Source organism: Anabrus simplex, chromosome 10 (genome assembly GCF_040414725.1).
Source record: "Anabrus simplex isolate iqAnaSimp1 chromosome 10, ASM4041472v1, whole genome shotgun sequence".
NCBI lineage: Eukaryota > Metazoa > Arthropoda > Insecta > Orthoptera > Tettigoniidae > Anabrus > Anabrus simplex.
This window is the reverse complement of record NC_090274.1, coordinates 34,584,442-34,849,324: the sequence shown is the minus strand read 5'-3', so window position 1 is coordinate 34,849,324 and position 264,883 is coordinate 34,584,442. Positions and strand designations below refer to the sequence as shown.

Sequence of the window (264,883 nt, the reverse complement as noted above, 5' to 3'; positions counted from 1 at the left end):
TGACAAACACACGAAATAATATGTCACTGGGTTCTCTGGGACATTCTTCTCAGCATTGCCTTTGGTAACCCATCTGAAAGAAAGTCTCGTGTGCTTACGCAGAGTTGATCCCCTTGTGGGTGGGGGCGGTAGAATAACACCCCCGGTATCCCCTGCCTGTCGTAAGAGGCGACTAAAAGGGGCCCCAGGGGCTCTGAAATTTGGAGCGTGGATTGGCGACCACGGGGCCCTCAGCTGAGTCCTGGCATTGCTTCCACTTACTTGTGCCAGGCTCCTCTTTCATCTATCCTATCAGGTCTCCCTTGGTCAACTCTTGTTCTTTTCCGACCCCGACGCTATTAGGTTTGCGAGGGCTAGGGAGTCTTTCATTTTCACGCCCTTCGTGGCCCTTGTCTTTCTTTGGCCGATATCTTCATTTTTCGAAGTGTCGGATCCCTTCCATTTTTCCCTCTGATTAGTGTTAAATAGAGGATGGTTGCCTAGTTGTACTTCCTCTTAAAACAATAATCACCACCTTACGCAGAGTTGACCGGGGTATACCCGGTTCCGCGGACGTTTGCGAGTTGGCTTCCTCGGTGATCTTGAGGATGTTTGCCAGGTTGTACTTCCTCTTAAAACAATATTCACAACCACCATCACCTCCGTGATTTATCCACTGATTTCGTGACTTCTTCGCATTGCTCCCCTCTTGTTGATGGTGTACCACTTCTCAGTTTATCCTTCACACTGCCACTATTCCCAATACAAAACTGTTCTCTTTGGAGGAGGATCTCGTCCGAATCGAAGCTGGAAGTTCGTACGCACCTTGTTCCTATGTTTTTCATGTTCTTGGTCCCTCATGAACCCAAGTGCTTGTGACAATGCATTCTTCAGTGGTATAGTCATTTGTATCAGCCATTATTTATGTTACAGACTTTCTGTGGAGCATAGAGGCGTAAGAAGGTGCGGTCATGAATGAGTGGACAGAGAAAAGATCAAATGTTAATTTAAAACTTTAAAATTTGAAATTTTATTTCTTTCCTTGTTTTTTCTTTTTTTTTTTTTTTTTTTTTTTTTTCTCAGTTCATATCTAAGTGAACAACACCAAATAACAGTTGGATAGACAAAAGGCGAGCTTGTCAGCTCTAGAAACAGTAGTTATTTGAAACCTAAGCACAATCAGGTATAATAGACATAATGATTTTTAAGAGATGAGTTTGGTAAATCAAACGTTGCACTATTACAAAGAGCATTACTGCTCCAATCAATTACAAGTTAGAAGACGGAGCTCCAAAATTTACAACATTCCAGCCTCTCTAAGGCCCAATCTAAATTTTTACATTAAAACCAAACCAAACCCCATGGCACTACAGCCCTTGAAGGGCCTTGGCCTACCAAGCGACCGCTGCTCAGCCCGAAGGCCTGCAGATTATGAGGTGTCGTGTGGTCAGCACGATGGATCCTCTCGGCCGTTATTCTTGGCTTTCTAGACCGGGGCCGCTATCTCACCAACAGATAGTTCCTCAATTCTAATCACATAGGCTGAGTGGACCTCGAACCAGCCCTCAGGTCTAGGTAAAAATCCCTGATCTGGCCGGGAATCGAACCCGGGGCCTCCAGGTAAGAGGCAAGCACGCTACCCCTACACCACGGGACCGGCTAAATTTTTACATTAGATAAAAAATATAAGCAGTTTTTCCTGTCTTACTCGCTCAACAGTCTAAGTTACATTTAAATAGGAAGTTAAAGTTTAACAGAGGCAATAAGTGCCCATTCTACATGGCCTTAGTGATTAACAGAAAAGGTTAAAGTTATCGTCTGTAAATGCTAGGAGACGAACACTTACACTCCTGTTAAATACACTTAAAAATTCTTTAAAACCCTATGCGGGCTTATGGCTGAAGTTACCGAGGTTAAGCCTATACTACGGAGGTGACTAGTTAAAGATAAATTTAAATGCCAAAAGAAGAGATAAATTTTAAAGTTTACAAAATCATAGTCACCTCAATACCAAGTTGAATGGGAATAAAAGAAAGTTCACACTCTTTACTCCCTAAGTTAGACTACGGTCTTCAGACTCATTTGAAAATTTACATTGAAATATTGATTTTTACATTAAAAAAGAATTTTAAAATCTTCACCTCAGGTTAGCTTTTTGAGACTATCACATGATTAAAAGTTGTCTGCCATTACCTGGAGCTGGTGGGCCTTCCAACGATGGGCGAGGCTTTCCCCATACCTCCGACACACACTAAACCACTTGTCTGGAGCGATGGACAAGACAACATGGCCCAAAAGGTCCCAGCTTTTATAGCGGAGAGGAAGGTTCCAGAACTCTCTGGGCCGAAGCCCTGTACACACCCACAATTGTGACTGGCTAATTTAATAAATATCAAAAATCCTTATTGGTTGAAAATTTACATGAAAAGGAAGGGATAGCAGTGCTAGTAACCTAAGAACACAAAAAGAATCTGAAAACATTACAGTTTAGCCAACTGAAAAATACCAAAATTCTCTTGAAAATTCATTGTCCATCCTCTCACCAGAGGGGGCACATAAGTAAACAGTAAAGACACCTGACGATAAAGTTCGAAACTTCTTCAGCTACACTAGGGCCTCTCAGAGTGCATGCACTGTGCAGGGTCCAAAAGACGACTTCGCTTGGTTGCCCAGAGTGCAGACCCCCACTCCTCGATTTGGAGTAATAGCGCTGTCTCTCCCTTTCCCAACGCCTGTCTCGCTCGCTCCGCCTGTCTTCCTCTTCCTCACTTGCTCTGTAGCGCTGGTCCGAGCCGAGCGGAACCGATGCACTGTGCACAGAAACTCTGCGCCACTGTTTGCATGCGTGAGATTTTGGGCGTTTGAGAGGCCCCGAGCTACACAGTTCAAATTACAGATGGCTTTCTGAAAGGCGCTCATTTTAAATGAACAGAGAGGGTGTACTTCCGGTACAGTTTATATATAAAATAGAAAAAAACATTGTAATTGAGTTGTATTATGTTATTGTGCATATTAATTTATGGGAGTGCCGGGACTTCTTGTCCATCCAGTACCAGTCAGTCTGGAGCCACCTTTGAGATTTTAACAGAAGTTATTTTAATAGTACTGGAAGGCCCTAACCTCTAAACTTTTTTCAACTATGGCATTGGCAAAGTCTACATGAAATGCCTATCCTAATACATTGGGAACAGGCCAGGACAGTGGAGAGTTTTATAACTGTTAAATAGTAGGTCTAATTTAACTTAAATAGTTATTTTGGTAACCTTAAAAACTGGATTTCCTTAGGGGAATGCAAGTATCATCACTACTTAGTTAATAATCTATCAATGGCAATTACTCTTGATGTTATCCCCTAGGCCACACAACTAGCTTTCGTGAAATGGTGACTAGCCTTCTCTCCTTCGAATTTCCTGTCTGAAATCCCTTGGACAACTCTTGCTGTCTTCAACATCTGATTCTTTTCGAGAATAGAACAGAGTGAAGTGAGATCACTCTTTGTAGCAAGTTTTAACGGCCGGATGTCCTCCCTGACGTCAACCTACTCCTGTCGAATGGCACAAAGGGGTCTGCTCAAGGCTTAACGACAGCATCCGACGGACGAATCACTGTAAACCGTGTTAGTTGGTCCTGTGAAATTGTGTAAAGTATATAACCAGCCATTCATTCATTCAGTAACAATTATGTGCTTTGTTTATAGATTTCAGTGATATGCAGTGAAGATGAACAGAAGTGGAGCTAAAACTGAGCCCACTGGGCGAGTTGGCCATGCGGTTAGGGTCGCGCAGCTGTGAGCTTGCATTCGGGAGATAGTGGGTTCGAACCCCACTGCCGGCAGCCCTGAAAATGGTTTTCCGTGGTTTCCTATTTCACACCAAGCAAATGCTGGGGCTGTACCTTAATTAAGGCCACGGCCGTTTCCTTTCCACATCTTCCCTTTCCCATCGTAGCCTTAAGACTTATGTTGTCAGTCCAATGTAAAACAAATTGTACTTTGCCATAAGAAATAATAAAAATAGTTCATTCTTATGCCACTTGGTACAGCTGATAGGTTGAGAAGTACAGTAAAACCTGCCTTTAGCAGGACCTTTATGAACCAGAAAACTGTCCACATCGAAAAATTTTCCCGGTCCAATTAATAAAATTATGGTTTAATGTTTACTTAAGTTGAAAATGGTCTCAGACAGAGAAGTGTACTATCCCCCATACTATTCATCATAGTCATGGAGTAATTCATAAGAACATTAAACAGAGATTGGGAAGACAGGCAACAAAAGCCATGTTATTTGCAGATGATATAGTGATATGGGGTGAGGATGAAATGGAAGTGCAAAAACAAGTACATGTATGGAATCAAGAGATAGGAAAATTTCAGATGAAAGTAAGCACAGAGAAAAGTAAAACAATAGTGATGACAAGGGGAAGGAAGGAAGGAAGGAAGGAAGGAAGGAAGGAAGGAAGGAAGGAAGGAAGGAAGGAAGGAAGAGGAAAGATAAAACTGAATGGTAAAATTCTGGAAGTGGTTAAAAGTTTCAAGTACTTGGGAAGTGTGATCACAGAAGATGGAAAGATTACCAAGGAAACTGGAAAAAGAATACATCAAGCAAACAGCTTCTACCAGAGTGTAAGGGGTATTTTGTGGAACCAAGATGTCCCGAAGAAATGTATGAAAGTAATATATTCAACCTATTATGAACTCATACTAACCTATGCAGCCGGATCGTGGACTGTAATAAAACGAGAGGAGAGTAGAATACAGGCAGCGGAGATGAAATTCCTAAGAGGCATCGAGGGCAAGACCAGAAAGGATAGAATTAGAAATGAAGAGATAAGGAAAAGGACAGGAATCTTGAAACTTCAAAACAGGATAGAAACAACAAAGCTAAAGTGGTATGGGCATATAATGAGAATGGGAGAAGAGAGAGTGCCAAAAAAAGTTTTTTCAGAGAAGTTAACAGGAAAGTGCATAGGGAGTGCATAGAGAAGAGGGGAGGAAATCCAGAAGATTACTTAAGAAAAGGAGAAGAGTGGTGGAGAGGCAGGCAGCGATGGAGGCCCTCAATTCACAACCCGACCCGGGAAGCTGGAAACGGGAAATGAAGATGATGATGATTTACATAAACATAAGTTTACCTGTATTTAGCGGAGCCTGTCTGACATGGATCGGAAGGAAATTTTGGTACTATAACGGGGAAAAATAAAAGTAATTTTCCTCCCTAACCCCTTTTCAGTACATGTGTACATGGATCTAAGATGGCCGAGATAGCATTTGGCCAGGAAATGTCTGTCTCTGTCCTCAGTGCTGTAATTTAAATTAAATAAGTAGTGAAAGGAGTGTCGCCAAATTCAGTTCATCATTGCTTTCATCTGGCCTTCATTGATTATAAAAAAGCTTTTGACTCAGTGGAGATCTGGGCAATCATGAAGGCACTTCAAAATGCCATGATAAACTCAAGGTATATAAAGCTTCTGGAAAACATTTATGATCAAGCAACAATGGTAGTCAGAGTGGACGAAGACCTCATCACCAATAAAATCCCAGTTGGCAAAGGAGTTCGACAAGGTGACACAATCTCTCCAAAGCTGTTTACCCTTGCCTTGGAAGATGTATTCAAAACCCTTCATTGGGATAATAAAGGAATAAGAATCAACGGGTTATATTTGAACCACCTGCGTTTTGCCGATGACATTGTGCTCATAAGTGAAAATCTAGATGAGCTAGAAAGCATGATCCAAGAATTAAAAACTGCTTCTGCTAAGATTGGTTTGGAAATGAACATTAATAAAACGAAAATACTAAGCCCAGAGAGTCGACCACTTAAAATGGGAAACCAATATATAGAAGCTGTCGATGAGTACATCTATCTTGGACACAAGATAAAACTTGGAAAAGACAACCAACGTGCAGAAATTCCTCGCAGAATAGGTATGAGTTGGACTGCATTCCGAAAACTAAGATTCATCCTCACCAACAAGGATGTTCCAATTAACCTGAAGACCAAGGTTTATAATACGTGCGTGCTGCCAGTTACAACTTACGGTCTGGAAACGATGACTCTGACGAAGGAAAGTGCTCGCAAGCTTCAGCGAACACAACGAGCCATGGAGCGACAGATGCTAGGGATGAGCCTTAGGGATAAGATCCGTTCAGAGGACATCAGGAGAAGAACTAATGTAACAGACATCCTAGAGATAGTAGCAAGACTAAAATGGCAATGGGTAGGACACATAGCTCGACAAGACTACAACAGGTGGACCTCTAGGATTGTTCACTGGAGACCATGGGGACACAAGAGAGGCATTGGAAGACCCCTGAAGAGATGGCTCGACGACATAAAGCTGTTGGCTGGAACACGCTGGTTCCAAGTGGCTCAAGACCGAAGACGATGGAAGCACATGGAAGAGGCCTATATCCAGCAGTGGATTGAAATAGGCTAGAAAAGAAGAAGAAGAAGAAGAAGAAGACCGATGTGCTACAACAAACTCTGGAAGAATGTAATTAAGGTAATGTCAATGTAGAAGATTTGGTGGTCATTGATTTAAAAGTTGAGAAAGAGGTGGCATTAAAAAACATCTAAGAGTTCATCACCATCTCCTCCAAGAAAAGAAAGCAGAAATTGATGGCGATGATGAGAACGGAGATGATTTATGTAAGGTGAAGTCCTGCCGACATGTTCTATCAACTATAAAGGACATTCAGTCCTTTTCACTAGCGAAAAACAACGCAAAATTGTTCAACATTGTTTGGCATGCCCGCATTTTAATTGAGAACCGTGCTACCAGAGATAGTTGTGTCCAGCGGACAGTTGTGGATTACTGAAAGAAGTAAATGACAGTACTATACAGTATTATTATAGGTTTTATTTATATAAAACATTAACGTGAATAAAATAAGTATGTACTGTGCTCTGAGAGTTAGTTCTAAACAGGAACAATTTGTGTTAGTGCTGATGAACGAGTGTATATAAGTATGTGATTAGTATAATTAATTATCTACTACTGCTCAAAATCATATGTAATGGAGGTATGTACTTATGATTTTTATTTTATTTTTTAACTACCTTTATGAAACGGAATCCTACATACAGTAGAAAAATTTCCAGTTCCTTGGGTTTCCAATGATGACAGGTTTTTTCTGTACTAAAAATAGTTCATTCTTATGCCACTAAGTCGTATTGAGAGGTACTGCTAAAATGGTTACATTTTATGCTTCCTGGTAGTGTTGATAGGTCAAGGACTGCTATAATAGTTGATTTTTAAGCTGCTGGGTAACGTTGAAGATCACAAGCTGTTGTTACAGTTAATTTTTATGCCACCTGTTTCAATTTTTATGGCTCTTGGTAGTATTGTAAAGAAAAAAGAAAAAACTAAAAAAACTCCAAAATGCAATCTTGAGTACTTTCTTATAATGTTTCTCCAGGTCATCCTACAAATCTTGGATATTTCTGCCTTATTTGTTTCTTTTTTGTGCGCAACTGAAAATTAAAGTTATCGTTTAAAAAATTCTCCAAGTGATAAAAATGATATTGCTGCCAGTATGTCATATAAATAACAGTAGATGGAACAAAGAGAGAGAGAGAGAGAGAGAGAGAGAGAGAGAGAGAGAGAGCGAGAGCGAGAGCGAGAGCGAGAGCGAGAGAGAGAGAGAGAGAGATATTTACACAAACGAATCAGAAATAATCACAAGTGATTTAAGCAATCTATATTGCAAATTGTATTGCTACATTACTAGACAAGTATATGTGCCATACAAAGAAACTGACATTTACAACTATACCAAACCAAGAAACAACACATATAAAATTGCTCACAACATATGTCTTGCTTGTTTTCATATATGTAATCTTACATTTATTTTCTATTAAATAAAAATATATATATACAACAATAACTTATTAACATTTGCTATCAATGTCTCTATATATATATAAAACTGTAGTTTCTTTTCTTTTTAAACCTATTCCTTGGCGAACTCTGATGTGGAAAATATAACAATGTGAAGAATCCTACTTCAAGTTATGTATAAAAAACCTTCAGAGGCACTTGTAGCGTGCATATCTTGTCAGCTGTCAGTCTACAACTTGGTGAACAAAGTAGAAGTGTTCATGTCATGCTGATCATTGGAATCTAGTACTCCTTACACCTGTATACATCACAGCCCACAGAAAAGAACTACTCTTACTTAATTACATTAAGACAAACATTCATGGCTTGAGGTTATCGTATTTTTTTAAGTCTTTACAGGTACTTTGCTCTGTGGTTTAGTTCAACACTTAGTAATGTTTCACACCGCTCTCTTTAAAGGCTTGCTCTTCTGAATGGATTTTGAATACCCAACTTTTTGCAGTGATCATCTCTACATTTGCTTTGAACAATCGCGGATAAAGAAAAATATACTCGCTTTTCCCCAGTATACTGATTTTTTGTCTTTTAACATAGATTTCCCACTCCTCCTCTCCATCCAGCCATAAGTATACGTCCGCGATGAAGAATGCACAGTTGACTGAGAGTTAAATGCTACAGCAGCTTTTAACTTCCTCTTATATGCATAGAAACTCTTTTAGGAACACAACTCTTACAATACGAAGTAGTTAAATACTGGCTTGTGGCTTTCGCAGAGAGCTGTTTCAAGTCTTTCGAGTTGACATCTTACAGGCGACCTTTTATTTTTGTGGAAGCCATTTTTTTTTCTGTTTCGACTTAATCTATAACCGGTAAATCAGTTCAGACAGACTGAAGAACCAATGATAATTTATGATTAAATGACCTGAAAAAGCAAGTTTTATTAAAATCAAAATGATGAGATTCATTCTTGAAAGAATATCATCAGATTTTTATCAAATCATATTTTAATAAATGATTGATTAATACTATTATTTAACGTAAATGGTTTTACATTTCTTATTGTTTTTTAATGAATTGATTAATATTATTAAGAAAGTTAGCATAAATTACCTATGAAATGGAAATTTAATGCGATGAGGGCACTTCATGTTAATATATCAGTAGAACACAATGTTAGATAGTTTTGCACCAGGGACATACCTTGAAGGCATTTTCACCAGTTATCTACATTCAATCTTCCTGATACATGAAAGTTAATGTCTAAACATCTGAATATCGAACACAAGAAGCAACAGGTATTTCTTGCCAGGCATAGTGAATTGTTCGTGCATATTTGGAGAAAGGCAGCTGATTATAAATAAGAGAGTACATTTATATGTTAAAAATTCTATCATGAAGATTTTGCTACTCTTCAGCACCCTTATCACATTAAATTTCTGTTTTAGAGATAATTTATAATGATTTTATTATTATTATTATTATTATTATTATTATTATTTTGTTCAAACAAGATGCATGTTCTGACAGAAAATGAGCTGAGATAACTTTTAAACATAATTTCTTTCTTACATTTTACCAAAAGGCGTTTTCACGTTTGCCCAACTACTGGGAAGGAATTAAAAGTTATTATTTCAGTAACTCAATATAGAAAGAGTTTCAAAACGAACAACTTCACAGATGTTACTTTTACTTCAGTGAACACATTATTACCAAGTCCCATCAAAATCATAAGCAGGAAAGTTACGGGGTTTCTTCGCGAGTTGCAGACCTGAAGTCATCCAATCTAAACGGCCAATCTGCCAATTTCAGTATTCTGACCGAGTGTACTGCTGACAAAAGCGGAATTCTACCGGATGATACCTACAGCCGAGTTCATTTAATTTTGTGGAATGAAACCAAAGATCTTTAACATGCCAATGACATAGAGCGGCAAGAATTTTGACCGCCTTTCAAAAATCAACTATCTCAGCTGGGACCGAACGTGTGAACTTGCAATCGTGAGTCAGTCGCTCTACCATCGATCTGCCATAGCAGCTATCTTCACAGCAATATCAGAGCAAAGAGGGAATTTGCAATCTTGTTCATTGACGTGAACAAGCCCAAGAAGGTTATAGAGCAAAACACACACAGCAAAATAATTGGAAACAGGATCTTTTAATTACATGTGTTCCATTTACGTTCTCTCTTCATGTCATGAAGAAGTTAAAAAGCATATTTACTATATTACACAATATTCACACTTGTACACATTCTTAACAAATAAAAATAAAAATAAAACAATGCCTCAACAAGATCAGCCAACAAGTTTTAGATGAACACTAGCAAAAAGGACTTCCCAAGATAAAGTTCTATAAAAAAAATCCACACAACCATAATACCCCGTATGCAAAGATCCTCATACAAAATGGTTCACATTTTATGTCCTACATCAGTTTAGTCCAACAGAGGAAAAGTTTATCACTCGTTAACCTCTTCACTGTTCCAGCAGTCACAACAGAGCAATGCTGAAGTAGTCATGTGTTGTTCGGCTATTCTTTGCTTCGCTACGGTAGACTGCTGGAGAAGTTCGACCTTCGTGAAATCTAGTGGTTGTCTCGGGAGTCTGTTACTAGTATAGTCAGCGGATGTCACAGGCAATCAGTTCAAAGGTAAGTGCTTGAGTGAACTTTGCATTCGTCACTTGTCACCTAGTTACTGTTCACTGCCAGCGTGTTAGTGCATCTAAAGGTAGCTTCAAAGCATTCATACACCACTGGTCATCCAGCACGAGGACAAAGGAAAGCAGTTTCCTCCCAAATTTCACCCAGCTCCCGGAATGTTTATGAGTTAGTCGTAAATGGTAGACAAAGGACAGATACTGTTGTGGAGGGATTTCACTTGCAGCTCCAAAACTCATCATGTGAACATATGGCATTTGATTCAGTATCTACAATAATGAGTCGGATATGGAAAGATTGGTCACACAAGTGTTAGCAGATAAAGCAAGCTTTAAATCAGAGATAACTAATGAACCAACTTAGAATTTTCACTACAATCGCTAATAACTAACAGCACAAGAATGAGAATGATATACATTTTGTACCATCTCGAGTTCCAAAACATGTTTCAAATGATGAACAATAAAAATTTAAATAGAAATTGCATTTATACCAATTTTAATTCAATTATGATAAGTTTGAGATGTACTTTTTACCACAAATTACTTCAGTTCAGGGACGTAAAGTTTCCACTTTATTCAAAGTTATCTGCAGTCTACAAATACAATAGAAAAATATGCTAAGCTTTCATATCATAAGCACAGACTCCAGGACTCTCTTCTGCAGTGTGAAGTTTTGCCGTAAAAACTACATCTCAAAATTATCGTGAGTAAATACCACATCATATCTGCTACAACCATTGAATATTTTGATAAAAATCCTCCATTGTTCCAACATTATTATTAGTTTCTGGTTAGGTATTCGGAATGTGGATATTTTGTTCACTGGGCACTTAGTTTAAGAGGATAATGTAGGGACTTTTGTGGACATTTATGTGCAGGCATTACAACGGACGTTAGTAAATGTTTTTATACAGTGGATCTTTTCAGAACAGAGTATATCTCCAATTACTATCACTCATGACTGAAGTTCTAGATGCAAGCTTTGCTTTCAGCTTCATTCAGTGGGTAAAATTTTTACAAAAAAAACTTTGCTTTTCTGAGAAGATTTTGATGAAAACTGGAACAACTGACTCATAACTACAGCCAATCAATCCTAGAATACCTCATTTCAATATTTTTTTAAAGATCAATATAAGCTGAAATATCTCAGAATAGCTATCAAATCTTGTCAGAGGAAATCAAGAACAATTTCATAATTTGTAATGTAACATTTTCAGTTATGTTTTGAAAAATCTGAGTGAATTTCCAAGTTACTGTGTTGTGATTATGTTAAATGTAGAGGAAAATGTATCTGTAAATTTTGTACGAATTTCTATGCAATTGCTTTTAATTATTTCAGAGCAGTACTTGTAAATATTTTAAATATATACTTTCTTTTGTTTTAATGATTTTTTAAATTCTTGCTTCCTAATTATTCAATTTCTAGATTTCAAGTAATTTTTTTGGAATATTTTGTTTTCATATAATTATTGGTTATGTAATCTACCACATATGAGGCAATTTTTCCTGTGAAATCCATTTTGAAAGTAAATATATGGTTTAAGTATGAAAATATATGTCTTACCATGTAGATGTGATAGTCCAAGAGAAAAAATGAGACTGATGCACAGGTTTGGGCGTGGTGGAACGGTAAATAGCACATTAGAAGTCTATGGGAGAAGAGTATGAGAGAAATTTTGCTTTGATTTCAAAAGGCTGAGAATGAAATGGCACTTGCAAAAAGCAGACTACACAGCTTGCACCACAGTGCAGACGACCGAATGATCACAGCGGGAATCCAGGAATTTGACCCCTCTTCACTTTACCACCAAGTTCTTAGGGTTAGTCACATAGAATATACGTTATTCTTTACTCTCTTAGTTACCAGTAAATGTAACAGTAGTGAAGTGTATTCAGTTCACATGAATTTATTTTCTTTCCAAGCGTACTAGATGAGTGACCACACTTCTGTACCTTCCACGCAAGTTACATTATCCCACCAAACTGTATATAATGGAGTTTGCAGTACTGCAACCTAACCCCTTTGCACAGAAAGTTAAAAAAAAAAGGAGAGAGAATTTGTGACATGCTTCTGTCAATGCAAGTATCAATTTCTTGATACAAGTATATTCTTTAAATAAAACTAATTGTCGATTTCAATGGGTTTCTTCTAGATTGTTTTAATTTTGTTCCTGATAACAAGTGGGAAGTATATGAAGAAGTGAATTGCTTAGCTGAAAATAGAAGCATGAGAAGTGAAGATATTCTGGCCATCGATTAACAGAGGGATAGTTCTGTAATATTGGACCCAACAGTGGGTATAGAGGCGAACAACTGCCGCAAGATGTGCACTATGTTCCAGTATCCAATTACATCATGGAGAAATATAATGTAAACTCAAGTCACCATTTACAGATTGTTAGTGAGTGCAAGAGGTACCACACATGGATAATGGCCGAGTTATGGAAGAGGTTTGCCGTCAAGAAAAGCTACCTAGCCAAGATTGCCGAGGCATAAACGTTTTACAATACTGTGTCTTATGGCAAAGCCGTTGAGGGTCAGTTTTCTAAATACAGTAGATTATATATACAAATACAATGAACAGTACTGCCTCCAGGAAATCTCCTAACTTTAATGTATTTTGGTAATTTCACAGATGAAAATGTGCTCCCAATCTTGAGCAAAAAGCCTGCATAAAATATCGTGACAGTCCTGACGGTTATGAATAGATGTAACTAAAGAATTTGCCAGTTTAGTGTTGCTTATAGGAATAATACAGTAATAGACATGAAAAGTCTTTTGTTTCCAAGGCATGCAAAACAAGGACAAATTGAGTTAAGTTCTACTGAGGAGGAAAAACAACAGACTTTGCAAAACCTCTAAGAATGTAAGGCAGTTTATACCATTTATGCAAGGCACAATTCTACAAGTCTTAGTATTTCAAGTCATGAAAATTCTGATAATATTCTCTAGTCAGTCCAAGGGCTCACAACCAATCAGAGATGTGTCCAACATAAAGACCTGACTAAACGTAACCATTTATCATCAGTCTTGCACGATCGTGCCAAATAGGTGATGCAAAACGTTGATGTCAAATGTGATGTTCTGCTTGAATTGCATCTGCTCTGAAGAGAGCTGGGCATGAGCTTTATGTTCAGGCAAGATTAAAGACAGTAAGTAGATGCACATTCCCAGGACTGAACCTACCAAGTTGGGGTCAGAAGGCCAGCGCCTCGACCGTCTGAGCCACTTGGCCTGACTGCAAGATTTCTAACCAGCCTACAGATTTTTCCGCCAGCAGTTCTCCATACAAAATGTTGTTATGAAAGTTTTACTGCAACAGTAACAGTTCCGCTTGAAGGAAAAATGAAATGGCGTATGGCTTTTAGTGCCAGGAGTGTCTGAGGACAAGCTTGGCTCACCAGATGCAGTTCTTTTGATTTGACTCCCGTAGGCGACCTACGCGTCGTGATGAGGATGAAGTAATGATGAAGACGACACATACACCCAGCCCCCGTGCCAGCGGAATTAACCAATTATGGTTAAAATTCCCGACCCTATCGGGAATCGAACCCGGGACTCCTGTGGCCAAAGGCCAGCACGCTAACCCTTTAGCCATGGAGCCGGATATTCTTGAAGGAAAAATAATCAACAATCACTCTAACGTTATTCCATGTTTCAAAAAACGTGTAGGGTCTTTTTTCCCCTTTAAAAAATTAGATTAATTTTTATCAATGTACTGCCTATTTTGAAATTACGATTCACGAACTATCAATAATTCATTACTTTAATATGTGGAAACACTGATTCTACCCAGGCACGTAACACTACTCTGTTACAAAATTGATAAAGGAAAGCTGTGAATGCAAGTGAGTGTCCACTATTAAGTCCCAAGAACAATTCTTCAAGTGAGCCTGGTTCTTCACATCTGACCAACAGCGAAAGCAGACTTCTTGCCAATGTCCACTGTTCTGTAATGAACAGTGTTGTATCTTACTGAACAATCCACTGTGTACCATTGTTTGCTACATCGTGTACCATAAGTCTGATGTTTCTATGATTAGATTCACTCTGACAGATGAATGAACTAATAACTGTATCGAAAGACACACTATCCAACACTATAGTGGTAGAAGTCCAATGGTAACTGATGTAGAGGAGAGAGATGAAACATGACAGAGGTTGACATTTTTTTTTTTTTACAATTGGTTTAATGTCGCACCGACACAGATAGGTCTTATGGAGACGATGGGTTAGCAAAGAGCTAGGAGTGGAAAGGAAGCAGCCGTGGACATAATTAAGGTACAGCCCCAGCAACAGAGGTTGATTATTAAACCAACAAACAGGGTTTAAATCTGATTCATTGTGGGTGGAGCCGCAGGTACTGTTCACTTATCATTCTCTTTCTTTCAAACATCACACTACATTAACAGTTACAGCTTCATTATGCTAATAAAATACACTCTGCTATGAACCGGACAATACTATAGCAATCATCTCAAGATAAGTTCAAATGAAAACAAAAGAAAATAATTTACATCATGTTACTATTCTTTAAAAACACTACAGCAGTACAGACTACATCTTTCAAAGTATTATTGTACACTAAAAAACATGAAACACAATCTTATTCACTTCCTGGACAAACATGATTGACACTAGTAGGTATATCATTTATATTACTTTATACTGGATGCAAATTACATAGAAATTGACAGCCATATTTAAAAAAGAAAAATAAGAGAAGTACCATTCACTTAAAGTTTGTTCATTTCAATAGCATTCGGCCACCAACGAGAGTTCTTACACAGACAACATTATTACTACGTTAGGAAAACAATGAACTTTATGAATAGTCAGTAAACAAACTACTGCATTTTGAACTATCTTTATAAATAAAACTTAAGGTTTGTCTGTACATTATCAAAATTAATTTCTTAGTCTAAAAGACTTTCCCTTCCCATCACACCAAAAGTACAATGTATGTGTGCATGGATGTATGTACACACGTCGCATGCAAACAGCAGAATATACTTTTATGACATTTTTTTGTTAACCGGTAAACATCCTATAAATTAAAAAAGTGTTCAAACAATATTGTGACAACAATAAATTATTCATAGCCATGCTAAGATATCATTTGTATGGACTGCTTGACAATCATCCACTTTTTTTTAATACAGCAGGGAGAAGACCGTGCAGCCAGCGACTCGGTGCCGAGTGTTGGGCAGTGGTAAATTAAGTCCCTGAACACAGAAAAATGTATTTATGCTCGTTCGTAAATTCACCAGTTCTTAATATTAAAAGTGTGATGTTGATGTGATAAAATCCAATGTGACATTTTGTTATGAATTAAATGCTTTCTTTTCCAGGTATTTCTGTTCTGTATCTCTGAAAGGAAGAACGGCTGCAGGCAGCGGCACCCCTTTAGTTGGGTGCTGATCTCCCAGTGGAAGAAATCCAGCAGGCAGTCAGTTTTCCAGATTAGGGGCAGCTTGATCGAAATCTGGCAAGCCTATAGGTATGGCAAGCCCACCATAATGATAGCCTATATGAAACATTAATGTAGATTAGAGAAGGAGTGATGTAAATCTCGTGTGTTTTTGGGGAGGTTCAAGAATTGGATGAAGGTCGATGATCCACTGCTCAACAAAGGAGCTTTCTGGACAAAGGGTGAAGAAGAATACTAATGTTTTTTTTTTTTTAAAGCAAGTACACAGCATTTAGTTAATCTGTGTCACTTTAGCAAAACCAACTTTGAGTCAGATAAATAAATTATATATCTCTAGGACTGAAAGGATATTTGGATAATATGAGGTAAGGGAAGATGGTAGCTACACAGGAGGTTAACTACTCAGGGGTGTAAATCACCCGGTACTTTGGCCTGTGTGCTTCCACCTCCACATAAGCATGAGGTAGCTACCTACCTGGAGCTAGACACTGATATATGAGGATGGCTACACAATTTTCAGCAACTTCTCACTTTCTATCGAGGTGCTGTTTATTGTCAGATATATGAAGTTCATTTTGATCATCTTATTTTCCTGTACTCATCAGCTGAATATCGCCAACAAGCCTAAACAAGCCTAACAAGGGGAGTCTGTAGTGTTACAGACAATGATTTACTTCAAGCTTTTCACGAGGTTAATTTTATATGGGTTCAAAATCAATGCCTGTTTGAGCTGAAAATCTTAAGAGATTTTAAACATTTAAATTTTCACGTAGCAGTCATAGGCTGTCAAGTAAGCCGGCATTTCAGAAAGCGTTCTTGTAGTAGAGTGACCAAGGTGCTCGCTCCAAAATTGAAGGTACACATATTCGAGTCTCCATTAGGCTGTGTATTTTTATTACATTTCAATTCGAAGTTATTTTAGTTCCCTGTTGTTGTTTATAACTGTCATGTACATACATACATCTTCCTTATGGACTCATCACCTTTGAGCGTGCTCTCTGAAGGCTTCTGTGAAATAAATAAGTCCTCCATTATCCTCTATTAGCAATTAGCTCTGTGGCCGGCGTTCAGTTCCACAAGCTTCCTTTTATTGATAGTGATTTACTTCGTTATAATGTTTATAGTCATAACCTCACTTTGTACAAGTAGAACATATCATAGTTGTGCCTAGAAAAACTGCTATGTGATAATATTTCAGCACAGAACTCTGACTGGAATAGTTCTGTCTCTAAGATTCAGTACTGCATGAACTATATCAACAAATTTCTGTTCTAAGTGATACATGGGCTGAGGGACAGTATTTTTACGATCAACAGTCACAGAATTTTAAGGCGCAACAACAATATATAAAGCATTTCCCCAATAGATATAATATTGTAATTAAACATTTGAATGAAATGTTATCAGTAAGGTAACGTATGCAGATGAATGAAACATTGATACCTGGTTTTATGGGGGTAATACTGCCAACTGAATGGAAATGAAATCTGAATTGAATCAACAGTATGATCGATCGATATGAATTATCTAAACCTTTATTATCTTGGCATCAATTCTCTGAAATATCACTTCAACAATCGTCACTGCTATCTGCAGTACTATTATTAATTACAATCTCGTCCATGGCTATTTCCATGACACCGTCGTGCCTCCACTATTCCTCTTCCAGTTCTTTCACCTTTCTGCAATACCTCTCCCAATCTGCGGCAGATACTAAATGGAATGCACCGATGGTCAGTCGTCATAAGTTAACGGCTGACATCTCTCCCATAATATTGCATCGTTTGCGTTTTATTTTTGCCCATGCCAATTCAATGGCATTCAGATGACAGTTGTATGGGGGAACGACGAAGGACAACGTGACCTGTTTCACCAGCCATGACGTCAACAGCATAAATTTTATTAGGAGTCCTGTTGTCCTCACTCATGTTCAATCCTAACCTATATTTTGGCTTTGCTCTGTAAACAACAGTACTAGTACGTAAAGTGTACACGACATGTCTAACGGCGATGCATAACAGATTCATAGTTTGTGTTTCAAAGGTTGCCAATACGAATCTCGAAGATAACCAATGTCTACTGATTCAGCTCTAGGGAGCCCAGGTATCACTAAAAGTTGCCCGTACTGTACTTATAAAATTAAAGAATTTGGCACTACGGAGACTCGAACCAGTGTACCTCATGTAACAAAGAGAGAGCCGCAACCATTACGCTACGAGAATGCTGAAATGTTTTCATGACAAATACAACCACTACACTGTAGAGCAGTATGTCCTGAACCCCTATATGCTGCCAAGTGCTTGGCCTTCATTAAACATTAGAGATGGAGAGGATTCAAATTAGAGAGAGGAAATTCCAATAAAGTTTTCCTACTTAATGTGGGACTACATCCTGTTTCAGGAATATGTACTCAGGTAAGTGAATCTGTATTATTGCTACTTGAATTGGGATACTGTTTGTTTAAATAATGTTTGGTGATGTTTTATAATTAACTATTGATGTTGGCTGCAACTTCCAACTGTACAGTGACAGGATTAAACTGCTGTAGGAGGAATTCTGGGAAGAACAGCAGTGATCAAGCCACCATATTAATGAAGGCAAGCTTGATAAGAAATATTTTACAACCAACTGAGGGAAAAGGATGTAAATTAGAAAGTTCAATATTCTGCAGGTAGTCTACTGAGTCTGTTCCCATTCATTTCTTAAACAGTAAGTCCTACTTTAACAAGACTACTTACATAGTTATCACAAGCTTTAATTTATTATTCTTATTTCACATAAAAAGGAAAAACATTTCTTTCTACACGGCAAGTTCTCATATCGAGAACAATGTTAAGTAGCAGCTAACTACAAGGTGGGCATGTTTGATGGACTGCTGGGGAGACACTGGTACTGAAAATAATTCTATGAAAATCGGTGCCAGATTAGAAAATTGAATTGGTCAGAACCAGAAAGCATTAAGGCAAGGTTTTTTTTGCAACTTTCCATGACGAAAAACTAAGTATCGTAGCTGTGCTTAGAAAAACCACTGTAATCACATTTCAGCTTAGAACTCTGACCAGAAAGGTTCTGTCATCTAAGGTTCAGTATAGCATGAGCTATATCAAAGAATTTTTGTTCTGTGTGGTACATGTGCTGCGGGCCATATTTCTCCCCACAATGTTGCCACATAATACTTTGAGGTGAAATAACCATATATTAAATAAATATTTTGTACTGTATTAAATAATTATATTATTATGTACTGTATTATATAATTTTGTCTGTACAGTTCAACTTTTTGCCACATTCTGAACTTCATTTCATTCTCAAATTAGGTAAATGAAAATCAGAAGGAACAATTCTCTGTTTTTGTCTGTGTCTCTCTGTCTGTCAAGGCATTGCAGGAGACTCTGTACTTAAATTCTAGGATAGCCAGTTTATGCATCAGCCTAGGTACTGTATTATTTGATTTTGGTATAGATAGCAATATTAAGGGGGCCAAAACAGGTAATGTTTAAGCTGTTCTAAAAAACTGTATGTAATTTAAGCATATGGCTGTCAATACATTTAATGCACTAACAAAATCAACTGCCTGGGGTGTTGTCAAGGTAGATTTTTCTGGTCGCTTTTGCAGGCAATTGCACACACACACTTGAGTGATGTGGTGGACAGTTCATCTATAAGCCCCACATTCACACTGTAAATGTGAATGTTTTCAACTCATGTGATCTTTGCTCAGGCCAAAACTACTGCTGGTCAGGTCCTTAGCCAATTGAAGCGGGGCATGTCTCGAACATAGTCTGTCAAGGTACATGCCTGCGAGATTTTCATGAATGGGTAGAGGTTTGTTGTTAATTATTTTATGATAATCTCAAACAAGAGCACTGCATCTGCAAAGCTGTGGTGGAGGGATGTGACACTGAACTGGAGTACTGTAGGTAGTTCCAGTGGTTCAGTTGAGAGTTGACCTCTTTCACGTAAGAGCTGTATGCACAGTATTCAGCTGCAGAATATTTAAATACACGGACAGAACAACGAAGAGTTGTCGCACTTGAACCCCATATGTTCCACGTAGTTTTTGGGAGGATGTTGCTCCTTGCCCTGAGCTTGGCAGCTGAGTTTTGAAGACATTTTTCCAGTCATAACACAAATAAATGGTGATGTTGATGGTGGTTGTGATTGTTTTTACGGGGTACAAAACAACACGGTCATGTCCTATTGATTATGAGTATAATGAAGATGACGGCTGAAATGAGAAGGAAAATGTGAAGAAATAATCACCCTAAGACCTAAGCCTGAGGTACCCTAATATAGTGCAGCCAGAGGAAGGCTATTCACCAAAGGATACCAATAGGAAATATCACATGAGGAAACAGAAACTTAAGGTAAGCTCTTCCAAGTCCTGTTCGTCAACATTACACCGACTGGCTTGCAGATGTGATCTCTCTTTCTTGTTGCCACTTACCTCCCTCCACTAGGTGGTGTTACTGCTGTCACTGCATAAAAGTATAACAGCTATTTCACACACATCAATAAAAGAGTTGTACCACCCCAATATGTTGTGTCTCTGTTGATATTGTGACCATTCCTGTGTGCATATCAGACAGTGGTTTATGAACATACCCACATCACCACACTCAAATGGGAGGCGGCAATTAAATTGAAGTTTGAGCCTTGGTAAGGAAGCATTAGGTTTGTTAGGACAAGTGTAGTGAACTTCTGTCATGCCATGAAGGACATTGGCAACCATTGATCAGGCCGGCATAATCACATTATGGCAAGAAGGTTCGACAACCAGGAAACCAGAGTCGAAGGGACATGGTGCGGATATAGAATCAGTGCAGAATGACTGGCAGTGTCGAGGAATTAGCCTGCACAGGCCGTTCACATGTGGCAACTGCTGATGATTATGCTATCTTCAATTATTGGCTTGGAGGAACAGAGGGCTGAGTGCTGCGGAACTGAATTCCAAGTTCTTGGGACTACAGGATGTAGTGTGTTCACTAGTTCCACCTTGTACACTATGCAGACCATTACAGACGGGCAAGAAACCATGCTACATGCATGCCCCAGGTTTGGCGTAGAGTCCTCTTTGCTAACAAATATTGGAATTGCTTGAACCCTAACAACGGCAGATGTGTTTGGAGGGAACCCGATAATATTCATTGCCTCCAACACAGTGTCGCACATGTGCAACAAGATGGTGGCACAGTGATGTTCTGGGGTGGCTTTACATGGGGTCACTGTATACCTCTCATGGTTTCTTCAGGGTACCCCACATGGTCTACAGTACAGGAGAGGCATCCTGCTGCAGCCAGTAGTGGAACAGTATCACCAGCACTTCAGAGAAGATTTCATCTTAATGGATGATAACACGAGTGTCCATCGTGCAGATCTTGTGAACACCTCCCTTCGTCGTGCTGGGATCAGCCGACTAACCACGGCGGGCTGGATAATCTTGTGGATAGGATACCACGAGGAATTACAGCCTGTATCAAAGCAAGGGGATGTGCCACCCCCTTATTAATGTTATCCAAAATTTATGTGAAAATCGCCCATGTGAAACAAACTTTTATTTTCTTGTACAGAATTTCTTCTTTTTTGCATGTTGGCAAGCTCAGATTATTGCAAATATATGTACTCTCGCGAATTAGGCCCTATTATATCAGGGCCATGTTTCGTTTTCGTGCTATGAGCTACATAATGCATAGGTGATGTAAACATTTTTGTTGATGTGTGTGTAATATAATGTTTTCTGTCAAATACCACTACTGCATCACGGTAGTATGTCCTGAACGCCTATATGCTGCCGAGTGCTTGGCCTTCGCTAACCATGTGAGATAGAGAGGATTCGAATGAAATAGAGGAAATTCCAATAAAGGATTCTGAAGCTCCAAAATTCTGGGGGCAAATATTGCCTGAAGTTAAATGCAGAGCACTCTAAATTTGAAAAGCTCTCAGGAAGTGTCTTCTCATGTTATATGGTCATTTCTCTCAAATGCCCAATATCAGAATATTATGCGGAATTCTTGATCTTCGAGGAGGAGGAGGAGGATCTGGCTGGTGTCTCTAGACACTGGTTCAAGAAAGAACTGCCGCAAAGAGGTCCGAAGAGCGAAGAACTACATTCTCCATCAAGATGAACGAATACAGAAATCCAAAAGGCTGAAAAGTGTTAGCTGTGATCCTAAGTGGCTGAAACACTACGTTAAAAATGTAACGTATATTTTCATGAGTCAAACGTACTACCATACATCCTCTGAGAACTGAAAGTTATCCCCTATTCTCCTCCAATCACACAATTACTGAGACTTAATAGTTTATAAAGCTCTATTTTGGCTTTTTTTTAAACTACTGCCTTTCAGCTCTGACCAAATCAGTTCTGTATTCCTCTTATTAACATATATCCATAAAATGATTTTAGTTTCTGTAGTAAAAAATAATAATCGATCAAAAATTACACATACTCAAGTATCAGCATCTTTAATTCAGCTAGTTTAAAAGTGTCTTTAAAATTATTTTCAGACTTGGAACATTATAATGATCAGTTTTATTTAGTCTTCATCATCTTTGGTATTGTATAACAAAATAATGTGCATATCAAAAAAAAAAAAACTAGCAACCCATGAATTTAGTCATCTTGGCTTCCAGCACCTCCAAAATCAAGTAAGAACGGCTTTTCCCTTCTTTGTCGAAGTTCTGAACTAAACTGGAAATACAAATCTAACTTACTGTACTGATAAATACACAACCTTCCAGTTCAAAGTGACTTTTTGAAAAGGGTTTTTGCTAGATGGAAATATATACATGTTATTAATTTATATTTCACATACAATCTATTCTTAAAAAATTCTCACATATTACAACTCAAGTTGCATAAAATCAAGTTCTAAGAACTTTTAAGTACATTAGGGAGAAAATTTGTTAGTGAACAGTAACAGGACACTATTATTGCTTTAACTTTAAATAAGCCAACTAATTTCAACATTTAAAGAAGATTCTTTGTTCTATCACGGGTCGTATGGAATCTTAAACTCATTTACTTTGATAATGAGGCAGGCCTGCCCATCTTCCATGGCCAATTCAGAATATGGGTTAACTACACCCGCAAGTAATTCCATTGTTGAGGTTTCTGTGAATAACTGAGAATGTGGCTGTCCTACCTTCATGTTTGTTACTGCCTTTACCATTATCTTCTGTTAACTGCAAGTCTTAGAATTAACAGCTATATTCCCTTAGTTCATAAAACTTTCAGTTCACTATGGCCACATTCAGAGTCTGCTTCAACGTGTTTTAGATAGTGGATCATAAGTAAGAAGAGTGCACTGATGGTAATGATATAACTGAGGATTACAAAAGATGCAATAGATTACAGTTGATTTAGCACAGTCATAATAACAAAATGGAAAAAAGGTTGCAGACGGAAACAGTCCACTTGTTCGTTCATTCATTCACTCACCGGAAACTGAAAGTGCCTGAAATGCTATCAGTTATGTGCACAAAACAATTACGCTAGGAAAAAATTGTCTGACCTCAACAGAGAAAGAAGAGGTTGACAATGTTGGGCAGTCTGACACTAATAAGGATGAGATAAAAGCATATTTAGCTCTCTGTATTCTAATACCACAGGTTTCATATCCCCGTATTCAATTGGACAGGAGCAAAGATATAAACGCCATGTATTGCAGTTTATTCCACCAAATCCTAATTCAGAGTCATTACTGGTGAGTTGTGTGCTATATTAAAAAATCAGCAGGAATATATTTCTACTGTGTGAGGATCTGTTGTAGGTTTTCTTATAATGTGTGCAGGGCAGAGTTCTCAACTTGCGGGTCAGGAGATTTAAATCCGGTTTCAGAGTAAACTCTGACTTTTTAAATAAGAGGCAAATGAGATAACTGGGATATCACAAATATGTATATATCTCGACATAAGTATCAGAAAATGAATAAGAATTGGAACAAAGTATAACAGTATACTATAGTTCTGAACTTCAAGTTGCCCTTCAATCACAACGGTGTGTACCAACTACATACAACTTTCCTATCAAAGCTGGAAGCACTGCTGAAGCAGAAGTGCTGCTCTAATTCCAACAATCCATGTCCTCAAATCTCAATAACCTGTAAGTTTTAGAATTTCATTTTTCTCCAATGCAGAGAAAATTCTTAATTTACATTCTCAATATCTGGTGCAAATTACTGCACATATGTGAATAATCCAGGCATTTCTTTTTTTGTTGAAACCGAAAATGCAGGTACATGCTTCATTCAGGAGCCCCCATAATATCTGAATCCTGTTAAATATGGCTGCAAGTGCAACAAGATCATGTTACTGAAGGTACATGAAATATTGGAGATCACTCTATAGAAAATAATACGATACCAGCAGGAGTTATATTTGTGGCTGGCAGAAAAGCAAAACTAGGCCGAGAAACAAATGGCAATTGCCTTGCATTTTGTAGCCAAAAACAGAAGCTTCTGGACATCAAAAATAGGCTGTGTATCTATGTTAATGAAAAGAGACAATATGCGTATGCAGTTACATGTGAAATATGCCAGTTAAAATCTGTTACCAAAGGTCAAAAAATTCTTCAAGAAATATAGGATCAGGAATTCGCAACATAACTGAGGATGACGCTCTACGAAAAGATCAATTTATTCCATCACCAGTGATGATGATGAATGTGAAGATGAATAAAGACAAAGAAGTATGTAGCTGCAGACTTTAAAATGTTACTGCACATATATTAACACATTTAAAAAAATTTAACTTGAAAGTTTCATATTTGTTATTGTGGAATCTGGTTTGCAACTACAACAGCATTGAAAGATTATGGCACGTTGTTTTAAAACAGGGATGGTATCGTGGATTCGAACATTCTTTTAATGAGTGAAGTGATACTTCTTGTGAATAAAACAAAATTTTAAGGCATTTTAATTTCTTTGTTTTAGAATTGTGCCTGGATTATTTGCATATATGCAGTATTATTAAGAAATGTCAAAAATTAAACTTATTCTTCCTTTTACTCAACTAACATTATTTTTAAAATCAGTGAAATATTTTACATTGTACAAAAGACAAAAATACTCAAAATGATCGATTATAAAGGAGTACTGGAATACCAGTAAAATATATTAAACAAATGCAAAGCATGTACTATTAGTAAGACTTGCCATATAAGAATACACTATGTACACAACTTTTACATTACCATACCAGTGAACGTAAAATGAATGAAAAAATTCTGAAAACAGACTTGTACCATACAGCTATGAGATATTTTGTTTCTATTGATTGAATTTTTTTCAACTGTTTTTGGATTACTTCTGCAAAAGGTAAGAGTGAAAATATATATACTCCTAGAGTTCAATCACAAATATAATTAATACTGTAAATATGGTAATTGTTTTAACTAGTACATGGCCAATGGTAGAAAAATCTACCTTTCCTAAAACTACAATACAGCAAGTTTTCATGTGCACCATTCTGATGTACCTTCACTGTCTTAACCACACTTAGCAAGTAGCTTCGTTTTCAAATATCACCTGATTATCATCTTTTTAAAACTTTAAAAAGTAACAAGGTGGCAGTTTGGAGATAAACAATTTTTTTTACATAAAATATGGATTTTCATGACATTTTTAGGGAATGTCTTCTGTATAACAGAAATGTTATACCCAAAACCCGCTGGAGATTTTGATTGAAAATGTCAATATATTTGATAATACCTGTTCAAAATCATTTATGTTCATTTGTCTGAATATAATTTATATTCAGAGATAAATTGTATTTAAAGGAATGAGAATTTTCATATCCTTACTACATTAAAAAAAAAATCGTTCTATCAAAAATTCCATACAAAGGTTTATCTAATGATACAAACAGAAGTTTGGAAAGCTAAATGGAATATTTCAGGAGAAATCTAGGGAAAAGCAAAACAAAGTCAGATATAATTTTTCCACAGAATCCTTACCTAATGTTTCCAGAATTAAATGTTTTCTCTAAAATGGCCAAAACATCTTTTTTTCCTTTTGAAATCTCCAGACTGTCCCTTTAAGTTATTTGCTAATAGAAAAAAAAAATGAAAGTTAAGTACTTCTTTCTCTTCAAAGAATCTAATTTTAACTAACAATAATATAATTACTCAATACAATTCAGAAAGACTTTAATAATGTATGACCTCCATTAAGAGCAGATGATTTCAACATAATAAATACGCTTTAAAAAATCGCTATAAACTTGCAAAGGATATAATTTATAACAGCATAGCATTTTAAAAAATATATGAATATATACATTTATATATATTTCTAATAACCAGTCAATAAACGGAAGATGAAACTGTAGTAAACACCTTCACCTCCCCTTTCCCGCTGACAATAACAACACCACTGGTTCGTGAGCGAAGCAGCTTGTGTCGCTGGACAATTTACAGGCTCAGTGGATAAGGACCGCCTGCCCGTTGGTGTGGCCCAACTCTCTTGGAGTATAACTTTCAGGAGAGTTCTCCGATCGGTGCATTTTGCAGCCACAGCTCGTGAATGAAACTGTACAGGTCTACGCTCACAGACACCTGCAAAATAACATTCTGTATATAACTATATATAAACAATTAGTAAGTCTTTATGAACTCCTGCAACATAGTGATTGGGCTTACAAAAATCCAAAATCCATCTTTTGCTAGGAGCCCCTTTATGGCACACAGTGTACATTTTGAAATCACATTTATATTCTTAATAGTTTTCTACTGTCTCTGTATTCCCATTACCTCTCTGGCTGGTTCTACGTACACGTACACACATATGCTCATTGTTAACCCATTGGGCCCGAGCCATGGAACCGTTCCGTACTTCGCCTCGGTGCACCAAATGCTGGACCACGGAACTGTTCCGTTGTCTCATTTTACTACGTAATTCAACTTTTGCTCAAGAGATGGCAGAGTGAGTTGCACTTGTGATATGAATAGGGACTCTTTCTTTGCAATGTTATATGTGTTTAGTCCTCAGCCCAGAGGCTGGTTGGATCCTCAACAGTTCCACCATCAGCTGTCATAGATGGCCTAGGCATCACTGAAGAGGCATACTAGGGAAATGAGGAGTGAGGTAGTTTCCCGTTGCATTCCTCCAATGTTATATGCTATGTTATATGATATGTTATATCGATAGTGTGCTTGGTAATATTAGTTTGAAGTGGGCTATCTCTAGATTTTGAGATTCGCTTGTGAACAACATGGCTACCCGTATAGAACTGATATTTACCGATATATAACCCCTTTTAGGAAGTAATGATCAATAGGAATGTAATTTTTCAGTGAAATTAGTAGTAACATTAGTAATAGTGTGAGCAACGCTCCTCAAGAACAAAGAGATCTGGAAATCGAAGAGGAAGTGAAAAGAGAAGACTGTGTTACAGCTCAGCAGGCGGACTGAGCACGGTCCCATGATGTTAATAAAATAAAATGTTTTACTGTATTCCTAGTTTCACAGTTTGTGGTTTGAAAGCCTTTTGTTTTCATGTATATTTAAATCTTTAATGGTCTTGTAAGTAAGACATTTCACATTATATGAAGCGACACTATATTTCCTCCAAAAAAATCCCAGCGCCAATGCAGTTTCAATCCAACAAATATGCAGGGCTCAATGGGTTAATAGCCACTGTGGTAGTCCAGTGTACACGTGCACAATCTGCACAGCACTAGACAAAAACAGCATCTTTACAAACAATGAAAATCACTGCGAATCTGTATTGAAAGTAATCTTATGATAAAAGAAAGACTACTGCCAGTATTTCAAAAACCTCTCACACAACAAGACAACAGTCCAACAATATTAAAGGTAAGCGTTAACACCACAAACTCAAAATTTATGCGTAAATCCTCCTCTCGTTTTCTTCCATTTTTTTCAACCTAATTAATTATGGATTTCTCCTTCCTTTCAGAGCTTGTATACATTGGACACCTGAACATTAACAACAGAAGGACACCATTAACATAGAATATTGTTCAACAGAAGAAGATAATCAACGACACTTCAGCAGACCTCATCAAGTTGTCAATTAACTATCCAACATAGGTTCTCGAGCAGAATTACGACATGAAAGCAACGTCTTTCTGTGCTAGGCACACTATCAACACAGAACATTGCTCAATGGAGGAAGATGGTCTAGTAACATTTCAACAGCCTCATTAAGTTGTTCTCTAACAAATTGTTCAACACAGGTGCTGAAGTAGAACTACGACATAAATATAACGTCTTTCAGGGCTAGTTACAAACTAAAAAATTAGAACTTATTCGCTACTTTTGAGTAAGACTATATCAAGGACGCATGGCAAGGTCCAATATTATGAAAAATGGCACAGTGTTGGAATGCAATTCCTATTCATTTTGTTTATAATCATTTGCATTGTTCTATACTCACTTTCATCATTTATTATTTACAAATTTTACACCCACATTGGAGCACTGAAATCAATACATTTGAGTTAATTTCTTCTTTTTCTTCTCCCAGAACTTTCTCATCCTCTCCAACCTGTGTCCGATATAGTGTATTGTTTCCATTCAACTGTTTTTTGTTTGAGACTTATGCTTTTGTTGTTTAAAATCCTCTTATCTTTTCTGTCTTTGATTTGTTGCTGAGTTATACCCAATTTTCCCAAATCATCCTGAACTTTTTTGAACCAATTATTATTGATTTTATTCTTTTCAAAAAATAATCAAATAGTTGTTTCAATATCCTGGTGCCTGGTAATCTTGATATTTGACAGAAAAAGGAAATTCTTCTTTTACGCATTGTAGATATTATTGATTCACATTCACGATAGACAATGTTGTCAGGCAACAATCTCTACTGTCCATCAACTTGGTGTTTTTTATTAATAATTGTTCTAAGAATTCTTCTATCAGTTTTCTGTAATTTGTCTGTTGTAGATTTTACATTTAATTTGAATAAAGTTTCAATAGCGTACGTTGCCTCTGGTTTAACTATGGAATTATAGTGTTTCAGCTTAGCATTTATCGAAAGAGATTTTTTTAATTTTTATAGGTTGGCCAGGTAAGTCTTTGTGCTTGTTTAAATTTAGTTGTTCTGTGTTCTATTGCTTCTTTTTCATTTGTGTTCCATGTTATTATTTCCCCAAAATATTTGAATTTCTGAACAATTTTAATCTCTTTATTACTGTTCAGTTCAATAACTGGAAAATCAACTTTAAAAGTTGGCATCATTTCTGTTTTTTCAAATGAAATTTGTAATCCCATTTTTTTTGCTATAATTTCTAGTTGTTCAATTTGAAATTTAGCCTCTTCTATTGTATTTGCAAGTAATGCTAAATCGTCCGCAAAAGCAAGGCAGTCGAGTTTGACATTTCTATCCGATCTTGATAGTTGGTTGGCATTTCTTGTTCCATTCACGCATAACCTTCTCCAATGCACAATTAAAGAACAATGGTGAAAGTCCGTCTCCTTGTCGAAGTCCAGTTCTTATGGTGAATGATTCTGATAATTCACCTCTAAATTTAACTTTTGCCTTTGTATTTTTAAAAGTCATACTAATGAGGTCAACAAGTTTTTGGTGTAAGCCAAATTCTTTAAGGCTTTTTTAATAATGATTCACGATGAATACTGTCGTATGCTTTTTTTAAATCTACAGGCGTTTCATTTATCACCAGTTCATACTACCATCATTTTGTACAATATTTTTAAACTTTCATTCATATTCAACATTGACCATGGCTCAAGGCCATCAATATCGTTAATTTTTCAGTTGTACCTAAATCAAGTTACTCATATAATGACTGCTTTTTAAGTGAAGTTTACTTAATGCATTCAATTTTGTAGTAGATTTAAGATCATTTTTAACCAGGTACCTAACATGGTTTGAGGTAATGATACGGCTGATGATGCCCCATAGAAAAGGGCGAAACATGTCCCAATTCTTATTTTAACGAGGATTTAACTCTAACATATTGAGATGTATTGAATAGGTGGAAGAGAAATAAATTTCTTACTTTTATCATAAAAACAACATCTGTCTTAGCACGAATTGAAATTTCATATGTACAAGAACCTCATCTATCCGGATTAGGGGCTGCCTGGCCGAGGCGGTAAAGGCGTGCTCGGTTCGCCCGGAAGGACGTGGGTTCGAATCCCCGTCAGGAAGTCGTAAAATTTAAGAAACAAGATTTCCACTTCCGGAGGTGCATATGGCCCTGAGGTTCACTCTGCCTACACCAAAAATGAGTACCAGGTTAATTCCTGGGGGCTAAGGCGGCCGGGCATAGAACTAACCACTCTACCCCAACATGTGCCGAGTTTAACAATGGTGGAAGCCTTTACTTTCCACTCCTCCAAGGGCCTTCATGGCCTGTACGGAGGTGACTTTGCTTGCATCTATCCAGATTAAGCAGGACGGGAACTGATCTGGATTAACTAAAATCCGGATAATCTGTAAAAAATAAAAAACAAATACAGTACATGTTATATATTAACATAAGTTGTACAGCAGGCCTAATACCTTCTTCCAATTGTACAAAAAAATATAAGAATTTTTTTTTTACATTTATGACTCTTTTATGCGCTAAGATAATGAGTGAGATTTTCTGTTTTTTGTATAACGATTGTGCGCAACACTGTCACGAAGACGTTTTACTAACATCAGTTCTGCCAGTGTGGTTTCAGTCTGGGATTTTAATAGGCCATCAATTTGTCCAGCTGCATTGTTGCATCTCCAGGAGTCATTGTTTCTTCTGATGGAGGGCCGGTTTCATTTTCAAATTCACCATCACTCTTGTCATTACCTGCCGAGGAACAAGACGCAATAATTTATTCATCTGTCATTACGCCGTAGCCTGAATTACAGCCATTTTTCAATCAGTCATTTACGTTGTTCACTTCTACGCCCGAGCATCCAGGAATGTGTGCAAATGTGTCAAGGAACTCGGAAGAGTCCACGGTTTCCCATTCTCAATTTCAGGCGAATGCCGGGACGGTACCTTTGATAGATCGTGGCTGACTTACTTCCAATTCCTGTCCTTAACTTTCCTTGGAAAAGACATTCAAGAAGAATCAAACCCGTAAAAAAATACTGTACGAGTAAAATCAAATTTATTATTTTTGATCCGGATAAACCGGAGATTCGGATTAACGAGTGCCAGATAAACAAGGTTCTTGTGTACCGATGAGTTCTAGAAACGTACATCTTCCTGACCATCTATATTTCACAACAAAATCTTTCATAAGCTTGTCGCTTTACACATTATTGAAGTGAGGAATAATTTGTCTCATATCCTCTGTTGGCACAAAAATTCTAGGCACCTAGAGTATGACTGTTCTCTGTGCTAAGAATTAAACTTCTTATATATGATGTAGTGTCCGCCTCTGTGGTGTAGTGGTTAGCGTGATTAGCTGCCACCCCCGGAGGTCCGGGTTCGATTCCCGGCTCTGCCACGAAATTTGAAAAGTGGTACGAGGGCTGGAACGGGGTCCACTCAGCCTCGGGAGGTCAACTGAGTAGAGGTGGGTTCGATTCCCACCTCAGCCATCCTGGAAGTGGTTTTCCGTGGTTTCCCACTTCTCCTCCAGGCAAATGCCGGGATGGTACCTAACTTAAGGCCACGGCCGCTTCCTTCCCTCTTCCTTGTCTTTCCCTTCCAATCTTCCCCATCCCCCGCAAGGCCCCTGTTCAGCATAGCAGGTGAGGCCGCCTGGGCGAGGTACTGGTAATTCTCTCCAGTTGTATCCCCCGACCAAGAGTCTGAAGCTCCAGGACACTGCCCTTGAGGCGGTAGAGGTGGTATCCCTCGGTGAGTCCGAGGGAAAAACCAAACCTGGAGGGTAAACAGAGATGCTAATAAAATAAAATGTTTTACTGTATTCCTTGTTCCGCAGTTTGTGGTATGAAAGCCTTTTGTTTTCATGTATATTTAAATCTTTAATGGTCTTGTAAGTAAGAAATTTCTCACGACATGAATCGACACTATATTTCCTCCAAAATAATCCCAGCGCCAATGCAGTTTCAATCCAACAAATACACAGGGCTCAATGGGTTAAGAAAATCTGATGTACAAAGTGATCTAATAAACTAATAACTGCATGGTATTTGTGCTCCCAGCAAATGTTTCTCACCACATACATATAGTGGCATTGTATGGAAGTGAAACATGGACGATAACTAGTTCAGAAAGAAAGAGAACAGAAGCTTTTGAAATGTGGTGTTACAGAAGAATGCTGAAGGTGAGATGGATAGATCGAATCACGAATGAAGAGAACTGAATTGAATTGGTGAGAGATCGATTTGGCTAAATTTCACAAGAAGAGACAGAATAATAGGACACATCTTAAGACACCCAGGACTTGTGCAGTTGGTTTTTGAAGGAAGTGTAGGTGGTAAGAACAGTAGGGGTAGACCAAGGTTTGAATATGACAAGCAGATTAGAGCAGATGTAGGATGCAGTAGTTACGTAGAAATGAAAACGTTAGCACAGGATAGGGTGGCATGGAGCGCTGCATCAAACCAGTATAGGGACTGATGACTCAAACAACATATAGAGTGGAACAACACAGCAATTTCCTAGAGATGTTGAAAGTGCCCAGATTCCACCATAGTTTGAACCAGCATATTCTTGTCCTTGTGGATCTGAAGTTGTTGTTTATAATGACTGTACAATTATATAATATGAACCTACCTTGTAAGGAGTTGGGTTGAGATTGCGTTTGATGTCTGGTCTCAGAGTCTCCAAGGAAGACTCTACCCTCTTTCGGACATCCGTCAAGGATGGAAGGGGTTCGAGCAAATGACCATTCTTCCAATACACCTGCAGAGAAACAAATGTCACATGTTATACAGACCGATTACAACTGAAGGCACGATCAGAAAAACTGGCTAACTCTAAAAATAAATGTTTTAGAGACAAATGCAGCTAACACTCTTCTGTAAAGAAAACAACTTTATTATTAAATTGGCCTAAGCCCAAACTATCATACTACGTTATAAACCGCAAGTACAATTTCTTGAGTTCCTTAAAATACTATTCCTGTCAATGTCAAGAACGAGCTAACAAACTGCATGCTTCCACCTCTGTAGCATATTAGCAGACAACTTTCTGTCTACTTTGAAGGCCATCAACTCGAGTACAACACCCACCCTAAGTACCTTGGGTTAACTCTGGATAGAACACACTCCTCCTACAAGAGGAATCTGGAAAATACTGCAGCCAAATTAAGAACCAGAAACAATATCCTCTATAAGTTATGTGGCATTACCAGAGGTTCCACCGCCAACACACTATGCATCTCTGCACTTGGACTGATCTATTCAGTGGCACAATATGGTTCTCGTGTCTGGCTATACAGCGCTCACACAAGAAAAGTTGACACTCAGCTAACCAGCACAATGTGAATTATCAGTGGAATAACACCCACTTTCTGATTATCTGTCTTCAGTCACATACCTCCTCCAGATCTTCAGCATAAGAACGCTCTTTTTCGCGATGCACATGTCCAACAATTTCCTGGTGAAATGCCACCTTCATGAGCACCAATTCGCGTAATTGTAAACAAATTTGAAACTACCAGGTTAGTGCTCATTAAAAAAAACACACACACACACACAGGGGTTTCAGTTTCTTCTGCACACAGAGCTACAAAGCTGTTACACATCAAACCATACAGGTTTTCTCAGGCCCATTGTTTAACCCTTTGGCCTACCATTACTTGTGAAAGGAAATATTCCCTTACATACCATTTATTTTTCAGTCACTTTAACATAAATATGACATACATAAGAATAAGAATACACAGAGAAAAGTGAGCTTTTAGTTCGTCTATAGTTAACAGGAAACCAATGTTTTTGTTCGTAAGTATTACTGGTTTCAAAGGAAGCAGATAAATTAGCAAGAAATGTAGAGGCATGGGCATCGGTTTCCTTTGTAACATGATCCCAGAACTGTGGGGTTAGAAATTCATTCACTACGTCCTTTTCTTTTGGATTATTCCCCAACCTCCTCCTCACTATAGAGTGAATTTCAGAAACTGGTTTGCATGTTACAGAAACAGGCTTATTGTCAACAAGATCCCAATTCCAAGTATCATTACTAGAGTTCTCACCTGCTCTTGTTGCATTCTGGTTTTGTCCCGTAGTTTCGATTGGCACTGTTACCTCGGAACTGAAATTGGAATCACTTTCATCACTGTCAGTTGAAGAAAAAGAATTTTTACTCTCCAGTGAATCATTGTCAGTTGAAGAAAAAGAATTTTTACTCTCCAGTGAATCATTTCCATTTTCAACATCACTATTTTCAAGCCAGTTACGAATAGCTTTATCCATGCCGTGCTTGGATGCCGCCATGATTGTTCACAACTAGCGGCAAACTGAGGTGCTTTTTATTTTCCGTATTTCAGCTCAGAGTTACCATTTACAGAGGGAAAATAGCTTCAGGTATCATCTTAGATCTATTGGGTAGGCTGCAAAATGAACAGAATAAATCTCTCTGACCAGCTAACCGTGATAATGCTAGTTGCTTAATATCGCACCGACACAGATAGGTCTTATGGCGGCGATGGGACAGGGAAGGACTAGGAGTGGGAAGGAAGCGGCCGTGGTCTTAATTAAGGTACAGCCCCAACATTTGCCTGGTGTGAAAATGGGAAACCACGGAAAACCATTTTCAGGGCTGCTGACAGTGGGGTTCAAACCTCCTATCTGCCGAATAGTGGATACTGGCCGCACTTAAGTGACTGCAGCTATCGAGCTCGGTACCCCCCCGCGATAATGAACTTAAATGATCCGTGCACCAGGACGGAAGTGTCCGTCAAAGTACATTACCACCTTACGAACGCAGGACGGAAGGTTCCGTCAAAGTATGGCAATGGGTTAAAACCTGCTGAACCAGGCACAAGAGTCAGATATTGTGAGTGGTATCTAGCATCATTGAATGATCGTTTATACAACCCACAGCTCTTTTTCTTTTTGAATGAGGCCTGGTTTCATCTTAATGGCCGTGTGAACCGTCGTAACTCTCGCTACTGGTGTGCAGAAAATCCTGGTGGTGTTTACGAAGTCCATCATTATGAAGGATGACACTTCCAGCATCTTTTATAAGGTAAGATTTCATATAAGATTGTGTACACGCTTAAAAGACATGACGTAAGTTGGGCTGAGGCAGCTGCTGTAGCGCAGAGTACAATCACTGTATTTATATGAGAGGTCCTGTATATTGGTATTGATATATAACACAGAACTTAACAGAAAGTCATAAATTAGTTAAGCAGAGGGCAAGAATAGAACCTTTTAACTGATACATGTGGTGCCAACTTGAGAAAAAAGTGGACTGAAGTCTAACAGCAAGACAGGATGTTTATTTCACCTTATACAGGGCTTCCACCCTCGTAGGAGTGACATACGCCCTCTTAGACTCTTCAAATGGGTGTCTGCACAGCACTTTCTCACCGGCTTGAGGAGGCTTCTCTATGGAGCGCTTTAGGATGTCTATCAGAGCATGGCCTAGAGAAAGAAGAAAAAAAAAAAAAAACAATTACCATTAAATACTAAATTCTACTCATCAAATTAACAGAATATCATCAACAATAAACATAACATTGAAATTATACAGAATTAACAGGAGACCCTGTAGAAGGAAGCATCAAGGCAGTGTAAGGTGGTGATGAATAAGATGTATTTTTGCCCTGTACAAACAAGGCATGTGATTCTGTCGATAGCGATTTGTCTAGAAGTAAGTATAAATAACCACCAAATCGATACTTTATTAATGCCTCAGGCAAATTGAATAAAATTAAAACTTATTCTTTAAGGAAATATATATCTGTGCTTACTTTTTGCAAGTTTCATCTTCAGATTAAGATAGATGTTCGTAATGTTTCCTGCTTGGTTAGCATTCGTATTACAAGTTGTCCATTTCATGACCGTATCGATGTTTAATCAAGAAGTAATACGAATGCTAACCAAGCAGGAAACATTACGAACATCTATCTTAATCTGAAGATGAAACTTGCAAAAGTAAGCACAGATATATATTTCCTTAAAGAATAAGTTTTAATTTTATTCAATTTGCCTGAGGCATTAATAAAGTATCGATTAGGTGGTTATTTATACTTACTTCTTGATTAAACATCGATACGGTCATGAAATGGACAACTTGTAAAGCGATTTGTCTGTCGGATAGAGATGTGAAGCCTTGAGCAAGTTTTCGAAGTGTCTGATCTTTCCCATTTTTTCCCCTCTGATTAGTGTAATAAAGGATGGTTGCCTAGTTGTACTTCCTCTTAAAACAATAATCACCACCACCTCCTTTGTTTCACATATCTCGTCATTCATCTCATCTCATCTCATCAACTCCTCTGATGAGGCCAACGTCAAGAACGGCATCCAGTCATAAAAATTCGCTACAAAGATTCTTCTCACTTCATACCCAACACCGTAGAGAAACGGCACAAGAGTTGGACATACATTGCACTCTGATATATACGACAAAAGAACTGAACACTAACAAAAAGACAGGAGAGAGAACTCTAAATTAGGAAGTACAGGGAGTTCAGTTTTAAAGACATCACACTTCTGTTCACAGGCCACAGTAATCGCCGAGTAGTGAGTACCATATGGCTTGCGTCAAGCCTGGGGCCTATACCACAAACAAACTTTGTAACTTTTCACATTTCAGATTTAACTTGCAAAGTTTTCACTTTTCAAGCCTATTATGTTCCTCCATTGGTACAGAAATGCAAAGAGCAAAGAAATGAAGTGAAAAATTTTCACAAATTTTGCAAAAGAGACGATTCCCTTTTCTTCTGTTAATTAACAAGTATGTACACTACTTTCTTGGCGTAGAATTTGGTTTAATGATATAAACATGTTACGATGTGAGCTTTTGTTATCAAGTGAGGACGGTGATGAAGAATCTAACAAGAGAACTTTCAAAGACAGGATTAATTTTCATAACCTCACTTAGACGGAATTTCGCAAGTGTTTTCGTATCACCCCAACACAGGCTGACTGTATTCTTGAAATGATTGGTCATTTATTGAAACATGCAACAAAAAGAAGTCAATCCCTTTGTGAAAAAGAACAAATTCTTATATACTTACATTGGTTAGGAAATGGTGCCCAGCTGCACAGTGTATCAGCAATGCATGGGACATCAAAATCAATTATTTGCAGAACTGTTACCAAAGTCATAGATGTTATAGTGGATGTAATATTTCCTGATAATCCACATAATATAGCGACAGTATTTCTAACGAAGGGTGAATTTCCTTCTGTGTGTGGATGTATTGACGGTACTCGCGTTAATATTGATGCTTGTCATCATTTGAGAGGTTATTTTAAAAGTTGCCAAAAAGGATGTCCCGTTTCTCCTCGACAACGTCCAACACAGCCAGCTTCTTGTAATCATCTTTCTTTCCCATGATCAAAATTTTAAATCCACCAGTACCACAATTACACTGTCAAGTTCGCTGCAAAAATTAAAACATTAAAAACATGGAGTATTATACAGTTTGCCCATGGAATAAACTTGATCGGATCACTCATTCGCAAAGACTTTTCACTTTGCGAAGAAATTGAAAAGTAAAACTGAGATCGTGGTGGAACAGAAAGAATTGAAAAGTGCAAAGCTGAAAAATTGCACACAGTTCGTTTGTGGAACAGGCCCCTGGTGTGATAACAAGTGTTGACAGCTGTGGCAGCAACTGCTTAGCTCTGTCCCTCAGTTCGCTAGTAACTACTGGACTTTTAAGACAGATTTCATTGCAAGAATTAAGATTTTGCAATTGGCGAATGAATAGTGTCCAGCTTCACAGTCTAGGGTGTGTGTGTGCCTGCCTCAACTCGAGACCCCGGGCTCAATACTGGCAAGATCAGGGATTTTTACTTGGTCCTGAAGCTCGTGATGGTTAGGTACAATACAGCGCGGATAATATTTCTGATAAGAATGTTATTTGCACAACAACAACAACAAGAAAGAGAATAATAATAATAATAATAATAAGAAGAAGAAGAAGCCAGTTAAAAGGTGCCTTCGAAAATTCCATAGGCTGTTTCCCGGTTCTACAGCACAATCAAAACGTTATGTGCATCAACTCGTTTGCAAGTGGTATAGTACTGGTTCCGTAACTAATAAGAAAAACCAGCGAAGGGGAACAGCTCTCACACAGGAGAGGTTAGAAGATATAAAGGCGACGGCCCGTATGGCGTTTAACTCTATGCAACGGCTGCAGGAAGGGTTCGATAATGATCAGATCAACAGTAAAGACCTATGTCCCCTCGTTTGCCTGATTTAATCACATGAGACTTTTATTTAAGGGGAAATCTCAAAGGGGAAGTCTATAGGAATAGTTCTCGAACTGCAGAAGAATTAAAAATTGAAATTACAAACACTGTGAGTTCCATCAGTCTCCATGAAGTGAGTTTTGAAATCTCATAAGATGTGAAGCTTGCATTGCAGCTCAAGGAGATCTCTTTCAACATTTTCTGTAAATACTGGCGGAGTTCAGTTTCATTTATTTATTTGTCCTGCGCATGTATATAGCTGGTGAATTTAGATTCATTTCGTTTCTATAGGCGTAATCATTTCACTTCTTTGAGGCGACTACGTCTGCAAGCTGTCACCATTTCTCCGTGCTCCTATGCCTCGGTACACCACTATGCAGTCTTAAAATATACTCCCTATATAACGGGAAAGACAGCAAAGGTCAGAGTAAGAAATGAGGATGTCATGAAGGAAACTGGAGCAGGAAAGCTCTTCAACAGAATGGTGAGAAGTAAACAAGAGATGGTTCGGATATGTTAAGAGGATGGGAGAAGGAAGGAAAATAAAGTAGATGACAGAGGTTATGATGGAAGGACAAATGGTACACCCAGACTAAGTTAGCCAGACTCGATCGAGAACAGTACAATAAGGAACCTAGACTGGAAAACACAACTTATATAGAAACCATGTATCACCAAGTAAATAAAAACTGCAAATCAAATTAAAACTACACACATAACTGACTACCAACTGAAAAAAATTAAGCATATGAGATAATTTATCAAAGTGTAGTAGTTATAAAAATAATTCATGTATACCTTTTGTAATGAAGTAAACAGTTCAGCTTCACACTTACATAAGTTTATTTAGACTTGACTGTCAAGTCTTTTTAACACGTTGAGTGCCAGACCGATTTTCATAAGCTTGCCGTCTAGTGCCGTGAGCTAATAACATCGAGTTACTCCCTGGTGCCAAAACGTTCACAGGCTTAACCAAGCAAATGATCGCTGATATAAGGATGTATTTATGATATATTAGGTTAACTAATTATGTATATTAGGTAAAATATTGCGACCCCATATGGGGTCATATTGGTCATTACGAACTGTACATGTACATGCGCCCCCATATGGGGTCGCACTTATACAGTAGTTACTGGCCCGACGCTCGGTCATACTTACATTTTTCTTTGCGGGGACGCGTTATATGCTGTTGATTATGACAAATATGTTATCTTGTTCATACTGGAGCCATTAAAAAGTACGATCTCCGATTTAAGGTCAGGAAATGTTTGTAAATGACGATGACGAGGAAGTTTTCGTATAGAATATAGTTATATGAAGTAGTGAAAATCATGTGAATTTGGTAAATTAGGATGTAACAGAACAATATTATAAGAAGAATTAGTAGTTACGGAATATTGAATAAGTATACATTTTTTTGTATAACTTTCAATTTGAGTAAGAGAAGCTGGCAGCATTGGTTGTGCACATGGGAAACCAGTGACTATATCGTAGAAGACGGTCATAATTGTTGTAACAGCTGGCTTGGAAACCTGGAGTACAGTGGGGAAGTGTGTGCTGAAGACTGTAATTCATGAATGTGGTTGAACGTGCGAGATCGATATTTGCTGTATACTGGGTTCAAAATCACTGTAACTATATACTTTGTCTACATCATCATTGTCCGACATGTTCGATATATCGTCCAGAAAGTCTGCACTAAGTCTTTTACTGCTCGATTTACTCGTAACAACTTAAAAAAGAAAAGGAAACTCACAGCACTGCACACTTACATAAACAACCCGTGCGTGAGATAGACAATGACTTTGTCACCCTACAAAGCACTCTTGACGTACCCATATGGGGTCGCGCCAAAACAGGAATTGAGAAATGAAAGGTGGACTATGCACGTACTTTAAATAGACGACCAGCAGATGGCAGGAAGAGACTTTACACATCTTCGAAACACATACTTACTGCGCACCCAAATGGGTTCGCACAGTTCTCGATTTAGAACGAACGTACGACCCCATATGGGGACGTGAAGTTCAAAAACTTGGCTACTCTCACGTACCCATATGGGGTCGTACGGCACTCAACGTGTTAAAACTCTTACACTATGGGTCAGCGGGGCTTTAAAATAGGACACAAACCACAAAATGGATCCGTTAGAATAAATAAAAAGCACAAATAAATATATATATATAATGAACCTCCACCTAAAAACATCTAATGAACTCACAACCTTCCATGCATTATTAAGTATAAAATAAAATGAATCTCAACATATTGTTGGTAACAAATTTAATGATCAGAACCTGGTTGAGGATAGCACTCAAATTTAAAATCTTTCTTGTTTCCCTACCATCAGCACCATACAGCCGGTACACATCCTTACGTCCTGGCATCGTAACCTTTGCCACGTCCTGGCTCAGTTTAATGCGGGGCTGACCGTTAATCTCCACCATCTTGTAGACACATCCCAGAGCAGGCTGACGTTGACATGTCACTGAAACAGAACACAACAGCCACAGTTAAACCATAGTTTCATGAGCACCCCCACACCATCAATGAAGCTGTTCACTCCATTCTAGATATTTTATAGACCTATAAAAAACAAACTATTAGAATTTGAATGTGGATAGTTCAATCTACTGATATGCCGACGGAGCGACCAACAAAAGCCATTAATATCTTCGTGGTACAACGTTGAAGGCATTCAGTCTATCCGTATGGACAGTTCACTCTTATATATAATTAATTAAATTTTCAAAGTATCTTCCTGTTCAATACAATATAATATTGTTGCATTTAAAATCTAGGATACTGGTTAAAATATTTAAAGTGTATTCATTCCGATTACAGATGAGTCTCGTATAGTTAATTCTTCGTCACCAGCTCCCCATGCCAGGTCTGGGTAATTTGTGTGCCTGCTTGCCATCCTGCAAACAGAGTCCCGACCAGAAACGGAAGGGACGCTCTCATTAGGTCAAATTGAATCGGCTGGCTCGTCCGGTCCATTTGCCTTGGCGACTCTGGATAACTTTGGGCTGATAACACTGTCTTCGTACTGGCTATACACCTTTCAAATGTCTGCTGTATCAACCATGAATGGTAGGTTCTGTGCCTTCCATGGTTGTAACAGGTAATGGGGAATCAGGGTTCAATACCAGAGAAGGAGCCTGAGAAACTGCTACCACATAAAAAAAAAAATGCTGATGAACACACAATGAAGAAATGTGTGAGTGGTACGACATTTCTGACAAAATACCATGAAGAAGGGGGATGAATTACTGAACTTCATCATTGTGGAGGACCAGACATGGGTGTGTCACTTCACGCCTGAAACCAAGCAGCAAGTGACAGAGTGGCGACACCCAACTTCTCCAATGAAAGTTAAGTTCAAACAGCCATTCTCAACCTACAAGATTATGGCAATGGTGTTTTGAGACAGGCACAGTATTTGGCCAGTAGACTTCGTGCCATAAAAAGTAACAATCAATGCAGCTTCGTATTGTTTTACGTAAAAAAAAATTCGGGCACAGAATTCAGAACAAATGCCGCAGTCTGCTGTCTGTCAGGGTACTCTCATTCATGACAATGAGAGTATATGCAAAAATGCAAGCACTCGTCCAGTTTTTTGGCAGATAACAGTTTGGCCACACTTCCCACAGCTCCAACCTTGCGCCTACTGACTACCCCCTCTTTCTGTATCTGAAGGAGGTCTTCGCCGGCAAACCTTTCACATGGAAAACAAAGTAGAAGCGATGACCCACAAATGGTTTTCCTCATGTGGCAGACTTCTATGAGGGTCTACAAAAACTTGTCCCCCGCTATGAAAAATATTTGAAGCATGGTAACTATGTTGAAAACTAGCTGATGGTATATAGAATAGAATTGAAAATGAATTAACCAATAATACGTAGAGGTTCTTATTTTACTGGCAAATGGCTCTTAATTAGATAGTAACCTTCGTACATCATTATATGAGGGTTGGAACTTAAATAGTGGCAACACTGCTGTGGAGACGCTATGCAACGGAATCTAATACTGTCGCTGATAGCACACGTTGGTTACATATCTACCTTACCTCAGAGCAAATGGACTCGCCCTTCCCACATTACCTGTGTGCGCACAAGCAAGAGAAACACAGTCACTTGTGAGCTAGCGGTCTAACGTAACGTTGTCACTATGTTTTCCAAACAGGAACAACGGAGTTGGATGAAGGTTGAATGTGCTAGAGGTCGTACAGCACGACAGTGTCATCAAGGTCTTCAAGAGGCTTGCGGGAAATCTGCATTGCCTTACAGAACAGTGGCACGTTGGGTAAAAGCCTTCAACGATGGTCGGCAAACTATGGCAGACATTCATCGGGCAGGTCGTCCTACGAGCATCAGTGGAGTACAGTACCGTCCACCATACTCCCCGGACTTAAGTCCTTGTGACTTTCATTTGATTCCGAAGATTCGCTTCAGAACTATTGCAGAGATTCGACAGGCAGCAGACTGCTCCATTTGCACCATCAACAAAACAGGCTCTGCTAAAGGTATACTACGACTTCCACATTGCTAGCAACGGGTTATACGCAACGCTGGTGACTACATTGAAGGACAGTAAAGGTTGCTAGCATGAAACTCTTTTGTATCTGTTGTAAAGAAATAGTTGCTACTATTTAAGTTCCAACCTTCGTAGTTTATGAACTACAAATAAAAAAAATGGACATTTGTAGACTCACCTAAATGAGTACCAATACCAAAGCAGTCTATCTTGTGATCTTGCTCGTTAAGACTCAGGATGGTTTCTTCATTGATGTCATTAGAAGCAATTATGATGAGTTTGGCAAACCAGGGAATGTTGTATCTGAAAGTCAAAGATCATCATGATGGGTAACGACTGCTCTTGGTAATCATTTAAAGCAAATGACACAGCTATGTCACTGATGTACAATTAACATGTTGTAAACATCAAGAAAATGGGTGTCTAAGTCTGAGAAACAAACTACATAACCTAACCAAAGGTCACTTAATGATATTCAAGAAATGACAAAAATTTAGACAGTTCTAGTTCATAACGGCATCATTTTTCAGTTAAACACTATTTTGCTGCTTTAGTTGCTTTATGTCGCACCGACACAGATAGGTCTTATGGCGACGATGGGGCAGGAAAGGCCTAGGAATGGGAAGGAAGCGACTGTGGCCTTAATTAAGGTACAGCCCCAGCATTTGCCTGGAAACCACGGAAAACTATCTCAGGGCTGCCGCTAGTGGGGTTCGAAACCACTATCTCCCGGATGCGAGCCCAAAGCTGCGCGCTCCTGACCGCATGGCCAACTCGCCCGGTGAAAAAAAAAAAACATACTATTTTGTATTGAATAATTGTAGGTACATTCTGAAAGGTGTAACTCAGAAGCCATACAAACATAAATACAAGTAATATCTTCGTGCTGTTGCACGAATCTGTCATCCCTTCAACCTGAAAATACTAATATTATAACCCTTATACTGTATAAAACAGCACTAGCTTCCTTTGGGGATTAGTGGTGAGAGTGTCGGCATCCAGACCCCAAGATCGCAGGTTCAAAACCCGGCAGAATTAGCTGGATTTTTGAAAGGAATTAAAAGTCTAGTTGGCATTTTGTTTTATACGGTAGATTGACATCACCTTGGCCTACAGAGAGACAGCCTGTTCATCTGAGTGGGTCAAAGGAGTCTGCTCAAGGCTCAACGTTGCCATACAATGGACTCCATATGAACACTGCGGAGAGGCGTAAAGGAGTCTGCTCAAGGCTCAACGTTGCCATACAATGGACTCCATATGAACACTGCGGAGAGGCGTTTGGTACGCAATCTAGTGATTAGAAATGATATACCACCCACTCTCCTACCCTGCTGTTCAACATTCTGACAGTGAAAATTTTTTCCAGCAACAGGACTCGAACCACTGTATCAGACCATGATGCCTAAATGACCATGGCCACCAGGCAGGCATTTTGTATGATGTCAGCATATAAAAGATCTCAATTCACATACCATTTGGAGTTTGCCCAACAAAATTAATTTAAACTTAACAATTGACTTCCAAGAAAGCGCATGAGAGTATCCATCGTGAGTCATTACTTAAAATCCTCAAGGAATTTGGATTACACCAGAAACTAATCAACCTTATTGGAATTACCCTTAAGAACACTAAATTAAAAATTAAATTCTGAGGGGAGTTGTCTGAATACGTTTGAAATCCGGACTAGACTTCGACAAGGTGACCGTCTCTCACCATTACTATTTAACTGCACACTGGAGAAAATCATGCGAGAGTGGACTAAGAAATGCCATCCAAACATCAAGATTGGCAAAAATATCAAACTCAATTGCCTGGCATTTGCAGATGACCTTGCATTGCTCACAAATAGTGTGAAAGAGGCTAAACACCAAACTGAAGAACTAAAAAAAATAGCAGCAAAAGTCGGACTACAAATCTCATCCGAAGTCGGAAATGATGACATCCTTCAAGGTTCAAACACCAACTATCACACTGAATAATAACAAACAAATTAAGATTGTAAATATATTCAAGTATCTTGGGGAGATTATTACTTGGAACTTAAACGAGAAAGTATCAGTAGAAACAAGCACAACGTATCACTTGGCCAACCTACAAGAAGAAATTTCTCTCGATAAATGCAAAATTCAAACACTACAAGTCCGTTATTAAACTTGAAGCAACCTATGCTAGTGAAACACTTTTCGATTTGAACATCAAATCAACAACAGATAAATTACAGAAGACAGAAAGAAGAATCCTTAGAACAATCATAAACAAAAAACACCAAGTAGATGGAAAATGGCGATTACTGCCTAATGAAATTGTATACCAGGAAAATGAGTCAATAACAGACACGATGCGGGAAAAGGAGAGTTGCATTTTCTGCCACATATCAAGACTACCAGAAACCAGGATAGTGAAACATCTTTTTGATTACTTTTGGAAAAGTAAAACCAAGAATAATTGGTTCAAAGAAGTACAAGATGATTTAGATGAGTTAGGCTTGACAATGCAGCAAATTGAAGACCAAGAAGAGAAGAGAAGAGAAGAGAAGAGAAGAGAAGAGAAGAGAAGAGAAGAGAAGAGAATCATGAGAAACAGAGACTTAAGACTTAAACTAAAAACATTTACATGCAAACAGTACACCACAACTGACGAAGAAAGGGCAGCCAGGTTGGAAAGAATGAAGAAGTTCTGGGAGCAGAAGAAGAAGAAACATACGCCAAATTTGTAGTTAATACTCTTAAGACTTAAATGTATATGGATTGATTATAAAGTGCTCCAATGTGGGCGTAAAATACGAGTAATATTTTTAAAAAATAGGTCACCCAACAGAGTTCCAGTTTCTCTGCTATCTGGTAGGGTAAGACAGAATTTTGAAATTGGCAGGCAGGATAAATGGCATCAAATAGAAATACCTGCACATGGTATCTGAGGCAATATTAACATGGATCACTAATAAAAGTGTCGTCAAACATCTTTAAAAGCACGATTCTTGATGTTGAACAGTCGAGTATGCTTATATGGGGCTGATGTGATGTTATTATCAGGGCCAGGTTTTTCTTGTGTTAATTTTTCAGCAATGACGTGAAAAGTATATAAATTGTGTTTATAGTTAAAAATATGGAAGTAATTTTGTCAAACTTTTGTGACAATTTTTAGTGCCATGCATTTATACACAATGTTTTAAATCAATGAATTACAAGACATTGCATTTGCAGCATTTATAGGAAAATGAAAACCTGCAACCTGTTTTCCTGTCACTGACCGGATCAGGGTTGTAATGAATGAAACATATATAGGCTATTAGTACGATGGGGTCGCCACTCCCAAAGTGATTTATTAATGACTGATAAATGCCCTCAACAGGTACCCCAATGAAGGGACGCATTTCTGCAGCATAGGTGGCCATTGATGGAACATAAGCACGAGCATAATGAGCCCTAAATAAAGCAACAATCAAATTAATGGCAGCACCCAGGATTGCCACACGCAAAGAAAATTAAGAGGATCATGTTGAGGGTGGCATACGAAGCCAAAGGTGTCATCATTAGCCATACTGTACTCCAGTGTACTATCGTCATTTCCTTGAGCACCACCTGCATCTGCTATGCAGCAGAAACGTCCACATTCCTTGCCTTTCATATTGCATTACAATGCACTATGCATACCTGCCAACTTTACAAAACCAAAAATCAGGAGATTTTGATATGAAAATCAGGAAAAATCAGGAGAAATCAGGAGATACAATTGATCAAAACTGCTTATTCTACATGTCTTGCACAATACAGTACTACAATATATTTATAATACTTATTGTCTCAAAGCCCGATTGTAGCTATACGAGGCTACAAGGCTAAAAATTACTCATCTCTATTCCCTCACAGAAAGTATGTGAGTGAGATGATCGGTCCCTGATAAGCCTGCTGAAAATAGTATGAACGCATGTGTGAATCAGTCATGCACACAGATGCCATTAGGCTACTTAGCAAATGCATAGATTAATATATTGCACCAAGTGCCCGTGCGATTATGCAAAGCGCAATGCTATTTGGATCAAATAACTAGCTGATGAACCCGTGCTTCACTACGGAATTTTCAGAAAGACTGTCCTTATAGTTTTCCCAACTAAAGTCAACATTGGTCGTTACAATGACGCCAGTATGAATGTTGCGATAAAAAGCAATGTTGTCATATGAAATATTCGACAAAATGAAAACAGCACATTTTCTCACTTTTAGCGAAATGTACTACGGTTTTCCTATCTTCCATTCTCAGTTCAATACGGACAAAAATGAAATTCTTAGGTTTAAATGTACTACGGTGTCGATCTAACAGTTCAAAAGTTTCAGAGCTAGAATGACCAGGCTGCAGACAGCCGCGAATACTCCTGTGTAATTATTCCGTTTAAGTGTGCACACGGCTCATTCCATTCACTGCCTCAGAGTAAGGATTGAATAGCTGGAATACTATGCTGATCCAGTGTGTTACGTACCAGTAGTATCAGAAAATTTATGAACCAGAGGAATGGCATGCTAAAGAAGAGAGAGATCTAACTCCCCACTCCCCAGCTACTTCCCGCCAATATTCAGGCAGGCTGTTATACTCAATACACAGCAGTAATCCTATCTATCGGAGATAAATGGCAGCAGAATACACAAAGCACATCACAACAAACAATGGTCAATGTAATGTTATTGCTGATCAATTTTATGAGCTTTCTATATTGGAGGCCTTCACACTTAGTTTTCTTCCAAATCTGTGATTTAGAGCATGTAATGCCAAGTGAATCCTCCTTTCTTTCATGACAATCTCTTGTGTTATTTAAGCAATTGTTCCTTCATGACTCTTTTCTCATTCTTATAATTATCTTCACAATTTAATCACCGTCACCTCCAATATTATAGTAGTCGGTACGGTAAAACTTAATAACACATAAATAACCGGAAATTGTATTCTTTGTAACTTTTGTTATGTAGTACTTTTCAATATGACCAGTAAGATAGGTAATTAAAAATAAAATTTTTGGCATTTTCCCCTAAGCTACCATTTTGAACAGAGTGAATACAATTATTTATAGCGTAGACTGTATTTCCTTATTCCGCGACTTTACATAAAATTCTGTTCACCCATTTTCACGTACCCTGGCGTTGATATGGACTTAGCAAAAAAATCCGAATCCATGAATATCTCTATCATCATAGCCGGTACGGTAAAAATGTATAAGACGTAAATGATATGATATTTTATAATATGTAACTTTAGTTATGTAGTATTTATCGATAGGGCCAATAATAACATAAATATTCGAGAATTAAATTTTAGGCCTACCCCTAAACTACCATTTCACTCAGCGTGAATAAAATTATTTATGGCCTAGAGTGTAGCGACTTATTCCCCGACGTTATATACCGATTTACATTAAATTCTCTTCAGCCGTTTTTTCGTGATGAGCGTGCGTACGTACAGACAGACAGAAATTACGGAAAATTAAAACGTGCATATCCCCTTGTTACTATGGATGGTCGCGACCGGTACGCAAATATTCTTTTTAAATTCTGAGCAATGTACGGACAAAACTCTCGTTTTATTTATATTGAGATAAATAAAAATTAGTCTGAATTGTCTCCAAATGGCTTGTAAAATCTCTAGAAAAGTCACTAGTAGTTATCATTGAAATTCTGTCACTAAATTACTAAGAAACGCTCAATATATAGCGACGAGTCTCTAGAATCGACCAAAGAGAATGGAATCGACTAAACTTATATGAACGAACACCAACATAGAACGCGAGAACGAGAGATTGACAATCGATACATGCGTCGCGATATAAAGGTTTCAATAGACATCGTACATTCGCAAACATTTCTCGCAATCATAAACGTCGATGTTGTGTTTGAAAGCGGCCAATGAGTGAAGGACTTCCCGCCACTGGCGTAAAAAAGCTGAAACGGCGGAATTAGAAAATAAATGTCTGAAATTCACCAAAAAATAAGCTAAAATCGGGAGAAATAATAGAATAATCGGGAGGCGGGAAAGACTGTCCAAAATCGGGAGTCTCCCGCCTAAATCGGGAAGGTTGGCAGGTATGACAATGTATTGCGACGGAAGCAGCAACTACCATGTTCCGGAGGTGGCAATGGGAAATCTTGGAACATCCTCCATAATACCCTGACACGAGTCTTTGAGATTTAGTTTGCTCAGCTGAAAGAAACTCTCCAAATTAAGAGGTTCCTCATATTGAGAGTAGGAAGATTCTCCATTGCTGTGATCAACTGAGAACATCTCACTGACCTGACACATTTGGCAGAAGGTCCAGAACTTCGCCGGTGATTATACTGAAGGGATGGATGGAACTTTGCTGATGATCACAATAAACTCATGGTAACATCTGTATTGCTACTATTTTACCTCAGATACCTGATAGATAACTAAACTACAGTAATTTTTATTTTCCCCCCAAATTTTCCACTTCAAAATTAAGGACAGTAAAATTACACAACTAAATTTCCACTTCAAAGTTAAGGACAGTCAAATTACACAACTAAAATTCCACTTCAAAATTAAGGACAGTCAAATTACACAACTAAAATTCCACTTCAAAATTAAGGACGGTAAAAATAACACAACTAAAATTCCACTTCAAAATTAAGGACAGTCAAATTACACAACTAAAATTCCACTTCAAAATTAAGGACAGTAAAATTACACAACTAAAATTCCACTTCAAAATTAAGGACAGTCAAATTACACAACTAAAATTCCACTTCAAAATTAAGGACAGTAAAATTACACAACTAAATTTCCACTTCAAAATTAAGGACAGTAAAATTACACAACTAAATTTCCACTTCAAAATTAAGGACAGTAAAATTACACAACTAAATTTCCACTTCAAAATTAAGGACGGTAAAAATAACACAACTAAATTTCCACTTCAAAATTAAGGACAGTCAAATTACACAACTAAATTTCCACTTCAAAATTAAGGACGGTAAAAATAACACAACTAAATTTGGCAGGTTATTTTCATATAGAGAGTTAGGCCTCCACAATGGAACGAATGCCTCATTTTAGTGAAGATAAATCTTAAAATTTTTACAGACTCTTTCCTTTCATTTTATTGTGTTCCTACCCAAAGCTTATGCTGCTTGTTGTAAATATGTTATTTCAGATGAGTATATCCTTCATAACGATTAGGTCAAAGATGATATAACAGGATAAACATAATGGCAGGTCACTAATGGGAAGAGAAAGCAAGAGATAGGACACAAAGACAAACATGAAAACACAAAAGCAAACTTCCATACAATGCCATCTTCAAATATATTGACTCTCTCCTCATCAGTTCAATTCTTTCTCAGACACCAACAAGCTAGTTTCTGCTTCCCATCTTCATATCTAGATGGGCAGGTTTTTATTCTCACTGGGAGACCAGCTTGATAGATCTCGTCATAACGTGCGACATGTAGAACAAGCCATATATACACAGCCTGCCAAAAAAAAAAAAAAAAAAAGTTTAAGAACCCAGGAGTGGTCCAATATTACCCCCATTTAGGTATACATGCATACTATCGATGTGCGAGTAAATGATTAGATTTACAAGGGTCTGTCATGTGTAGAACGCTCAACAGAGTGCATTCATGATGGCACCGTCCTGTTGTTGATAAGCTGTTCCCAGTCAACTGCTGTTAAGCCAGACAGTTAAGCAAGACGTGCAGAGGACTACGTACAGTACGAAGCACCCGCGATGCCTCGCAGACGCGTTAAAAGACAGTCTATCCTCCAATTAACAGCATTTGACAGAGGCCGCATTGTGAGACTGCATGAGGCTAGTTGGTCGTATTGTGCAACTGCTAGGCATGTGGGCCATTCAAATGTCACAGTGGTCCGATGTTGGACTCAACAGGTACACAAGGGCACCCAATCACGTTGGGCAGGTTCGGATCGACCAAGAAACACCACTCCGACGGAGGACAGCGCCAGGCATTGCGGGATCCCGTAACTTGGGCGCCTGCCACCCACGAACACGGTTCTAATGCTTCCAGAGTCCTTTTTCAGCCTCTTCCATAGCCTCGAGTCTGAATGTCTACAGAGGAGTTTCTTCTTTCTGTTGAAGGCCTCCTTAGCTACAGCAACCTCCTGACTGCATCTGATCCCTGACATTTTGAAGCTGCCAGTTGCTCGATGTCCTACTGGCCTACCTTAATTTTTGCCTTATTCCCTCTTTGTCTCACTCTTATTAATTCACATTCCATATTCCTCGCAGGTTATAATCAGCATTCCCTTTATATCTAGTTCATTCTCTGCAAACAACACGCCATCTGCAAATTAAATTCACTCTAAATTCATGCCATAAACACATACTGTTCTTTTATCTAGGCAATCTGCAACATTCTTTTTCGGGTGCACATTGGGCAGAATGGGAGAGATAGCACCCTTGTCTGACACCCCTTTCAATCCTGCTTTCCTCTGTCATCTCATAATATGCTCCATCTATATTCTGGTCTTCTGCTGATCAGTGTCCTCTCCTTCCAGTTCACTCCTTTCCACTAGAGTAAAATAAAGAGAGGAAAACGGAAGAGACCTTAAGATAATGATTAATACAATCATTTTCTTTTTTTTCTTCTTTTTCTACCGCTCTTCCCACATTTGTAGGGTCGCGGGTGCGAACTGTGTCGCACAAGTGGATTTGGCCAAGTTTTACAGGTGGATGCCCTTCCTGACGCTGACCCTATGTGGAGGGATGTAATTACTATTGCGTGTTTCTGAGGTGGTATGGTGTGTTGTATGAATATGAGGAGGAGAGTTGGGACAAACACAAACACCCAGTCCCCAAGCCAGAAGAATTAATCAAAGGCGATTAAAATCCCTGACCCAGCCAGGAATCGAACCCGGGACCCTCTGAACTGAAGGCCCCAATGCTGACCATTCAGCCAAGAAGTCAGACATAATGATGAATACAACACAAATGGGAAAAAACGAAGAACATTGGTCAAACACAACAGAAGAATGGGATCCCCAAAATCGAACATAAATGATGGAAAGGAACAACAAACAAGTGAGAAATCTAGTGAAATGTATGTACAGAAAGATAGGAAGATGGAACGAGCTCATCAGGGTCCGAGAAGAAATGGGGTTAATGAGAGAGACAGACTATTTGAAAAGGTGCATAGATCGTCTTAATTCTATTTCTCCATCTTTCCACACTGACCCATTATTGTATTTCCCATTTGTGCTCCTTTTGATATTCTATCATTTTGTATAAGACTTTATACGTATAAGAGACAACTTACTTTTCAGATACTTTGACGAAGGTTTCTCGGGCCTTCTTCGATAGGTATGCCAGATCACCGCTGTCAATACGTATGCCAAGAGCCCGATACCCCAAGTCGTTCAGCGCTAGGGACACTGCACAGAAGTTCAGCAAACCGCTCCTGAATAAAAGGAAAAAACAGGCATTTATTAAAAGTAGTTCCTAACAAGAGCTTCCCAACTATATCTGTCTCATTCCATGTGCATTCTTACCATACATACATGCACCACAAAATGCAGATTCCATTAATCATATTGACCCAGCAAGGAAAGAAAAGGATTAGGGGTACAATTATTAGTACCTTTGCTGAAGCCTACAAGTATCTCCCACACATTAACCGTGTTTATACGAACCCACCACAGTAAGTTTCAAAGTTAAAACCGTGCAAGCCTCAGTACAGTTGCCAGTTATTCCCTGTGCCATGTCTGGATGAGTGGATGATGCAATTGCTGCAATAGCCACAATATCCCCAGTATTCTCCAGATTTATTACACATCTCAAAATCATTAAATCTTGCATCTAAGCGTTCCAAGCTCATTAGGCTTATATCTGTCTCAATTTGCCTCGTAACAGCCCAAATTTCCAACCAAATTTTCCATGATTTTAGTCAAAAACCTTTGGCCATGACAAGTAACAATTAAATTAATAATATAATATGGTTCCACCTATTTGGGGTCAAAACCGGTACCATTTGTGATCGACTTGTGATGTAACCACGCATTATTATTGTATTGAATAGGTGGAACCATAATATGTTATTAATTTAATTGTAATCTCAGTTCAATACGGACCAAAATGAAATTCTTACCTTCCTATGACAAGCAAGTCAAATAAAATATTGGTGACTTTATTACAAAATTGTAACACTTTAGATGTGTAGATGAAATAAGATTCTGACTGCTCTCCACACCCTCTATATTTTTTTCCTTTAAAGCATTGTCTAAAAATAATACCTTTCAGAATATCCACAGGCATAAGGCATGCCTTGACAGTGCTAACATGCAAGTTAGAAAATACATAGGTTGATTTTCAAATAGTGACAAAATTGCTGCATCGCCGCTGTTGAACAGAGCCAGGCAACATCGTTTATACCACAGTGCAATGATACCAGGAACAGTTGTGAACAAACGGTCATAGAATATAGTAATACAGTCACAACGTTTTCACAGCAACAGCATAGAGGAACACCATAAAAAACTGAATGTGCAATGAGGTTGCAATGCACGATGGTGTCAGCAGGGACTGCAAGAGGCTTGCGGTACAACAACAGTTCTGTAAAAAGTTTCCATGCTAAAGTTATGGCGATTCTTGCCTATGACTGGGATGGTGTTTTCATAAACCATGGAGTATTACAGTTTGTTACAGCAAACAATCGGTGAGCAGCACTGACAAGAAAACGATGACGCTTTATGCATAACTTACCCCTGCATGACAATGCAAGAGTGCACGATGCAGGAGCGATCGCCAGGGCTGTGAATCTCCGGATTCAAGTCCCAGAGACTTCGACCTGATCCCTAAGATGAAGGAACCACCGCATGGGGTTCGGTTCCAAACAGATGAAGACATTCTGCACGTAATCATCATCCAGAGATTAGGCTGTGTCGACGGTATGCAAAAGCTTCCGCATCGCTGGGAACATGTTTTATGCAATACTGGTGACTTCATCGAAAGCCTGTAAAACCTAGAACCTCGTATACGTATCCAGAAAATAAATACTTGTGACTATTAAAAATTCAACCTATCTAGAAGCCAAATTTATTAGTAACTAATACGGTGAAAGCATAAGTGACAACAGACAGTGCAACCCGACATTTAGAAAACCCCACAATAGGTAGGTTGGATAAAAAGTAATGCCAACACTGCTATAATTTGTATATGGCTTTATAGGAAGGGAAACACCAGTTACGCGTAATTTGCTTAATTGTACTGTTCTTCCACGTTTGCAACCTTCCACTACACTTGTGAAAGGCATAGTACATGGTCAATTCTTCCATTTCTGGCAACGTCCCGCAGCGACGACAAGGGTGATGGCTTCTCTGGTATGTAATGTAATGTGAACAAATGCAAGCGAGAAAGCAGAAAGTATCCCACATAGTAGGCAGGGCAAGCAGCCTCCAGGCCACGCTTCCACTTCAAAGTGAAAAAGTATTATTAGAATTTTTCAGAAATAATAATTTTCTTATAAGAAATTTAAACAGATGTGAAATTATGCTTAATTTTATTACAACTCTATAATTCAGGTCTTTGATTTAAAAATTCCAATAACTCACCCATGAGTCCAGCTAGTCTCTTTCATCTCATGTCTCATCTTAAATTAAGTCTTAAAACTTTAACCAAAGAGTTCAATAATACCTTTTCCTTCCTTCCTGCCATAACTGGAATTTTCCTTTCTTCTGTACTGATGCGATAGATGTTTGAAAGATACAACCTTTCAACATCATTGATATAATTTTGGTGCTTTTCCACATATTTTTACAGGTACCATCTGTGTAATGGCTTGCAGGAAATCAGGGATATATCATCATCATCATCATCATCATCATCATCATCATCATCATCATCATTTCCCTTTATCCAGCTGTAGCTGGGTAAGGACAAATATGGTTCCTCTCCACTTTCTTCGGTCTTTCCACCACTCCTCCAACACTGTGTCCCAGTCCAGGTTCCTTTCTATAATATTGCGTTGGATTGTGTCCTTCCATCTCAATCATGGTTGTCCACGGCCTCTCCTTCCTTGCATTTGCATTCCATCACTTTTTTTGGCATTCTTTTGTCACTCACTCGCTTTATGTGCCCAAACCATCTTAGTCGGCTCTTCTCAATTCTATCATTCATATTTTCCACTCCAATTTCTTCCCAGATTTTCTCATTCCTTATTTTGTCTCTTCTACTCTTCTGTATCATACTCCTCAAGAATTTCATTTCGGCTGCCTGTATTCGGCTCTCATCCTTCTTTGTCACTGTCCAAGTTTCTGCTCCGTAAGTTGTTATGGGTACGTAATACATCTTGTACATAGTTTAATTTGCTTCCATTGGCACATCTTTGTCCCATAACATGTTTCTTACACTATGATAGAAACAACTTCCAGATTGAATCCTCTTACTAATCTCAGCATCCAGTCGAACATTATCCATTAAGTCACTCCCCAGGTATTTGAATGTTTCCACTACTTCCAGGGGCTTGTCTGCAAGTCTAATCTGACCTTTCCCTTCTTTCTCCCCTCTAGTAATAACAAAAGTTTTACTCTTTTGTACACTTATTTTCAATTCACATTCTTCAATCTTCCCCTTCACCACATCCAACTGTTCTTGAACCTTCCTGTCACTGGTGGTAAATAATGAATCTCCTCCCCTTTTTTATTTTTCTTCATCATGACTACCTTAAAAGAAGAGTCCAGATTTCTTAAGGAGAATTAATGCCTCTGGTAATCATAAACACAGTTTGTAAGACTGTAGAGATGTGTACACTCGTCATGTTTTCCTGTCATAATTTATGATTTAGCGAGTTATTTTTCACTGTATGTCCAATATTATTGCCACAACCAATAGCCATGCTGTGCACTATGACTCCTGGAGCCTTTTGACAAGACCTGAATTCCCTACTAAATCTTCTCACAAAACAGAGAGATACATTGATGCAAGTGTGATGGACTAGAATAACTTGGAAACAATTCCCTAACCCATGGGTAAATAATGGAAATATCGACCTTGATTATTATTATTACTATTATTATTATTATTATTATTATTATTATTATTATTATTATTATTATTATTATTACTACTACTACTACTACTACTACTACTAATACTTTTAAGGTGTGGCTATGCAGTTGTTTACATCTATTAGTATTATTTACGTAGTAGTTATGTATGGACTTTATTTGGTATAAATCGTGATCGTATTATTTGTGAGGTTATATCATGAAACATCTGCTATATGCATATTAATATGGGTTTATTTAATATAAGAACACGTAATTAATAGTATATAATTTATTATTACCTGTTTATATGATGTATAAATCTAATGCAATGCTGTGCAACACACGGTAATAGCCCAGAACAACATATCTTTGGCACCAGAGAGTTGCAGAAAATTCCATTCATTGTAAATAGGTTATTGGAGACTCTCGAAATTACGAGAAAACATGTTGTGTCATACTCTTCTAGAAGCCTGGCCAGGCAACGTATATAAAGCCTTGGAAGTTGGAGTGGTTAGAGTTGTTTTAGTGAGGGTTGTGAATGCAAGTCGTTAATCGAGTACGTGGACTTATGATGTGTTTTTGTTGGGTTGGTAGCTGGTTGACATGCAAGTGTTGCAGTATTCTTCTCCTTCTTCTTCCTAGAAGTCAAGTATTCAAAATGGTGGTTTATTGATGTGTGTACGTAATGTGTACATAGTTAGTAAATAAAATTGTGTACATAATTGATGGCATCGCGCGTGTCTCTTTATAGTTACAACAACGTACTGACATGAAAGCGTTTATTACCACCAGTGGTACAAAGTGTTTTGTTTAAGATTGTATGGTACTGACAAGGCAGGCTCCTACTGAACTTGTCTCTGATTTTCAGTGTAATGAGATTAATGGTATAAGTCAACACAGACCAAAAAGAGACCATAAAAATAGTCAAGTTGATCATCTCCACTGGTGACACACGACAACTTCTGAGAATGACATGTAAATATTATCTGCTGAAGGATATGGTTATGTGATAAGACTACCCAAAATATGTGCAAAGCCAACTTGAAGACAAGAAGACACAATCGTTACAAGTCTGTATTTTACACAGGGTGAAAGGGAATATTGTACCGCAAGCTGGAAGCTAGTGGCTTTACGTCGCACCGACACAGATAGGTCTTATGGCGACGATGGGATAGGAAAGGCCTAGGAGTTTGAAGGAATATGCCGTTGCCTTAAGTATGGTACAGCCCCAGAATTTGCCTGGTGTGAAAATGGGAAACCAAAGAAAACCATCTTAAGGGCTGCTGACAGTGGGATTCGAACTCACCATCTCCCAGATGCTACCTCACAGCCGCGTGCCCCTAACCGCACAGCCAACTCGCCCGGTAACTGCAAGGTATTTGTGAAAACAGTTTTTTTTTTCCGGACATACTTTGTGATGGTTCGTTTTAAAACACAATACTGTTATGTAAAGTAAGAACACACACCACAGTACAGCAGCTTGCTTGCTTCTGAATGCTGCAAGTCACCTGGATGAAGGTTACAGCATTAGAATGAATCAAAAGCACATGAACTGGTGAAGTAACTTGATTTTTACAAACACTCCTGTGTCACGGACACCAGTGCCATGGTCATTTGTCCGATGGTCACCCGTGTGCAACAAGTACGTACGTATTTACAAACACTTGTCAAGTGTGTAATATGAAGCAAAACAATTACTTTTGACTGGCACAACAACAGGGCGCTGACAGTTGTACCATGTTTCTGTATAACTTTCCCTTACATCCTGTATTAGCTCGTGGAAGATAAAGTTACGTGACATGACTACCCAACACATGTGCAAAGCCAGGAGACAGGACATAATAACAAGCAGTGCCAGTGGCCCGCATGCAGGCTCGCCCTAGGATACCTCTTAACATCGTACGTATCGACAAGCGCCATGAACCCAGCAGGGAAGGCGATGGCGAAAGAGATCAACGCCGCAAGCTCGCCGTCCGATGCCTCCTTCTCCAGAGTGTCCAGGAGCACGGCCAGCTTCTTGCGCCATTGCATCGACAGAACCAGCAAGTCCTTTTCCACACCGGTAGACTTGTGTTTCAGCGTCTGGAACACGTATAACAATTACACGGTCAAATAATATGTAGAATTTAAACTGAACTTTGAAACAACCAAAGTCAAAGTATTATAATACCAAATGATCACTATAAATAAAAGTAATAATCGGGACTGGTTTCAGATTTCAATCAATCAATCAATCAATCAATACTGATCAGCATTTAGGGCAGTCGCCCAGGTGGCAGATTCCCTATCTGTTGCTTTCCTAGCCTTTTCCTAAGTGATTTCAAAGAAATTGGAAATTTATTGAACATCTCCCTTGGTAAGTTATTCCAATCCCTAACTCCCCTTCCTATAAATGAATATTTGCCCCAGTTTGTCCTCTTGAATTCCAACTTTATCTTCATATTGTGATCTTTCCTACTTTTATAAACACCATTCAAACTTATTCGTCTACTAATGTCATTCCATGCCATCTCTCCGCTGACAGCTCGGAACATACCACTTAATACCAATATAAATGGTCCGTAATTGGACATTATAAATTTTCCAGCTAACTCATTCCTAGTTGCCAGCGTTTCGCCCTCGTGTGCTAGGCTGGGCTCATCAGTTGGTACCTAGCACACCTACCAAGACGCTGGCTAGTGCATACCGTGGAGGCCACTGCGTAGGCTAATTTTAGCCACCGGCAGTGCCAATGCACTATGAGACACTTTGTCCCATTATCAAAAATTGATGCCTGCCTGGCCATCAGATGATATAGCCTACGCAGTGGCCTCCACGGTATGCACTAGCCAGCGTCTTGGTAGGTGTGCTAGGTACCAACTGATGAGCCCAGCCCAGCACACGAGGGCGAAACGCTGGCAACTAGGAATGAGTTAGCTGGAAAATTTATAATGTCCAATTACGGACCATTTATATTGGTATTATAAATTTACTCATTCGGAACAAATATTTCAGATTCCCTATGGGAATCAACATCTATATCAACATACCACTTAGTCTAGCAGCTCTTCTTCTTTCTCCCAATTCTTCCCAACCCAAACATTGCAACATTTTTGTAACGCTACTCTTTTGTCGGAAATCACCCAGAACAAATCGAGCTGTTTTTCTTTGGATTTTTTCCAGTTCTTGAATCAGGTAATCCTGGTGAGGGTCCCATATACTGGAACCATCCTCCTAATCTGAATGTAGAGGTATCTTAGGTCTCATAGATGAACTGGTCATTCTACAAGTCTATCTCCATACCGACCGTTATTCCGACAACACCATTGTTAAACTTGTCCACATATACCACAAGATGAGGAACAGGTTGTAAGAACAATGTCAGGCCATAGGACTTTTGGAGGTTTAGAGAAATTCACAATTTTCACAATACTGATCTCCATTATGATGGTAGAAACACGTTCATTTGTTAAAATTAGATGAGCTTTGGTAAGAGAATTGTGACCATAAATAATCTTCAGTATCATAAGACTGATGGAAAGTAGCTCCATTATTACCATTACTATAGATTTACCCCCTTGAGTGCAGCTGTAATCCAGTGTTCTCCCTAGGATCTTTTCAATGGGCGCACCGCCCAGCCGTTTTTACAGACCCCCCCCTCGGCTAACATAACCTAGATATAGTTACATAATATTAATACATATTTCAGTGATCGGATGTTCCAAATTAAAACGTAAATACTGAAAAACTGTTTATTTAAATGATAAATCTCCATTAATGTCAGCATAATTGTATCAATTACATCGGAGTTCAAATGTTTATCTTGATTATTATGTAGTGTCGTGCGCGAGCGGTGTCTGGATTAGCGTGGAATCGCATGCGAGCGCTCGATTCTGCATGACATCACAAAACTGCTTGGCACTCCACAGCAACCGAGTGGTAAGCCCCATTGTTACATGATTATGAACGTGCAGTAAGACACCGGAAGTCAAAATACTCTGTTATGTCTTGTTAATGATACGAACACTAAAATAGTTCACTTTTGCAGTGAACATTTACCTTCCTGATATTATTACTGTTAATTTTTTACATAGTATTCCCCACCCGGCTACTCATTCCTGTCACCCGGCTGACTAAAATTTTTGGGGAGAACACTGTGTAATCCATCGGAATCCTTGAATGCATGCTGCTTCAATACTATTTTCTAGCAACAGTATGGATAGGAAATCACTCTGTATTTACTTATCAAATCAAAATCAAAATCTCTTTATTTGCAAATGAGGTGTCTACCTCGGTGGCAAATGGTACACTAAAATACATTATTGTCAAGCACTAAATATTAAATTAACAAGAGCAGAAAATTTTTCCTATAATACAATATTATACAATTTACGCTAACAATGTTTTCTATTAAACACACAGCTCATCCTTAATAAATTTATATTGTTTACAAAATTCAACTTATAATATCTCCTGTACTACTTACAAATATAGTCAACTGATATACAGTATGTGGAATTACTTCAAATGATACTATACAACTGGTATAACATTAATACCGTATTTCACGGCATAACCGTCGCCACCGCGTAATCGTCGCATCCTTTATTTTCAATACAAAAATCGGACTTTAAACCTTTAATTACATAATCGTCGCACGTCCAAATTTTGTTCACTAATCTGGTTAAAAGGTAAATGGAACTACAACGTAAGTTGCACATGAATGCGCAATTTAAATACGTGTATGGTTTATGGGCAATTTGGCAACACAGTCACGTTTGCGACATGTTGCACAACGTATAAATAAATAATACCGGTATATGTACGACGCATGGCTTACCGGTAGGCTATCGGCAGTTTGACAACGTGGTCGTGAGACAGTGTACTATTTATTCACCACCTACATATTATGAGTTCCCATTTGAAATACGTAAGGCTGTAAGTTATCGCTTATCGGCAACGTCGCCAGGAAATACCGGCTAGGTAGGTTGAATAGACCTCGAACCAGCCCTCAGATACAGGTAAAATTCCCTGACTCGGCCGTGAATTGAACCCGAGGCCTCCGTGTAAGAGGCAAGCACGCTACCCCTACACCATGGGGCCGGCTCCTGTGTTATTCCGCACGAAGTGAAATCCAAGACGATAACGCAGATTTCCACGGAATTATTCAGCCGAATTATTTACGATGTCTCAGTTGTCATCGCTAGACTCTTATCTTACTAGTACGTCATAAGTGTCCGGGCATGGGATGAAAACTTTTATCCAAGCAGTCAAGATAATTATTATGCAATGCTATTAAAGTTTTATTTTATAAACTCGTCAGTAATGTAATGTAAAATCATCAATAACTGGGAAAAAATATTAACCTAATTACCGTATGTTTAAAAGAAATTGAAAAAAATGAATGTTTGTTACTGACGTCTCGGAATACAGTCAACTATACAGTAGATCTACACCGCGCTAGCTAGAGCTCCGGTTTGCGAGCTTTGCGCAAGCGCAGTAGTGTGTCGCAACCAACGAGCTAAACTGATAAATTGTTGCATGCTTCCTTGCTGCCTAACAGTATTGGCTGCTCTGGAATGGACAGATCACAGATGCATTTATTTGTTTCAGATTTACGTGATTACTGTAGACATGTGTGCGTGAGAATTTAAGTTTTTAATTTGTGTTTTTGGTGTTTCCAGAAATAATTTGTTTTAATAGTGAACAATTACGGAAAGTCATTTATATCGCAAAACATTAACGTGTGAAGCATTTATAAGCGATTATGGGTAAATATAGAAACTATTCTGCGGGCTTCAAGCTAAGCGTAATTGCCTTCGCTGAACAGCACGGGAACAGAGCTGCAGAAAGAAAATTTTCTGTGAGTGAAAAGTTGGTGCGTGACTGGCGGAAAGTAAAAAACAAGCTAAAAAGCACAAACCCTTCTAGACGCGCGTTTAGAGGTCCTAAAACAGGGAAGTTTCCTATAATTGACGAAGAAGTGTTTAGGTACGTCAGTGAAATACGTAACAATGGCTGCAGTGTATCATATGAAATGTTACAAATTAAGGGACAAGAGGTAGCGCGCAAACACAACATACCGGTAACTCCGTTTAAGGCGACTCGTGGGTGGATTAAGGGGTTCATGCGACGACACAATCTGTCAGTGCGAAGGAGAGCAACACTAAGCCAAAAGTTGCCTGCTGATTACACGGACAAGATTGTAAATTTTCACCGATTTGCCATACGTTTGCGCAACGAAACTTCGTACTTGCTTTCTCAAATCGGTAATGCCGATCGGACTCCAATCTTTTTTGATATGCCTCGCAACAGCACTATTGCGCTAAAAGGATCACGGAGTGTATTAATGAAAACCAGCGGTAGTGAGAAGTTGCGATGCACGGCAATGCTAGCCATTACAGCTGACGGGAGATAGTTGCCGCCTTACATCATTTTCAAGAGGAAAACGATGCCTAAGAATATACAGTTTCCCCGTGGAATTCATGTACGAGTGCAACCAAAGGGTTGGATGGACGTAGAACTCATGCTGGACTGGGTTAAAACTGTGTGGAATAGAAGACCTGGTGCACTACTAAAACAACCAGCTCTGCTTGTTTTAGATCAGGGCCTCTCAGGGTGCATGCGCGTGGTGCATGCACTGTGCACGGTGCAAAAGACGACTTGGCTTGGTTGACCAGAGTGCAGACCCCCCACTCCTCGATTTGGAGCAATAGCGCTGTCTCTCTCTTTCCTCACGCCTGTCTCGCTCGCTCCGCCTGTCTCCCTCTCCCCCACTTGCGCCGTAGCGCTCCAAATCCGGGCTGAGTTGAGCCGAGTATAGCCGAGTAGAGCCGAGCATAGCCGAGTAGCCCAGAGACGAAGCGTTGATCCGAGCCATACCGAGCGGCACCGATGCACAGTGCACGGAGCTCTTGCGCCTCGCTCTGCACGCGTGAGATTTTGGGCGTTTGAGAGGCCCTGTTTTAGATAGTTTCCGAGGTCACCTCGTGAACGAAGTGAAGCAAATTCTCACTACAAATAAGACACGACAGATAGTCATTCCTGGTGGCCTAACATCTGCTTTGCAGCCACTAGACGTATGTGTTAATAAACCCTTTAAAGACCACTTACGTCGATTTTACAACGAGTGGATGATGAGCGGCGATCAGCAATTGACGCCCGCCGGAAATATCAGGCGTCCACCCTTGGACTTGTTATGCTCGTGGGTGAAGAAGAGTTGGGATCTTATACCACCTGAACTAGTCTCCAAGAGCTTCAAAAGGACTGGGATTTCGAATGCACTAGACGGTTCCGAAGTGGCAGGGAGACGAAGAATCTGATACTGGTATTAACAGAGGCGAGGACGGCGCATCAGATAGCGAAACCTGCGATAGCGACACCTAAGATTTGGAATAAATTGCGTACCGGTAAGTCCGCATTTCACAACAAAGCGATAATTTTTTGCAAGTGTAATATTTTAACTTTAATACTCAAATTAATGACAAATTAACTTAATACGTTCATTTTTATTTTCAGGTTGGAAAAACGTTCGCCGAATTGTTGCGAAAAATTATGAATTTTGTTTTAGACTATTTTGATTATTTTGATGTATAAACGCGAGTATTACGTGCATCTTAAATTTGTATCAAATACAGTTTAGTTATAAATACATTTTTTGAGTAATACAAATACTGGTATTAAATATTCATCGTATAATGGTCGCACCCTACAATTTTTTTCGAAAATTTTGGTATAAAAAGTGCGACGATTATGCCGTGAAATACGGTATTTACATTGCATTTATTTATATACTATTTGTTTTTTACCCGTTCTGGATCCTAAGTAGCGTAACGACCTGCTGCGTCTTAACCAGAGCCCCTTTTGCCACCACTTTTCAGAGTTCCTGAAGGGCCTTCACAGCTACCGTAGCGGTCCCAGGGCCCTCGAAGTCCCCACTGTACTTCACCCCTACAGGCAGTCCCCTACTTTGGCTGTCCAAACTCCTTAGACCAGGGGATGGAATTAATTTATTCACACACATTTTTTAAATTTTATTTACAATAACCTGCACTGGTCGAATGCCCTCTAACACTTCATTTATTTTCTCTGTTGCTGTTTATTCTCTTCTTGAATATCTGTACAGATTTTGGAAAAGGATCAAACACTACCCCTGGTAAACTGTTTCACTCCTTCACACCCTTCCCAATGAATGAAAATTTACCCCAATCGCTTCTGCTAAAATTCCTTCTAATTTTATATTTATGGTCAGTCCTGCCGATATAATTATTTTCCAACTGAAGCCTCTCACGGATATCTCCCCATGCTTCTTCTCCTGTGTAAGCTCTATATAATCCTGTAAGTCTAGTTTTCTCCCTTCTCTTACTTAAAGTTTCCCACCCAAGTTCCTTTAACATTTCTGATACACTACTCTTTCTCCTGAAATCCCCTGTTACAAATCTTGCTGCTTTCCTCTGCACACTATCTATTTCTTTTATTAGGTATTCTTGGTGAGGATCCCAAACACTGTTTGCATATTCCAATAATGGACGAACCATACTCAAGTAACTTTTTTCTTTTAATTCTTTGTTGCATCCTTTAAGTAGCCTCATTATGACATGTAATGATCTGTGTGCTTTCCCAACAATGTCATCAATATGACCCTTCCAGTGCAAATTACTTTCAAATCTCACACCTAAGTATTTGCACTTGCCATCTTTTGGGATAACTACCTCATCCAAAGTATATTCAAATTCAGTTTTAAAGCTCCTGTTTGTAAAAGTTGTAACAGTTGATTTGCCTCCATTAACCTTCATATTATTTTCTTCAATCCATTGTTGGATACTTTCAAGGTCCCTTTGTAATTCTGAACAATCCTCAATGTTGTTTATTTCTCTGTAAACAATTATGTCATCTGCATACAATCTTATTTTTGATGTTATATTGTTCCCTAAATCATTTGCGTATATTAAGAAAAGTAACGGACCGATTATACTACCCTGTGCAATTCCCTTCCAAACTTTCTCTTCCTGAGATACACTATTTCCTACTTTGACTTTCTGAACCCTTGAATTTAGAAATGCTTTTATCCAACGTGTAACCCTTACGTCCAATCCTATTCCCTCCAATTTCTTTAATAATATTCCATGTTCCACTCTATCAAAGGCTTTGGAAAGATCTATGGCTATGCAATCTAACTGACCTCCTGAATCCAACTGATCTGATATGTCCTGCTGAAATCCCACCAGTTGTGCCTCACAAGAAAATTTCTTTCTAAATCCATACTGACTCCTCATGAACCAATTTTTATCATCACATATCCCTCTGATGTACTTTGATATTAAACTCTCCAGAATTTTACAAACTATACTGGTCAGGCTGATTGGTCTGTAGTTCTCTGGTTTCCTTTTATCACCCTTTCCTTTATAAATTGGTATTATTATAGATTCCTTCCATTCCTTTGGTATTACACTATTATTTTTGACATAGTCAAAGAGAAATTTTAAATAAGGCACTATGTACCACCCCATTGTCTTTAATACCTCCCCAGTAATTTGATCACTTCCTGCTGCTTTTCCTTGCTGAAGCAGTTGGATTTCTCTGAAAATATCTTCGTTTGTGAATGAAAAGCTTCTTGTTTCCCTCTGTCTCTCTCCCTCTCTATCTTCTGTTTCGGTTTCCACCTCTTGACAATCATCTACTGAATCTCTAAATTCCCTACCAAATAGGTTTGCTTTCTCAGTATCTGTTAAATAGTGTTCACCCCCTTCTCCCACCATTGTAGGAATTTGGATTCCTTTTCCTTTTTGATTCCTGATATATGAATACAGCTTTTTCCATTTCCCTTTGTGGTCATTACCCTCTTGAAGTATGCCATTCATATAATTCTCTTTTGCTTCCTTTTTCACTCTATTCAGTTCCCTCATTAGCTGTTTTCTAGTTTCTCTACTCTCCCTACCCTCTTTGATTTTCCTGTTTACTATTCTACATTTTCTTTTTAATTTTCTTATTTCCCTTGTATAATAAACAGGGTCTGAGGTCATTTTACCCTTCTTAACAGGTACAAATCTCTTCTCTCCTTCCCAAATAATTCCTTTAAATTTAGCCCAAAGTGTATCCACGTTACTCCCTTCACTTATCCAACAACTGAATTGTGATTTGTGATTTAAGGTAAGTCCCAAATTCATCAACTTTAGTTTTTCTGTACAATTTCTTATCTTGTGTAACCCTCCTATTAAGTCTTTTTGGTACGAGTCCTACATCCATTATTACAGCCTTATGGTCTCCTATTCCTTCAATTACCTCAGTTTTATCAACAATTTCCCATGGTTTAACCAAGAATACATCTAGTAAGTTATTGAGACGAGTAGGTTCTTGTACTACTTGTGTAAATCCTCCCTCCCAAATTAACTTATTTGCCAGTTTCTGTTCATGGGCTTCACTTGCAGCTCCTTTCCATTCAACTTCAGGCAAATTTAGATCTCCCCCAATTATTACCATATCATTATTATTGTTTTTACGAGTATAATCTATTATTTTTTCAAAGATTTCCATGTCTCTTTCCTCTCTTCCAGGCCTGTATGTTCCTATAATTCCCACCTCCTTCATATTATCACAAACTAATTTTATCCCTAATATTTCATCCCTTTCATCGGTAAACCATTCATGTGAACAGTAAGTTTCCTTCACCAGAATAAACACCCCCCCTCCCTTTTTATCTCCTCGGTCTCTACGATAGACTGTGTACCCTTCTGGAAATACTTCTCTATTACCCACCTCTTCTTTCAACCACGATTCCACTCCTATCACCACATCGGTCTCATAAGATTCCATCAATGTACCAAATTTTAATTGTTTATTTACTACACTTTGACAGTTTACCAAGAGCAATCTCAGACCCCCTTCCTCCCTAAAACTTGACTGTTGCAATTGGGTAACTTGAAATTCCTTACTATCCTGAGTTTCTTTTTCTAGTTGACTGAGCCAGCTTGAAGTACAGCTGGCTCTTTCTACTAGTTTTCCTGGTCAGTATTATAACTCAAGGGAGTTGCCTTTTTTACAGTACATATCTTATGATTAATAACATCTAGAACAATATTTGCTATCTTTCGTTTACCTGAATTGTTTAGATGGAGGCCATGTTTTGTATAACAGTATCTCTCAAAACTGCTGCATTCAATAACTTGAGTATTCCGAAAATGTTTACAAATTTTAACAATATCTGTATTGACCTTGTCCACTTCAATGTTCACACACGAGTCTCTACTCAAATCATGCCTGTGTGGCACGTTCACTACAAAAACGTTAGTGTGGGTCAGCTTCCCTAGTGTATGTTTAAGTTGTGATCTTACATTCTTGGCGTCGTCGCGAGCCATGTCGTTCGTCCCACCGATGATAAGCACTGCATCGCCGCTCCCGAAGTTCCTAGTTGCTGCTTCTACGTTTTCCACAACACAAATGATGACTAAGGATTCTCAGAACTTGTCCCAAGGGCTTTGTCAGTTGGCTCTGGAAAGAGCTGTTGCCTTTGTGCCATCCTATGTTCATGTGTTATATGCCAGGAGATCTCAGGAGATAGTCTGGCAGTCAAATGCTGATGTTATGACATCTGATTGCAATGCCACCAAGTTTCTCTATATCAAATAGGGAAAAATCAAATGCTGCAGCACTCATTTTCAAATATCTTCTCGGAGAGAGCATTTTCTTTAACCTTTGCCAGTCGACTATCGGGCCGGCCCCGACACAATGTCGAGCTGAGTCTGATATCTATTTTAGTTTAATATATTGTCTTTCTTATATAGTGGGGCTCAGGATATGAAGCCTGATATCATGAAAAACCATATTACGAAACACTGTTATACAATTTGTAGAATAATATAAATAGAACACTGGCAGAAAAAACCATCTAAACACAAAGAAGGGGTTGTGCTAGATTAATAAACGTTGGTAGGCGTTTATACATCTGAAAGATGACGTTGAAACAAATTACCTGCAAAACACATTAGCGTGGTGCCAGTAGTGGCGCCGTGACGTTGCACATCAGGTTTGCTTAAAATACGGACTGTACTGTGCGAGAGCGATAGTTACCTGTGAGATTGGACGGACGTGGGTCAAGAATGGCTTTACGACATTGAAGAGGCCAGTATCAACACCTCACTGTTGTTGAACGAGGCCATATAATAGGGCTACATGAAGATGGTTTTTTCTTCCGTGCTATTGCAGAATGACTTGACAGGAATGTCTCCACTGTGCATGCGTGCTGGCAGCAGTGGTCACGAGAAGGTACGCTCGCAAGAAGACCGGGCTTCGGACATCCTCGTGGCACCACCGAGAGGCAGGACCGCCTTATTCGGCGTATGGGTGTGGCGCAGCGGACTGCTTCTGCAGCAGCAATTCAAGCAGCAGTTGTCATCGCAGTGATGCAACAAACTGTTCAAAATCAGTTACTTCAAGGACAGCTCTGAGCCAGACGCCCTGCAGCGTGCATTTTACTTACCCTAAACCAATGCCACCTGCGACTTCAGTGGTGTCAAGTGAGAGCTCGTTAGAGGATGGAGTGGAGGTCTATCGTGTTTTCCAAAGAAAGCCCGCTCCGCCTCTGTGCCAATTATGGCTATGTGTTGGTTAGAAGGAAGCCAGGCGAGTGCCTGCATTCCACACGTCTGCAGCGTCAACATACTGGACCTACACCGGAAGTTCTGGTCTGGGGAGCAATTTCTTACGACAGCAGGAGCACTCTTGTGGTTATTCCATGCACCCCGACTGCAGACGTGTACACCCATCTGGTGATTCGACCCATTGTACTGCCATTCAGGAACAGCATTCCCAGGGATGTTTGCCAACAGGATAATGCATACCCCCCTGCCGCAGTTGTAACTCTACGTGCTCTACAAAATGTCAACATGTTGCTTGGGTCTGCTTGATCCCCGATTTGTCCCCAATCAAGCACATATGGAACATCATTGGATGACAACTCAAGTGTCATCCCACAACTGGCATTAAACTGTCCCTGTATTTACCGACCAAGTGCAACAGGCATGGAACTCCATCCAACATGCTGACATCCGGCACTTGTACGATACAAAGCATGCATGTTTGCATGCTGCAATCAACAGTTAGGCAATTACAACGATTATTAATGGACAAGCATGCCTCATTTGTGATGGCTTTTCTTGTGCAGATATTAACCTGTAGTCTTGTACCTTAAATCAATTAAATATGTTTCCTCAACAAAAATTCTGTATTGTACATTCATGGTGTTCGGATATTTTTTCCGCCAGTGTATATATAATCATTAATTACTGTAAACATATTAATACAAGGGTTATTTTATAACTAAGGACCGATCAGCTGTAGCTTTGTAAAGCTGAAATGCCAAGATACGCATGCTCACTGTCTCCCAGAATGCCTTGGGCATGAGTCAACGCCCATTGCAGTCATAACATCATTGTGTATGGTTCGATGTGGGCAGTTGAAATGTTTCAGATAACGGAGTGTCCCGCCGAGTGTGAAATGAGGTTCAATTCGATTTTTCACAGCAAGAACATGTCAGCTGCGGACATGCATCGCCAGATACGTGAGGTGTACGGTCCGAATGCAGTGACAGCAAGGAGCGTAAATGTCGTAATCTGTAAGTTTCATTTCCGTATTGATGTTATACACAAATACAGTGAGAAGAGGGCTTCCACCTAATCAATACTTGTTTATTATATTAAAAATTAATACTACAAAACTGGTTTCGACTTTTCTACGTCATCTTCAGCTGGTCGCACAACCACATATATAATATCATGCAACCATAAAACATCATTAGATCTAATAAAGAATATCATACAACGATAACATGTCAAAATTATTCCCATGATTGGGGGCAATCGTTGAATTGGAACTTGATATTCACTGTCTTTACATGAATAACATACATAAAAAACACATTAATAAAAGTTTGGATTGTTCATAGGCATACGTTTTTCTGAAATTAAATGCTACCTTAGTAAAGCATGTATGATAATACAGAGAGAACATGCGTATTGATCACAATTTGTTAGTCTTGTGGGTTGCACTTCCTTGTTTCCTGAACCTTCAGTTGTACATTGTGATAAAATCTTGTTGCTCAATGTTATTTTTAAAACTAATTAGTTTTGTCCTTAAAGTCTTCATGAATAGACATTATTATGAACACTTAATGATAACTGTAGGAATAAAACATGTGTTAAAATTCAATGACCTGCATTGTAGGTATAAATTACACTATAAAATGTCAGATTCTCGAGTGTGAGTTTTGTGTCACCATATATATATATATATACGAAACATAAGAACACATATTAATGTTGAAAAGCAATATATGAGATTGTGTTAACTAGTTGAGACTTGAAGAGAAAATGTAGATTTTTAAAGCGTGCGCACATAAAATCCATGCTGTTTGTGTTGGAAGGTAAATTATAAGATCCTGTGTTGAATCCTGCTATATGGCATTTGACTAGAGTAGAGGTTCCTTCCCTTTGCAGTTGTACGTAAATGTAACAATTATTGTTGTTATTGATTTGACGTTGTGTGTAGCTTGGAAGCATGTTATACACTGCCACCACTATTTATTCCCTGCTAGATATTCTTTGATTCTCTAACTTTTCCCAGCTTCCAAACATATTCAACAGACGGCAGATCATTCCTAATAACTAGGGCTCGGATGTTTAAGAAAAGTCATATTTTTTCTTTGACTATTTTCTTGCCCGATTGGATTTTGGTGCAAATCAGGTGATTATCGTCACAATCAAGTGATTTTTATTTGTCATATAAATGCATATATTGGCTATTTTTTGTCATAAGGTCATATTTTGAGCTATTTTCATAGAAACGTCATATTTGGGTCACATTTCGGCGGTTTGGCGACAGTTGTAGCTGTGCAAAATCGTCAACTTTCCGATTGAGAACTAGTAGTGACAAAACTGCTTTTCCGTATTACATCTGTAGTTAAAAGTGGAACACTCTGCCTCTTCTATCATGATGGCGCAAGAATTGTTTTCCAACAGTTTGTCAGAAAGTCTGGCATATATTAAGTCGAACTTTGGAATTATATCGAGTGCAATTACTCGTTTAGAAGCTGCTAGCTTAGAAATTCATGCAAGTATTGAAATTATGAGAAGTGTTGAACTTTCAGCACAACAATCACATGGAATAGTTGGTGTCAGTGTAAAAAGAAAACTTCAAAACCTGCTTAATCGAAGTGACGGTTTTCGCTGTGTGTGCAAGAGAAATGATGTTCGTAGAGAAGGTACCAGTGTATTTCAAGATGAGTGCATACTCGATAGTAGTGATTCAATATTATTTAAATATCCACCAATAACGTCTTGTGACGTAGAAAGAAGCTTCTCTTCTTACAAGAATGTGTTAAGTGATAATTGGAGGTCTGATGCTTTGAAGATGAATCTTGTCGTACACTTCAATACCACCCGCGGGGAAGAATGAAAAAGTTATGTGAGTTTGCACTATTTGCCCTGCCGCCCTACCATACTCTATGGAAAGACATTTACTTAATTTGTTTCGTGTTGCTCAGTTTAAACTTTAAGGCATTTGAATAATATTAATGTAATCTGAGCTTAAACGTTCCAAAATATTTTTTTTTAAATAGATTGATTTCTGTGAATAACTGCTTAAGATGTATATTCAGAAAATTGATATGAAAGTAAGAATAAAGAAATTAGTTAACAAATATGTATCAAAGGATTTAGCGTTTCGATTTATAACTTATTTTTACATCATATTTCGTCAATTTTATGTCATATTTCATCACTTTTGAGGTCATATTTGCTTGCTTATTTGGGATATTTTTAAGTCTTAAACATCCGAGCCCTACTATTAACGTACATGCTGCTAAGAGAAAAATAGTCTACGTACAAACAGACCCCATCATGACATACGCCTTAGAAATTATCTGGGAACACCTATCGAAGGATAACCTAGCTACACTAGAAAGAGTGAAGGCCATGTATCTTAAAAAAGTTATCTGCGTGGCAAGAAACGCTATTTCGAGACTAACCTACGAGCTCACTAGAAAACCGTTCTATATAGAAAAACTGCGATTAAAAATACCACTGTCTTCTATGACACAATACCAAGCTTTACATCAAGAACTGCAGGATAAAAAAAGCGAATATATGGATAGATTTTTACCAAACAAATGGCATGGTGACATCGGAATGGATGAATTCCGACTACGAGCTGCGGCATACCACAAAGCGCTTCTTATTACATGTTCATAAAAACACTGATAAGGGCAGGCAAAATAATATGACGACAGGCATATCAAGACGAGTTATCTGACCTATATAGAACGAATGCTGCGGAGCAGTGCGGGTCCTTGACTGATAAGTCGAAAAATTTCAAAAACCAACTCTTCTAATAGAATAACAATATTGTAAATTTGAATTTAAATGTTCATAATTTATTCTACAGGATTGTACAAAACAGTGGTATGACTGACCTTGGTGCGCAGCTCTGTGACGTCCGAAAAGGACGTGACGTAGGAATGAGCATGGGTACCTTTAACAGGGATGTTGAACAATTTCCCAGCCAACACATTGCTTGTGCCATCAAATCCACCTGGAACATAAATGTGTCTGCATGAGCATCACAAGGTTATTTCAAGCTGACTCCCACAATGACAGTTTAGATGCAGTAGGGGAAGAAATATAAAATGGGAAGACAAATACAAAAAAAAAAAAAAGGCAAATGGAAAAACACAAGAGCTCTGTTCATTATTTCGAGCTCCTCTTCTAAATCCTTCTCCATTTCCCAGCTTATCTGGTGAACAAACGTCTCATCAACACTGGAATACATAGACTTCAAAACTGATTATTTTTTCTTCTTCTTCTTCTTTCGAATGGGCCACCAGAGGACCACGTGCCAATTTCAATTCCTTCTTCTTTCTTCTTTCCTTTTCTTCCAGTACGCTTTCATCTGTTCACTATGTTTCTTCTTTCTGTCTTCAGACCACTTTGAACCAGTCTTTTTTACTTTCCTACCTTGGAATCCTATTTTCAATACTTTTTCCCGAAAGCCTTCTCTATTATTTATTTCTTCTGTTGTTATATTGCTTTTTTCTAAATCCTTTCTTACTTCATTGAGCCAGCTTGTCGTTGATTTCTTACTCCACAAATATCTGAAAATCTTACTGGTTAATCTACTATCTTGCATTCGATATAAATGTCCAAAAAACATAAGTCTCCTTTTCCTCATTACATCTGATATATTTTCTATTTTTTTATATATTTCAGCATTACTTCGTAATTTCCAACCTTCTGCTGTGTTTTGTGTGCCTAATATTTTCCTCATGATTCGCCTTTCTAGTATTTCTAGTTTATCTATATTATAGTTTAATGCCAGACACTCGCTTGCATATAGGCATTCTGGCTTCACTACTGTGTTGTAATGCCTTATTTTTGCATTTTTGGATAGGCATCTTTTATTGTAGATATCTTTGGTGACACCATAAGCTCTCTCCATTTTATGTACCCTCTCCTCTACTGCAGATTTTTCTAAACCATTTTCTTGGATTATTTCCCCTAGATATTTGAATTTTTTTACCCTCTCTATTTGGCCAATATCTGTTTTCAGAAATTTTGGTGCATCCCAAATATTTGTTAAAAATTTTGTTTTTTCTGCAGAAATTCTAAAGCCAGTTCTGCTGGCGATTCTTCTTTTTCTTCTTCTTTCATGAAACTCCTTAAACTGCCTTTACACCAAGCCAGTGAAGTATGGTGGCTCAAAACGCTGCGCACAAACATAGTACTCGGCACAGAAGGCTATACACTAAAAAACAAATATCGCTGCCCTAATCTGGGTTCTTAATGGCTCATCACCGCTGGAAACTAGACTAGTCACATATTGAATATTGCCTTATTTTTGTGTTGGATGGTGGTGAGAATCTGCATTCTCACGACACCGAGACAAATTTGTGAGCCATCACATATCCAGGTGGAGATGTACACACTCAAAAGTCGCGTTCAAGGGTAATGGTTACAGCGATTTGCAGATTCATAGAGCCCTACATCCCAGAGAAACGACCAAGCAAAGCTCACAGAAGGAAGAAACAAAGTGAACTGCCTACTTGCCTTACATGCACAACACCACAGATCAAATCGCCAAGGTCCTCTGCAAACACAATATAAAAACCGTGTTTGGCACCAAGGGCAAATTGTCCCCACTATTACATCCTGGGGTATACGAAATTCCCTGTATGTGCGGTAAGGTATACATCGGCCAAACAAGCCGGTCCATTGGCACTCGTATCAAAGAACATGAACGTAATATTCGTCTCAACCAACCAGACAAATCGGCGATAGCTGAGCACGCTCTATCGTTGGGTTATGATGTAATTTTCCAAGATGCTCGAGCTCTCACCCACACTAGACACTACAGGTCCAGGATTATACGGGAAGCTGTGGAAATACGTAGAAATCCTAACAGATTCAACAGGGACACCGGCTATCGATTAAGTAATACCTGGTCGCCAGCCATTAAGAATTTACGTAGCTAGTTCCCTTCCCTGTCCCTTCACTACTGTTATTTCGTCTCAGTGTTTTCCAAATTCGTACGTTCCTCGTCGCCAGATGTTTCATTCCAGGCTTGTGTCTGTATCGTACACCTGTCAATGTCATATGTTACGCAAACACGTTAAGGGAACCGCTTAATCTGATTGTTATGGTTCGGTCAGCTTCCGTTTCGAACGCTAGCATTGTGCCACGTCCTGGGAGCCATCTGGTGGCAATTGAATGTACCATTTCCACTTCTATTACAACGTCCAAATTCAAAAGTGTCATTGTTTAGGAAGCCTTTCTCGTGGACAGTTGAAATTTCTTCTGAGCTCGCAGAGCACAGTTCTCTGCAAACCGTTAAGAAATTCACCTTATTTTCTTGACACGGCATAAGCCCAAAAGCCTATACAGTATCATATCTATAAGTACGGGCCGTGAAGCATTAATGGCAAAGAAAATAATGATCTGAAGTATGTCCAGGATTTTTCCATACCAGAATTAATTGAAAGAAACATAGAACAAAACAAAAAAGCAATAAAAGTGATAATAATAAATACCTTAATGAAGCAGAGATGATCACAGAACAAGGAAATAATGCACAAATTTTTGAACTGGAAAAACTGGCTTGTAATTGTATAATTGCATAATACTATGCATTTAAGATTAGAAGCAAATCTTAGGAATCCCCACGAGCTGTCATACAGTCAAAGCCAGTAGCGGCAGATGAAAATGGGAATTATAGCAATTATTTAAAAAATAATTATTATTTTTAAAAAAAGCAATCTGTACAAGCCATGTTGTCTTATCAGGTAATTCTTCCATTTATTTTCTTTAATCATAAACACAATTTTTTTGCGGAAATACGCACAAAATGTCGTTCGTCCTGTCAAACCGATTTGTATAGCATCACAGCAAGTAGTGGGGACTTTTCCTGTGCTGTGAGGAAGGGTAGCAGGAGTATATTTTTTTCTAAGGTCATGGGCACTGAGGTATGATTCACCGGCTTGCCACGCACATTCGTCAGTCGTCTGGCAGTCTCTTTAGCGTCTGTTAGTTTTTTAGTGTGTAGTCAAATAAATGAGTTTAATTGTATTCCTTTTTAATTGTAATAAACGTGAAATATTGTTCCTTTCATGAAAGTTTAACTGTATAGTACAGTACTGAATCAAAATCTCAGCAAACTATTATTACCGCACTTAAAATTGGTAAACTGTCAATCGTTACTTCTCTCTCAAAGCTTGCTGAGAGAGCATTAAAAAACTTACCATTGTGTAGCCTTTATTTTAGTTTTGATGCATATCTCCCACAAACCCAGGTCTGTTTGTGGTCTGTATATTTTTTTGCCCCCGCACTTTTAATTCCCAATCACTGCTACTGGTCAAAGCAAACCCAATCACTACGAGGGATGTCATCATGTGGTTTGGGTATCAATTTAAAACTCTCATATTTTAAAAAAATGTTGTTTAAGGATATTGAAACGCTCCTGGGCGGAAGAGAAAAGTAGGTTGTGGAAATGGAATTGTTGTCGTTGCAAAGATAAGAAAATGTTAAAGTTCTTAGCTGCCTAACAGTATGTTCCTAGATTAGCCTTCTAAGTAGCAAGTTTTTTTAGAGTAACAGTAACCAGGAAAATCTGCTTATTAGGCCTAAACCCAGAACTCCATATGGAGTTGGCTGACAGACAAAATGAGACATTCCACTCGCTACTAAAGGCTTGGAACATTTGGTAAAAATTATCCGTCATAAATTGCAGTTGGATTAAACGACAATGGCTAGGCTTTGCTATCGACCAGTAACTAATAATGCAATGGACAGCGATGGTGCAGAATTTGAGTTTTGGGTAAGTATGTTGTGTGATATCATTTAATTCAAATTAGTGGATTATCTATCCGGTTCCATGGCTAAATTGTTAGCGTGCTGACCTTTGGTCAGAGGAGTCCCGGGTTCGATTCCCGGCAGGGTCAGGAATTTTAACCATCAATGGTTAATTTCGCTGGCACGGGGACTGGGTGTATGTGTCGTCTTCATCATCATTTCATCCTCATTACAACGCACAGGTCGCCTACGGGAGTCAAATCAAAAGACCTGCACCTGGCGAGCCGAACATGTCCTTGGACACTCCCGGCACTAAAAGCCATACACCATCTCCATCTCTCAGTGGATTATCCAAATTCTACTGTACAAAATAATCTTCATCGACAGATGTAGCAGCTTCACACAAGAAAATTTCAAGACAACTTTCCTTATATAGACAGCAGCGAATAAGATAAAATTGTTCACAAAAAAATTGTTTGATTTTTGTTCATTTCGGGTTGTTTTTGTTTCTTTTTGCATATTATGGCACTACTTGATTGTGCATACAAATCTGGGCTCTACTGATGATGATTAGATGTGATCGAATGTCTGAGCCTGCAAGTAAATGAAGGGGTAATAAAAAGAGAAGTGGAAGGATTATATGGATATAAATCAAAGTCAGCTGTGTTGCAGCAGTGGAGGCAAGGCGGGTCGACCTTGGGTGTCGCTTTGTGCCAGCCTGTGTTGTGTCGGCTGATCAATAACAAGGACAGCTCAATAGGGGTGGCTGTGTGAGAGGCCCGGTGCCGGGCGCCATCCAACACCATTAGCAAATTAACTGGCCTAAACCTTCAGTTGACCTCACCTGACCCAATTCCACTGTGCCAGTAGCAGGTATCATACATAACTCCTGAGAGTTTAACTTGAGACCATTTCCAGTAAGATGTGCCCTATGCTCCACCCACGAGTAACAGGAATTAAGTAATTTGCAGGAAGTACAAATTCTCCAAGCTCCAAGAACTGTAGCTGTTTCATACTGGTCATCAGTTCCATTAACTATGTGTAGAGGAAATCTCTTGACAATCAAGGTTGGTTGCTTTGTTTATTTTTTAAAAATCTAATTTTAAAAAAACAATTATTTCAATGTTTCCTTTTTACATTTTTTATTAAGAAATGTATTGTGTATTTCCCAATACCAGTAGTCTGGCTGGGTTGCCTGCTACAGCATGGAATAAAGTGTACAGCCAGGGACTGAATGCCGAGTGTTAGGCGGCTAACGGTTTCAAACGGAAGAGCTTGCTTGGATACCGGTCTCAAAGTGGAGGAAATGCCACTGAAATCCAGCAGGTAGAGTCAGTTCACCAGGTTACAGACGGCCTCATTGAAACCTGACAGTTTAGTACCATATATTAAGTATAAAATGCCTTTGAGTGGGGCGAGTCGTCAATAATAATAATAATAATAATAATAATAATAATAATAATAATAATAATAATAATAATACGTGAAACCCTTACTGACAATTTCAGAGGTGAAATTTATGGGTGAGATATCCAAACCTATTAAGATAAATACAGAGGTATGGCAAAGGTGACAGTCTGTCACTGTGTTCAACTGTGTTCTAGAGAAAATTGTAAGAATTTGGAACGTAAAGCTTAAAGAACATAACATTTTGCACATAACTTTGGGGAGAAAAGACAAAGGCATTGAAATTAATTGCCTAGCATTTGCAGACAATTTTGCTATATTGTCAGAAATCCTAACAAGTGCAACAACAAAAATCAATCTCTTGGAAGAAATAGCCAACAAGACAGGTTTGGAGAATCTCCATAGAAAAATCAAAATTTATTACAAACATCAAAAATGCTCCAAAATTTTTGGCAACAGATATTGGTCCAGTAGAAAGAGTAACAAAATTCAAATATCTGGGAGAAATAATTCAAGAAAATTGTTTAGACAAATCTGCAGTAGAAGAATGGGTACACAAGATGGAAAGAGCATATGGAATCACAAAGAATTTTTATAACAAAGAGTGTCTATCTAAAAATCTTAAAATAAAGCACTACACTACAGTGGTGAAACCAGAATGCTTATATGCAAGTGAATGCCTCGTACTAAACTATACATTAGATAAACTTGAGGTACTAGAAAGGAGAATCATGAGAAAAATCTTAGGTCCTGTAAAAACAACAGAAGTATGGAAATTAAGATCTAATTATGAAATATACAGGAACAGAAACCATAAGAAAAAGGAGATTGCAATTTTTTGGACATATTTACAGAAAGGATGATTCCAGATTAACAAAAAGGATTTTCAAGTACCTTTGGGACAAAAAGGCAACAAATAGCTGGATTCAAGAAGTAAGGAAAGATTTAGAAAGAAACAATATAAGAGAAGAAGAAACTATGGACAAAGACATTTTTAGAAAGAGGGTAGGAAGTATGGAAGGATTCCAAGGAAGATTGAACAAGAAGCCTTGTGCGAATTGGTCCGAGGACAGAAGGAAACAGCATAGTGAAAGGATGAAAGAATGTTGGAAGGAACGGAAGACAAAACAACACAGTATGAAGAACTGAATTGAAATTGGCACACGGTCCTTAGCAGGCCTCATCGGTAATAATAATAATAATAATAATAATAATAATAATAATAATAATAATAATAATAATAATAATAATAATACCCGTGTGGGTATTTACCGGTTACCTCCATCGGGCGCATCCCATGGGAATTGGGGAAGCTCGCTAGCTCTGCCGCCAGCAGAGTCAGAGGGTAGTAGGGAAATAAAATACTACAGTGAAAAAAAAAAAACTGGTCCCTTGCCAGGGTTACGGCGAAGACTGGTAAATGACCAGAAGCCAGAAAACATCTTGAGGCAACCTCTAGGGCTAACAACCCTAGTTGTAAAAGGATGGGTACCCGTTCAAAGCAAAGTCAAGTCAAAAAGCATGATGGCACAACATTTCGAGAAACATACCACAGGGGGTAAATCTTCGGATAAATCCCTCGTCGTGAACGCCACGGCGCACGAGTCTCATTCGGATTCTGGGGGAGACTTGACATCATGCAATTTCTGGGATCTACTGGATGAAAAATTAAACAAAATCCCCAAACACCATGTCAAGCTTCTTTTGGGCGACTTCAATGCCCAACTAGGCCGTGAACAGGAAGTACAAGAAAGTTATAGGAAATTACCCTGCTCACAAAAGAACCAATCCCAACGGCCAAAGACTGGTGTCCATTTGCGAAAATCACAACCTGCAGGTCATGTCGACCCACTTTCGCCATCTACCCAGAAAGCAAATGACTTGGCGTTCTCCTGTCCAAGCTCTCGGAGAGTTCCAAATTGATCATGTTGCAATCTCCAGGAGAAACAGCCCTGAGATGATGAATGTCAAGGTAAAGAAAGACATCAATGTGGCGTCAGATCATTATATGTCTCTTATCAAATTCAAACCAATTCCCGCAAACACAAGGAAGACAACCAAACAGATCACACGCTTCGACAATGATAAACTTCGGCAAAGGGTCGAGGAGTTCCAGGAGAAGGCTAGACCAAATGACTGTGACTTTAACAACGCCAAAAGTCTCCTTGTTGAGGCCGCCAAAAACGTTGCAGAAATCAAGAGAAGCAAAAAGCATGCCTGGTGGAATGGTACCTGCGAATCAGTCCTCCAAGAAAGACTCAATGCGTGGAAACAGTATTACTCTACGAAATCAGAAAATGATTGGGAAACCTACAAAACCCAACGTGCCCAAGCAGCTAGGGTGTTCAGAACTGAGAAACGTAAATACGAAAATTCTCTCATTGAAAAGATAGAACAAAACTTTAGGAAGAATGAAAGCAGAGAGTACTACAGACCCTTCAAACACAAACTTGCTGGCTATAAACCACCATCTCTATGCTTTGAGCGAAAGGACGGCACACTGCCGACGTCAAATGAAGAAAATTGCAGCATTCTGGCAGATTACTTCAAGAATTTACTTAACTGCTCTAAACCGCAAAGCGCCATTGAGACCAAGGAACCCTTACTCAAGTACCCAGATTCCAGACCACCCGACAGAGATGAAATCAAGCGCCACATTGCCCGTCTCAAAAATAACAAAGCGCCGGGGGAAGACTCAGTAGTAGCAGAACTATGGAAATATGCCCCAGAGGAATCACTTGATATCTTGCAAAAGCAAATAGAAGAAATTTGGAACAAGGAGACCCTACCTGAAGATTGGAAAATAGCTTTGATCCATCCATTACACAAAAAAGGCAGATGAAGAACATCAACAACTACAGAGGAATATCTTTGCTACCCGTGACTTACAAAATTCTATCACTTGCCATCCTGGAGCGTTTGGAAGCACAAGTCGAACATCAAATAGGTGAATACCAAGGAGGGTTCAGAAAAGATCGCTCAACAGCTGAACAGATCCAAAATCTCAAAACGATCATCAGATATTGTGCACTACGGTCCAAGCAGTATGTGTCTGTCTTTGTGGACTTTAAGAAAGCATACGACTCTATTGACCGGGAAGTCCTGCTAAACATCTTAAATGAATTTGGAGTTGATTTGAAACTGCTGGCATTAATTAGAGCCACCCTGACCGATACAAAATCCAAGGTGAAGTTCCACGGATGTCTCTCACATTTCTTTGACATCAAAACAGGAGTCCGACAAGGTGATGGGCTATCCCGATACTCTTCAACTGTGCTCTTGAAAAGATCATCAGAACCTGGCGGGTGAGATTACAGGAAACCAACTACAGTCCATTGAGAATAGGAACGAAATCCAAGGGGATCGCAACAGACTGCTTAGCATTTGCCGATGATATTGCTGTTCTCTCAAACGACATAGAAACCGCTAGAGCTCAAGTTGAAATTTTAAAGGAAATTGCCGAACAAACTGGTTTGCAGATATCGTTTGAGAAAACAGAAGTAATGACTAACATCAAAGAGGCCCCACCTAAACTTCATACAAAATACGGGGACATCACCCGAGTAGACAAATTCAAATACCTGGGTGAGATCATCATGAAAAATGGACTGGACAAAGAGGCACTTCAGGAGCGAGTACGCAAACTGGAAATAGCCTACCAAACATCCTGCACAATCTACAACAAAAAATGCCTTTCCCAAAACACCAAGATACGTCACTATGAAACAGTTCTGAAGCCAGTAGTTCTATATGCAGCCGAAACCCTGTCTCTAAATGCCAACAAAGGACTCCTTGAAGAACTGGAGAAAAGAGAACGCAAAATTGTGAGAGGAATCTTGGGATCAAAGTACAGAAATGGAATCCATCAAAAGAGATCCAACAAGGAAGTCTACAGCAAAATAGAGAAAATTACCGACACAATCAGAAAAAGACGGGCACGATTTTACGGTCATCTGAAAAGAATGGACGAAAGAAAGTTAACTAAAGAAATATTTCACTTTTTTGATTCAAACCCCAAAACCACAATTCCCTGGTTTAGAAATACCAAAGAAGACCTGCAAATGCTACATATCTCAGCTGAGGCCGCCCTTAACAGAGATCTCTTCCGCAAGAAAATATTGACGAACGGGCTAAACCGAGACGAGCAACCGAAGAGAAGACACAGAGCCCCTTGGACAGAGGAGCGTAAGCAGGCCCACTCACAAAGAATTAGGGAAATTTGGGCTCTAAAGAAGGCCAAGTTCAGTGTCAAATGCAACAAGACTTAACGTGGTCCTTGATGGCCCCAGTGAATTATATATAATAATAATAATAATAATAATAATAATAATAATAATAATAATGATGGGCATAGGGATGTGGCGACCCCATCGCCCAGTGGGTAACCACTGCAGTTAGCCACCCGAGTATTGGCGGGAAAACCATACCTATTTAAGGTAGGAGGAAATGCCTGCCTTTCGCCAGAAAATATCATGAGGCCCTCTAAGGCCAACAACCTTAGTTGTACAATGTTGGACTATGTCCAACCCCTAAAGTGAACATTAATATCATGGAACAAGCTTCTTACGAATTAAATTACCCTGAAGACAAAATCAGGCTTTCGGATTCCAGGGTGCCCGACATTTTGAAGCTCGTGAATGAATCGGAGCACCACAAGAACATTGCTAAATTCAAGAAAAAGAGAAAATGCTATTTTGGAAGATTCAATATCAACTCCCTTATACAGGTTGGAAAACTGAAACAGTTAACAGCGGACCTGCATAGACTCGACATCTCGATACTGGCCCTCCTGGAAATGCGTTACATGGATGAAGAACCTTTTGAATCAGATGTGTTCAGAATCCTCAAAGGAAAGGTGGGGGAAAAAATCATGAAAAACGTCCGCAACTGGGAACAGCCTTTGTAGTAAACAAAAAGTTTCCAAACACTATAGTCGACTTCAAGAGTGTAAACTCAAGACTATCACTCATGACGGTCAAATCAGCGAATAAGAAATACACGCTGATAAATGCTCATGCACCAATAAATGAGGATAATAAAAAGAACCCTGATATGGTTGAAGAGTTTTGGGACAAACTAGGGGATGAAATACTCAAGATCCCAAAAAATAACATCAAAATTCTCCCGGGAGACTTTAATGCACAAGTGGGGCGGGAAAGGAAGTACACTGAAATAGTTGGACAATACCCGGCACACAACAGGACGAATAAAAACGGAGAAAGACTGATCAATTTATGCAACATGAACAACTTAAAACTCATGTCTACCCATTTCAAAGCAGGCCCCAACGAAAAGAACACATGGATATCACCAAACTTCTTGCTAGGCGAATTTCAAGTGGACCATGTAGCGATATCCAAGAACTACTACAAGGAAATTCATAATGTCAAAGTTAGAAAAGCAATTAATGTAACATCAGACCTTTACTTATCACAGATTAAGATTAATTTCATACCTGGATGAAAAGCACATACCTGTGGCAATAGAGTGCCAAAAATTGACTGTAAATTACTCATCCAAGAAAAGATGGAAGAATACAGGAAAAAGCTACAGGTACCAAAAAATTGGAATGAAGTGACAAAAAATCTGCAGGAACCAGCAGTTGAATTAGCATCTACGAAACATCAAAGCAAGCATGGATGGTGGAATGCAGAATGCGAAAATGCAATCAAAGAAAGATTTAAGGCGTGGAAATCATGGAAAGAGAATAAGACTGTGACAAATTTGGAAAAATCATGAGAAATAAGGAAAAAAACACACCAAACACTGAGAAGAGTCAGAAGAGAACACCTTAGGGCAAAGGCACAGAAATGGATGAAAACTTCCAAAAAAACAATACCAAATTATTCCATAGGGCCTTTAAAAATAGAATCAAAGGCTATATAGCACCAAGGCTGCATTTAAAAAAAACGGACGAAACTCTTACCCTGAACAATAAAGATAACCGAGATCCTTGCAAAGTATTTTGAAGACTTCCTTAACTGTGAATTGCCACAGGAAGAATTGGAGATTGAGAAGGACACAATCCAGAACCCAGATACCGAACTACCAGACGAGGAAGAAGTAAGGGAAGTAATAAACTCCCTAAAGAACAACAAAGCATCTGGTGAAGATGGAGTAATAGCAGAACTGAGAAAATAGCCAATGACGCCTTTATCACTGAAGCGACAGAACTGTTCCGGAATATTTGGAGAGATGAAAAAATACCAGAAGACTGGCTAGTGCATTAATACAACCGCTACATAAAGAGGGACCGAAAACAGACGTCAACAACTACCGAGGAATATCACTTTTATCTGTCACGTATAAGATTTTTTCTAAACTCCTATTGAACAGACTGACACCGCAAATTGACCACAAGTTGGGAGAGTATCAGGGTGGCTTCAGGAGAGGGCGCTCTTGTCAGGATCATATCTCGAGTCTAAAAATGATAAATATTACAATGGGCGACAAAAGAACATCTTCATCTCTTTCGTCGACTTTCAAAAAGCATACGATTCAATAGATAGACACAGATTGATGGAAATTTTGAGAGAATATGGCATCGATCAAAAAACACTCAACTTACTTAGGCTAAACTTAGGCTAACACTAACAAACACCATATCCAAAGTGAAATTTCGAGGAGAGATCAGTAAACCCTTCCAGATAAAAACAGGTCTGAGAAAGGGCGAAAGCTTATCCGCAACACTCTTCAATGTGGTTCTAAGATAAGGTCATGAAAACACTGTGGAAACATAATGACTCAGGTGCTATAATAGGTAGTAAAAATAAACATGTCAAACCCAAGCGTTTAGCCTTTGCTGATGATTTGGCACTCTTCGCTGAGACAGAACAGGAAGCAATAACAGAGATAAATGAACTACAGGAGACAGCCAAGAAAACAGGCTTAAAAATCTCCTTCACAAAAACAGAGATGATGAGCACGGACAGGAATAATGTGCAGAGAACAATGAAGACGAAATATGGCGAAGTGAAGGTCACAAAGCAGTTTAAATACCTGGGAGAGATTATCAGCAGCAACGGGATGGATAAAGAGGCCATGGAAAATAGGAGACAAGTTGGAAAGCCTAAACACTGCCACCAAAGCCATTTACAACAACAAAAATATTTCCATTAATGCCAAACTAAGACATTATGACCAGCGATTCTGTATGGGGTGGAAACAGCAACACTAACGAACCTGGAAAAACTACTGAAGATTGAAAGGAGAATATTAAGGTGGTTTTATGGCCCAATGGTGGTAGAGATAAACTACAGATTACGATCAAATAAGGAGATATACAAAAGAACAAAGACCTGGCAACAACAATAAGGAAAAGACATTGTGATTCTACGGACACATAGTCAGAATGGATCCAACAAGGTTAAATAAACAAATTTTTAATAAAATATACTACTTGAAGTGCCAGGGGGGATAAGTCAAGCAGATGAAGGAAGAAATCAAGAGCTTAGGAATTGCAGATGAAGAATGTCGTGATAGAGACCAATTCAGGAAAAGACTTTCCAACATAGAAGTTCTTTTATTATTATTATTATTATTATAGACCAAGACAAAGAGCCAGAAGTGACCTGCATCTCTGGTGTCCACTGCCTGATCCATGAGGGTGATTGACGAGGAAGAAGTAGTACATCGGTCATCATCGTGTTTTAAAGATGAAGGAAGCCTTGTTGCTGCAGCCATAGGTTTCTGTCCTAAGCTAGTCTTTTCAGGTCGGAGTAAGATCTGCAACTCATCCTGGCCAGGTAAGTTGCTAAACTGGCTCTCTCCTTACCATTGCTCCCTCCGCCCTCAGTATTAATTCTTCTGTCTGTTTCCATTCTCCTTCCTACCCAGCTTTTTATCTGATACAATTTGTTACTTAGAGTTACATTACTCACACTAAGCCATTCCTGCCTCTAGAGCACGAAAGCACCCAAGTGCTTCGTTTCCATTCAGTTTCTAAGCACCCGAAGGCATCTGACTGCAATAATTAAGTCGTGTACAGGAAGATAGAAATACTGAAAGGACCACAAAATAGGACAAACACAGTGACAGATCGATGTAGAAAGGGGGAGAAATAAGAAAACACATCTTCATGCATCACCATCATAGACTCGTGAATCTCACTTCTCCTCAGCACACCGAGCGAGTGGTCAGGTGGTTTGAGGCATGTAGCTGTCAGCTTGCATTCAGGAGTTAGAGGGCTCAAATCCCGTCAGCAGCCCCGAAGGTGGTTTCCCATTTTCACCCCAAGCAAACGCTGGAGCCATACCTTCACACTCGTTGAGGGACCATCTTGACAGATTTTGTCTTGATGTGAAAAGTGTAAAAAACAAGAAGAAAACTGAGTAAAGACAGGAAAAGGTCATCCCCTTCCTCTTCTTCCTTACAGATGTTTGCAGAGGAAGTCACTGTACTGCACGATGTGACCAGGGAACTTCACATCTGTCGATTTCACATACAGCCATTTCCACGGCGGCTGGAGAAAGTGATGTGAACAAGCTACCTTCTCCGAGGTTGATTGTGGAACCCCATAAACAAACAGTGAAGCATGTCATTCAAGATTATTCCGTAAGAGCCTACAGAGGAGACTTCTTTAGACTGAGATAACGATTTTTCTTTTTTTTCTTGTTTTCTACAGAACGTAAACGTGCATTGTACAATTACTTTTGAATGACATGGCCAAAGTAATCTTGTTTCAATTTTTTAATGTTGTGCATGACCTATCATTTCATTTCATCAGTCACTCATCAATCATTGCCCCAGAGAAGTGCGACAGGCCTCGCCAGCCGGCACAATTCCTATCCTCGTCGCAAGTTCGGGGCTTCATTCATCCCATCCCTGACCCGGTCAAAATTACTGGAAAACAGGTTGTAGGTTTCAAATTCATGATAGACACTATGAAACTAACAGACACTGACGAGACTGCCAGACTGACGAATCCGTGTGGCAAGTGGGTGAATCATACCTCGGTGTCCATGACTTTGACAAAAAAAAAAATATACCCCTGCTACCCTTCCTTATAGGACTTGCTGAGGTGCTATACAAATCGTTTAGACAGCACAAATGATATTTTTTTGAGTATTTTCGCTAATGATTTTGTTAATAATTTAAAGAAAATAAAGGAAAGAATTAGCTGATAAGACAACAGGGTTTGTACAAATTGCTCTTTTTTTTTCCCCCCAAGTTTCAGCCCGCTAAAATGGAATAAAAATGTAAATGTTTTCCCCACAAAGTGGTGGAGGTGGGGGCGGGGGAAAGGGTGCAGTCGCACTACTGATCCCAGGTAATTATAAAAAGAAAAAGGCTACAACTTTATCTCACACATTTTTGTATGTTAAAAGACACTGTACTGAATAAACTTGGGGTTCAGATCTGACCCAGTATCAGTGGTACGTCAAGACAGCTACAGAGAAGCTCCCGTCACATGTGAGTCTAGACATGTCCCCTGGAGAGAGGAGAGCTGGCCAAACTGATACAAGTCTTTCCTTCCAATAACCTTGAATGACATGCAATTGTGAGTAATCAACTGTTTCTAAATATAAATCCACCACAAGGTCACAACAGCTGATGCATGGCTATACATGCTTTACAACCTTCTCTACGTATGCTTTATGACTTTATACACCCCATGTTCTTTTTTCTTTCAGTTTTTATTCCTATAGCATACACACACTGAGTGACTGCAGAGGCAGAGAATTCATTCCCAATGTATAGAGGGTGGAAAGTAACACAACGTCATCTCAAATACAGTAAAAAAGGGTCCCAAAATGGACATTTAAATGATTATGATGACGAGAATGATAGTAAGTCCTACAAAGGAGGCTTGCATTTGTTTCTCAGCCAGTGTCTTAGAAAGGTGTGGCAATCAAACTGATAAACCCGCTGCCATACCGAGGCTAAGTCACGATTGAAAAAGGCCTTGAAAGTTTGAATACTATAATAATAAAACTGCCCGGCCCCTTGGCTGAATGGTCAGCATACTAGGCTTCAGTTCAGAAGATCCCACGTTTGATTCCTGGTAAGGTCACAGAATTTAACTCCATACGGTTAATTCCTCTGAGCAGGGAAACGAGTGTGCGTTCATCTTATTAAATGTTTCTTGATTTACAAATACCACACAACCAACCACCCAAGAAAGTATATCCCTCCACACAGAGTTGATGTCAGGAAGGGCATCTGACCTTAAAACTGGGCCAAACTCATACTCCATGCTATAATTTCGTGTGGCTATTTCTAGCCAAGTGCAGCCCTTTTAAGGCAGACCCTCCGATGAGGGTGGGCGGAATAATAATAATAATAATAATAATAATAATAATAATAATAATAATAATAATAATAATAATAATAATTGTTACCATGATTTGGTGGATCAGCAGAGGTGAAAGAAGGTGCTGGGATGAATAGGTCTCAATATACGAAATTAAAGTTAATTTAAAATTTAACAAATATTTTCTTTTCAAGATCAAGAAATAACAAATATAACAGGTACACAGTAGCCTAGCAACAAAATAATGTACAATTACAGTTTATTAATATATATTGGGCTTCGAGTTCCAAAACACAATCCCTGAGCAATGAGCCCAACTTTATTTATACACAAGGTTTAACAAAGGGGCAGAAAACCCCAATCATGCCCAGGAGCACTCGCTCCCTATTACTCAGAAAAGCCTGCTCGAGGCACACAGAAACCAAATTTCAAAAGAGCAACCCGCTCTTAAAGTTCAAGCCTATCAAAGGCCACGCCAAACTCGACTTTCAAGCTGACCTCCAAGCACATGAAAACAGAGGTAAAAATACCCAACCTACTGAGGCCTATTCAGTAAAGAAGCAGGTTAATTACATGGCCTCCAAAATACCAACTTGAGAGGAGGCAAAACTGCACTCCTAATACATTTCTTTAAAACCCATTTGGCACAAGGCCACTTATGCAAGGGGTAATCCCATACTACGGAGGTGACACGATTGAAAAGGTTATGACATTACGAGTATAAGGGAAACTGTTATAAAAACGTAGTCACCTCAAAACAAAATGAATGGGAGCTCGAGAGGGTTAGGCACTCTCTATCCCAATTTGTAGTTTAAAGAGACAGAATTTAAGCCAAGAGTCTATAACATTTTAGAGGAAAGTTACATGGTAAAAGGTATCGAACCTGCCCCGAGAGTTAAACTGCTGAGCTAGCAAGAAAAGAAGTTATTTAAAAGGCCATTACCTTATTGATGAACCGCTGCCCGAGGAAAGAGGCGCTTCCCGCCCCCTGCTACATAATTTACACAATGATAGATGTTACTGAAGTGGCGAGGAGACCAGAAAATCAGCAGTTTATATACCCTCGCGGAAGATTCGAGACGTTTCATGAATGATTACAACCGCCCACAAAATTTTATTGGCTAACAACGAAAACCACTACACCAGATGAGGAAGAACCACATTATTGGTGGAAAATTAATTAGAGAAATTCGGGATTGGTTAAATTCAAAACAAGCGGAAAGAGAAGGGTTATACTGCCAACCCAAACAAATGACTGAAAGAAATTTAACAAAGAACAAACTTATGAACACAAAATTTCTCCAAAAAAACAGTTCTTTCACTTCGCACTAGGGTGCACAATTGTAGTCCTTCAGTAGTGCCATCTAGAAGAGAATGTTCACACTTCTTACTACAGGGAAAACAAAAATAAATCGAAAAAGACACAGTTCAGAACTGTTCAAAATTTATAGTAATGACATCTTCTGAGAAATCTTGGCATTAATGTAGAAGTTAAAGTTCAAGCTTCCTCCACTAGAGGAGTTTCAACTGGCGCAATGTTTGAATTAGCGACACGGAGGTGTACCGCCCGGTACAATAATAATAATAATAATAATAATAATAATAATAATAATAATAATAATAATAATAATAATAATAATAATAATAATAATAATAGGTTGAAGACATAGGTACACGGGAAAAAAGATCTTCCGTAAAGAGTTAGAAGACAAGACAGGTGCAAAGTGGTTTGAAGAGCAAAGAACTGTATTCTCCTCCAAGATGAAGTGTTATTCGTGGTCCTAACAGGCTGAAACGATATGTTAAACAACGACGATGGCAGTAAATGTCTGATCTGGCAGCTACACTGCAGACTCTACATCTTAATCCTCTACTCTGTACTTCCCACCACCTGATGCTCTGTCATTAACAGGATCATAAGTCATGATATTAACTGCTGAACAAAGTCTCTTGGAGAGACACTACTGATCAGGACAGATGTGGCTCATAGTGACACTCCACTGATCTAAATTATCAGGGGTGTACAATAAAGAGTCCACCACTCGCATTTGTGCAAAGTAACCATGTTTTTCGTTGTTCATGATTATCAAATGTCATTCATTTATTCTCACTTAGAATTGTTTTACTCTCCCACATTAGGTAATCAATCACAACTACCTGGGCCGATTGCAGAAACGATGTCTTGTTTTAAGCCTAAGACAACATCTAAATTGAGCACGATCTTCCACTGCATAAACAATGTTCAGCCAATGTTTACCTAGACATCGCTTAAAGTTTCAATATTGGTCTGAAAATAGAGATAGAAATATCTTTCATGCAACTCTTTGCTTGTCGCAACCAATGAAATTCGCACCGAATGCCACTCAGCTGTTTGTCTGCCTACACATTCCTCAAATATGGATAAGCATGAGCATGACTTGCCCACAGATAAGAGTATCGCTTTCGGTGGAAATTAAATCTCATAATATTATCGACACTGAAGCGACACGCCACCGTACAGGGAAGTGTAGCTTTGAGTATAGCGTTGTTACAGTGAGTGTAATCCACTCATAAATATGGTAGCTTTGACGAAGGGAAGATGAAGCAATAGTAATGTGTAACCGAATTTGTTGTATGGGCGAAGCAATAGTAATGTGTAACCGAATGTGTTGTATGGGCCATATAGATGTAGATGTAGCTTGCATTCTGGAGATCGTAGGTTCGAAACGCATTGTCGGCAGTCCTGAAGATTGTTTTCCGTAGTTTCCCTATGTTTACACCATGCAAATACTAGGGCTGTTATTATGACCACAGCTCTTCTACCCCAGTCCTCCTCTTTAAACAGTAATCACCACCATCACCACCACTTGACTTTTCCCATCTGATAGTTGCCAAAAACTTATGCGATTATATATATATACATACATAAATAAAACACATACAACCTACTTTTTAGTTTTCACTATTATGTGTGTTTACTTGGCAGTAAATATAAGTGAATCCCTCCCAGCTGATGTATGTGACAGCCCTCTGACGACTGGGACAAGTTATTCTGATAGTGGAAGTGACCTATAATTCCATCGAAATTACCCCCATGTGTATAATAAAATATATCATTTGCCAAGAATTGTATTCAAGTTGACAATTACCGGACTGTACCTTTGTTAGTCTCAAGAAACAAGTCACTTGAAAAGCGAAACCTTATTTCAAGATCTATCTCCCCGTACATGTCAAATGAATTGCTGTGATTTAGCAACAGGCGACCCACAGAGAGGCCGTCGGACTAACCTTTCTTACCGAAATCGACTCAACATAATACAAATTACATGTTTCATGGTACATAACCTCTGATTGTGATTCACTCCTCTCATTTGAAGTTAAATAGTGCTCTTGGCAGTGTTTAAATATGACAGGTTGAACATCGGTTTTAGACAGTGTCCAAGTTATAAATAACGTCTCTGCAATGCGGCAGCCATACTTAGGCATTGTTTAACAGTAGACGTCGTCTAAACACCGTTTCTGCAATCGGCCCTCTGTCTTTAATTCTGGAAGTGACACTTATTTCATAAATTTCTGTCAATTGCAGTGGTTATTCATGCAAGTAGTATGGAAAATGATCCACGATTTATGATAAGAACAGGTTGGGAGTCCGTAGTCTTGGCAGTGAACACATCACTCTCCCACAAGCAATGCAAGGCAAGATTTATATGATTCACTTTTCAATTTTTTATGTCAAGCTAAGAATGGATTCCTACCTGCATGCCCTCAGCTACCAGGTGCATTTCTTCAACTCTACCAGACGGCAGAGAAACAAATCGACAACCTATGACTGAGTTCTGAAGGTAAACACCAAACGTGTCACCACAGATGTACAGTGACGCAGCAAAAGTCATGGGATAGCAGTATTTAAAGGCAGCACACTGTGACGTCCTGGAAGTGCCCAAACCTGTAGCAGGTGTGATTTGCCATCTCAACAGTGAGTGTAAACATCATCTGCACCAGTCATGAAAAGACAATTTGAATTACAAACTTTCAAACAGCGACTGATAGTGGGGGCCAGATGGATGGAACATTCCACTGTTGAGCTTGTGTGGACATTTAACATTCTGCAAAAGACAGCATCAGATATTTACTGGGAATACCTCATGGAAGGCATTAACACCCACAGTGACCACAGTAGCTGACCGCAGATGTTTAATGATCACAATTAGCGACAGCTGGCTAGAATTGTCCGTGGTAACAGAGAAGCCACACCAGCTCAATTCACATCCCTTCAATGCAAGAGGTACCAGACGCATATCCGGGAGGCAGATCTGGGAACAGAAGACCTACCAGAGTGCACATGATGTTGATAACTGGAACCTGGGGGACTTGGTCCGATGAGTCACTGTTCCAGATGTTTCGAGCTGACGGTAGGGTTCGGATATGGCAGGACCCTAGTTGTCAACAAGGCACCATGGAGACTGGTGGGAGCTCCATAATGGTGCGTTCACAGGTCACAGGCTGAACAGGTCATTGACCAGTGACTGCAACACTGAACTACGACCACTTGCAGCCCTTCATGAACTTCATGTACCCAACAACGATGAGATTTTCCAGCAGGATAACGCACCGTGATCATGACTAAGTTGTCCAGAATTGGCTCGAGGAGCATTCTGGAGAGTTTCAATGACTGCTGCAGCCACCTCGTTTATCTGATACGAACCCTGTCAAGTATTAATGGGATATGGTGGCGAGGTCCATTAACACTCAAGATCCTGCAGCTACAAACAGCAGGAATCTGCGAGTAGTTATCCAAATGCCGTGGGTCAGAATCTCTCCACAGACGTTTCTTCCACTCATGGAATTGATGCCATGATGAGTTGCTCCAGTTGGCTGAGCTAGAGGAGGGCCTACACGATATTAGATCACTATCCCATGACTTCTTGCATGTCAGTGTACATGCCGAAATCATGTTGGGTGTGGATTGGAATTTTTTCCATCCTCTGAAAATCTAACTACCTATGCTGGATTTGAACCTGTGATCTTGAAATCTGGAAGCCAATACACTATCACTGCTGCTACTGATGAAGATGATGATAAATGTAAAGATTATGTAATGGAATATTGCAGCAAATATCAACATAAAGACACAATAAAGAACCATAACAGCCGGACTGAGTGGCGCAGATGGTTGAGGTGCTGGTCTTCTGACCCCCAACTTGGCAGATTCTATCCTGGTTCAGTCAGGTGGTATTTGAAAGTACTCAAAAACATCTGCCTTGTGTCAGTAGATTTACCAGCATGTAAAAGAACTCCTGCGGTACTAAATTCCGGCACCTCAGCATCTCCAAAAAAGCATCAAAAGTACTTGGGGAAAAAAAACCAATATCATTATTTATTAAGAACCATAACAGAATCCATATGATAAGAAGTGCTTGTTATGTTGATGAAAATGGCAGAAAGATAACAATCCATGAGCAAATCCAATTATAAGCAAAGGATGTTCAAACTGATAACAACAATCCTACTCCAGCCTAGTGCGTGTGGTTGTTGAAGGTTATGTTATGAGATCTCATTATTATCTTATCAGCTGCTTCAAGAGAACTGACCTTGTCTACATTATAAATATTCAGTGTTAAGAGATAACATACTGAACGTTCTGGCCTCCGGAAGCTGTCTCGATCAACCACAGCTCCCCATGATCCCATATTTTTTCTTCTTCTAGCTCTCTCTGGGTCACGTTATGAATCAAAGTCTTCCGCTGTGGTTCCCCCTCTTCACTCCCCCATTCTTTTTCAGTTTCTAATATTTCTTTTTCTTTCCCAGTTTCTAATATTTCTTTCTTTCCTCTCCTCCACTGTATTCATCCACCTCTGACAAGGCCTTCCTTGCCGTCTCTTTCCTGATGGTTTCTCTGTATTAAACTAAATAAAATTTCAGACCCCCTCAAAATCAAGAATGGAGTTCAGCAATGTGATGGACTTACACTAATTCTCTTCAAAGCAGTATTAAACAAAATCATTAGGGCATGAGAAAATTCATTACATGAGAAAAATATTGAAGAAATCCCATCTGGGACAAGGAAGAAGATGATTTCAGTTGAAATTACTTTCATTTGCTGACGATATAGCAATAATTATGGATGATGATAATAATAATAATAATAATAATAATAAATTAAATACATTAAATAGCAATTAAAAATGAGCTTCAAATTTTGAGTAACAAAAGTTAAATACAGTATACTGAACACAGAGACAATAGAGAAAAGTACAGAACACCACAACATGGAAAGATTCAAAGAGTTGATAAATTTAAATACTTCGAAGAAAGAATCCAAAAAAATGAACTCGATAACAACCTGCAAAGAGGTTGAAGAAGATGGAAATGGCTTTACAAACTCGCACAAAACCGTTACAACAATAAAGGCCATCATTCCAGACAAAAATCAGATACTACACAACCGCAATTAAACCAGAGGTATTGTACGCGCACTTTTTAGTGCTAGATTTTTGTACTGGGTTGAGGAGTAAGTAGGGAGCACTGCCGGTTCCGGTAATACTGCCAACTGAATGGAAATTAAATCTGAATTGAATCGATAATATGATCGATCGATATGAATTTTCTAAACCTTTATTATCTTACGCCAACAACTGTATCACACACACAATATATAATATTACATAACATTTCTCGATGCAAAACTTGTTCCTAGCATGAATTCTATAGTTTGGCTTTGCTGTGTAAACAACAACAGGACGAGTACGTAAAGTGTACGCCAGATGTCGCACAGCTATCATAAGCGATTCTTAGTTTGTGTTTCAAAGGTTGCCAATAGAATCTCGAAGATAACCGAGGTCGACCAATTCAGCACTAGGGTGTTCATCTACCACTAAAAAGTGCGCGTATAATACTATATGGATCAGAATGCCTGAGGCTGAACAAAAGGAGTAAACAAGAGGAACAGAAGAAAAAAGATAATATGGAAAATTCTGGGACCCCAAAAGAATGAAGATACTATTTGGATGAAGAGGAAAAAATGAAGACTTCTACCAAAATATAGAGAAAATTACAGATACAATTAAATAAAAGGGAGACTATAATTTTATGGACACCTTCACAGAATGAACAACAAGAGGCTAAATTAAACTACCATATTAAAAAAAACACCACTGGCTAGCTACGGTAGAAGACAAGACAGGATATATAAAGACTAAGGAATTCTGGTGAAAGATCACTTTTGAATCAACAAGTTCAATGTCATGCTAAGCAAGTTATGTCAAAAGGAACAGAGGCAGGCTATCAGCCAACATATCAAGTATGTTTTGAGAGGAAAAGGAGAAAAATACTGTACCGTAGTCTTAGGTTCTAAGCAGTCTATTATTGGTCCAATTCATTTTTTTTAAATTACTTTTTTTTAATTCTGTCTCTCCCATTTGTAGCATGTGTCCACACCATTTCAGTTTGCTTGTTTCTGTTCTGTAGTTGTTAAACTCCAATCCCCCGAGGAGTAGAGATCTTGGGAGCAACCCAAGACTCGGTCTCAGTAACAACGCAGGCATTCCGAGGTGTCTCCATCAATGCTACCAATCTTCAGACTGAATTAGGATTCCTACAAGGAAGTATCATAATCCCATTTTCACAGGATCAAATCCTGCTAAAGGAATTTATTTATGAAGTACAGAAAAAAAACCCAATTGTAATTCCCGTGTCAAAAGTGATTCGTTAAACATCTTTGGTGGTGCATTCAAAAAATTCACCTGACATCACTTTTAAACAGCCCGGTAGAAATTTATTTTGCTGCTAAATGGCAGAGCTATCAGAATGTTAAAATTAGCACAGAGGCCTCATGAATGTCACCACTTCAGAAGGTGTAACTCATTAGCTGCTGCCATTGGGTACTTGGTAATGGTTTTATGTTGCACCGACTATCACAGGCCTTTTGGTGATGATGGGATAAGGCTGGGAAGGACGCGATTGTGGCCTTAATTAAGAAACCGCCCCAGTATTTGCCTACCATGAAAATGGGAAACAGTGGCAAAACCTCTTTGGAGTTGCTGACCACAGAATTCAAACCCACCATCTCCCAAATAAAAGTTAACAGCTGCATGGCTTGAGCTGCACAGCCACCTCACTCTGTAACTATACCATCATCATCATCATTATTATTGCTGTCATGGTTGGGTTGCATTTGGTTTGAGTGCTAACATACATCTGCATACAGCGTACAGACATTTCGTTTGAATCACTGTATTGTAGTGCCTCAGTTTAGTTCGCCTAGAGATGGTTTTCTTCATTCGTACAAAACAAGCCACAAAATATGATTTGCCCTGGAATTTTCACAGAAAAATCCGAAAGGCTTCAGAAATTAAGAAAAATCCTGATAGACGAGGAAGGAGCCCCCCACTCTGCATCAAGAAATACTTACGTACAACCTAGACCACAACTTCCTCCAATATACAATATGACTTCCCATGAGAGCTACAGCATTGCCTAAGAACGCAAGCACTGAATTATTTATACCATTGGACTCAAACGAGAACATAGATACACACAAGACACATTCATTCATTTCTATGAAATGTTTTATATTCGTTATTTTAAACGATTTTAACATGTACTGTGTATTTTAATGTGTTTAATGTATTTGTAATTTAGATTTAAGCTTAAGTTAGGTTTTATAAACAAATTCTAGTCCTAAAGAGATAGCTCTATACCAAGTACCTGAATCGTAATATATAACCATTTCACATTCAACATGCCCAATTTGGACACTTAAGACATAATGCTTCCTTATGGCATCTCCCTTTAAGAAAGGACATATTAACTAATACTTGACCCAAATGTGAAGGTATCCATGTACTATTTAAAAGTCGAAACCAGTCCTGAAAGTTAATTCTTACAATAATAAAAATTGTATTGATAAGGTGGAACCTTTTCTTGTCTATACATACGTGAACTATCAATACGGAAATGAAACTAGTAAATCAAGATCCCTGCAATTTGTCGATCACTGAACTAAACTTTGTTCAGTTTGGGTGTGCTGTCTAGTATTGTGCAAATCCTTTTCGTTAGTCTCTTCTCATTCATTCTAAATAAATGCCCAGAGAATTTAAGTCTCCGTTTTCTCATGAACTTAGCTTTTCATTGTCACGGTAAAGTTCTTCCCTTCCTCGCAATCTATACTGTCCGTCCACAATCTTTGAACCCATTATTTTGCGAAGGATCTTTCTTTTGAATTTCTCAGCTTCTCCCAGTCCCGCTTACCCTGTCATTTGGAGGCATTCACTAGCGTACAGACATTTCGTTTGAATCACTGTATTGTAGTGCCTCAGTTTAGTTCGCCTAGAGATGGTTTTCTTCATTCGTACAAAACAAGCCACAAAATATGATTTGCCCTGGAATTTTCACAGAAAAATCCGAAAGGCTTCAGAAATTAAGAAAAATCCTGATAATAAGAATTTAGATTAAGGCTACAAAATCAGCAATTCTTGGATGCCTAGTATCCATAACTTATCAACATGCAGGTCAAATCATGAAAATACAAGATGATCCCTCAAACTACTTAAGAGTAACAGAAACTCCCAATCGCCAAACGAGAAGTATGTTGCAGACGTTTCAAGATGCTGCCAGGTCTTGCAGTAGCTTGGGAGGGAAACTGTTTGAGGAGAAACGGAGTAATCATCTTTGTAGTTAACCTTGGCTGCCTGAGAAGGCTGATCACCTCACGTGGAACAGTGGTACACCAATCGCCTTGACAAAATATACTGCAATGTATTTGAAACGTTGACAACATGTACATGAGGGACATAAAACAACAACCCAAAAGAACACCTTTAAAATACAAGTTAGAATCTAGGCAATTTTGTAACTTTCATGCAACTGATGAATTTAACTTACCCACATAAGCGTATTTGGATGCAGAAAGTCCTCCGTCTGGTCCCTGGGCTCGGCGTAAACCAAACTCCAGCAACATGATTTTCTTTCCAGCAGCTATTCGGTACCGAGCAGCATTAGTGGCCATAAGACTATCAATAAAGAGAAACAGAATTGTTACAAGACATTTCCAAAAATAAACAGAAGATGAAGTGTAGTGGCATGTAACAGTCGATATAAAAATATAGACTACAATTAAACCTTACCCCTAGGGGTAAAAGATCTCTAAAGGTCAACGCCCCAAACAAATAGCATTTTTTTTTAAACTTAACCCTCAAATTAAAGTTCTCTGTGTTGTCTCTACTACCCGTATTTTAAACGTGAATTTCTATCTTATATGATCTGTATTCATCTTTCACGATTTTGGAAATAACACTTGCTCTTAAATGAGGAATTTAGGCTATTAATGTTTACAGCAAGCAAATAAAAGCAATATGTGCAATTTATGTCAAATTATTATTATTATTATTATTATCATCGTTATTGCATACCGATTGGTTTAGTTAATAATCAGTAAAAAAACAATTGAAAAACTCTAAATCAGTCTCTGGTTTCACACCTTGCAGTGGTTTGTAGCCTGAAACCACTGTAAACAGAGATTTCTTGAAATTGGGATTGTTGATTTATAATTGCATCAGCCAACACCATCAGCTACATGTTGGGTTATGGTATACAAGCCATCACCAATTCACTTGTAGGCACCGTCAAATGCTATCAGATATTTTCTTTAAGGTACAAGGAAGGAGTAGAGGTGAGAACATACTAGGGTTTTGTAGAATTACCTGACATATGCAACACTGAACAGTACTGTACATGACGAAGAGAGCACATGGCGACCATGTTTGTTTACTATCACCCTAGCCTTCGCGTGCATGAGTGGACTGGACACAGCTGACTGCTACACTGCCATCTAAATTATAGATTTTTGACCGACTGTCAAATAGTATCTGGATTTTGCAAAGTTCCACGCTGAACCAAAAGATGCCAGTACAGTACAGCATCGTGTATTTTGTCGGCTAAGAGACGGCAGACGAGCAGTGGACGATACAATGCCATGTTGGGATTCACCCGACATGCAACTGGAAAGGAAATATCGTAATGTCGGGCCTCATCCGACAGAGGCTTAAGGGTTAATAAAAGACTTAGGCCCGCTTTCTTCAACGAATGTTAAGTGTTAACTCAGCTGTTAAAGAGACTTAACACATAATTTAACAAAATGGTCGTCTCATCAAGAATTGTTAACTCTAACAAATGTTAAAACATGTGTTAAATTAACCTGGCAGCAGCCCTGTGTTAAACCTCTTAACAACTGCTAAAATTACAAAATGGAGGCATGTAGAAGACGTAAGTTTGAAGCTGAAGAAGGCAAAGGACGACCCATACTAAGAAATAACCACTTTCTAGAGTTGTCAGAAGATATATTTCTAATTACCAAAGCCATAATGAACAAGATACTCGACGATATTGAAAATACGTTAGAGTTTCCATCAGTGAGGACAAATATCATGAGACAGGATCCGCTTCAAACCACATGGAGGTGATAGCACACTAAAATGCGAACACATTTTACTCAAACTTGTCAGGTCTGCAACTTAATCATTTCCGAAAAATTTATGAATCCCCCGATTCTAATACAACATCTATATACTTGAAGAGTTGCGACCTCGACAAGTGCAGCAGTGTTACAAGTAACTATTCTCATTTTGGTTCCGTATTGAAGTTGACGTATGTCTCAAGTATTAATACAATATTATAAGTCCACCTGTTCAATACAATACAATATGATCCACTATTTCATATGGTCAAATATTTTTTTATACATAATACATAAAAGTCAAAGGTACATGTTTCACCCTCCTTATGGGCATCATCAGCCTATATCAATCTTAAAAATAATACATATACTTATAAATTATAGGTTAAAATGTTGAAAAATGATTTTGTAAAACATTATACAATAACATCTAAAACAACGATAATGCACCAAAGTATGTTAAAAGAGAGTGAATTAACAGTTTTGAAGATTAAAACGTGATTAAACATGAAATTTTGAGAGTTTAAAACTAAAATGGATCCATATTTTTATAATATCATAAAGACTGCGATGGCCTTGAGTGTAAATACAATCATCAAAGGGGGATGTTTCTTCAATTCCCAAGTTGAATCCAAGGTGGTAAAATCACTGTCAGTTATTTAAAACGGAAGTGTGAATGCAATAAACAAGTTAAAATGTATATGTTTGGGATATCTGAAAGTCGAGAAGAAAATGGAACTTCTTGTAGAGGCGTTGCTTATGATAAAACATATGTCAAAGCTAGCGGAGTTCGGAAATTATGCGGTAGTCGAATGGATCTAAAAGATAGTCAAGTTGATGTTATAATTCCGTTGAAACATTTGTTGGAAGAAATGTTCAGGATTTTTCGTATGGAGCATATTAAGTACGTCAGGTTGTTACAGCAACGCTAGCTTGACTGGGTTTTCGACTTCTAGTATTATAACGGTTATACTAGAATAACGGTTATACCGGTTATACTAGAATAACGGTTATACTAGAATAATACTAGAAGTCGAAAACCCAGTCAAGCTAGCGTTGCTGTAACAACCTGACGTACTTAATACGCTCCGTACGAAAAATCCTGAACATTTCTTCCAACAAATGTTTCAACGGAATTATAACATCAACTTGACTATCTTTTAGATCCATTCGACTACCGCATAATTTCCGAACTCCGCTAGCTTTGACATACGTTTTATCATAAGCAACGCCTCTACAAGAAGTTCCATTTTCTTCTCGACTTTCAGATATCCCAAACATATACATTTTAACTTGTTTATTACATTCACACTTCCGTTTTAAATAACTGACAGTGATTTTACCACCTTGGATTCAACTTGGGAATTGAAGAAACATCCCCCTTTGATGATTGTATTTACACTCAAGGCAATCGCAGTCTTTATGATATTATAAAAATATGGATCCATTTTAGTTTTAAACTCTCAAAATTTCATGTTTAATCACGTTTTAATCTTCAAAACTGTTAATTCACTCCCTTTTAACATACTTTGGTGCATTATCGTTGTTTTAGATGTTATTGTATAATGTTTTACGAAATCATTTTTCAACATTTTAACCTATAATTTATAAGTATATGTATTATTTTTAAGATTGATATAGGCTGATGATGCCCATAAGGAGGGTGAAACATGTACCTTTGACTTTTATGTATTATGTATAAAAAAATATTTGACCATATGAAATAGTGGATCATATTGTATTGTATTGAACAGGTGGACTTATAATATTGTATTAATACTTGAGACAAGTGCAGCAGTGGGCGAGTGGTCATCGCACTTGTCTGCTAACCGCGCCGACGTGAGTTTGAGTCCAGCCATTGACATGCTTTTTTAATACAAATTAAATCACTGTTTCAGGGATTGTGAAAGTCAAATGTGAAAAAAAATGAATAATCAAATTGCAGTGGAACTTTATTTTCTACCTAAAATTAATAGAAAGAGATCCAGATATATATAAAGAAAGAGATCCAGCAGTAACTGTGAGAACGTTTAGGCCTATATTAATTTCAGGTAGAAAAACTGTAGGCCCTACTGCAATTTCCGTAATATTTTTGTTCCAATTTTTATCTTAACGTTCCCTCAAATATTAATTTAATCATCACCTTATTCTTCTTATTATTTATCTGTTTACCCTTCAGTGTCCTGGAGCTTCAGATTGTTTGTCGGGGATAAAACTGGGGAGGATGACCAGTACCTCGCCCAGGCGGCCTCACCTGCTATGCTGAACAGGGGCCTTGCTGGGGGATGGGAAGATTGGAAGGGATAGACAAGGGAGAGGGAAGGAAGCGGTCGTGGCCTTAAATTAGGAGGAGAAAGACCTTAAAAAGTAGTTAGTGGGACGTATAGCAAATAACATTATTAGTTAAGAGGAGAAGTGGGAAACCACGGAAAACCACTTCCGGGATGGCTGAGGTGGGAATCGAACCCACCTCTAATCAGTTGACCTCCGGAGGCTGAGTGGACCCCGTTCCAGCCCTCGTATCTCTCTTCAAATTTCGTGGCAGAGCCGGGAATCCACCGCGGGCCTCCAGGGGTGGCAACTAATCACACTAACCACTACACCACAGAGGCAGACATATTAATTTATTTTGTGCAAAAATCATAGCTGCGACGAGACTCAAATTCACGTCTGCGAGGTTCGCAGACAAATACGGTGACCACTTGGCCACGACTCCGTTCCGCTGTGATGTAACTCCCAAGTATATCCACGTTTTATTGCTCCTATATAGTCCATGCTGGGAAATTAGTAGAAAAAGGAGACGTTATTGGGTTCATGCGTGAGTGTTGATCGTGAGAAATACAGAAAATTTCATACGTTATATGAGGATATTTGGAATGATGAACGTTTCTGGAAATACTTTTGAATGAGTACAAAGAAGCTTGACTATATATTTCAGGCTATACGTGCCACCATAGCCAAACAGAACAAGATCTTTCAAAATATAGCAAAATAATGCACACCAGATGCGCAGTATTACAACAATATGTATGATAGCTTGCAGCTCAAGATTGTGCAATTGACTCTTGAGCACAGAAGGGAAATCTGTTGTCAAAAATGCCCTCATAACAAACAAGTTTGTTTCAACTCGCCTGGTCCGGCTACACTCTTGTCGGTATGGACTCTTTCAACTTTCACTTTGAATAGCCGTGTGCTGCAACACAATTTTACCACCAGGACACCTGCTGTGCGATGAGCAAATACCCATGAAAACAAAAATGACATTGTACAAGTCCTATTATACACCAATTCTTACATACAGTCTCGAAACCACAACACTGACCAATAGAGATAATTCCAAACTTCAGGCAGCTGAAATGAAATTCCTACGCACTATGATCCAGAAAACCAGGAAAGACAAGATTAAGAATGAGAAAATTAGAGAAGAAGTAGGAATAGATGATTCTCTCCTCAATAAGATTCAGATATCAAGACTGAAGTGGTTTGGTCATATGAAGAGGATGCCAGTAAACAGAACTGCAAGGAAGGAATTTGACAGAAAAGTAGAAGGAAGACTACCTGTGGGAAGGCCACAAAGGAAATGGATAGATTTAGTTAAGAACGATGTACTGCTGAGAGGTCACGATTGGGACAAGTTGGTGGAGGAAGAATGGTACAAGGACAGGATGAGATGGAGGAGGCTTATATACCAACCCGGGAAACTGGAGATGGTTTAGGATGATGATGATGATGATGATGATGATGATGATGATGATGATGATGATGCTACATTTGTTTGTTTGTTTGTTTGTTTGGAATCGGCTCGGCTCTGACATGCTCCGCTCCGCCTGCAGTGTGAAAGCCGCCTAAGAAAACTCAATCACACTGGCCATCACTCTGCAAATTTCAAAAAAAAAAAAAAAAAAACAACCACACATCTTTCACAAGGAGGAATTTCAGCAGCTACTTAAACTGTTAAAAGTTAAAATGTAAACAAGTAACAAACTTCTTAAAATAAATTGTGATGCTGTTGAATGGCGTCATCACTGTTAATGAACTCTACGGGCACATGGCAACGACTGTTGCACTTACCAACAGGAAATACACTGGGTAGCTGTTCCCAAATCAAATGCACTCAATGTATAACGTGTACTCTGGGGTCTACAAAATATGTATTTTACCAACAAGTTCTATTATTGAAATTGTAGCTTACCTGGCATAGTTGACGAGTGTGAGCAAAGTGGTCTCCAACAGTTGTACTATTATCAGAGGGCCCTCCACTCTCAACAGTGGGATCCTGAAAGACAAAAACAACTATGAATCAACATTTAATCACAAACTTTTATTTTAACCCTTAAGAGTGCCGAGGAGCTCAACTGCACTGCTCCCAACTCACTAAAATCGAAGGAAGCGTGATCGCACTCTTGCTGCAGGTGCCTAAATAAAAACCAATAACTGAATACTGTTCTGCTGCTGGGAGTTAAAGCTGGTTGTCGTAGGACAAGAAACAAACATGATTTCCTTTATTGCCTATATGTTGTTGCTATGCTCTGTTGTTCTGGAGTAACCAGTGCTTGAACTTGGTGTATACTTTTAAAAGTGTCGCTGGCTGGCGTGTGAAATGGCAACAAGACGTGACGCTGATAGTGATTTATATCAGGAAAATTCTGATGCAAAATAATGAACCAACCAAACAAACCCCATGGTGCAAAAGCCCTGAAGGGCCTTTCCCTACCAAGCGACCGCTGCTCAACCCCAAGGCCTGTAGATTGCAAGGTGTCATGTGGTCAGCAAGACAAATCCTCACGGCCGTTATTCCTGGTTCTCTAGACCGGGGCCACCAACTCACCGTTCGACAGCTCCTCAATTGTAATCATGTAGGCTGAGTGGACCTCGAACCAGCCCTCAAATCCAGGTAAAAATCCCTGACCTGGCCAGGAATCGAACCCGGGGCCTCCGGGTAAGAGGCAGGCACGCTGCCCCTACACCACAGGGCCGGCTACAAAAATAATGACAAGATTAAAATTAACATCCCCAATTGCTGGAGCTCTTAAAGATGAGTTGATGTCAAAACAGAGGCTTTCACCTCTAGCACAACATTCAATAGATCCATATCCCCCATGAGTGCTACTGGAAAAACTTCCAGAGAATAACCCAAAACAAAATCTGTATAGCAGTAAGGAGATCAAATTTACAGTGCACAAAGTGTAAAAAGGACAAAGTTGGGATTAAACTACCTTCAAAAAACAAATAAGAAGAAAATACACTCATTCTTCTAAAAGTACAATATGTGGGACTCCACGAGTGCTAAGTAATAGTGACTGATGAAGTGTAAATATGTGATTTCATTCTTTTTTCTTGCAGATAACAATGTAAAAAAATTTGTTTGATAAATAATAAGCAGAAAACCCTACTTCTTTTCCCATCTGACTATGAATACACATCATTTTTATATCCACATGATTTAGGTGTAAATAGAGTGTATTTTTTAAATGAGTTGAACAAATCTGTGGCTTGGTTCTAAAAGGGCCAATGTCAAAAAATCTGTTTTTGAGCTATGAGCATTTGAAGTTTTGCTAATAATTTTCCAATTATTTTTTTCAACAACTAACTTTAAATAACTTTATACTTTCTTTGTGGAAGTCACCTTATTAAACGCTATTTTTTTCTATCGTATTCTTAAAAAATTGCCAGGTCTCTAATCTTTATTGGTAATCTAACATTATTGGCAAGGGCTTGTTTAATTAAACGTTAACTGTTCGTTTAGTACTTAACAGAGACATTGGCCCTTTTAACATGTTGCAAACAAGGATAAAACGCGATTGTATCAGTTAATATCTCAATTTCGATAAAAAATGACATTGGCCCTTTTAGAACCAAGCCACAGAAATATGAGCAGATGAAAGGGAACAACTGAATGTTATTTGCAGGGAAAGGATTGAAGTGTAACAGTGCATAGTTCCTTCTCTTATTGTTATAATGAGGGAACAGTAAGTGAATGTGTTTATTACATAACACACAATCATTCAGTTTTAAGCACGTGAAGATGTTAAATATCTGTGAAAGTCTTGTGAATGTGTGCACAGTTCAGAACTGATACACTTTTATAGTCTCAAGTGTACAAGTGGCAGAAGTTCTTTCGTGAAGATGGTCAGCAACTTCTTCTAACCTCACTCATATTACGATTACACTGCTTATAATTTTGAGAGTTCAAGACCTCTTCCCCTATTAAATACGTACAAGCGTTCTTGAAAACAGTGTCGCAGATGTATAAGTTAGGGAAGTGTGCAGGCAGTCATTAACAGGAAGTGCAAATTCGCTACAAGGCGGGTGGCAACAATTTGAAATGAAAGTCAGAAAACTGTAAGAGCAGAAATTTCTTTTGGATCCCCTTCAAGCTGAAGGAGAATGATTCTTGTTAGGCATTCTGACATATGATGAAAATCACCAATATTATTATTTAGTTTGCGATGGATACAAGACAATAAGAAATATACAATTTACAGCATTAGGACCATAATCTCATATCTGGATTAAAATGTTTGTGATTGCTTCAGGGTAGCTGAGTGGTTTTCATCCTAGGAACTGGGATACAAGTGCAGAAGGCAATCCTCCATGATATGCTCGAGAGTCTGGATTTCAAAACCACAATCACATCGAGGAAAGTCTATCCAACCCTACTGATATAAGGCTGCACCAGTTCAAGCAGTGCCAACACCAAATTCTGAAACCAGCTGGCCTTGTGGTAGAGTCACAGATTTCAATGAGGCCAAGAGGTGATGAGTTTAACCATTCATCTCTCCAGGCATTTTGGAGGTTGAACTGAGTGGATGTAAACATCCATAGCCATTTTGCATGCTGGTTTTTGGTATTTCAACCTGGTTGTAAAGAGCTGTTTGATGTTGTGACGTATAGGAAGAGCATCATTCGTCTCAATCCTACACTACAGGCAGGCAGGCAGGCAAGCAAGGACCTGCCGTCTCTCGATGTGAGGCAGAGCAGTATTACAAAGGTAGCCACTATGTTCCTGAAACGACATCAAGTGTGGAGTAACACACAAAAGAGGAAATGGCTTCAGAGAAAGGAAACTCCCTTTGAACTGCCAGAAAGGTTCTTACAATCATCTTCTGGAAAGCTAATTGTGCTGTGTACATCAATTTTCTTCTTAAACAACAAACTCTCAATAACTCATACTACTGTCAACACTGTTGAGCAAGGTTCTATCATTTAGGCTCCAGATGTAATCACGCATCTGTAGTGACGGCTCTTACCCAGATTTGGAAGTCGCGTTTATTTCACAAGGGATGACAATATTTTCAGAGCTAGGAAAAATGTGATTGAACTAAGTGGTGATAGCGAAATTCATGACGCGATAAGAGAGGTATATTTACACAGATGCAATACGATAAGAATCTGAACTTCCAATTTAAGGCATGCTAAGTGGGAAAACGGTGTTAATGAGGAATGCGCTAACGATGTTTCACTGCATTGAAGAGTTTAAAAACAAGTCTCATTCATATTTAGACTGACCCTTGTATTATTACACGTTATCACTCAATCACATCATAAGCCATTTCTTACTGTAACTGATTAAGGATACTCTAATCTTACCATGGGAAAACCACTGATCCCTCCTGTATGGCGTAAAGTGTCACGTCATTGGCCGTCAGGTTACGCAGAAACACAAAGAACTCCGGTTCGATTGTCGGTGGGAGAGTTTGCTTCAGGTATGCAATATCTGCAAAAAAAAAACTACAATGAAAAATCAGAATAACAATGCAACAAGATTTGATTGATTGATTGATTGAATGAATGATGGATTGATTGATTAATTAATTAATTAATTAAATTAATTAATTAATAGGAAGGGCATTAACCACCATGACTGAGGAAGAAAAGAAGAAGAATTTTAAGCTCTCGAAGAAATGAGCCAGAGAAACACAGGAAAATAAAGGTCTCTCTCTAAGTCTTACCTACTTTATCATTTGAGAAGTCTGAATAATAGTTCAGGAAACCTGAGTAAGCAGATCCTCTGTAGAACACTACATTCTCCAATTTGTCATTGTTTTGTTACTTTTATCTTATTTCTTCTTTACACTCATATTCTTATTTTCATATTCATTTCCTTTTTCTAGACAATAAACAAGATGACCAATCAGACGATAACTTAGGCTTCGAACACATTGGAGGCACGCTTGTGCAACTAATTTGGTGGCGCCTGCGTGCGCGAGCTGGCGTGAACAGCAATGTGCTCACACTAAATGCAAGCACGTGCAAGTAAATACAGTATTTGGTGCAAGTTAATTATTATAAACAGGTCAGTCGAAATGGAGATGTCAGACGAAGAGGACATTGTTTTGGAAAATGGTGTTTTAAAGTTTTTATTTTTGGATGAGCAGGAAATCAGGGAAGAGTGGGTGAACGAGTATTTTTGGACAGAGAGGAAGATGAAGAGTATGCACGAATATTCAACGATTTGCTTCGACAGCCTGATAAGTTTTCTGAATACTTCAGAATGATACCACGCACAGTCTAATATATACTGGACAAAATCACACCTAGAATAAAGAGGCAATCTAATTTCCGAAAGTGTGTATCACCTGAAGAGAAAGCTCGGTGGTCAGAAATCAACTGAGATCACGCACGCTTGCAACTACAAAACAAATATTTTTGTTTCGAAGTGGAGTCGGATCAAGCTTGCACAAACGTGTACTTGCTTGTGGCGGGCAGTGTGAGCGCCAATGGACAAGTCACCACTTGTTTCTGCCGCTCTCAGGCAGATTTTGTTTATATGTGCACGCTTGCGCACGCGCGCGCCACCAAATTACTTGCACAAGCGTGCCTCCAATGTGATCAAAGCCTTACACGACTCAACATTTATAGAAACCATAATGTTCTGTTTTGACCATCAACACCCTTATGACAGTTTGTAGGGGGGTGACCAGACCTGGGGTTACATAGTATTTCTAATATTTTGGGAGATAAATGCCGACTTGCATTCTGTGGTAGAATAAACCACAGTATCCCCTGCCTGTTGGTGGCGAACAGTACTACCGCTTCTACGTAATACTGACTTTTAAATAATTTTCTTGAAAACACCTGACTAGACTAGATTTTTGCCTTTCCATGAGAGCTAGGCGGGGGCCGCGGCCCCACCTTGCCCCCGGGTATGGGCACCCTTGGTTTTGACAACACCTAACATAGCTATAATTTATGCAATTGTTTTTTGAACTTCCTTATTATTTATTGATGATTGAGCAATCTATTTTTTCACATGTTGCATGATAATTTATTTCTGGTCAAGTTTTCAGCATATTTGTTCTTCCTTACCAAGCCAAAAAATTTAATCTATAAGCATTTAACAATAAGAATATTTTATTTATCTTTCAAATGACTCAAGAAGTTTTCAATAACATTTTTTTTTTATGAACTGTGAACGTATGCCCTTTCATTTTATTTTATTTTATTCTTTTGCAGCTGATGAAGACTCAATGAGCTGAAAGAGGTGCTGTTTATAGTTCTTAACTTTGTATCAATAATAAACAGCTTCAATTTGTAAAGTTGTAGAAATGAAATATATATGCGGTATTTAACAGGTGGAAAAAATGTACATATTTTCTGTTAAGAAAATTTTGTAAATAATTTTGTAAACAGTACGGACAAATATAAAAATTATTTAAAACCTTGCCAGTATGATCTCCATTGCAACTCTCCAAAGTGTTAGTTGTTGGCTGGAGGACTTAAAACTTTTAAAGGATTGCCACAGATATTTCCCTCAATTGTTAACAATATCGGGAAAAAATTAAGAAAAAGCGTTTGCTAGATTTATTCTAAATCAATACTGTAATGGGCAATCTTCCTGAAAAAATAAACTTGAGACACAAAAGTCACATTTTATATTTTACGTACCCTCTGAAGCCCTCCTTTTCCTGAATCTTTTTATACAAATTATGGCTTTCCCTTACCCTAAACCCAAATAACAAGTTTCATGAAAATCCTGTTGCCCTATAATGCTGTAACCAACAAAAAGACAAAAATGAAACTGAACTTGACGTTTCTGCTCATGCAGGTCGTTCACTGAGCATCTTCCTTTTAATACTGTTTGTTTTATGTTTGAGGGGCAAAATAAGACAACTGTAAAAACATGTACTGTGTGGGTGGGAGTGCATCTAGGGTTTTCATTTTGGGATCTATAATATATCGTACGACAGGACTATACCAAGTTTTCTCCTCCTTTTTTCCTCCCCCACAGTCTATCATTCATCACTGTCTCGTATTGTAGCCCACTCCGATTTACGTCATCCTCCACCTGATCCCTCCATCTTATCTGTTGTCTTCCAATTGGTCTTCTTCCCGATTCTGTACATTCCAGAGCTCTCCTTATTATCTTTCTTGTTCCATTCTGTAGATGTGGCCGAAACATTTCAGCCTATTTCTCACGATAGTTTCTTTTAGGAGGTTGATCTGTAGCGTGTTTCATATTGTTTCATTTCTTACCTTGTCCTTCCTCACTTTACCCTAGATCCCTCGCAAAAAGCACATCTCTGTCGTTTGAAATCTACTCAAGATTTTTTTTTTCTTTTTGTCGAAGTCCAACACTAAGATCCATAGGTCAATATTGGCAAATAATATGATTTACATATCATGATTTTTGCTTTGGTAGGTACTTTCCAATTTCTAATTATATCTGATACACAATAATAACATTTTGAGTCATTTCCTATTCTCTCCGAAATTTCTTCCTTCATGTTTCCTTTCCCAGTTAGCTTACTTCCTAGGTATTTAACAAATTTTCCATTACACCTAACATCTTCATTTTTTTGTTAATTATTTTTAAAAAATACAAACAGAACAATGATTTTATATATGAAGATGAGGTGATCGTGATCACATCAAACTCCTCACCCCAGACCATAACAAAAGTACCCGATACTGCAGCATCATGTGCTTATCCCTTTCTGCACATAGAACGACAATCTACACTAAATCATTCACCGTTACTGCAGCCCAACAATGGAATTTCCAACCAGTGGGTGTCAGAAACATGTCTAGCAACTCAGCTTTTAAACATTCCTGTGCTGAAATACCAGGAAAACGAATAAAATATCTAATTGTGACCTCAAATATCCTCCGTGTACATGCCAAAACTTGGTATAGTCCTGTCGTACGATATATTATAGATCCCAAAATGAAAACCCTAGATGCACTCCCACCCACACAGTACATGTTTTTACAGTTGTCTTATTTTGCCCCTCAAAAATAAAACAAACAGTATTAATGGCTAAATCTCAACCCCCTTGCCCCAAGGAGAAATTTTTTGCATGGTTAAAAAGAAATCTTATTTGCAGATGTGTTATATTTTGTTACTTAAAATCCAATTTAAGAAAAAAAAATGTAAATTTAGTTTTGTCTCTAAGAGGTTATAAGAAAGAATATGATCAATCAATACCTCAATCAATCAACTCATCAATAAAAATCACTACTTACCACTGTCAGAATAGTGGAAGTTTTCCAGGAACTTGAGACATTCTTCCAGACCGGCAAATATGGTGAATTCTCCTTGGAATGGATTCTTACGGAAGTAGAGGTCGAACACAGCCTCATCTCCTATCTTCCCCGACTTCCAGTAGGCATAAGCCATGGTGATTTGGTATAGATCTGAAACATAAAAATTGAACGGTGCTGAATTAGCCTATACCAACCTATACCACAATACACATAAGACGTAGGGAACACACAATAGGATAAATGCAATGAAAGGACCGAGTGGCAAAGACGAGAAAGGGGCAAACAACAAGCACAAAACAAGATCTCACAGCACTGGATACGACAACACACCGGACATTATGGAAATCAACGAGCCAATTTTCTGGCAAACATCAATTCCACAAAAAATATATATATATATATATATATATATATAATCCCTAATTCTGTCTGCCATCCACAGCAATGATGAGAAAACAAGAAGTTTCAACAGCTGAAATTGGCACTCTTTGTAGATTATTATGTCTTATTTTCAGGAAACATACAATGAACCTCTCATGAACATGACTTAGGTACTTTTATAAAGAAAAATAATTTTCGATCAACGAAACCTTTGTTGCATATTTACCATTATGACATAGGTATACAGCTATATCTTTTAAAGTTAAAAACTTCATTATTGTTCCGTATTGAATAGAGAAATAAGATGTACAATATAATAGGTTAGGATCCACCTTTCAATACTCCGTAATAAGATGGTAAGAAGTAGTTACAACCTGTTTAATGGGACCGGTTTCAACACATTTTAAGTGTCATCATCAGCCAATTTTCGAAGATCTTAAAACAACTAGCACATTGAATACAGGCAAAAAATTAACAATGTATCATAACGTAGCAATTCAGTAAATGTTCAAAACACAATAATCACAGTCAAGAGAGTAAACAGAACATCACTATCTTGCGCCGAAAACAAATATAGCTGAAGTTCATAAGCAGGTCAAATATTCGCTTATGTAAAGTCGTTGCTAGGCAGGTCTTGTAGGCATTTGTTTCTCCGGCCGAAGAGCAAAAGGTGACGTGAATGAAGTCTTAGGAAAACAGTATAGGATTTAATTTCGTCAAATTTCAAAGTGGATATATAGGTTTTATAAAATAATTTAAAACGTTAAAAAAGAATAAAGCCAAATAAAAATATATTTAAAAAAAAAAATAGGGAGAAATAATGAAAGAAATACGAGGTTCAACTCGAAACAACTTGCCGTAGTAATTGATAAAGAAATGATAAATAGAGAAAGGGGGGACGTTAATTAGAGGGTGGTGATGGTGGTGGTGGTGGTGGTGGTGGTGGTGGTTATTGTTATTAGAGGAAATATAATTGGGCAAAAATCCTTAATATAATATGAATTCGAAGAAAAAAGAAAAAAGAACCGACACTTCGAAAAATGAAGATATCGGTTAAAGGAAGACAAGGGCCACGAAGGGCGTGAAAATGAAAGACTCCCTAGCCCTCGCAAACCTAATAGCATCGGGGTCGGAAAAGAACAAGAATTGACCAAGGGAGGTCGGACAGGATAGATGAAAGTGAGGAGCCTGGCACAAGTAAGTGGAAGCAATGCCAGGACTCAGCTAAGGGCCCCGTGGTCGCCAATCCACGCTCTGAAGTTCAGAGCCCCTGGGGGATGGAGGATGGGAAGGAAAGAAAAAATGAAAAAATGGAAGGGATCCGATACTTCGAAAAATGAAGATATCAGCCAAAGGAAGACAAGGGCCACGAAGGGCGTGAAAATGAAAGACTCCCTAGCCCTCGGAAAAATAATAGCGTCGGGGTCGGAAAGGAACAAGAGTTGACCAAGGGAGGTCGGACAGGATAGATGAAAGTGAGGAGCCTGGCACAAGTAAGTGGAAGCAATGCCAGGACTCAGCTAAAGGCCCCCGTGGTCGTCAACCTACGTTCCGAAGTTCAGAACCCCTGGGGGATGGAGGGTAGGAAGGAAAGAAAAATGGAAGGGATCTGATACTTCGAAAAATGAAGATATCAGCCAAAAGAAGACAAGGGCCAACGAAGGGCGTGAAAATGAAAAAATCCCTAGCCCTTCGGAAACCTAAAAGCGTCGGGGTCGGAAAGGAACAAGAGTTGACCAAGGGAGGTCGGACAGGATAGATGAAAGAACTCTGAACTTCGGAGCGTGGGTTGGCGACCACGGGGCCCTTAGCCGAGTCCTGGCATTGCTTCCACTTACTTATGCCAGGCTCCTCACTTTCATCTATCCTGTCCGACCTCCCTTGGTCAACTCTTGTTCCTTTCCGACCCCGACGCTTTTAGGTTTCCGAAGGGCTAGGGATTTTTTCATTTTCACGCCCTTCGTTGGCCCTTGTCTTCTTTTGGCTGATATCTTCATTTTTCGAAGTATCAGATCCCTTCCATTTTTCTTTCCTTCCTACCCTCCATCCCCCAGGGGTTCTGAACTTCGGAACGTAGGTTGACGACCACGGGGGCCTTTAGCTGAGTCCTGGCATTGCTTCCACTTACTTGTGCCAGGCTCCTCACTTTCATCTATCCTGTCCGACCTCCCTTGGTCAACTCTTGTTCCTTTCCGACCCCGACGCTATTATTTTTCCGAGGGCTAGGGAGTCTTTCATTTTCACGCCCTTCGTGGCCCTTGTCTTCCTTTGGCTGATATCTTCATTTTTCGAAGTATCGGATCCCTTCCATTTTTTCATTTTTTCTTTCCTTCCCATCCTCCATCCCCCAGGGGCTCTGAACTTCAGAGCGTGGATTGGCGACCACGGGGCCCTTAGCTGAGTCCTGGCATTGCTTCCACTTACTTGTGCCAGGCTCCTCACTTTCATCTATCCTGTCCGACCTCCCTTGGTCAATTCTTGTTCTTTTCCGACCCCGATGCTATTAGGTTTGCGAGGGCTAGGGAGTCTTTCATTTTCACGCCCTTCGTGGCCCTTGTCTTCCTTTAACCGATATCTTCATTTTTCGAAGTGTCGGTTCTTTTTTCTTTTTTCTTCGAATTCATATTATATTAAGGATTTTTGCCCAATTATATTTCCTCTAATAACAATAACCACCACCACCACCACCACCACCACCACCATCACCACCCTCTAATTAACGTCCCCCCTTTCTCTATTTATCATTTCTTTATCAATTACTACGGCAAGTTGTTTCGAGTTGAACCTCGTATTTCTTTCATTATTTCTCCCTATTTTTTTTTTTTTTTTTTTTTTTAAATATATTTTTATTTGGCTTTATTCTTTTTTAACGTTTTAAATTATTTTATAAAACCTATATATCCACTTTGAAATTTGACGAAATTAAATCCTATACTGTTTTCCTAAGACTTCATTCACGTCACCTTTTGCTCTTCGGCCGGAGAAACAAATGCCTACAAGACCTGCCTAGCAACGACTTTACATAAGCGAATATTTGACCTGCTTATGAACTTCAGCTATATTTGTTTTCGGCGCAAGATAGTGATGTTCTGTTTACTCTCTTGACTGTGATTATTGTGTTTTGAACATTTACTGAATTGCTACGTTATGATACATTGTTAATTTTTTGCCTGTATTCAATGTGCTAGTTGTTTTAAGATCTTCGAAAATTGGCTGATGATGACACTTAAAATGTGTTGAAACCGGTCCCATTAAACAGGTTGTAACTACTTCTTACCATCTTATTACGGAGTATTGAAAGGTGGATCCTAACCTATTATATTGTACATCTTACAGCTATATCTATCGGCATGATGTCCAATTGTGTACGTCCTGGCTCCTTTTGCTTTTCACAGATATACTTGAAACTTAAACTGGTACATCCAAGTTATGGGTTGCAGTGATGACCATCATACTTGAATTGTTCAATGATAATGTACTATCTTTCAGTGAAATGAATGAAAGATATTTTTCCATTCTGGGCTTTATCACTATCGATAAACATGAGATAGTGAAGCCCACATGGTGGCTACCATCAAATCCTTATGGTGTGACGCTGTGGTTACTGTTCAAATCCCATTTGTTGAAAATATTTTTACCATAAGAACGTTCGTCGGCAGGGAAGAGGAAGTAGTGTTATGGAATTTCTGATCACTTGAATGCGTGCCAAAAGCCTGAATAAAATTCAAAACCTCTCCACACTGCTCATATGGAATGAGGGCCTATGGCAGCATTGATGGTGATTCGCTTTGGACAGTTGTATGTAGCTTCCTCAAGAATACACAGATCCAACAACTCCCATCTACAACTGTTTGTAAGAAAATACTACAATACATCATTTGATTCCATTCGAATGCTGTATAATATCTGAAAAGTGCAACATTTATTCATAAGGTATACTCGTATTAATGGTCCTTTTAGAATTTCCAATTAATAATTTCAACTGATGAAGACAGGCTTATGTACTATTATAAGGTAAACTCCCCTCATTCATCCATAATTTATATCCAACTATGGGAAATTCCGGCAGTACCTTCACAAAATTACTGAAGCCATGACATGTATATGCCCATGTGAAGAAGGAACTCAAGACAGCAATTAAATCTTCTAAACCAATGCCTACCTAAAGCTATTACACAAAAGTCACCAGAATTAGTTGCCTTATTCCCCCCTCCATGCCCCTTCCTGTAGTATCAGAATGAAGACCCTCTTACATATTCCCTACTCCCAACTTCCTCTTACCCAAAGGTATTCTAGGTATCTTCCTATTGAATCCTTCCTTCTGTCATGATATTTCTCACTAAACTTAATTTTCCTTCTCGTTCTTTGCTGTCTTCTCTTATATTTACATGAATTTCCTTTCTTTATGTCCTCGGTTACGTAAACATGTAAAAGATAAGATTGTACAGTTTATATTGCCTATATTTATGTCCTTTGTAAAAGTTTGTACACTTGTTATTTTTAGATTATTTTATTTTTATTTTCAAAATCTTCCTCCACTCGGAGGCTGCCTAAGACAAAGAATACACATGCAATTCATTCAAAAAATATAAAAAAAATAAGTAATTAATGTCTCAGTCTGGCGAATACAAGTGGTACCTGAGTATCAAAAGAGAACCCCTTAGTGCTTTCAGCCCCCAGTCGAACTCCTTGGTACTGATGTTGAAGACCTTCATCAGCTCTATCGTCTTCTTAGGGACTGTCCCTCTCGCACCGATCATGAGACCCCTCACTTCTACATCGTCCAGTTCGTATTTATTCTTATAGTACGGCACTGTAGGCTGATAGATAGACTTCTTTTCTCGGTCCACTTCGTCTGGTTGGTCGGAGTGTGTTTCGAATCTTACTGTGGGGTATAATATATATCCTTTCTTCCCTTTAATGGCGATCATATCTATCCTTCTCGTGCTGCCATTTACTCCAATGCCATGGACTTCCTCATGCACTTGAAATCCTTTCTCACGGAGCTTCTGTGCTATGGACGACCTGATGTTGTGATGTCTGGTGTTTCTTCGTAACTAGATGTTATGTTGCTGCAGATCCTAAATAAACAAATAGCTACTCCTAAATGAGCCCAATCATCAAAACAAATTCCAATCCAAGGATCACTAAATTTATGAATTAAAAATGCCAGACTCTAAGTCAATGAGATACACCAGACTAACTCAACAAGTATAATTATGTCTTTCATATGCACCCTCGAAACAAACAAGGTTTGTCTCAAGTATTATTACAGTATTATAGTCCACCTGTTCAATACAATATTTGAGACATACGTCAACTTCAATACAGAACCAAAATGAGAATAGTTACTTGTAACAAACAAGGTTTGTGTAAAGCAGTTTAAATATTTTAAATAAAATATTTAAATAAAATATTTACTCCTTCAAGAGCTGCTTTCTTCAAATAGATGAGCTGTTGCCTCATTTCTTTTATAATTTCTTCTCAGCCCCCGACGAGCTTTCTTCTGTGTCAGAGCTACAGTATATCAGGAGAGCTGACTTAATCAATCAGTGTGGGGCCAGTCTTTATCGAACTTTTTTCTTATTCTATACTTCTCAGATCAAGACCAAAGATCTGTCATGCTTTACTGTGTGCATTCTAAATCATTTTCTCAAACTTATAGATTTGTGTTTAAATTCAACTACAAAGGGCACTAGGAAAGTTTCACAATGTGAGTGAACGCTTTAGACTTTTTCAAAATAATTTCCACTACACTCAATACGCTTCTCCATACGTCAAAACCAGTCACTGAACCAACTCTGCCACTTTTCTTCGGTTACATTTTCACACTCTTGATCCCATGCTGCCAGAAGCTCCTAGTCAGATGCAAAACGCCGCCCTTTCTGCATCATCCTCACTTCTGGGAAGAGTGCAAAGTCACATGGGGCAAAATCAGGACTGTATGGAGGGTGGTCAAGCACAGTCAACCCTGATCTGGCAAGAAAATCCATTGTTACATTAGCACGATGTGCCGAAGCATTGTCATGATGCAATAGCCACGTGTTCAGCCGTGACCTTGAGAGCCTGGATGACCAGAGACAGACAAGTATCACTGTACCACTTCGCAGTAACTGTCCTTTGTGTTTCTAGCACAACCCGAGTCAGGATGCCCTGTTTAGTGAAGAATACTGCAATCATCCTTTTCTTCACTGACCTTGACTTTCGCACAGTCATAGGAGTACCCTCATCTTCAAACAGCCACACCTTGTTCTGGGATTTTGTTGGGACATCGTAATAATAAAGCCAAGTTTCGTCACCTGAAACGATGCTATTGACGTTACGCGAAGTCCCATTTTCAAACTGTTTTAGAATTTTCCGGCACCATTTCACTCGATGTGCCCTTTGTTCCTCTGGAAGTGAATGGGGTACCCAAAGGGAACAAACCTTTCTAACATGGAGATGGTTGTGTAGAATTGAATGAATAGCTGGTGCAGGGATGTGGAGGGTCTCTTCTACCTGCCGATATGTCAACCGCCTCTCTTGCTGCAACATTTTCCTCACAGCTTCAATGTTTTCCTCAGTCACTAATTCAGACGGTCGCCCAGAACGAGGATCGTCTTCAGTCCCAAAATTTCCCCTCTGGAACTCTTTGTACCAGCGGAAACTTGTTGTCCGAAGTGGACAGTATTTCCCCAGCACAGGAGTCATTTCCTCCAGGCACTGGTCAACAGTTAATCCACGGGCAAAAATGTAGCGGATAATTGTGCGATATTCACCTTTAGACCACACTGACATCTTAACTTGCTTTCAATCCCATTGCTTGGTAACAACTCGTGTGGAGGTCACGCCTTGCTGTCTTCTAGACAGGTTTTCACCCCATCCTTTCATCCCTCACCATAACAAGGGTGTCCAGCCAACCATTTTTGCATACTGCAAAACTTTCCTAGTGCCCTTTGTACTGTTCACTAATTGAATGGCATTCTAAATTTTTAATTAAATTCTGAAACTATATCATATAAAACAGTAACTAAGGTACAAAAGCAGCAGCATCCACTAACTTGTAGATGTCCATGTTTCTACTAATTTAAGGTCAAATTTATGTACAAGTCCATTAAGACAATTGATGCTCCACCTCTGTGACGTAATGGTTAGTGTGATTAGCTGCCATCCCTGGAGGCCCTGGTTCAATTCCCGGCTCTGCCACAAAATTTGAAAGGTGGTACGAGGACTGCAACGGGGTCAACTCAGCCTCAGAAGTCAAATGAGAAGAGGGGGGGTTATATTACGTCAGCAATCCTGGAAGTGGTTTTCCGTGGTTTCCCATTTCTCTTTCAGGCAAATGCCTGGATGATAACTAACTTAAGGCCACGGCTGCTTCCTTCCCTCTTCCTTGTCTATCCCTTCCAATATTCTCATCCCCCACAAGGCCCCTGTTCAGCATAGCAGGTGAAGCTATCTGGGTAGGGCACTGGTCCTCCTCCCCAGTTGTATCATAGACCAAATGTCTCACGCTCTAAGACCCTGCCCTTGATGCGGTAGAGATGGATTCCCTCGCTGAGTCTGAGGGAGAAATTAAATCTAGACGGTAAAGTGACAAAATTAAACAATAATATTGTTGTTTGAGTCATCAGTCCATAGACTGGTTTCATGCAGCTGTCCATGCCACCCTATCATACACTAACCTTTTTATTTCTACATAACTACTACATCCTACGTCTGTTCTAAAATCTGCTTGTCAAACTCATACCTTAGTCTACTCCTACTGTTCTTACCACCTACACTTCCCTAAAAAACCAACCAAACAAGTCCTGGGTGTCTTAAGATGTGTCCTATAATTCTAGCTCTTCTCGTCAAATTCATCCAAATCAATTTTCTCTCACAAATTCGAATCAGTATCTCTTCATTCGCGATTCGATCTATCCATCTCACCTTCAGCATTCTTCTGTGACACCACATTTCAAAAGTTTCCATTATCTTTCTATCTGAGCTACTTATTGTCCATGTTTCACTTCCATACAATGCTACACTCCAGACGAAAGTATCCAAAAACGTCTTTCTAATTTCAATATCAACGTTTGAGTGAGAAAATTTCTTTTCTTAAGGAAGGACTTTCTTGCTTGTGCTAGTCTGCATTTTATGTCCTCTTTACTTCTGCCAACCTTAATTATTCTATTACCCACGTAACTACACTCATCATCTTCCTTAAAGACTTCGTTTCCCAATCTATATTTCCTGCATCACCTGCCTTCATTCGACTGCACTCCATTACTTTTGTTTTGGATTTATTTATTTTCATCTTGAACTCCTTCCCCCAGCCTCTGTCCATACCATTCAGCAATTTCTCCAGATCTTCTGCAGATAAAATCTCAAGAGCAAATCTCAAGAGTTTTGATGTCCTCTCCTTGGATTGTGATTCCCTTTCCAAAATCCTCTTTGATTTCCTTTACCGCTTGTTCTATATAAACACTGAAATGGAGGGAGGACAAATTGTGGCCTTGCCTCACTCCTTTTTTGGACTGCTACTTCTCTTACAATCCAATCACTGCAAATTGATTTTTGAACACATTATAGATGATTCTTCTTTCCCTAAATGTGATCCTGATCACCTTCAGTTTCTCAAATACCTTGGTCCAATCAATAATAATAATAATAATAATAATAATAATAATAATAATAATAATAATAATAATAATAATAATAATAATAATAATAATAATCGCCGAAAATCTTCGATGTTTAGTGCGATTTTGAAACACAAACAAATTCGTTTGGTAGAATTATCAAATTGATTATCAAGACCAATATCGCCACTGCAAGAGGTGCATTAATTCTTCTTCTTCTTCTTAACGTGCCGTCTTCTAGCGAAGGTTGGCGTTCAACATGGCGATCTTGAATTTGGATGCAGCGACACGGAAGAGAGACATCGTGTCCAACCCATACCAGTCTACGAGGTTCTTCATCCATAGAGCTCGTCGTCTACTTCCTTGTATAACAAGCTGCAGGATTCTGTACTTATCATTCCGCATTATATGGCCGGTGTATTCCAGCTTCCGCCTTTTAGTGGTCAGCATGACTTCAGTCTTCTTTCCAAGTCGATCCAACACCTCAGAATTCCGGATTCTGTCCGTCCACGAAATGCGAAGCATCCGTCTGTACACCCACATTTCGAATGCTTTCAGTCTTTTACAGAGGGCTTGAGTAAGTGTCCAGCCCTCCATTCCATAAAGTAACGTGAGAAAGATGTAGGCACGGACCAGACGGAGCCTTAGGTTTAGTTGTAGGTTGCGGTTGTTGAGCAGTTTCTTCATCTGCATGAAGATGCTTCTCGCATGTTCAATGCGGACCCGTATTTCTTGGGTGGAGTCCCATTTCTGGTTGACGTAACATCCTAGATACTGGTACTGGTGAATTCTAGCAATGGGTTCATTGTCGAGAGTGAGCTGAACGTGGACGTCTTGCCGTTTACTGACAAGCATGAACTGGGTTTTCTTAATGTTGATCTTCAGTCCTCTGGTGCGTTAATAAAATTATCTTGTGTGCGACCATGTCCTCACACTCGAAGCACGTTGGCCTGCCGTGAAATGTTGTGTGTTCATTACTTATTCAAAATACGACTGCACTTGGGCGAGGCGGCGTTTGTGTTAGTTTATCGCAGTGGGTAGAAGACGGCGGGGCGAGCAACAGATACGTCAGTGGGCCGAGTACAGTCAGTCAACACACCAGTCTCACATTACGGACAGGACAAGATTTATTTTAGAAAAGAATTTGAGGACGGCACAATTGCATAAAACAAACTACAGAACTCTACATGTATAACAATTAGAATCAATACAATAAATACAACACTCGGAACGTTACAGCGAAATGAACCACTGTATTACCAAGGAGCGACTATAAATAACTGAGCTATCATAAATTCGCGACAGAGCCAAATGACAGAGTACCGGACGAAAACAAGCGGTACTTTTTGGCATGGTCGAGTGCAATTTTATTTTGAACACGTAACACCGGTCCTCCTCGACTGTGTCGAAGAATGGACACTAAAAGCTTCATCAAAGAACCGACCGCAGGTCTCTGAACTGTCGATGTATCGCAGAATGTTGAAGATCCCATGAGTAGGTACTGCATCCTCCAGGATAACCGTGTGAAATCTTAAAACTCGCAAAATGTAAGAAAGCAGTCTATTTCGGTCACATCTTCAGAAATACCATATATCGCCTCGTACGGCTGATCACAGAAAGCAAAATCTTCCTCTGAGGATCGGCGGTAAGTTTTAGTTTTTTTAATTCAAACTGTTTTACGTCGTACCGGCACATATAGGTCTTATGGCGATTTTGGGAAGCTGACAGCTACGTGACTCAAACCGCACAGCCATTTGCTCGGTCAGTCGGCTCCAAACTGCATCTTCAAACCCGGAGACTTTTGAAGTCCATTCGGCACTCCCAAATCTCTGGTGGATCATTTGGTGTTCATCCATCAAAAATAATTACAACTCAGCCATAGATCGCCCAGCACAGTCCCAGTTTACTCTGTGATATGGTAGGAAGTTTGAGTGGAACAGAACGTTGACAATGACTTCGCAAGCAGCCTAGATGACATCAAATCAAAATACGGGCACCCGACAGTTGAGGCTACTGTATTATTATTATTATTATTATTATTATTATTATTATTGAGGCCAAGAAGGGAAACATGGACGAGAGCAAAGAAGAAAATCTGGGCGCGTAATCTTTCACGGTGGTTCGACATCCACGATTCAACTCTTACTTACTTACTTACTTACTTACTTACTTACTTACTTACTTACTTACTCCTCGGCGCTACAGCCCTTGTAGGGCCTTGGCCTCTCTGACGATTCTAGCCCAATCTTCACGATCTTCTGTACGCCTCCTCCATCTTCTTATTCCCATCTTTCTTAAATCCTCCTCTACCTCATCCAGCCATCTTTTCCGAGGTCTTCCTTTCCATCTTCTACCACCTGGATTTCCTTTGTAGATCTTCTTGACAGCCCTATTATCCGGCATTCTCTCCACGTGTCCCAACCACCTTAAACTGTTGCTTTTTATTTCGGGTACGATACTTGGATGTCCATAGAGTTCTTCCAATTCCTTGTTTTTCCTTATTCTCCAAAATTCCCCTTCCTTCACGATCCAACTCTGATACGGAAAAAATACAGCACTAAAAAAAAAAATGCATTTTACTATTTCACATGGTATATGTCACGCGGTGGCGGATCCTGGCTATTCGCATACTCGCAAGAACGCACCTGGATTGGTTACCAGTCGAACATTCAAGAAAAGAACAAGTTTCTGATTATGCAGACCAGGGCTGTCCAAACTTTTCATGTACTTGAGAGGAGGCGCGGGCGCAATTGATTATGATGATGATAATAATATAGAAACATGTACGTTAATATTGAATGAATATTTTTAAACGTATTGTACTTATGTATTTAGTGTGAAATCGAGTATCGCAAGCTCGCAGTAATAATTAGAATTAATAACCGATGCATAATTTTCGCAGTCAATATACATGAAAATTGAAGCCATGAAAACGCAATTCTTTACTGAATATAAATAAAGTTTAAATCTTAAGTTAGAGAAGGGCAAACGAAATGCACTTGTAGATAAATAGCACACCGCTTCTGGTCACACGCAATCCAAATTCTACCGCGGATTCTGTGAAACTGTTCCACGGCCATGAACAGCAGATTCTGTGTAGGAATGTTGAGAAGGAAGGATTTATGAAACATTCACAATGCTATCATTTCCTGAAAAGTGTTCTAACAGGGAAATACCAAGTCTCAACATATTCACTTCAACCCCCAGCCTTTCTCTATAACGCCTAGCAATCAACAGAAAACAGGTATTATAATGTACAGACTTGAAAAAATACACGATGCACTTCAAAACCACACAGCACCAGAAATATCAGAGGGTATAGCCTGTAGAATGAGTACTGCTAAAACTATGAAGAGGAAGAGGTGGATCAGAATTGTGGGAATGCCCGGGAAACATTTAACCATTACTAGTATGTTCAAAAAGATTCCGAAACTTTCAGCTACGGTTAATGTTGGTACAATTAAACCTGCGTCTGGAGAGGAATGTTGTACAATAGCGATCACAAGAATTCCGGGTGAAAAAGGAAACAGGTAACGTTTGGGCGAAGATTTTGGCCAACCCTAAGGATGAAGGAGAAGTAACCTAGACAACGTCACATGTGTTGGCTGGTTCGAGGTCCACTCAGCCTACGTGATTACAATTTAAGATCTGTCTGACTGAGATGGCGGTCCCGGTCTAGAAAGCCCAACAATAACGTCGTGCTGACCACACGACACCTCGAAATCCGGCCTTCGGGCTGAGCAGCGGTCGCTTGGTAGGCCATGGCGTTTCGGGGCTGTTGCACCATGGGGAGCAGGGGTCCCAAGGCAGGTGCAATTCTCACTCACACTTACTAGATAGACCAGCCCAATTGAGTGAAAGGTGTCTTATGGCGCGGAGACTTTGCGCCCCGCTACTTGCTCACATGTTCGTCTCCGTTTCCGGCAGTGGATAAATTTGCCAGCAAAAAGGATCGTAGGATGGATTTAATTCATCGTCATGTGATGGGGAGTGTCAATGGCTGATGGAAGGGTGGTAAGTTTGCTATTCTATTTACGTGCGTATTAGTGAATGTGAAAGAGAGAGAGAGAGAAATGTTGTACAATCGCGATCACAAGTATTCCGGGTGGAAAAGGAAACAGGTAACGTTTGGGCAAAGATTTTGGCCAACCCTGAGGATGAAGGAGAAGTAACCAAGACAACGTCACATGTGTTCGTCTTCCAGAAGGTGTGGCTTGCGACGTTGTGCAATCAGAGGTCACTCACAACTCCATTTTTTCGGGAACAGATTAAGATGTTTCTATTGTTAAACATTCTGGCTATACTAGCTTTTCCTAATCAACGATAACAATTAACTGTAATTTAATTGCGATGAAGTGGGCACGATGTAATCCCACCCCAATATATGGCATTTAATTGTTTGATCAGTGCTGACAATAACTTTATAGGAATGGTTTTCCAAGCGCCCTTGCGTCTCTGATAATCGTAATTATTTAATGCCAGGTTATTTTTACTTTGGCTTTAAGGATAGCAAGCAGTAGTAGTAGTAGTATTTAACAGGGCCTATAATGACGAAAATAAGGGCCATTCGTTCTTACAGTTGTTAAGCCCGATGCCATTTATTAACGAAGTCATAGTCGAGACCGCTAACATTTCAGCCAGACCTCGCACACAAGATTCACAAAGAAACTGGAGAATTTAACCCTCAATGAGTTGACGTACACATTACGACTGTTGCCTTGAAGGAGGCGTGTGGTTCCTCCCTTCATTCCCCCTCTCCTTTCATTGTCGAGCCAGTGGGACGTGTGGGCAGGCGGGGAAGCAAGTACCTTCCCCTCCGCGTGTGTTTCGTTCATGCTAGATATCCTCGTACTTCCGTTTTCTCCACCTCCCTTCACTCTTGAGATGTGTACATGTGTTAACTCGTCTGATGGATGTGACCCATGAGAGAGAGTGAGTGTGTAAGCAGGTACTGGGAGGTTCTGAGGGCTGTACTGATACTAAAGATACTAAAGATTTCGAGTGTACACCCATTTGAATAGACGACGAGCCGCCACTGATATCACAGTATCTCAAACATGTTTACTTCAGTAAGCCACTGTCAGGCACACATTGACTACAGCCAGATTTATCTGATAGGACGTATTTGTCGTGTTGGGTTAGCTTACATTACGTATAGGATTGAGGTAAACTTCTGCTACTGACCGCATTCGAATTGACACTGCCGCAAGAAACATGGCAACAAGTGGACGTCACCGCTCGTGTTGACTTAGAATGACGTCTCCTGAGTTTGGAAAAAGTTCAGGGACACACGAGAAACGGTTCCACAGATCACAACGGACGGGTCACCTATGCAAAAACAGCTCGCGTAGAGGATCGGTATTTGTTGCTTTCGGCCCGTCTTTAGCCCACTGCTACTGCCACCTCGTTCCGTCAGGAACTTCGGAGGGCCACTGAAATAAATGTGCCGCTTCCTTTCCATTCCTAGCCAGTCGTCGCCATAAGACCTACAGTATATAGCGTGTCGGTACGACGTAAAGAAAACTGTTAAATTGTCCCCGAATAGTAGCGAAAGAACCCGAAGAAAACTTGCGTTCAAAAGAGCGGCCACTTTTTTTTTTCCATCTGTACACACACATAGCGAAATAAAAAGTGTACCAAACAAATTTTTGAGTAATATACAATATGAAAAATAACTCCAATGATGGTCGTGAACCTTCCGTAAGGAGGCTGATCCTTCAATACGTACTTACCCATGACAAGATATTTCTGGGAAGATGATAAAGATGATGTCCTGAATGTTCTATATCCCATTTTACAAGCTAAGTTTGGAAAAAAACCACAAACAAAACCAAGACGCAATAAGTTACAATTTGTTTTCGTCAGAATAGATAAACAAAATGGTTCTCGGTGTGACAGGAACAGAACTGAAGAACAAGGACAGGAGATCATCGATATAAAGGACCACTGATATGGACGAGAGAAAAAGAGTGTGTTTATCGTTATGTCAGTTATCTCTTTTGCGCACTGGTGATCCAGTAGCAAGCAAGGAGAACCTTGAACTGAATGATGACCTTCCTCCATGAATATTTAAACACCACCGCATTAGACACACACATATGGAAATGGGCTTGTTAGCTGTGACAATGGTATTTGAGCAGGAAAATAAACCTGACCTGTAACACATTCGTAACCACATTCATTGTTCACGGACTCGGCGTATAGTTCTTCACCGTATTTAATCCTTAACCCTTTACTGCATGAATTATTTTTCGTTTTCGTATGGTGAACGCACAGTGCTCCCTTATGTGTTGTAGTGCTCCATAAACTACATCTGACAGCATCATCTAAACTTCATTCTTACCTGTGCATCTTATTTGTGTTTTTTTGGCTATATTTGAACGCACAGTGCTCCTTAAAGATTTTAGTGCTTCATTAGCAGAAACCAAACAGAATTATTTAAACTTCGCATTTTATTTTTATATGCATTGTTTAACTGTTATTTGTAATTGACTGATGATGACCATGAATACTAGTCAAAACCGGAAACCAATTTTAATTAAATAGGAATGTAAACTTGCATTTCTTATTTCAATAGTATTGAAAGGTGGAACCATTAAATATCTTCTTTTAACTTAATATTGCCTGAAGAGATGCATCCCGAAGATGACATATAATGCGGAATCACCAATGAAGTATCTTAGATCGATTAATAAACCGATCGATGGCTCAAAATATCTTCTTTTGTCTACGCAATAAGCCCTGAGGTACTTAGAACACACTCCAAGAGAGTAGCGTAAATCAAGTCATGTACAGCGCTCCTCGAGAAGAACGGAAGCATCTTTCCGAAGCTAACAGATGATTATTATTATTATTATTATTATTATTATTATTATTATTATTATTATTGAAAAAGTGGGGGGGCTCTGTAAAAGCTAACTGCTCTTTGCGTATGTTGTCATTCATTCATAACAGTACGAAAGACCTCCGGAGAAAAAAAAATACTCTTTCCGACACAACCATAATTTTACGGAAATAAACGAAGGAAATGCTACGCAAAAGGATCAGCTTGTGAAATCCCCCTTGTTAAGAGTAGCCTACATTTTAAGAGCTCTTAACAAGGAACATAATTGGCAGATAAATATGTATTTATGCATGTTATATCAGCTAAGGCTTTCGCCTACAAAGTCATGCTGACTAAGGTGACGAACTGTCCCGCATTTTATGGTATTTTGTAAATGTCCCGCAATTGTCTCGTTTTCTATCTGAACGGATTTTCGTGTTATTGTCATCGGTACGAAAGTTCAAAATTTTGGAGAAGCGTTCCGGGTGTATACTGAATGATGGATATATTTTGGCTTGGGCAAAAAGTTCCGATAAATACAATTTCAAGGAAGATAAAATGCAATAGTTTTACTTAAATTGAGGTTTTCAGTATTTCTATACTTAGTGGTTAGAACTAGAGGTTTAAATTTAGAAGAAGTGTTGTTAGGAAGTATTTCATGTAACTGATAAAATTAAGAAGTGCCACAAATGTTTTTTGCTCCTATTCCCAACTTCTCTTTTTAACTTGCGATAACATTTATGCTATAAAATGTTAAATCTTATTATTTCAGAAAGTGTTGACTTTTGAATGTTTTCACTTAGATGAAGGTTCTTCAAACCTCAGACTGGAAAATAAAATGTACAATAAAGATGAATGAAATGTATTTTTCAATGTTTTTACTTCAGTAAGAGTAATCTTAGTCAAAAAAAGGAAGGAAACTGCCAACACAAACCTTTAGAATTTTTTAAAAATCGTTTTAAAATTAGAGCTAAAAATGGAGCTGTCCCCCAATTTTTTACTGTCTTGTTCCTCATTCCTTCTTTCAATAGTTGCGATCACCCTAATGCTGACAGACTTTCAATACCTTAATAAGTTTGATCGAGAGACCGGTTTGAATGACGCGCCGTGTAGGTCCGTACCATGCACAGAGGCCGTCCGCTTGTAATAAATACGTGGGTCCGCACAGTGCAAAAGAAACAGGTGTAGAAGAGTTCTGCGCGATTTCCATTGCCACAGAAGAAAAAAGATGCCTGCGTGAGTTGGGGACGCTATGAAAAATGCCAACAGGTATGAAGGTTGTTAAATTTAAAGGGCCAAAGCCACAAACTCCGTAAGTTTATCTGTTCATTTTTTTAACCTCACTAAGTCTGGCCGAAATTGGTAATGCCATAGCTGTGGCCAGGCCCGTATTTAGGCATGTGCAACTACACAGGAAAGCAAAATATAGGGGCACTTGTCTGAAGGTTTTTAGGTTTTGATCAAGTAAATTATTTGTATAATTTGTGTCCAAAACAATGTGTAAACTAGCGCATCCTGCGAGTGAGTTACATATCAAGTGTTCAACTTGGCAATGCTGTGAGACATAGAACAAACAAACAAGACAACAAATAGCTTGTAACGTTAATTCTTATCTGTGGGGTTGTGTTGTCTTGACTATTAAATGAAGTGTAATACAGAGTGGATTTGTCCAACCCTTGTCCCGTTTCCCTACGGGGTCGGGTATGAGGTGAAATGAGTCTGTCGTGGCGGGTTTTTATGACCTGATGCCCTTCCTCATCACAGGAGTTAATAAGATTAAATGAATAACGTGATATATGATAGTAGGGAGAGGGTGAAACCCGGTGCCGGCACATAGCCTACTCCTGTCGAATAGCAACAAGGGGTCTGCTCAAGGCTTAACGTCTCAATCCGACGGACGAATCACCATCAACAGCGCCATAATGCTGACAGACTTTCAATACCTTAATAAGTTTGATCGAGAGATCGGTATGAACGACGCACCGTGTATGTCCGTACCATGCACAGAGGCCGTCCACTTGTAATAAATGCGTGGGTCCGCACAGTGCACAAGAAACAGGTGTAGAAGAGTTCTGCGCTCACTCCATATGAGCACTGCGGAGAGGTTTGGAATTTAATCCAGGCTTTTGGCACGCAATCCAGCCAACATTCTGACGGTGAAAATTTTTTCGACCAACGGGACTCGCACCGGCTAACCTCGGTGTCAGATCGTTTAGACTTCAGCGCCTTAACGATGGACGAATCAGGTTAAATAGGCCCGCGTGTCGAAAGAAAAAAAAACCCAACTGCCCCAAACGGCCAGGGCCTCCGCCCGAAGACCTGCAGATTACGAGGTGTCGTGTGGTCAGCACGACGAATCCCCTCGGCCAGTTCCCGCGTCAGAAGAATTAATCAAACGCAATTAAAATCATCGAACCGGGGACCCTCTGAACCGAAAGCCTCAACACCGACCATTCAGCCAATGAGTCGGACAGAACATTTAATGTTATTCTTGAGAATAAAATATTTTTAAAACGAGTCAAAAATAAAAACAAGCCCACGGCACTATACCAGGTGTATGCTTAAGTTTTTGCCGGTTTTTGTGCTAAAGAAAACACGTAATTTTCAAGGGGAATTCATTTTTTTGTTTAATCAAAATATTGGCCATCGGCTTCTATAGCCTACATTTCACCCGTCTTTTGTGAGGAAAGTTATGATTATCATGCCAGAAAAACTGCTTGTCTTTTGCGGCAAACCATTCGTCCAGCCATTTTCAAACTACCTCGAAATTGCTGAAGTGCTGCTCTGCAAACGCGTACCCCATTGATGCGAAGAGGTGATAGATGGCGCCAGGTCGGGGTAGTACGGCGGTTGCTGAAGGATGTCCCATCCAAGCGATTTCAAGGTGTCTTTCACTGGTTTTGCTGTGTGAGACGGCGCATTGTCGTGTAACAAAATCACTTTGCCATGTCTTCCGGCCCATTCCGGTCGTCTTTCGATCAATGCGTGATTTAAATTAATAATTTGTTGGCGATAGCGTGCTTTCGCCTGCAATTGCTCGTCTTCGCACTTTTGTGCTCTACCAGAGCGCGCACTGTCTTTTACATTGAAATCACCACGTTTAAATTGTCGAAACCATGCCTTACATGTTATAATCGATGGAGCGTGTTCACCATATGTTTCTACCAACAAACGATGACTTCCCACAACCTTTTCTTTTGATTAAATAATAAAAGCAATGCGTGCCGCAAATGTTCTTTTTCAGGCACAGGCACAACTTGTGTGTGTTGGTAGGTTAATGCCAAACGAACAAACTTTTTTTTTTTTTTTTGCTTTACGTCGCACCGACACAGATATGTCTTATGGCGACGATGGGATGGTAAAGGCCTAGGAAGTGGAAGGAAGCGGCCGTGGCCTTAATTAAGGTACAGCCCCGGCTAACTAAAAGAATTTTCAACCTGGCCCTTTCGTCTAAAACCAAGAACAGCTGGCTTCGTGAAAATGAAACAGATCTCCAGGAAATCAACATCTCAGAAGACATTGTACAGGACAGATGTAAATTCAGGCAATCACCACTTTGAAGACAAACCCAACACCAGAGCTACTATAACTTGGACAGAAGAACGAAGGAAGAAGCTCAGCGAGAGGATGAAGAGATTTTGGGAGGAAAAGAAAGCCAACACATCAGCTAAGCAAGTTCAACCGTGCTCCTGAGTAAGGCATAACGATGTAAAATAATAATAATAATAATAATAATAATAATAATAATAATAATAATAATAATAATAATAATAATAATAATAATAATAAATTTTACGTCCCACGAACTACTTCGGAAGGTTTTCGGACGCCGAGGTGCCGGAATGTTGTGCCGCCAAGAGTTCTTTTACGTGCCAGTAAATCTACCGACACGAAGCTGACGTATTTGAGTACTTTCAAATACTACCGGACTGAGCCAGGATCCAACCTGCCAAGTTGTGGTCAGAAGGCCAGCGCCTCAACCGTCTGATCCACTCAGCCAGGCTATTTGTATTACGGGTCTGCGTGAAGGGTATTTCATTCCACGAGTGCAGCTGTTTTTACGATTCATGATTAGCTTACTATTTGTTTGTTCATGGTCATTAGTTGAAAGATTACGGTTAGGTTAGGAAAGAATTGTGTGTTTTCATATGTGGTCTTAGTGTGAATAACACTTTCACACTGAGGGAAGTGGAAGTCCTCACTGTCACAGTCGAAAGGTTGGGGAAACGTGGTAGGCCATGTCCAACAATCACTCGAGCGCGAGAACAAGAGGGGATCAATGGACGCCGCGGTAGATGATCTAATAATATCGCTTGGTGATTAAACGAGCTCCAGTTCCGGTGAGGAGACAGGCAGTGACGTAGACATGGAAGGAAACTAACCCCTCGCCAGCGATTAGTACCGGCGGCCAGGTGGGCATTTAGAGGCAATGTTCGGTTATTTTCTTAGCATCGCAGTAGTTTTTTAGTTGCTTTGTGTTCCCGGCATCGTTTTATTCTGTTCCGCGTCAAATATTCCCGTCATGATTTTTTGATTTACATCCTTAATGTAACCTGCTGATCGTCGGTAGATTTTGAGGAAAGGCAATGCGAAGTATTTGAATTCAGTTACGAGTTTTTAATCTCTTTTTTAAACTTAAATGTTGGTTTCTCCATGTTACGTGTGCGCTCTAGTACGGCATTATGAAAATATAATAATCTCTAGTTCCTTTGCTGGCGGGACCTAGTGTTTACAGTGCACTATGTCTTCTGGTATGGGCTAGAGCAATTTTTTGTTACTTTCATTGATCTGTCTCAGCTTTATCCTTGGCTTTGACAAAATGAAAGTGACTGAGGTATGAGTGATGCCAGTAATGTCATTCCTTCCGCAGCCAGTCCCTGCTATGAATGGTGTGAAAATATTGCTCATAGGGTCAGTTAGTGCAAGCATTTCAGTGGGCTTGGCAGACTCATATGCAATAGCAACTTCTGGCTCGGCGAGGAAAGCAACGGGAAACTACCTCACTCCTCATTTCCCTAGTACGCCTCTTCAGTGATGCCTAGGCCATCTATGACAGCTGATGGCGGAACTGTTCAGGATCCAACCAGCCTTCGGGCTGAGGACTAAACATACAACACACAATAATCTCTAAGAGAATGAATCATGACTTTCAATCAAAACGAGTCCGTGAGAGGGGCGTGGTACTGCCTATTTCTGATAACATTGTTAGGTAATGCTTGTTTCCTTTCTGTAGCTGAGCGTTTTGTCATTCAAATGCCAGACTCCAACTCCGAAACAAATGGCTACGGCCTATGGAGATACAACCAGAAACATAAAGAACATCGATGGAGAAGAGAAACAGTGCGATTTTACAACATTCGCAAAAAGAAAGCCCTAATCAGGAAAATAAGCTTTTATATACGCATTCATTTATATCAACACCTACGTACTTTACATTTTTACTTTTTATAATATTGGCTTTACGTGGCACCGACACAGATAAGTCTTTTGCGACGATGGGATTGGAAAGGGATAGGAGTGGGAAGGAAGCGGCCGTGGCCTTAATTAAGGTACAGTCCCAGCATTTACCTGGTGTGAAAATGTGAAACCACGGAAAACCATCTTCAGGGATGCCGACAGTGGGGTTCGAACCCACTATCTCCCGAATCGTAATTTTTTTCTACGCCCAGAAGACTTACAGATGTGGCTTCGACATAACTTCCTACGTATTCTTAATACAGTGTTTTAACGTCGTACCAACCAGTGTCGCCAGATCCTCCAAAATTTCGGAAGTAGGTGTAAATCTTCCTAATTATCCTCCGTCCTCGCTTCATAAATAAAAGTAATCAGGTGTAAATACCATCGAATGCTCGCTAATGCTATATATAATTTTCCTCCAGCTATTATCCGGTTTCAAAAGTTGTTAGAGCGCATACAATATTGCTTTGAAAATGGGTATTTAACTTGCCAGTTGTACGAGTCCCTCGCATATAGGCTGTCTTATCGCATATAGGCTGTCTTATAAACGCCGGTTGCCAATCACGTCATTCTAAAAGCGTTCTCAAACTTCTTGGTTTTCAAACTTGGAGCGGGCTTTCATCGTCTTATGATGAAAGACATTATAAAGACGCGGATGATGATGATGATGATGATGATGATGATGATGATGATGCTTGTTTAACGGGGCCTAACATCTTGGTCATCGGCGCCTGATAGTATGAGATGAAATGAAATTAATCAAAATTTAAACACTGACTATACATTTTTTAAATATAAGGAGGAAAGTGATTATGAATTTAAAATAATCAGTGGATCCAATTCACAACGTCGTATTTTCCTATAAAGTGACTCTTAAAGGCGGGATTCCACTGAGGCAACATTTGGGCGACATGGAGCATGCGGCTGGCAACAAATGTTGCTCTTTGTAGCATGCGGCTTGTTGTCAGTCGGGCACAAAAGATGTGGTATGCTACATGTGTTGCCGGGTGTAGCATGCGTCACTTGTGGAGACTTGTCGCCAACTACGAACGTTATTCCATCAGGCAACCAAGACAACAGTTCCTCACTCGACTTTGACCTGCTGGTGGCAGCTATACTTCCTTGTTTCGAATTTCTCAACCTATCATCTCACGAATCATCCCGGAAATGTGCATGGCGCGGAGTGATCCAAGCCGATAAGGCAAACAAACCACGTCGGAATTTCAAGAGGCGAAAGCCATTAGTGATGATTTTTTGGAGTACTTTGTCAGATGAGGGTCGTGTACCATTACAGAATCTGTATGCCTAGAGGTACGGGAAGATTTAGAAACTTCTTGTTCACTGTAATTTAATGATATTTTTATAAATTAAAATGTATTAGTTTTAAGCAGAATTTCCTAACCCTATTTTGATTATTTTACCCCCCTTATAATTTACATTTCTAATACAGTTATACTAGGATAATGAAAGATAACTCGTGGCAACTATGACAATAAGTAGACAAAAATACCATCGCACTACTGCCCTTGAAGGGCCTTGGCCTACCAAGCGACCGCTGCTCAGCCCGAAGGCCTGCAGATTATGAGGTGTCGTGTGGTCAGCACGACGAATCCTCTCGATCGTTATTCTTGGATTTCTAGACCGGGGCCGCTATCTCACCGTCAGATAGCTCCTCAATTCTAATCACGTAGGCTGAGTGGACCTCGAACCAGCCCCCAGGCCCAAGTAAAAATCCCTGACCTGGCCGGGAATCGAGCCCGGGGCCTCTGGGTAAGAGGCAGGCACGCTACTCCTACACCACGGGGCCGGCAATAAGTAGACATACTGAGGGAGAAAAAGACTATGATGAAACAATGTTGGATGACTGCGTAATTAGAGTAGCGGCGAAGAATATCCGAATAAAAGCAGATTAACTGTTGTGTGTTAACAGTGTAGAAAAGAGAATCATATGTTGTTATGCTATTAAACGATGTGTTTACGAGAAATCCATAGGCATGGAAATGCCATAATATACTGATATGTAGAATTTATTATTACTATTATTATTGTTCGTTGTTTATTATTATTATTATTATTGTACAATAATGTGATTGGCTTCAAGTCCCACTAACTACTTTTACCGTTTTCTGAGTCGCCGAGGTGCCGGAATTTAGTGCAGCAGGCGTTATTTTACGTGCCAGTAAATCTACCGATACGAGGCTGACGTAGATCTACTGAACACCTTCAAATACCACCGGACTGAGTTAGAATCGAACCTGCCAAGTTAATTATTGTTGTTGTTTTAGTTAGTACTATGATGTCATTAAATTCTATGTTAATAGTTATCTCTAAGTTATTTATTTCTAGTGCAAACTATTGCCAGTATTAATAAGGAATAATAATAATAATAATAATAATAATAATAATAATAATAATAATAATAATAATAATAATGGATTTACGTCCCACTATCTACTTTTACGGTTTTCGAAGACGCAGAGGTGCCGCAATTTAGGCCCGCAGGAATTCCTTTAAGTGCCACCGACACGAGGCTGACGTATTTGAGCACCTTCAAACTCCACCGGACTGAGCCAGGATCGAACCTGCCAAGTTGGGGTAAGAAGACCAGCGCCTCAACCGTCTGAGCCACTCAGCCCGGTGGGCATTGAATAAATCAGAATTTTATTTACAAAAGTTCATAAGCAGTTAACTTATTAGAGAAAACAGTAGCATAAAATCAATTCACCTCACATTCCTCATTGTAACCCGACGTTTGGAGCATCGATGTCAAGAAGAAAGGTAAGTAGATTAGACGCGAACCACAGATTTCCTCTCAATGGAGAAGCAACACCAGTTTTCATTTTCCGAATTATTTATGGTCTCGGTGGAAAGCAGAACGCGTTTTTTAAATTTTCTTCAGTTCGTGGACACTGCAGTCATATTTTTCTGGGGGCCGCTTTAACATATGCTTTCTTTTCTACTGTTTTTATAATCACTCAATGTTACATTCCGCAATTCCGGAGCATTGTGATAATCCCCAATTAAATTCGCAGTGTTCACAATAGCCCACTTCATCTTGTCGCACGGAAATTGTAGCACCGATCCATACACTGTTGGATCCCGGGCGACACTGTTCGACAAGCATATTTTTGAAGCATGCGGCACCAGAGTGTGTTCGACAGATGGCAACATGCCTCATGCCACACATCCGCACGCTACATGTCGTGCCGTGTTTCTTCAATTGAAAGTCGACTGCAGCATGCTTCACTGTCGCATGCTCCATATCGCCCAAATGTTGCTCAGTGGAATCCCGCATTTATGCCTGTTGCTCACTGTAAAATTTTCTGTAAAATTCATTGTACAATAAATAATGGAATTTTATAAAATTTATGTTGCTCACGGTCAAATTCAAGTTTTATACAACCTTTGATAAAACTTTTCATAAAATAGGACATGTTCTATTCGATAAAATTAATTTTACGAAACGAGCCAATCCGCGAAGCTGACATCACGATGATGCTGGCGCTACGTCGTGAGAAGATTGAGAAGCTCGATTGTAAACAAGCACTTCTTTCTAAAATGGCAGGATCCGGATGGACTGAGGAAGCTGTTAGTGTTTTACTGGACGAATACCAGAAATATCCTTGTTTGTACGAAGTTAAAACGCCACTTTACCACAACAGAAATGCAAGAAGAGGCAGAAAACACAATCGCGGAATTCCTAAATGAATGCTGGTCTTCTAACCTCAACTATTTTTCGACCAAGGACAACAATCCTCTACCTTCTCTTCTTTTAATCCAATCCCGAGTCCAGCATTTTCTGTCATTTCTTTTCTTCCTTTTTACCACTGTACAACATATAATTGCAGCTAAAGCAGCAAATTTTGCTTTCTTTGTTGGAGTCACACACTGTAAGTTGAACATCTGATTCTTGGTTTAAAAGTTTATCGATAGATGGCAGCACATACATATCTTAGTTTAGAAGTAAGCTCATAGATAGCCATCCAAATGCTTCCACGAATGTTATAAAATAATTTTACCGTGAGCAACAACTTATTTTCACCAAATTTTTATAAAATGAATTTACAACAAATTTTACGTAACATTTTACCGTGAGCAATAGGCATTAGATTTTTTTTAACTAGGGGCTTTACGTCGCACCGACACAGATAGGTCTTATGGCGACGATGGGATAGGAAAGGCTTAGGAGTTGGAAGGAAGCGGCCGTGGCCTTAATTAAGGTACAGCCCTAGCATTTGCCTGGTGTGAAAATGGGAAACCACGGAAAACCATTTTCAGGGCTGCCGATAGTGGGATTCGACCCTACTATCTCCCGGATGCAAGCTCACGGCCACGCGCCTCTACGCGCGGTAGATTAAAATGTAATAAAATTGAATAAGAAACTGCCTTGGAAGTGAAAGCGGCCTTCTACCTTCAGTAAATAGGAGAGCTTTGTTATACCGATCTTAGGACAAAATGCCACTACTTCTCTCCGCGTTGTTCCTTTAATCGTTCTCAGCTGATTTGAAGGAGGGGTGGCCTGCCACTCCAGCTTCCAATGGGACATTGCCAAATGTCTCAGCTCAGAATGAACAGCCTTAAAATATGGAACCTTGTAAGGCAACAGCGCAATGTAACTGCTTTCCTGGCAGCCCTATCAGCTAACTCGTTTCCCGCTACACCCATGTGGCTTGTAAGCCACAAATTCTGGTGCAAACCCTCCTGAACCCAGCCAGCAAGTCCTGAATCCGCTGCACCAGAAGGTGTCGCGGGAAACAGATCGAGGAGTCAGTACCGGTCAGTACACAGCAGAAAGTGCTGACGTTCACTGGCGAGCTTAAAGTATAGCATAGAGCTCTGCTGTGTACACATTACAGGTTGCAGGTAAAGGAGAAAAGAAACTTTTTATTATCGACAATGAACACACAGCCTACTTTCGCTTCTGCCCTCAAACCATACGTGTAAATAATTACTGCCCCAGGATACCGGCTAACAACGGACATGAAGAATCTCCGATAGCGGAGGAAGCATAGATTAATATGCGACACTGAAAAACATGGCTTTCGTATTAACAAATTTAGTTCTAAATAACTTCATCAAAATTATGTCGCATGTATAAACATCTTCCGAAACTGTCTAGTCCTATCTTCCGAAAAATATTTTTTTGGATCTGGCAATACTGGTACAAACTCCGATGGTGGGATAGGAAAACGCAAGGTCTGGGAAGGAAGCGGCGGCTATGGCTAAACCCTAAAGCGAACGCACTGGTGAACTTTATTCACAAGTCTGCTTATTTACTTCCCGTCTGGTTGCTTACTCCAGCCATGCCGCTGCTAAATACCTTCTGACTTACTCTTCTCAACACTCTCATTGTAGCGTTATCTCTTCAGAAAATATTGCTGGATGTGTCCCGCTATTCGACCGTGATCTCAAAATCGCCTGTAGGTGAACTATTTCCATTGAAGATCCAGAAATATCAGTAAAATCGTACCTTCTATCAGTCATGGGATTTCACGAACAGTATAAACAGACGCCATAGGAAACAAAGTAGCTATGTATTTAGGGCGAAATGTGTGAGGAATGAAGACGTACAATCGCTATTTCAGAAATTATTGGATGAGGAGAAAAACTCAGGGAGGCTGATGACGATTCCGATTTTTCTTACGCAAGATTAAGTTGTAATTTATGATCGGTCCATTGAGGATTTTTTTGTATTCATAGTCCGGGTCTATGGCTAAATGGTTAGCGCGCTGGTCTTTGGCCGGATTGGATTCCGATGGCACGGGGCTGGGAGTATGTTGCCTTCATCATTTCATCATCACGACGCGGTCGCCAGCGGGCGTCAATTCGAAAGACCTGCACCTAGCAAGTCGAACTTGCCCTCGGTCACTCCCGGCACTAACAGCCATACGCCATTTTACTTCAATTGTATTCATAAATTGTTCAGGTTTTTCACGTTTTCAGTCTTCCAGAAAAGGGGCGTTTTACCTTTTATTCTAATAATTGCATACTGTCAATTGTATTCCTGTTTTCATTGTTTGATGCCTTAATTATTTTTCCAAAGGATTGAAAACCACACAAGGAGTCACAATAACCACCTTATAAGAATTAGCAACTGTTTCATCATGCGCCCGGCTACGTTCCACTGACAGGCGCGTTCTCGTTATAGTTATTTACAGTATAGCCCAAACGTTTGCCTGGTATGAACAAGCGAACCCACTGAAAACCATCTTCAGGACTCCCGACGGTGCAGTTCAAACCCACCATACTAACTCGCTCGACGAAGGTAAGTTTATGGGTACAATTTGCTGAACATCAACTTTAGGTTAACAAGGCAGGTGAACATCAAAAGTTGTTCGATAGAAACTGAAGCCCAATGTTAACAAGTAGGCACACATGTGGGAAGGTCGTATTCTGACTGGCTGCTGGTTCTGCAGTGTTGTTCAACCAATATTTTCTATTTTATTACATTTATGGCATATTCTAGCTAAAATGAAATGCAGGGAGAAATTGTTTCGTACGGAGTAGTCATGTTTAACAACGAATAGCGCCGTTCCGGAAGCAGTGAAACATCGCGCTGGCAAGTTCGTTTCTAAGAACCGTGAATAAAATTCGGAAGAGGTCAGAGGTCAACGCTCTATGAATTGTTGAAATTTATAAAGGATATATTTATGTGAGGAGAAAATGGAAATCTGTTTTAGGTGATATATATATATTATTGAGAAGACTATTTAAGGCGAATTCGTGTGCCTATGTGCAAGAACCTCCGTGGCTCAGGCGGCAGGTTCCGTGGTTCAAATCCCGGTCACTCAAAGGGAGATTTGTGCCGTACAAAGCGGAAGTGGGAGAGGTTTTTCTCCGGCTCCTCCAATTTTCCGTCATATTTCAATACCATATCATTTCATCTATCAGTCATTAATTATTGCTGCAGAGGAGTGCGACAGGCTTCGACAGCCGGCACAGTTCCTATCCTCGCCGCTAGATGTGGGCTTCATTCATTACATTCTTGACGCGGTCGAATGACTGGATTTTCATTTATTTTATTTTTCGTCAGTATATGTAGAACGAAGTGACGAAAAGTGTAAATGAAGGCTACACTAAAGCAAAATCATGGGCAGACAGCACTGTAAAGACGAAAATACAAGCATTCTTATCCGGCTTATCTTCGGGTTTAAAACAGCCAGTTGGCAAAAGGAAAGGGCTAATTTTATTCCATATCGGAAGTGATAATGGTTCCCTGGATGATAATTTGAGCGGGGTTGAGTTTCGGATTTTTTTTAAATTCCCAAATTAGAACCCGGGAGTGTTATAGTCATGGACAATGAGTCGTACAACAGTGTGAAGCTTGAGTCTGCTTATCACCGACTGGCTGAAATCAAATAATATCCCGTTCAAAGTCGAACGTCTTAAAATACGGTATCGGAGTTACTGAAGAACGATTATGATCAATTCATGACTTAGCAGAGAAGGGTGGCCGTTGTCTCCAAAGATTATCGGTCGGCCCAATGGCTAAACGGTTAACATTTTGCCTTTTGATCCAAGGGGTTCGGCGTTCGATTCCCGGTTGGGTCAGGAATTTTAAAATTAATTGGTTAATTCCTCTGGCTCAACGGCTAGGGTAATTACAAGCAGTCTCGCGGTTCTAATTTGATCATCCCTTGGTCGCCCCTTCTAGTCGCCTCCTACGACAGGCAGGGGATACCGTGGGTGTATTGTTCGTCTGCGTCTCCCATCCACAGGGGGTTGTGTCTTTGGTCCGCGAGAGATATTTTTTATTTCCCTCAAGTCCAGCGGCAAGCCGGTTAGATCCCCCCCCCCCCTTATCCGCCACATGGGACGCGCCATGTGGGAGTATCACTTCTCCCCCTGCTACGCCAGCGTAGTAGATTCGTGGACGTCAACCTCATCAGAGGAGTTAATGAGATGAAATGAATAACGTGATATATGATAGTAGGGAGAGGGTAAAACCCGGTGCCGGCACATAGCCTACTCCTGTCGAATAGCATCAAGGGGTCTGCTCAAGGCTTAACGCCACCATCCGACGGACGAATCACCGTCGACAGCGTCATATGCCCTCACTCCATATGAGCACTGCGGAGAGGTTTAGAATTTAATCCAGACTTTTGGCATCCAATCTAATGATTAGAAATTATATACCACCACCTCCCCTACCATGCCGGCCAACATTCTGACGGGACTCGAACCGGCTAACCACGGTGTCAGACCGTTTAGACTTCAGCGCCTTAACGATCACGGCCACCAGGCGGGCTCTTAAATTAGTGTTTTAATCAGTTCAATTTAATATTTAGGTTATGTGGTATATTGCAGTGCTATAGCTCTAGTGGTTTTTTCTTTATTTCAAGTTTCGTTTAGTATGACTTCCGAGTGTAGTTTGCGCGTGTTAAAAAAGTGAATACTAAGAAGTCGCAGGAAACTCCGAAGAACAAAGCAGGCTGTGGTGTGACTAATGGGAAGCCAGGGAGGGTCCACAGTCGCAAACATAAAATATGTTTTCGAACGGCAAGAGAAATCTATTCGTGAAACAGGTTCTCCTCTGAATCATTTCAGGAAAGTTTCCAATCTCACTGCTGCAGCTGCGGGTATAATGTGGACTATGTGTTATGAACTGCCTTTGTATGTCGCTTATTATTATTATTATTATTATTATTATTATTATTATTATTATTATTATTATTATTATTTAGATATTTATATTTGACAGGATATCTCTGAATTTCCGTTTGTTTTTAGACCAGACCATGTTCAGAAATAGGTTAATTCCTGTGTTTTTTATTACCGTCATTCCGTGCATGTCATTTCAACTCGGGAGTATTACTGTCGACAGAATTACAGTCACAACAGATAACACTACTAAGAGCTAATCACGTACGTAATAAAAAGAACCATGAGGGTGATTGAGGGTTTTAAAGTTGAACCATGTGAACTTTGAACACACAACTGGCCTTGAATGCTGCAAAGAATGGCGTGTTCAACAATGTCATACTTATACACAATCCGAAGATACTTTCATAATAACATAAACAATTCATTCAGAGTGTGGTAGACAGAATGAGATCCAGATTGTGTACTGCTGTAAACTCTGAAAATGACCAGCAATTGCGGGGCATTGCAGTGCTAAATCACGGTGAAAATGAAGTACCGTACTAAGGATCTGCAAATGTTTTAAGCTAAATGAAACCTCTGGGCGACAATCTTGCAGTAGAAGACATCCCAGATAATCTTGTTACCAGTGCTGAGAACAATTTCGCCGAGCTCGATAGCTGCAGTCGCTTAAATGCGGCCAGTATCCAGAAATCGGGAGATAGTGAGTTCGAACCCCACTGTCGGCAGCCCTGAAGATTGTTTTCCGTGGTTTCCCATTTTCACACCAGGCAAATGCTGGGGATGTAAATTAATTAAGGCCACGGCCGCTTCCTTCCCATTCCTAGACCTTTCCTATCCCATCGTCGCCATAAGACGTATTTAGGTCGGTGCGACGTAAAGCAAATAGGAAAAAAAAAAAAAAAGAGAACAATTTCCACATTGCCGACCGATTTAAGCCGGAGAAATATTCATTTATGTGAAGACATGGCTACAAAACCAACCTGTTGCATTACACCCAGTTAAAGAGTTTGATGGTAATGATGGTGCTTATTGTTTAAAGGGGCCTAACATCGAGGTCATCGGCCCCTAATGGGACGAAATGGAATGACAAATTAAAAGTCCAAAATCCTCCACTGACCAGAAATATCAAAACGTGAGGACAAAGAATGAATGGATGGATATGAATTTAAAACAATCAGTGGATGCGACCCACAATGCCTTACATTCACAGAAACTGACATAAAACAATAGTATTACTGACCAAGGGACTGCTCCTATAGCATTACACTGAATCGATGATGCTTGCAGTCTAAGGGGGGTCCTAAATCCAAGTTATGGGCCCCTTATAACGGTACTTATCGCTAGGAAAGCAGAACCATGGTATTTGTCATGCTGCGGTACTAATCAAAAGTAGCAGAGACTCACGGTATTCCACATATTATGGTACTACTCACAGGTTATGATATTCGACATATAATACAGACCTATGGTGTTTCTCACATTGCGGCGCCATTTACAGGCAACGCAAATGTATGGTGTTCATCACGTAAGAGCACTAACCACAGGAGCCTGCACTATCCCGTGGTGTTCCTCATATAGTGGGTACTAATCATAGGCAAGTCAGAACCATGGCAGCTATCATCCCATGGTCCCACTCATATGGTGGTACTAATCACAGGTACTGCAAAAGCCGACCGCACGGTGCTCCTGTGTGCTACTAATCAAACCTATTTGGTACCTAATATAGTGGTACTACGCGCAAGTAAAAGCGACCCATGGTGTTCCCCGCGTGGTGGTACTAATCACAAGTAGTTTCATGGTTCTAAGACAATCATCCCTTGGTCGCCCCTTTTAGTCGCCTCTTAAGACAGGCAGCAGATACCGTGGGTGTGTTCTTCGTCTGCGTCCCCCACCCACATGGGGTTGTGTGTTTGGTCCGTGAGAGGTATTTTATTTCCCTCAAGTCGGCCGACAAGCCAGTTAGGACCCCGCTATCCGCCACCTGGGACGCGCCACGTGGGAGTATCTCCTCTAACCCTGGTTCACCAGCGTAGTAGGTTCGTGGCTCAAGAGTTAGTTCTAGTGAGAATTGTATTAATGATGACACATTAAAAAGAGGTACATATCTGGAAGGTGGTGTTGTAGAAGATTACTGTGTAACAAAATACATGTAATTATGTTTTCAAGCTGTTTTCTGTATTTATCTTTTAATGGAAGCACTATATTATTGTTCCATCTTCAAGTGTGTTCTGTTTCTATGCGCTATGTTTGTTTCCTATTAGGGGAAATCAGTTGTATATGAAGCGCCAACCACTAATTTTAGGGAAAGTGGCGATCTGAAAATCGGGACCAGACATGCCTAACTTGAGGGTATAACCTGTAATAATGTTGGGACTACAGCCCTGGGAAGAGAGACAACTATGGGAGTTCAAAGGTATTATAAACTCTATGGTTGACCAGTTCAGAGTATTGGTGTAAATGCTTCGTCATCAAGTGAAGGCGAGGACTCCGATACAGTTATGGAGGGAATGGAACCACTGTCAAAAGAAGACTAAGGAGACCATGTAAACACAATGTCCTTTGAATGTACTGACTGTTGTGGGCAACAAAAGTTCAGTCACGTGGTTCATTGCGGTTTCATTTTACGAATGTAATATTGTAGGTTAGATCTCAAAGTAATTGTCGCTTCAACTAAGCAAGTTAGTTTTCAATTTGCAAACGACGCATGTAAACACATAGTTCAACTGGGCAAAGAAGGCAGTCACACACACCCCACCCCCCTCCCGAAACATGTGCAATTAAGATAGTCCTTATTGGCAGCAAACCAAATTACGAAATATAAATTATTAATCAGATACTGCCTAGTCCAATTAGCAGACTTAAAACTAATGAAACATCAAGAGGATATCACAAGTGGATAACAGTGCACACTGAAGATTTTAACATGACCTTATAAGAGCATGAACTTTTTTTATAAGAACATTTTAACATTCATGACATCATTCTTGCTTCAATTTTAAATGTTTTTAACTACTATATATAATGTCAATTTTAGCAATCTACTGAAGATGATCCAATTAGGACTGAAACATGCATAGATGTGACATTTAAGTTTTTTAAATTCACATTAATCATAATGTATTGAATAAGGAGGATACTGTTCAATAATAAATCATTGTTATAGTGATTTAAAAGAATATTAACTTGAACTGGAAGTTGGAGATAAAAGACCTAGCAGTAGAACCAGGAAACGGAGAGAACAAATTGACTAAGACCCAAGGAAGAAAGTTGCAAACTTTCAAATATCTTCCATGAAGAATAGTGGAAAGACAGACAGAGATGGATATCAATGGTCCACAACCCAATCCAAGATTAAATTGGACAAGGGGAACGATGATTATGATTGAGTTTTCTTTTTAATCATCATCATCATCATCATCATCATCAGCTGCTACCATCTTGGTAAACTGAAGTTGATGATGATCACTGAAACATGTCATTTTTAATAATGAAAGTATTAAGTAAGTAAATGCATAAAGCACCAATGTTCATTACAGGTGAAATACCAATATTATCTTTAACTCCACAAATTTGATCTTTTGATAAATTATGGGTTATTTTATTAAAACTGAGAGTAACAATATATTACTACAGCTTAACTTACTGTAGTGGCTAGTTTTCCTTCAAGAGAAATAGGATTGACATGAGTTGTAGGCCTACTTCTATGGTTTCAATATGCCTCCATTTTCGATTAGCAAGTACTGTACTGAAATGTCTCCATGAACATTCTTAAAATAGTTCTGGAAATTCTGTGGGGCTTTGTTAACTTCCTGGTATATAAAATGGTGGAATTCACCATATTTCTACCTTCTCTTATTAATGGGATGTGCGCTGTACCTTCTGCCAGAACTTGAAATTAAGTACAGTTTGATTGCTTATGTAGCTGCTACTGTATTTAATCATTATGTAAAGAAAACATGAAAATTTGCTTAAAAACAAAAATTAAATTTAAAGAACACAATGCAATCCTTTCATGATTCCTGCAGTCGTAACTGGATGGAAAAAACTTCCCTCGTTAATGAACGATGAGGGAGGGTCCACCACCCAGTATGTGTGCCTTTGAATGCTGAGTGAAGAGCATGCTACGAGCGCTGATTGAGAAGTGATCCACCCGGCATGTTCATACCCTAACGGGTCAATATAAGCAAGAGAAAGGAATAAAAAAGTAGCAAATCAAGTTTTCGTGTTCGTTCTTGTTTCATTCTGATTCTCCCTCTTCCCACACCGACCTGTCATCGTGTTTATCCTATTATATCGTCCTTTTCATGTTCCATCTTTATATACTGTATATGACTTGACTTGTAACAAATGCGGTGTTTCTTCAGCCAAACTACGTAATGTAATAATAATTTGAATTACATATATGACAATATATTCTACAATGCCATTAATTTGACTTTACGCAGGCATATTATTTTCCAGCAGACATCTGCCCTATTACCTCTAATGTGTTTTAATTGTCTTCCATTAAAGAAAGTGTTTCCAGAACTATGAAGCAGTCCCCAAGAAGGATCAAATAGCTATCTATGTCTATCTACTCGATAATCCACGATACGTAACTCAACTCTCACCCGGATATAATATGCCAGCGCTTGCCTGGACCAACTCCACACAAGTTGGCGACATCACAACTTCTTCGGTGGATATAAAAATGTCATACCACCATTATGCAGCTCTACATTCTGAAAATAAAAAATAATTTCTATGTTGCCAACATGCTTCGAATATAATTTCATGTCATCTGTAAATGATATCGCTTGCCCAATTTCCAAATGTCAATTTTCAAATTCCATGATTCAAACTGCATGAACTCAAACCTGTTTGTCATATTTACAAAGATAGCAATATGAAAAGAAACATAAAATAAAGTGAATTTATTCCTAGATAAGGAATCATGTATTTATCCACCTTTTCAATACTTCACATTTTTAACTTATAAAAAATTACAAATTGTAGCACATGTCTCGGTCATTCTTTTGACCTTCCTCAGCTACAGATGCATAAGGCTTACACAAAATATAACATTCACATTAAAATTAAAATAAACGTGTTGTTAGAGGTCAATAAATGCTGTGTCATTACTATGAAAACACTTGTGTGGGTTCCAGAAAATAATTTGTAACAATAATAAATTGTATCTCCTATGAATGGTAAAAATAAATGATATAGTTGAATTGATACATAAAACTTGTTTTACAGGTTCGAGATGTAAACTGTTCAAATATTGGGAAGAACATTTAAATCATAGAATTTTCCTTAGGTAACTGTTATTGGTGTTTTGACTCCTTAGTGACATGATTTGAGACTAGATTTACCATAACCCTTTCAGACCGTGTACGCACAATTGTGCGGGTTCGTATTTTATTTATGTCTGAGCTTATTTGACGTTTCCTTGGCGCTACACCACACTGCAGTGCTTGTGCGGGACACGTAGCATGTACTTCAGCTGTTTTTATTTAGTACTTGACCACCAGGGGGCAGGAAGAAGAGTTTAAAAATACAGTTCATTAGTGATATGGCAGGAAGCAGTAATGCCTAAAATAAGTATTTATTTATTGCAATCATATTAATATAGAAGCTTTACTGAATATCAGAATATAATCAATGAAGTGTGTAAATTGTGAACTTACAACATCGTACGTAATACCATGAGGTTTTGAATGTTGTTACGCACATATGTGCGGGCTAGGCTTCCTTACAGGCAATGCATGCAGGAGTGCTGGGTGCTGACACAAAAACAACTGTGAAAGCAAAACTCGTACTCTACATGAGAAATGTAATGTATAAGATTTTAATTGTTTAAAATTGCTCCACACTGTAAAATAGAACATTTGATCATGTACAAATGCATATTCACATGTACTGAGTTGAACTTTCTAATTTTTTATTTTTTGCAAGTAGTGAATGAAGTCCTGACACGCACAATTGTGTGGGTTCTGTTTTTTAGCCGATAGTTCTTATTTTGTAAAATAAACTGTAAAAACATGTATTTGAGAGCATTTTGGTAAGTTTTTGACGTTTTGACACCTCCAGATTTCTTTCAGGTCTGACGACAAGTTGCTGCTGCCAAAAGGGCAGTAAAAGCAAAACTCTTCTTCAATGTAGAAAATGTAACGTTTACTTGTGTTTGAACGAAGATTTAATTGTTTTAAATTATTCCCCACTGTAAAATAGAACATTTGATCATGTATGTATGTATGTATGTATATTCACATGCACTGAGGTAATTTTTCTTTTTTGTAAGTAGTGAATTAAGTCCTGACACGCACAATTGTGTGGGTGCTTTTTTTCAGATGTTAATTTTTATTTTGTAGAATAAACTAAAAATATATGTATTTAAGAGTATTTTAGTCAGTTTTTGACGTACGAACAAAAATTCACACCGCCAGTTTTCTTTCAGGTCTGAAAGGGATAAAGAACACACATAGAAGAAATGGGATTGATGGGGACACAGCCTATCTATCTGAATACTGGAGTATGTGAAGATGTGGAGACTGTCCTTGTCTTCTCTTTCTGTTGCTCCCTCTTCCCATACTTATCTGTCATTGTGTTTATCTTATTACCATATTTACCCACGCATACCATTCTACTAAATTTTGATATGAAATTAAGGAAGAAAAATAATCCCAACATGTATCCTCGCATAGGTTGGTCTTTAGGTGCCAATACAAATGCAACGAGAATAAACTCCGTTGCACGCATGCTCACGCACAGTTCTAGCAGTCGCCCCTTGTTCGGATGAAAGGCTGGTAGGTATAATACAGCATGATCGTTGGATATACTCTGGCTTAATTATCTGGATGGAATGTCACACTACCGGACTGTCTGTGAAACATAATATGTGCTAGATGTAAGGTGCAAGATGGAGTGCAGTTATTTCTTCCTAATAATTTGCTTTTCAGCCTAACCTAACTTGTCTGTGAGTTATAGAGGAGGGTTCCGGTTTTATATCCCAAGTTTTCGAGTTGTTGAATTTGCAGAGAAACACGTAATCGCACCACGAGTTGAGAAGTTAAATGTGACTTGATTTTTTACATTCCTACATTTAAATAATAAGTTACAGAACTTAATGAAATGTAGTATGTTATTCCGAAGTCTGGTGCATTATCACTTTTAAAAGTTATGTTTGATTTAATTATTACTCGTTTAGCCTATCTCATATTCCAATTTTTTTACTCGAATATTCCGGGAGAAAAGTGAGATATATACATGAGCAAATAAGGCATGTGTTCCTTTTCATGTTTCTCAAAGGAATTGATCCAACACTTGTGTATTTTCTTCTTTACTTAAACTGACCATTCCTGGTGTTTGTCCTACATTCTGGACTTTTACCACTTGTATTCTTCTTGACCTCTTTCTCTCTTCCCCTCTCCTGTCTTTATCCAGCTTACTTCTTATCCTACACTTCCCACATCAAGACTGATGATTAGGGCCCAGAAGTTGTCATTCTAGGCTTTTTTTGGCTCATAGGTCCTTTTGTTAGCATTTGTTAGGTTTTTAACAGCTTTTTTTTTTCAACTTCACCTTCTTTGACTACATTTGTGCTGCCCATACTCATTTCGAATCATCATTAGTCCATCCATCACCTCTTAAACATCTTTTCTGTAGTAAGAAAGAAAATTAAATTAAATTAAATGAAACAATGAAACTAATGCTTGAACAAAAATCAGAGATATTAAATTTTGTACAAGGTAAGTGAAATACTGAAAAGAGAAAATTTTGATGCTTTTTTTTTTTTTTTTTTTTTTAAAGAGGTAGATCACCCTTCCTGCAACTATGAACCCTTAACAAGCGTTCATGTGGAGAGAAGTTTCTCGATGTTTTGCAACGTGCTGTTTGAAACAGACGATCCTTTACACCTACGAACCTGGAGATGACTACTGTGATATACTACAAAGCCAACCAAGGTAACGTTTCTGAATTGCAATTTCTGAAAGCCTAGTGTGGTTGAGCCAAATATGATAGTTATACTAATTGCAAATTCTTTCTCCAGGATGTCCATTGGACGTTCGCTGAATTCATTATAGCCTACCGGACGAGCTGGCTGTGTGGTTAAAGGCGCACAGCTGTGAGGTTGCATCCAGGAGGTAGTGGGTTTGAGTCCCACTGTCGGCAGCCCTGAAGATAGTTTTCCATGGTTTCCCATTTTCACACCAGGCAAACGCTGGGTCTGTACCTTAACACCTTGAGTGCCACGTGAGACCAACGTTGACTCACAGAGCTCAATGCCATTCGGGCCGCGTGAGTCTGCTGTGGACTCACGCGCACTCTCAAAGTCTTAGGCCTCGTGGTGCCATACTGTCATCACATTTGACATGGAAACGTATGTTAAAGGAAAGTAGGTGGCCAGTACGTCATGAATCTATTCTTGGCCTGTCCATTTGCGAGTCTGATGTGGCACCACGTAGCCTGTACGTCACTGTAATATATCAACCACAATAAATAAATTATGGCATTATTTATTGTTTTCTGATCGTGTCATGTGTACAAATAACAAAATATTGTACTTTATAGTGTACTCATTGTTCATTGTCTCATATCAGGGTATATAGACAAATTGAAAACATAGGACAAAAAAAATTACATGAACTTTCTAGAAAAAATATTTGTAACCTTGTTTCATTCGCAATCACACCACAAAATTGGTACACTTTTTGCATATGAATTTAAAGTATAACAAATGAGACTTTCTGAAGAAATATGATTCAAACTGTGTTTTACAATCACAATCACACTATAAATCTGTGCACTTTGAAGAAACAGTCCAAACAGAAGAAATTTTCACAGGCTGGTCATTTGAACTTAGACTGTAAAGTCTTCCTCATGGCATATATCCTTCTTGATTCCTGATGGATCTCTTCATAACAATTACTGCATCTCCATCTTCCCTGCCGGCCTACATCCTCCAGTCGGTGGGGTAATACCTGTTTCTTTGGTACTTGTGAGGGAATGTGAAAATTTTTGATACCGGTACCTGTTAACTGTTCAACAATGTCCTCTTTGAACTGGGTAACAGACATACTCTCATTCCCAAGTTGATTGGAAATATAGATGGCATTTACTATACTTGTGCCGATCAATATCTCTATAGCTATTTTTTGTACCATTTTACTCCGTCTCAGGGAAGTACTATAGCTCTTCTTATAATCTGATAAATCAATGTACGGTTTGTATTTGTTATACTCTATAACACTCCGTGGTTTTTGCTCTTCACCATCCCTCCTCTGAATAGTGACCATCTCACCAGTGTGTTTAGTTGTCAAAATTAAGACATCTCTTTTATCTTGCCATTTCTGAACAACCACATCAGTGTTACTATCCCGGGCTCTTGTCTTTCCTCTTGCTAACTTCTTTTAGTAACATCGGTTGGATTATACTTCCGATTAGATTTCAATGTTCCAAAGATAGAGTTTTATTATTTAGTAGTTCATGAGCTAATGAGACAGACGTATACCAGTGTGTCAGGAAGGTGATAACTGTGCTAGGATACGTGGTGACACATTGGTCTCACGCGGCCTATACAGCTGGAAGGTAGTGTCAGTGGCCGCGTGAGACCAATGTGTCACCACAATTTCAACACAATGTTATGACTACAATTTTGGCCCAAGGTGACTAAAAAGTACATTTCTGTAATAAGGTGCATCATTTTATACTCTATAGTAAAAAAGAAAGAATGGCCTGGATGGAAATTTTTTTTACTGCATACGTGGCACTTAAGGTGTTAATTAAGGCCACGGCCACTTCCTTCCCACTCCTAGGCCCTTCCTATCCCATCGTCGCCACAAGACCTATCTCTGTCGGTGCGACGCAAAACGAATTCTAAAAAGAGTTCATTCTAGGTGGAAAAAATATTACATTCTAAATTTTACAAGTACTTTAACAAACACCTAATTTCTTTTTTTAAATTATGTTAATCTATCTAAAAATATATATAGTCTGAAGGAAGACATTTACACTCATATATTTTTGTACTGTATGTTGCATACCATCTGCCAGTTTTAGGTCCTTTTTTGTGTGTGTATGGATATTTTAATGTGTGAGGGGTGATGCAAGGCTGCACTTTGCCCCCCTCCTTTTCAATGTTTATATAGAACAGGCAGTAAAGGAAATCAAAGAAGAATTTGGAAAGGGAATCACAATCCAAGGAGAGGAAATCAAAACTCTGAGACTGCAGAAGATCTGGAGAAGTTGCTGAATGGTATGGACGGAGTCTTGGGTGAGGAGTACAAGATGAAAATAAATAAGTTGAAAACAAAAGTAATGGAGTGCAGTTGTACAAAGTCAGGTGATGCAGCAAATATTAGATTAGGAAATTTGAAGTCTTAAAGGAAGTGGATGAATACTGTTACTTAGGTAGTAAAATAACTAACAATGGCAGAAGTAAGAAGGACATTAAATGCAGGCTAGCACAAGCAAGGAAGGCCTTACCTAAGAAAAGAAATTTGCTCACTTCGAACATTGATATAGGAATTAGAAAAATGTTTTTTTTAGACGACTTTTGTTTGGAGCATGGCAATGTATGGAAGTGAAACATGGACGATAACTAGCTCAGAGAGAAAGAGAATAGAAGCTTTTGAAATGTGGTGTTACAGAAGAATGCTGAAGGCGAGATGGATAGATCGAATCACAAATGAAGAGACACTGAATCGAATTGCTGAGAAGAGATCGTTGTGGCTAAATTTGACGAGAAGAAGAGCTGGAATGACAGGACACATCTTAAGACACCTAGGACTTGTGCAGTTGGTTTTTGAGGGAAGTGTAGGGTGTAAGTACGGTAAGGGTAGACCAAGGTGTGAAATTGACAAGCAGATTAGAGCAGATGAAGGATGCAGCAGTTATGTATAAATGAAAAGGTTAGCACATGATAGGGTGGCATGGAGCGCTGCATCAAACCAGTCTAATGGACTGATGACTCAAACAACATCATTTTAATGTCTTTTTTTCAAGTCTTTTTTGTTTTGTTTTTTAGGCAATTCACAGGTCAACTTCCAAGCCCTAATGATGATCTATAAACCTGATGAAGCTGAGAAGCAGAAACCTACACATTGGAAGCTGAGAGGAAAGGGATGTGAAAGAACCAGACTAATGAAGAGCCAGTCAATCTACCTGATGACTATAGTGCATGAAGATGAAGAGATAATCGGTCCCTTCATTCGTCAGCCGCCTGCGTATAAAATATTATTTTTATATGCAGTCGTTGCCCCCTCTCTACCGTGGGGAGGCGAATGTCAGGATTTCACCGTCATTGAAACAAACACCAAATGGCATTTTCTTGTTTCTCTGGTTCTTTAGTGAGGAGAAGTGGAATAACAAACGAGTTTTGGAAAGAAACAGTAATGTTTGAAATCGTATTGTTAGTCAAATTTGTCCATAAAAATGAGGCTTCGGAATTTTCTAAGACATGGTAGATGGGTAATACCAATATAAATGGTCCGTTATTGGACATTATAAATTTTCCAGCTAGCTCATTCTTGGTTGCCAGCGTTTCGCCCTCGTGTGCTAGGGTGGGCTCATCAGTTGGTACCTAGCACACCTACCAATACGCTGGCTAGTGCATACCGTGGAGGCCACTGCGTAGGCTAACTGGAGCCACCGGCAGTGCCAATGCACTAAGAGACTTTGTCTCATCACTAAAAATTGATGCCTGCTTGGCCATCAGATGATATAGATGTTGATTCCCATAGGGAATTTGAAATATTTGTCCTGAATGAGCAAATTTATAATACCAATATAAATGGTCCGTTATTGGACATTATAAATTTTCCAGCTAGCTCATTCTTGGTTGCCAGAGTTTCGCCCTCGTGTGCTAGGGTGGGCTCATCAGTTGGTACCTAGCACACCTACCAATACGCTGGCTAGTGCATACCGTGGAGGCCACTGCGTAGGCTAACTGGAGCCACCGGCAGTGCCAATGCACTAAGAGACTTTGTCTCATCACTAAAAATTGATGCCTGCTTGGCCATCAGATGATATAGATGTTGATTCCCATAGGGAATTTGAAATATTTGTCCTGAATGAGCAAATTTATAATACCAATATAAATGGTCCGTTATTGGACATTATAAATTTTCTAGCTAGCTCATTCTTGGTTGCCAGCGTTTCGCCCTCGTGTGCTAGGGTGGGCTCATCAGTTGGTACCTAGCACACCTACCAATACGCTGGCTAGTGCATACCGTGGAGGCCACTGCGTAGGCTAACTGGAGCCACCGGCAGTGCCAATGCACTAAGAGACTTTGTCTCATCACTAAAAATTGATGCCTGCTTGGCCATCAGATGATATAGATGTTGATTCCCATAGGGAATTTGAAATATTTGTCCTGAATGAGCAAATTTATAATACCAATATAAATGGTCCGTTATTGGACATTATAAATTTTCCAGCTAGCTCATTCTTGGTTGCCAGCGTTTCCCTATGGGAATCAACATCTATATCATCTGATGGCCAAGCAGGCATCAATTTTTAGTGATGAGACAAAGTCTCTTAGTGCATTGGCACTGCCGGTGGCTCCAGTTAGCCTACGCAGTGGCCTCCACGGTATGCACTAGCCAGCGTATTGGTAGGTGTGCTAGGTACCAACTGATGAGCCCACCCTAGCACACGAGGGCGAAACGCTGGCAACCAAGAATGAGCTAGCTGGAAAATTTATAATGTCCAATAACGGACCATTTATATTGGTATTATAAATTTACTCATTCAGGACAAATATTTCAAATTCCCTATGGGAATCAACATCTATATCATCTGATGGCCAAGCAGGCATCAATTTTTAGTGATGAGACAAAGTCTCTTAGTGCATTGGCACTGCCGGTGGCTCCAGTTAGCCTACGCAGTGGCCTCCACGGTATGCACTAGCCAGCGTATTGGTAGGTGTGCTAGGTACCAACTGATGAGCCCACCCTAGCACACGAGGGCGAAACGCTGGCAACCAAGAATGAGCTAGCTGGAAAATTTATAATGTCCAATAACGGACCATTTATATTGGTATTATAAATTTGCTCATTCAGGACAAATATTTCAAATTCCCTATGGGAATCAACATCTATATCATCTGATGGCCAAGCAGGCATCAATTTTTAGTGATGAGACAAAGTCTCTTAGTGCATTGGCACTGCCGGTGGCTCCAGTTAGCCTACGCAGTGGCCTCCACGGTATGCACTAGCCAGCGTATTGGTAGGTGTGCTAGGTACCAACTGATGAGCCCACCCTAGCACACGAGGGCGAAACGCTGGCAACCAAGAATGAGCTAGCTGGAAAATTTATAATGTCCAATAACGGACCATTTATATTGGTATTATAAATTTGCTCATTCAGGACAAATATTTCAAATTCCCTATGGGAATCAACATCTATATCATCTGATGGCCAAGCAGGCATCAATTTTTAGTGATGAGACAAAGTCTCTTAGTGCATTGGCACTGCCGGTGGCTCCAGTTAGCCTACGCAGTGGCCTCCACGGTATGCACTAGCCAGCGTATTGGTAGGTGTGCTAGGTACCAACTGATGAGCCCACCCTAGCACACGAGGGCGAAACGCTGGCAACCAAGAATGAGCTAGCTGGAAAATTTATAATGTCCAATAACGGACCATTTATATTGGTATTATAAATTTGCTCATTCAGGACAAATATTTCAAATTCCCTATGGGAATCAACATCTATATCATGGTAGATGGGTGTAATATGTTCCAACTTACAAAAAGCGTGGTGAAAGAAATAATTGAATTAATTAGAGGTATATCGCTCCTGGACTCTCTAGGTAAAATATACAAGAATTTTGGCGAACAGACTAATATTATTATTATTGCATACTAATGTACATAGATGAAGTAAAAGGAAAATTCGCACCTATATAGTTACTCTTTGCTATAGTCCACGATCGATCTTTCTCATTTAGGACACATGGTTATATGGTATCTGTCACAGTGGTTATTACACAATGCACATACACATTCATTGTTTGGTTCATGAAACTTTTTGTTTTTACAAATTGTATGGTGAAAACCATGCACTGCCAATCTTGTAATTACATTTCTAAGTTCTTGATTTTCTTTTACCCATCTCCTGTCGATCATTGCATCTGTGCTATAGAAGTCCAGAGGGATTTCTTCGCGCTTCTTCTCTCTTGTCTGGATAAGTTTTGTCGCTTGCTCAGTAGATGGCAGGGATAGTTTGTAACGTAAGTCCTCGATGTAGAAGGTTTCTCTTGCCAATTCGTAAACAAGCCTGGAAGGTGTTGTTCTTGCCACTCCAAGTGCTCTTTTCAGATATCGGGCTTTTACTTTCTCCATTGAGTTTAGGTCTGAAAAAGATAGGTTCTGAAAAAGATAGGTTTTCCCATATCAATTCTAATCCGTAGGTCAGCATTGGCGATATTTTGGCATTAAATAAGATCATAGCCGTCTGGAGGGATAGACTGGTTATGTTCTTTATGTCATATATTCCTCTTATAGCAGCTGTTATTCTTTCCTTTACGTGTATCTTGAATGAATTGCGTGTTGTTTGTAGGGTAATTCCTAGATATTTATAGTAGTTTACTGTCTGCAGTTCTTTCCCTCCTACAGTCATTTTATCCTCTGTTGCTAATCTTCCACCTTTCCGGAACACCATGTATTTTGTTTTGTTACTATTTATACTGAAGTCATTTACTTCTGCCCAGTTATGTAAGTCATTTAGTGCTTCTTGTAATTCAAGTCTGTTTGAGGAACCTATGACCATGTCGTCTGCATACATATATAAAGATAATGAATTCGATTTTTCTAAGATCTTCACGATATCTGCGGTGGCGATGTTGAATAGGGTGGAGCTGATGGGATCCCCCTGTAGAACCCCATTTGTCTGCAGGATCTCTCTTGAAGTTGTTATTCCGTCCTTTATTTGTATTCTGTTGTAGGTCAGTATATTTCTTATGGCTGTTGTAACTTCATTTCCTCCGTTTGTCATGGATTCCATTTTTGCTACGAGTTTTGTCCTATTCAACAAATCAAAGGCTTTTGTGTAGTCGATAAAGACGGTTCTGAATTTGCCTTTTGGATGTCTCAGCGCTTGGTCAATGTCATTAAGAAGATTACATACGGCCTGTAAGGTGGACCTTCCTTCTCTAAAGCCAAATTGTTGGTCTGGAATCAATGGATCTATTGTCTCCGTGAGACGTTTGTTGAGTAACTTTGTATAGATTTTAAATATGTTATTTTCAAGTGCTATACCACGGTAAGAATTCGGATTATTTGTATCCCCTGATCCCTTGTATAGGACTTTGATTGTCGACTTTCTCCAGCTATCTGGAATTTCTCCTGAGCTGAGGCATTTATTGAATAACTCTGTCCATATTTCAATTAACACTCCTGTTGATTCCTTTAACATCTCATTATAAATACCGTCTGGTCCTGCTGCCTTTTTGTTTTTTGTGTTTTTGATTATTGTTTCAACCTCTTCTGTTGTAATTTGGGAGGTCTTTTCCTCCTCATTCGGTGTCCTACTATCATGTGATTTGTTTGTCTGTCTTTTATTTAAAATTCGAGAGAAGTGGCATTCCCAACTTTCCATTTGGATTTCATCTGATGTTCTGGTGACCTTTCTTCTAAGTGCTATGTAGGGGTCCTTGCGTGCTTCATCTGCTTCTCTTAGTGCTTCTTTTTCTATAAATTGTGATTTCTTGCTTTTCAAGAGCATCTTGTATTCCTTTCTCTTCCTAGCATATTCCTCCAAGTCATCTTTTATATTTTTGAGTCTTGCTTTGTGTAGGGCATCTAACGTTTTTCTTCGGTGTTGGTAGCACTCAGTGTCAAACCATGGTTTCGATTTCCTTATTTTGGCTGGTACCGTTGCTGCAGTTATAGCATCTTGAATGGTAGTCATGGTGAGATTGATATCATTGTCTTTTAGGTGTCTTTTCGCGCTTTCTATAGCTTGTGTATTGTTTTGTAGTATTTCTAAGTTTATTTTCCTTGTTGTTTTATGTGAGTCAGAAAGTGTCTTTTCATCTATGTTTCTTACTAGTAGAAATCTGGTATGTATGGGGATATGTTTAGTGAGCGGTGTGTTTAAGGTATTCCATTTCCCTTTTTGGTTTTTAACTATGATCTTCTTTCCTCTATAAAAAACTAAGTCTATTGTGCTTGTTCCATCGTACGCTATATAGGTTATATCTTCGGCCTTATTGATGAGTTTAAAACCTTCCTCCTGTAGAATATTCAGTATAGTTGTTGTTTTGTTATTTGGTTTGTCAATTCTGCAGTTGAAATCTCCTGCAATAATTACGTTTTCTTCTGTTCTCACTTGTGATATAGCCCCTAATACCTGCTCCGCTGTATCTTCTATTGACGTACCATATGTAATATACATCCCCACTACTGTAATGTCCGTGGATTTTACGATTGCCATGTTTTCTTCCTTTACTATCTCTTTAATTTTTCCTATGGTGTGTTTGAACATAAGGGATACACCTCCCTCCGGTCTGCCTAAAGCTTTTGGTTTAGCATAAGAGTGTGCTGTGTAGTATCCTGTGATGCCAAAAGGCTCCGTCAAAAAGGTTTCTGTAGCTATTATTACATCTTGTCCTATCCAAATATAATCTGGTGCTGTATTAACAATACTCTTTAACCCTTCCACATTCCAAAGTAGTATATCCAATGTCTTGCCTGTCGTCTTCTGGAATTCTCTCGGAGTCTCGTCTTTATTGCTTACGAAATCGATAAGTGCGGTAGGTTACTCCATTTGGCCAGAATTCTGGGTCAAAGACTATTTCCCGTTCTTCCATAGGTATGCCTATTTTAAACACTTTGTTTGATCCTCGTGTGGGTAATTGTTCGCATTCGATTACTTTAGTGATACCGTTGTTTGAGAGATGTTCTTTCAGATCTTCTTCTGTGATGTCATCCTTCAGTCTTCCCACGTACACCCATGCTGTCCTGGGTGCTGCTCTTAGTTTTCCTTTTTCTTTGCCTCCTGTGCCTTGTTGGGGGAGTCTTCTTGGTGATTCATATTGTCTTGTATCTCTTCTAGGAGAGGATAACCTGTGTTGGGCTGTTGTTGTAGGTTTTCCGAACTCAATCATACTCCTAGCATTTTCCCTGTTGTTGTTGGTATTCTTATGTTTTGTCCATTCTTCCTCCTTGTTGGTAATAGATTTTCTTTGCTTTAATCCCTCTGGGTCCTGTACTGGTTTATTCGAGACTTTTCCTAGTCCTGAAGCTAATATTTCTGCTTGTTGAAGTTGTGTTTCCAAGATAAGTGTCATTTTTTTCATCAACTCTTCACTCACTACTTCTAGTTTCTTTTTGATGTCGTCACATGTTTGTTTGTTTTCGAGTGTGGCTTGCCTGGCTTCATTGTTCTCTTGTATAGCAGAATTGAGCCCGTAGTTTTTTAGACGATGCCTACACGACCCGCACATCCACATGAGGGATCCATTATTTGATGATAGGGCCTTGAATTCCGTTACATTGACTGACGTGCATTTTCTGTGAAACCAGAGATTACATACTCCGTCGCAGCCAATAACACTATCTTCATTTGAGAATGCTGTATCGCATTTTGCACATTTGTTTTCTCTTTGATTGTCTCCCATTGTCTGCTTGATCTTTACAAACTCAAGAGGGCTGTGTCTTTGAAGCCTAACCCAATATAAGGAGCACACCCTCTTCTCGTCACAAAGTAAGATGGCTTCCCTTTCAAAACTGAACTGTGTGATGTTAATATTCAACTAATATTTACTATACCACACTTTTATTCTTGTGAATAACACTTCCTCTAATTAAAATTCACTCTAGGAATTGAACTGGACACTAATAGCTTCACCAAAACACTACAGCACTGAGTGACTGCAACGTGATCTCGATAAGACTAATGAAGTGGGCGGAAAAATGTTCCATCCTCTCGAGATAACAAAGTGGTTTCAGGAAAGGCTGACGAACAACTGATAATATTATGATTGTAAAGACAATAATAGATACACACTATATTGAACGGAAAGTAGGAAAATTATACATACCTGCTGTAGATTTTACAAAATTTCTGCGACACGCTCAGCAGGATGACATTGGTCGCGAAATTACTCCTGCCAGAGTAACTTATGTAAAAACATGATGCAAGCTATAGAGGCCATCTATGGAGATGTGCAGCGTGTTATAGGGTAGGTGACGGGGTAACGTGTAGCCAAAGAGAGTCTAAATAGGGTCTGAAACAAGGGTGTACGTTATCCCCTACTTATTTTTGTTATTTATAAGTGATATATTAATTGTGCTTATCCTATCCTCTAGCGACCCCTTGTATCATATATGATACACTGGGAATTTATTTTCTCTGGCGCTTCGTATGCATGTTGGGAAGGTTGCACCCATTGTATCACATTCATTACACTCTACGCTATTCAACCGTCGCTTGTTTTTCATTGCTCGCTGTCCCGGTAGATGGCAGGGGAGGTTGTAATCAGGTGGAGATTGAACCATAACAACAATGCTGCATAATAAACACGGTAAGTTACGTTATTGCGTACTTTATAACATAAGATTGTTTGCTAATTGTGCTCCAAGTCTGGAGATCATATTTTTATCATAGTAACAAATTTTTCAATAAAATTTCAATGTGTAACACCAAGATATATCTTATGTATCATATATGATACATTGGGTTTCTATAACTACTTTTCAAGCAGTTTTCTCGTGGATTGTCTGTGATTTAGCATTTAGATTTTTATTCTCGGAATCGTCATGTTTTTGGCTTTAATGCAATAGAACGGTGAGGTAAATACATATCAAATATGTAAGCCCATACAGACGTATTAAAAATAAAAATATATCGATATTTTAAGGTTATGTTTCACATGATCTTCCGATTTCTTTTGTTAGGGCTGGATAATGATGAGATTTTTGAGATGTTGGATGGTGTAGATCCAAACAATTCAGATATTGAAATTGAAGATAAGGATGTTGAGGCTGATATTCAAGCTCCAACAGTTAGTACTGGCGTTCTGGAAGAAGGAGCTTCTGATGATGATGATGATGATGATGATGATGATAATGATGGAACAGTTTCCAATGGTGACGTTTCTGCCAGAAGGGATCCTACTCAGCGATGGCGCCACAAAACAGAGTGAGTAATTTCGTCAACTGGTCCATTTAATAAATAATCAACCCAGATAAAAGCCAATTTCCACAGATTATCTCATTGTGTGTTGTAGTTCAAATAGTAAAAAGTATCTTGTTACTAATTTTATGGTTTGTTTTTCTTTTCAGGTTTCTGGGGCCATCTCATCACGCCCCTTTCATGGCCAAGTGAAGATGAAACCGTATGTGAAAGGAAAACCCCAACCTGTTGGGTTAAAAAAAACTTTATGACAAGTACCAGTGGCCTTCCCTTAGATTTTACCTAGTACGAAGGAGGTGGAAGGGAAATTGTGTCGGAAAAGGTTCCTCTCCTACAGAAAATGGACATTGGATGAAGGGTTGTACTTAAACTCGTGGACTCTTTTCCTTCTGGTTCAACCATTTTTATGGACAGATATTTATTATCTGCGACTCTCTTTGATGCATTGTTTACCCACAGGTCCATTTTAGCTTGTGGTACAATCATGGTAAACAGAATTCCAAAATCTGCGACACTGAAACGAGATGGTGGTATGAGGCGTGAAGGGAGAGGTTGAAGTGACCAAGTTGTAAGAGCAGATGAAAAGATGGTTATAGTAAATTAATTTCAACAGACTACGGTGTTACTCCCATTGAAGACTGTAGGCGTTGGTCAAAGAAAGATGATCAGTACATACGTATTCCTCGACCATTCCTAGTCAAAATGTACAACAACATCGTGGGAGGTGTTGATCTCTTGGATAGAATCCTCAGCAGGTATGCTATGAGAAACAGGACTAATAAGTGGACAATTAGAACAATCCACCATTTTTTCGATTTTGTGTTGGCAGCTGCTTGGGTCGAGTATCGAATGGCTGCTATGCAAAATAAGTGGCTAAGGAAAGACATTCTAACCTATTTCTCATTCAAGCTATGTATTGCAGAGCATCTCATCTACTCTCATGTCATTAGGAAAAGTGTAGAAAGTGAAAGTGAAGACGAAGATGACGAATTAGCAGAAGAACAAAGAAAACAAACCCCAACCCAGCCACTTCCACCATGGGCAAAAAGATCAAGAAATGCCATGCATTTACCAGAAATTATGACTCAACAGAAGTCAAGATCAAGTTGTAGAGCTCCCGGATGATCTGCACTAACATATAACAGATGCATAGATTGTAACGTGTTTCTATGTTTCACTTCCCAAAGGAACTGCTTCCGTGATTTCCATACCACAAGAGGGAGTTGCCTGTTGGATGGGTATGGAAAAGCAACCCTAAAATTCATTCTTTCAATGTCTAATAGTTCTAACAAGTAGAAGGCTGTGAAAGAGCTTATTTTAACCTGTATTATCATGTAAATAAATTTTCTTACAATAAATGTTTGTTCTTGATACAGACCCACTGTATCATATATGATACATCCCCTCCTGCCACTGTGGAAACCCTAAAAAAAATTTTTTTAGTGAAAGTACCATTTTCAAGCCTGAAAGAGTAAAATTAATTCAGAGAATCATATTTCACAAAACAAATTTGACCTTGGGTCTCCAGAGGCTATAATGTGTCACTCCTCCTATCTTCCAGACAGTTACCACATTCTAAAACTTAAAAACGCTGACATATTCCAAGTCCTTTCGCAAATACGAGTGGACTCCTTGCTGCTCTGCAGCATTCCTTATAAACAGGTCAGGAAACTCGTACATTTAATACCAGTAATGGGCATAACTATAGAGTCCGCCCCGCAATGTTAGTAACACGAGGCACCACTATGTGGTGCACACGAAATGACTGTCCTTTGTTTAATACTTAGCTTTCCATAAGTAGCACTGAGGTAAGTAGAATAGCACTGGCGCCAACGGTTGCTTGTTGGTTTGATATGGCTGTCTTTATCTTGCCTTGCGGACAGTATGCCACCATTCGCATGACAGAGATTGGCCTGGGATTGCAAAAATATGTTACAGCTATTAAATGACCTTTTCTTTTCTTGCCGTAAGCCCCGAGATTAAAGGAGGAATTGAGAAAGTGTAAGGTTATCGTTCAACGTCATGACACTCAAACTTCGCGAGCCTCTTTAGCACTTTTTCTTCTGCAGTAGATGGACTGTCTTTTCATGATGTCTTAATCTTTGACATCTCGGCCAATGTATAATGGTACCTAGACCATTATTTTAAGTTATAAAAGTAAATATTCTTCTACGGGCGGGTGGGTTGGTCCCTGGCAGATGTAATGATCACATCTCTCCTCCAGTATCATTTATAGGTAAAAATAGCAACACTGAAACTAACATATTATGTTACAATCCTTGCGGGGCTATATTTCTATATATATCTGTGCTTTGACCATTCGGCCTATCTAGATCTTAACATTTTCAAACGATTTTGCCCAAGATAGTGCAACATACAACTGGCCGTGGCTGAATACTGGTCCGGTAAGTAGACACCAAACTTTTAAAAAGTTTGTCTCTGCGCTTTATTAATGGTCATACAGAAGGCTAGTCAATACTTTCCCATCTGTACATACCTATTGTTTTCTCATAGCAGCATGTAAGTTATTAGGAAAGTTCTGCCATCCGTTGAGTACCAAGGTAATCCCAAAAATAACGTCTCCTATTTTTATATAAATACATAGACCTGTTTACATCATTTTACAGCTTGAACATTTAGCTATTTTCCTACATAATCACCACATCGGTCGATGCATTTTTGTAGACGCTGTGACCGTTTTTGTATGCCCATGTCATATCAGCTCGACACCATGGTGTTCAGGAAGTTGTGAACCTCATCTTTCACCTTGTCGTCAGGGCCGAATCACTTTCCAGCCAAATGTTCTTTCAACGTAGGGAACAAGTGATAGTCACTGGGCGCCAAGTTGGGACTATAGGGTGGGTGGGTGATGTTCCAATGAAACTGTTGCAGGAGAGCGTTGTCATGGAGAATGTTTACACCTTTGCTCAACATTCCTCTTTTCCAGGTCTGAATTGCCCGTCTGGGTTTTTTCAGGGTCTCACAGTACCTGTCAGCGTTAATTGTGGTCCCAGCGGGCATAAAGTCAACCAACAATACCCTTTTCGATCCAAAAACACAGTTGTCATGACTTTACTGGCAGACTGTGTTTGCTTGAATTTCCGCGGCGTTGGCGAAGATGGATGCCGCCACTGGCGTGATTGATACTTGGTCTCAGGTGTACAGTGGAACTCCCAGGTTTTGTCACCCGTGACAATTGAGTCCAAAAAGTTGTCCTGTTCGGCTGCAAAGCGTTGAAGAAATGCGCGGGAAGAATCAACTCGCTGCATGTAGTCTTCAGTCAGCATGCGTGGCACCCATCTTGCGCATACCTTCCAGTATTTCAAATTTTCTGTTAAAATTCTGTGAGCGGCACTTCGGGAAACCCCAAGAACCAAAGTGCAGAGATCATCCAGGGTGATCCGCCGATCTTCACACACGATTTGCTCAACCTTCAAGACTGTCTCGACAGAAATTTTTGGTCTCGCGCTCCTTTGTTCGTCGTGAATTTCAGTCCGTCCGGCTGCAAACTCTCTACACCACTTGAACATTTTTGACATCCATGCACGACTCACCATACACTTCCGTCAATTGGCGATGGATTTCAATCGGTTCAGTACCTTTTGCGTTCAAAAACCAAATAACTGCGCGCACTTCACACTTGGCGGTAACATCCAATGGGAGCTCCATTCTCAACGGCTGCCAAGCCAAGACTGAGTGCCTCAGCTGCACGTGTTTATATGCGAGCGTGGGAAACACTCTTCAAAATTCTATGACCAACAGCCACATGAAAAGAGTTCTGTATCTTTTTTAAAAAATACCTTATTTTTGGGATTACCCTCGTGTATTCAGAAACTGGGGAAGGTCAGAGGATCAAAGAGAATCTAGCAGAGAATGTTATTCTTACATGATCAGAGGAAGTGTTTACTCTCTGGCTTCACAGGTAGTAATCAAACATGGCTGCATGCAATGGCATTACTAAGGATGAAAGTCACATATATCAGAATATTTATGAAAGTGTTAGTCACTTAACAACCTGCTAAGTACCGAATGTATTGCGGGTTAGGGTAAACCTTTGCCTACAATTAATGGAGTGATCATTTAATGATTTGATTTTACGATTACTCAAAGCTGGCTGAACTCAGAGACCTATAAATGTCTCACGATTCACCGGCAGGTAATTCCAGAGAGAAATAAGAGAGAAATTAATCAAATCAGTCCAGTAGGACAGATTTCCCAAAGCTGTTTATAGTTAACGCTTTTAATAAATCGATAATGGTAAGTCTATACAGCAGAAACTCTTAACCAGAATGGAGAAATGTGGTTTCGGATAACAAAAATTTTTGAAAATTAAAATGTCCCTTTTAGAGGATAAGAAACTGTTTTGACATTTTAGGTGAATGTAATAATTAAGAGAGTACATATACAATGTTTAAGTGTCCGACTCGGCTGAATGGTCAGCGTACTGGCCTTCGGTTCAGAGAGTCCCAGGTTCGATTCCCGGCCGGGTCGGGGATTTTAACCTTAATTGGTTAATTCCAGTGGCGCGGGGATTGGGTGTTTGTGCTGTCCCCAACATCCCTGCAACTCACACACCACACATAACACTACCCTCCACCACAATAACACGCAGTTACCTACAAATGGCATAATGGCAGAGAGTGAACAAACTATGATGGCGATGCTAACAGATCTAAATGCTGTCTGTGAAGAATTTGGAATGAGAATTAATAGGAAAAAGACAAAATGTATGGTGATAAGCACAAGAAAAGTGAAGACAACTATAAAGTTAGGGCAGGAAATAATAGAACAGGTGGATGCTTTCAAATACTTGGGAAGTGTAATAACAGAGGGCATGAGGTGCAGTCGAGAGGTGAAAACTTGTATTGCGACTGCAAAGGAAGCATTTAATAAGAAGAGCAGACTTTTTTGTGGGGGCATGGATAGAGACTTGAGGAAGCAATTCGTGAAGTGCTTTGTATGCAGCGTGGCATCGTATGGAGTTGAGACTTGGACATTGAGAAAAGAAGATGAAAGAAGACCGGAAGCATCTGAGATGTGGATTTGGAGGAGAATGGAAAGTATACAATGGACAGAAAAAGTAAAGAATGAAGAAGTCTTGAGAAGAGTTGGGGAAGAGAGAAATATATTTAAAGTAATCAAGAAGAGAAAGCACAATTAGATTGGTCATTGGATGAGGAGAGATTGCTTGCTTATAGATGCTATAGAAGGAACGGTAAATGGAAAAAGACAAAGAGGAGGGAGAAGATATCAGATGCTGGACAGTATCAGGATAGAATACAAGTATGAGGAAACAAAGAGGGTGGCAAGAGACAGGATTGCGTGGAGAGCTGCCATGTGAAGACCTGCCGTATGGCAGAACACTGATGATGATGATGATGCCCACAAATGGCAGATGCCGCCCACCCTCGTCGGAGGGTCTGCCTTACAAGGGCTGCACTCGGCTAGAAATAGCCACACGAAATTTTAAAACATGTTAAAGTATTTTAATAAAAGCACAGTCTCATTTAGACAGGGTTTCATTGTTTTCTCGTTTGACATTTTTGAAGCATGCTCTTCATTTTGACCCAATCAGAAACGGTGGAAACACCAAAATCGGCTGCCACGGTATGCAAAAATCTTGCCACTGTTAATTCCTTTCACTGCTGCTAATTTTTCTTCTATCAATATCACGATCCATTTCTGCTTTGTTGATATGACTCACACTAAGAACATGTCTTAAGAAATAAACAAGCACTCCTGCAGAGACAGTTACCAATGCACTAACGAAAGAGCCAAAACAAACAGAGTTGGCAATGGTAAAGAGAAGGAAGCAGTCAAGGTCAGTCCACGCATTCAGTTACTCATCCCCTTTGACATAACACAAACGTTTTTAATCTAAATTTTTGTTGGTTGTTTCGGTTGAACAGTATTTTGGTTAAAAGTGTTTCAGATAACAGAGGTTCTACTGAATATTTAATTGGTCCTTTGTCCTTGTATTCAAGCAAAGAGCCTTTCAATACTGAGACCTGGTACTGACCATCTTAATCTCTGCACACTTTTCTTCACTTGAATCAAGTTTAACATAGTTACACTATGTTTCTTGGCTTGACTGTTTTCCCATGATATGAAATAACAAATTTCTTCAAATTGGAAAACTGATCAAAACATTTACACACTCCATCAAAAGAAAAAGTTCAGCACAAACCTGCTTATCCAAAATAATTGAGACAGAGGTACCTCAAATGGCAAAACACAAACCAATATGATAGAATGACAAAATTTTTGCTACTGATCTGATGTAAATATTTATTTAATTCAACTTAAAACTTTCCAAAGTCCTGTATTGTTTGAGGTCATTACCGCTCTTCCCCATCGCTATCAAAGCAAACCGTGCGCCGTGGTCTCCTCTTGTTCTATGTAGGCCAGTGCTACCTCGATATCATGGATTTATTCATTTATTTATTATAGCTTTGTAAGTGGCAAAGTTAGGGCTCTTGGCACCTTCACCGACCACACTTGACAAGCTTACTGGTTTGAGGAAACTGCTGATCTTTCGTTGTATTCCTTTCACATTAATTTCTTAAACAATTAACTCGTGCAGATGCCTTAATATTCATAATATGCAGATATGTTTTCATCTTTGCATCGTCAACATATTTAATGACAATGTTTAGATGGTCTTTAATTTCACTAAGTTTTACATCCTGGTCTTATTCATCTGTTTCAGTGCTTTCTGCAGCGATCACATTTTCAACAATCTCCTCCTCTGCATAGTTTACAACATTGCGCTCATAACTCAACTTTATACTGTAATTGCATTTATGTATTATTATTATTATTATTATTATTATTATTATTATTATTATTATCAAACGGCTGTCAGGATTAAGCAAAGACCAGACTAATGGCCGGATTAGGGAGGTTCCACTGCACCTCAATCTTCTTCTTCTTCTTCTTCTCCCTAGCGTTTATCCCACGTAATTGCAGCATCCGCTTTTCTGCACTTCGTTTTCCATTGCTTCCAATCCTTATCGTGTGTAATTAGTTTATTTTTCCATATTAATGATTTACGACTCACAATCCGAGTTTTCTGACATTCCCAGCTAATCAATAGTTTGTTAGTGTAAGCAACTGAGGATGATCCATGGATCAAAACTAGTACCGGAATTTAGATGTAAATAAATTTTACAACACATATAGTATTGATTAGGTGGGAACGTAAGAAAACTCTGTAATTCCAATCCTCGGCATCGACTAGAATGATGCCCACCGAACACGTCCTCCCGCAGTCTGTCGAGCCATCTCTTCCTTGGCCATCCCCGTGGTTGACGTGGCTTAAATCTAGTGCCACCTTCACAGCTGAGATACTACTGCTAAACAGTCTCCCGCATTCTGTCAGTAACTGGAGCTACTCCAAATGCCGCTCTGACACCCTGGTTCCTGATGTGGTTCAATTTACAGAATCTCAGAGGCCATCGAAGCATCCTCGTTTCTATGACAAGGAAATGTTGTTTGTGTCTTTTTGCGACTGGCCACCATTCCGCCCTGTATAGTGCTACTGAATGAAACGACCATTCTACAGATCCTTGATTTTAAGTACAACAGAAACTTCCATTAGAAAAGGACTCCCATAACTTGGCGCCACTTCATCCAGGCTGTGTTTACTCTATTCCTTGTATATGGCAGTGTATCACAATCTGAAACAATTAACGATACTAAATACAGGGCGTTTCAAAATGAATATTGGGGTTTTAAGGCTCTGTAGTACTTATTGCATCAAACTTAAAATTATAAATAATACATCACACGAAAGAGCAACCGCCACCGGTGATGACATTAATCACAAACGAACAGTGATTAACTGTGCACATGATAGCAAGATGAACTGCAGATTAACCGTGAATCCGTGCGACAAATCGTTACCCAGAAGTTAGGGAAGAGGAAAAAGTGTTCTCGTCTTTTGCCACATCACTTGACGAACGATCAGAAGCAGGCACGTTTAGAGGCTTCACAGGATTTTCTCGAAACGGTGGATGCGACACCAAATTTCTTGAACTGTATCGTCAATGAGGATGAAACCTGGTGTCTCAGGTACGACCCTGAAACGAAACGATAAAGCATGGAATGGCGTTCTCCGGGATCCCCTCGTCGGAAAAAGGTCAGAGCCGAAAAATCATGCATCGAATCGATGCTCATCACCTTTTTCGATAGTCAAGGCATTATCCACAATGAAGTTTTCCCTGAGGGAACGACGTTGAATGCTGCACGGTACATTGAAATTTTGACCCGTTTCATGAAACGTCTACGCAGGGTACAACCCCAGTACGCACAACAAGGTTCATGGTATTTTGTCCATGACAACGCTCGCCCACACACAGCCAATATCGTCAAACAGTTCATGGTAAAAAATGGGGTGGTGCAACTTAACCCTCTACTGCATGTTGTTGCCTTTTGGCAACAAATAACTTTTCACCTGTATAAATGGATAAATATCATAGACAGAGGTCGTTTTACGGCACACCTTCAACTGTACAATCAATTAAACACATATCCCAGTGATGCCTTGTTTTTTTTTTACATAAGACAAAACAGCCCTACAACCAAAGGTACTCCTTCCACCCCGTCAACATCCACGCGAACCAACCACCCTTTATTTTACGTGGGCCCTCCCCATCACATTACCACAGGCTTCAGGAGTACCTCTGGCTCAACCTCAAAGACATTACCGACCTACGGTTCTGCAAGTTGTACTTGCGCCTTGCAGTACGTACCCATGGCCAGTAGGTAGTAATGTTCGGTCTTTGAATGTTAAAAGCTTAGCGTAAAATTGTGAAAAATCGTATATATATTCAACTATGGCAATCCACATCACATACGAGTGTTAAGCTATTAGCCCCAGTTAAGAATTGCTGGTACATCTAAAACACTGAGCGTATGTTGAACCATAAAGCTTGAAATTTTCTTCACCAAACGAAAACGAAAAATAATTCATGCAGTAGAGGGTTAAACATCCCCCACTCGCCAGATCTCAATCCTCTAGACTTCTTCCTATTCCCACGGCTCAAACACGCTTTAACAGGAAAGAGATTTGAAGATATTCCTGACATCCAATGAAACATGACGAGGCTTTTGAATACCATCCCAAAGGAAGCCTTCTTGCAAAGTTTCCAGGACATGTATCGCAGATCTCAGCAGTGCATAGTTATAGGAGGGGACTATTTTGAAGGACAGGAAGGTCACTGTCGTGCATTGTTCATCTATGTTGATAGTAGAGGACTATTCACCAAACTTTGTCACAGGTTGTACAGGGTCTTTATTTATGCTTGGCAAGGAATTTCTCGCTCAAACTTGGCCGCCAGTGACTGTTCAATTGCTGGGACATGGGACAGGACAAGTTATTTCACGCAGAGCGCACGCTTATTGAACAAGGGACACGACACATGGGATGCGACAAAAAGGACATGTTCCAAGTGGACACAGCACGTGCAATAAAGAGGAAGCTCGCACACTTGTCGGCCAAGGGCATGGACTGTCCCATGCGTCAGCGGGCATGTCCCGTCAAGGTATCGCCTGTTGCATTTCGTAGGACGTGTCCCATCACTTTGCGCGTGAGTTTGGTGTAGTGATTTACGGAAGTGGCGAAACATGAAGTGCTGATAATTACAGATTAAAGGATTATTCAAATAGGTCCATATGTGAAAATATCTAACGAGAAGCAGGCGAAGCATTCAGCATGAGTGTTATCAATTATCTTTCAGATGGTAGAATAGGATCCCTAAATTTGGTATATTTTTTCTCAATTAGTGGCTTTACCATATGCAGTAACTCTTGAAACTTCTCCCAGTTCATTCTATAAAATATATGAAATTGTGAAGGATCTTCATTAAGTTTCTTAGCCAACACGAAAACACCATTCACTTGGCAGTCAACATGAGTTCACCCAAAACCTTTTTCTTCTAGTAACATGTTTTCTTCATAATTCCCTAAGTACTGTAACAACAAGCCTTTCAAATCACTAGAGAACATCTTAACTAATGACCCACAGATGTGCATGTATGTGGCCCATGGGGCACGGGACAGGACAAGTTACTTCAGTCGTGTCTCCCATGTCGCATGGCCAAGAAGTGTGCTCTCTGCCTTATGGCGACGATGGGACAGGAAAGGGCTAGGAGTGGGAAGGAACATCTTCAGGGCTGCCAACAATGGGATTTGAACCCACGCTCCGAAAACCAAAAAAAGTAGTTAGTGGGACGTAAAGCAAATAACATTATTATTGAGCCCACTATCTCCCAAATGCAAGCAGGCAGCTACGCGACCCAAACCAAGGGGAACTAGATAGACAGGCCATAAGGCTCCCCCTCCACTTCGGGCGCTACGTCACACAAGTAGCCAGCCGCTTCACTTCTCGCCAGTGACTTGTAGGCTGATCTGAACATCGCAACAGTGAGGCTATCGATGGTGTTGAATGATTTAAACGTGTGTGAACAGTGTGAATTATGGCCACGTCGTGTTGTATACCTTGTTGTAGATTAACTACAGTTCAAAACAAACAAGACAGTCAACGTTTCTTACAATGCCTCACCCGGTTATTCACAGTCTTTTACTGCAAAACTAGGCATGGGAAATTCGGGTATTGATGATTCACATTGGAATTACTTGAAAAAGAAACTAAAATTGTTAAAGGAGCATGAAAGATTTTGTAACGTGTTGGATGGAGTCTACGTAAAACGTGAGCTGAACTATAAAGGAGGAAAGGTTTTATTTTTTGTTTTCGTGTTTGTTAGTAGCTTTACGTCGCACCGACACAGATAGGTCTTATGGCGACGATGGGATAGGAAAGGCCTAACATCTGGAAGGAAGCGGCTGTGGCCTTAATTAAGGTACAGCCCCAGCATTTACCTGGTGTGAAAATGGGAACCTACGGAAAACCATCTTCAGGGCTGCCGACAGTGGGATTCGAACCCACTATCTCCAGATGCAAGTTCACAGCCGCACGCCCCTAACCGCACGGCCAAATCGCCCGGTAGGAGGAAAGGTAGAGGGAGTTGCTTTTAGTAGTAAAAGCGGAGAAAATAACACTGCATTAGCTACAACTGCACAAACTTTTATGTTGTCATCCAGTCTTTAAAAAAATAAAGACGTTGTTGATTTGTTTCCATGTAAGAACCTAATGTGACATTTCTCAGAAGAACTAACTTTGCAAGTCTTGAAAGTATTAACAGATAGGCCTATAGCTTATAAGGTAGCATGCATAATTTCTAATAATAACACTGTTAGTAGAAACATGTTTGAATAGCTGTGCAAAAGCAATTTACAAACCACTTTTCAAAACCCATTTGACGAAACACAAAAAATAAATAACTGTTTGATACTGGTCATTTATTTAAAATCTTAATAAATAACTGGCTTAAACAAGCTGACAACTATCCTGACTTTGACAACCCCGAGTCAGACAAAAGAATGTTTATCTGAGTCTATCTAGTGCGGCCTTTGCTTGCTCCTGCCCTGGACCAAAAGGTGTTGTACCAGACTCTTTTAGAGCTACAAAATGTAAACCTGTAGGGCCTACACTAATGTTTTTACATGAGGATTCTCAGAGAAAAATTCTGATTTCGCTTGTCAACAATGTTTTGGAAAACGAAAACGTCATGTTTAAAACATGCAGTGATTAAATAGATAGTTTTAAACATTTAGTTGACAAATGTATATACCATACATCTTTTGTAATATAATATTGAATAACAATAGAAAAAGTGACCGTAGACAAACTCATGGCCAAGAAGAAGAAGAAATCTCAAGGAAAATAAAAATGTATAAACTGAAACCTTTGGAATTGTTATGTTTGCAGTTTAATTTCTAAGAAAGGTTTCAGGCTATTGTTGTGAATTGCCATCATGTATTTTCCTAGTAACATTACAACTATTTGTATACGTATTATGTGTTCTAATCTTTCACATGATACCGTGTTCAGTTACAAGTGACAGATGTCAGCATAATTTTACATAAAGAAATGTACATATACTGCCCAGCCAGTTTTCTCCCCATATAAAACTTGTGTAGTATACAAGCCTAAGTAAAGCCACAATTGAAGGAGTGTTCAATTATATCATTAAGGTTGAATAAATTAACAATATAATGGTGAAAGTCAGAGCGGGCCCTACACTGCCATGCTGAACGCCAGCCACTCTCGTGACGTCACGGTCCGAGCCTTGTGGCCTGTCTATCTAGTGCGGCCTTGCCCAAACCGTGCGGTCACTCGCTCGGTACAGGAAAAAGACTAAGCGGTGACAAATATAACTTTTTCAGTTTTAATACAGCAGAACCAGTACTTTCACCATTGATGGATGGTGTACTTTTTTTACCTCTTCAGTGCTTCCAAAGACATCAAACTTATCCTAAAACATCCATCAATACTGGGGATGTTCTTAAAATTAAATACAGGTATTCCATCAAGTGCCTCTGTAGAGAGCATTTTCTGCAAATGCAAAGATGTGCTTTCCTCCCAAGAAGGTCAAGGCTTAGTGATAAGAATTTTTAAGAACCAATTATTTTGTAAAACAAATGGAAAAATAAATTATTTGAAATGCTAAAACATGCGATGATAGCCCCAATCGGTAAACAGACAATATCACAACACCTAACATTCTTATCAATACTTCTATCAGTACTACCTGTAATAAGCCTACTCTTACATTTTGGAATTCTAAATCCAATGCACATCTCTGCCATAGTATTAATATTTATAATCTCAAATAAAAAATTATTTTAGATAATTGGTCCTTTCGTACTAAAATATCCTCCAACTATACAGACAGAAACCGACCTGGCTTACGCCGGTCTGAAGGCTGATCATGCAAGGATGTAAAAGTCGAAACAGACTTATTAATTAAACCTCTACACTTCTGCAAAAAAAAATATATATTTACTGATTACTTGTTGAAAAAGTAATTTTTAATTGCAACTGAGTAAAATATTTCTCAGTTAACTGTAATTCATCCCAATTAGGCTAATTTTTTTCTTATACTTTATCCACCACTTGTTATTTTAAGAGAAATCTAGTCCTAAAGTGTGTCCACTTCTACAGTCTGAAAACACAGGTGTTGAAAACACCTAAGTTAGATAGTCCAACTTCTTTCTAGAATGGTAATATTGTATTTTATACTACTGACGTTCAACATTAATTTTAAAATGAAGCACTTGCAACAGAAACAAATTTTTAAAAACCCAATTTACTATTATGCTTAATCACTAGCTTCGCAGTATGGGATTTGAGATTCGAATCCCAGTCAACGCGGGCAAGATTACTTCGAAGCCCACGTAATTTGTAATTTTGAGGTCCTATGCAGTAGCGGCGATTGGGAATTAAAAGTGGGGGGAGGGGCAAAAAATGTACAAACAGAAACTACATGGGTTAGTGGGATATAGCAGGCGGGGGAGGGAGGAAGACAGCGTGGTGTATGCATGTAAACTGAAAAAAAAAAAAAACTCCAAAGTGGAAATTATTTATGCTCTCTGAGCTCATTTCTACAGAGAGGTAAATGTTTTACCAACTTAAGTGTGGCAATAATTTGAGATTCTGATTCAATAATAGACTATACAATAACAATTTCACCAAAGAACAATATACACATCTATTACAATTAAATAGAAGTACGGCGTGATTATGCAAGTAAAATCATTTAGTATTTGACTAGGCCTATACACTAAGAAACTAATAAGACAGTAAAGAGACTGCTAGACGGACGAATGTGCGCGGCAAGTTGGTGTCAGTGTCCATGATATTGGCAAAAATTATACCCCTGGTACCCTTTCTCACAACATATGCAAAGTCCCCACTACTTGCTGTGGCGCTACGCAAATCAATTAGCCGTGACGAGCGATATTTTGTGCGTATTTCCGCTAATAATTAACGAAAATAAAGTAAAGAATTAGCTGATAAGAAAACAGGGCTTGTACAAAGTGCTTTTATAAAAAAAATTACCCCTATATTCCTAGTTTCAGACGGCTAAAATGGAATAATTTTTTCTCCACAAAGTGGGGGGCAACTGCGCCCCCTCGCCCCCCTTTGTCACCGCTACTGGTCCTATGGCCATGAACACGATATCAATAATAATAATAATAATAATAATAATAATAATAATAATAATAATGGTGAAGTAGTATTAAGACTGATCAACCATGCATCTCGGGAACTGTATACCGAAATGAACCCCTCTTGGAAACAACACACACTCTCCAATATACTTAAAAATTGACTCGCATATTATTAATTTCCTTAGCAAATTATTCAACAATTTCAGAACCTAATAATCAAGTACAAAATTTTCAATACTGCGGCAAATCACAGAGATGCTAAGCTCTTCAGGTCCCATTTCTCTACTCAAAGAGTCCCTCACGTATCAAGTAGTTCTACGCTTATCTAAAAACGGTAATTATTATAAGGAACATTGGATCCTAAACGAGTCTTCCTCTATGCGAATATGAAAATACCGCTAATTCAAGTGATCACCTAAGACGACCAACAGCTTCACACCGGATCCTAACTAAAGGAAATGGAGCAGAATAATAGTCACTACGCAATCACAGCGAATTGATAGCTGCAATTTAAGGGACAAGCTAGGAAAGTAATACGTTTGTACAGCGTACGATCGCGACAAAAAAAAGAGAGAGAGAAATGTTCCTCGAAACATATTTGATAACATTTTATCAAGAATGTTATAATTAGATGAGGAACTAATGTTGACTATGGTACTTGTATGGTACTCGCAAATTATAACACAAAACACGAGTTAAAACAGTACTTACTTTCCACGCCAGACGTAACCTAGAAGAAAGCAGCAGTTACGATTAACTACGAGCTGGTTAGGAAAGGTTAGAAACGTCAACATTACAATAAACTTCAATGCTCTGAGCTGTCAATAAAAATGACTAACAGAATCGACAATTTCGTTCATAACAACACGTAACGGCATGATTCCCTGCAGTAAGGCCTCATGTTTCCCTGAATAATTCGATACTACAAACTGTTGCAGCCCTTCAGTAATAACCCATGGTTCAATAAATGGCGAATTACGCAATGTCAATTCGTTTTTATGACTCTAGATTAAAAATAAATAACATACATCACGAATTATGCGGGCACTAAAAGTGAAGGACAAAATATTTTAAATTACGGTCCAGGGTAAACAAACGTAGTAAACAAATGTGGCGTGTTACCAACTGCTCCCAGATAAAGAGGCAAGTCTGTACTCCAGAACGAGTAAACACATTACACACAGATGACGTAATACACGTATAGTAAGTGGATAACATAGGTACTCACCCGTGAGGAGAGGTTGAATAACGCCACTTTGCCCATTTTGACGAAGTCTTTTGCACTTCCCAGGTTCATACTCATGCGGTGTAATACTACCACTAAGCACCCTCTCATCACATTCACAGCAGCTTTCGTGCTCTGTCATAGTAGACTTGTACCTCTGGCGACTCGACGTCTTCTCTCAACGACGGATGATCACCTACTAACATATTTTGCGGTCACGCGCCCTTTTCCCTCAACACCATTCACGAGGGAGAACAAGGATTCCACAGCATGTAGTTGTGGAAGGGAAGGGAAGGGATTTATCGATCATATGGAGGTCAACAATATGACTAACGCTATGCGCACAAGGCCACCTTACCCCTACTCTACAGGTTGGCCAACATGTGCCAAATTTTACTAAAGCTACATGCATAGGCTTTTAAAATACTCGAGCTTTAGAATGAATCTCTGTGAATAAATACAGAATCCTTAAATTAATTTACGGGAATAATATTTCATATTTAGAATATTCACAATTCCCACTTCTAATAAATTCCATGGATAAAGTAAAATTTATTTTCTAGCGAATGTACCTCATGAATGTTATTCCCCAATACTAGTAAATCCTGATAGCGATAAGGATCAAATTGAATAATTACTTGCAAAATAAGTTAAAATAGTGCTCTAAAAATAGTAATTGTTTGCTTAAAATGACTCACAATTACACACAAGAAGTTAATTTCCAGTAGATAAAAGGGCTTCATAAGAGGAGGGAACCAATCACAACAAACCACAATCGACAACGCGACAGTTAGTTGCATAGACTGGGACTTCCCCGGAACACAACAGTAGTTTTAAAATAAATGACGACATCAAAAATCGTTACGGTAGAGGTCGAATAAAGGACAGACCATGTGGTCTGAAGTGTCGTTGAACACGTATCACTTCCATACGAGATTAAAATGAATAATTCAATGAATGCACTTCACGTCGTTTATAAATCAGTAGACTACAGACCATTACAAACCGTTAAAATGCATTCTAAAACGTATAGGACAAACATCGAGGACGGGTTTTCTAATTTAGTTTTTTTTTCCGAGAGGCTATTATATGGAAGGTTTTCTGCGACGCAAGCTTGAGAAAGGCTATAGCAGGGAAAGTAGCGGCCGTAGTTTTAATTAAGGCACAACCTGGTAAGAAAATGGGAAACCACGGAAAACCATTTTCAGGGCTGCCGATGGTGAGATTCGAACTAACAATCTCCCGAATCGAAGTTCACAGTTTGTGATGCGAACCACACAGCTAACTCGCTCGGTACATAAAAGGTGTAGTTTAACCGTCGAACTTTTCCTATGATTATTTCTTCCCTCTGTGGCCAGCGTTGGGGTACCGGGTTCGATTTCTGGCGGGGTCGAGGTATTTTGATCGTAACCGGTTAACTGCCTTGGCTCAAAGATTGAGTGTTTTTCTATCTTTCTAGAGACACAGGATAGCTACTATCCCTATGTATACCCCTGGGATAGCCGCAATACTAATCCTAGTTTTTACCGACCGAGATGGCCGTGCGATTAGGATCGCTGTGAGCTTGCATTCGGAAGATAGTGGGTTCGAACCCTACTGATGGCAGCCCTGAAGCTACTATATGGAAGGTTTTCTGCGACGCAAGGATGAGCACGGCTATGACTGGGAAAGTAGCGGCCGTAGTTATAATTAAGGCACAACCTGGTAAGAAAATGGTAAATCACGGAAAACCATTTTCAGGGCTGCCGATGGTGGGATTTGAACCCACAATCTCCCGAATCGAAGTTCACAGTATGTGATGCGAACCACACAGATAACTCGCTCGATACATACCAAGCAAATGCTGGAGCTGTACCTTACTTAAGGTCACGGCCATTTCCTTCCAATTCCTTGTACTTTCCAATCCCATCGTCACCATACGATCTATCTGTGCCGGTGCGACGTAAAGCAGCTGTGAACTTGCATTCTAGAGATAGTGGTTTCGAACCCAACTGTCGACAGCTCTGGATATGTTGTTTATTTTTTCTTCGTGGTCTCCCATTTTCACACCAGGCAAATGTAGTTTAATTAAGGACATGGCGCTTCCTTTCCTATTCCATCGTCGCCATGGGACCTATGTATATTGGTGCGATGTAAAACAAATTGTTTTTTAAATAGCATACTGTTTGAGAGAGGATAACGAATTTGAAAGCGGGATATATCACACTGCGCTACCCCCGCTAGAACATTTTTTAATATCTTGCGTACGAGCCGAGTGTTAACGGAAGATACTAGAGAGCATTACGGACTGAACCGTCCCTGCATTATCCTGCTAATAAGGTGCGTTTTCCAAGGTGCGACTGTAGCCGCCACGGCGGCCAGAGCCGCAACGACTGGGGTCGTCACATACGTTCGCGACCGCAGCCGCAAGCGACGGGCACGTGGGGTGTTTTCTTAGACACGACTCCAGCCGCTAGTCCCGCAGTCCAGTCCGTGAGAAATGGACGAGAGCACGGGCGATTTCGTTAGTGGGAGGGATTTCCTTGACATTTTAATGGAAGAATAAGAATATGAACTGTCAATGTGGTATCTCGGCCCGAAAAGAAGGAAAGTCAACAGTATATTTGAATCGCACTATGAGGAAGGACGCTATAACAATTTAATTAACAGGCAACTATTAAGTGATGAGACAAAGTTCAGGAAGTATTTCAACTGAGTGTTTAGTTATATTCTCTAACTTTTAAAAAGTGAAATTTTGAAAACCCCGTGCAATCGGTACAAGAAGCCTACCGGCCCAGCTGAGAAACTTGCACTTACTCCCAGGTACGGATATTTAAATCTTATTTTAACAGTGTTTAGCTCACCTGAATAAGTGTTTTTACAGTAAGACATAACGATCAGTGAATATGTGGTCGTAATAGACTTCAAGATTTTTTTGCTAGTGGCTTTATGTCGCACCGACACAGATAGGTCTTATGGCGACGATGGCATAGGAAAGGCCTATGAGCTAGAAGGAAGCGGCCGTGGCTTCATTAAGGTACAGCCCCAGCATTTACCTGGTGTAAAAATGGAAAATCACGGAAAACCATCTTCAGGACTGCCGATAGTGGGATTCGATCCCACTATCTCCCGGATGCAAGCTCACAGCAGCGCGCCCCCAACAGCACAGTCAACTGGCCCGGTAAACTTCAAGTTTAACAAACCCGCAACTTAACTGCGTGACACAACATTAATTACACCAATATGTCAATTATTTACAAGCCATTCCATCGGTGTAATCTAGGGAATGAAGGAATCAATAAAAACGCATAAAAATGATAATGCAAGTGGGATTTGCATTTTATTTAAAAGTACATATTACACTGTATATTCATTCCTATAAATTATGACCCGGTAATCTTGATAAGATATGAAGACTGTCTACATCTGAGCACGGCTGGCTTTTATCAGCCCTTGATTGACAGAGGAGAGTGCTTGCGGAGGAGGTGTTGATCAATTGTAGGGCTGGGACAGATACAACGCAACCGTTTCCGGAACACAACCGTTGTCGAATGAAACCGTTGCGAGAAAATAACAGTTGCAGTTGCAGTGGCGCTCTGCTGTTGCCTTCTCCGCCAGCACCGATCAAGTGGCGTTTTAAGTTTCACAACCGGAACCAATACCAAAACTGCCTTCCGCAGTCGTTGCGTTTCTTAACACTCGGATTTTCCAGTGTAACTCACAAGTCAGATAGGCCGTTCTGGAGTGCTGCCCTGCTATTGAATGAAGCGCCTGACGTCACCGACAGCCATAATACAGTGCTACCCGAGATTCAATGGCCTGAGTTTTGTGAGGTGCAGTTAGTCGAGTATTTTTAGAGTTAATCTTGTTAGTTATTCTAATTAGCCTCCATTCAGTCATGCAAAATAGAACTAGTGGATCTTTAGATGCTGTGACATTTAACATTTAAAACTAATACGAAAACATAACATGACTTCAAATCCGACTCTGTAATGACAGGCACACTCACAAAGGCGATCGTGAGTTGAGAATCAACCTTTTACGGACAACTAAAATCATAGGTATTAATCAAGACTTAATACTGCCCCAGTTTAAAGAAGGACGAGAACTACGAGCATTATTCCACTTCTAGGTCGCAGAAAGTACAGTAATTTAAGATTATTGCGTTACGGATTTGTAAATTATGTTGATATTCAGATATAAATATTTGTAATTTCTATGATATGTACGGTAGTAGATTTTTAAGACTTTCCATCGGGGAGTAGGTACGATTCAAGCACACGGTAATTTTAAATTCCTCTAACCCACATTTCCAGTAGTCTGAATAGGTAACAATGTATAATAGGTTAGAAGAGTGTTAGAAAAAAAGTTATATTACTTCTGTCGACCAAACTATTATGCTCATTCGAATTTTGAGGTTGTTCCTGATATAATCAATAGGCCTATAAAATCCAATTACACCATACTTTTCCTCGTTTTATTTTACGTTTGTCTCGAACGTTTAGAATTTTAAATTTGTACTTTAATATTTTTTATGGCAAATGGAACGCAGCAAGTGCCCGTTTTTTAAACGTGTTTCAACCACACGTCAATTTTAAGAAATTATTTTTCAAAACACGTCATCAGATCGAATCCAAATTTTAACACAATATACAATGTAAAGTTTTATACATTATTTATAAATTTAAGAATTTTATGTTCCCAAGAAAGAAAAAAAAGCTGTTATCACTTTTGTAAAACAACTTTTTCTCGGCTCAGGTTGGTTGGAAAACTGCATTCCTAGTCGCGTTGTAATCTTTATATGTCCAATGGTTATGCTGTATGACTGTGAAATTCGTAAATGAATTCAATTCCTTTATATCAGTTTGTATTTATATTGGATAGAATGATATACTGTACATCACTGACTGGCTGGTACAAGGAAAGACGTGAGGCGTTACCGCGCACTCCCTCATTTGTTCGGTAGGAGTACGTTATTTTGCAACCGTTTTATACAACGGTTGTCTCCGTGCAACGGTTGCGACGACAACCGTTCTCTGCGCGCAACTGTTTTGCCCAGCACTAATCAATTGTCACTTCCGTCGCAGCGACTGCGGGCGCCAGCACTGCTCACTGCACCAGTGTGGCGGCTCAAGCCGCAATCGCAGCGAGTCGCACACCAAATTCAAACTGCGCATGCGCGGAGACGGAAGACTGCTGTCGCCGTGCGGCTACAATCGCCGTTGCGGCCAGGGGGGTGACACTTCATAGGGAGCGTCCGAAGCAGTTCTGAGATGGGCCAATCAATCTCCGCCAACTAATGAAAACTAAAATTCTCTTTTAGAGGGTTAATTTAGAAGACAGAGGTTGGCATTACACATTCAGTTGCGTGGTACAGCAAATTCAAAATACAACACCGTTATCGTTGCGCGCGAAGGGACCTTGGTCGTACGGTATGTAGATAATAGTGCTTGTTAGACGAAAATTTGTTGACATTCTTTCGCATTGAACGAGATTTTTAATCCAGTTTTTTGAGAGTATGGTGTGAAATTATAATTATGCGCGTTCTTAGTGTGAAGAAATAGTATTATGATCATGAACGTACTTCACATTGAACTACCTAGCTGTTGCGAGTAAACGTCTGTGTGATTGTGCTTCTTACCGGCTGTTTGAAATAAATAAATAAATAAATTCAAAATATAAACTGTGTGCATTATGCTGTGTTTTACTTTCATCCTTTCCTTCTCGTGTTTTCCATTCCCATACATAAAAGTCGTGGGAAGGGTTCAACGAACGAAAGAATGAGGTTATGTTAGATCGTGATTTAGGCAAGTATGGGCGTTTTGGGGTTTTATATGAATTGCATTAACATTTTCAGTAATCAATGTTGCATTTATCACTTAATAGATGTAAACTTACATTAAAATGCGAACGATGAAACAACGATAAAAGCTAGCGTTATAACAGTATTGCCAACATACAAATACGGTAATTGCAATTTACTTTTCAAGTAAAAGACACGAGAGAAGCTTTAGATACAACTTTCCTACCGAAATACAATCATTATCTCTATCACAATTAAAATTTTAACAAAGTAACAACTATCATCATCGTGTTTACTACGAGGTACTATCGTGGGATGTATTTCCTTATGTTGGCAGAGAGAAAGTGGCCACTGTAGCTTCCATGACCTGTTTTCTCAGCCAACTTTATTATACAGGAGTGACGGATCTATTTCTCTTATATGATCCTTGGTTGCGGCTACAATCGCACCTTGGAAAACGCACCTTAAGGAGACTTGTAGTGGTGTCTCAACGGCGCATTAGCTGCCAGCGTCGTGGTAGGGAGTGGATGAGCTCGCTGCCACAAGGGGGGCGAAATGTCGGTTATATTACAATTGAAAGGCCGAAAGAACTTGAATTAGTTAAATATTCACAGTTGCTCTTTCTAGTTGAGGGCCATGAAAAACATGCGCGTTGAGTGTGTAGTGATGCTAGTGATGATGGTGATGAGTAGATTTTACTATTTGCTTTACGTCGCACCGACACACATAGGTCTTATGGCGACGATGGGAGAGGAAAGGCCTAGGGATGGGAAAGAAGCGGCCGTGGCCTTAATTAAGGTACTTTTTTTTTTTTTGCTAGGGGCTTTACGTCGCACCGACACAGATAGGTCTTATGGCGACGATGGGATAGGAAAAGCCTAGGAGTTGGAAGGAAGCGGCCGTGGCCTTAATTAAGGTACAGCCCCAGCATTTGCCTGGTGTGAAAATGGGAAACCACGGAAAACCATTTTCAGGGCTGCCGATAGTGGGATTCGAACCTACTATCTCCCGGATGCAAGCTCACAGCCGCGCGCCTCTACGCGCACGGCCAACTCGCCCGGTAATTAAGGTACAGCCCCAGCATTTGCTTGGTGTGAAAATGGGAAACCACGGAAAACCATCTTCAGGGTTCGAACCCACTATCTCTCGGATGCGAGTTCACAGCTGCGCGCCCCTAACCGCATGGTCAACTCGCCCGGTATTGTGATGAGTAGGGCCCAGATGTTTATGACATGTCATATTGTATTTCTTTATATTATTTCATTGGAAAATACAAGTTAAGCATGATTTTATCTACGGTGACTAAAATTATGCATATTTTGGCTTTTTTAACGTTTTGTCTTCTTCTTCTTCTTCTTCTTCTTTATCTCTTTACCCTCCAGGGTCGGTTTTTTCCTCGGACTCAGCGAAGGATCAGACCTCTACCACCTCAAGGGCAGTGTCCTGGAGCTTCAGACTCTGAGGATACAAGTGGGGAGAATGACCAGTAACTCGCCCAGGCGGCCTCACCTGCTATGCAGAACAGGGGCCTTGTGAGGGGATGAGATGACTGAAAGGGATAGATAAGGAAGAAGGAAGGAAGCGGCCGTGGCCTTAAGTTAGGTTCCATCCCGGCATTTGCCTGGAGGAGAAGAGGGAAACCACGAAAAACCACTTCCAAGATGGCTGAGGTGGGAATCGAACCCACTTCTACACATTAGGCTGAGTGGACACCGTTCCAGCACTCGTACAACTTTTCAAATGTCGTGGCAGAGCCGGGAATCGAACCCGGGCCTCCGGGGGTGGCAGCTAATCACACTGACCACTACACCACAGAGGCGGACACGTTTTTGTCATTTTCCGATAATTTTTCATATTACGGTCATATTTCCCCGTGAATTTTCGTGGTTTTTTTTTCATATTTTCATTTTTTTAAATTCCATTTTCACATACCTGCTTTCAGTCTCTCTCAGACGGATTTTTCACATCTGCTAATTATTATCTGTAATTTCTTACAATTATCTTTCTTAAAAATATATATTTATGTGAAACAGAAGGGTAAGCTGTGTAGAAAGAGACAGATGCGTAGAAAGCGACGGACCGGGCGAGTTGGCCGTGCGCGTAGAGGCGCGCGGCTGTGAGCTTGCATCCGGGAGATAGTAGGTTCGAATCCCACTATCGGCAGCCCTGAAGATGGTTTTCCGTGGTTTCCCATTTTCACACTAGGCAAATGCTGGGGCTGTACCTTAATTAAGGCCACGGCCGCTTCCTTCCAACTCCTAGGCCTTTCCCATCCCATCGTCGCCATAAGACCTATCTGTGTCGGTGCGACGTAAAGCCCCTAGCAAAAAAAAAGAAAGCGACGGAAAGATGAGCCTCAATACTGAACTCTTTTAATGATTCGACGTACAGGTAGATCTCGTTATACGCGATAGTTACGTTCCGCGGAATCGCCGCGCATACCGAATTCGCGTATATCGAGAGTAATTTTATATATAAAATATAGGGTTAGGTTTCCGTTTGCTCACATATTAAGTTTAAAATAGCAGAGATTCTTAGTATTTTTACAAAAAATGCACTCCAATGCAAAATTTATACACTTAAACAATAATACCGTAAGCAAAAGTAATATCAATAAGTCCATCTACATACCCTACTAGGCTCTGGATCATCTACATCTACAGTGTTCAACTTCTCTCTTCCCTATCGCACTCCTTAATTCTTCAGGATCATGTTCTTCGAAAATTTTCATTGCAGCGTCGATCATTCTGAAGGCCTCGGCCATTTTCTTCGTTGTCAGCTTTCTAAGGGTCTGAACTTCCTCGACTTCTGTTTCTTCTTTATTACTATTCTCACTCAAAATGATCAAATCGTCGGAATGAGAGTTTGAGGTCACACACATTCTCTTAATCGACATAGGTGAGTCCAATCTGCCGTGCTATGTCCGCCGCAATTTCTCTCGTTGCACCGGTGACGTCAGTGATCACTTCACCAGCTAGCAGTGACACACCATCGGGCTACAGTTTCCTCCATGCACCATTCAAACATTTCGGAGTAACAACAGTTCATGCGTCTCTAATGATATCAATCGCCATCTTAATATTTAACTTCAGTGCGAAAATCTTGACGGTATATTCGTCATTCAAATACTTAAAACCAAAATCGCGTATATGCGAAATCGCGGATAACGACTCCGCGTATAACGGGATTTTCCTGTATTTCAAACATGGTTCAATAACATCCTGCGATGATGAGCGGTCCTTTTCCTGTTACAAGTCAATGTTGCGTGAAAATAGAATATCGTTTCTATTTGAAAACTCTAAAATGTATGTCATTTGCTGTTGTAATTCTTTCTGACCGCCCATCAAAATGTGACATTTATTGCATTCTGTTCAGAGTCGAGAGTTGCCTCTGGATTGAGTAATTAAATAAATTAAGAATGCAATAATAAAATTAATATCATCACTTATTTTTTATTATTGAATGTTTTAGATTTTAAAAGTATATTTGTAATACAACGTTAATTTAAACAGCGGCAAGTTTTTGTAAATGTGAGAAAAAAACTTTTATTTATTGTCATATTTTAACACATTTTTAGGTCATGGTGGCACCCGGTGTTGGCCAATAACCTACTCCTCTCAAATAACACTAAGAGGTCTACTCAAGGTGTAACGTCCCCATCCGAAAGACGAATTAAGGAACGAGATGTCCACTTCCGGAGGTTCACTCACCTACACCTACACCAAAAATGAGTACCAGGTTAATTCCTGGGGGCAAAGGCGGCCGGGAGTAGAGATGACCACTCTACCCCACCAAGTGCCGAGGTTACGGATACTGGAAGCCTTTACCTTTCACCCCTCCATGGGCCTTCATGGCCTGTACGAAGATGACTAATTATTAGAATGCAAACGTATATGAACCAAGCGCAGGCGTCGTACACCCGCACGACGGTTCTGCAGAGAGATTTGCATACATTCAGGGGTTCTGAGTGCAGATTGAAATATAGAACAAGTGCTGATGCTTTTTGCTTATTGTTTAAATTTGCCCAACATCAAGGTCATCGGCCCAACAAGTGTTGTTAGAAAATATGTCGTGTAACTGATAAAACTAAGAAGTGTCAAAAATATGTATTTTTTTCACTGTTTCCATTTTTTTTAACTTGTGATAATACTTATGCTTATTTATTTATTTGTCTGTGTCCGAAATCACTACAACATATTTACAACTACTCTATTTACACTTTGTTTTTCCAGTATTCAACTGTCGAGATGGCACATTCATTGGCTTATGCTATAAAATGTTCAATGTGTATTTTATTATTTCAGAATTTGATGACTTTTGTATGTTTTCAGTTACATGAATAGTCTTCAACCCACATACTGGAAAAGAAATTATATAATAACGATCAGTGAAAGGTATTTTTCCATGTTATTACTTCAGTGAGAGTACTCTTGGTAAAAAAAAGAGGGAAACTGGCAATACAATGCTTTTGAAAACGTTAAAAAAAATTGTCGTTTCAAAATTTGAGCTAAAAATGTAGCTGTCCCCCCAAATTGTGGAATGTCCCCCTATTTTGACTGTTTTGTCTGTCATTCCTTCCTTAAAAAGTTGGTCACCCTACTTCCACCCCTCCAACGGCTTTCATGGCCAGCATGAAGATGACTTTGCTTCGCTTTAAATCACAAATAAAAACCATCGAAAAACAAGAGAGGAAAACTTCCAGAAAAATGCGAAAATGGATATAAAGGAAACCGCAGGAAGTGTATCAAATCGCAGAGAAAAAAAAATCAGATACATTATTAGAGAAAGGGGTTTAAAATTCTACGAACATCTATACAGAATGAGTGACAACATGCTAAAAAATAAACTTCAAAACCTAGCACTATTTATGATTTTGTTTTACTATTTTGCTTTACGTCGCATCGACACAGATATGTCTTATGGCGACGATGGGACAGGAAAGGCCTAGGAATGGGAAGGAAGCGACCGTGGCCTTAATTAAGGTACAGCCCCAGCATTTGCCTGGTGTGAAAATGGGAAACCACGGAAAACCATCTTCAGAGCTGCCGACAGTGGGGCTCGAACCCACTATCTCCCGATTACTGGATACTGGCCGCACTTAAGCGACTGCAGCTATCGAGCTCGGTGACTATTCATGAAAAACAACAATAATTAATATTATTGGCTTTTACGGTTTTCGAAAACGCCGACGTGCCGGAATTTCATCCCTCAGGACACCACCGGACTGAGCAAGGATCGCCAACTTGTGTTCAGAAAACCAGCGCCATAACCGTCTGAGCAACTAAGCCCGACGAAAAACCAGAACAATTCGTTTGTGGAAATATGCGTCGATCAACAAGAAATTGGTATTCCAAAGAAAAAATATTCAAGACAGAACAAAATTTAGAAGCCCGGTAAACAAACATAAATTTGCAGAGAAACCTAAAATAAATACTCAGGATAGACAGAAAAACGAAAAAAAGAAACTATGTGAACGGATTAAGAGATATTGGGGGGAAAAAAAGAAATATTGTACTAAATAAGTTCAAACATGATCGTTAAGGCGCTGAAGTCCAACTGTCTGACACAGAAGTTAGCCGGTTCGAGTCCCGTTGGTCGAAAAAATTTCACCATCAGAATGTTGGCTGGCAGGGTAGGGGAGATGATGGTATACACTTTCTAATCACTAGATTGCGTGCCAAAAGCCTGGATTAAATTCCAAACCTCTCCGCAGTGCTCATATGGAGTGAGGACATATTATGACGCTGTTGATGGTCATTCGTCCGTCGAATGGGGACGTTAAGCCTTGAGCAGATCTCTTGTTCGACAGGAGTAGGCTATGTGCCGGCACTGGGTTTCACCCTCTCCCCACTATCATAAATCACGTCATTCATTTCACCTCATTAACTCCTCTGATGAGGTTGACGTCAGGAAGGGCATCCGGTCATAAAAACCCGCCACGAGAGATTCATCTCACCTCATACCCGACCCCGTAGGGAAACGGGACAAGGGTTGGACAAACAACAAACAACAAGTTCATTTGGTTGGGGATAACGAGTCACGAATTATCTATATATTAAAAGTTTACTAAAAACAGCTTTGGCAAATTCTTCCGTCCGTTCTACTGGAATTATCTGCTTCATTGTTGTTCTATTCCCTCTAGAATTACATGCCGGTGAATCATGAGACATTGATAGGTCTCTAAGTTCAGCCAACTTTGAGTAATCATAGAATGATCACTCCAATAATTGCAGGCGAAGGCTTACCCCGAGTGATTGAGACGGTAAATGGGTATGAGTGAGCCGGCCTAGCTAAAATATATGTGGGGTTTCTAGAGAGAGAGAGAGAGAGAGACTCTCTGTGTGTGTGTGTGTGTGTGTGTGTGTGTGTGTGGGGGTGGGTGGGTGGGTCGGTGTGGGTGTGTCGAATGACTTGAATGTTGAACAGGTCTTGTGAGTATTATGTAAATATGCCTATGTAAATACGGTAACTGTATATAAGAGCACTATGTAGAATGTAATTGTATATTTGTATATTATAATTTTAAGTGGTGATGGAGGCACTTTTGTGTATGTGGGGCTATGCCCTTTCTCCATTCACCATCCCTAAATTGTAACTGCAATTAGTGGAAAATAAATAATAATAATAAATAATAATAACCCGCAATACATTCTGTACTTAGCAGGTTGTTAAGCGACTAACACTTTCATTAATATTCTGATATACTGTATGTGATTTTTATCCTAAGTAACGTCATTGCATGCAGCCATAGTTGATTACTATCTGTCAAGCCAGAGAGTATACACTTCCTCTGAACACGGAAGAATACTATTCCCTGCTAAATACTCTTTGATTCTTTAACCTTTCCCAGCTTTCAGATATATTAAACAGATGGCAGAGCGTTCCTAATAAGTTAAATGCTGCTAAGAGAAAAAGTCTACGTACAAACAGACCCTATCATGATATACGCCTTAGATATGATATAGGAACACCTATCGAAAGATAACCTAGCTACACGAGAAAGAGTGAAGGCGATGTATCTTAAAAAAAGTTCTCTGTCTGTCAAAAAACTCTCTTTCGAGACTAACCTACAGGGTGGCGCACGAAATGTCATACAATAGAAATTGTTTATAGAAAATGTAGTATACAACATATTGAATACAAAATGGCGTTACAACATTCACTGACATGTGCATGGTTAGTCCGTGTGCAGGACATGTTCAATATGTCCACCTTCTCGGTGTTACAACAGCTTCGGGACGAACCTGCATGTTCGCGATCACTCTACGACAAAAGTCCTCACTCAACCCTCGGAAAAAAAAAAAAAAAAAGTCACAACGGCCGCTTGCAATTGCTGTACATTTTCTGGTTTATGGCGGTAGATCTACTCGTTCAAATACCGAGCTCGATAGCTGCAGTCGCTTAAGTGCGGCTAGTATCCAGTAATCGGGAGATAGTGGGTTCGAGCCCCACTGCTATTTTTGAAAGGAAATTCTTAACCCTGTTTCGGCTGCAACATTTTGTAGTTCTTTAACTTGCTTTTGACTGCGTGACGGTTGTCTGTTATCACAAAGATTCTACATTATTATTATTATTATTATTATTATTATTATTATTATTATTATTATTATTATTATTATATTTACGTCGCATCGACACAGGTAGGTCTTATGGCGACGATGGGATAGGAAAGGCCTAGGAATTGGGAGGAAGTGGCCGTAGCCTTGATTGAGGTACAGCCCCAGCATTTGCCTGGTGTGAAAATGGGAAACCACTAAAACCACGAAAAAATTATTTTTACTGGGCAATTCTAGAAATGCAGTAGGCATCTCTCCCAACAGGCTGGATTTGCTAGTTATCAGTTACATAGGCAAACATGCGACTTTGATCGACATCCCAATTACTAACAAAGATAATCTACAAAAGCAAATGTTTTTGAGAGATAAGCAGGTAGGCTATAATGAGTTAGTAGCATCGATCAAGCACCAAAGATGTATTAATCAGGTTAGTATGATATCTTCTAGTTCTACCAAAAGTTTAAAAAAAAAAAACCATTGAAGTGTTAAGACCTTTTCTTTTAAACATGTTCAAATATTTATGGCCTTCTAATCTGTCTTTTGGAAGCGGGAATCCCGACGTCATCTGCGAAGGCTAGACAGTCCAATATGCGGGCACTCTTTCCACAGCCTATCTTTACCCCATTCTGAGTTTCATTTTCAGTGTGTGTTATTCCAACATAGCTCTGGAATGCATGGAAAAATTCAACCAAATCTGGTACACATATGACGTACTATCTGGAAAATGTTACTCTGGGAATAAGACACAACCTATCACCCTTAGGGGTGGGGATGGTGAGAGGGTGACATGTACAAATGATCGAAAACGAGCAATTAATAGAATAGATAAGACCAACTACAATTACATCAGACCGTAATCCAGAAAAAACATGTAGGACATCGGTGTGCGATATGAGAGATTGTGGGAAAGGTTATGCATGCTTATTCCGAATCACCGAAAGAAAATATCACAAGTCGAACGTCATGAAATGCAACTCACTAACTCAAAATATGAATAATTAAACACCAAAAGTAGCTTTATCGCGTATTGTAAGTCTAAATGAAATTTCAGAGGGGGAATTATTGTATCAATGTCCGGCTGAAACAGACACAGAGTATAAGAATATTTCACATTTAATCTCCGGTCAGCAAATACGATATATAGATGTCAACAAAGAACATTATCAACCTTAAATGAAATACTATGTAACACCACCATTAACCACAGCCAACTATGTAAAAAACCACAAACAAATTTCTTCAACAAAATCTCAACCCTCCAAAATCCACCTCTAATGTTGAGTAGGTACAAGCGATATTTGTATGATACACTTGACCAACTAAAGCACTCGTCACCTTAAAACTGCCATAACAGTATTTTATATAAAAAAAGAACATAATCCTCAGGTTCACTCACGGGAAATGGGGTTAGGTTTAGTTTACGCATGTTCATTGTAAAACGTTCAAAATTAATTACATTCTTGCACCAACGTTCAAGATTAATTTAGTCTCTAAATCATAAATCTTGGTCATGATTTTCGGAATCTTTTTCTGGGACTGATTTAATTGTCTTTGTAGTAAGGTACCTACGTTGACTGATAGGGCAAATGCTAGGATAGGCATCATTAGTTTTAACTTCGGAAATTTGCGCGGCACTCGAATTAGATCACCACCTTCTATGGATATATAATGTCTTCCCTCACAATACATTTGATTTCAAAAATGATCAAATGATTAATGCACACAACATTATTAGGCCTATGATTCGGTTCTAAGTTTTCCTTGCGAATGCTCTTAACCCAATTTTGCCTTAATACTAGGTCTTTTGGAAACGGGAACACTAAAGCTCTTACTTACATCCAGGCACACAGCACATTAAACTATAAACATATTGCATAGGTAACTAAAAATGAAGAAAATACTTTCAGGGAAGAACACGAGAATCAACATTAACCTTATCACCAGCGATATTGTTGGAATAAATAAGCTCTTTGAGAACAAACAGCTTCTTACGGCACTGAAAGAGGATTTATAACCTTCTTAAGACAATAAATAAATATAATGTACGATTAATAATATTCAAATTTCCGTAAATATTTGGTAACAACACAGCTTACACAAATCAAAACATACGCATGCTGCACTCCAGCTGCCGCCATTATGGACAGTTTCGATAGGTCGGTTAAGGTCTGAGATATTGTAGTTGGTCTTGGAATAGAATACAGTCGAACCTCGATATCTCGACCCTCCATTACTCGAATTTTCAGTATCTCGAAGCAATTTAAATTTCCCGGCCATTTGTCCTGTTCTTTGCGTGTATTTATTTCTCTACTAGCTGATGTGCCCGTGCTTCGCTACGGAATTTTACATTGTATACACAACTCTAGATTAAGTAGTGTAGGTCTACGCGTTGTGAGCAAGATTGTGTTAATAGCTCTTAACCCATTCCAGTCTGGGCCTTAATATCCCTATCAAACATTCTGGACTGGGCATTTTTAAGGATATTTAAATCATTATATCTCTGTACCCGTAGGAGATATTTGTATGATTCTTTTTTTCTTTGTGCTTGATTGACCATCTAGTTTTGAGAAACGCTATTTGCATTATGTCAACTATCACATGAGATTTTAAAATTGTTTATATATCATACCATTTTTTGCGAATGGAAAAAATATCTGATGGATAACTAAGCAAGTACAGTTTTCTGAAATGCTGTTATATTTACCATATTTTGCTAATATAAAATATGTATTGCAGTTACAAAGTAACAAAAATAAAGAGTACGATATAAAAATAATAATTTTTCAATAATAATAATAATAATAATAATAATAATAATAATAATAATAATAATAATAATAATAGTAAAAATTACGATAATCAAAAAGGGGGCTCTTATGAAATTTTATTTTAATTGATAAATTTTGTCAAAAGTTACTCAAATGTAAAAATATTATTCCATTTACCAAAAAAAAAAAAGACTTCAGAGAAAGTCTTGGAAGCGGGAATCCCGGCGTCATCTGCGAAGGCTAGACAGTCCAATATGCGGGCACTCTTTCCACAGCCTATCTTTACCCCATTCTGAGTTTCATTTTCAGTGTGCGTTATTTCAACATAGCTCTGGAATGCATGGAAAAATTCAACCAAATTTGGTACACATATGATGTACTATCTGGAAAATGTTACTCTGGGAATAAGACACTACCTATCACCCTTAGGGGTGGGGATGGTGAGAGGGTGACTGAAATTTGAAATGGTACGCGGAAACATGCTCTAAGCCGTAAAACGAACTCCAATCATAATGAAATGTAAGAAGTTGTTTCGAATTCATACGTCAATAATATCTTCATTTGCGCATAAACTTATAATATATCATAAAATATCGACAATATCACTTTCGTCAAGCACAGATTTGCCGCGAGATGCCATGTCTTAGAGCTCACTGAGTGACAACATCTACTGATGCATGTTGATCGAAAATAACGTAAATTCTCCGACTTAGACACTTAATACTGCCATCTGCTTAAATACTCTCGTAACCAATACATGAAGAAACACGATGTAACCACCAGAATACGTGCATAATTCGTTCTCGATTTTTAGTGAATTGTCAAACCTTACTACGGGCTATGCCCGCAGCGCGGCCTGAACGTAATTTCGGCCGCTGTAGACCGGAAAGAGTTAACATTACCCTAGAAATGCGAAGGGGAAGTCACCAAACGTCTTTTCTCATACAGTATGAAGACTGGGTTAGGGAATTTTCACTGTAATGATAGGCCTACCATCAATCACAATCAGGTTGGGGAGTTTTCATTATAATGGTAGACACTCTCTCTCCACCTGCATTTTTACATCCTCAAAAAGACTGCCTTAGTGGTCTTCCCAACTCAAATGAACATACGTCATTACAATGACGTCAGTAGGAATGGCGCGATTAAATGCAGTGCTTTCATATGAAATACTCGATCAAATTAAAAAAACCCACATTTTCTCACTTTTAACGAACAGGACTGCGCTGCCGATCTAACAGTCCAAAGTTCCAGAGCTGGAATGATCAAAGCCGCAGATAGCCGTGATCCGTGAACACTTCGTCTTTCTTCGGCGGAGAGGGGGTCGAATAGTGAAGATTCTCAGGGCAAAAACTATGCCCCTTTATTAATCTGTTTCCTAGGAGTACCCGATGAGTCGGAAAATCTTAATTCACTACACTGGCGGCGGAAAAATCTATCTGACTTGAGACAAATTTTCCCTCCAAGCCGGAGGTTAAACCCCTCTTTACTGCTAATTTGGAATACAATTAATGTAGAATTTAATTAAAGTGATGAGGAAGAAACTTTCCTTAAGAAACGGCTCTTTTCAGGTTGAATTCTGAGTTATTTAGTGAATTGTGGTGCTATAATTTGGAATAGACCTAAATTGTTATTCTAGATCAGGCCATACTACTACTACTACTACTACTACTACTACTATTATTACTACTAAGTGAGCCTCTACCTTAAATATCCACACTGCTCATTCAAAACAGCGCGTCAGAGTAGGGATCGAATAGCTGGAATACTATGACGAACCAGTGTGTTACGTACCAGCTGTATCAGAAAATGTATGAACCATAGGAATGGCATGCTAAAGAAGAAAGTTTTCTAACTCTCCAGCTATTTCCCGCCAATGTTCAGTCACACTGTTATACTCGGTACGTAGCAGTAATCCTATCTATCGGAATTGAGAGTCAGCATAAGAGACAAAGAACTTCACAACAACCAATGGTCAATGTAATGTTATTGTTGATCAATGTTATACGCTTTCGGTATTGCAGGGATGTAGGCCTTAATATTTAGTTTTCTTCCGACTCTGAAATACCACTCTTACCATAGTCGGTACGCAGGCCCCAATTTCAAGTACTTAGCGCCCTGGGCAAACAATATTTAGCCGCCGCCGCCCTCCCCCCCCCCCTGCTCGAATTCCTGTTTCTCTAAAAATAATTGTTTACAAATTAAATTTTACAGTTTTCAAGATTGAGTTTTAAAACAGCACATTATGCAAATACAGTTAATTCTCATAATTAAACTTATCAAGCCAAATAAAGGTAACATCCAAATAAGAATCAGTTTTATTTTTATTTAAAAACCCGTTGGTTCAGTTTGATAGTTTGTATGTAAGTAAATAATTTTAGAAATAAGTCACATTTTCTTCATAAAATGTAAATGTATAGATTAAATTCAGGTTTTAAAGTTAGAATCGTTTAAAGTGTTTTATATAGGCTAATAAAATAATTCGAATAATTTGTGGAATGTAAGATTAATTTGAGTGTAATGAATTTAAGACGTAACTCACGCAGGCCATATTTATTCGATCCGCCTGTCGCCGCCCCTCAAAAACTGGCGCCCTGGGCAAATGCCCAGTGCGCCCATTTGTAATTCGGGGCCTGTCGGTACGTTAAAATTGAATAAAACATAAATGATCGGAAATTGTTTTCTCTATATCTTTTGTTATGTAGTCTAATACTTTTCGATAGGACCAATAACATAGGTATTTAAAATTATATTTTAGGCGCCTTCCTCTAAACTACAGTTTCATCCAGGGTGAATAAATTTGTTTATAGTTTAAAATTGTTTCTTATTCCCCGACTCTATATACCGATTTTCATTAAATTCTGTTAACCCATTTTCTCGTGGCTCGGCGTTGCACAGTGGGACAAAATGACGAAAACGTGGCCGAAAGTCTAAATCTTGGTAAAAATTGGACATAAATGGGTACTATAAGGTTTTTGATATTAGTATTATAAGGTTTTTGATACTGCTGATTACGAATTAGATGTTAAAATTGAAAAATTCAAAATGGCGGATCCAATATGGCAGACCAAAATTCGTAAAAGTTGGTTTAATTGGGCAAAAATGAGTATTATAAGGTTTTTGATACTGCTGATTACGAATTAGATGTTAAAATTGAAAAAGTCAAAATGGCGGATCCAACATGGTGGACCAAAATTCGTAAAAGTTGGTTTAATTGGGCAAAAATGAGTATTATAAGGTTTTTGATACTGCTGATTACGAATTTGATGTTAAAATTGAAAAATTCAAAATGGCAGATCCAATGTATCGAACAAAATTTTTTAAAATATAATATTAATAGGCAAAAATATAGTTAATTAATTATTCAAAAACTAAAGTAGTTACTGTTTTTGAATTTAGGATTTTTAAATTATTATCAATAAATATAATTTGTGAATATTAATACATTTTATTAGAATTGAACAAAAGAAACATTACAATATAAGTTTACATCTTTATCCTTATCCTACTGGCTTTGATGTTCTTCAACAGTTGCTTCTGATTCATCTTCGAAATCGCTAATCTGTCCGCCCGAATCATAATCTTCGAAGGAATCACTGTCCCCACAAAAATCATCGTCGTCTGAACCTTCATCACTGTTAGAAGCAACTGGAGTTAACACTAAGAGAGCTTTCGCTTCTGGTAATAAACCCTTCTCTTTTTTGCGACGTACTTGACGCAAGGATGCTATAAAAGGATCAGTTGTTGCCAGAAGTCTTCGAAAAATATCTTCCATGTTTTTAACTCGAGAACATTTTCGTGCGTGGTATTCTCGGTTTCGTTTGATTAATTTATTAGTCGCTTCTTGCGCTTCTTCTGATAGTTTGCCAATCGGTAGTAATGCTGCTTTTACTATATCCGGTCCGTGGATCAGTAGTCGGTGAACTCCAGTTGGCATGTTGTACCAGGGATACAGTTGAACAAAGTATCTGGCTGTTTCTGTACAATATGTGCGAAATTTATGTATGTTAATTTCTTCACCACTTGACATTGTTTGCAATATAACGTGAAAACGATGAATCAGATCCTGATTGACTCCGGTTATACTAGTTCTAAAAGTGTACATTCAAAAAATACCCGTGCAGTGATGGGTACTACAGCTAGTTAAATACAGAATATTGTTATTTCTTCGAACATCACTACACACTAGCTAAATTGATATTCTGTAACTTCTACAGGAAGTCTGAGCTAAGATTAAAATATTAACATAAACGCCAATAATGTTGCTAATGTTACAAACTTTGGGCTGGGAAGAACTGGGAGTAAGGAGACAAGCTGCTCGACTAAGTGGAATGTTCCGAGCTGTCAGTGGCGAGATGGCGTCGAATGACATTAGTAGACGAACAAGCTTGAATGGTGTTTTTAAAAGCAGGAAAGATCATAAGAAGAAGACAAAGTTAGAATTTATGAGGACAAATTGGGAGAAATATTCGTTTATAGGAAGATTGGTTAAGGATTGAAATAATTTACTAAGGGAGTTGTTCGATAGATTTCCAACTCCTTTGAAATCACTTAAGAAAATACTAAGTAAACAATAATGATAGGGAATCTGCCACCTGGCAACAGCGCTAAATGCAAATCGGTGATTATTTATTTATTTATTTATTTATTTATTTATTTATTTATTTATTTATTTATTTATTTATTTATTTATTTATTTATTACTGTATATAAGCCTTGATATTTCCAGTATTTGACAACAATTTTGACGGGGAGACCCAAATATTAGAGATTCTCCATTCTAACCCACTAAGAGTTGACGTTATACAGAAAAATAGAAGCCTTTTCCCTCTACTCCTGCTAGGGTTTTCATGGCCTACACGGAGATGACTTTGTTTTATGATCTGCAGAAGATCTGGAGAAATTGGTGAATGGTATGGATACAAGACGAAAATAAATAAAGCCAAAACAAAAGAAATGGAGTGCAGTCGAACGAAGTCGGGTGATGCAGGAAATATTAGATTGGGAAATTAAATCTTAAAGGAAGTAGATAAATATTGTTACTTGGGTAGAATAACTAACCATGGCATAAGTGAGAGGGAAATAAAATGTAGACTAGTACAAGTAAAGAAGGCCGTTTTTCAGTAAAGTACTTTACTCACTTCGAACATCGATATACGAATTAGAAAGATGTTTTTGAATACTTTCGTCTGGAGCGTGGCATTGTATGGTAGCGAAACATGGACAATAACTACTGTAGCTTATAAATAAATAAATAAATAAATAAATAAATAAATAAATAAATAAATAAATAAATAAATAAATAAATAAATAAATGTAGTGTTACAGAATAATGCTGAAGGTGAGATGAAGAGCTACTAAATCGAACTGGTAAGAGGGGAACTATATGGCGAAACTGGACCAGAAAAAATGATAGAACACATCTTAGGACACCCAAGACTTGTTCATTTGGTTTTTGAGGAATGTGTAGACGGTAAGAACGGTAGGGTTAGACCAAGACATGAAAAACCAGATTATTAATATACTAATTCCTCAACGTGTTTACTAGAGTTTAAAATAATAATTAGGGCTTGCATATTTCTTTTCTTTCTCTTTTTCAGGTGTACAAGAAAATGCTTGGAGAATTTGGGAGAAATAAACTGTTTGGAGAATAGATACAGGATGAAGTAGTCGCGTAGTTTATGGATTGATGACCCTAAAAAATACATCCTTTATTACTATACACCCCTGCAAAGAGAGATTAGATATGATTCTTGGCAAACTCCTCCTTCTTGCCATCGTTGTAGAACCACATAGTACGGGGATTCCCTCGTTGCATAATATGATGCAATCTTCACGTGACTGTTCGTGGAGAAGATCGCGACATCGCATGCGACTTGGTGGGGGTGTTGGTGGTGGGGATTAGTGTTTTGAGGGGAAGTACAACTAGGCCGCCATTCGCCATTCCCTTTCGCATGCGAGGTGTTCATTGCAGGGATAGTCTGACTCACTCTCGTAGTTAATAGTTAAGTATCTTCTCGTTCAATACCCGACTTCAAATACGTCAAATATTTATTAGATTTAGTTTTGGATTTATTGCAATTGCCATTAGCTGACGGTTTAAACACTTATTGTCAAACGGTCTTCAAATAAAAATTATGTCTTGCCTCACGTTCTCCGTGCAGTTAAGGACCTATAGTCACTAAAAAATAAACAATGAGGGCTTGGAATTGTACGTTACTCGCATTTAATATTTTAACACACTTAATTTTAATTATTATCAAAATATAGTGTCCGCCTCTGTGGTGTAGTGGTTAGCGTGATTAGCTGCCACCCCCGGAGGCCCGGGTTCGATTCCCGGCTCTGGTGGTGGTGGTGGTGGTGGTGATTATTGTTTTAAGAGGAAGTACAACTGGGCAACCGTCCTCTATATAACACTAATCAGAAGGAAAATTGGAAGGGATCCGACACTTCGAAGAGTGAAGATATCGGCCAAAGGAAGACAAGGGCCACGAAGGGCGTGAAAATGAAAGACTCCCTAGCCCTCGCAAACCTAATAGCGTCGGGGTCGGAAAAGAACAAGAGTTGACCAAGGGAGGTCGGATCGGATAGATGAAAGTGAGGAGCCTGGCACAAGTAAGTGGAAGCAATGCCAGGACTCAGCTAAGGGCCCCGTGGTCGCCAACCCACGCTCCAAAGTTCAGAGCTCCTGAGGCCCCTTTTAGTCGCCTCTTACGACAGGCAGGGGATACCGTGGGTGTTATTCTACCGCCCCCACCCACAGGGGGATTCCCGGCTCTGCCACGAAATTTGATAAGTGGTACGAGGGCTGGAACGGGGTCCACTCAGCCTCGGGAGGTCAACTGAGTAGAGGTGGGTTCGATTCCCACCTCAGCCATCCTGGAAGTGGTTTTCCGTGGTTTCCCACTTCTCCTCCAGGCGAATGCCGGGATGGTACCTAACGTAAGGCCACGGCCGCTTCCTTCCCTCTTCCTTGCCTCTCCCTTCCAATCTTCCCCTCCCTCCACAAGGCCCCTGTTCAGCATAGCAGGTGAGGGCGCCTGGGCGAGGTACTGGCCATACTCCCCAGTTGTATCCCCCGACCAAGAGTCTGAAGCTCCAGGACACTGCCCTTGAGGCGGTAGAGGTGGGATCCCTCGCTCAGTCCGAGGGAAAAACCGAACCTGGAGGGTAAACAGATGATGATGATCAAAATATAGTTCACCTCCTAAGAAGATACAAATAACCTATGGATCCGTCCGGCAAGTGTCGGACATGTTCTGCCTTTTATACATCCGGCAGGTATTTTATTTTATTTTATTTTTAATGTTCAGGCATTATATAGTAGACCTAATACTGGAGAAGTTTGGATGTTTTGAAGTTACGAAGTTGAACATATTCTAAATAACATCTATTGTATTATTATTATTATTATTATTATTATTATTATTATTATTATTATTATTATTATTATCGAGCAAGTGGCTATGCGGTTTGGGCCACCTAGCTATCAGCTTGCATTCGGTAGGTAGTGGGTTCGAACCCCACTGTCGGCAGCCCTGAATTTGGTTTTCCTTCGTTTCCCATTGTCACACCAGGCAAATACTGGGGCTTCACTTTAATTAGGGCGCGGTCGCTTCCTTCCCACTCCTAACCCTTTCCTATTTCATCGTCTCGTTGGTATTCAGTCTCTTCAGCTACCACTCATCTCTGCTAGATGGCATTACTGTTGCAAAAACTAATCTGTCGTCACGACAGCTAGTTATGTAATATAATTACATAATCATGTCATAACTCATGTCTTATACGATCCTAATAAGGACATTGAATATATAATTAGGACAAATTGTGGGGGATAGCCGTGGGCAGACTTGTTGTATCATAGGTAATATTATCGTTAGTCATACCTAGTGATACATTCATAGATCGATATCAACCGGGCCAAGGTCTGCAAATAAGATATACATGTTACGTAGCTCGAGAAGCAGACACGCCAGGGCAATGGACTCTGTCTGCAGGCTGGTTTACATTACCTATGGGATGGTACTAGCCGCAGTACTGCGACTAGCCTATTGTTTGTGACAGTATAGCTGCTATAGCGGATCGGAAGGCAGGCAATTATTTACTATCGCACGGCATTTACGCTGTGCTGCGCTCTCCCTTGTGTACTTGTCCAATGTAAACGGGAGGCGGAGAACATTCTTGTGCCCTTTTAACGTCATAATTTCATTATCTAGGTGTTAATATAAGGAAAGATCTTCATGGGGGTAATCTCATAAATGGGATTGTAAATAATGGGTACAGATCTCTGCACATGGTTATGAGGGTGTTTAGGGGTTGTAGTAAAGATGTAAAGGAGAGGGCATATACGTCTCTGGTAAGACGCCAACTAGAGTATGGTTCCAGTTTATGGGACCCTCACCAGGATTACCTGATTCAAGAACTTGAAAAAATCCAAAGAAAAGCAGCCCGATTTGTTCTGGGCGATTTCCGACAAAAGAGTAACGTTACAAAAATGCTGCAAAGTTTGGGCTGGAAAGAATTGGCAGAAAGAAGACGAGCTGCTCGACTAAGTGGTATGTTTTGAGCTGTCAGCGGAGAGGTGGCGTGGAATGATATTTGCAGACGAATAAGTTTGAGTGGTGTTTATAAAAGTAGGAAAGATCACAACATGAAGATAAAGTTGGAATTCAAGAGGACTAACTGGGGCAAATATTATTTTATAGGAAGGTGAGTTAGGGATTGGAATGACTTACCAAGGGAGATGTTCAATAAATTTCCAATTTCTTTGAAATCATTTAGGAAAAGGCTAGGAAAACAACAGATAGGGAATCTGCCACCTGGGCGTCTGCCCTAAATGCAGATCAGTATTGATTGATTTGATGTTTTCATAATCCTACCATTCCAGCCCCAAAACTTACTTTGATAGCCAAATACATTACCAAGAATGCTTACTCACTTATTGATTGAACTGATTACGGATTAGTACACTGTGTCACCCCTCAATCCATCGACCATCACTGATTCTTAAATGTTTTCAAAGAACATGGAAATCTATCGAACATTTCCCCGTATATATAACAGATATAACAGTTATCTTAGATTCAAGAGGTCGAATGGACTGTATCGCGATTGACCTATCTAAAGCATTTGATAGGGCAGATCATGGGAGACTACTAGCAAAAATGAGTACAATTGGACTCGAAAAAAAGAGCGAGTGGATGGCTATAGTTCTGGAAAATAGAACTCAGAGAATTAGCGTAGGTGAAGCATTATCTGATCCTGTAACCATTAAGAGGCGACTTTCTCAAGGCAAGTGGTTTTCCGTGGTTGCCCATTTCTCCTCCACGCAAATGCCGGAATGGTACCTAAAGACCACGGCGGCTTCCTTCCTTTTCCTTATCTATCCCTTCCAAACTTCCCATCCCCCACCGATCCCTGTTCAGCATAGCAGGTGAGGCCTCCTGGGCGAGGTACTGGCCCTCCTTTCCAGTTGTATCCCTCGCTGAGTCCGAGGGAAAAACCAACCCTGGAGGGTAAACAGATTAAGAAAGATAGAAGAAAGATGTTTCCATTTTTTAACGTAGACTTACGTTCTTCGACACCGGGTACCGGTACATGGAGTGACCAATTTTAAGATGCTTTCACCGTTTGGGTAGAGAATTTAGCTTACGATTATGTTTAATGTCTCAATTAACACATAAAAGAAGATGCTGCCTGTTGAAGAAGAAAAAAAACTGAAAATCTGAAACGTAGTTTTCATGAAATAGCGCTCCTAAGTAAGGCAAAATGTGTGCTAAATGTGTCTCGTCACACGCGTAATATATATATATAGAGAGAGAGATATAATCTATATATAACATATATATAAAATAAAGAGTTTTGTCTGTACATTGCTCAGAATTTGAAAAAAAAAATGTATTTCTGTATCGGTCATGCCCACAGTAACAAGGAAATGCACTTTTTACTTTTCCGTAATTTCTGTCTGTCTGTCTGTCTGTCTGTCTGTCTGTCTCTGTGTGTGTGTGTCTGTCTATCTGTCTGTCTGTCTGTCTGTCTGTCTGCCTGTCTGTCTGTCTGTCTGTCTGTCTGTCTGTCTGTCTGTCTGTCTGTCTGTCTGTATACGCATCACGAGAAAACGGCTGAGGAGAATTTAATGAAAATCGGTATGTAGTGTCCTGGAATAAGCCGCTACAATCTAGGCTATAAATAATTTTATTCACGCTGAGAGAAATGGTAGTTTAGGGGAAGGCCTATAATTTAATTCTCATATATTTTATGTTATTAGTGGCCCTATCTTAATGAAAATCGGTATGCTAAGTAGGGAAATAAGTTGCTACAATCTAAGTTATAAATAATTATATTCACGCTGAAAGAAATGGTAGTTTAGGGGAAGGCCTAAATTTAAAATCTCAATTTTTTATGTTATTAGTGGTCCTATCTTAATGAAAATCAGTACGCAAAGTCAGAAAATAAGTCGCTATAATCTACGCCATAAATAAATTTCTTCACGATGAGTGGAATGGTAGTTTAGGAGAAGGCCTAAAATTTAACTCAAATATTTGTGTTATTAGTGGTCCTATCTACAAATACTACATTACTAAAGTTATATAGTAAATTTTCGGTCATTTCTCTATTATATATTTTTACCGTACGGCTATGATAACAGAGATATTCATGAATTTGGATTTTTTGCAAAGTCCATATCAGCGCCAAGTCACGAGAAAATGGGTAAACAGAATTTAATGAAAATCGTTATGTAAAGTCGGGGAATAAGGAACTACAGTCTACGCTATAATAATTTCGTAAGACGCCCTAATATCACAGAGTCGAAAGAAAACTAAATATGAAGACCTACAATACAGAAAGCTCATAACATTGAACAATAACATTACATTGATCATTGTTTGTTGTGATGTACTTTGTGTCTTCTGTTGCCAGTCATGTCCGATATAGGCTATGGGATTACTGCTGTATACCAAGTATCTTTTTAAAATGTGCTTTACATCGCACCGACACAGTTATTATGGCGACGATGGGATAGGAAAAGGCTAGGAGTGGAAAGGAAGCGACCCTGGCATTAATTACGGTACAGCCCCAGCATTTTCCTGGTGTGAAAATGGGAGACCACGGAAAACCATCTCCAGGGCTGTCGACAGTGGTTTTCGAACCCACTACCTCCCGGCTGCAAACTGACAGCTGCGTGCCCCTAACCGTACAGCCAACTCGCCTGGTCGTACCGAGCATAACAGCCTGCCTGAATATTGGCGGGAAGTAGCTGGGGAATTAGATTACTTTCTTTTTAACCATGCCATTCCTCTGGTTCATAAATTTCCTGATACTACTGGTACGTAACAAACTGGTTCGTCATAGCATTCGAGCTATTCAATCTCTACTTTGAGGCACTGATTGGAATGAGCAGTGTGTATATTTAACGGAAGAGTGATAGAGGAGTGTTCACGGTTGTCTGCGGCCTGGTCATTCCAGCACTGGAACTTTGGACTGTTAGATCGGCATCGTAGTACTTCGTTCGTTAAAAGTGAGAAAATGTGCGGTTTTCCATTTGAGCGAGTATTTTACATGATAACATTGCGTTCAATCCCTACATTCCTACTGACGTATTTGTAATGGCCTATGTTAACTGTATTTAGGAAAACGACAAAGACAATCTTTCTGAGAATCCCGTAGCGAAGCACGGGTACATCAGCTAGTCTGTGCTGATTCGCGCGCTCAATTGGAGGTTAGCTGTCGTGATCAGTTGTATAGAATAACAATTTGAATAATGGAAAAGAAAGATGTAATTAGGATTCGACAAAAACGTGCAAAAGAAAGAGTTGAAACGAGAAAAGTCAACAATGAAGGAATAAAAGAAATGTATTATCCACATAACATTTGTCTTTTATTTCTAATATCACGTTCACATGGCTATGTCATCTGCTGTAGCTCGAGGTCTACAGTATATCAGTTTTTCATTTACCACTTACGTACGGCGATATTAAAGGTGTTAAATCATACATTTTATCACAGTGTATTTATGAGTACAGTAGAGAGAATACATGTCTAGCAACTCTATATTTCAATAGCTAGCCCATGCTTCATACGTAGCCCGAATCCAACAGACTAGTGCTCAGCTGGCAAGTGAGGCATGTTTGAATACATAATATTTTTTTCGAGAAGTACTTGTCCGATTTTCAAAATAATCACGGTGCTGAATTTGTAATGTTTGTAGATGTAAGGCTATGTGTACGAAATAGTGTGGTACCGTTTAAAAAGAGATAAGTCAGTACCATGATCTCAGAAAATATCAACCTCACGACACCGTACTTTAAGTCCGATTTTTAGCCCTTTGGTAGCATTACTGAAAGTGAAAACAAAATGTCAATATCTCTAACCGTTCACGAGTTATTTGAGGAGGACAACTTTGCTGAATAGTCCTGTATATGGGAGGAATCTTTGTATTCTTCTTCTTTATATGTTTACCCTCCAGGGTAGGTTTTTCCCTTGGACTCAGCGAGGGATCCCACCTCCACCGCCTCAAGGGCAGTGTCCTGGAGCTTCAGACTCTGGGTCGGGGATACAACTGGGAAGGATGACCAGTACCTCGCCCAGGCGGCCTCACCTGCTACGCTGTACAGGGGCCTTGCAGGGGGATGGGAAGATTGGAAGGGATATACAAGGAAGAGGGAAGGAAGTGGCCGTGGTCTTAAGTTAGGTACCATCCCGGCATTTTCCTGGAATAAAAATGGGGAAACCACGGAAAACCACTGCCAGGATGGCTGAGGTGGGAATCGAACCCACCTCTACCCACAGTTGACCTCCCGAGGCTCAGTGGACCCCGTTCCAGCCCTCGCACCACTTTTCAAATTTCGTGGCAGAGACGGGAATCGAACCCGGGTCTCCGGGGATGGCAGCTGATCACACTAACCACTACAGCACAGAGGCGGACGAATCTTTGTATTAAGTTCATAAATTTTAGTCTTTTTATTTTTAAACCTACATTAAGTACTGTAAATAAATGGTATCCCGGAAACACGACACGGGTAATCGCATTCCAACCGGGCGAGTTGGTCGTGCGGTTAGAGGCGCGCGGCTGTGAGCTTGCATCCGAGAGATAGTGGGTTCGAATCTCACTGTCGTCAGCCCTGAAGGTGGTTTTCCGTGGTTTCCCATTTTCGCACCAGGCTGTACCTTAATTAAGGCTACGGCCGCTTCCTTCCAACTCCTAGGCCTTTCCTATCCCATCGTCGCCGTAAGACCTATCTGTGTCTGTGCGACGTAAAGCCACTAGCAAAAAAACATGACATTCCGCATCATGTTAACAACCTTTTCGCTATGCATTATTAAAACAAATTATAAATGTGAGTTTTATTTTTCCCATTTCTAATGTCCCTAATCTTCCGAAAAAAAAAAATACTACGCGACATTGTCACCATATCAACTAGAAGTATTTCCATACGGGCCTCCCGCGATCAAAGAGTGGCCGTGACGATAATCATATGCTCGTGTTTCCTGTGACTGAATCACAGATACAAATCACAGACATATTTGTGGCACAGATACGCCGGTTACCGATATTCTGAAATATCGGTTAAGCCCATCTCTCACGACCAACTCGCTCGGTCAACCACTGTAGCTATTAATAGACCAGTAAACAGTCGACGCCAAACCTTACACACTAACTTCTGCCTTACAGCAGGCAATGAAAGAGTTGAAGAGCGATCGAACCGCGTGTGAATGACTCACCATGTCTGACTGTCTTTCTGTCTCGTTACCACCTGCTAAAGTTCAACGCGCTTGGCAAGAGACGCTGAATTCGTTTGGACATAAACATTATATTATAGTGCCTGGCATTCGCATCGGCTTCTCTCTGGCATGCGGAGGATGGTAAAATAAAATAAAAAACGTGTGGGGAAGAATGGAAGGATAACTGCATTTTCTTCCGATGCGAAATCGGATGGGATTTTAATGAACAGGAATCCTTTCTGCTTTATCAAGTGGGGGAATGATGATGATTTCAGGCGAGTTGGCCGTGCGGTTAGGTGCGCGCAGCTGTGAGCTTACATCCGGGAGATAGTGGGTTCGAATCCCACTGTTAGCAGTCCTGAAGATAGTTTTCTGTGGTTTCCCATCTTCACACCAGGCAAATGCTAGGGTTGTACCTTCATTAAGGACAGGGCTGCTTCCTTCCAACTCCTAGCCCTTTCCTATCCCATCGTCGCCATAAGACCTATCTGTGTCGGTGCGACGTAAAGCCACTAGCAAAATAATAATAATAATAGATAAAATACGGAACAGGCTATTGATATTTTTTGGACATTTATACGAAATGGATGACAACGGGTTAACCAAACGGATCTTCAAATATCTTTGGAACAAGAAGTCAACAATAACCTGGATTCATGAAGTCAAGAAAGATTTGGAAAGTTTTTTTTTTTTTTTTTTTTTTTTTTTTTTTTTTTTTTTTTTTTTTTTTTTTTTACAATTGGCTTTACGTCGCACCGACACAGATAGGTCTTATGACCACGATGGGATAGGAAAGGGCTGGGAGTGGGAAGGAAGTGGCCGTGGCCTTAATTTATTTTGCTATTTGCTTTACGTCGCAACGACACAGTTATGTCTTACGGCGACGATGGGATAGGAAAGGGCTAGGAATTGGAAGGAAGCCTTAATTAAGGTACAGCCCCGGCATTTGCCTGGTGTGAAAATGGGAAACCACGGAAAACCATCTTCAGGGCTGCCGGCAGTTGGATTCGATCCCACTATCTCCCGGATGCAAGCTCACAGCTGCGCGGCCCTTAACCGCGCGGCCAACTCGCTCGGTGATTTGGAAAGAAACATCATAAGGGAAGAAGAAGAAGCAACAGAGAGAGAGAGAGAGAGAGAGAGAGAGAGAGAGATTTTTAGAGATAAAGTGTTAAAAATGGAAGGATTACAAGGTCGCGAGGGAAAGAAAACAGGCTCAAAATGGTCTGAGGAGTGGAAAATGAGACATAGTCAGCAGATGAAGGAGTATTGGAGGAGGAAGAAGGCACAATAAAGAATGAAGCATTGAAATTGTCACGTGGTCCCTTGAAGACTCTAACGGAGAAAGAAGAAGAAGAAGAAGAAGAAGAAGAAGAAGAAGAAGATGATGATGCTTGTTGTTTAAAAGGGCCAAGCATCTAATGTCATCGGCCCGAGGAGAAAGAAGAAAGGATAAGAAGAATAAGAATAAGAAACAAATCCCATGACACAAGAGGCCTGATGGGCATTGACCTACCCAGCGACTACTGCTCAGTCCGAAGGACTGCAAATTACGCGGTGTCACATGGTCAGCGCAACGAATACTCTCGGTTGTTATTATTACGGTGACAACACGTACCGAATTTCAGAAGTTTGTCCAGGTGTCCCTGGAAAATCATTTAAGTCCCGAATTTGATCCTCGTTAATTTATTCACCTCTTTTATGCATTTAGCGATAATAATAGCTCACAAACGCCTTCATAGCGGAGTGGAATTAGCTAAAACTGACATCAGAACAGCGATTGTTGGCTGTTCTAAAGGAACTAAATGAACCAGCACTATTCTGATTTCTATTCGTCCTGCAGCCCTTGTTAAAACTTTTTTAGGTCCACCGGTACCTTTATCATGGTTTGCGTTTTATTCTTCTCCCAACACTTCCTCATCTTATCCCTCCTCCCTCGTTCTTCAGTTGTGATTATTAGTATCCTCTTCTCTTGTCAACCCCATTGGGGGTTTTCTATTCCCAAGTTGAAGAAAATCTGGGAATTCCTTTTACTCCTTCCTAGATCTGACGGGTCCGTGCATGACCACTAGGGTTGCCAGATTTCCGGATGGCAAATAAGGAACACTTCCATATCCTTGCCATATAGCGCTAAATTAAGGCACCGTATGCATGATAAAGAGAAAAGACCAGGGTTATGTTAATAAGTAAATACCGGTAACAATATAACAGCGCCAGCATGAAATATGTAGGTGCTTAATTTATTACAAACTAATAATGCGTTAGCCTTTACATTGAAATGAACATTTAACAAGCACTTGTCATTTGAAGAAGCAATATGTAACAGTTTCTTATTCAACAAAACTTTCTTGAGAAATTCCTTACAATTCTCATCATAGTTGAAGCACCCAAAAAGTGCATTTTTTAATTATATCTACTGAACATCTGTTTCTGTCATCTCTCCATTTTATTGCCATTGCTGAAAATACTCTTTCAGTATAAGCATTCGATGGAAATAACTTAAGACAAACTTGAGTACCATTAATATGTTCTTCAGTTTTTCTGGGCCAATTAAACCACTGGTATATAAAATGGAGGAGACCCCACGCCCGCTAGTGCCGCTAGAATACTGCCAGAGGTGCTGTTCTCAACTATGATGGCTGATCATTAGTCGGGTCATAATACAGAATATTTTGATCTTAACCGCGCACTTTATGGATACAATACTATTGTCAAAACCATGATATTTAAAAAACGGAATATTGGGCGTACGGTTTAAATGGTGCACCGTACGCGGAACAAAATGAGAAAAAACCGTATTGTTCCGGGCAAAACCGTACATGTGGCAACCCTAATGACCACCTACAATAGCATCCTTGATCTTTAGAAAGAGCGTTGCCGATAGTTTATCATTTCTGGAGATCAGAGAAATCGTCGAGAACAATTAAAAGAGCCAAAGCCATATTGATCATCCAAATGAATCATTTGAAACCTTGTTTAGAAATGTATGAGAAAGTGAAAAAGCCAAAAGTGCTCGTAAAGAAGGAAATACGATTGATACACATCGACGACTTCAATTGCAGACATTAAATGTAATGATACAGGGACGTTGTACAAACGTCAATGAACTACTTTTTATTATCAATAATATTCATTCATACTACCTATGATTGTTTTCAGTTATTCAATATTTAAATTAGACATACGAGAAACTCAGACATAAATAGATAAATGGTATACAGGATGAAGCGTAATTCGCGCACTCGGGCGTCTCAGCGCGACTCCTCACATGCCAGCAATAAAAAAATGTCTCTTACAAAATTTCGTCTTGGAAGTATATCCGGTAGAAAACGGACGTTGAACAGTAGCAATCTGGCAACACTGTAACCATATGTAGGGTAACTACTGCTGTCAGCACATTCTCTTCGTGCTGTACAGTTGGTGCAGTGGGTAGAGTTTTTGGTTGGCATGCAGGAGGTCGATGGTTCGATCCTGGGTTGAGGCGAATTTTTTATTTGCTAATTTCCATCTGACATTACCTACTGTAATACAGTAAGACACCGTTTCTGAGGTGCATATGGGAGTTGAAATTATGTATATTACTTGGATTTTGGTAAGGATTCTTTTATTACATGTATCCTACATTTACAACATTTTGTAACGCTGAAACAACAAATGTCCGCCTCTGTGGTGTAGTGGTTAGCGTGATTAGCTGCCACCCCCGGAGGCCCGGGTTCGATTCCCGGCTCTGCCACGAAATTTGAAAAGTGGTACGAGGGCTGGAACGGGGTCCACTCAGCCTCGGGAGGTCAACTGAGTAGAGGTGGGTTCGATTCTCACCTCAGCCATCCTGGAAGTGGTTTTCCGTGGTTTCCCACTTCTCCTCCAGGCGAATGCCGGGATGGTACCTAACTTAAGGCCACGGCCGCTTCCTTCCCTCTTCCTTGTCTATCCCTTCCAATCTTCCCATCCTTCCACAAGGCCCCTGTTCAGCATAGCAGGTGAGGCCGCCTGGGCGAGGTACTGGTCATACTCCCCAGTTGTATCCCCGACCAAGAGTCTGAAGCTCCAGGACACTGCCCGTGAGGCGGTAGAGGTGGGATCCCTCGCTAAGTCCGAGGGAAAAACCGAACCTGGAGGGTAAACGGATGATGATGATGATGATGATGAAACAACAAATACCTGGTTAGACTAATAAGAAATAGCTGAAACAAACAGGTTTCACATCTAGTAGATGAAGTGGTGCGAATAAATTCACGCTCACGAAGTGGAAAGGGCGCCTTTCAAAGCTGACCAATGAAAACGATTGTTCGTCCATTTCTAGGATAGTAGTATGTAAGTGCAAATGGTTTCTAGAGGACCCACTGCAATCGCTGTTGACGATTAAGATGCCAGATACCATACCACCTGGACTACATTTACGAAAGAAAAAACATACGCCTGAACCCAGGATCGACCACTCGACCTCCTGCATGGTAACCCAAAACTCTATCCACTGCACATGTGGTTACAGTGTTGCCAGATTGCTACTCTTCAACGTCGTTTTTCTGCCTGATATACTCGGAAGACGAAATTTTGTAAGAGACATTTTTTTATTGCTGGCATGTGAGGAGTCGCGCTGCGACGCCCGAGTGCGCGAATTACGCTTCACCCTGTATATATAAAAGCCTCTGGTAAGACTCTAACTAGAATATATGGTTCCAGTGTATTGAACGGTCACCAGGTACTGGGGGTTAGAACCCATGGAATTTGTACAAAATAAAATACACAAAAACTGCCACTAAACAATAAACTAAATAAACATTCAGACACATAACTGTAGACGAGCTGTGAGTTTAATAGAAAAATTGTTAGAGTAAACTGTATAACACTGTATTTTAGGAAAATGTCTTCTCTTGTTAATTTAAAATTTAGTGCTTGATAATAATGTAATTTAAAACAACGTGTAAAAAAAAAAAAAAAAAAAAGATCGATAAGAAACCGAAGTCAGATGCGCTTTAAACCTGCACTGTATCACAACAGCTGAGAAAGGGGGTTGTGGGTGGTTACGGTGTTATTAACTGTCCAATTTGGAGCAATTTGTTGCGAATTTGCGGCCAGGAAATTTGGTCGCCGTACTTATTATTGGCTTTCTAGACCCGGATCGCTATCTCACCGTCAGATAGCCCTTGAACTGTAAATAACGTAGGCTGAGTTGACCTCGTACCAGCCCCTTAAACAAAAAAAATCCCGACTTGTCAACTAAAGGCGTTCACGCAACAACAACAACAACAACAACAACTGAACGGTACTAATCAACACTACAATATTCCTCACGACAGTTAAGACTGATCCAATTCTGCTCACGCAGCTCTTCCATACTTCGATAAAAACGACGGTCTACAGTCCTTGGTAGCACACACTCAGTACTCCGTACACCAGCACGACGATGATAATAACAATAATATATTATTAACCCTCCGCGGCTCCGTGGGTGGGGGCGGTAGAATAACACCCACGGTATCCCCTGCCTGTCGTAAGACGCGACTAAAAGGGGCCCCAGAGGCTCTGAACTTTGGAGCTGGAGTTAGCGACCACGGGGCCCTTAGCTGAGTCCGGGCATTGCTTCCACTTACTTGTACCAGGCTCCTCACTTTCATAGATCCGACCTCTCTTGGTCAACTATTGTTCTTTTCCAACCCCCACGGTTTTACGTATGGAGGCCTACGGAGTCTTTCATTTTCACGTCCTTCGTAGCCCTTGTCTTCCTTTGGCCGATACCTTCATTTTTCGAAGTGTCGGACCCCTCCCATTTTTCTCTCTGATTAGTGTTATATAGAGAGTGATTGCCCAGTTGTACTTCCTCTTAAAACAACAATCACCACCACCACCTCCGCGGCTCAGGCGGCAGCGCGCCGAGCACTCGCCGCTGGGTCCCGTGGTTCAAATCCTGGTCACTCCATGGGGGATTTGTGCTAGACAAAGCGGAGACGAGACCGGTTTTTGTCCGGGTACCCGTCCGGTTTTCCCTGTCATTTTTGATTCAAACAACACTCTCCAATACCATTTCATCTGCCAGTCATTAATCATTGCCCCAGAGGAATGCGACAGGCTTCGACAGCCAGCACAATTCCTATCCTCGCCGCTAGACGGGGCCTCATTCATTCCATTGCTTACCCAGTTGAAACTGGAAACAGGCTTTGGATTGTTATTATTTATTTATTTATTTATTTATTTATTTATTTATTTATTTATTTATTTATTTATTTGTTTATTTCATCATCATCATCATCTGTTTACCCTCCAGGTTCGGTTTTTCCCTCGGACTTAGCGAGGGATCCCACCTCTACCGCCTCAAGGACAGTGTCCTGGAGCTTCAGACTCTTGGTCGGGGGATACAACTGGGGAGTATGACCAGTACCTTGCCCAGGCGGCCTCACCTGCTATGCTGAACAGGGGCCTTGTGGAGGGATGGGAAGATTGGAAGGGATAGGCAAGGAAGAGGGAAGGAAGCGTCCGTGGCCTTAAGTTAGGTACCATCCCGGCATTCGCCTGGAGGAGAAGTGGGAAACCACGGAAAACCACTTCCAGGATGGCTGAGGTGGGAATCGAACCCACCTCTACTCAGTTGACCTCCCGAGGCTGAGTGGACCCCGTTCCAGCCCTCGTACCACTTTTCAAATTTCGTGGCAGAGCCGGGAATCGAACCCGGGCCTTCGGGGGTGGCAGCTAATCACGCTAACCACTACACCACAGAGGCGGTGTTTGTTTATTTATTTTCCAAAAAAAGGCAACAATTTGTGGTCCGTAGATGTAGAAAGAGCAAGCCCCACATACACAGAAGTGTCCCCATCTCCGTTTAAGTACAAATTAGTGTACGTATTCAAATCTGTGCATGTTACATATTTATAAATGTACGCCTTAACATTGGACAGATTGTAGATAATCCTCCTTTTTTTGGTATTTGATCCCGATCACCTTCAGAATCTCAACACCTTGGCCCAATCAAATACTGTCCAATCAACATTATTGAATGCCTTTTCTAGATCTACAAATGCCATGTACGTGAATTTGTCCTTCTTAATTTGATCGTCCAAAATCAGACATAGACTCAGGATTGCTTCACGTGTTCCTACATTTCCTTTCAAGGCAAACTGACCTTCTCCCAACTCAGCTTCAAACTTGTCTATCCATTCTTCTGTAAATAATACGTATAATCAAGCATATTAAACTACTTTCATCTTGTTTTTCGTTGCTTGTCATGTCTACCTCCCACGCACATCGCCCTCGCTCGCAGACGGCAGCCACCCGATATTTCATTTCTTTGGCGTCTTATTTCTTGTGATGTCATATTTTGGAATTTTTAGGGTATAAGTGAATGTATTTTTCCAGAGTTATTAGCTCTCAGAAATCCGTGCATATTTGTTAGTACAGATCTATCAGTTTCTACAGCACTAGGCACGTAAAGCTATTATTAGTAAGACCCTAAAAGAAAAGCAAATACCGCCCCCCTGTTCTCTCTCTCTTTTTTTGAATGGCTCGTCACTACTGCCAACTTAACTAGTTCGTTCGTAATCTGTTTACCCTCCAAGGTCGGTTTTTCCCTCGGACTCAGCGAGGGATCCCACATCTACCGCCTCAAGGGCAGTGTCCTGGAGATTCACACTTTGGGTCGGGCGATACAACCGGGGAGAATGACCAGTACCTCGCCCAGGCGGCCTCACCTGCTATGCTGAACAGGGGCCTTGTGGAGGGATGGGAAGATTGGATGGGACAGGCAAGGAAGAGGGAAGGAAGCGGTCGTGGCCTTAAGTTAGGCACCATCCTGGCATTTGCCTGTAGGAGAAGTGGGAAACCACTTCCAGGGTGGGAATCGAACCCACCTCTACTCAGTTGACCTCCCGAGGCTGAATGGACCCCGTTCCAGCCCTCGTACCACTTTTCAAATTTCGTGGCAGAGCCGGGAATCGAACACGGACCTCCGGGGGTGGCAGCTAATCACACTAACCACTACACCACAGAGGCGGACACTTAACCAGTTACATAGTGAAATCACCAGCAGAGATGAGCTTACATTATATTTCGGAATATCTGTGACTGGCGTAACTGGTGACACCAAAATATCTGTGACTTTTATCTGCGATTCAGTCACAGGAAGCACGAGCATGTTATGATTATCGTCACGGTCACTCTTTGGCCGCGGGCAGCCAGTATGGAAATACTTCTAGTTGATCTGATGACAATGTCGGGTAGTATTTTTCGGAAGATTCGGGACATTTGAAGTGGGGAAAAATAATATTCACACTTATAATTTGAAGTTATAATAATATAGAGGGAAAAGGTTATGATACGCAATAAATTAACAAACGGAATGTGTCAAAAAAATGCTTTCACAGCCGCAGATCTTAAAATCACAGCAATAGAACCAGCTTTTGGGTGGTTAGGCCGTGTGCATTATGCAGAGTTTCGTCCAGACGTGCCATTTGGACTCATCAGCTGGAATGGCACGCCCCTCCAGGACTCTGCTTTTGGTCTGCCTGCTAAGCAGAGTCCTGGAGGGGCGTGCCATTCCAGCTGATGAGTCCAAATGGCACGTCTGGACGAAACTCTGCATAATGCACACGGCCTAACCACCCAAAAGCTGGTTCTATTGCTGTGATTTTAAAACGGAATGTGATTACCCGTGTCGTGTCTCCGGGATACCAATTATTTACAGAACTTAATGTAGGTTTAAAAATAAAGTGACTAAAAAATAATACATTTTTGAACTTAATACAAAGATTCCTCCCATATAGCCAACGGCCGTAGCCGTGTTGAAACACTGGATTCCGTGAGATCTCCGAAGTTAAGCAACAGTGGGCGTGGTCAAGATTTGGATGGGTTGCCACGCGCTGTTGGTGGGGGATAAGGGAATGGAGGAGCGGAAAGGAACTGGCCACCCTACCGTACGTAAACTCCAGCTCAGGCACACCTCTGCGGAGGTTCGGACCTGCCTTCGGGCAGAATACATCCTTTCTTACCTGTACCTCCCATATACAGAGTTATTCAGCAAAGTTGTCCGCCTCAAACAACTCGTAAACGGTAAAAATGAAATGGTTATCATGATGATTCTTATTGTTTAAAGGAGCCTAACATCAAGGTCATCGGTCCCAAAAATGAAATGGAGTATGGCTTTTAGTCCCGGGAGTGTGCGAGGACAAGTTCGGCTCGCCAGATGCAGGTCTTTTGATTTGACACCTGTAGGTGACCTGCGCGCCGTTTGAGGATGAAATGATGAAGACGACACATACACCCAGCCCCCGTGCCAGCGAAATTACCAATTAAGGTTAAAATTCCCGACCCTGCCTGGAATCGAACCCGGAGCCCCTGTGACCAAAGGCCAGCATGCTAACGATTTGGCCATGGAGCCGGACCTCGTGAACAGTTAAAGACACTGACTTCCTTTTTCACTTTCAGAAATGGTAACAAATGGCTAATAATCGGACTTACAGTACTGTACTATGGCGTTAATTTTTTCTGAGATCATGGTACTAACTTCGCTTTTTTTAAACGGTCCCCTAATATTTTGTACATATAGCCTTAATCTACAAACATTACAAATTTAGCACCGTGAAGTGCGTCTCGAAAAAATATGTATTCACACTGTAGAATAATTTAACTAAAAGGGAGTGGGGTAATAAGCTTACTTGTGACAACATACCATATAAGTTCTGGGAAAAGGAGATTGGTGTTCGGTTTCCCCATTAAATTTGATGTTAAGAAATTTTACTGTTTAAATAAAACGATTAATTAATTTGATAGAACAAAATATATTCTTGAAATAATTTCAATAAAAATAGTGAGAACTGTTGCGATTAAAACAGATGAGAATATAAAATTATGACATTGAAATTGAAAGAAACTAGGTATGAATTTGAATTCTTCTTGACCGGACATTAAACAATTATACACGAAATTTATCCCTCACTGGTTCACTTGACTGTACCTACAACACTTTGGGTGTAATTACGACGTATTCCTTTGAATTGGTATTTGCTGTAGATGTATCAAGCCTAATTTGGTGATGTATCATTTTTGTTTCACTGACGACCAAGTATCCATGTGATGACTTCTTGGAAATTCTATCCTTCTATGACTTCGTGGTAAGCCTTCCCGTCCGTATCTTCAACTAAGTGACCGACCAACTGTGGCCTCACTCTCTCGATGACCAATGACTAATGACTCACTGAGTCCTCTCCTTCCCGTAGACTCCCGTTGACCGACTGAGACCTCTCCATCTCGTTCACTCAATGACTGTTCACTTATCCATTTGACTTCTTCACTGTACACCTTCCGGTTAACTAATGACTGACGCTACAAGATACACCCAGCTTATATAGACAGTTGACACACCTACGCAATCTCCAGAAACAACTATGATCTACTCCCACCTCGCGACAAATGTTACACCCTATGGCGAAATCGCCCGCGGCATCCAGTAGGTAACTCAAAGCTCACCGCTAAATACGCACGATGACGTAGCGATGACTTGGCAGTAACGCCAGCAGTATTGCACAATGTAGCAATGTCATATCCACATCTGATACACAGCAACTCTTACTGTACATGTTTTTAGTGTTAATCTACACACACGTATATATGCATACATTTAACTACAATCACGCAAGCAACAAGCATTGCAGAATGGAACTGAGCAATAAAAATAATACAATAATAGTAATCTCACAGATAAAATAATAATAATACTATGGGAATAATAATAAGAATAATAATAACACATATGAAATAATAATAATAATAAAAATACAGATATCACCTTGTAACGGGATTTGAACCGTTATAACACATGCCTCATTTGCCAGCTGAGGACTGACAAGCTCGATTCCCGCTACGTATGAAGCATGAGCTAGCTATTGACATATAGAGTTGCTAGACAGGTATTCTCTCTACTGTGCTCATAAATACACTATGATCGAATGTATGATTTAACACCTTTAATATCGCCGTAGGTGAACGGTAAATGAAAAACGAATATAGACCTTGAGCTGCAGCAGATAACATAGCCCGGTTAACGTGATCCAAGTACTGAAATAAAACTATATTTTGTCACAGATACTTCCATGACAGAGTATCTCATATATCGGCGACAGAAAAATATCGGTGACAAAGTATCAGGCTGTGATTTATCGACCATCTCTAATCACCAGACATAATATACGAACCTCAATGTAAGCATCAATAATGGAGGTTCCCTTACGCAACTAAATGTTAAATCGAGATATTCATAATTAAGTCGGTTTTCAAGCTCAATGTGGAATTAAAGATATAAACACACTCTCTCACCCTCACTCAATGTAATGTTATATATTTCTGCCTTTATTTGCATATTCAGGGTTTCCCAGGAGGAATGATCAATATTTAGGGATGTGATAGGAATGCTCATTTGATGCAAGAAACTTCATATGGGCATTTGCCCTATTCGGAATGTTTTCCGAGATAGGACATATTTAATGTACATTTGTTTTCGTAATTTCACACCAACTGCATTGTTAAATGCATTATTCGAATATGCAAAGAAAAAAATATGTCTAAGAAGCAAGAAAAATCTGCAAGAACTCCTCCGAAAAGGAAAGTAAAATTACCTCCTCTATAAAGATCAGTTCAGTTCAAATATAAAGTAATTTCGTTATCAACCAAACTTAATCTCACCTTGTCCTGACACGACTTTGGCACGGTTTGCAGACTTACGAGGGAACACATACATGTGTTACACTCGGATTCGGTTGAAATTTGGTAGGAATATTCGTGGGAGGCAGTAGAATGCTAAGGTGAAAACTGCATGTGCCCAGCGCAAGTTTAAACGCCAAAATTGAACAAATAAATAGTCGTAAAATTAGAAGTGCCGCGGGAGTATCGGGGTGTGGTGGAGAGATGAATAATATTCAAATTTCTGTACATATTTGGTAACAACACGAATTCCACTAATCAAAACAAATCCAGTCTAACACTCCAATTGCCGCCATTATGGGCAGTTTCGATAGGTTGGTTAAGGTCTGAGGTATTGTAGTTGGTCTTGGTTAGCGAGACTGAGGGCCGGTATTATAATGAGGGTTTAAACTGAAGATTGAGTTAAACTGTAACTTGAGTTTAAACCGGTTGTTGAGTCTTATAATGGCCTGCCTAAGTTAAACTGAGGTGAAGAAGGAAATATACGATCTTGGTAGCAGTGACTTGCAAGAAAAGATGACTATCGATAATGTTTTGTTTACTTATTGTAGGTGAAATGGCGGATAAAAGCAATGAACGTTGTTCTAATTTTACTTGTAAGGAAATAGAATTGCTTCTGCAATTAGTACAGAAATATGTATATAGTCCGTGAAACAGTGGCCTTACGAATCCCTCCGAAATCTTCCATTGTAATAAACATACTACCAGAGGCATAAAACCTCAATGCTAGTAGTAGCTGACTGAGGGGTTCTACAGCATGATTTCTGAAATAGAAGGAAGTTACTTTATTTTCCAAAATTTACACTTTTGACATTCAAACAGTTCTAAAAGTCATTTTTACATTCTTACCTTTTCGTTGCATGTTTTATTCTAGCACCAATTTTGCTGAAATAGGGTTATGACAGTCTCTTTTGTAAACCTGAACCTATTGAAAAACTATTTTTCATTCCATATATGAAAGTGACGTCGCCTTGCTGGGAAAACTCGTAGTGCCCGAGATCGTTCAATAATTTGAACCACTTCGTCATCGCTTAGTATTTCTTCAAACACCTCAAAAATATCTTCGAGGTCCATTTGTTCTGCCATGTTGTAAGGTTATGTATCCTTAAACTTCAATTTAAACGGTAGGTGAGTGGCAGTAAAATTAATCTCTAGTTAAACTTAAGATTAAGTTTTATAATACACGACTAACAGATAAACCGAAGTTTAAACTGAACCAAAAGTTTAAACCTCTATTATAATACCGGCCCTCAACAATTCGATAATAACTATAAATCCCTACCTTCAGTATGAACAGGAGAGAAAGAGTATGATAATTCCTAGTGTATTTTTTTACATTCTGGGTAGTATAAATAATCTGTCTATTAATTTCATGACTGTTACGGCAGGTAGGTCTATCTGGAGGAAGATAAATGGAGAAGCATAATTTGTGGGGGTCCTACTCATTCGGTGTGGCTCCCAACACAGCCAGTACGCGTGTGGTGCCAGAAGTGATATCACCAAGTTTCTCCACGTGGTAGGGAGAAACAAGTTATAGCAAATCAATCGAACATGACCTAGCAGAAACGGCGAGGAAAGCTCTGGCTGGAGATACTGTAGAGGCGGCACGGCAGGTCAAGGCGTAACGCGATCAATTTAACTTGAACGGCAGTGGCAGTTAGATCTACTAACAAGGCCGTGTTTAACATTTTTGCTGCTCCAGAGCATTAAAAAAATGCTGCCCTGAGAGGCGCAATGGGTATTGTTACCGTGGTTAGTAGATCAGCAGAAGTGAAAGAAGATGCCGGGGTGAATGGGTCTAACTACCAAATCAAAGTTAATTTTAAAACTGTAACAAGGTTATATTTTCTTCTCTTTTTTTAGAATTTCAAACTTAACAATCTTTCACTTAGTGGACACAATAATATATCAGGTACAATGACAAACTAGAAACAAGACAAGAAAGATCCCAATTTTAGTGATTTTTACACTCTTGGGCTACGCGCCCCTAGTTTTACAATTTTGAGCTCTTAGCTCAATTTTACCAAAGCACAAATTTTAATGCAAGGGCAGAAATCCCCTAATAACATGGAGCACTTGCTCCCACTTTACAATGTCAAGCCTCCCAGAGGCAATCTTACAACACTAGAAAAGAGCTGACACGCTCTCAGTTTTTCAAGCCTCTTAAGGCAATACCAGACTTTACAATTAATTGCCATCAAGGCACAACTTAATAAAATGACACGGGGGCATCTTCTACCCAACCTACTGGGCCTTAGCAGAAAAAGAACAGGTTAAGTAAATGGCCCGAAATACCAAAATGAATGGAGGCGTGTACTTGCATTCCTAAATACTCATTCTAAAACCTAAAAGGCACTAGGCCGATGACACAGGGGCTATTCCCAAACTATGGAGGTGACTCGTATAAGAATAATTTAAGACATTACGGAAAAGGAAAAGACCAATTACAAACGTAGTCACCTCAAACCAATGTGAAGGGGAGCTCGAAAGGGTACAGCACTCTCTATCCCCGATTTACAGTTGAAGATATTTACATAAGCCGGCAGAAAATTACATTACAGAAAAGTAGGTTACATCGTTAAAGTTTCGGACCTATCCCTCGGGTTAAACTGCGGAGCTGGCAAGAAATAAAGATGTTAAACGGCCATTACCTTTCTGACGACCTGCTGCCTGATGAAAGAGGCACCTCCCGCCTCCTGCTTCACATACACACACTTAGTTTGATGTTGATCAAGTGGCCAAGAGCCGTGAAAATCCGCAGTTTATAAACCCTCGGAGAAAGTTCGAGACCTTTCATGAATAATCAAGACACACCCCCAGAATTTTATTGGAGGATACAAGGTTTACACTCAAAATCGAAGAAGAAAGACGTGATTGGTTGGAAATTAATTACAGAAATTCTTGATTGGTTAAATTCAAAACAGGCGGAAAGAAAGGATAAATATTGCCAGCCCACAAATGAATGAACGAAATTTAGTAAAGAGAAAACTTATGAATACAACATTTCTTCAAATAAAGTTCCTTCACTTCGCACCACGGTACATGATCATAGCTTTTTTTGTAGTGACCTCTCTGAGGGAATGTGCAAATTTCTTGATGAATGGAAAACAAAACAAGTTGAAATTCACACAGTACTGGCAACTTCATAATAACAAAATTACGGCAGTGACCTCTTCTGAGGAAAAGTTTAAGTAGGTCAAGTTCCAAGTTCAGTGTTTCTTCTGTAGAGGAGTTCTAATTGGCGCAAGATTTAAATGTGCGGCGTAGAGGTGTACCGCCCGGTACAGGTATGATACGGATAGCACCTATGCAGGGGCATCATGGGCAGGCATCAGCTTCACCCCAGCGTTGCCAACCGTACGGTTCAGTGGCCAAATTTTCAGAGGGTACACAACAAAATGTGTGTTCACGTCTAAAATATACCAAAGTTGAATGTAAATAAGTACAAAAATCACTTACTTAAATCATTTCACTAAAAGTTTCTTGTACGGTTGCTTCTCTACTCATAATATGATAGAATCCTTATAACCGAGGATGCATTTCTCCGAGACTAATCTGTGAGTGAATGGGCGAGTTAGCCGTGCGGTTAGGGACGCGCGGCTGATAACTCGCGTCCGGGAGATAGTGAGTTCGAACCCCACTGTTGGCAGCTCTGAAGATGGTTTTCCGTAGTTTCCCATTTTAACACCAGGTAAATACTGGGGCTGTACCTTAATTAAGGCTACGGCCGCTTCCTTCCCACTCCTAGGCCTCTCCTATCCCATCGTCGCCATAAGACCTATCTGTGTCGGTGCGACGTAAAGCAAGTTGTAAAAATTATTATTATTATTATTATTATTATTATTATTATTATTATTATTATTATTATTATTTGTTTATTGTGAAGTCCGACTCCTTGCCTGAATGGTCAGCATTGAGCCCGTCGGTTCAGAGGGTCCCGCATTCTATTTCCGGCCGGATCGGGGATTTCAATCGAGTCTGATTAATTCTTCCGTCTCGGGGACTGGGTGTTTGTTGTTTGTCCCGAACTTTTTATATTCAGACGACACACTACACTACCAACCACCACAGAAACACGCAATAGTGATTGCATCCCTCCATATAGGGCTGGCGCCAGGAAGGGCATCCGGCCGTAAAACAGGGCCAAATACTCATGTGCGGCACAGTTCACACGCGCGACCGCACAGGTGTGGGAAAAGCAGTAGAAGAAAAATAAGAATTTGTTTATTGTGAACTTGTGACAGAACGGAAACATTGAAACAGCTCGACAAGTTCTGCTGAAGAAAGATTGAGTGCGATTTTCGAACTGCGTACACAGATGGAGAGGCAGCATCTGAAACTCCGCCCAAGATCACATGTTTATCGATATCATCGGCCTTCTTAATCGACCACAACTTCCTGCTGGGTGGCGACGTCGATTATTGTTTTGAGAGGATGTATGGTCGCTAAGAAATAAACATGAACACGCATGTAATACGTTATCAAACTATATTTCACCTGTCGCCTTACACAAATTGCTAATACATTTAGATTAGATTCAATTATGTTACGCTAGGTAATATTAAGTAATAATTATTTGTAATTTCACTTTGGCCGCCTCTGTGGTGTAGTGGTTAGCGTGATTAGCTGCCACCCCCGGAGGTCCGGGTTCGATTCCCGGCTCTGCCACGATTTTGAAAAGTGGTACGAGGGCTGGAACGGGGTCCACTCAGCCTCGGGAGGTCAACTGAGTAGAGGTGGCTTCGATTCCCACCTCAGCCATCCTCGAAGTGGTTTTCCGTGGTTTCCCAATTCACCTCCAGGAGAATTCCGGGATGGTACCTAACTTAAGGCCACGGCCGCTTCCTTCCCTCATGCTTGCCTATCCCTTCCAATCTTCCCATCCCCTACAAGGCCCCTGTTCACCATAGCAGGTGAGGCCGCCTGGACGAGGTACTGGTCATACTCCCCAGTTGTATCCCCGACCAAGAGTCTGAAGCTCCAGGACACTGCCCTTAAGGCGGTAGAGGTGGGATCCCTCGCTGAGTCCGAGGGAAAACCCGAACCTGGAGGGTAAACATGATGATGATGATGATGATGATGAATTTCACTTTGTATCACAAAGAGTGCTGCTGTATTCGGGAAGAAAATCCTGTAGCAAGCAATTGATTAAATTAAATTTCATTTGGCAACAAGAAAGAGTTCAGAGCCTCCATGGCTCAGGCGGCAGCGCGCCGGCCACTCGCCGCTGGATACCGTGGTTCAAATCCCGGTCACTCCATGTGAGATTTATGCTGGACAAAGCGGAGGCGGGACAGGTTTTTACCCGGGTACTCCGGTTTTCCCCGTCATCTTTCATTCCAGCAACACTCTCCAATATAATTTCATTTCATCTGTCAGTCATTAATCATTGCCCCAGAGGAGTGCGACAGGCCTCAGCAGCCGGCACAATTCGTATCTCTCTGCAAGTTGAGGGCTTCATTCATCCCATCCCTGACCCGGCCATCGACTGGAAAACAATTTGTAGGTTTTCATTTTTCAACAAGAAAGAGCTCCAGCCTACTTTGGACTGAAGGTTCGCAACGTTTTTGATAAAACATTCACAGAGTGGATCAGATGTGGTGGGACGATTGACTGGCCACTACGCTCTTCTGATTTTAGTCTATGGGGGATTGTGAAGAACACTGTGTTTTCCGTATCGCCATAAAATGTAGATAAACTGAGAATGTCCATTGAAAACACTTTTTTTTTTTTGGCTTTACGTCGCACCGACACAGATAGGTCATATGGCGACGATGGGATAGGAAAGGCCTAGGAGTGCGAAGGAAGCGACCGTGGCCTTAATTAAGGTACAGCCGCAGCATATGCCTGGTGTGCAAATGGGAAACCACGGAAACTTATCTTCAGAGCTGCCGACAGTGGGGTTCGAACCCACTATCTCCCGGATGCAAGCTCACAGCTGGGTGACCCTAACCACACGGCCAACTCGCCCGGTAAAATATATTTCATGCCTTTAGTGAAGATAAACCTGTATTGTTACGTAATTGAGAATCAGTTATAAGTTGTTGCATTAAATGTATTGTTGCGAATAAAACACTGTCTGTTTTGAATATCCTCAGCCTGTTTCCGGTCATTCAACCGGGTCCGTAATGGAATAAATGAAGCCCCCATCTAGCGGCGAGGATAGGAATGGTGCCGGCTGTCGAAGCCTGTCATACTCCTCTGGGGCAATGATTAATGAATGACAGATGAAATGATATTGGAGAGTGTTGCTGGAATGATATATGACAGGGAAAACCGGAGTACCAGGAGAAAAACCTGTCCGCCTCCGCTTTCTCCAGGACAAATCTCACATGAAGTGACCAGGATTTGATCCACAGAACCCAGCTGTGAGAGGCCGGCGCTCTGCCGCCTGAGCTTCGGAGGCTTAGTACTGTCTGTTTTATTGATCTAATTTAATTCTAGGATGACCCAACTAGTACACACACGCGCGCACGTATGTTCAACTAGGAGTGATCACACTCCATTAACTGCTGTCTGTTTACTAGTCTCTCACAGCAGGACTCCAGCTGGGCAGTCTTTACATGAGCGGGCGACCTCCCGTAAATCTTGATTTACAGCTTGCCTTACTTTCACTTCGTCTCGCAAGCACAGTCACCCCGCACAGCAGCTGCATGCAGACAGATACGAACACAGGGCTTCTGACCACCACAGAACACGACGACTGTTCGTTGTCTCTACTCCAGAGAAACTCCGCCAGTCACACAGTTCACCTGGTCGCTCCACACAGTGAGCTACTTAACAGTGACAACTAAACAGCTGTAGCTCCCCAGTGATCGCCAGCATTGCAATACTCCTCACAACAATGACAAGTAACGTTGCTCCCATTCTACTGTTCGATATACAGACTCCAAGTCGGTATTATATACTCAGTACTCCAAGGCAGTAGACACTACTCCGCTCGGTACATGACGATACTCTGCCACCGCTGAGACACTGACAACAGCTAGCACTACTGCCGTCCCCGTCCAAGTACTGAACTGTCTGTTCGCGGCTAGCCTCCTTTTTATATCCTGATGATAGAGTACTAGAATCTTCGCGGTCCGGCTACAAGGCCCACGAGTAAACCAGAAGAAGAGAACAATAGAGGAAAGGCCGCGGCATATCCTCAGGCCGGCTGGGAGGTCACCGGTCTGACTTACTCATCCGTTCCAGGAAACACGGAAGGGCTGGCACGTAACAGTTATGAGCTAGGCGGCTAAAACTACGAACAATCTTTGTCTGAATGGTTGCGTGCTGTTTGGGTGAACTGACTTCTGCGTCATTCTGTACATGAAATGTCTTAAATTAGACTATGGAACTATTTATTGCTGGATAGACTCTTTATTTTAATACTGACGGCTTAACCGGCCATTTTCTTACCTGACCAAGGATTCGGCCCCAAACACGCCGATTAAGAGGGCGTCTACTGAGGTTCAATTAAAAATAGAAAACTAAATTGGTTCAGTATCTCCATAACCAAAAATTCCACGGAAAATGCGAATATGTCTATATTGTTTTCCTTGAGAGGAGAGAGAATCCGCAAGAAATAGCTGCCCTAGAAGAAGGGATACGGTGGTGGTGATTATTGTTTTAAGAGGAAGTACAACTAGGCAACCATCCTCTACATAACACTAATCAGAGAGCAAAATGGAAGGGATCCGACACTTCGAAAAATGAAGGTATCGGCCAAAGAAAGACAAGGGCCACGAAGGGCGTGAAAATAAAAGACTCTCTAGCCCTCGCAAACCTAATAGCGTCGGAGTCGGAAAAAACAAGAGTTGACCAAGGGAGGTCGGACAGGATAGATTAAAGTGAGGAGCCTGGCATAAGTGGAAGCAATGCCAGGACTCACCTGAGGGCCCCGTGGTCGCCAGCCCACGCTCCAAAGTTCAGAGCCCCTGGGGCCCCTTTTAGTCGCCTCTTACGACAGGCAGAGGATACCGTGGGTGTAATTCTACAGCCCCCACCCACAGGAGGAAGAAGGGATACCCTGCTGTAATAGCATCTGAGTAATGGAAATGTATCTTGATTCCATGAACATTTTTCATGCAGTATTTATAGGACACAATGAGCTTACTAAAATTCCTCTGTTGTGTAGTTATCCCTGACAAGGAACAGACCTTCGATGTCAATTGTAAATATGAAAATCCTCAGCCTGTTTCCAGTTATTCGACCGGGTCAGGAATGAAATAAATGAAGCCCCATCTAGCGGCGAGGATAGAAATTATGCCGACTGCCGAAACCTGTTCGCACTCCTTTGAGGTAATGGTTAATGGCTGATGGATGAAATGAAATGATATTGGAGAGTATTGCTGGAATAAAAGATGGCAGGGAAAACTGGAATACGCGGAGAAAAACCTGTCCGCCTCCGTTTTTTCCAGAACAAATCTCACATGGAGTGATCGGCATTTGAACCACGGAACCCACCGGTGAGAGGCCGACACGCTGCCGCCTGAGCCACGGAAGTTCTTGTCAAATTAATGTAAATAATCATTTACAAGTACTGTGATTCTGTACATTTGACAGTCAGGTTGAGTGGCTCAGAGAGTTAAGCGTTAGAAGGCCAAGTTGACAGGTTCTATCCTGGCTCAGTCCGCTGGTACATGAAGGTGTTCAAATATTCAGCCCCGTGTCGGTAGATTTTATAAGCACAAACTCCCGTGGGACAAAAATTCCTGGACCTCGACAACTCCGAAAATCGTTATAGTAGTTAGCGAGACGTAAAACCGAAAACAATATCATTTCATTATTGGGTGAAGCATCTAAACAAATACCTTTTAAAAACGTAACAGGAATACTAAAACCGTCCGGTCCCCAGCAGGGCGGTGAAGAGGACGTCTACTGAGCTAAACTAAGTTGGTTCAAGACATGATACTGTATAGGCTTTTGGGCTTATGCCGTGTCAAGAAAATAAGGTGAAATTCTTTACGTTTCGCAGAGAACTGTGCTGTGCGTCCTCTGAAGAAATCTCGACTGTCCATGAGAAAGGCTTCTTAAACAATGACTCTTTGAATTTAGACGTTATAACAGAAGTGGAAATGGTACGTTCATTCGCCACCAGATGGCTCCCAGGACGTGGCACAATGCTAGCATTCGAAGCGAAAGCTGACCGAACCATCAGCATCAGTCTAAGCGGTTCGCATAACGTGTGTACGTAACATATGACATTGACAAGTGGAAATGGTACGTTCATTCGCCACCAGATGGCTCCCAGGACGTGGCACAATGCCAAGGTCTGTCTAGGGAGGTCTGGTCACGCTACCACAATCCTTTGCGGTGGCGGCCATATTGGGTCTCAAATATCGTTGTAATGTGGGCGTGCCCGATGTAATGATGCGAGTTATTACTTGTATTTTGAAAGAAAACGGTATACTGCGCCGCACCAAATTGTCAAAATAAGACAACTGACGGAATTAGTGTTTCGCTTCCCGAGAGATAAACAGAGGAGAGCACAGTGGGTGCAAAACTGTAGGCGTGACAAATGTCAACCTACAGATAATTCTTCTTGTGCTACGTTAGTGAAGTTATACATTCGTATTATTCCTGAATAATAGTATGTTTATATGAACGATGTTCTATATTTATAGGTCTTATCTATTTTCTTCTAGCACCATTTTGAAGTATCGCAATTTGAACTAAAGAGGGCAGATGGACAGAATCTACTCAAGTGGAATTCCATCCCAGCAATTTTCAACGTCCCTAATTCACCTAAGTCTTTGACATATAATAGGAAACCTCCCAAAGAAAGAGAGTTGTCTTTCAAAACAAGCAAGAAAAGTAACAGGAAGTGTGTAATATTAGTACTGATGTTTATGAAAATTTCCTTTTCATGTGTCCGGCTCCATGGCTAAATGGTTAGTGTGCTAGCCTTTGGTCACAGGGGTCCCAGGCTCGATTCCCGGCAGGTTCAGGAATTTTAACCATAATTGGTCAATTTCGCTGGCACGGGGGCTGGGCGTATGTGTCGTCATCTTCATTTCATCCTCATTACGACGCGCAGGTCGCCTACGGGAGTCAGATCAAAAGATCTGCACCTGGTGAGCCGAACTTGTCCTCAGACGCTCCTGGCACTAAAAGCCAAACGCCATTTCATTCCATTCCTTTTCATGTAAACTACAGACAGTATCTTTCTAACCCTACATGCAACGTAGAAATGTTTCACAGATATTTGAAATACTTGTTCCTGTTCATTTACCAATTATAATCACAACAAAGAATAAGCCTATCACTTCAAACCAACAATTTATGTCCAGCTGGCCATCATTACAACAATTGTATTGATAATAGCAGTCCTATACTGTTCTGTAGTTATTATTTACAGCTAATCATTCATCATAAATGCTCTATAGAGTACATTATATGGCTGGACAAATACTTAAAGATCACAACACTCGCTTCACTCGCACTAACCAACTACTGTAATTTATATCCTAATGTAATCCCTAAGAATGGAGGAGCGGAAAGGAACTGGCCACCCTACCGCATGTAAACTCCGGCTCAGGAACACCTCTGCGGAGGTTCGGACCTGCCTTCGGGCAGAATAACCCTTACCTACCTAATCCCTAAAATAGCCTAACCTAAGTTAACTCAATAGCGACTGAATTTCTATTTCTGATGGAATCGTGTCTACCAATGGCTTTAATTTTCTTAACCATTATTATTATTATTATTATTATTATTATTATTATTATTATTAGTAGTAGTAGTAGTAGTAGTAGTAGTAGTAGTAGTAGTATTTGCATGGACATTAGGACTCGGCTAAGAGCCCCGTGGTCGACAACCCACGCTCCCTAGTTAAGAGCGCCTGACGCCCCTTTCAGTCGCCTCTTATAACAGACAGGGGAGACCGTGGGTGTTGTTCTATTGCCCCACCCACGGGGGGAAATCTATTTTGGATTGTGACTACGAGGCCCTTAGCTGAGTCTTGACATGGCTTTCACTATTCTAGCCCATCCGACCTCCCCTGGTCAACACTTGTTCTTTTCCGACCTCGACGGCATTAGCGCATTCGAGGCCTAGGAAGATTTTCATTTCCACGCACTTTGTGGCCTTCATCTTTCTTTTGCCGATACCTCCATTTTTCGAAGTGTTGGTCCCGTTCTATTTGTTTTCTTCTGATTAGTGTATATAGAAGATGGTTGTCCAGTTGTAGTTCCCCTTAAAACAATAATCACCACCACCACTTTGTACTACATAGCTGCATGGGTTATCATTAAACTAGTTAAGAGTAGCTAAGAACATCACTCTTGTTGCATATGTGCAGAATATTTTTGCCTTAGAACCGAGAGAAATACCACACGAATGGATAACAACAGTTACCATACATAATTTAATGCACTCAACTCATGAGGCATTCAGTGTTTGTCAACATACTGGGGTAACCTTTTAGAAACGCGGTAGACATCGGAAATTACTTTCTTAATAAAGAAAACGCTGAAGGTAATTTATTACAACCGTCGTTTAGTACTTTAAACACAGTACTTCAAGTTTAGTATTTCATATCCCGGTAATCATAATATGACACAGGTACTGTACAGATTTCTATGTTTCTGTCAATAAGATTACGTATTTGACAGATGATATTAATAAGAAACACAGTAAGACCAAATTGTAAGGAAGTAAAAGAGAAGAACATGAGCTTTTCTGTTGATTCTTGTTTCTTAAAAAAGAATTTCAAGCTCTGTTAAATATCTTCCTATGCAAATAGCTGTGAATGTATTCATATAATTTAAGTGTTATACAGTTATATATACATGACCAATAGATGCCCAATTAATTTTTTTTTTGTGAAAAACAGTTGGTATTTTGTTTTTATTTCAATGTACGGTACCGAAATCCTCTAAATTCGAATACACTTGCCTTTGGTTACGCTCGCTTAAAGACCCAATATGGCGGCTCCATAAGTAGCATTCGTGACTTGACCTCCCTAGACAGACCTTGCACAATGCTAGCGTTCGAAGCGAAAGCTGACCGAACCATCAGAATCAGTCTAAGCGGTTCGCATAACGTGTGTACGTAACATATGACATTGACAACGTACCATTTCCACTTCTATTATAACGTCTAAATTCAAAGAGCCATTGTTTAAGAATCCTTTCTCGTGGACAGTCGAGATTTCTTCTGAGGACGCAGAGCACAGTTCTCTGCGAAACGTAAAGAATTTCACCTTATTTTCTTGACACGGCATAAGCACAAAAGCCTATACAATATCATGTCTGTAAGTACGGACCGTGAAAGCATCAACGGCAACATTAAGTTGGTTCAATATTCTGTCGTCAATTATTCCACGGAAAAGGCGAGCGTGTTGTTTCCCTTAATGCAAATTTCATACAATTTCAATACAATAATCATTTATAGGACGAGGAATAAGGGATTGGAATTATTTCTCAAGGGGAATGTTCGATAAATTGCCAAGTTCTTTGAAAACACTTAAGAAAACGCTAGGTAAACAACTGATAGTGAGTCTGACACCTGGGTCATAGCTCTAAATGTAGATCATTGATAACTGATTGAAACTGACGAAATTGCCGGAATTTTTTATTTTGGGACAGATCCTCGCGCACCGAAGACCAATACGATGGTTATGAGGGTGTTTAGGGGTTGTAGTAAGGATGTAAAGGTGAGGGCATATAAGTCTCTGGTAAGACCTCAACTAGAGTATGGTTCCAGTGTATGGGACCCTCACCAGGATTACTTGATTCAAGAACTAAAAAAATCCAAAGAAAAGCAGCCCGATTTGTTCTGGGTTATTTCCGACAAAAGAGTAGCGTTGCAAAAATGTTGCAAAGTTTGGGCTGGGAAGACTTGGGAGAAAGAAGACGAGCTGCTCGATTAAGTGGTATGTTCCGAGCTGTCAGCAGAAAGAAGGCGTGGAATGACATTAGTAGACGAATAAGTTTGAGTGGTGTCTTTAAAAGTAGGAAAGATCACAATATGAGGATAAAGTTGGAATTCAAGAGGACAAATTGGGGCAAATATTCATTTATAGGAAGGGGAGTTAGGGATGGGAATAACCAAGGGAGATGGTCAATAAATTTCCAATGTCTTTGAAATCATTTAAGAAAAGGCTAGGAAAACAACAGATAGGAAATCTGCCACCTGGGTCACTGCCTTAAATGCAGATCAGTATTGATTGATTGATTGATTGATTGATTGATTGATTGATTGATTGATTGATTGATTGATTGATTGATTGATTGATTGATTGATTGATACGTCCCAGTAACTGGCGGGTACGTGACATTTTTCTTCAAAGTACATTAGACAGTGAGAGAGTATTTCCTTTTCAGAGACAACTTCTTTGGCTTGTGGATTGTTACCCTCAAACTTTATTGATGCAAAAAAGTCTGGACGCTTTCTCTTTAACGGATCGTGAGATATTTGAGGTTGGTTCCTTTCTGCATAATCTGATCCTTTTTATTTTTGTAAACAGTAAATCTAGTCCTACTGGTTGTTATTTTGAGATTCGCCATAACCAAGAAAACGGAAACAGGGGGATATTCCCAGATAGATCGATAGAACTTAACCTGAAGTCTTGAACCATAATAGAATACAGATACAATCGCTCAGGAATAAATATGAAGCGAATTCTCGTCGTCATTCACTAATAATTTAGTAATGTCTTGAAGCTAATCTAAGGCAAATCACTGCAGAAGTTAATGTCTCAGTGGATTAAATCATTGGTGGCAATTAATTTCCTTCTCTTCATACTACAGATTTATCTTCCTTTATATAAAGAAAAAATCCGACAGATGGAAAGAGTTGATACATGGATGTCATTACTATTACGTATAGAAGAGGAAGTGTGCGAACTTCACCTGTTTCAATGGTGCTGTCGCAGAGCGCCGCTAGCTACGCTAGCCGGTCACAGTACTGCGTTCTGCAATGCAGGAAGTAATGTTTGCGATAATTTCTTGTACAAACACGCCGCCAGCAAACGTGCGACACGATGTTGTGAGTATGGTGGGACTGCACCCTAGGTATTTTCCTTACCAATACAATACATACACATAAACAGATTCCAAGATGTTGAATTCAGCTCTAGACACAGAGAAAATAAAAATACAGCGTACATACTAATGGGTTGATATAATAGAGTTTGAGGGATGTTCCACCATTCAACACATTGTAAAATATATTCAATTTATTAAGCGAAGACCGGTTTCGACTCCCTTGGAGTTATCATCAGTTCTTGTAGAATATCAAATCAAGGGGAATCCTATAACAATCATCTCAATTGGTTGACATAAGACATCATAATAAAATTATACACATAATGGCGATTGCCTAAAAACATATGAATGGGTTGTAAAACATAGTGACAAATTATGCTCACAATGACATGAAACATATTGCACTTTAAGAAAGATCTTGGTTCTGGGTTTAAATACTGTCGTGTGTTTGTAGAACACGGAGCAGACTGTCGGTCTTATTATAATCAATTTGAAAATACGTGAATCAGTTGAAACAAAATACTAATGAAAATTATATACATATTGACTGAAGACGCTTGGCACTTTAAGTAAGTTCTTGGTTCTGGATTGAAAATACTGCCGAGTGTTTGTGGAACACTGAACATCATAACCTATAATACTAATGGGTTGGTCAGTAAGTCGTGGCGTTTTTAAGTGAATATTTTGCGTGAAAACAAAATGTTTTGGCTATTTGTTTTATGTTATTCGATAGAGAATTGAGGCGCTGAGATCAACAACGGATCTACTGTAGTCATCATTTTGGTGGTATATGAGTTAGTACTGTGGTTCTTATCTTTATATGATTCCGCATATGTTGATGCTAAAATGGGACTTGTTCAGCAACTCTTTTCCTGTTTAAACCACTGTTGAAATTTTGTGTCCTTCGAAAGTGAAGTTTGGGGCAGTGATTAGGAGTGAAATCTAGAGTCCAAATCAAACATGAACATAGTTGTCTGACTAAATAACCTGGGTTGTTTAGTAAGAAAATCCTTTTGTATTATCCCTGCCATGTGACAAGCCAAGATACTGATACAGTAGGTTATTGACTTGTCTTTCCATGACAGCGTCGATTTTGCTGTTTTGTTATATGACGCACGTTTATACATTTATTTAGAATGCGTATTAATATAATTAAATGATTAAAACACATTTTGCTATAAAATAGTACGAATTTTTTAGTTAAACTTTACTTTTGATCAAATGAGTGTTGTTTAAATCAAAAACGACTTGTCAGTCATTTTCTATATTAATTTCCTAGTATGTATCTTTATTATCGGATTACATATTTTGGTGTATAACTCAAATCTTCCCAATGAGCCTGTAGGAATAACTATAAGGTGTAGGAATATTACAGTATTATACAGAATTATATACAAAAATGTACATATCACAAACTAGTATTCAGTGATATGTCCCGTTTTTTATCTGAGCACCTCAATTATGTACTCTACAAAATATTGTGTTTAGCTTTTATGCTGGTATAAGATGTTTTTGTTTCAGATCCTTAAAATGGAGTATTAAGTCGACAAAAAAGAGCACTTTCGACACCTTCTGCTCTTTTGCGGTTAATCGAGGCGTCAAAGCCACAGAAGGTGCTGAAAGATTTGCTAAGTGTATGGCGAAATGAAATGGCGTATGGCTTTTAGTGCCGGGAGTGTCCGAGGACAAGTTCGGCTCGCCAGGTGCAGGTCTTTTGATTTGACTCCCGTAGGTGACCTGCGCATCGTGATGAGGATGAAATGATGAAGACGACACATACACCCAGCCCCCGTGTCAGCGAAATTAACAATGATGGTTAAAATTCCCGACCCTCCCGGGAATCGAACCCGGGAGCTCTGTGGCCAAAGGCTAGCATGCTAACCATTTAGCCAAGGAGCCGGACTGTATGGCGAAGAAGCGATGCCTCTCACAATTGGTTTAAGAGATTCAAAGACGACAATTTCAACCTGAAAGACATGCATCGCATCATACACTGTGTTCATTTCTATAATAATAATAATAATAATAATAATAATAATAATAATAATAATAATAATCGTATGGCCTCAGCGACCGTGTGCAGGCATTTCAATTTGACGCCATCTGGCTGTCTGGTCGTCAATTTCGACGTTCCGTTTTACTCTAGGCCTACACTCTTGGGCGTCTATGGCTGAGATTTAATGAATTTTGTCGGGTAAACACCAAATGTGTCACCAGAGATCTTTTACATGCCGACATTGTACGACATGGAGTGTCGATTGGAATTTTTTTTTTCCGCCCTTCAAAATCAGACTACCTCTGCCGGGTTTGAACCCGCTATTTTGGGATCCGGAGGACGTCACTCTACCACTGATCCACAGAAGCAGTTCGATGAGGAGCGACGGAATCACCTTACTCACGAAGATTCACGCCAAACGACGAAGGAATTGCTAGAGATAATGGACTGCTACCACAGTGCCATAGAGCATCATCACCTTCACTCCATGGGAAAGCTTCACACGTTGGGAACATGGATTCCGCATACTTTGAACGACAACAACAAAAATCAACGAATCACGATCGCCGCCGGTTTGTTTGCCCGTCATCGGTCAACTCATGGGCAAAGGGAGCGATTTCTCTACCGAAGTATTACCGGAGATCAAAAATGGTGCCTGTATGTCAATATGAAGTAGCGCAAAGAATGGCTTAGCCCCAGCAAACGGGCGACACGGCGAAAAAACAAGATCATCACCCGATGTTGTGCATATGGTGGGACTGGAAGGCATGATCCACTACGAATTGCTTGATCGGGACCTAACAGTGACTGCGGAACTTTACGCCCAACAAATGCAACGAGTCAACAACTATCCAGAAAAAACGAGCGACCTGACCGGCGACATAGCGTTCTTCTGCAACACGATAAAACCCGGCCTCACATCAGTATGACCAAGGAAGCCATTCAAACGCTTGGCTGGAAAGTGCTACCACATCCTCCGTATTCTCCCGACTTAACGCTTTCTGATTTCCATCTGTTCCGATCCCTCTCGAATGCAGTGGGCGGCGTTTCGTTCAATAATGACGTGGAATTGAAGGCTTTGTTGGACGATTTCTTCGAGTCGAAACCAGGTGATTTCTACCGCCGAGGCATTGAAAACATTATGGAACGTTGGGAAGAAATTGTAAACAACAATGACGAATACATTATTGATTGATTGATTGATTGATTGATTGATTGATTGATTGATTGATTGATTGATTGATTGATTGATTGATTGATGTACATATCTCGTTAATTAAAAACGTGCCAAGACTTACAGCGAATATTATTTCCGCAACGAGCAGGGACGGGCCAACAAGCATAAGCAGTTTTTTCACATTGAGAAACCATTTTTTTTTTCAAAATGATGAACTACAGTTTTATTGAGCTTAAAAGGTTCCTTTAAGACTATATTTAATAGGAAAAAGACCAAGGCAATGATCATGGGATCAAAGGTGGACTCAACAGCTCAAATAATACTTTCGGGGGATGAGATCGAACAAGTGTCTAAATTCAAATATTTGGTAAGCATAATTAGAAGTGATCTTTATTGCTTGGACGAAGTGAAGACTAGAATTGCAATGGCCAAGGAAGCATTTATGAAACAAAGGACACTGTTGAGTGGGGCTCTAAATAAGGAGCTCAACAAGAGGTTAGTGAAGTGCTTTGTGTGAAGTGTGGCTCTTTATGGGGCTGAGACTTGGCCGTTGAGAAAAGAAGAAGGAAGAAGACTAGAAGCATTTGAAATGTGGATCTGGCGGAAGATAGAGAAAATCAGCTGGCAGGAAAAAGTAAGGGACGAGGAAGTATTAAAAAGAGTGGGTGACGGAAGGAGAACGATATTGGAATGCATTAAAAAGACGGAAGAAAATTTGGTTAGGCCACTGCTTGCGACGAAATTGTTTAATAGCCGAAGCGTTGGAAGGGAAGATACAAGGGAAATTGAGAAGAGAGGAAGGAAGAGGTATCAGTTTGAAGCTGAATAGAAGCTATTGGAAGACAAAGAGAATGGCTGAAGACAGGGCAGCGTGGAGAATTCATGTGAAGACCTGCCGACAGGCAGAACACCAGTGATGATGATGATGATGATGATGATGATGATGATGATGATGATGAAGACTATATTACCTTTTAAGATAAACCAAGTCGAAAGTGTTGTGGAAAATTTCCGAGATATTCACTTCACTGCATGAACTCCTGCTCGAGTGCCACTTCTACTCCCGCTGAGTAAATAACATGATTGTATACACACTGTATTACTGTGGACTCACTCTCGATAACTAACTAACTAACTAACTACCGACCTCGATAGCTGCAGTCGCCTAAGTGCGGCCAGTATCCAGTATTCGGGAGATGGTGGGTTCGAACCCCACTGTCGGCGGCCCTGAAGATTGTTTTCCGTGGTTTCCCAATTTCACACCAGGCTGTGCCTTAATAGGGATGTACTGAAACACTACCGATAGATGTCTCACGTGTAGTATCCGGTATGCGCTTGTCGATCGTCATTTGTTTATATGTGTTTTTAATGGAAGTTACCTAGTTAAATGCTGAAGTTAAAGATTTAATATATCGTTACGACAGCAAAGATGACAAGAAAATTGTGATGCCTGACTACTGCTGTGCCCCAATGTCCCAAAATCAAGGTCGAGCGTATTCATACCATCAATTTCCTAAGCAAGATGCTTTCCGTAAAAAGTGGTTGCATGCGATTCGTAGGCAGGACCTACGAAATAAAAATATGACTCCTAATATCAAAGTCTGCTCGAAACATTTTACAGATGAAGATTATGGCATTACTGAAACTGGTAAATAAGCTAATTATTACTAATTAAGAAATAATTTTATAATAAGGTAGTACATTCTGAAAAGTTAATATGACGTATTTCAATCATTTTAGACGAAAGACGAAGACTTAAGGAGAACGCTGTACCTTCGATATTGTCATGGTATGGCACCGGTACGTTGGAAATAACTCCGAGAGCAAGAAGATATAGAAGTATAAAAACAGCCATAACACCGTGTGCGGTACGGTACCCTGAATCACTCAGTGGCCTATAATTGGACACTGGAGCACCACCAGTTTCAGACTTCCTGAACATTACTTCCAAATTTGAAATTTTTATACCGGTATTTGGCTTATGGTCCGAAACAAGATCCTGAAACTCGTACGCTGCACGGAAATGAAATTCAGTCGTACTGATGCAGCCCCAGGCACTGCTGTCACACCAATGTCGTGCCTTATGTACGCCTATAACCGGCAAAGAAAAGAAAAAATACCGTATTAAGAATGTTATCAAAATGCTATTTGTACTTTAAGAATTCATTCTTAACAAAAACGCATTTAAAGCAAAAGTTTCGTTTCAATGATCGCAAATGTATAGTCCTCTCCGTGTAAGGACGTACACTAAGGGTGCAACCTTACCCTATCTCCCCTGTAATATTAAGGTATTGATTTATAGTGACTTTTCTTGCTGTTGGGTCTTTTTCAGTGTCGGTAACCATACAGTTTAGGGACCCTACTTGCCGATACGACGTCTTACTGTTACCGTTAATCTGGCACGTTGGCAACGTTCAGTCACTGTTCTAGCGTGAATTATGTGTTGCCACCGCATTGCCTCTAAAGTCACTAGCGATACATTTGCGAGAATATTTAAAGCATATTTTCTTTTTCTGTGGGATTGTAAATCTATTTGGCTAATACCAGGTAAGTAGAATTGTGGCATGTTCGGATAATGCATTTAATAACATAGTTTGTGTGAAATGATGAGCACATCATTTTATTAATTACGTTCCTATTTCGTCACATACTTATACGAACAGAATTCGATTGGGATGTCTAAGAAGGAAGAAAAATCTGCAAAAACTCCTCCGAAAAGGAAACCAAGGTTACGTCCTTTACAAGCTTCAGGTCAAGAAATGCTTGTACATTGCTACGAGCAATTGAAACAGGAAGACGACGAAGAAGGTATCAGTCGTAGTGATACGAAGCTAATGGCAAGAGTTTCATTATTAACTGGGGTAAGTGTTCGTTTTTATCTTGTTTCTATGATAAGTTTCTGGCATAATGACAATCAGTTGAAAAGGAGCAGTATTTCATTCTGAACCTAACCTAACCTAACCTGATCATGTAGGCCTAGGCCTATACCGGTACCATGTCTTGTGTCGACTTCGATACGGTTCGTAGACTTAACCTTTGTGTATTCATGTTGACTTACGGTATATGTGTATGTAATATATTTCTGTGTGTGTATTCTTACAGTGTAGTTTCGGTTTAGTCCGAAAAGTAATAGGAAATTTCAAGAAGGGAGTTGAATTTTCTACACCAGGTAAACGCCGAAAGCGTGAACATCCAGTGACCGGCATAGACAGTTTTTCTAAGGAAGCGATAGCAAGGTTTATTTATGATAAATTACATAAAGGTAAGGTGACTACATAAGGAATCTATTGCAACATTATTTATAGAAATTGGCACGCAGGTGAGATAAGCTCCCAGAAATGTTTTGTGCATGTATTGTCATACAGCTCTTTTGAGTCCCTTGTAACTCTCTTTTTTCTTCCCACAGGAGAAGTCGTAACTGTAAGAAAGGTTTTCGACCACATGAAAGCAAATTATGACACTTATTTGTACAAGGGCTCCGAAACATCATTAAGAAGAATTTTGAAGGCCATGGGGTTTGTGTGGAGTAAAGGTGATCCCTATGCGTATGTTAAAGAAAATGAAGACATTTGTTTTAAGAGATCCTGTTTTCTGAGGGAATACATGCGTAATAAGGACAGTGAGAAACCAAAACCTGTTGTTTTCTTGGATGAGACTTGGATTTTTATGAATGGTGAATATATATGTTATATATTACATTTTATATTTAAAAAATCTTGGAATAATTTATCTTCATCAGGTGTCTTTGGTTTCAATTGTGCATTTGTCTTTCAGGGTCACCCACATACTCCTGGAATAAACCACACAAATCTGGACATGATGTTCAAGGAGTAATTCGTCGACCTGTGTCTGAGGGAGGAAGACTGGTTATTGTTCATGCTGGAACGAAGGATGGCTTTGTACCTGGTATGTTCTTACTTTATTTTACTTCATTTTATTGTAGTGAGGTGATCTCTCTTTACATAGTTATGAGGGTATTTAGGGTTTGTAGTACGAATGCAGGGGGGGGGCACATAAGTCTCTGATAAGACCCCAACTTAAGTACAGTTCCTGTGTATGAGACCCTCACTGGGATTACTTGGTTTGAGAATTGGAAAAGTTCAAAAGACAGAAGCACGATTTGTTGTGGGTGATTTCTGACAAAAGAGTAGCGTTACAAAAATTTTGTCGGGTTTGGGCTGGGAAGACTTGGGTGAAAGGAGACAAGTTGCTGGACTAAGTGGTATATTCCGAGCTGTCGGTGGATAGGTGGTGTGGAATGACATTGGTAGACGAATACGTTTCAGTGGTATTTTAAAAGTAGGTAAGATCACAGTACAGTGATAAAGTTGATGAAAAGTGGGGCAAATATTTGTTTTTTTTAAGAAGGGAGTTAGGGATTGGAATAATTTACCAAGGGAGATGTTCAATAAATTTCCAAATTCTTTGCAATTATTGAAGAAAATACTAGGCCTATCCCTGAAACTACATCTTCTGTCCTAAGTGCAGATCAGTGGTGACTGATTGATTGAAATTGACTGGCACTAGGTCGGAAGTGGCATTATAACTTACCGCTCATTGAGCTCTGTACGTGGTTTTTGATTTTGACTTCTCCACTGTTATTAAAAAGACTTGCAGGTATTCACTTTAGGCCAATGATTAACCTTAGAGAGGTATTTCAATCAAAACTTACTCAGTGTATTTTCATATAATATTACTGGATATTTGTATCAGTAAATTACTTGTATTGTAGGCCTATTTATTATGTTTATTCTGCATTCGACAATCTCCACCTGAATCAGTGCTTGATACCTGACTGTTGAACACCTTCCAAGCTTCTTATTTCTTACTGCCTGATATAGGTTCAGTGTTCGCAGCAATTACATTTGTTCTAAGGTATTGAAATGGGTGTTTATACTTATATCTTTTATGCAAGTGATCGTGGACTTCTAATCCAGATATAGGCCTACTAATGGAGATACATTCATGAGAGATGTTACGATAAAGTAGTGTAAGTAGTAATTAATTGACTTCATCATCAGGTGACTTTGCTACACAGTAGTTGGTTTTACTTAAAATCAGACAGCTTTTTGTATCATTCAACAGAAATCACATTTTTTATTAATAGGCCTATACTTTTTTTAGAACAAATAACTTCATACTAAAACTTAAAATTCTTACAGGTGCTGATTTGATATTTGCTACAAACTTGAAGAGAAATCAGGATTACCATGGTGCTATGAACAGCGAGAAATTTCAGATGTGGGTGAAGACGCAATTAATCGTAGGATTAAGAAATATAGGACCCTGTGTTATTGTAATGGATAATGCACCATATCACTGTAAGCTTGTTGAGCATCAACCAACAACGAAATGGAGGAAGGATCAATTAGTGGTAATTATACTTAATTGAATATTTCCTTCTACTGAATGATGTTTAATGATGTTACAGAAATTAATTTTTATTTTTCCTTTAATTTAAAGGGTGATAGACATAAAGCTGAAAATTACAGGCCAGTAAGTTTGACATGCATTGTATGTAAGCTTTGGGAAGGCATTCTTTCTGATTATATTAGACATGTTTGTGAAATTAATAACTGGTTCGATAGAAGGCAATTCGGTTTTAGGAAAGGTTATTCCACTGAAGCTCAACTTGTAGGATTCCAGCAAGATATAGCAGATATCTTGGATTCAGGAGGTCAAATGGACTGTATCGCGATTGACCTGTCTAAAGCATTTGATAGGGTAGATCATGGGAGACTACTGGCAAAAATGAGTGCAATTGGACTAGACAAAAGAGTGACTGAATGGGTTGCTATATTTCTAGAAAATAGATCTCAGAGAATTAGAGTAGGTGAAGCTTTATCTGACCCTGTAATAATTAAGAGGGGAATTCCTCAAGGCAGTATTATCGGACCTTTATGTTTTCTTATATATATAAATGATATGAGTAAAGGAGTGGAATCGGAGGTAAGGCTTTTTGCGGATGATGTTATTCTCTATAGAGTGATAAATAAGTTACAAGATTGTGAGCAACTGCAATGTGACCTCGAAAATGTTGTGAGATGGACAGCAGGCAATGGTATGTTGATAAACGGGGTTAAAAGTCAGGTTGTGAGTTTTACAAGTAGGAAAAGTCCTCTCAGTTTTAATTACTGCATTGATGGGGTGAAAGTTCCTTTTGGGGATCATTGTAAGTATCTAGGTGTTAATATAAGGAAAGATCTTCATTGGGGAAATCACATAAATGGGATTGTAAATAAAGGGTACAGATCTCTGCACATGGTTATGAGGGTGTTTAGGGGTTGTAGTAAGGATGTAAAGGAGAGGGCATATAAGTCTCTGGTAAGACCCCAACTAGAGTATGGTTCCAGTGTATGGGACCCTCACCAGGATTACCTGATTCAAGAACTGGAAAAAATCCAAAGAAAAGCAGCTCGATTTGTTCTGGGCGATTTCCGACAAAAGAGTAGCGTTACAAAAATGTTGCAATGTTTGGGTTGGGAAGAATTGAGAGAAAGAAGAAGAGCTGCTCGACTAAGTGGTATGTTTCGGGCTGTCAGCGGAGAGATGGCGTGGAATGACATTAGTAGACGAATAAGTTTGAATGGCGTTTATAAAAGTAGGAAAGATCACAATATGAAGATAAAGTTGGAATTCAAGAGGACAAACTGGGGCAAATATTCATTTATAGGAAGGGGAGTTAGGGATTGGAATAACTTACCAAGAGAGATGTTCAATAAATTTCCAATTTCTTTGAAATCATTTAGGAAAAGGCTAGGAAAACAACAAATAGGGAATCTGCCACCTGGGCGACTGCCCTAAATGCAGATCAGTATTGATTGATTGAACTAGTCAGCTTACACAATCTGCATTTCAATTAGTGCGCGTGATACAAAAATGTCTGTATCTGTTTGTCGCGTATGTGCAGATAAAAACTGGGAGTCTGAAAACATCGAAAAAAAAAACAGTCATGGTTAAGGCAGAATGGAGTTTCTCCACCAGAAAATGCCACAAAAGATGAGCTGCAAAGGTTGTGTAATATGAATCGAAGTCACTTAAAGAGGTACAGAAGCACGTAAACATAAGTTTAGATAATGTTGTTTACACTCGTGTATTTGACTTTCATGTATGCATAACAATATTTCTCTGTTTCTTTAAAACCAGGTACATTGTTGACGAGATGCTGCACAGTGAAGGCCATACTGTCTTACGACTTCCTCCATACCACTCATTTTTCAATGCCATCGAATTTGTATGGTCTGTGGCAAAACAGTATTATAACAAAACAGTGGCTTCAAGACCTGGTCACGGATTGGACAGAGCTACAGCTGTGTGGAAAGAATCTCTTGATCAGGTAGGCCAAGTGGAAATGTTATTTATTGGATATATGCAAGTGGAGTTTATAATATACTTGTCAGGTTGTGATACTTCAATATATCTTATAGGTGACAGCAGAGATGTGGAGAAATGAAGTAAAACACACTGAGAAGAAGATTGTCGAGTTCTACAATAATGAGGTGAGAGGTCTTCCTGAAGTGGAGGAACTAGTCATTCATCATGGAAGCAGTGAATCGGAGGAGGAAGATGAAGAAGAAGAAGAAGAAGAAGAAGAAGAAGAAGAAGAAGAAAGAAGAGAAGCCGAGGAGTTAGCTGTACCATTGTAAGAGCCATTCCATGAGATTAAGAATGTTATAACTTTGCTGGGAAATAATACATTTCTGATTGCCCCGTCCTTTCTGATATAACGAAGTTACATTTCAAAATTGTGGGAATTGTGTATCTACAAGTTACAGGGCGGTATAGATGTGCAGGTGGGGATCAGTGTCCAATCGGAGTGGAATTATCTAGAACTGCTGTGGCGCAATGTGACGAGGAGCGGGCAAGGGGGGGAGAGAGAGAGGGAGACAGCACTCTGTCACCAATACACGATGTAAACATTGTACGCCTGTTAAAATACTGACATAACTTAAATTTTATACACTATCTAATGGTTTTCCACAGTTCTCTGAAAGTCACAACTCACGTATACTGTATATATATATAGAGAATTACATATAAAAATACCTGTGTCCACAATAAGTAGCCCACATATTAAATATAAATCAATTTGCTTTACGTCGCACCAACACAGATAGGTCTTATGGCGACAAAGAGGATAGAAGAGATAGGAAAGGGCTAGAAGTGGGAAGGAAGCGGCCGTGGTCTTAATTAAGGTACAGCACAAGCATGTGTCTGGTGTGAAAATGGGAAACCACCGAAAACCATTTTAACGGCTGCCGACGGTAGGATTTGAACCCACCATTCCCCGAATGCAAGCTCATAGCTACGCGACCCTAAACGCACGGCCAGCTAACTCGGTCATCTTTGAAAATGTATTTTTCTATCAGCAGAGGCTTTTTTAAAATCGTCATATTTTGTATAGGCTACAGGAGATGTACAGTAGCCCACTGGTTTTCTGATTAAACATCATTTATTTAATCTATTACATCAGTCTACTTACATACTCACTGTCCACGTACATCGGTAAGCTCGTGATTCGATTATTGAAGTATTGTGCAATGATGCGACATACAAACTAAGAGAGTACCGAGTGGTTCTTCCAAATATAAAACAGACAATTTCGAGTGGTCATGAGCATGACTCATAGTCATAGGGTAGGCTAAATAATAATGTTATTGGCTTTATGTCCCACTATCAACTTTTAGGTTTTTTTTGAGACGTCGAGGTGCTGGAATTTAGTCCTGCAGGAGCTCTTTTATGTGTCAGTAAATCTACTGACATGAGGCTGAGCACCTTCAAATACCACCGCACTGAGCTCGGCCCTGCCAAGTTGGGTTCAGAAGGCCAGCGCTTCGACCGTTTGAGCCACTCAGCCAGGTGTGGAGGCTAGAGAGCTGAGTTTAAGTAATTGTCGAACGTCAACTAGTTATAAAGATACTGATTGATTAAACTAATACAGCAATTAGAATAACCTAATTGACTACCTACTTACAACCTAGGTACTTTGGAATTGTGTTCTATCTTTTTAACACTGCAAATAAATCCATGTATTGTTTAAAACTCCCTGTAAGAAGAGGACAGTGGATGCGAATAGGTATTATTTTCAAATGAGCTGAGCTCGAGAGTCCATTATAGCATACGATTTTTTCAGTGTACCATGACTCTGTATGTATTGCTTCAGAGGAAGTTCGGCTCCCCGCCAATGTCCAGTGTACCGATAATGAACCATGTGTGTGTTGTGTCTCACTGATCCATGACTGCGTACGATTCTTTCAGTGTGCCATGATTCACTGTGGCTCGCTGCAGCGAAAGCTCGACTCCCCGCCAGTGTCCAGTGTGCCTATAAGGAGCCGTGTGTGTCGTGTGGCTCACTGAGCCGTGATTGTGCATGATTTGTGTGCCGTGAGCTTGCCGTTCCTGTGAATCGATTCACTCGGACACTGAATGAATCGATACACTGCTTCGAATCAAGCACTCAGTAGCCTACACTAGTAGAGGTACATAGTACATTACCATTAAGATAGATAGCCTTGCAATGTAATTCGTCTTTACCATAATAACAATAATAATAATCGTATGGCCTCAGCTACCATGTGCAGACATTTCAAGTTGACGCCATCTGGCTGTCTGCTCGTCAATTTTGACGTTCCGTTATACTCTAGGCCCACTAGATGGCAGACCGAGTAAACCGAAACTCTCTTGGGCGTCTGTGGCTGAGATTTAATGAATTTTGTCGGGTAAACACCAAATGTGTCACCAGAGATCTTTTACATGCCGACATCGTACGACATGAAGTGTCGAATGGACTTTTTTCTGCCCTTCAAAAATCCGACTACCTCTGCCGGGTTTGAACCCGCTATATTGGGATTCGGAGGCCGTCACTCTACCACTGATCCACAGAGGCAGCTGTCTTTACCGTGAAATACATCGTCGTCGTACATGACTGAATTACTATCAATATATCTTAGAGAAACTGTAATGTACATGAAACCGAAATTGAGTTAATTTCCACGATACATTCTTCCTATATAAAGGAGACCATGTAGCTTATCCACCTTCATTTCAGCCACATAAATATTCAGCAAAAATTGCAAAATCACATTAAAGGACAAATACAATTTTTTAAGTAGAAATAGTCTGGAACATAGATTAGTGAGGTTGGACATCCTGCCCGTCATCATTCAGGAGTCGCTGTTGAACATACTGTACTTGTCAAAACTAGTAAGTTTCTATTTTACACAATAATAGTGAAATGTTGATGAAGACGACATACACCCAGCCCCCGTGCCAGAGAAATTAACCAACGGTGGTTCAAATTCCCCACCCTGTCGAGAATCAAACCCACACCCTGTGACCAAAGGCCAGCACGCTAACCATTTAGCCATGGGGCCAGATAATAATAGTGAAAAAGCATGTTCACTGCAGCTATTGTTGACAGGATATTTCTTCTCTTTAAAGAACAATGAGTACCACGAATTAATATCCTGTTTTGTTGATTCCTGTAAACTTTGTATGTACGGTTTTGGTTCGCCAGTTCCTAGCGTATCTACTGAATGAAAACTTTGTAGACCAATGGATTCAGTTTTATGTTTATTGCCTTCAGTCGTCACGACAGTTTTTTCAATGACAACAGTCGCTCAATTACAAATCCTGTCAAACCTAACCTAACCCTGCGACAATCAGTGGTTTTCGATGGATCACTACCTAACCGGTCATTATAATTTGTTTTCGGTGGATCACAACCAAACCTGTCCCTATCAGTGGTTTTTGGAAGAATACAGTGGTTTTGTCACAAGTCAATACAGACTCTTGAATCAATGTGTGAAAATGGGAAAGTGTAGAAAACCCTCTTCAGGAATGCCAATCTCTAAGTCCATAGTCTTTTCAGCGTTGTCACACAGCTGAAATTCACTTTAGAAGTAATTGTAAAAAGTCGTATATAGGCTCTACAGATACATAGTACATTACCAATTCCATCTCGATTGCTATGATACGCACACTGCATAGCGGTTTTGCTCTATAGATAAATCATATTATAGTGAAAAAAAAATTAAAAAAAAAAATCTGTCTGGCATGAAGGTCCAGAAGGAAAATACTTTCATTGAATTCTTATTTATGTGCTCACCACCCTAGTAGGTTTAAATAAACCTTATAAATACGTTGTAAGACCCATTCTCGAATATGGATCTGCATGTTGGTTTAATAAATTCCCTAGAGAAAGTTCAAAGAAGAGCGATGCGTTTCGTAACTGGGAATAGAAGGAATACCATTAATTGGGAAAGTCTTGAATCTAGAAGAACTAGAGCTCGCCTGTGTGGTCTTTATAAGAGCTATACGGGAAGGGCTGCTTGGAGTTGTATTAGGAATAGGTTATAACCTCCCTCATTGTATCACTATTTGCAGCGATAGCCAGGAAGCGTTAAAAGCACTATGTGCAGTTAAAACAACATCAAAAATGGTATGGGAGTGCCAAAGGATGTTAGATCAGCTGTGTGAATTTAGCTCAGTTACCCTATTACGGGTCCCTGGGCACACAGGTATCAGTGGAAATGAAGAAGCTGACAAACTAGCGAAACAAGGCTCAAAAGGTCCTTTTATAGGACCAGAGCCCTTCCTGGGAGTGTCACTCCGAAGCGTGAAACTGGTAATATCCCAGTGGACAAACCAGTCTCACTTAGACATTTGGAAGAGGTTAACTATAGCAAGGCAGGCACGTGAACTTATCAAAGGGCCTAGCCAAAGTTATAAAAAGGTCCTGATAAATTTGAATAGGACCAGAATGCGAATGGTAGTTGGACTGTTGACAGGCCACAATACCTTACAGAGACACCTACACATCATGAAAATCAGTCAGGATCCGATGTGTAGAAGATGCGGTAGGGAGGAGGAGACCTCCGCGCATGTGTTATGTCAGTGTGAGGCTCTTGCAAGCACTAGACATCGATACCTTGGCTCACATTTCGTGAGCCTGGAAGACATCAGGAATGCCAACATCCGGGCACTGGTATCCTTTATAGGAGCACTAGGTCTGGACTAGGCAAACTCGTTTAAGGGACACAAAGGGTCTTCACAGACCTACGTGTGGAGCCCTGCGAAGGCAGGGTTCACCCATTCTTTATCTATCTATCTATCTATCTAACCTCCCTCATACTTATCGAGAAATTATCATAAGCATAAAATTAGGGCCAGAAACCAGCATACGGATGTGGGCAAGTTTTCCTTCGTCAACAGGACCATAAGGGATTGGAATAAATTACCTGCGGCAGTCTTTGATAGATTCCCTTCTGGTATCAAGTCATTTAAGAAGACCATTTGTGTAAAATGAAAAGTAAAAGTTGTAAATTACGGGCACTGAATTTGTGATTTTCTGCTTGGTTTCGATTGTGAAACTGGGAGGCTTTTTCTTGTGGTTTTCTCTTTCCAGGGAAGTGCTTGCTGTACTCATGTTTTTGTAATTGTTGTTGTTCTTGGTTAATTAACAATGTTTTTAACTTTATTTTATCATCACTTGTAACGTTAAGCTAGTAGTAAGCTCAATCTATAGTTTTGTAAGCCATAGTAGCAAGTATTGGAAATAATTAAATTGTGTATGAAACTGTACATGATGCTGGATTTAGAATGACTAGTAGTATTTCTTGTAATATTTTTTTCCATGGAATTCCTTTTTGTACTTGAGTCGTTGTAGTTGTTGGGTAGTATTATTTAACTTTATTATCACTTGTAGTGTTAAGCTAGTAGTAAGTTCAATCTATAGTATTGTAATTTGTAGTGTTAAGTACTGGAAATACTTAAGTTGTGTGTGAATATGTATATAATGACACTGGATTTAGAAAGTTTAATTAGTAGTATTTCTTGCTTGTTGTAATGTTGTTGTTGTTGTTGTAGGGTAATTACGGTTTAACTTCACTTTATTATCACTTATAATGTTAAGCTAGTAGTAAGGTCAACCTATAATATTGTAAGCCAAATTGTTAAGCACTGTAAATACTTAAGTTGTGTGTGAATTTGTATATGATGTTGCTCGATTTAGAATATTAAACTAGCAGTAATTCTTGTTATATTTTCCTTCCATATATCTGCTTCTTGTACTCTTGTTGTTTGTTTGTTTGTTTGTTTGTTTGTTTGTTTGTTGTAGTTGGGTAATTATGTTAACTTTATTATCACATTACTGTAAGTGACCGTTGCCACCGGGGTATTTCCCATTTGCAATTTATTAATAATAATAATAATAATAATAATAATAATAATAATAATAATAATAATAATAATAATAATAATAATAATAATAATGAGTGACAGAGGTTTAACGTAATTTGGAAGGAATGTTTTGCGTATGATAAATGAGTACCAGTTAACTATTGGGGGCAAAGGCGGTCATGCGTTGAGCTAACCACTCCACCCCACCCCACCAAGTGCCAACGTCATGGATAGTGGAAGCCTTCACCTTCCCCCTTTCCAATGGCTTTCATGGTTTGTACGGAGATGACTTTGCTTTTTGCTTTTTAAATATTAGTATTCATGTTTATTATGTTTGTTTATTCATACCCCTGCTTTGTAATTCAGTGACCATGGAATGGCTCTAAATGTTGTAAATTATATTTATATTTACTTGTATTTATTTCCTTTTTCCTTATTGCACACGTTTGTTGTTGTTATTGTTATTACTACTACATATCGCTTAACATGTAAATAAACTAATATTTAATGCAGTAAATAATGCTTATCTCTTCGGATTCATTTCTTCGTTGCATATTCGTTTTGCTATGACAACATGACTTCTTTATGATATAAATAAATATAAAATAAAAGTATTTCTTCCCAAACATATTTGTTATACGTGCACCAATCAGAGAACCAACTAGGGAAGTACCTCTTACTAAGGTGCATAATGTTTTTGCATACATGTATAATTGAAGAATTGAAGATCCATATACAGGTAAGTGGGTCGCCCATGTGGTAGGCCTATTACGCGTCATAGGAAACTGAGTGAACTGGCTGTGCAGTTTGATCACATTGCTGTTAGCTTGGTTTCAGGAGATGGTGATGTATTCGAACCCCACAGTTGGCAGGTCTGAAGTTTTTTTTTTTTGCCCGTCATTTTCATTTCAGGCTAGTGCTGTGTCTGTACGCTTATTTACATCTTAAATCCTAGCCCTCTTTCCTATCCAATTCTTGCATCACAACCTGTCTTCATGTGATTTAAGCCAATATATATGTAAAAATCTGGTAATGTTGTTTGACTCATAGTACTCCTGTACATTGGTTTCCGTAATGTTGAAAGCTTGAGATACACCAACTTGTAAGCTGAAAATATGTTTAAAATGCCAAATGCAGAAAACCGTAAAAGTTCTTAGTGGGATGTAAAGCTGTTAGCATTATTATTAAAAGGAAGGACATATGTCTTATGTGGTAAGTCCTTGAACTTGCAGAAATCGCAATGAATTATTCAATCTATATTCCCTCCCCCCTTTCTTTAAGAATGCAGTTATAGTAATGCATACATCAGAATCAGAATAAAGGCAGGAAATGTTTAACATTATTTTAAGCGAGTGAAGGAGAGAATGTATGACTAGCTCAGGTTGGCGGATTCGAGTTCGGCGGTATTTGAAAGTGCTCAAATACTCCAGCCTCATGTCTAGATCTACTGGTACATAAAGAACTCTTGCGGGACGAAATACTGGCACCTCGGTGTATGTGAAAACGATAGAAGTAGATAGTGGAACTAATATTCAATTCTGCAGTGAGCTTGAAGCTGACCTAATTTCCGTTCACGTAGCTTGGCACATTAGTATTCCTATATGTTTCCTGATAACCGTGAAGATATAACCAGCCTGCAGGCTGAAAATATGCCCAATCTCTCTCCTTAGGCTACGGGTTACCGGTATTGAAGAGAGAAGGAAATGTTCGCGCAAAAGAAAGGGAAGTCATTGGACTTTCGAAAATCACACTGCAAAGACTTATTAAACAAATTGCATCGTTTAACACGCCCCTATTTTCAAGAATATGGTTATAGTACGCCTACTGCATATCAAAATAAAGACAGATATATGTAACATTAATTTGAGTGAGAAAGGGTGTTTATTTCCTAAATTTCTCATTGAGCGTGGAAACCGACTTAATTATGAATATCTTGATTTATTTCATCTTAACTTTTATCATTTACTAGGGTAGGGAAACATTTATTATCGGTGTTTACATTGAGGTTAGTTTGTTTGGTTATGTCTGGTGATTTTAATATGTAACCAGGCAGGTTGGCAGCAGTGATCAGCCATTACAAAAAAGAGAAAAGAAGAGCATCGGGCGGCGATATTTACTTTCTGGGGTATTTCGTTACGTGGCGATTACTATAGGAATACTCCATATAAGTCTCATGTAAAACAATCGAGCAGCGGAAAGCGCATACCGGGTACTACCATTTCGCTGCCTAGCGGACAAGTTTTGCGTGTTACATCCCTATTAAGGCCACTGCCGCTTCCTTCCCACTCCTAGCCCTTTCCTGACCCCATCGTTGCCGTAAGACCTATGTGTGTCGGTGCGACGTAAAGCCAATAGTAGGAAAAAAAAAAAAGCTAACTAACAAACATAGGAACGCTCAGGTTAGGCTGATTTGTGGTGGTGATTTGTGTGGCGGAGAAGGTGAGAAGTTTGGTGGCCGTGGTCTAGACTAGGAACTGTCTCGGCATTCGCCTTAGTGCAGGACAATGGAAAACCACGGAAAACCATTCTTAGCACAACCGACGGTGGGGAACAGCAAACTACGCATCCATATGAATGGAGATGCAAGAGTAACCAAAGCTAGCCGCTGTTAAGCCAAAGCCTACTCTACTTGGTAAACAGTTTTCATTCCCCTAAGGGGTGAGGCGTCCCCCCGTGAGTCCAACCCCTCGTCCATGTCGTGGGGGACGGGCAACGGTATGAAATAGGGGGATTGCCTGTGAGGGCAAAGTACAGCGGGGACATTGTTTGCCCCAGGGCCACTACGGTAGCTGTGAAGGCCCTGCAGGAACCCTGAAAAGTAACGGCTAACCGGGCTCCGGTGAAGTTCTCAAAGGCAACTGAGGCGCAGAAGGAGACCTTTGGTGCGCCAAAGTTGGCGGAGGAGGCAACTCTCCCTCTTGGTATTAAATGAAGAGGGAAACCACTGCCTTGTGGTGAAGAGGGATCCTCAAAGGCTAAGGTAGACAACCCCAAAGAAAACAGCATGCCTGGAGGCTTCAGATGGCAGCCCCACCACCAGGCTCTGGTACTGTGGGCCAATAACTCGCACAACCTGAAATAAAGCCATTGCAGAAATATCAACAAAGAGAAACCGGACTGATCAAAATATGATGACTTTTGGCTTGGAAAAGGTAACAAAAATTGGATTAAGAGAGGGAGACCCAAGCAAACGTGGCGAAGATCCGATCACATGGAAGCGATGGAAGAAGGCAAGACCTGGAGTGAGGTAAAGTGTCTGGCTGTCAACAGGGCCAGATGGAGATGCTTTGTTGATGACCCCTGTTCCACGAGGAACAACAGGAATTAAGTAATTAAGGGGTGAGGCCAGGAGATGGGGGCTGGTGAGGGGAGCTGTATGGATAAAAGGAGATGGTTGGGAAAAGTTTGAGGGTATCTTGATTGTACTTTATTTATTTTTATACATTTTTATACATTATTTTCTTATTTGAGTGTATTGGTCATGTTTAGCATAATTATGTGTTCTTACAAATTCGTTAAATGTTATGCTGTTTCTCATCCCTCTGGTCCATGACAGCCATCTCTGTTGTTAAAAATAAACTGAACACGCCCTAAACAAGGATGATCCTGATCGAAGACCCTACATTTTACAGAACAACGTTGTGTTCTGGTTAAGCATGTTGTTTACATGAAAGAGTTGTGAGACGTAATTGCGTGTAATGGGTTTCTGAAAATCCACAGCTTGTAACTGAGGAGGAATCAAAATAATGTTCCTGGAGTTACGGTTTGGGTAGGTATATGCAGCGGAGTGATAGGTCCTTATTTTTTCAATGGAACCGTAACTGTGAGCAGGTACTTTCGAATGTCAAGAGAAGTTATGATACAACTAGAGACTAACCCTGCGTCCCAAGCAGTACGAAACAACTTTATTTAGCTGCAATCATGTGCTCCAGTGGATTACGGAGTAAATATCTGTGAATTATTTTTGAATTTAAATGTAACTTTAAAACTTTTCAGCCTGTCGAACACACAAGTTAAATATATACATATTACACACACTATTTCTTGCTTAGTAATGTGTTTTTTTTTTACAGGTATGTTATAGTGTATTACTTATATTTAACTTGTGTGTGTTCGGCAGACTGAAAAATTAACTAAATCGACACTGGAAAGTATCGCTTCCTTCTTAACACATTATTTTTATTTACCATTTTTAAAAGTGGACAGGAAGGCGGAGTAAAATCGACTGGCCGCCGACATCACCGGACCTCATGCCATGTGATTTTTCAATGTGGGGATACTGAGGGAAAATGTACAGGCTACAAAGTTACTAAACTTGCGGCATTTCACTTACGAAATTGATAACAAGAATTTGGAAATATATTTTGTAATAATGGGGACTTATGTGACAAGATATGTAACTTAGTGTTTGTACGATGTATTAAATGTTTCGATAACACAGAAGGCCACTTTGAACAATTTCTTTTAGTATTAACGAGTAAAGTTGCTAATGCTGCACTAGTCTTAACATTTTCCGTTATTGCCGGGAGTGTCCGAGGACATGTTCGGCTCGCCTGGTAGTTGACACCCATGGGCGACCTGCGCTCTGGATGTGGGATTATGATGATGTAGGGAGAGGGTGAAGCCCAGTGTCGGCACGTAGCCTACTCCTGTCGAATAACACTAAGGGTTCTGCTCAAAGCTTTACGTCTCCATCCGACGGACGAATTACCATAACAGCGCCATATGCCCTCACTCCATATGAATACTGCGGAGAGGTTTGGAATTTGATCCAGGCTTCTGGCACGCAATCTAGTGATTAGAAATTGTACACCACCAGCTCTCGTACCCTGCCGACCAACATTCTGACAGTGAAATATTTTTCGACCAACGGGACTCGAACCGGGTAATCACGGTGTCAGACTCTATAGACGGGCTTTAAGTCGGTAAAAAGAGACGATTTAAGTTTTCAGTAGGAGAATTCTAGCGTGGGAAGTCATAAGATTACATAACATTAAATTCCAAGTCCCTCTAAAAGCGAGCTAGACTGCGGTAGTCAGGTTCCTCACTCAAAACAGTGAGCACGCGACATCGCATAGCTGACGTGTTACGCCATCGCGGGCTTGCTTCGTAATGAACGGAAATAGACAAATGAAGTAATCATTGGCGTCATTTGGTTGCAGAAAACCTTTTAAAGAGTCTTATTTTAATGACGTCGCTTATCAGCATTTAAATTTTATTATCTTACGAATTATATCAAGGTCAAGAAGACAAGTGAAAGAAAAAGCAAGTATCTTGTTTTGAATAGTCGTCCTAAACGATTTCAGAACTTTAAAATAGGCGTATACCTTGCTTGATTACACTGCGCTAAATGGCAGTTCATTGTGCCTGCACACACAGTGTTCTGGGAAGGAAATGCGGACTTTAATAAATTAAAGTGACCTAGAAAACATTTTAAAAGAAGAAAGAAGAATCCTGAGGAAAATTCTCGGCCCTCGAAAAACAGAAGAAGGTTTTAGACTGAGATCACGCAAAGTGACAGAAGAGCTTTCCAACATTGCAGCAGACATCCGCAAAAGACGTCTGAAAGTTTATGGGCACGTTCGCAGACTGCCGGCAAGTAGACTGACACACATGATTCTCACCTACATAGAACATCTAAAAAATATTCCATGGGTACTGGAAGTGAAGAAGGATCTGGAAAAAGCCCATATGAACTCAACTGACACCGCGGACAGAAACCTCTACAGGAAAAAAATTAATGGATGGAAAGTGCAACCAGAGAACGAAGTGAAAAAGAAGACTGGAGCAAAGTGGACAGAAGAACGAAAAAGGATCCACGGAGAAAGGATGAGAGCTGTTTGGCAACTCAGAAGACAGAATCGTTAGAGCTTTGCGTGATCCTTTGGGCCCATACGCACAAAATAATAATAATAATAATAATAATAATAATAATAATAATAATAATAATAATAATAATAATAATAATAATAATAATAATAATAATTTTACTAGAGTTTAACGTCGCACTAACGCGTTGGGGATTTTCGGCAACACAAGGATGGAAAAGTGATAGGATTGGGAAAGTAGCGGTCGTGGCCTAAATGAAAGTACATCGTGTAAAATGGGAAACCACGGAAAGCAATCTTCAGGACTGTCGACTGTGGGATTTGAAGCCAGCATCTCCTGAATGAATGCTTACAGCTGCGCGACCCTAACTCTACAGCCAACTCACGCAATAATATTAATAATAATAAATATCGCTCATAGGGTCGGTTGGTGCATGCATTTCAGTGGGCTTGGCAGAATGATATGTAATAGCAACTTCTGGCTCAGTGAGGAAAGCAACTGGAAACTACCTCACTCCTCATTTGCCTAATATGCCTCTCCACTGACACCTAGGCTATCTATGACAGCTGTTGGTGGAGCTGTAGAGGATCAAACCAGCCTTCGGGCTGAATACTCAACATACATATAATAATAATAATAATAATAATAATAATAATAATAATAATAATAATAATAATAATAATAATAACACAGGTTTTACGTCCTACTAACTACATATTTTAAGATTTTCGGAGATATTGAGGTACCGAAATTTTTGTCCCGCAAGAGTTCTCTTACTGCCAGTAAATCTACCGACACGAGGCTGACGTATTTAAGCACTTTCAAATACCATCAGAATGAGTCAGGATCAAACCTGGCAAATTGGGCTCAGAAGGCCCCTAAGCTACTCAGCCCGGCTAAAGGGACATGCGCCTTGACTTTGCTGTGTAGAAAAGCATATTAGGGATAGATTATGCATGTAGTTAACGAGTTAAATTGTGTAACTGTAGCAGGAATATCATCTAGCGGAGATTATTATTATTATTATTATTATTATTATTATTATTATTATTATTATTATTATTATTATTATTATTATTATTATTATTATTATTATTATTATTATTATTACGGGGTTACCCGTGGATGCAGAGGTGAAAGAAAGTGCCGGGGTGAACGGGTCTCACTACAAAGTCAAGAATGGAATTTAAAACTTTAACCAAGGTTATATTTTCTTTTCTTTTTTAGAATTTCAAACTTAACAATCTTTCACTAAGTGAACACAATAATATATCAGGTACAATGACAAACTAGAAACAAGACAAGAAAGATCCCAATTTTTGTGATTTTTACATTCTTGGGCTACGCGCCCCTCTTAGCTCTTAGCTCAATTTTACCAAAGCACAAATTTTAATGCAAGGGTAGAAAATCCCCCATACATGGAGCACTAGCTCCGACAATGACAATTTGAGGCCTCCCAGAGGCATTATTACAACACTTGAAAAAGAGCTAACGTGCTCTGAGTTCACAAGCCTACTCAAGGCAATATCAGACTTTACAATTACTTATCATCAAGGCACAACTTACACAAATGAAACGGGGGTATCTCGTACCCAACCTACTGGGCCTTAGCAGAAAAAGAACAGGTTAAGTAAATGGCCCGGAACACCAAGTTAAATGGAGGCGTGTACTAGCACTCCTAAATATGAATTCTTGAAACCTAAAAGGCACTAGGCCGATGAAAAGGGGGCTATTCCCAAACTATGGAGGTGACTCGTATAAGCATAATTTAAGAAGTTACAGAAAGGAAGAAAACCAGTTACAAAACGTAGTCACCTCGAACCAATATGAAGGGGAGCTCAAGAGGGTAAATCACTCTCTATCCCCGAATTACAGTTGCAGATTTTATAAAGTTTTTACATAAGCCGGCAGAAAATTACATTTTTAGAAAAGTAGGTTATATGGTAAAAGTTTCGGACCTTTCCCGCGGGTTAAAGTGCTGAGCTAGCAAGAAATAAAGATGTTAAACGGCCATTACCTTGCTGAAGAACTGCTGCCTGATGAAAGAGGCACCACCCGCCTCCTGCTTCACATACACACACTCAGTTAGATGTTGATCAAATGGCCAAGAGCCGTGAAAATCCGCAGTTTATAAACCCTCGAGGAAAGTTCGAGACCCTTCATGAATAATCAAAATACACCCAGAGAATTTTATTGGAGGATACATAATTTACACTCAAAATCGAAGAAGAAATACGTGATTGGTTGGAAATTAATTGCAGAAATTCTTGATTGGCTAAATTCAAAACAGGCGGAAAGAAAGGATAAATATTGCCAACCCAAAAATGAATGAACGAAATTTAGTAACGAACAAACTTATGAATACAAAATTTCTTCAAATAAAGTTCCTTCACTTCGCACCAGGGTGCATGATCATAGTTTTTTGTAGTGACCTCTATGAGAGATTGTCCAAATTTCTTGATGAACGGAAAACAAAAACAAGTTGAAATACACACAGTACCGAAAACTTCACCATCACAAAATTAAGGAGGTGACATCTTCTGAGGAAAAGTTTAAGTAGATTAGTAATAGTTTCAGTAGATTTACTTCCAAGTTCTGTGTTTCTCCTGTAGAGGAGTTTTAATTGGCGCAAGATTTAAATGTGCGGCGTCGAGGTGTACCTCCCGGTACAATTATTATACATACATAAATTATCATTATAGACTGTTATGCCTTTCAGCGTTCAATCTGCAAGCCTCTGTGAATTTACTAAACGTCGCCACAATCCTCGATTTGCAACTAGTGCTGTGGCCTCATTTAGTTCTATACCTCTTATCTTTAAATCGTTAGAAACTGAGTCTAACCATCGTGGTTCTTGGTCTCCCTCTACTTCTCTTACCCTCCATAGCAGAGTCCATTATTCTCCTAGGAACCCTAACCTCCTTCATTCGCTTTACATGACCCCACCACCGAAGCCGGTTTATGCGTACAGCTTCATCCATCGAGTTCATTCCTAAATTAGCCTTTATCTCCTCATTCCGAGTACCCTCCTGCCATTGTTCCCACCTGTTTGTACCAGCAATCATTCTCGCTACTTTCATGTCTGTTACTTCTAACTTATGAATAAGATATCCTGAGTCCACCCAGCTTTCGCTCCCGTAAAGCAAAGTTGGTCTGAAAACAGCCCGATGTAAAGATAGTTTCGTCTGGGAGCTCACTTCCTTCTTATAGAATACTGTTGATCGCAACTGCGAGCTCACTGCATTAGCTTTACTACACCTTGATTCAATCTCATTTACTATATTACCATCCTGGGAGAACACACAACCTAAATACTTGAAATTAGCGACCTGTTCTAGCTTTGTATAACCAATTTAACATTCAATTCTGCTGTATTTCTTACCTACTGACATCAATTTAGTCTTCGAAAGGCTAATTATCATACCACACTCATTGCACCTATTTTCAAGTTCCAAGATATTAGACTGCAGGGTTTCGGTACAATGTGCCATTAAGACCAGGTCGTCAGCATAGGCCAGACTGCTTACTACATTTCCACCTAACTGAATCCCTCCCTGCCATTTTATACCTTTCAGCAGATGATCCATGCAAACTACGAACAGCAAAGATGAAAGATTGCAGCCTTATCTAACCCCTGTAAGTACCCTGAACCAAGAACTCATTCTACCATCAATTCTCACAGAAACCCAATTGTCAACATAAATGCCTTTGATTGATTTTATTAATGTACCCCTAATTCCATAGCCCCCAGTATGGCGAACATCTTTTCCCTCGGTACCCTGTCATATGCTTTCTCTAGATCGACGAAACATAAACACAACTGGCTATTCCTCTCGTTGCACTTCTCAATTACCTGGCGCATACTGAAAATCTGATCCTGACAGCCTCTCTGTGGTCTGAAACCACACTGGTTTTCATCCAACTTCCTCTCAACGACTGATCGCACCCTCCCTTCCAAGATGTAATTGAATACTTTGCCTGGTATCCTAATCAATGAGATACCTCGATAGTTGTTGCGATCCTTCCTATTCCCTTGCTTATATATAGGTGCAATTACTGCTTTTGTCCAATCTGAAGGTACCTTACCAACACTCCATGCTAATCTTACTACTCTATGAAGCCATTTCATCCCTGCCTTCCCACTATACTTCACCATTTCAGGTCTAATTTCATCTATTCCTGCCGCTTTATGACAATGGAGTTTATTTACCATCCTTTCCACTTTCTCAAGCGTAATTTCACCAACGTCATTTTCCTCCTCCCCATGAGCTTGGCTATTCTCAACACCAGTGGCGGCTCGTGACAAAATTTTTAAGAGGTTCACAACATTTCTGTTCATGTCTCAAATCAGCAAAAGAGTAACATAGGTACATAAATCATTTCACTAACAGTTCCTTGTACGGTTCCTTCTTCACAAATACTTTGGTAGAACCCCTGTAAGCGAGGATAAATTTTATACGAGACTAATTTGTTAGTGTAGAACAAAAGTAAAATTCACAATAACTCTACTACACTGAGATTATTGAAGGATGCGAGCACTATTCTTGGTTTTTAAACAGCACGAATTTCACCTGGGTGTTAGTGTAGAACCAAACCAAACCTCATGGCCTACCAAGCAACTGCTGCTCAGCCCGGTGGTCTGCAGATTACGAGGTGTCGTGTGGTTAGCACGACGAATGCTCTCGGCCGTTATTCTTGGCTTTTTTGACCGCCATCTCACCGTCAGATAGCTCCTCAATTGTAATCACGTAGACTGAGTGGACCTCGAACCAGCCCTCAGATCCAGGTTAAAATCCCTGACCTGGCCGGGAATCGAACCCGGGGCCTCCGGGTAAGAGGCAGGCATATTACCCCTACACCGCGGGCTGGCTGTCTTAGTGTAGAACAACAGTAAAATTCATAATAGCTTTACTGCACTGCGAACACTGAAGGATGCGAGCACTATTCCTGGTTTTTAAACAGCACGAAGTTCACTTGGGTATGACGAGAAGCATAGAAGGAATGTGTACCGCATTTACCAGTAATTTTTTAAAATAATTATTTCCGAATTAACCCCAATAGTCTCCACATTATCTCGGTTAGTTAGGGTTCTACTGTATCACATGGTAATTATTCTCATTTTGCAAATTATAGCCACTACTCTAAACAATTTAGCATGCAGTACAACCAACAATACTAGATCATGCTTATTTAAATGATAGGATTTAGATTAGCAACTCACGTAAATGCTGATTATTTGTACAGGAAAGCAATCCTTCTGTCTTTCAATCGCGCAAATTTCTCAATCACTTTACGATTGAAGTCACTGATGTTGTTGACAAATCTCTTCTCAATAGCAAGCATAGCCAGCGCTGACAGTCGTTCTCCAGTCATGGTGTTCCTCAGAAACGTTTTAATTCGTATTCAAAGTAGAAAAACACCTCTCAGGCTCCGCTGTCGTAATTGGGGTTGTGACAAACAATTCGGAGTAATTCGCATACTTGTGGAAATGTGTCCCTATCTAGTTCATTGTCAAGCAGAAACTGCAACATGGAAATGGCCCCATCATCTTTCTGAAAGCCATTTCTCATATACAGTACTTCTAGTTCAGTCTTCAGCTGTATCTTATTTAGGCAGGGATACATATGCGCCATTGTATTCAGTTCTCTTTCTGGAAAAGAGTCTGAACAGACACTAAAATGCCTATTCAGAATTAGGGTACTAGCGAAATCTAGCCGGTAATGTAATGCAATAGTAGCTCCTGGGAGGCTGTGGCTAACCATAATAGGGGAGGTGGCGGACCCTTGTGGTCAACTGTAGTACTGCCACTGGGTTGAGGGTGGCTCTAGACGACAAGGCACGTACCTTACCGTGCTCCTCGCTAATGGGAATATCAGTGCAGAAAACCATGACGTCATCTGCTTTGCGCATGCGTATAGTCTTCAGCACAATAGCGCATTATCCAGTGTGCTCGCTGCACTGTCAGTCAAAACGAACAACTGTCGGTGTAACGGAGCTTCAATATAAGTCGATTGTCGAATGCTTTCGATCGATTGTCGAAATCAGGTCGAAAGAAAAGAATGAATGCGTAAATATGTAATAAAACTGGGTGTTCACGTGGTCCTGTGCTCCTGAGAGCCCACCGCCACTGCTCAACACCACCAGGAAGATTTCCTTTTACGTTGAGAAGATGTTCAAAATATTCCCTCCACCTCTCCAGTGATTCCCTGGGATCTATTATGAGTTCACCTGAATTACTCAAAATACTGTTCATTTCCTTTTTCCCTCCCTTCCTAAGATTCTTTATTACTGTTCAGAAAGGTTTCCTTGCTGCTTGACCTAGCCTTTCCAGGTTATTACCAAAATCTTCCCACGACTTCTTTTTGGATTCAACAACTATTTGTTTCGCTCTATTTCTTTCATCTACGGACAAATCCTTGTCTGCCTCGGCCCTTGTTTGGAGCCATTCCTGATAAGCCTTCTTTTTACGTTTAAAAGCTGCTCTCACTTCATCATTCCACCAAGATGTTCGCCGTTTCCCATCTTTATACACAGTTGTTCCTAGGCATTCCCTTGCTCTTTCTACTACAGCATCCCAGTATGCCACCCATTCTCTTTCTATATCCTGAACCTGCTTACTGTCTACTGTTCGAAACTTCTCATTAATCATATCCATGTACCTCTAATTTCCTCGTCCTGGAGATTTTCTACCCTCATTCGTTCGCAGACAGATTTCACTTTCTCTGCCCTAGACCTAGAGATACTTACACTGACTTAGTAGATGTCATGGGATAGTCACCTAATAGCGTGTGGGGCCTCCTCTGACCCTGCGAACTGCAGTGAGACGCCGTGGAAGTGAGTCGACAAGTCCCTGGTAGTCCTCTGGACGCAGCTGACACCAAATCGTTTGCAGAGCGGCCGCCAATGCTGGTCTGTTCGTGGGTGCAGGATCCATGGCACGGAGGGTTCATATCGGGGCTCCTGAGTGGCCATGGCAGTCGTTGGACCACCGCTGCATGTTCCTGGAACCATTCCCGGGCGACGTGGGAGCAATGCGGCGGCGCGTTATCATCTTGAAACACTGCAGAACCGTCTGGGCGCTGGAAGACCGAAAATGGGTGGAGTTGGTCTCCGAACAGCTCAACATACCGCGTATCATTCAAAGTCTCTTCCAGAACAACCAGGGGGCCCATTCCATACCAGGAAAATGCACCTCAGACCATAACAGAGACACCAGTGCCCTGGACCACACCTTCGAAGTAGGCGGGATCCATCGCTTCATGTGGTCTGTGCTATACACGGTGCCTCCCATCGGCATGGTGCAGTTGAAATCGTGATTCGTCCGACCATATCACGTTACGCCATTGTCCCAGTGTCCATCCCTGGTGACTGGCGACAAATGCGCGTCGTTGTGCCCGATGACGTTGGGTTAACAGTGGTACCCGTGTGCGGCGCCGGCTCCCATACACCATAGAACCCATGTTCTTACGGAATGTCCACTGGGAGACGTGTCTAGCACGGCCTGTGTTGAATTGAGCTGTGATTTGTTGCACGGTTGCCCGTCTGTCACTATTGACAAACCGTCTCAGATGTCGCCGGTCACGGTCATCGAGGGTGGCTGGACGGCCGGTCGTTCGTCTGTTGTGGACGGTGATACCCGCATTCAACCATTCACGAAACACCCTGGACACGGTTGATCGTGTGAAGCCGAATTCCCGCACCACTTCCGAAATAGCACTTCCCATCCGTCGGGCACCGACCACTATACCCCGTTCGAACGGTGTCAGCTCAGCTCCAGTGGTTCTTGAGATTAGCCGTCAGAGACGGACAGACAGACAGACAGACAGGCAGACAGACAGACAGACAGACAGACAGGATCGAGGACTTATTTCATACTATGTACAGATGGAACTTTCGTTTTACCATACAAATGAAGAGTACCTAATCGGCACATGTCACAGATTCATCCTTCTTTTCACTAAAACAATTCATAAATGCGTAGTATACGATTATATTTTAACGATTTTTAACAGACTGTGTGTAACGTCGTCCCTTTTAAGAACAAGTGTCAAGTTTAAATGTCCCATTTCTACAGAATAGAGACGTACACAAATCCCTCTTTCATGTAAACTTATAGTTTTGTGACATATGCCTCCTTTCCACTAGACTCCTCGATTTTTAATCAGTAGATTGCATGCCAAAAGCCTGCGTTTAATTCGTATGGCGACGTTAAGCCATAAGCATACTCCTTGGTGTCATTCATCATCATCAACAGAACGAACTGACCGAACGGTTGGGGTCACGTAGCTGTGGGCTTGCATTCAGGAGATGTTGGGTTCGAATCCCACCGTCGGCAACCCTGAAAATGGTTTTCTGGGTGTGAAAATGGGAAAACACGGAAAACCATCTTCAGGACTGCCGATAGAGGGGATGCAATCTCACAGGTGCGCGCCCCGAACCGCACGGCTATCTCGCCCGGTATTTCCCATTTTCATACCAAGCAAATGCTGGTGCTGTACCTTACTTAAGACCATGGTTGCTTCCCTCTCCTATCCTTGCGTCGCCGGAAACTTTCGATGTGTTACTGCGAAGTTAAACCATTATAAAAAATCATCACCACACACCTCCAGACTCGCAGGTTGTCCAAACGCGTTAAGTAGGAAGACCTACACCTCTCCGAAAGCCCCACGATATCATCATCATTAGGGCCCCGATGTTTATGACATGTCATATTTTATTTCTTTATATTATTCTCAAGGAAAATTCAAGTTAAGTATGATTTTATCTTCGGTGACTAAAATTATGCAACTTTCACGGGTCAGATGAGTAAAGATAACTATGTTAAAGCCAGCAAAGGGCAAATATAGCCCTATTCTATTTTTTTTTTTTAATGGCTAATCACTTCTGCCAACTTGACTAGTTACATATTGAAATCACGAGACATAACCCCATCAACAAACTAACCTCAAAGTTAGTATCAATAATGGGGGTTCCCTTACCCAGTAAATGATAATAAATTATCAATCACCGAACCCGATAGCTGCAGTCGCTTAAGTGCGGCCAGTATCCAGTATTCGGGAGATAGTGGGTTCGAACCCCACTGTCGGCAGCCCTGAAAATGGTTTTCCGTGGTTTCCCATTTTCCCACCAGGCAAATGCTGGGGCTGTACCTTAATTAAGGCCACGGCCGCTTCCTTCCCACTCCTAGCCCTTTCCTGTCCCATCGTCGCCGTAAGACCTATCTGTGTCGGTGCGACGTAAAACAACTAGCAAAAAAATAAATAAATTATCAATCACCGAGCTCGATAGCTGCAGTCGCTTAAGTGCGGCCAGTATCCAGTAGTCGGGAGATAGTGGGTTCGAGCCCCACTTTCGGCAGCCCTGAAGATGGTTTTCCGTGGTTTCCCACTTTCACACCAGGCAAATGCCGGGGCTGTACCTTAATTAAGGCCACGGCCGCTTCCTTCCACTCCCTAGGCCTCTCCTATCCCATCGTCGCCATAAGACCTATCTGTGTTAGTGCGACGTAAAGCAAATAGAAAAAAATATATCAATCAAGATATTCATATAGTACGCGAAACTTTTCTTGAGCCCTGAGCTCCATAGTGCAGGATGGGAACTAGGGCTCAAGAAAAGGTTCGCGTACTATGATTAAGTCTGTTTTCAAGCTCAATAAGGAATTAAGGAAATACACACACTCTCTCTCTCCACCTCACTTATTTTAATGTTATATATTTCTGGCTTTATTCAGATATACGCTTTACTATAACCGTATTCTTCGGTGTTTACCTGGCGTAAATAATTCAGCTCCCTTCTTGAAATTTGCTATTACTTGGCGTACTTAACGTGAAACCACCTCCATTATTGATACTTACTTTGAGGTTGGTTTCTTGATGGGGTTATGTCTCGTGATTTCAATATGTAACTATTGTCGCGGCCACCAAATTAGGCGGGTCAGAGAAATTACGCTGTTGCCAAGGTTATGTAGCAACTGGCGAAGAAATGTCTAACTGAACACATCATTTCGGAGCGCGAGGCAAGTTGTTCTCTCTCAAGCTCCTGATGTTACTTCATACAATGTTTCGAGACAAATTATACTACAAGCTTCATAAAAGACTGCCGATTCCAGTGGTATAACTATTTTCCGTATAAACCACTTTAAATAATTATGAAAAATAAAATCTTGAACGAGTAAGTTTAAATCCGTAGAAACATATACTGAAAATTTCAGTAAGCGGCCAAGTTTTTATTTCTTCAGCCAATAAAATTTTGTCTGCGGGAAAAATGTAAAAAATCGCCTGACTTATATTTTTTATCTGAAACATATTTCCGTGAGTCTTGTAATTTTCCTGGAAAATGGCCCGGAAAGCGACCATGTAAATGTCGCTAGCTGAGGCAGTTCGGGGCGCGCGCACCAGCACAGGCTGCAGGACGCCGTAATTACTTTCGGATTACATATTAATCCGTATCAGTTTTATTACATTATAAATATTTGAATACTGTATATTGTACCGAGTAATATAGGAAAAGAACTACTTTAAAGAATAGGTTTACATTAATTTACAATGAAGTAAGAATCGGTTTCTGTCGAGTCGTCTTTTACACTGATGATGAATGGCTCCTTTCTTTCGTCCCTTACTATTTCCTTGGCCCAATCGTCTATTTGAACATCTTCCGCGCGATTGAAGCACTTTTCCCAATCTGCAGCAGTCACACGGTCGATGGCTTCTGACGTGAGTTTTTCTACGCCCTTTATTTTGAATGTCTCGTTCCCCTCTGCCACTTCTCTCTTGACTTGAGCCCAAATCAATTTACATTCACTATCCATCTTTAACTGCCTTTACGATGCGAGCTCAACAGCTGCTTGACAGCAGGGGGGTGACACTTCATAGGTAGCGTCCGAAGCAGTTCTGAGATGGGCCAATCGATCTCCGCCAACCAATGAAAACTAAAATTATCTTTTAGAGGGTTAATTTAGAAGGCAGAGGTTGGCATTACACATTCAGTTGCGTGGTACAGCAAATTCAAAACACAACACCGTTATCGTTGCGCGCTAAGAGACCTTGGTCGTACGGTATGTAATAGTGCTTGTTAGACGAAAATTTGTTGAGATTCTTTCGCATTGAACGAGATTTTTGATCCAGTTTTTTGAGAGTATGGTGTAAAATTATAATTTAGCGCGTTCTTAGTGTGAAGAAATAGTATTATGATCATGAGCGTACTTCACATTGAACTACCTAGCTGCTGCGAGTAAACGTCTGCGTGATTGTGCTTCTTACCTGCTGTTTGGAATAAATAAATTCAAAATATAAACTGTGTGCATTATGCTGTGTTTTACTTTCATCCTTTCCTTCTCGTGTTTTCTATTCCCATACATAAAAGTCGTGGGAAGGGTTCAACGAACGAACGAAAGAATGAGGTTATGTTAGATCGTGTTTTAGGCAAGTATGGGCGTTTTGGGGTTTTATATGAATTGCATTAACATTTTCAGTAATCAATGTTGCATTTATCATTTAATAGATGTAAATTTACATTAAAATGCGAACGGTGAAAGAACGATACAAGCCAGCGTTATAACAGTATTGCCAACATACAAATACGGTAATTGCAATTTACTTTTCAAGTAAAAGACACGAGAGAAGCTTTAGATACAACTTTCCTAACGAAATACAATCATTATCTCTATCACAATTAAAATGTTAACAGAGTAATAACTATCATCATCGTGTTTACTACGAGGTACTATCGTGGGATTTATTTCCTTATGTTGGCAGAGAGAAAGTGGCCACTGTAGCTTCCATGACCTGTTTTCTCAGCCAACTTTATTATACAGGAGTGACGGATCTATTTCTCTTACATGATCCTTGCTTGACAGGGAATGACTCAGGTAAGGTGGCCTGGAGCGGATGGGCTTCAGTTTGACAGCACTGCACGATCAGCGTTGCCAATCCGTGCCCAGGAGTAAACGACTCTCGACCATCTGTCGCTTCGCCGTTCCCATATCTGACGACAGCGCAATTTTCCTCACTCGCCTAATTTGGTGGCCGCGACAATAGCCAAATTGGCAGCAGTGATTGAAAAATATAATATGGCGGCGATATTTGCCTTTTAGTGTTCACCACAAGCAAATATATTACATGTGCATATGACGCTGTCAATAAGAATTCACAAAGGCTAAATCTGCAAACCGTACCAAAGTCGTGATAAGACAAGGGTAGGTTAGGTTGATAACGAAATTTCCTTCCATTTCAACTGAACTGATCCTTATACAGGAGGTAATGTTGCTTTCCAGTTCGAAGGAGTTCTTGCAGATTTTTCTTGCTTCTTATTCATCCTAATTGCATTCTAT

The 264,883-nt window shown here is 39.8% G+C and overlaps 1 protein-coding gene across 2 annotated transcripts; it reads right to left on the bottom strand.

Annotated features, from left to right (window-relative positions):
* Positions 1–24,225: 24,225 nt before the first annotated feature.
* On the bottom strand, positions 24,226–175,159 carry Naprt (nicotinate phosphoribosyltransferase). 2 transcript variants are annotated; one of them, XM_067154931.2, is made up of 13 exons: positions 174,892–175,159; positions 110,578–110,748; positions 106,702–106,828; positions 103,304–103,387; positions 97,542–97,669; positions 72,154–72,272; positions 57,601–57,794; positions 51,986–52,126; positions 42,886–43,010; positions 40,516–40,659; positions 35,251–35,387; positions 32,572–32,700; positions 24,226–26,466 (listed from the first exon to the last, which is right to left on the bottom strand). In XM_067154931.2, exons 1-13 carry the CDS (start codon positions 175,028–175,030, stop codon positions 26,389–26,391), a joined length of 1,716 nt encoding a protein of 571 aa, XP_067011032.2. In that variant the 5' UTR covers positions 175,031–175,159; the 3' UTR covers positions 24,226–26,388. The 2 variants fall into 2 exon arrangements, with proteins under 2 accessions (XP_067011032.2, XP_067011033.2); XM_067154932.2 differs by having other exon boundaries at positions 57,616–57,794.
* Between the last annotated feature and the right edge of the window lie 89,724 nt (positions 175,160–264,883).

Excerpts from the sequence above, each read along its gene's own strand:
- Naprt (XM_067154931.2), bottom strand. The coding sequence starts at position 175,030 with ATGACAGAGCACGAAAGCTGCTGTGAATGTGATGAGAGGGTGCTTAGT. Across the intron at positions 103,388-106,701 it reads GGATCAGTGGTTTTCCCATG|GATCCCACTGTTGAGAGTGG; the intron begins GTAAGATTAGAG and ends TTTGTCTTTCAG. Across the intron at positions 35,388-40,515 it reads CCGGCTGTATGGTGCTGATG|GCCATGCTCTGATAGACATC; the intron begins GTAGGGAAACAA and ends TTCTTTCTCTAG.